The sequence below is a fragment of the Chrysoperla carnea genome, chromosome 2, assembly GCF_905475395.1.
Source record: "Chrysoperla carnea chromosome 2, inChrCarn1.1, whole genome shotgun sequence".
NCBI lineage: Eukaryota > Metazoa > Arthropoda > Insecta > Neuroptera > Chrysopidae > Chrysoperla > Chrysoperla carnea.
Genome location: NC_058338.1, coordinates 21,743,098 through 22,031,455, shown reverse-complemented (window position 1 = coordinate 22,031,455; position 288,358 = coordinate 21,743,098). Strand labels below are relative to the sequence as shown.

The 288,358-nt window shown below is 29.0% G+C and overlaps 8 protein-coding genes across 23 annotated transcripts; 2 read left to right on the top strand and 6 right to left on the bottom strand.

Moving 5' to 3' along the window:
• The first annotated feature begins 35,302 nt into the window (after nt 1–35,302).
• LOC123292543 (retinaldehyde-binding protein 1-like) lies at nt 35,303–39,017 on the top strand. The gene is made up of 5 exons (XM_044873257.1): nt 35,303–35,435; nt 36,610–36,712; nt 36,852–37,101; nt 37,792–38,005; nt 38,866–39,017. The coding sequence occupies exons 1-5, from the start codon at nt 35,303–35,305 to the stop codon at nt 39,015–39,017; spliced, it is 852 nt and encodes a 283-aa protein (XP_044729192.1).
• Nucleotides 39,018–45,216: 6,199 nt separating this feature from the next.
• LOC123292542 lies at nt 45,217–46,276 on the bottom strand. The gene is made up of 3 exons (XM_044873255.1): nt 46,192–46,276; nt 45,570–46,049; nt 45,217–45,446 (listed from the first exon to the last, which is right to left on the bottom strand). Exons 2-3 carry the CDS (start codon nt 46,039–46,041, stop codon nt 45,217–45,219), a joined length of 702 nt encoding a protein of 233 aa, XP_044729190.1. The 5' UTR covers nt 46,042–46,049; nt 46,192–46,276.
• A 62,940-nt stretch (nt 46,277–109,216) lies between these two features.
• LOC123293782 (neuroglobin-like) lies at nt 109,217–141,897 on the top strand. Its single transcript, XM_044874692.1, has 3 exons — nt 109,217–109,515; nt 137,803–138,034; nt 141,644–141,897. The coding sequence occupies exons 1-3, from the start codon at nt 109,322–109,324 to the stop codon at nt 141,818–141,820; spliced, it is 603 nt and encodes a 200-aa protein (XP_044730627.1). The 5' UTR covers nt 109,217–109,321; the 3' UTR covers nt 141,821–141,897.
• A 22,963-nt stretch (nt 141,898–164,860) lies between these two features.
• Nucleotides 164,861–193,751, bottom strand: LOC123293465 (serine protease inhibitor 42Dd-like). 14 transcript variants are annotated; one of them, XM_044874305.1, is made up of 6 exons: nt 193,654–193,751; nt 185,903–186,022; nt 184,626–185,411; nt 183,958–184,096; nt 166,755–166,886; nt 165,073–165,231 (listed from the first exon to the last, which is right to left on the bottom strand). In XM_044874305.1, the coding sequence occupies exons 2-5, from the start codon at nt 186,017–186,019 to the stop codon at nt 166,768–166,770; spliced, it is 1,161 nt and encodes a 386-aa protein (XP_044730240.1). In that variant the 5' UTR covers nt 186,020–186,022; nt 193,654–193,751; the 3' UTR covers nt 165,073–165,231; nt 166,755–166,767. The 14 variants fall into 14 exon arrangements, with proteins under 14 accessions (XP_044730226.1, XP_044730240.1, XP_044730227.1 ...); XM_044874300.1 differs by lacking the exons at nt 165,073–165,231; nt 166,755–166,886 and adding exons at nt 174,616–174,750; nt 179,971–180,139; XM_044874299.1 differs by lacking the exons at nt 165,073–165,231; nt 166,755–166,886 and adding exons at nt 177,927–178,041; nt 179,971–180,139.
• Nucleotides 193,752–199,270: 5,519 nt separating this feature from the next.
• LOC123292541 (O-acyltransferase like protein-like) lies at nt 199,271–206,209 on the bottom strand. The gene is made up of 13 exons (XM_044873254.1): nt 206,187–206,209; nt 205,133–205,365; nt 204,286–204,616; nt 204,153–204,226; nt 203,167–203,369; nt 202,948–203,111; nt 202,172–202,343; nt 201,554–201,753; nt 200,848–200,974; nt 200,566–200,755; nt 200,152–200,294; nt 199,744–199,849; nt 199,271–199,353 (listed from the first exon to the last, which is right to left on the bottom strand). Exons 1-13 carry the CDS (start codon nt 206,207–206,209, stop codon nt 199,271–199,273), a joined length of 2,049 nt encoding a protein of 682 aa, XP_044729189.1.
• Nucleotides 206,210–207,413: 1,204 nt separating this feature from the next.
• LOC123291971 (nose resistant to fluoxetine protein 6-like) lies at nt 207,414–220,062 on the bottom strand. Of its 2 annotated transcripts, none has more exons than XM_044872459.1 (10): nt 219,893–220,062; nt 219,668–219,831; nt 219,166–219,340; nt 218,124–218,326; nt 217,917–218,043; nt 217,643–217,832; nt 208,165–208,307; nt 207,965–208,070; nt 207,771–207,910; nt 207,414–207,680 (listed from the first exon to the last, which is right to left on the bottom strand). In XM_044872459.1, exons 1-9 carry the CDS (start codon nt 219,917–219,919, stop codon nt 207,813–207,815), a joined length of 1,233 nt encoding a protein of 410 aa, XP_044728394.1. In that variant the 5' UTR covers nt 219,920–220,062; the 3' UTR covers nt 207,414–207,680; nt 207,771–207,812. The 2 variants fall into 2 exon arrangements, with proteins under 2 accessions (XP_044728394.1, XP_044728392.1); XM_044872457.1 differs by having other exon boundaries at nt 207,414–207,641.
• A 1,082-nt stretch (nt 220,063–221,144) lies between these two features.
• Nucleotides 221,145–222,614, bottom strand: LOC123292540. Its single transcript, XM_044873253.1, has 3 exons — nt 222,584–222,614; nt 221,833–222,012; nt 221,145–221,476 (listed from the first exon to the last, which is right to left on the bottom strand). Exons 1-3 carry the CDS (start codon nt 222,612–222,614, stop codon nt 221,145–221,147), a joined length of 543 nt encoding a protein of 180 aa, XP_044729188.1.
• Nucleotides 222,615–226,109: 3,495 nt separating this feature from the next.
• Nucleotides 226,110–280,922, bottom strand: LOC123293790 (collagen alpha-2(IV) chain-like). Of its 2 annotated transcripts, XM_044874701.1 has the most exons (9): nt 280,709–280,922; nt 235,666–235,837; nt 234,986–235,308; nt 233,781–234,852; nt 230,462–232,525; nt 228,689–230,308; nt 228,059–228,229; nt 226,841–227,905; nt 226,110–226,770 (listed from the first exon to the last, which is right to left on the bottom strand). In XM_044874701.1, the coding sequence occupies exons 1-9, from the start codon at nt 280,733–280,735 to the stop codon at nt 226,142–226,144; spliced, it is 7,143 nt and encodes a 2,380-aa protein (XP_044730636.1). In that variant the 5' UTR covers nt 280,736–280,922; the 3' UTR covers nt 226,110–226,141. The 2 variants fall into 2 exon arrangements, with proteins under 2 accessions (XP_044730636.1, XP_044730634.1); XM_044874699.1 differs by having other exon boundaries at nt 226,841–230,248; nt 230,303–231,013; nt 231,068–232,525.
• Nucleotides 280,923–288,358: the final 7,436 nt, after the last annotated feature.

Here is a 288,358-nt window from a genome sequence, read left to right as displayed (position 1 = left end):
TTTGTTTGATTGTTATGCTTTCACGCCAAAACTAGCGAATGGTTTTTAATGAAACTGTACACCAATATAGCTCATACATCCTAATAAATTTAATCTGACATTTACTACTTTAAATTTTTACAGAAATCTTTAATTTTTAGCTCAAAATAATGTTCCCAGATGGAGCAGAATGATCATCATTTTGAGCCATAAATTGAAGATTTCTGTAAAACTTTAAAACAGTATATGTCAAACAATTCTTGGCCACCTTTTCTAATATACTCAATCAATTTTGACTATTTTACAATTAAAAAAAAAAAACTTTGCATATATTTTAGCTGCGTAAAACAATCCCTTCAAGTGTTATGGAAGGAGGATAAGTGACATCAAGAGAAGGTGGAGGCTATAAAGCGGTGGTTTTTACTTTTAAGCCTAGTGAAGCGGGCGGGTATCAAGCTAGTGCACTAAATACTTTTAACGTACTACCACCACGCAGGAAGGTACCGAAAGTCCTCAATAAATAAATTACAGAATGCTAATACTGAAGTTCTTTCATATTTAGAGCACCAATACAAGATGTTTTACACTCGAAAACTGTTTTTACCATTCTGACTTTATTTTGGTGAGAATTTTGTACCAAATATATAACAATTTTCCAAATAAAATGTGTACAGAACAATAGCTTCATTTATTGTTTACAAATGATCATAAATTAAAAAAATAAAGTAATTATGATGTAAATTTGTGTTTACCACAAACATTTTTCAGCAATTAAACATTAAATACACGTCATTTATATCTGTTAACACCAGATAAAATAAATTTAAAACATAATCCATTATGATGGTAATTGAAATTAAATTTATTTATGTATTAATGAATTTATAAATACAAAAATATCTACATAATAAATTAAATCATCAGGTAATTTTCACCTATTGTTTAATAGAGGCACATCTAGTCTATGTTGAGTCTACAAAATTCCCGAGTCATATGAATATGGCTTTTACTTGGTTGGGCTTATTTTTTTATGCCCTGCGTACCAAATTCTTTCTACTACGTTAGATGCAAGTGTAAAAGTCTAACACGATTTAATTCTACTGCTGAGTAAGGAAATTTAAAATTGAATATATAATAAGCTGTTCATATGAGAGCGATCCTTGTGGTCCACAAATTCAACTTCCCAGTCAATGAAAATAACAAACTTTCTCTAATATACAAAGACTTGATTTGATGAGAGGTGGGTTATCGTGCTTAGAAAGTGTTTTGAATGTTAGAGATGAAGAAACTGTCTTGAAAGTGGGCAACTTTTTGAAAGAAATACTGAACAACAGAGCAGCAAGATTAACGGGGAAAATAATTTATGATTAATAAAACGGGGAAAATAACTTGACACTCTTTCCCCAACGTTTCATTTCATTTAGTTTAATATAATTCCGAAATCCATTGTTTCGATATTTATAGTAGTATTTATTATTTAATTGTTTCAAGAATTTGAAGTTTTCTTTTTTGTGATGTAAATATACTTTTTCATTGTTTTATCAGAGCTTATGTACTTATGTATGGATTGATTAGCCCAATAGGGCATATCAAATAAATAAATAAATAAAAAAAATATACAAAAACACTGCAATATTAGTTATTGTATTGGAACAGAGATCTCTAGCTTATAGCTTACATATGCCCGTCACATAGCGAGTTATACATGCGCATTGCGTTTATGTAGTTATCAAGCTATTCGTGGTCTTAATACAATTCCCTGGCCATAAAACAAAAAGATATGTTTTCGACGTCACATTTGGGCTACGTTTTGTAAGTTTATATAAGTGGTTTTATGGCCTGTAAATAGTTCCCATTCGCAACAAATAGGTGATCGGACTTAATTTTTGTTATCACTTCAGATGAAGAATTTTCACTTCACGACTAGAAAAGTGAAGTTGGTTTTTAAAAATCTTTACTAGTATGCAAGATATGAACGTTTAAAATTCCTAATTAAACAAAGAGGAAGATACCCACTAGTGACGCCATACGTGGGGATCGTCATTGAGATAACAAATAAAACTTTGTTCTGCCAAAAAAAGATGGGCAACCTTTGAATGCAGTCTTTGATTGCTTATAATTTCTTCGCTTTTTATTCAATTTAAATTTCACTTTCAAATTTTGCATGGTATCAATTCTAGTGTTACTGGAATATAGAGCTTTAATGACAATCGATGTTGTTTAAAAACCAAAACACATTTTACGCGAGACAATTTTTCTCGTAAGCAAATGTTTTAAAACTTTCTAATTAGATTAAATATGAGCCTTTAAATTTTCCACTCTCAACGTATGTTAGTGCTTGCTCGAAAACAAAAAGAGGAACGAATTATTTATTAATTCATCATTGTTTTAATTTATAAAATAAACAAATACTATTAGTAAAAAATTTGCATATACATTATAGTTAATATGTATATCATTATTATTCACATAATATTCATATAATAATTATTAATTTTTATAATATGGATTTGAAAACAAAAAATACAGTTAATGCAAAACAATGTTTTTATATTATGCACAATAATTACATATAATATAACATTATAACAATAGGATACCACGATGTAGTGATGCATGTGGGATGCACCTATTATACAGGACCCGCTACTTAATGCCGGTTTTTTCACTAAAAACGGGCAGTTAAGTTTTTGTTGAAACAGAAAAAACAAAACTGAAACTAAAATTGTAATGGCCATTACATTGCCAGTTTTAGAAAACTTTTTAAAAAGTTGCAGTTTTGTTTTTTCGACACGAATGCCTGTCTTGTTTTTGTTTCTCTTTGTTTTAGTGGAAAACCGTCTTAAAATACCTTGTTTAAATTACACACTATGATAATTCCAAGATCACGATCGAATGTTTGGTGTGAAACTTTGAGTTGATTAGTTCATTTGTTGACTTTCTGATATGCCGCTGTTGGAATAGAAAGATATTGCGAAAGAGAACTAGAACAAGAGATAATATCTACTGTTTGGGGCTAGTTTAACCTTTTTTCATTTCACTTTTAATTAGTTTGTAAAAGTTTTGTCATTTATCGCTATGAAGTTGTATTTGATCAAAAGTCATGTTGCAGTTAAAAAAATAACATACATTTCGTGCACGTTAATTTTTTAAGAAACAACACTTTTCCATACGGAAAAATACAACCGTAGGATATTGTTAAAAACAGAGTGCCAGACAACTCAAAAACTGTAAAACAGACACGATATATAATAATATCGTTTAATTTATATTATAAGATTGCTTAATAAATCGAACACTATGATTCGTGGTACAGGAGCACAAAATAATGGAACTTTGCCGCCAGGCAAGCTTTCTCAAATCAATTTTTAGAGAACAGAGGAAGAAAAGGTTACCAATAACCTTAACTATGAAATAAGTTTTTTTAATGATTTCGAGAAGTACAAAATATCAATGAACTTAGCACAAAATTTATTAGAAAAAAGTTTATGAGTTTATGAAAAGTAGGAGTATGATAAGGAGTTTCTGAAAAGAGTAAATGGCAAAAAACCTTCAAAACTTACATAATCATTGATGCTTTAAATTTGTTTATGAAATTGAATAAGGTTTCGTCAAAGGGTATTTATTATAACAACACACATTTGAATCATTCACTGTAAAAATTATCTACATAATGCAAATATTCTCACAATATGCATTACAATTGTAAAAAATTATTAAAATATAACGTTAAATAAATATAAATAATTTTTCTTGGTAATTGATTATAAGCAATTCTAATGATGAAAAAAAATACCACATTTATTGTCAATTTCACGTAGCTTGGAAAACTTTTAGCTTAGCTTTATAGTTTTTGGTTAGTTTATAGCAAAGACAGTATCTGGAAGATTGATTGTTAATTCTCGTAAAATAAGCATTGAATGTTATTCAAAAAGTGATTTATCACTACCTAAAGAGAGATAAAAAATGAACCAGGACTGTTATAAAAACGGTTTAAATCACGCATGGTGCTGCCTAATTAACTTTAGCTTAATTCAAACCATTACTGAATTAAACTTAAACAAGATTTATGCACGCAATCAATGAAAGGTGTATTTTTAAATATGGTTTTATTTTTGTAGCTTTCGCTTGGTAACTAATTTTAAACAATATGTAAATAAAGTAAGTAAATTTTTTAATGATTGTATATGCATTAATGATATCGAGTTAAACATTTTAAATACGAATGTAAAATATTAAATATTATTTGAACAGCTTAATTATGTAATTTAAAGCAATAATTCAAAATAACAATTATTTTAATTTCAATTACAACTCAAATATTTCAATTTTAATTAAAATATTTCCAAAAATTTGTCCCAGGAAATGATACTCTCTAAGTATCCTTTTCATCTCATCCGATGTCCTCGACCACCACTTTGATAATGATTTAAGAAGGAGTGTTATAATTTTAAAGTGTTTATCTGTGGGTCTATGTGTTTTTCTCAGTGGCATCGTAGCCCCTAAGCGCTCGAACCGAAATTTCACTGGATATAATATTTATTGAAACATACTTTACTATAAGTATATTTATTATCTGAATAAAATCGGCATTTTTATTGTGCAATTAATGAATATGACATAAAGGTAACAGCTAAAAATAACAACAACAAAAGATAAAAAATACCGGAAAATATCTTTGATTGAAAATTTTTTGTGATTCTGGTGTTACGATTAGATATTCCAATGAGAGAGTACCCACACAGAGGATACTCAACAACATTATTTGTACTTATAATAAGTTGCATGTTACAAATAATTAATTATAACATTACAATTATTGTTATTTTAATTTGAATAAAAAAAGGGAAACAGGTTAAAAGTATCTCACGTAGAAAAAATATATATAATTTGTAAAAATTATTTAAAAAAATATGTTGTACCAATAATGCATTTATTTCTGTTATGTAAACAAAATATGTAAACGAATATTATGTAAATAATATTATTAAAATTAATTAAATTTAATAATTATTAATAAATAAATTGGTTGAAAATCATTGCGCTAACGGAATGTAGATTGTATGTAGATTATTGTAGTATAAGCCGTTATTTTTGTGTAAGCAATACATACGAAAGAATGTCTCGAACAAAAAACTTTGAATGCAATTTTTTCGAAAATGAACAATTTTTGTTTTCCATTGTCTCGTATCAAACTCGTAAACAAATGGATTTGACATCAATATGTTGTCAAAGTATTTCAGGTTTTGAGTAACTTTTCAATCTCATTGATAAAATAATATTTTGAATTAGAAATTGAGAAAACTTTATCGAAAATAAATGAAGGCATTTCTTTTTCACTACAGATGGAAAAAGACTTATGTTTCATAAAATTATAGTCGATTTCTGAGAATGGGACACACTTAGACCATAACATCCGTTATGGCTCCAAAAAAGAAAAGAGCTGGACCATTCTCTTTATTTCCTATGTCATTTGGATAGGAATGTTTTAGAGAAGTAAAAGTGTTTCAGCGTTAACCGAGTTAAAATTGAGGTTAAACTGAGTTACAATCTTCTCAAAATGAAGAGGTATTCACGGGTACTTAGTTTTTGTTAGGCTCTCATTTCTCTGGAACGTACTTACGGAGCTGAATCCAAATTACGTTCACAATGAAATTTATCGACAGCTCATTTAGAGAAAGCTAAATAAATCGAGTTTGTACACTTTGCCCCTTTTGACTATACATGCGAATAGTAATACTGTCGCATAGTAAATTTAAACACAATATGACTCAAACCTTTTTCAAATATCATCATGTTGAATTTACCAAAAAAGAGGAAGTGTATTATGAAGGCAACAGTTTCAATAATGATAAATTAATAACAATAAAAACTGGTTGACATTTTACAGGATGTAAAAAACAGATAAGGGTAGCTGTTATAATTATTAAACATACTACCATTCGTCAGGATACTTATTTATATTAAAAAAAAGTGATAAGTTCACTCGTTCACTTACTTTTTCACCAAATACGAACTGGCAAAAGGAAATTGAATAAAAGAAACTTATATATACATCTTATTTAATGTTTCCGTAAATTTTAATGCATAAATAAATGTTTATCAGCACACTATCTCAAAGGAATAGTTGATATTGAAATACATTCAAATATGTTTTTTCATATCTTTTAGAAAACAAGTGAAAACAAACAATTGACTGAGTAAATTGTGGAAATACCATGTAAAGACAGTGTTAATTACACTGTTACATTACACATATATACATGTCACACGTACATAACTGATATTCCCATATAATACATACTATACAATTGAAGCCTATTTTGCGCCCCACGGGTAAACAGATATGTTTTTATTTTTTTATAAGGAACATTTTTTACATTTAAACTCTTGTACTATCTCGGTTTACAAGATAAGTTCTACGGACCCAAGACCAAATTGGCCTATGTTGCTCATATACGAACTCGACCTCACTTTTACGTCCTAAGCACGCTATACAAATTTCAACTTGATATCTCTTTTCGTTTTTGAGTTATCGTGATGACAGACGAACTGGCAAATAGACAGACAACAGACACACGAAGAACCGGAAATGGACTAATTAGATGATTCAATGAACACCTATACCAAAATTTTGTTGGTAGCATCAATATTTTTGCGATAACAAACGTTACAAACTTGGGACGAAACTTAGTATACTTTGTTTTATATTAAATATATACATGGTATAAAAAACGAATAAGTAGCTCATAAATCACAAAAGATAAAAAAACTTATAAACAAATTTATCAAGTCTGAAAAGCTTACCACAATGCAAGTGGTCCAGATAGTAAGATGACCAAAGAATTTTATTCTTTTTTCTTAAAATAAAAAAAAAAAACTCTTTTTAGTTTTTGACATTTGATTAAGACAAAAATGTTAAATCGGACAGTTTTGATAATACCCCTGATATGTTCGTGATACTTTATTTAATTCATGTAATTAGTCGTTAATACATCTAAATGAAAGTGTCTTTTGAGATATTAATTGCACTCTTTAACGAAATTTCCAGAAATTGTTCCCTATAAGAAGATTTTTGTGTCTAATCTTATTGAGTCAACATGGGTAAAAAAGTTTCATTACGTGTCTCTAATCGACTCTTTCCAACTTTTCTCGGAAAAAGAAGATGAACTCTTGAATGGCCTTTGTCATGATTATTATCAATTTTTTATTACATTTATCTCTTTCCAGTGAACAAATACACGTCAAAATTCTTTTGAATTTAATGAAATGTGAACTTTTTGCGCTTTTAGTGTAATCTAAAGCACTATCTTAATGTTATCCGGATAAAAATGTCGAAACAAAATTTTCATTAGGATCACCTACAGGCCACAGGCCATTGTAAATTCTTAATAACCCTTAAAATTACTTATTAGAAAACATACTCACTTTTTTCGTAAAAAACTTTTCTCAACATACTATCTCTTACATAACATTCAAGAATAAAAATAAAATAGAAGCTTTATTATATTAAATTTCATTCTTTATAAAGTTTGCAAAGTTTACGCACGATTGGGACTTTATATAATATATAAGAAGCACAAAACTTATACGGTAAAGTAAGTACTTGTTTTCTATTCGGATAGAATTATCGAATATAACGACCACAGAGTGAAATATATGCAGTACACAAACTTTAATCCATATAATATTCGTTAAGATGTTATGAAACCATATCTTAAAAAGATCAAGTAAGTATATAAAAAAAAATTATGGAAAAAAAGGTATCTTTTCATTAGTCTGTGCTTATATAATAATAAGTTATGGAATATCATTACTACGTTATACTTTTTTTAAATCTTTTTTATGCCAACTATAGCCCCCCTTATTCAAATTGTTTCCAAGATTCATTCATATGAATTGTTTGACAAAGGAAACAGATATTTTTGGAATTATTCATGCGATATCAAGCTTAATTTTTTCCAACTTGCTACAGTTTATAATTAGATTCCAAAGACTTGTGATATTAGAAAGATCAGTCCAATAAGGAGCTTAATTGCCAAAGCGGGTACAAGGAACTAAATAGAACGAGAAAATATAAATTAAAATGTTCGAGTATTATTATTTACATGAAAATTTATCTTGAACTTTACATATACAAAAAGAAAATTTAGTTTAGATAACACAGCTTTAAATAATAATTTTCGCAATAATTTCGCGTACCTGCTAGTAAAATATTCTTTCTTCTAGCGTAATTAATCACTTTTCCTTCTTAACTTGCAATTTTATATTTTAAAATAGTTTCTTATAAAGTATTGATGAAAGTTTAATTAAAAATTTGAAAAAATCGCGCATAAACAACTTCCATAGATATATTATGCAGAAAGTTTAAACTAGAAACTAAATAGTTTTGGTGGAAGCGTTGATAAGTCTCAATTTTGTAACAAACAGGTATGTTTAAAATACTTATCCGCGCTCCCACCAAAAACAATATATAGATAACGACCATTTTGATCTCAAATAACGAAAACGATATTGGTCGATTTCTATAGGGACTAAAATTGATATCCATACTTTTGATGAATGATTAATTAGTTACGTATACAACTATAGAATACAGTAACATATAAAAATTGCAAAATAAATTTCAGCGAAGCTTTCAATTTAATACATAATAGTAGAATTATTTCTGTAAATATTTAATAATAAATGGTTTAATAATTATTTTTAACATAACAATAACAATAACTTCCCAAAACGTCAATATTTTTACTAATATACTTACAATAAACTTTATTTGATATCCATTTATGGAGGACTCAACCTGCAAAGTAGTTCACAACAATCACCCACAAAATTCACAATTAAAAGAAAAACAATACACTCACACCAAAACACTTTAAATTGTTGTTTGTTATTCGTTCGTAAACAGTTAAAACGATTAAAACTATTCCAAAATAAAATAACTACATATACACAAAAATCACAAAAATACTAAAAAACAAATATATATAAAAAAAAAAATAAAAATATTTGTATACACATGAAAATCAATAATTCAAATCACATATTAAATTGAACAATGTTCACATATCAATAAAACTCAAAACATTTTTGATCATAACTCACTTTACTCACATGTGTTGTGATATACATTTTAAAAGTATTGTAAGCAAATGAGTATATTAAGTGAGTAGTTTAAGACGAATAGTCAGGCACTGAATGTTAAAACTATACTACTTAAGTAGTATTGTAAACCATACATATTAGTTTACACATATAATATGATTGAGACTACACTATCACATAGTACAAGAGTCATTGACTTATTTTTTACATGAGTTGCGTCTTTTAAAAAATAAGTTTAGGAAAATAGAAAAGATTTCTACGACCAGAATAAAAAAAACAAGCCAGTAAACCATTGTGATATCTCTACTACAGTCCTCGTGGAGAGATTATCAGATCCAAGATATCAAGGTTTGTTTTTAGTATAACATTAACAGTTCCGAGTGAATTTTCAGAGTAAAACGTTCGACTTATTTGAAGGCGAACAATTATTTTAATATAGTTAGGAATAGCCATGGCAAAGATTAAAAACTATTGGTAACAGAACTTAATAATGTGGAAACCGAACTTTTTTAGTACAATTATTGAAATTTATAAGGCCCTTTTTTTGGTTTGCGGGTTAAAAAATAATCTTCAAAATCGGTTCAGTTTTCAGAAGGCTCTATGAAAAAAGGTAATTTAATGGATAATCTTCTTAGATATGCATGCGAGTCGTGGACTGTGACAAAAAGAACAGAAAAACTCCTGGAAGCAGTGGAGTTGTGGTTCTATTGACGAAGCGCGCGTATTTCGTGGAGAAAAGAAACTTAAATTCTGGGGGCTTATTATACGAGCTAGGAAGTTAGAATACAATTTACTAACTGGGAAAATTGCGGGATCAAATACAAGAGGAAGAACTCGAACCTCATGAATAACTACTTTAATGCATAATAACATGATATGGGTAGAATTTTCTGTCTTGCTAATGATCGTAATCAATGGAACTCTATGATTATTATCAAAGTTTTCACAAGGCAAATATGGTACCTGTTATTATTATTAAACACCCATTGATAGGAAAAGTGACATAAGCACGAACGGCGGGTAATTACATACTACTGAAGTTTTGGGGTTCGTATCATGTAATTATTTCAAAAAATGTTTTGATTGTCCTTATTTTTATTCCAAGACATTAATTTCAAGTTTTTTATACGAAAGATAGTTTATTTTTTTAAAATATCAATAGTAATTAACTTTCTTTTTATTTATAGGCAATTTAATTACAAATGTGATATGTAAATTACCTAATGAACAAAATTCAATCTTAACATTATTTCTCGTGTCTATTTTTTCCGAAGCGGTACATTTTGAGATCATGAGTCTATTTTTCGTCATTTGCCAGCTCGTTAAATTTGAAAATTAGAGGTAAATCATGGAATTTGATAAGGCCATAAGAAAGATATCTTGTACCCAGGAAAAAATTTGACTAGAGAAATAATGTATAAGATTGAGTAGATTCATTTTGAATCATGTAAGTTCACTACTTTACTTTCTTGAACCAACGATGAATATTTTTTATATGCTGAATTTTACAGAGTTGTTGTTCAGTACAAATATTCCGTCTTTAGCTCTTGTACTAAATAGCCAGTTCTAGTGAATGTGTTTGATATAATAAATGATTGTATAATGAATATGTTTAGTTTTGTTAGTCTAGCTAGGGTCTTCATGAGCACAACACACTTCAAGTTTAGTACTAAAATGTTAAACTTTAAATACCGCTTAGGTAACGTTTTATTATAATCAAATAATATCATATATTTTTGTACAGGATGTGTCATTCGTTAACGCCCATCCTGTATATTATATAGAAGAAGGTTGGGTAAAGTTGATGTAGGCCTGTATACTGATGTTTTAAGGGAACTCTTTTATTTGAGTCTAACACTGTGTTAGATGAGATATATAATCAATGCAATGAATACCTGATACAGTGTTCCTCTTTTGAGAAGTAACAGTGCAGTGGTAAAATGTCTTCTTCAAAAGTGCTGTTAAGGAGGTATGCTTGCCTTGCTACCTTGAAAGCTGGGATTTTTCATAGGCAGAGAGTAGTATTGGCATGTTGCAGGTATATAATACTTTCTCAAACGTACACAACTGCTTAAATGGTATTGTCTTTCTCCAAGAGGAACTTTTGTCGTGTCTGAATGGACATTAGCTTCGATTAAATGATGTTGATTTGGGATTCTGGAATCTTTATGTTAATAGTAACATAGCACCAATCTGGCTCTACTTTATTTGCATCAGACTATCGCAAATAACCCTTAATTGGGTTCGTCTACGTGCTTTTTGTACACACTGTTAGAAGTTTATGTACGCAATGTTGATGTCGATGGCTTCTTCATTAATATATTACGATCGTCATTATATTATAACAACTTGTATCTTATATATAACAGGATCGTCACTGTTCATATTTTATTTTATAGTAAATGGCACTTAATTTAACCACTAGCCGTTACCTAAAAGAAAATGAAATTTGATGGATGTACTAATGGATGGAAAATGATAAATAATATCGCATGTTGTTGATATTTGTATTAATCAATTAAATATTATTCTAAAATTTTGATAACATCGTAAGTTTGAATTTCATATTATTCCTCCAATAAAACTTAAAAATGATTGATTGTTTTATTGAAATTTATTAAAATGAAATTCACAAGTTGTATTAGATATTAGGCGATTTATGTATGTATCTCATTTTTTCGATTTTCTTGGAAAACAGTGACAAATTTTTCTATTCTTAAAGTAGGCATCGGTACTACAATTAAGGAAGTCAAGTTTGAAGACAAGCTAAAGTCGTTGTTTAGTTTCAATTTGGCAGCTTCAATTTTTGAGAAATCCTAAAATCACAATATTACTGACGGTAGTCACTTCCTAGACCTGCTTTTTTTAAATTATCCTGAAATAGTAACATTTGCATCATCAATCACTGGCTCAATTGGTTAGAAATTAACCAATTATGTACGCGATATACATAGAATAGAGGACTCGATTCTCTCTGTCACAACAAAAATTAATTTAAGTAACAGTTGTGATAGGCGGACGTAGTGCATGGCATATGCATGAAGGAGGTGTACCTCTCAAAATAATTGGAAAGCTGAAATTATCAGCGAAAAAAGTAGAAAGACACATATATGGTACCATGGTTTAAGTGTGTCCCTCGTGGGCTACCAAATCTAACCTAACGTTGGCATCCAGCAATAAGTCAACTAATAAAATCTTACGTAAGAATGGGCTTTAACTTCCCTCCCCCCACATAAGGATATGTATGGATATTTTAAACGCTTACGTAATTGATGAATGGCCCCTAATAAATGAAAATTTGAATAATATTTTGATGTGTTATGTTTCTAAATAAGCAGAATATTCCTGTAGAAATTAAGAGAAACAAGCCAAAATGTGATTTGAGAATGGTTTTAAAGTCAAAACGAAAGAATTTTTTTATAAATCGTTCATATTTTAAAATCCACACAATCCAGCCCACAAATATTCTCCAAATGAATCACAAATAAGTAAGTATTCTCAACCCAATCTTCTTCATAATAATTTTTATTGTTTCTTCTTTTTCTTTTTGTAGTAAAAAAGGACTAACGACTCCCTGACGATTGATGTTCATTTGTAGTTAATAAATGCTGTATGTTTGTTTGTAAGTCTCCATCATTATTAAATTAAAAAAAATATAAAAACAACCAACTTTAGCTTTCATAACATATAAGGAAGAATGGTATTTATTATTTTTTGGGGGTCTATTTATTAATGTTACTTTTTATAAAATTATTATATTGTTTTTTTTACTTTCTCAAATATTTATTTAGATACTTGAAATAAGATACGAGAGGAAGTATTTGATAATATATATTAAATATCATAAGGATGTTAAAAAAATATCTCTTTTCTGTTGAAAATATTTAAAATTTATTCAAAAGTTTGTCCATAGCATTTTATTATCATTTTCCCCTACTGTTTATTCAATTTAATATATGATAGAAAAACTTGAGCTTGGAAAATTTTTTTAAAGATTTTCATTTCTTTAAAACATATTCTGTTATTCCTAGAACTAATTACATAAAACGCAAAATATTCAAATAAATTTATCTTTGTCTTTCAAAAAGCAAGATAGATAATACATTTCAATTAATACAAGAAGTAAATAAGTGACTAAGTTCTGGAATTTTATTTAACAGAATGTATTACAGTAAATATAGCAGTTGTATAGTACCTGCAAATCGTTCGCATTTCTGAGAGTAACTCTCAATAGAAATTTTGCAAAATTTCTTCCTTTTCCTATAAAAAATTTGTATACGATGGTCAAAAATTCAATACTTGCAGCGACACAAGAATTGTAAAAATGAAAAGAAATTGATGGGATGATCCGTTATTATCACATTCGGACAAAAAAGTGAAATATTTCTACACCGTAAGAAAGTTTTTGCTATTCAAATTAAGATGAGCATTTCTGTGGGTTTCTTCTGTATTATGCATTTTGTTAAAATATATCCCCTTCAGAAGACGCAAAAAAAAAGCAAGTAGAAACAAGATCTTACAATGTCTTTAAACTTGAAAATTTATACGGATTTTTATATAACACAGTTAAAACGCGCCCCGATTAAACTATCCTTTAAGTAACTATGTAAAAACCGCAATGAAATCGGTTCATCCTTCTTGAAGTTGAATGAATTCATACCTCTCATGTTGTGGGAAGTTTTAAGACATTCCGTACACGATCTAGATCAGAGGTTCTCAAACTTATTTCGTCTTCACTTTTAGAATCAATTATCTTTCAGCGTCCCTAATATATAATTTTTATCCGATATTTTATGTTTTAATATGTGCAAATTAGTCTAACCACCCCACTGTAGACCTCTGACTACCATAAAGTGAACAATATCGCTCACTTTTAGAAACACTGATCTAGATAGATATATACATACCAAGATAAATGAATAAACTTTTTTAAATTCGATCTATAATTTTGATTATTGTTTGCCAGAAAGTTTTGTGTTCTTATACACAATTATTTATTAATTCCTATAATTTATAATGAATAACAACGGAACCGTTGAACCTGTTTTAAAAAGAATACAAAATATAATATTTAAAAAAAAAATCAAAACAAAAAACTCAAAAACAACGAATACACATAAAACACATACATGCTTATTATACAATATTAATAAAAATAAAAATGGGTGCTTTTTTTTAAAAATATTTTTTATAAAAGGGTTTTTAATTCATTTGATTATATACTTTAATTATTATTGTTTTTATTAAATGGCTATTGAAAGTTATGGATTAAGAGCCAGGCCAAACAAAATTAAAATCATTGAATTTACTAAAGCTCATAATTTGAGAATTGGTTATAGTAGTTGTATACACACACATACTGCGGTCAGTCAAGCGAACAATAGAACAGGGCTTACATGTATGCTGTCGAAACGGTTAAGTTTTACGTGATATTAAAATGAATTTTCAGCTTTAATAAATTCATTTAAATACGACGGAAATCATAAATGAATCTTATTTATTTATTGTTCACAAATAAGAGCTGACTGACCAGCCCTGTTCTAACGTTTAACTGACTGACTGTTATAACTGTTATCTATATGCAATATACCAAGCTGTATAACAATTTTCACCTTTAGTAAATTCATTTTAGTATCACGTTTAACTTAACCGTTTCGATAGCATATAACTGACCCCTGTTCTATAGTTTGCTTGACTGATCGCAGTATGTGTGTGTACACAACTATAACCAAACTTCAAAGGATCAGCTTTCGTAAATTCAACGAATTTGTTTTGGCCTGGCTCTTCCATTATTAATAATTAGATTATGCTTTTATTGTGAAATTAAGATTCAATTCACCAATTTATTTAAATATCTCCCCGGAAAATCATAGTAAGTAAATTATTGTAAATTTATAAATTGATATTGATCCAGTTTTCTTTACTTAAGTCTTCGATTTTGTAATCCAAACATTGGGAAGTGTTACACAAACTGTACCCTATTATTCTAGCATATTATTTATTTCACGATATATATAGAATGTTTGATGTGGACAAGAAATCAAGCAACTTTAGCCCAATAATGTAGGTAACAAAAACCTTCGTTTTCGAGGTACAGTAATTTTTTCTTGATTCAACGATCTCTATACTTAATTCAAGAAAAGTAAATTCAAGTAAAAGTATTTGAATGCTTTAAATTTTTGTTGAACCTAGAAAATATGATGAGAACATATTTTCTGGGGATTAGTTCTTTCATTTTAAAGCGTAAGCTGTCAAAAAAATCACATTAACTGTATGATCAAAGACTTTACTTTTCTTTTTTTTATGGAAGTACCTATGTCCACTACTCAGTAGAATTTAGATATGAAATAAGTATCAACATAAATATATAATAAATAAATTTGAAGTTTATGCCTGGTGAATTTAATCAAGGACGATAATCAACATAATTTTCGATGCATAACCATTTTTTACTGCCCGTTTTTTAATGAATAACGTGTAGTTACCTCTATATACAGATAAGTGTATATAGTAGGTTCTGTCGCTTTCATTCTTAGTCAAATCTTCTCAAAGAGTCGACCGTAGAGATCTCTCTCTCAGAAGACCGAATAGTACATATATTTTGGATTTAATCCATAAAATCTAAAAATTTGATTTTGATGTTTTTGAAATTCAATTAACATAAAACGATTAAAAATATCATCATACCAGCACATAATCATGTACATACTCATAACGATAGAGAAAAGTTTACAGGGGCGATGTACAATTGGGTAATTTTTGTATTACTTTGAATCTAAAATGTGTTTTTAGTACATTGAGTCCAATTTTTGTATTCTAAGGTATCTACTGTGTTTGTATAAGGTTTGTAGTAAAGACTACATTCAAATTATAGAACTACCTATACAAAATGTAGACAGTAAAATTCTAATCAGAAAATTCATTGAAAATGATTCGATCTACCTCCATTAAAATAATCCTTAATTAGTAATATTAACAAATACCAAGAATATACAAGCAGCTCAGGAAATGTTTGTCTTTCGAAATAACTATAGTGATGCATTTCGAAATAATTGAATTGAAACAAAATCGTTCAAAATCATCTGCAAAAAACTCGTAAGCAGCAGAACTTCATTACTAAAGCTATATTTCCGCCTCAATTAATATTTGTTACTGTTATACTTTTTATTGAAATGGGATTTTTATCTTTTGTCAAGAACATCGGAAAGGGAATGATAAGTTGATACTTCTAAACGCACATAAATGTTCAGAATCAATCGACGATACACTTTGGACTCTCCGGATACTCAGTTGTCATCCTGATTCACATTATTAAACGATAATAATGAACCCATCATCAACCCTGACAACAGTTCACAACAATTTTTAAGCGTTAAAAACTTGGGACTTAACTTAGTATACCTTAGTATATTACATATACATGGTATAAAAAGCTTGAACCACATATACCATTGGAAAAATAAAAGTAGTTTATAAATTTGAAAAACAAAAGTAGTTAATGAAGCCGGGACAATGTGAATACGTTTATTAAATTAAATAAAAGTTTTTTGTAGTCCGATAAACAATAATTAATTTTCACACATCAATGAGTGTGAATGAATTAACGAACAATTATTAAATCGTAATTGCATTTAAATTATCTTTCATTTATTTATTCATTTATGTACTCGTGAAATAATAATACCTACATTCAGCGACAAGTGCGTTAAATTGTCAAATGCATACGATGATGAGGTACAAGCGTAAACGAAGTCCGCGCATTTAATTTTTAATACGTGTTGGTTAGAGTTTAGTCATTTATCGTTATGATAAGTTGTATTCGACCAACAACCATTTGCAGTTATTAAATTTCACTATTCAAATGAGAAGAAAAAGACCGAGAAGTGTCGTGGGACACTCGGTAGAAACTACATTCCTTTTTACCTTGGCACATTATAAATGTAGCGCTTCTTTTTTATTTACAAGAAATTTTCGGAAGTCAAATAGTTACTTTTATAAAATGATTTCAGTATAAGTTTAAAAAAGACATACTTCTGATTTAGTAGTCAACCCAATATGTGAATACATTACGTCGCCCTATTAACTCAGTTAGTTAAGGCGTAACCAATTGCTTCCGCGGTATGCTTAGGGTAGCGGGTTCGATTATCGCCGTCGTAACAAAATTAATTTAATTAATAGTTGTGAAGGGCTGGTGTAGTGCATGATATTTGCATGAAGAAGGTGCACTGAGCCTCTGAAATTGAGGAGCTGATAAATGAAATTAGCCGCGGAAAGGTGGTAAAACACATATATGATATCACAATGGGCTCTATAGCCTAAATGTGTCCTTCTGACATCCAATATATCCTTACCTAACTTAACCTACTTTAAATTATTTCTCTTACTTCTGATAACTTTCACAGGGAGGTATTGTCTAACCTTGAAATAAAAGCTCTGAAATCGGACTTGGCTGATAGTTTTTACATACCTTACTATACCTCTAAATATACATTTGGGAATAAAAGTAGGTAATTTGTAAACAGCATAACATTAGTATACTAGCTAGATACATGATGATAGCTCTAGTTTTCGGTATGGCTATAATGTTAAATATAATAAATAGGCAGGTATAACATTCGTCCTATTATGAGTATTACAATTTTGTTTTAACCCTTTTAATTGGCCAAATACCGATTCAATAAGTTTCAATGAAAAATTTAACTATTGATGAGCAATTTTGTATTATAGGTATTTAATGTGTGCACAAAATAATACTCGTTTACAGAGTGTAACACAACACGCTGGCAGTTGTTAAATTGTTCATGACTATTGTTAATTAAATTAATATTATTGAATTTTTTCTCTGAACGGTTTTTTTTCAGGAAGGCCTATACCATTATTTTTGTAATTAAATTATATTTCTTCTGATACCGATTTCGATTGGTTAACAGATCGATGAAGATCTGTTCATACCATATGAACAGGTAAGTCTATATAGGTATAGTTACACGGATATGTTAATCAATCGAAATTGATATAATAAAAAAGATAATTTAATTACGAAAATAATGGTATAGGCTTGCCAGAAAGCACCCGATTATGAAAAAAATTGATTAAAAATAATTCCATGAAAACTTTTCGATATGGAAACTATGATAGGAGTGTTTAAAAATCAATAAAATTTCATTAAAAAAAACTATCTCATCTGGTTATCAGATGTGTGAAGATCGACCTTATACTATCTCTTAGATCAATGTATGTGTTTTAAGAAAAATTGAATTTACGTTTTACACCTAACGTAAATTATGTCAAAATTTAAAACACAGGTAGGTACGACAAGAATATTGTGTGTAAGTAAAAATGAGGTGAAAAGTTTTTAATTAAATAAACTTTTAACGTTTGTTTTTCCTTCTGTTTCAGGATAAATAAATAAACTTTAAATTGTTATCTCAGTGTGTTTATTTGGAAGTACACGTCAAATGTTCACAACCTATTGGTATTCAAGGGAATGTTTTTAAAGGATAAACATTTTTCACATATACCCACAATATTTTACGTATAATAACAGAAAATAATCCATAGGTGTAAGATCACATAAATAGGAGTATTTTTCCCTTTTTTAAAGCGTAGGTTTATTCACGGCGGGATAACAAAATATATTAAGACAATGTGTGTCGTGGTTGCGAGGCCTTTTCGCATCATGTACACTCGCGCTTTATTCGAGCCACAAACGGTGGCAAAGCCATTTTCTAAGACAAATGGCATACAATTAGCTTTCCTATAAACTCAACCAAAATTAACGATTAAGATAGAACGAGCGCCTAAGCAACTTTATATTATTAATTATTTCTAACGTATTTCCAACTTTGATGACGAATTTTTTTATAACTTTATGAATGAAGACGAAAAATAGGAATGAAACTTTTCGACATCTACCTTGGTTTTCGAAATATCGAAAGCTAAATAATTAAACAATTTTCGATATTTTGAAAACTACTCCAGGTATCGAAAAATTTTACTCTAACTTTTCATCTTGAATTGTGATATTGTCAAGTTATAACATCATTCATCATCAAAACTGAAAATATACTTGTTTTTAAATTTAATTACGCACTACCGTGCTCATACATCCTTAATTAGTCGGACAAACCACCCTCCCCTTCAAATTTTCAAAATTTATTTAGACTTAGCCCATCTTCATATAAGAATGAACCTAGCGCTTGTACATCCTTAAAATTATTTTTATTTTTTATTTCCTTTTAAAGTTTATTCCATCTAAAAAATGCGTTACATTAAATAATCCAGGTTGTCAAATGAAATAATCGTGTTTTTGAATAGATGAGTTCAAAAGTTTACAATTTGTTTTAATATAAACGATAACCACAACAAATTTTCCTTGTCATCTACTGATAAAATGAAAATTTTATCTCCTTCTCCACAATAGGTGGGTATCTACTATAAAATATATAACCATAAAATTATTCAACGCTCTGACGCTACTGGGTACAGTTTGATTAAAACTAATTTTATAAATAAAATAGAACACGTGTTAATATAATATTTTTTTAATATAAAGTAATAATAATAAAAAATTTGCTACGCAGAAGCTACGCAAGTTGAGGGAATTGTCTTTAACAAATTATACATTATTAATAAAAACATTCTGTCCTGTTAGACTTTTAATCTAATTCAGTATGTAAATATTTATTTTTAATCTTTTTTTTAAAACAAAGTTTTAAAAAGATATAACTCCTATTATAGTACAAGATCCGAATTAAGGTCGACCTTCATCCATCTGTTTACCGAATGAAAGTTATTTTTTATGAAATGTAAAATATTTACAAATTACCCTGTTGTGGGTTGCCCTAAAAAATATGGTCCAGACAACATTTAATAAAAATATCAAAACTTGGAAAGCTTGTAAACTTTATTTTTTGACTGATATTTTGTGGACAATCATATAGCACCGTATTTGCAATAAAATTATCTTTATTTATATATGTGAGGCAATGAATTAACAGATGAACGTAATTACTATTCACAACTTGTATAAATGCGAAAATAGTGAACGAAAAGAGGCAGACAGCATAGCTGCTGCATATTCTTTATGGCTTTTACTTTCGAGTAGATCAATATTCGTTGATATGTAAGTCAGTGAAAAATTTCAAAAAATTTTACTCTTGATATTTTCACTAAAAGTAGTCTTGACCATATTTTTCTAGGCAACCCATTGCAGGGATATTTGTTAACATTTTATATTTCATAAAAAATAACTTTCATTCGGTAAACAGATGGGTGAAGGTCGATCCTAATTGGGATCTTAGACTATTATGAATTATGGAATATATAAGTATTAAAATCTTATTTAACTCTTATGTTGAGAAAAAAATCAAATATATTAATTATTGGTCTCGTAATTTATAAATTGATCCAGTAAAAATATCTCAATCTCATTGGTTTCTGGAAAAAAGTAGAATAAAAATTAAAAAAATTTGAGTATTGAATCTTTTCTTGAAAGATTTGGCTTCGGTATCATTTCGGAGAGATTTTGTATAGTTTGCTATTGGCACAATTATCGCGTTCATGTGAATCTTCTTAATAAGTGAAGGTATGACTTAAGTTACTTGATAATCAACACATCCAGTTTTTGTTGAAACAATTTGATTTTTGGAAAAAGTTTTTTACTAGAGCTGATAGAATGAATTATAAACATGCTCAACATCACCAATTGAAGTTTCTACAAAACAACACAACTTTTGTTTTAAAATAAACCGCATGCTCTTCTAATTGCGCGTCAAATCTACCCAGTGCTCTTTTTAGAAGAGATAGTTTCAAATCCTAACTGATTTTACTTTAAATATGTATTAACGATGTTATTCCCGACACCTACTTAATAGAATCGAACTTTCGATGAAATTTTTACGAAATTGAATGATGGATACAAAGCAATTGCTACATTTTCTGGAAAAAAATTCTTAGAATCATGATTCTAATAAAAAATCATGTCGTTATTTAGAATTTTATATAGTTATTAAAATATCTTCAATATGGCAAAGAGTCTTTACGTAGATGTGATATTTGCTCACATTAAAGAATGTTTTTATTTAATAGAACATCATATTAATATAATGTCAGAATTTTTTTCAATATTATTCTTTGTTTAATTTTTTATGTTCTGTTGTGAAAAATATTTTATAAATGTTGTTTTTATACTGGATGAACCATTTTAAAAGACTCTATTTAATGTTCTGTTTAGACTCTATTTAGACGCTACAACGTCAATTTTTCTAAGACTTTTAAATAAAGTATATATAATGGAAAATAGCTCGTTTTGTGGATAACCAATCAAAAAATAATTTAAAGAAAAGTTGCAGTGTTTGATTTGGGGACATCATGTTCTGACATCTGATTGGGTCTAGTTCTCCGGGTCAGCTTTTGGAGGAAATGCGACCTAAAATAGGACATTATTGCATTTAATCGAAAGAAAACTGGCTAACTACGGAAAGATGCTTTCACCGAAAGTTGTCAATTGCAATAGAGGGCATTCGCCTATCTGTATGACTTTGGCCTACAATTATCAATAATATATTTCAAGTTGTATTTTCTCCGAAAGCTAACGTTTCTCGAAAAAATGTTTTAAGCAAAAATTGTTAGTTTTTTATGAGGATCAACATTATAATTTAAAGTGTTATTCTATCTCTTACCGTTCAGAATCAAAATTGGCTATTAAATCAACCTGAAGAACTAGGACCAGTCTGATGTCAAAACTTAATGACCCTCACCAATCTCTGCAACTTTTTTTGATTGGTTGGAACTTCAAAACCAGAGACACTCTGTAAAAGCGTTATTCATTTTTTTTTATAATAAATGGTTGTATTAATTCTTCGTAGAATAAAATTTTCTAACGCAATAAACTCGCTAACGAGTTTTTATATGTTGATTGTTTTGCAGAAAATGAACGACAATGAAATTTTTATATTGTTACCATTTAGAATTCTATGTTTAATCATAAAAATTTATCACTATGAGCTACGTGATTTTTAAAACATTAAAAAAATAATTATGTGGAATTTCCATATTCGCATCTACAACGTACAGAAATAAAATATCTTCTTCTCTTTTTCGCTTGATTAAAAAAATTACTTTATTACAATACTTATAGTTAGAGTAAGACTGTAATATACATCAGAATAGAGGAAAGTTTTTGGCCCAAAAAGTACAAATATCCGATGCATTTGACGACTGGTCGAATAGTTTTTGAGACACGAACTAAAATCGATCCAAATATTGAGATATCTCAGAAACTCTGCATCCAATCATTCAATTAACCTGATTTTTATACTTTTTGGATCAAAATTACCCAATGCATCGAGTTTCATCAAATTCCAAAACAAATTTTTTTTGCGTTTTCTCAATTTTTTCAAAGGGGTACCCCATGGTCGATCACCCATGGTTTATCCCCCATGGTCAATCACCTGTCCCACTTTTCTTTGTATCTTGTAAATATCCTTTAAAATTATCACATTGTATGGGAAGTCGATTTATTATACATGGAACATGCAACCCCGAAAAATACTCAATTTAAAATTTCTTTCATCTCTCAAATTCTTATTTTATCAGTAAACAAATAACAACTTGAGAATTTTATAAATTTCCAACGGAAATTAAAAACCATTTCGTCCTCTATAATTTTACTGTTTTAGCAGTATATTTATTCTTTTAAACATAGTTATTATTTAAACTGAAAAGTTCTTTAATTTTAAACAAAAGTTGCGCCTCATTAGAACGAAGAAGTTTTTATAAATTTGAAGAAAAAATCTTTGACTAATTCACTCTAATTCAAAATTTTATTAATTGACGTAGCACACGCAACACTGTTATTGCCGCGCTGTCCGCCCGTGCGTTGGCCGTGATTCAATGATAAGTCGTGTATTTTTTTTCTGTTTTCGTTTATAATACATGCAATTTCTTGGAATTTGTTTATTTGTGTCTGAGTTGTTGTTTGTTATACAGTAAATAATATTATTTTTCAAATAATATACCTATGTAAGCGCTCAATAATAAACCAATAATAATTTTCATAATATAATAAATGTATTCAAAATGAATGAAGAGTAAAGTGTAGTACCTCGGAATATTTTTACCTAGACTCATTCTTAGTTTCTTGAAAATATGTTGTGAAGCTGACGTGTTTTGTGTTTCAAATCACATTTTGCCTAAATTCCTCTTTATTGGTTGATATTTTGCGTTTCCATATTTCAAGTACTCATCATCACAATCTCGTCGTACCCCGTGATGATCTCATTGCAACGTCTGACACCAAATTAGCGATAGCTTCCGCGGTAGCTCTCTGTGCGTTACAGCACAACAAGCCACAATCGTAACTGAATTACACAAATAATCGAGATAATCTGGAACTGATATCCGCTTGTACTCGCATGGATGACTCGTGTTGCCTTTGACTCGAGTATAAATATGGCTTTTTTAGCAAAGCATGGCAGCAAGGACAAGCGAAACACCACAATCTTGTTCCTTACCCCACATTCGCGGGAATGCGAGGGAGACATAACGTAAAGTACTGAGAAGTTTCTGTAAGAAAAAACGCACCATCATTTACCCTAAATCAAGAGTATAGTGTACCAATGCTCAATAAATATAAGTTACGAGCTTAGTACAAATGAAACCATTTGAAGCTGTTACTAAACGCTGTTACTGGAGAGGATGTTATGAGAAATTTGTGAGCCTTCAAAAAAGTTCTTGTTTCAACAAAATTCAATGATGCTGTTCGTTAGAGGTACCACACTCTCCTTTAATTATTATCGTCTGCATAACAATTTGGATAATGTTTTGCAGGTGGTTATTTAATTAGATAATTTGTTAGAAAGAATTAGATTGTGATCTATTTGAGAAGAAATTATAACCCTATCGTCTACAATCTTTTACCAACATGTTAAACTTATATTTTGTGCATAGTACTCATTCAGAGATTGAATGGTGGTAAAATTAGACTTTTTAAATGATGATTTGGTTTTTATTCGCTAGTATCGTCTTATACACTTTATAACATGCAATGAATAATCTATTTTGTAAAAAAAGTCTAATATATAATTTAGAAACAGAAAGGAATATTCTATACCTACGTGAAATTGTCTTGCTAAAACAATAAAACAAAAGGTGACAATTTGAAGAAAAAAAAAATTTGTCTGCGTCGAAATTCGTCAAGAATTTCATCGCAGCATTTTGCATTTTTCCCAGCAATGTCACCCTACACCAAATAAAAGTTAGAAAACTAAATCCCGGCTACAAAAAAATTTCAAACTAGCAAAAACAGTAGAAATAATAGTTAGGAACAAGTGTTTACTGAAAATCGCAGAATTTTAAATTATTGCATTGTCATGATTTCCTTTTTGTACTTTTGCTAGAAAACTTAACAAAGAACCAGACATCCTCACAAACTTGCTTATTTATATACTTTATTTCTATCTAATTTCCATATTTTTTCGAGAACAAAGTATATATTTCATATTTACAAAGCTTTACAAAGACAGGAAGCAATAGAATAAAAATTCCCACATAAATATAATAAATTCATTATCCGAAACGCTATAATATGTAAATGAAAATATGTTCCAGAAAATTTCTCTTGATTTAATGAAAGCTTAACGAAATATGAGTTAAAATGATTATCGAAGATAACAGATTGAATAAAATGCAAATTTTTTACATGTAAATACCCTAGGGCGCACTATTAAAATATATAATACTAAAGTTCATACTTTTGGGATTTAACACTGTTCATAATCGAAATTATATAGTAGTGACGTCAAGTTTTATGATATAAAAAATTTTTTTATACTTGACCGATTTATTTTCTTTATTTATGCAAAATTTAATATATAGGATGCTTTTTTAAATCGACATGTGCTTGAAACTCTTCAAACGAAAAATGATAGTTTCAAAGGCATACATCTTTTACCGGCATCGAATTCGATCTAAGTATTCAGGTTCAATTTAAACCTCATTCTGATTCATATCATTAGACAGTAATTGATAGCAAAAATCTTGCTTTTGGGCTATCTCAAGAGTGGTCTTTACGATGTGTTGTTTGAGTGACTACGATAAATAGTTACTTGCACTAAAATTTTTACTTGTCAGAAATACTTCGAAAAAATGAACGCAAGATTTATAATTGTATTGATAGAAATTACTTTGATATATGTATAAAATTATAGAATATATAATAATAGATACTCAAGAAAGAGTGATAGGTTTCTTTGATTTATAAGCGAACAAGGAATAATGCTTAATTGAAGTTGTTAATTTAATTTAGTTAAATAATAAATCAATGAATTTTCGCTATAAGTATTTTTAATACATATATATCTTGTCGATGTTTAAAACATACGTATACAAATATCACAAATATTGATTATTTTTTTAATATTGCATGTTTTGTTGTTTGAAAAACGTAGAGACGCGAGTTAAAAACATTGCATATAAACATTTGTTTAAAAAAAATTGTTCACAAAGTGTTTCAGCTATAGGCCAGCGCATTGAGATACAGTTTTTTTTTTAGATCAGGCTGTGTGTGCTTACGCCAATGAGGGTCATTCGTTCCGTGAGAAGAAAATAATTTTTTGGTGTTTTTGGCGGTTTCTAATGTCAGTGTTCAATGTCACCATTATATAGAATAAGAAGACTTGTTAAAATTTAGCTTAACAAATTTTAACAAGTGTCCTTATTCTATGTTATACTCTGTAAAATGAAGTTTACATTAAAACTAGGCAATAACCAGTTTTTGTCGAATAATATAGGCTAAAAAATGTTTGTTTGTATAGAAGTATCAGTAATATCTGAATTGAACCAAAAAAGTATCAAGATCCTTCGAAAAAAAAACTTCCGATCTGAATCTCGTTTTCCGACTAGAACTGCAAACTTTTCGGTTTTACAGTTGTCTATACTTTCAATAAGTTTAGCTATGAATTTCCTTGTACCCTAGCATTGAATTTTAGATACTTATTTTACTTTAATTTATAGTACTGACACTCGCTGTAAAATTTATTGGACATAGTTACTTATCTTAGAAGCTTTTACATTATTAATATTGGTTTTTTTTTTCAATATTTTTTTAGTGATTTTAAACATGACTTGAATTTAATATTATACAACCTAGTCTACTATTTAAATTGGAGCTTTTATATTTAATCAGCTGAATATGTAGAAAGTCAGCGGGCGTCTAGATAAACAATATGTAATGAGCTATGTTTATCTTTGTCTAACATTTCCTATAAATATAATCGAAAATGTTTAAGAGAGAAAGTTTAGAGTGTTGCAGAGTTATAGTGATGGATTAAATAGAAATGTCTTAAATACTCCAGATTATTTTGAATGATTTGTTTCAAAATTTTCTAAAAACAAAAATATTTTGAAGTGTTCGAGAAACAGATTATATTGGACAATATAATGGGCAAAGCCACGCAGAGTAATTAAAAAAAGAAGATGACTAAAACAATAACCATTTGCACAAATTCTTCATAATTATGTTAACTATGTTTGTTTATTTATAAATAGGCAACTTGTATAGGGTATGTGTATCGTGAATGTATATGTTATATTGTACATACATTGAATACAGACCGATTCCCGACTCCAAGAACCTATAGGTGGTACTGTCTTGACGGTTGAAAAGGCTATAAACATCTATCTATTCTACAAGATATACTTATACAAACAACCTATTTTGTATAATTCACAACTTTCAAATTCAATTTCACTTGATCATTTTCACAAATGTTCTAAGGTAAAGGTCAGCATTCTAACGAAAAATAACATACCATTAAGTAAAAACTTTTCAAAATATGGTACATTAAAAAATAATAAAACAAATATAAGACGATTTGTTCCACCGTCATTTTCGTTAAAATATTAAGAGCTATTCATGCCACTGAGTTGGTTCACAATCTGTATACGAGCATTGTAACGCTACCTTTATCAATGCCTTTCATTTAAATTCCAAAACAAAACATTTACCCAAACTACTTTCCTTTATCGTGAATCAGAGACATTTCACTAAATTTTGTTTTTTTAAACCTTGCCTTACCTGCTATAAAATTTTGAAAACATGAACGATACCGTATATGTTGAAATGGATACGGTATAAGGTTTAAGACACTGCGAGGAAACATCTGAACAAACATATACATATTTTTACTGCAATTTTTTCTGTGTAGGATACTCTCCATTTGTCTTTACTATAGTCGAGTAAATATAACACGCAGTTCAAAACTTTGAAGCATATATATAAGAACATCCTTCGGTAACCTTTTAGCTCTTAAACCAAAATAAAACTATTTTTAGCATTCACTGTAATTCGTAACATCGTAATTTGTATAATTGTTAACATTCGATGCATAAAACCTTACTACATTTCATAATATTAAACAAAATGTAAGTTTTAATATAATAATTTGAATAATAATTAACGGAGCAATTCGTGTCAATATCTAGTTTCACTTATCTTTTCTGCATTACATATTAAATAAGTTCAAGGTTAGTTCACACGTCAGTATCATTTGTTCTACTTTAAGAAAATATACTTTACGAGTATTCAGTTTGTGTATAGAAAGTTGTGTTTATAGTCAAATTCGTGTAATAAAAAATAATGATTGTAACAATCCACAAAAGCTCCAAGTCTATAGAGATAGTGATCTCCGCGCAGATTCAATTCTCGATCGGTGTGTAATTCTTTCACTTCGCTTTTTTCATTTCTAAAAGTGTAACTTATTTAATAAGACTTTATTGTCAAATTAATGGTAAAATTGTTTCATGTAAAAATGTATATATTTATAGTAAGATCATACACTATAAGGAATTTATTTAGACGCAATATAAAGAGAAATGAAAATTGCAAGGAAATTATGACGGTTTAATGTTTCTCTCATAAATGTGCTTAAAACATATGAATATTTTTTATAGAATCTACGTTTACATTCATGCTAGCAGATAACAAAGGTAAAATATTTTTTCTTTGTGCTTTACTTCTTTTTTCTTCGCTGGAACAAAAAAATTTGATTAATTATAATTGATAATCCATTGCTTTAGTTAAGCATGTATTTAAAAGAATAAAAATATATCAATCACTGAAAAACTTTTAACTTTTTTTATTGAAACGCAGTCATATTTAAACATTAAAAAAAGAAAATAATTATTTTATCGTAATCAAACAACGTTTATAAAACTGAAAATATAATTCCTTATGAATTCTTTTTAATTCTAATCTGGTTTGGCAAAATTTTCACAAGTATTTAACAGTTTTTATGGAATATAACAGGCTTGGTCAAAAGCGGTTGGTTACTCTTATTACATTCATGCTAGCCAGTCGGTAAATGGTTATTGCATTTTTTTATCCATTCATCTCTTCAATTTGTTAAAGTGACAGTAGGACTAGAGACAAATTTTTGCTCTATTCAAATAAAAATTTTTAGGGCGTAGCGCTGCTTTGCTGGAGCCATCGGCAAGTCGTACCTGTTACCTATACCTGATTAGATTCCACATAGATATCAAAGTAAAAAATTATGTCTCTCTTTGCTGAAAATTCGAGGATCCTTATCGAAAAACTCCGTGAAAATGATGAAAGTGACTTTCCAGTCGACTATTTTACCCTCTTTGACTATCTTACCCTGCATATAGCACGTTTGAAAATAGAATATAGTCTGGATCAGAAATAATTTTATTTACAAAAGAAAAGAATTTGTGTTACGATACCTTTTAGCAGGAGGCTCTTCCGATTTTTTCGAAATAGACTCCTACTGCCTTTTTTTTGAATGTTTTTATTACTATAAGGAATAAAATACATACACGAAATCTTTATACCTACCTATCGAATATTTTTCTGGTTTAGGGTGGTAGCTCAATCTATTATTAATTACTAAATCTATGGTAGACTTATTATTAAGACTGAATAATAACAAACAAAATTTTTCATTATAAAGTTAATATAGTTGAACAATTTCTATAGATATTAATAAAATATAGTGAAAAATTGTTAATTAATGGTATGTAATCACGAAACACTAACACATATTTACATAATGTTAATAACTTTTCCGAATGTAATTCTGATATTTATATAGTGTTGTAAATTATTTATTACTGACATTCTTATATTTCACTTAATACACGATTTTGAAAATTATTTATGGCATACATATTTATAAATACCCAAAAAATAATTTTAAAACTACTTTCCTGTTAAAACCGATACCTAATGTAATACGGATACCCATCATTTGCACCGTAAAAAATTCTATCTACTGGGTACTTAGATACATGATAGCAAGTATGTATTTCCTTGATTCAAGCAGTCAGTACTTATTTTCTAAGTATTGAAAAAGAAATGAAATGTTTATTTGTTATAAACATCCTTTTACTTGAATTCAGTATTTTTTAATTGTAAGGGCTTGTCTTTCCGTAAAATGATGGGAAGGTTGAAGTATAGTCTTTAGATTACTGACTAAATATGGCTTTGTTATTTTTTTAAAGCGTTAGCGTTAATTTAAAAAAATTGATCCAATAAATAACAACAATAAATCAATCAATTTTTGTGTGTGCTTAGAAACTTATATCATACCATTAAAGTATTTCTATATTTACCAGGATTTTATGAGCCAGTGAATACGTTGATGGAATCATGCAAATATATCGGTTCAATATAATTATGCTTATCATCAGGGCCAGATTAAACAGTCGAGTAGCCCAGGGTCGAAAATCATAGGAGCCCCATGTAAGACCAGACTTTTTTTTATAAAAAGGAATTAAAAGCACTTTTATTTCAAATTATGTGGAATTATGTAATTATTTTGACTGATCTGATTTTTATAGTAAATTTTACTTTGAATTTATTATAAGCACCCTGAGCTACGTAGTTTTGGAGATCTACGATTCAAGATCGTATACTCGTTTATTCCATCAGCTATTTGGTGATTGATTTTTTTACATTTTTTTCACATTGTTTTTCATTTGAATGTTTAGGGCTCCCGGAGCAATCGGGGCCATTTCGTTAATTTGTTTATTTATCGAGGATAGACAATTTGTTATTTATTTTAAAAACTTTCTACTGTAGTGACATCAATTGTTGGGAGTGCCTATTATTGGAGCTCATATAGCTCATATGATAAAAACGGGTTACGCATCTAATGAATCTGATTTCAACAACAATCCATTGTACAATTCATAATGAATTAATAAGTAGGCGCTATCTTTTGCAGACAATATTGTCAGATTGATCTATCTTATCTCAACATATCAACCACCAGAGCCTGTAACTTCTTAATTCAAAACATGTAAGTTTTGCACTATGGTCCGCTTGTACATTTATTAGACTTTTTTTTGATAATTATACCCACTCAAATCCTTGCTTTAAATAATATGGTGTTATTTTAATAAACTTTTTTTAAAGGTGTGAATTTTATAGAATTTTATTTAATATTTTTTGTAAAATTATAATATAATATCCTTGTATCAAATAGTACCTACCTTCTTAATAAATAAATGTGTAGCTTGAATAAAAAAAGTTAAATTTTGTATAAAAAGACATTGTAATTCGTGGAGCAGATACGAGAACGAGATGTGTAAAATTTGACAAGTATTGTACGCATGGAGCATTTAATAATTGATATTAAATTTTTCAAGCACGCCTGTACTCTTCCGTCTTTTATCAATAAAATGGATGTAATAAAATTGTAAATTATTATTTATACACTTTCAGTTGTATGTATCTTTATTCCTATATAATCCAATCATATGTGTTTAAAAAGTATATGCAAAAAAAAAAATGTTGTTTTGGAATTTGATGAAACTTGGTGGATGGGGTAATTTTGATCCAAAAAGTATAACAATCAGGTTAATTTAATGATTGGATGTAGAGTTTTTGAGATATCGCAATATTTAGATCGATTTTAATCCGTATCTCAAAAACTATTCGACCAGTCGTCAAATGCACCAGATTTTTGTACTTTTTGGGTCAAAATTACCTTATATACTGAGTTTTATCCAAATTGGAGATATAAAATATTTCTCGATTTTTTGCAATTTTTTTAAGGGGTACCCCTTTGATAAAATCGAGAAAATCGGAAGAAAAATTTTTGTTTAGGAATTTGATGAAACTCGGTGGACAGGGTAATTTTGATCCAAAAAGTATAAAAATCAGTTTAATTTTATGATTGGATGCAGAGTTTCCGAGATATCGCAATATTTGGATCGATTTTAGTCCGTATCTCAAAAACAATTAGACCCGTCATCAAATGTACCCGATTTTTGTATTTTTTAGGTCAAAAATACCTTATATACTGAGTTTTATCCAAATTATAGGTACAAAAAATTTTTCGATTTTTTGAAATTTTTTTAAGAGGTACCCTTTGAAAAAATCGAGAAAAACAATTATTGTTAGTACATCTTGTACAACGGAGCAAACATTTTTTTCAATATTTTTTTTAATATAATCATTGTATTTTTGTCACCAGTAAATTGATAAATACCAACACTTTCAATAAACACATGACTTTTAATGCTTTCTCTTTTTATTCGATTTAAAAACATATTGTTTTTAAAAAAATAGACCACCAAATGCAACAACAAAACTTTTAATTAATCCACACATATGCTCTTAGGCAACAATGTAGAGTCCCTAAAAATTTATCTAGAGATGAATGTTTTTAAAGAAAAAAATTTGTGTCTGTTACAAAATAAAAAATATACATCAAAATAAGTTCACAAAAACCAAAATGCAATGTTTGTTATCTTTTTACGAACCTTTTTTTACAAAGAGCTAAGGTAAGTATACCTTTAAATAAATTTGCGAAATCTACTTTGAGAAATTGTCTACCATTCGCATCTAACCAATTTTACAAGCTCAGAGACAGTGAGTTGTAGACAAACAGTTTTCAATAGATTGCCTGTATACAGCAATGTGAAACATTATTACATATTATGGCAAAGGAAACTTTGATAGCGCTCATGCGATAAGCTTGATTTTTTTACAGATTTGTGTTCTATAAGGCGACCATCAATGAAATTTTCGCGATGAAACAGAGGAAGCACGGCAGAATACTGTGTAAAACGATAGCCCTAGACAGATAAACCCTTCGTTGGTCACATTGTTAGATTGTGACATACTTGAGGTCAGTAAAGTAAGCTAGTCGATATCAGAAAATGGGAAAGTCGCATATACCATAATTTCGTGATCAGACTTCAACTTCAATTTACTTATCTGGGACATATTTTTTGGCCCAATTTCTTTGCTTTCGAATACAAAAACATACATGCAGATGGTTAGATACAAATTTGAATAAATATGATGGCAAAAATATTTTTTCTGTTATCACGGAGATATTATCGATTGTACCTATAATACATTCTTCTATCTACATGCACTACAAATATGACACGTCGCGGTCGGTAATAATACACTAGAAGGTATCACATAGGTATATACTTTTCGAATATAGATGTGCCGGAAAGATAAAAGTGTTTTGTTTTGGAATGGTGTACATGACTATCTCAATAATACTAGATGAAAAATATTCGAAAATGTTTGTCTTTTTCAGATTCTATGGAAAATGTAGGACGTTTAAAGTTTCACCGATTTTGATTTTTTTTTTTTTTTTAGTTTGAAAGGTAATCTGATGGAGAGTGTTCTAATTAGCTATGTTTCAAGTGCGACTGTAAAAAAAAAAATGTGTGTGTGTTTTTTTTTTAAATTTTGAAAAATTCACTCGTAAAACAATGAGTACATGGGTTGCTAGTAGCAACGAGGTTGAAATAAGTATCTAATTCTCTAAGGAAGGGAGTCAACTCCCTCTCAGAAGAATTCGGCCAATTGAAAACTACGAGAGTAGATACAGCGAAATTCACAGAAAAAAAATGGAAAGCGAAGATACTATTCGTATGTTCTCTACATAGTAGAAAATTTCATCTGACTTTAATAGGCACAAGCTTAAAACTGAGATACTCTTTAATAATTTAGTAAAGTAGGGCAGTTGTCTGCGGTGGCTGTATTTATTTTTTTGAAAAGTGCAAATGTAGCCACCCCTGTTACAACTGTTATGTAATACGTATTTGATGAAATAACAAAATGAATATAATGATAATATTAAACAACATAACAATAGATGCGTTATAACAATAGCCGTCATAATATTAATAATATAATATAGAAGTATTTTCAACCCCACTGTATATGTTACCATAGGCGTCCTTAGGTTCAAATTATTAAGGGTTGCACCGGCAGTAGTAGTATTTTACTCCTTAGATAGATTTTCTCACGTCTGTGTGCCGAAAATGACCTTTCAGCTGTTGATGTAGTAATTGGCCAAAAAATGTAGTATACATGCAAAGGTTGTGCTTAAATCATATTTTAAAAATAGACCAGCATATTGGCAAAGTGACGGTTTTTCGATGGTATCTTGAGAGTTCCTAAAGTTATAAATTGCAAAGGCTCTTTATATTTTGTAACTATTTAATTTGTAGAAAGAACATGATTCCTTTGAATGTGTATGCTATTTGTTTTTGTGATGTTAAGATTTTTCCATTTGTTTATTACGTGTTTAAAGAAGCCCAGAATAATAAGGAAGTAAATAAAATTATCTTCATTTTTATTATGTTTTCAAATAATTGGCAAATTATTGGAGGCGGCACGTGTCCTCTCATGGCTCCCCGTAACGACGCCTATGTATGTCACGAATATTATGGTGGTATCAAACAAAGAAAAGAGATGCAGACAATAAAAATAGATAAACACCTTATATTATGTCCATTTTTATTCTTTTCATACTGAAAGTGTAATCAATAAAGTCAAATGTTTGTACCTCCATTAGCAAACAACCAAATGAACCAATATTGATCTGCTGATTGTTTTAAAATGGGCGAAGCTTGGAAACCAGGACTTATTCAATCATGAACGTTCATCGAATGATAACATCGTTCCTGGTTGGGTTTAAAATATTGGCCAAAACTTGAGTTTCATATACTGATATGAAATATGGGTATTCGGTATCCATTAAAGTTTAGCTACAAGAAAAAAGATAAAAAGAAAAATTATAATTTAAACTGCAGAGAGAATGGCATAGAAGTAGGGTCCTTAAGTTTGAACTGATTTCAGAAATACTAGACCTATGCTTGGACGAAGGACGCTAAATCCAAATCCTCATAGTTATAACCTTTTTAAAATTAAAATAATGCTATTTTAAATACCTAACCTTAATATTATTATATGTAGTTACTTGTTTCTGTTTTATTTAAAAAATCATTTACAATTTATTAATGAAATTTAAAAAAATTTAGTTTTTTAATGAAGTTAGCAACCTTGACGTATCTTTTGGAATATTTTTTAAAAACATTTCCTATAGTATTAAAATATTTATTTAAATAAATGTTATTATAAGTTGGTACTAGCAAATTTAAAAATAAAAATTGCAATTTAATGAATAGGAATTCATCGTGACTCTTTGTGTGGAAGGCTATCTGCGCATTTTACAAGATTTTGGGAATCACTGCTGGATATCACATGAAAATTTTCTTTCACCATATCACTCTTTAGTTCCTTGGAATATAATGTATTCAACGAGACAGACAGGAAAATTTTACTTACAGGAGGAAAAACCTCATGCAGCCAAGAAAATGATTGATTATATGATTATAACATGTATATGAAATATATACAAGGTATATAAGGTTTAGTCCCAAGTTTGTAACGCTTGAAAATATTGATGCTTCAAACAAAATTTGGTAGGTGTTCATTAAATCATATAATTAGTACGTTTTCGGTTGTTTGTCCGTCAACTTGTCGTTTGTCTGTCTGTCAACACGATAACTCAAAAAAGATATCAAGTTCAAATTATCAAGTTATAAAAATCAAAAAATCAAACGAACACATTTGTAAACACTCAGGCATTAATCTAAGTAGTGTTAGTAAATTATACCGGCTATGACGACCATAAGACGTAAAGATTAAAAATTTTAATTTTCGGACTTATTTGATACAATTACTTCCCTAAAATGTGAGAAATTTTATTTACAAAAAATACTTAAAAAATAATACAAGGTTGAATAAATTATTCAAATATAAACTGCATTAAAACACGATTCATAAATTTCATAGCATTACGAATTAATCATTTATCAAAACGAGTTACCTAACTGTAATAGTAAGATATATTTTGATAAAATATAAACAATAAACATGGATCAAGCACTACAATCAAATCGATTAAGTGTACTAAAATATTGCAATTTAAGTGAAAAAGATATTGAAAGTGATGTCGATATAGTTTTATCATCAGTTAAACAATTACCGCATTTTCCAAAATTCAAAGGTAAATAGATTCTTAAAGTGTTAGACTGGGTCATTTTTTTTATTCTGAAGAAGTTTATTTTTTTTTCTCATCTAAACTATAATCGTAGTGTTTTATCTTTTTTATTTATTATCTCCTGCCATTTAAGCGACTGTATTGGTTTTTTTTAAGATATCACTAGATTGACAAATCTTGTTTTCTAGAACATTTGATGTTCGAAATACATAAAAATGACGGCTATTCGTGACCATTACAGTGCTTTCTATTGTATCATTAAATCGCGAATAATATTAAAGTTTCAAGGTAATAATTTTAAAAGTCAAAGCGTTAACTGAAAGGAAATTTTCTGAAAAGATAAAATTCAACCAGCTTTTTGGGTGAAACAAGTTAATAAAGAAAATTAAAATTCTAAAAAATAATCAATATTAGAAAAAGTTAAAATATTAATCAATATTAGAAAGTTATTCCAATTTTCAATATGAGCGTAATTTTTGTTTCACCACGTAAAATAATTAGTAAAATATTTTGCGGTAATGAATGGTAGCTATAATACGGACTATTCTTAAAAACACCATGGTATTTGGGAAGTAATTGGGCCTTACTCTGTAACAAAAATCAGACCAAATAGAAGTAATTTTAAATGTAAAATACAAGAAGCGAATAACGTCATTTGGCACGTTTATTGTAGTTTTAAGGTTGATCGAATAGTACCTACACTGCGTTTTAAAATTAATTATAACAACTATGGCAGAACAATAACAACTGCAGAACAGTTTGCTACATTAACTTGACACCGACCCAAAAATAACAATAATGGTAACAACATTATTTTTTTAACCTTTTAACCTTCTCCTTTTTTGAAATCAGTTAAAAATCTGTAAAACTATTTTTTATTCAAAATATCGGAATTTATTTCGTGAATATCCATATTTCTATCATCTAGTTCCTTGAACATTGGAAACAATTCTCCACTTTTATTTTTATTTTGGAGATGAATAAGTTATAATGTTTTCTTCAGGAACGAATCCCATTAGTTATGTAGCGTTATTGTGAAATATCGATTCAAAGTTTCTATAGGTGTATATTATTTGAAACAAAAAAATTTATGTTTTTGTTTTTAGATGAAAAAGCGTTGAGAAAAAAAATTGAAGCCTATCTCGTTTTCAATAAATTTCATATTGAAAAAACTAAAAAGAAGTTGGATTTGTCTTATGCTTAATAAGAAAAAATATTTATCCTGAATTTTTTGATAATTGGGATCTGTGTAGTCCTGAATTTGTAAATACACTAGATGTTTGGTAATTATTTGTTTCATATAATTCTCTTTATTTATTTTCCCAATTTACTAGCGGAATATGAAGATCCTAAAAGAGAGCAATTTTAAAACAGTTTAATTTATATTAAAAATTAAAGAAATTTTTTAAATTATTGTTCTAGTCGAATTATACCACTTCCACGTCTCACAACAGAATTAGATCGCATCTCTGTGATAGAAGTAACAGATAAATTATCTGACATTTACGATCCAATTACACATGCAAAGATATGTCTAATGGGCTGGGAAACTCGATTTCAATACGATTATAATGTACGAGAGATTCTAGTAATTGATGCCTCAAAAGTTAATATGACTTTGATAAAAAAGTTAACACCATCTTTGATCAAAAAAGGCTTTGATGTTGGTATTGTAAGTATTTGTATAAATTCGCTCATTACTCGTAATATTCCTGAATATATTAAAAAAATTTCAGCTCGATATTTATTTTTGTTTTTGTGTTATCGTGCTTATGGACAGACGGGAAAACGGAAACGAACTAATTAGGTTATTTTTATTTTAAACTCAATATTCTCTAATATATACAGGTTATAAAAAAATACAAGTGAGAATAAGTCAATCGTTAAAAAACCCTGTATACACAGTCTTAAAGATTTTCCTAAATTTCATTTTCTCCTAAAATTTCGAAAATTTTGCTAGGATTTTTTTTTTCACACCTAATTTTTTCACACCGGAACTAAAAGATAAAGTAAAATAAGATAAAACACCTCTGTTTTTAACAGAGGTGTTTTTAACACAGTTATAATACTTCACGCTATTTCCTATATACCTCTGATCTTTATTATTAAGCTTAAATTGATTGCTTTTACGCCATTCGAGTCAATTTTTTTTCGTTTTTCCCTGGACTTCATTGTCAAAAATTACGATTTTGAGCAACAATTTTCATTGTTTTAATGTTTTTCGACTTTTTAAGGATAACGGTATGTAGAAAAAAAAAGTTATGAACGAAAAAAAATACAAGTTATGAACAAAAACAAAACAGAGAGTTGTATTTTTGATACTAAACAACTCCACAATATCCATAATAATTTTCTTTTACAGAAAGGTTATAGCCTTCGACTTGCTGGAGCACACGTTCTGTATCCACCAAGTGGTCTCTCCATTATATTAAGTATTGTAAAAGTTATAATGAAACCAAAATTATACGAACGAATTTATTTACATAACAATTTAGAATCGTTGCATAAAGTAGTTCCTAAAGAATTGTTACCAAAAAATTATGGTGGTGATTTCCCTGACAGCCAAACATTATCAGGTATGACAAAATTATATTTTTTTTGTATAAACTGTGATTTTACAATTTGGGCATGAAAGATGGGTTTTATTTGCTTTAAAAGTGTTCCAGGAGTCATACAGTTTTAATAAACTTTTACATATTACTTTATTGCCTTCGTATATACTTAGACAAAGTTTTAGCAGAATCGATTCACAGATGGAAATTTAGTGCGTGAAAAACAGTGAGACTTTCTGAAATTATGAAGAATTCTTAAGAATACAGCATGGATAAAAAAATCTAGCGAGGAATATTTCTCTTCAGTTCAAATTTTATATATATTTTATTGTTTCAAAACTAGTTGAAAAACTTAACAAGCATTTTTGTCATTGCCCAAGGGCGACGTTTTGTGTAAATCCAGCCCTGCCTGGAGCACTCTTGAAGGCAAAGTAATTATGCTTTAAAGTGTACGCCCGTGAATCGATATTAGCTGAGGCTTAGCATCGATTTCAAAGCGTGAATTCTCAAAAAGAAATTATTGATTGGAGTTGGTACTTTAAAATTATTTTTAATTTGTTTGTCAGTTCTATTTGCTATGATAGAAAAATGATAAACATAAGTAAAAAAAAATTGCTGATATGTTATTACGAAAACTTTTACACAGTCTCGTCTCGGCTTAGAGCTTTTATTCCTCTTATTAGTCCTTGAGAATCTTTTATTTGATACTTAACATATTTTATACTTAGTATTATCCAAAATGAAATGGGTCGCTGCGAGGAAACTTTCGAATCCATACATTGACTAGTACACATTAAAGACATACGAGCGCTGTTTAAAATCCAAACCATCTATTTGCAGAGAAAAATTAATGACATATTTTAAAATAATATGTTTTATTTTAGATCAATGGTATAATATACTGAGAAATAATCGTCTAAGTTTAATGGAAGAATCTCAAAGGCGTACTGATGAATCCAAGCGAAATGTTAAATTAAATGACGATGAATTTTTTGGACCGATGCATGGATCATTTAAAAAATTGGAATTTGACTGATATTTTTTTGTTACGTATTCCATTGCTAAGAGTTTCCTTAATAAATGTTTTGATAATTTTTTTTTTTTTTTTGTTATACTATTTACCTACTAAAGAGAAATTTTATCAAACTTTGGACATCAAATGAATATATAACTTATGATCAAATATTTCAAATCTTTTTTCCATCTAGTCCAAAATACACAGGTTCAATGCCGTTTTCTAATTAGTAGATTTCTTAACTAAGACCTTGAACTGATCAAACTCTGATACTTAAATTACTGTAATAAAAATTGCATTTACTGAGCTCAAAAAGATGAACACAGTACGTATTAGAGCTAAAATTGCCTAGAAAGGAAGTTGGAATGAAAATATGGAAAAGGAAGTTTTTATTGATACTATAGATCAATAGAATCGAATCGAATAATCGGATAATGTTATGATCGAATCGAAGATAAAATTCGTTGCCTCTAAACATGGGGTTTTAATTTTTATGTTATTAGTGAAACGTGAGAATTAATTGTGATGTGCAACATTTTAATAAACCATCGTGTTTTTCGAAGAAATATAATTAAACGCAATAAAGTTTTTTTATTTTCACTATACATACAAAACATTTTTGTTAGGAAATAACTAATTATTTTTCTCAATAACCTTTAATTAACTTTATGGATGGTCGTATAATAATTAAATTGTATACAAGGTGTATATAGCGTTTCAGGCCATGATCAACAATACCATTAACAAAACGGCTGGTTTTTACCGTTTTTGACCCGCTCAAAATCAGATCAACGCCCGCGCTACCATTTGTAGCTCTTATATTTACGAATTTGTAGCTCTTATATTTCCACATATTCTATTTGCAAATATGGTATCTCTATGACGTTTCATTTTCATTCACTCAAACAAAATATTGTTTATTCGATACAAAATATTTAATAAAACAGCCAACCCTCCGATGACCATTAATAAAAACTCTAAAACAATACACATAAAAAACAATAACATATATTTAATAAAAAGTAACAATGATTTATTAACCAACCCCAAAGGTAGCATATTTGGAAAAATACACACTGTATTCAAAAAACAAATAATTATCAATAAAAATAAAAGTGAAAAAAAAAAATATTTCAACAAAAAAATAATAATAGCATCAAAATTTTCAAATATACAACTTTATTGCTACAAACCACCTATACTTGGATTTTTGTTTGTACCTACATAGTGTAACGGTTGATTCATGTGGTGGGGTGCATTTTTCTAAAATAAACAAAAGTTAAAAATCAATGAAATTAAACGATTGACTGAGTAAATTGTTGAAATACCCAGTATAGATAATGATGAATATCAGTGCTTGTATTATTTTTAATAAATTTGAAGTTTAAATAAAACATTTACGGCGACGAGCGGACTCTTATGGAAGCTACCAACAAATTTTCAACTCTCTATTTTTTATAGCTTTGGCGAAAATGAACACCAAAATTGTGCTCTAATTTGTTCCTTCACTGTAAAACAATGATATCTACGAAAAAATGTTTCAAACAAAAGTTGTTTATTTTTTTATTTAAACTTTTGTTCTATAAAGAACATTTAAACTTTTGTTCTATCTGTTACGGTTTACAACATGGGTACTCATTTTGAGTACGCTGTAAAACTTCAAAGCCAAGGACAGTTTTGAAATTTATTTGCATTTCTCAAAGACATTCTTGCAATTCTAACACTTTATGAACTGCTTATAACATATACGTAAGATCCAGTGCCAAGAGTAAAATTAATATCAATAAACATATATATATACCTTGGTTCGTTCTCTAATTTCTCGACAGATTGATGTCTATGAATAAAAACAATGTTTAGTTACTAGCCACTCAATTTTAGAAATATTTTGTTCCTATTTAAAGGTAACCATGTTTATCTGGTTCCCAATGGATGCTGCTTCTCAGAGAAGAGGATGCTTGTAAGAGAAACTTTAACGTTTCAATCATATGATTGAATTTCTTAGAGCGAACTGTAAAGATTACACGTTGAAAAAGGCAATTTCAAGTAAAATAGAAGGGGGTGATTCTCGAAAAAAATTGACTATTTCAGAAATAACAGGGCTAGGTATTAATAGTGGCAATTTCAATTGAGATATTTAATAAAATTCTTCTATAGAATACATACATTTAAATTTTGATTTCTGGTATCTACACATTCCCCTATTATCAGGTTCTTGATTTTTGTCCTACACATAACGAAAATTTAAAACAAAATAAAAAAAAGTTAATGTCTGTGATTAATTAAATATTCCGTTTATGGCTTCATTTTACATTGTACGTATCATTTAGGTATTATATATGAAATAATAAATGAAGCTTATTATATTATTTAAAAAAATAAGAATTATTCTGAAATTAATTTTTTAGTACTTAAATTAATTAATTTATTTCCGTTTTAAATGTTATTTATACTGATTATTTAAACTATGTGACCAAAGAATAAGGTGACATTGTATTTATTTTGAAAATTCTTTATTAATTCTTCCAAATTAATTTTATCCCCTTCAAAGTAATCCCCTCCCGTTGCAATGCACTTATTCCAACGGATTTTCCAATCTTCGAAACACTGGTTATAGTCACTGTCCGAGATTGCCTTCAGTTCCGTCTTCACTGCGGCTTGAATCTCCTCTATCGTATCAAAACGGTGTCCCCAGAGCGATTTTTTGAGCTTGCTGAACAGCCAGAAGTCGCACGGCGCCAGATCAGGTGAATACGGGGATTGCGGAACGATGTGGGTTAAGTTTTTGACGAAATTATTACGAATTACGAGTCCAGTATGGGATGGTGCATTATCGTGGTGTAAAAACCATGAATTGTTTTTCCACAATTCCGGCCTTTTTAGGCGGATAGCGTTACGCAAATGACCAATAACATACAAATAATATTCCTTTTTGACTATTTGGCGGGGCGGAAGGAATTCATAATGCGCAACAAATGCGCGCAGTTTAAATTCAAATTTCACTTTAATTTTTTGTGACAGTATGTATGTATAGCTTTGTTTGTTAGATGACCATCTTATAAGTACTTATACACTTATACTTCATTTCAAAAAAAATCAAATCAGGCACTGTAAAACTAAATCAAATCAGGCACTGCACCCTATTGTCTTCTATCTCAGAGCTAGCGTGGCTCGTTTGGAATTTATTTTCCTTAACAACTGTATTGATTCCACTTAACGGAACTTTACTTCCCTAGGAAAAAATTATTTTAAAAACAAATATTTCTCTTAACATTTTGAAATTTACGATTTGATTTTCTGCACGAAGATTTAGCATCCGTTTATCAATAGAACATGTCACGAAAGAAGCACAATGCTTACATAATAAAATTAACTTTGATTTGTAGTTAAAAATGGATTGTTTGTAATTTGTTTTATAAAATTTTATATTTGTTTCAAAGATGAAAGGTATAACAGTATATGCAACTCTTATAACATTCGCGTATGATGAATTGCATATAAAATAAAAAGTACTAGATAGTTTTTTGTCTTCATTGAAATGTTAAGTGCAGTCAGTATAATATCGAAATCCTTAAAGCTGTGAAATGCATAACATTGTTGGTGTCAATGAGCTTACATTGTCATTGATAAACACATCAATACTAAATCGCTATGCTGCTTAATTATGCTTAAAATAAAAACTATTTTACCGATGATAATTCTTGTATGTAAGGCGTTCTCTTTGATAGTACACACAAACTTCAATTTTTCGAATATTTATTTGATATTGTTTTGACTAACTTATATAAACGGAAATGTTCTTTGTCAGAAAACTTGGAAGGTGTCAGGCAAGGGTCATACATGACTTACAAATTTGATTTGAAAACCACATGACTTTATATTTTGGACAATTATAAAGACTTTTTGACTTTTAAAACAAATTTTATCTTACCTAAAATAATATATATTTAGTGTATGTCTGTAATTAAGGCTTAAAATCGCGTTTTTTAAATGCGAGATAAAGTAAAGAATATCAAGAGTGCAAAAGTGTTTGGTACTATTCAAAATAAAACGCCATATAGTTTTCACAACAAATTTTTGACCAGAACCATAAAATAATCTTTATTTTCGTCAATAACGAATTTTCGACAAAAATTTGTACTTTATATTTTTTAAACGCTTATACATCGAAAACGGTGAGGCTAGATAAAAAATGTCAAGAATAAAAAATGCTGGTAATTGTTCCTAATTTAAAATACAATAGTAAAGTTCTTTAAATGTATAGTAAAGAAAATTAGGTAGTAGGGTACTTCTGTCCCATCCTATGGAGGAAAATCGAAAAAGCTCAAGTTCGTTTGTAAATAACTTTGTTGAGTTCCTACAATAAGGAAAACATTTTCCAGCGGCTCCTATTTAAAACTACTGACGAGTAGTCTATTCCTTGGTCAAATGCTTTATTTCCTACAGTTGCCCGAGAAAACGGTTTTGTATTTGTTATTTAAGGTTACAAAAATTCTATACTGAATTGCACTAATTCTTTCTGCTAAGGGTGAGGATATCCTCACTAGAGACTAGATCTAAATTCTAAAGCGACTCACTTTTCATCCAGAGGAATGAATATCCAAAAAATAAAAGTTTGTGTGGGCATCTGTACAAAGAGAACATATAATAATTTTCGTCGTTAAAAAAGTTGTTTTATTCTAAGCATAATTAAGTTCAATACCAAAAGCCGAGTATTACCGATCATGTCAACTTAACAGACAACTGAACATGAGTATAGCATGTACATTGCATACAAAAGTGGTTTTGTTTGAAACTTAAAAGGTTTGAAAAACTCTTTTACATATATGAAGGTTTCATTCACATTCATATCAACTGAGGATTGTTGTTATACTTGATACAACATTTCGGAAGGAAGTATATATTTTGATGATCGAGTTTGTTCATTCATAACTGCATATATTGAAGACGACATGTTATACACTAACACGTATCTGTTACATACTGAGAATGTAATAATTTATTTTGTTTGAAATATGTAATATCATCTGTATGTACCTATAACGGTTCAATATGGTTGGAACTATTTTAAGATATACCAGACGAGTACCTTATGATATTTCCCGTCGCAAATAAGTCAGGAATCGTTTCATTTTTCTCAAATGTTTGAGATTCATATCATCATTCCAAATGATAGAATTCAAATCATCATAACCTTTTTACTAGTGGAGTATTTAAACCAAATCTCCAGACAAAAATATAATGAAGGGATTTTTATGGCAAAAATTGATTCAAAAGTCTATTTAGATGCAAAAGTACCTTTTATTTGGCAATTTCAAATCCAATTATTTCATTTTCTACCTCAATTTTTTTAATTTTTTATTCATTTGAGCCACATTTTATCTTATCTTTGCTTGCTTTTGTTGCCACATAAGATGATTTTGGAATTAAAAATTACAAAGTTTTTCAGGAAAACTGCTTGCTCCTTTTTTTAACTTTTGTCTTAAGATAGCTTAATCTCTATCAATATCTTCGTTTTGAAAGCAAAGGCGCAAGTTCGTCCAAGATTTTTTCATAAACATATTAAAGAATATTTAAACTTTGATTTCTTAGAAAAAAAATTTTCCCCGGCAAAACCTGACTCGTAAACAAAAAGCTTTGAGTATAATAATAAATTTAAATTAACCTACCTTATTAAAAAATCGATTAGAAACAAAAGTTTAGCAACAGAGTAACAAACACACCCGCCATACAAACTGATGCACTTACTAACAAACTTTGGTACTTTATTTATTCCGCTCAAGGAATAGATTTTCAAAAATTGGATCTTAGTGCCTCTTTATTTTATGAAACACAAAATTTAGCCTATTATAGATAGGATGATTTAAAACATACAGTGCCAGATTTGGCTGACTAAACTAAATAAAAAGAAAATTTTGTTTTATACTTTTTGAATTTTATATTTTTAGGAGAACATGTGTTTCTTTAGCCATATATCCCAACAAGGATTATTGCACAAGAAAGGATTAACAAAGTGTGAAATACGATGAATTCATCTTAAGAATCTTAGACAGTTAAGTTCTCTGTTTTCAAAGAAAGTATTTATTATCAAAATATAACACAGAATTAATTAAAAGTAATAATTTTATAACATTTTTGGATGTCAAGTAAGGCTACAAAAAGAATTCTTGGATCCAAGTCAGTCCAAGTGAAGCATTGTTTTGAATGATTCCATTATGAATTAGCCAAGTTTAACGATAATGTTATTGTTACCATTGTTACATTCTTTCTCTACGTCATCTAAGCTGCCAAATATCGACATGTTTGAGTCAATAAAAACTTTATTTTTCTTAATTGTTTCACAAGGTAAATGCTTCAGATTTATTGCTGATAATTTTGTATTTGTTTTCAAAATATGATTAAGATCAATCTCTTCAATTGGATTATGTGATAATTCAATATATCGTAATTCTGTTAAATCGTCAAATAATTTTTTTGGTATAACTTTTAAATCATTTTCACTTAAATTAATAATTTCCAATTTTTTATTTGCTTTAAATGTTTTTGAGGATATTTTTGGAATTTCATTTTCACTTATATCTAAGAATTGTAAATTTGGAAAATCTTTTAACCAAATATTTGTTAACTCAGTATTTGTTGTTTTGTCCCATCGAACTTGATTGATTACAAGTGTTTTAACTTGTTCCAAATCACTGAATACACCATATTCGAATTGTTTTATAATAGATTTTTTAAATATGAATTTTTCTAAGTTCACTAACGGTTTAAATGCCCCTTGTTGGATATCTTGTATTCGTGCTGTGTCAAATATCAATTTCCTGACATTGTAAAAATCTTTGAAAGTCTCTTCAATTAACGTTAAGCCTTTGTCTTGTCCTTTGAAGACAATTTTTGTTATTGCCTTTCTAGTATCCGAATTTAAATTTGTATCACTGTCGATATTTAGACAAACGGCTGTTGGTCCTTCGATTGTACAATCTGATATTACAATTTGTATTATGACTGTACTAATGGCAATAATGAAGAATCTTTGACTGGAGTTCATTGTTGTATCTGAAAATATTGGATTTGTTGTAAATATTATAACAAATGTGTATAAAATTTAAATTTTGGGCGAGAATAAAAATGAGCAAAGGATTGCATAAATTAATAAAAACGCTAACATTAATAAATATTGATAGATATAAATGTTTACCTTAAATATACAAACAAGAAACGCAATTTTAATATTGATAACAATAATCGATCTAATGATGTATTGAAAATATTGAAAATGTTTGTACACAAGTCTAAGTGGAAAATTTGTGTGAATAGCTACCCAACCTCCATATCCAGGCTATGCAGGTATATGGTTATAAAGATTCCACGGCCGTTTTTATACCATGTATGTATGAAATATACATATAGTATATTAAATTTAGTCCCAGGTTTGTAACGCTTAAAAATATTGATGGTGCGAAAAAAATTTTGGTATAGGTGTTCATAAAATCACCTAATTAGTCCATTTTCGGTTATCTGTCTGTCCATCTGTGAACATGATAACTCAAAAAGGAAAAACGATATTAAGCTGAAATTTTTACAGCGCACTCAAGACGTAAGTGAGCAAGATAGGTCAATTGGGTATTGGGTCCGTAGGACCCATCTTGTAAACCGTTAGAGGTAGAACAAAAGTTTAAATTTAAAAAATGTTCCTCCCTAAAAAATAAATAACTTTTGTTGAAATATTTTTCTATAAACATTACTGTTTAGTCACGAGAGCACACATTAGATGCAAATTTTATAGTATGTATTAACATGGGATTATCAGTTATGTATGTGTGACATGTATAGGTATATGTGGTATTTCAACAATTAACTCAGTCAATCAATTTTCAATTTTAAATGCATTATGAATTTTCTTTTTTAGTAGGGATTTAAAATTTATTTAATGTGATGATAACCTTATTGAACCTTCAATATTACATTAATTAATAAATTTTTATAGTTTTAATATAATTATTGACTTTGAACAAATAAAACAACTACCAACCAAGATAATTAAAATATAATTATAGCTTATGTAGTTCAGTGTGGCCAGAGGTGCATCCCAAAATTTAATGAAAATTAAAGACCAAAATGTAATAATTAAAAAGGGGAAATATACAGAGTGATCCAAGTTGTAGCAGGACTATATCAAAGGATAGATAACGTTAAAATAATGACTATTTCTCAATATATTTTTAGCCAGAATTGTGTCTTTTCTTTTATTCAGAGGATTCAAAGGATTATCATTTTTACATGTTTTGACTTTGAAAGAACGTTTACAGAATCGTTTTTTTTTTTGCTATTCCATACTGGAACTTGTCCGGTATGTACTATATAATGTATAATTCTGAATTTTACACCATGCAAGTCCATTTTTTTCTGATAATATATAAGTTAGTTGTGTAACCACCAAGTTACAAATTTTAAAACTGTATTTTATACAAATTCATACATTCTTGAATATTGATTCTATATTTGTGATAAAATACTCAAAAAAGTCTATTGTGGTATAAAAATACTTCATACGGAATAACTATATATATACGGCTCTTTTTGTTCTTTTTATTACATTTTAGGACACTTGAGAAAGGTATTTTTGTTAAAAAAGATAGTGAAGATGTTAAAAGTAGGTAACATTAAGATACTAAATGTACCAATAAAAATTGTATTATGAAATTAAATTTATGGTTATTAATGTTTGTTTAATAACTTTTGCATATAAATTTAAACGTCAAAATCTATCGATTACCATTGATTTTTTTTAATGATTCACAATGACGTAAACTGGAAAGACAGTTTATCTATATTAAAGAGATTGGAAAAAATTACATCAAGTATGAGCCCGAGTCTCTTGTTCAGGCACTTGGCATGAATCCAAAAGATCCAGGTTCGACTTATGTGTGAATTTTTTCAATTTTCTTGAATTAAGATTCCCAAAACACCATCTATTGTAGTTTTGGTCAATACTCAGGCATCTGAACTAACTTTGAAAAATCTGGCCTCAAAAAGTTGTCTTTTGCCTCGAAAAAGTCTTTCGGTTTTAGAGTAGGCCATGGTCCAACTTTCGCTGCCGACCAATTTATCATTTCGCACTTAGAGCCGGAGATATGGGAAAGCAAAATGAAACAAAAATTCGGCCATTTGCAAAAAAAACTTACCAGGCCATTACACTTTACCTTCTTTGCATAATTTTTATTTTTTCGATTTATATTCTAAATATACCGCAGAATGGTAATATAGAATATAAATCGAAATCGTTATTGTCCAACTATTAGTTAAATGATATTACGTAATAGAAAATTATATTAAACATGCATTCATATGTACGAGAATGTCTTTTGTTTAGCAAAAAAAAAAAATCGTAAATAAGATAGACATAGAAAAATCAACGTAATGTCAAAGTAGTGTTTCCTTCGGTAAACGAAATATACCGTTAACAAACTATACTAGCGCACAGAAAAAAAAAGAAAAGATGTGGCCTCATAAAGCAAAACCAATACAATGTCAAGGCGTCATGGTTGAAAAACACGTTTAGAATGATAAATTTATAGAAAAATATCGACGACAGAGTGGTAACAATTCTCGAACTTAGTAATAATAACCGCCCAACCAGCAAACAAATCATAACGTGCGATCAGGAGCATAGTTCCAAAACTTATTGTCTTCTTTCAACTAGTCACAATTGAACATGCATTTCTAAAATTTTACATTTCTGAAATTTTTGAAGCATCATATCTCAAAAACTATTAGACATAAGGAACTGTGAGTCGCCTTCAATTGTTTCAAATTTATTATACTTTCAAAATGATAATAGCAACTAATGTCAAAAGCTCATTGATTTTGAATTGAACTCCAAAATTGAAAAAAGTCCGAAAATTTTACAGTTTTTCACGTATTACACAGGAAGCACAACTTTTTCTGCTTGCATAACGTGGTTTCACACTCCCCTAATGGTTGCAAATAACATAGTAAAAAAGTAGCTTTGCATCGCGCTTCGCGATTTTAATGTAGGTCTTGATTGGCGTACAAAAAATTTTCAGCGTCGTATTCCAAAAATATCAACTACAATATTTCGATTGAGTTATATATATATCAGACCATTTCACTCGGATCTGCTTTATATTTCAAAAATATAGGTTTTTTAAAATTTCAGTAGGTAGCATTTTAAGTTAATATGAAGTTCACAATCCTCTTAAAAGTGAGTCCATTTTATACATTTATTGCGTGTGTTATTTATAGAGCACTTAAGTTAATTTGGTTCTTTATATTTTTTTGAATTCCTGTAATCGACTCCTTATTTATGATCGTATTTTCTTTCTAAAACTTTTCGGTTAGGTCAAACAGGGTTTTTTTTAACCACACTAAATATATTGATAAATTTAACCAATATTAGAAATTGTTTGGCTTGTATTAGGCTTTTTATTTTATCTTTCGTGTATCATTTGATAAACAAGATAAAGAGAGATATCAGAACCGTATAAGAAAAACAATATATTTTAAAAATGTCAATAAATTGTGTAGTAAAATGTCTTATTATCCCTGTTAGAAACAAAAGAGGACTTGCTATACATGTATGTATTATATACCAACGCATTGCCCATTCGGTTCAAATTTTATTGCCTCCGTATTCGGTGATTGTAATCTTATTTAAACGTAGACAGCTTATTTTTTTTATAGATTGCCTTGTAAATTATTATGTCACGAGTGTCAAGCGAATAAAATACTGGCAAAAATTTTTCTTTTATATAAGCAAGAGAACGTTTTTAATAATATTTCAACACCATAAATTTCAAAATAATATTTTGAACTTGGAATTACTCGGATCTGCCTACCCCCAACAATTTTTTATTCACGAACATACTTACTTTGCCGATAACATTTTTGAATTCTAAATAATACAAGTAGAACTCAAACTACGATTATTACATTAAAATAAATAAAAATCAAACTTCGGCCGTGTTCTTGGAGATGAAAGACTAGATTTACAAATAAATGGTTCTTTATTGCGTTCTTGGTTCGAGTAGAAGTATTAATTTTAGCCGTTGTTAGCCACGAAAAAAATTATTTGGAACCATGTTTCTTATCGCACGTTATCGTTCTGATTTGCTTGCAGGGTAGGGAGATAAAACCAATGAAAGCGAAACAAATATAAAAAAAAAAAAATAAACACTATAAACTGATCATTTTTGCCTAGGTAACGAAGGAAACTAAAACTTTTTCAATCGACTCAGCTTGACATGAGAATATGCCATTTACTCACCATGACGATGAACCAAAACCAACATGCAGTATTTTTATTTATATAGTAGCGTTAAAAAATTTCTGCCTACCCTGTCTAAAAACTTTGTGAACGCCACTGACGCCCAAATTGCATTGACTCAGCTATTGATAATATTACTATACTCTCAATACAGTACACAGTATGATATTCACACCAATATTACTAGGGCGTTCACTCCGATACTGACATAATGATATCCCCAAAAAATTTCTTACCGTGTACATGGTCACATTTTAGTGTATGTTAAATTTAATAAACTATACTATAATGACATTTTTCATACAAAATTAATAATGATGAACGAGTTTTGTTTAAACCATGATGGTCAAACAGTTCTATTACAAATACTTAGTTACTGTAAACGTACGACCACTACATCTATTTATTCTCAGAACATAATATAATTTCCAAATTTAATTTATAAGTGTCGTCAAGTTCTTTAAACGACATGATATAAAAGTTTAGAGGTGTATGTGTTAAGTACTGTGACAGATATATTTCTATGTTACAATATATTTTCTAGAAGACTATTGTGTTTGTATACATACAAGACAAGAAAATCCCTATAGATAAAGTCACACACAAAGTTTCGACTTTGAATGATTACTTATCTCCAGTGTCCTTTATGTTGTGTGTAGCTTCGGGTTATGATGTTCAATAAAGAAAAATATAATCTGTCTACTAGATCAGTCAAGTTATTTAACATTCGATTTGATTATTGAAATAGAATTTAACAAAATATGTAGAATTCTTTCAGCATTTTTAACTGTAATAGATTTTCTTTATTCACACGTATAAAGGTTCGGAGGAAAATAGTCCAACAAATTTTATCCCATTTTCCTAACCAGGATCAGCAGAGATAATATTATCATAATTACTTGGAATATTATCTTGAAATATTAATTTTCATGTGGTTAGGGTACTCGTTCCCCTATAATGTCTGCAGGTGAAAACGCATCGACGGCAAAATATTTTCATAAAATTTCTATTTCCTAATCCCAAGAGTACCCAATGGTTTATATGTGCGTTTTTGTCAATCAGGCAAGAGTAATAGAAGTAATATTCCCTAGAATTTCAAATTTAATCCTTAAAATTTCCATTAATATCGTAATCCTTAACATACCCTAAAATATTTCAATATTATTTTAGATGACTTAACTCTTTTTAGTCTACAACCATAGATTTTCTTCTAAATAGTTTCTACACTTAAGAATTTTTTTTGTATTAACTTTAATTTCTTCGAATCGATTTTCATCCCACTTTCTAAATGTATGATTGCAATGTTTACTGATCCAAATCGACAATTATATAATATGTTGATATAAAGTTGCACAGGTAAATAAATGTGGATAAACATAAAGTATTTATTCGTAAATAAAGAATGAACGTACAAAGAAGAATTTACTGACTTACTTCTTCTTGAAGGACAATGAAGTGGAAATTTCCTTTTTTTATATAATATTTATATAGTGCTTAGAATTGATTCCCCTTTATTTCCAAGCTTACTTGTCGTCAATCAATGTTAAATATAATATACTTCTTTTCCTGATTTGATTTTACTTCCATTCTGCAAAGAATTCAGAAATTTTAATGACTATAAAAATAAAATACATATATTACATATTATATCTGATTACTCTTAATTTTGATCCTATAATATTAAAAAGTGAAGGAATTCAACTCAAAACTTTCCAAAATTGCAGAATTTTATTTCTCCGGGGGAATTTTTAATAGATAATTTTAGGGAGTTTGTAAATGTTTCGCAGCAATAAATATTTTGGTAGAGTTTCATAAGGTATAAGCCACTGTCCATTTTAAGCATACTAAATATAGGGAAAAATCGTTGATAGTGTCTGGGTCTTGGTTTTGCATTGGGAGACAGAACGTTGCTTTTTTTGTTTGTTCACCCCCTTGTTAATCTGGTCATGAATATTGTCACGTTGTTAAAACAAAATCTTAAACCAATAAAAAATTGATTTGTAAAATCAAAGTTTTTTGAAATTTGTAGTATGTAAGAATACTGAAATTTTATTATGTTGTGCTTCGTTTGATTCATTTCGCTGGTCAAAGACTAGATACAATCAATCAAGAAGTTTTGTATTTTAAATTATTGAAGTAGACTGATGTTTTTATCGTTTATTAAACATATAAAATACTCTTGATATGCATTAGTACACTCCTGTCGCAAAATTTAAAAGCAATCAATTATTCATATGATATTTTATCTTGTGAAAGGACTTACTTGGTTTTATTATTTTATTTTATAAGTTTATTCCATAAGACATGATATTTTAAATCAACGGAACAAAACTCATTTTGCATTGATAAATTGCACTAAAATACAGTAGAGATTTTTGTTTAAAATAGATAAATACGTAAGATTAGTAAGTGATTTACCCCAAAAAATATTATTTAAAAAAATAGAAAACTATTTACAGTATGTATTTTGCATTTAAAAAAACAAATTCAAATTTACTTCTAAAACAGTGAAGTGTATTGTATCATGGCGTCTTGAATGACATCATTACCTACTTGACATACAATCATTTTTGTATATGCAAGTTACAAGTATTTGCAAGTCTACATGTTTTTGTATTTGTAAGTATTCACAAGGCGTGACGTATTACCTTCAAAGTACATCTGATTGGTGTTTTCTGTCACGTGGCCGGATGTATAACTTCAAAGCATTTATTTTTTTTTAAAATAATAATAAGAAATTTCATACTGGACAAAAAATATTTTTTTTCAAAAAATTTTTGTGATCGGTAATTTTTAAATGTAGTGTGTAATTTTGAAGAAAAGCTTCAAGCTATTGATTTTACAGATTTTATATTTACGTAGGTACGTCTTAAAAAGTTTTAAGTACTTGTCGTGCATTGTGAGCAGTAATATGATTGAATTGAATGAATCGATTGTTTTTGTATGGTACTTAATAAAAATTGTTCATTTTAAATTTATATAAAGCAAACATGAATATATATTCGAACTTGCATGACCTTGTTGTAATTCAAATTGGTTTTTCACATTAAAATGTGATTTCACGAGTTTGAACGATGTATTCAGTTTTTATAAAAAAAAAAAAATTCGATTTTCATCAACTAAATTAATTTAAATAATGTTATAACAACTATATTATTTGTAGAATTCAGTTTTAATGAATTGATTCATACATCAGAGCTAAGATGAAAAATCAGTTTAGATATTGATTGTGGCCTTGGTCCCGTGCAACGTTGCCAACCTACGTTACCTACGATTTATATCGCTTACAAAGAAATAAAATAAAATTTAATCCGAATTTGTTTAATAACTCCAGTCCTCAGGTTCCGGGCAAGTGGACTGGCAGGTCCATTGTGTGAGTATCCCCTCCTAGAACACTTCTGATCAGTCACCGAAAACAACTCGTGCACTCCGTTACTCTATTAGCCTAAAATAATTCCATTTAACTAGTAGGTACTAGTTAAATGAAAAAAAATTCCATTCGCAGTTAATTTGATTTTCACATTTTTGCGAAATTTCATCATTGGAATAAAACCAATAGCTACAATTTCCATGTTGATGAAAAGCGACAGAAATATGATAGGAAAAATTATATCATGAGAAGAATTTACATATAAAGGAAAAAAATTAATTTAATAAAAACTTATGTGAATTGCATGGAATCGTAAATTTATCTAATTTAAAAAATTTAAAAAAAATAGATATATTCAGACGATTTTTATGTTTCATTTTCTATACATATTATTAGAAGCTTCTATAATATAAAAATGAATCACTGAATGTTTTGCTAAGCGTAAATCTCGAGTGAAGCTGAATCGATTTCGCTAATCCTTTTTTTATAATATTTCTTAAAGTACGAGGATGGTTCTTACGGAGAGAACAATTTTATAAATTGTTGCTTAATTGCTGCGAACTGCGATATTTGGAGAAAATTTCATCGAAATATTAAAAATACAAGATCGAGCTATTTTATTCTTTCGAATTATAATTGCAAAGCATAAAGCAGAAAAAGTCAACAAGTTGGCTTTTATTTCATTTAATTTATTTTACAGGTCTTTTTCATTTATTTTAGCGAAATTTCAACATTTTTGAATGCCTTTCACTTTTTAATTAAATTAATTTCATGATATAAATTCCAAAGGACAACCCTTTTTCGGTATCACAACGGACCCTATGGTCTAAGTGTGTCCCACCCCAGGACAGCCACTCTAACCTAACCTAACCTAACCTAACCATGATATATAGAAAAATACTAGTTGTATCCCCAGATCTTTTCCAGCATATACTGTGATTTTTCCAAATTATTTATTAAATGAAAGTTGTGAGTATACCTCAAAAGTATGGTCGGCTTTGACAACATTCTCATGGCAGTAACTTGGTTAGATAATTTCGTAATTGCTTTTCTTGACAATCAATAAAAATGCATCATCATAAAAAGCGTAACATAATATAATATCGTTGTAGTCTAGTTGAAAACTTGAATAGCGTGTAGATACCTAGTTCTACTGTAATCAAAGAGCTTGTATGTCTACAGTAGAAAACAAATGAATAAAATGAAAAGTCATTATAAAAACTGTATGCATTGTCAAATATCTCATTTAGTCGTGGAATTCATTTCATTTTAGTTGAAAATAGACAACAATGGATAAAACGATCAATTTGGGATTATAATCATATAATCGAAAATCCTTACTAATATTATAAATGCGAAAATAACTCTGTTTAGCTCTGTCTGTGTGTCTGTTACACAATCACGCCTAAACTATTGAATCGATTTAAATAAAATTTTGGTATAGAGATTGATCTTGAGAAAGGACATAGACTAAATGTGGAAAAAGGGCTGTAAAGCGTAGAAAGGGATGTGCTTCAAAAACTTAGAAAGAAAAATGAACAGTTAAATTTACTACACACACATATTCATTTAAAAATAAAATTTCATAAACTATTTTACTTATTTTTGTACGCACCAGATGGAAAAACCAAAAATTCTCTATTCACTCCGTGCGTTTCCATGGTAACGATACACTACTTTAATTATATAATTGTATGGATGCATATATAATTGTATGGATTGCATTTAAAACTTACATTTAAAATTTAATATTATTGTCTCACAATTTTAAATAAATAATTATGATAATTTACATTTGAAAAATAATATTTGTTCAATTTGATTTCTTATTTTCACAATTTTTAATGCATTAAGTTTAATTAATTAGTGTTTTTCAATAATTTTAATTTGACATTTCTATAACATTAACATGTAAAGAATTGCAAATTAGTCATAACAGCCCCCTTTAACTCCAAAATTTTTCACTGGAAGCGCTGGCATCGATTTTATTGTCCCTACCATGACTACGCACACAACGAATACCACAAACTACTTAAATAAATATAATATACAATCAAACACTTTTTTACTTTAAGTGGTATTTTAAAGCATCTAGTTTACCACAAAATTTGAAATTTAAATTGCATTTAATTTATGACCTAGTCCTCCTGATATCAAATTTGAACCAAGTAATAGTTGAAAAAGTAGACATACTCGTCTACCAAAAATCGTGATGAAAAACTTTATATTGTTGCTAAGTTAGGGCTCGAATATAGTTCTAGCTAGAATATTTAGAATAATATTATCTGCTCTATTAAATTTTATAGGTTTATGGTATGGCAAACAAAAAACCGTTTTTCTATACCTATTTATTGTCAATTTCTTTAACAATTCTCCAAAGTAGTTGATGTTTTTTCTTCTTTCTTGCTTTTTTTTTTTTTTTGCTTACATTAAAAACTGTTTACTTACAGATGATGTGTACCTTGGGACCGCTTACATAAACGTATTATGTATAAGAAAGTATTCTTAACAATAGATTTAGTATTCATTGGATCAATTCATGTACATATTTTTCCTTTTTATACGCAGTACAATTGATTTTATAATCGTATGTTTTTTTTTTTTTCAATTCATACGCCAGTCAAATTCTACATTAAAATCGTAAAACGCGGCGTAATACTCTTTTTTTGTATGCTATTTGGATATTGTGCTCAAAATTGCGGACTTTTTTCTGTTTTTAACTTGTTACGCAGGTAGCACAACTTTTTTTTCCTTGGAGAAGGTAGTTTTACATTCTTCTAAGGGATCCAAATCACATACCAAAACTCACTAGTTGAAGCTACCTTTAAACATCCATCTCTCTATCCATTATATTAAATGGACACCAATATTTTTGCACTAATTTGCCCCCACCCGAGATAACAATGATTACAAAAATTTTAAGTAACTTTTTTACATTTAAACTTTTTTTCTATTTCTAACGGTTTAACATAAGCAAAACCCAAAATTTTAACATTTCTGAAAACCATGTAAATTATGTTTTCCAAAATACAAAATTTTGAATTTTTTCAAAATCAACAAACAATTTTTCGATCAGTTTTAAGCAAAAAAGTACTCTTGTGATTTTTCCTCCAGAGGCTTAGTTTTCGAAATAAAATTCTTGAAAAATTAAAAATGCAATATTTGATTTTAAGAAAAGTGTGTTATTTTTTCAATCGCTGAGACAATTTGCTTAGCTAACGCACCTCCTGCTCAACGGAAAAAGTAGAAAACTATGAACAATTTTGTATTGTACAATAGTTGAAATCTATGTATTTTCAACTGTTAACAATTAAACAAAACACGTTAATTTCATAGTTTAATTTTCTTTGGTGGAAATTGATTCCAATGAGTAAAAATTGCAAATTTTGAGCAAGGATAAAGAATTTCTTTGAAGAGTGCCTTTATTTAGAAATACGAGGAGTTGAAATCTAAAAACCTTCCGTTCTATGCAATGCGAGTTGATGACAATCTTAATTTTACGTTTTTGATCTCTGTATTTCGTGGTTTTTGAACGATTTTACTTTTAAAGTTTTCTGCCAACTTATCATAATTAGTTATGCACGAAATCTCAAAAACAAAAAGGGAATATGAGAAATTATAAATTCTTTAAATTTAAAAATGAAAATAAAATAAGAGCAAAGTATATTCTACCAACAAAGATAGTTTCTTCTCTTCCGAATACCAAGGGAATCAACAGTATTAGTTGTACGGTTGTTATGTTTTTAACAACATGCACGGTACTTGTAAATTTCAAACGTTTTTCAACTTGCGTTTTTTTTTTCTGTCTGGTTTTCATAAGATATAAATTATTATTATCATTTCGTAGTGCTTATGATAATACAACTTTGTACAGGGGATTTAAAAATATAGAATACGATTTTAACTTCAACACAATTCGAAGATCTTAAATGTGGCCAATTCCTGGACCGCAAATAAAAACTCACTATTCGAATCGTGCATGAGTTTATATTCGATGCATATATAATTGTATGTATTGCATTTATGACTTACATTGAAAATTTAATATTATTGTCTCACAAATTTAAATAAAAAATAATGATAATTTACGTTTGAAAAATAATACTTGTGCAATTGAATTTCTTATTTTCACAATGTTTAATGTATTAAGTTTATTTAATTAGTGTTTTTCAATAAATTTATTTTGACATTTTCTATAACATTAACATGTAAAGCTGCAGCCTCCTTTATCGCTAAAATTTTTCACAGGAAGCGCTGACATCGATTTTATTGTTCCTACCATGACTACGCACACAACGAATAGAATTGAGAAGGTAATTTGACAATGTGGAATCACTATAATAGGTAAGGCGTGGGCCATAATAACCGACTCAAAGCATTTTAGGGAAACGGAAGTTGTTGCACAGTACAGTATAATTTTGCTACTTAGGAAATGAGCGCATTAGCTTTGTAAAAATAGAAATTGGAGTAAAATTTCTTTGAATGTTTCATAAGCATTCTGTATTTTTAAAATGTGCCACAACCACAACGATGGTTTAATTTGACAATTTATATTCAAGAAATCGAATAATTTACAAAAGCATTTCATACTGCGATGATCGCGTGATTTGATGTCATCTTATATAGAGTTTTGTATATTTTTATGCAAATGAATAAATTCGATTGGATTTACAGGGTATTTCAACAATTAACTCTGTCAGTTGTTTATTCTCACTTTTTTTCTAAAATGAAATTCTTTATAAAAATTAGTTAGTATCGACTTTAGCTTCATGGTATGAGCTTAATAAAATGATAAAGTATATGTATCTCACATAATAATACAACAATAAATTAATTGCATCACATAATTCTTAAATGAAGGTTTTAATTAAATACTAATTTTTAAGTTTTCCTTAGGGATTTGAAATAGTTTACTATAATGGTGAGGCTATTACATTTAATTGATACATATTTCCTAATTTTCTCCTTTATAAATATTGATATCTAAATGAAAGTTTCTTGAACAACAGTCATTAGCTCAACATTAATAAGGTAAAGGTCATTGCAGGAAGATAGAGGTCATTGTTCAGCTGCTCATGTGATTTGCTTCATTCAAATTACATTCTAATATATTATGAGCTCTGCTAAGCCAGCGACGTAAAGTATCAACAAAGTAGCATTATGTCATGCTAGCAACAAAAATAAATAATGAAATAATGAATGTTAAGGAAGCACATGTTAAAATACTCCAGTGAAAACGAAATCGGACGGATAGCGGCTAGCAAAATAATAATTAGAGTTGTTTTTTTATTAAATACTTTTCCACATCGTTTGTTTTTGTCTTTTGTGTGTTATTCATTTAATTAACTAGATAAATACATATTGATGATGTAATTTGAAATTAATTGTAAGTAAACAATAAAAATTCCTCCTAATAAAAATAAAAACATTTCACTTGTAGAAAATATAACCCTATAAAGTGAAAACTATTTAATGCAATCAATTTCTTTAATTTTAGGACGTTCGCTTTCTGGAATAGTTTTGTCACACACGAAAACTAATCCTAAAAAAACATTTTCTTATATGACACTAACAATGCGTTAAAAATTTATGCTTTTTTAAAAAATATTTCTTTACCAGGGCTTCTCACCGAGTCTGTACTTAAATTTAGACCAATTGAATGCAACTTTAAAATTACATCTTCGATGTCGCTGGATATATTTAAAAAATAGATAAAAATCAAAACTAAATTTTTCCGTAACGATTCAGGCGAATAAAGCAATTAAAAAAATCCGAAGTTTTACCATTTTTTCCTCGGGTAACTTGAAATCTTCTTATTAACAAATATCAGGAGTCGTTGATTTAGAAAATTTTATTACAAGCTATGTCTCACCATAAGTTCAAGTTCTTTGAATTTTCTTGGTATGTACGTGACTACTTTGCTATACTGCGAAATATAATTCATAATTATTTTGCTATCATCAATGGAAACATTTTTAGTGTTTGTATTTTGAAGACTTCTTAACAATAGTTTTATCTTAAAATTCAGAGAAAAAAGATAAAAATGAAAGATAAAATATGAGCTATATTTTTTTAAGAATCTTAACAGGATGTTTGAATTTTGTTGTTGAGTGGTTTTACTGAACAAAAAGTATACATTATCGATCCACTTATAAAAAGGTATTTCATTTCATTATTTCGTTATAAAATTTAATGCACATAATGTGTTCGTTAAGTACATAAATATTTACAGTATTCATGAATTACGTATACGTGGTCGAATATTTTTCAATTTTGTGTTGAACATTTTCCATTCCAAATGTATGATCAATATCAGCTTAAGATTTGATCCCACATTCTGTGAAACCACTAGATATCAACAATAACTCAGGGTTTATTTTGAACAAAGTATAAGTTTTTATACCATGTATATGAAATATATCACAGTATAGTAAGTTTAGTCCCAAGTTTGTTACGATAAAAAAAATTGATGCTATGAAAAACATTTTGGTATCGATGTTCATAAAATCACCTAATTAGTCCATTTCTTAACGAAAACCTGCCCCTGTCTGTCTTAACGAAAACTCAAAAACGAAAAGAGATATCAAGCCAAAAAATTTCATTTTGCTCTATCACATCCAAATTTTATCCAATTTTGATAAATCAAGTATGTAATTCTACTAAGTTTGGGTCATACTTTTCAAATTTGTGATCAAAATTAACCTAGCTGTAATAGATTTCAAGAATGTGGAGTCCTCGTCCCGGAATCAAGCACATTAGAGATAGCTAGCGAAGAATTGATATCACAGCTGAAAAGAATGGTCCAAAGTTAGTGGATTTCAAAAAAAATTTCATTAAGATCGGATCAAATTTGCCTGCTTTATCCAAAAAATTAAAATTTTCAACTTTATGACGTCATAAGAATCCAAAAAAGTTCATTTTGCTCGATCACATCTAAATTTTATCCAATTTTGATAAATCAAGTATGTAATTCGACTAAGTTTGGGTCATACTTTTCAAATTTGTGATCGAAATTAACCTAGCTGTAATAGATTTCAAGAATGTGGAGTCCTCCTCCCGGAATCAAGCACATTAGAGATAGATAGCGAATAATTGATATCACAGATGAAAAGAATGACCGAAAATTATTGGGTTTCAAAAAAAATTCCAATAAGATCGGATCAAATTTGCCTGTTTTATCAAAAGAATTAAAATTTTCAACTTGATGACGTCATCAGAATCCAAAAAATTTCATTTTGCTCTATCACATCCAAATTTTATCCAATTTTGATAAATCAAGTATGTAATTCTACTAAGTTTGGGTCAAACTTTTCAAATTTGTGATCAAAATTAACCTAGCTGTAATAGATTTCAATAATGTGGAGTCCTCGTCCCGGAATTAAACACATTTGAGATAGCTAGCGAAGAATTGACACCACAGCTGAAAAGAATGGTCAAAAGTTAGTTGGTTTCAAAAAAATTAAAATAAGATCGGATAAAATTTGCCTGTTTTATCCAAAAAATTAAAATTTTCAACTTTATGACGTCATCGGAATCCAAAAAATTTAATTTTGTTCTATCCCATTTAAATTTTATCCAATTTTGATAAATCAAGTATGTAATCCTACTAAATTTGGGTCATACTTTTCAAATTTGTGATCAAAATTAACCTAGCTGTAATAGATTTCAATAATGTGGAGTCCTCGTCCCGGAATTAAACACATTTGAGATAGCTAGCGAAGAATTGACACCACAGCTGAAAAGAATGGTCAAAAGTTAGTTGGTTTCAAAAAAATTAAAATAAGATCGGATAAAATTTGCCTGTTTTATCCAAAAAATTAAAATTTTCAACTTTATGACGTCATCGGAATCCAAAAAATTTAATTTTGTTCTATCCCATTTAAATTTTATCCAATTTTGCCTAGCGAAGAATTGACATCACAGCTGAAAAGAATGGTCCAAAGTTAGTGGGTTTCAAAACAAATTCCATTAAGACCGGATAAAATTTGCCTGTTTTATTCAAAAAATTAAAATTTTCAACTTTATGACGTCATCAGAATCCAAATTTTGATAAACCAAGTATGTAATCCTACCTACGTCTCTATTTCCTAAGCGCCGATGGGTGCTTAGTTACAAACATGGTGGCTATCATTAACAATGTTTGTTAGATTTGCTTCTAAAAGAATATATCAAGTTTCAATGATGCGACTCAGTTCAAAATACCCACCTTTCTTTATTACATTAAAGTTGCTAGCGTTTTCTAAAAATATAATACAATTTTTTGTATTTTTACAAGTTGCTAGTATTTTTACAAAATATTAATACGATAAAATAATTCGTATATAGCATCTAAACCTCGATATAACTTAAAGTATATTGTAATAATAATATTAAGTATATTGTAATAATAATATTCCAGAAATATTGTAGTGGAAAGTACAACAAAATGAAGTTATTTGCTGTGGTTTATAGCCCCCTAAGCATTTATTTTTCTCGGATACCATCTGTATAGTTTTGCTCGGGTATTTATTTATTCATTGCTGTTATTTAGTATTTTGTGGAAATACTACCAAGTACCATATACATTTACTAACCTATTTTCAGGAATTTATGTCATACCTACAGTAAAAATATTTCCAGCGGCATAGATTAGTTGATATCCGAAGTGTTTCTTAAAGGCCACAATTTTAGTACTGAATATGTTATTTTTTTATTATATAATATAGAAATTTGGTTGTTTGCGCGTCCATTCAAATTGAAAATATAATAATGCGAAAATTCTCAATGGTTTATTTACTCTTCTTGATTTTATTACCAAACGCCTTTCCAAAAATTTTAGAAATTATATTTTTATGCTTGAACTAAATACCCTGATGTTCAGTCTTCTAATCGCGATACCCTTCTGTAGTTTCTAAATTAAAGTTAGTACATGAATTATATTTTTTTTGTTAATTCTAAAAAGGAAAAAATGAAATTCGCGTGCTGTCTAGTTATTTAACTGCCTTCAAAAATCAGGTAGAAGGTACTTGATATGGAGTTGTCTCTCCATTTACATGTTAAGATTGTGCATTCCAAATTTCATAACCTTCGGATAAGCCCCAATGTACATGTAATAGGGAGACTGATTTATTATACCTTTTAAATATCAAATGTCATTGTTAAGAGTCTTTTTTCCATTCTTAGAATACATATATTAGAAAAACATGTACTTCTTTACGTAAGCAAAATTTTATAATTTATATTTCTGGAGCAATTCATGTGAACCGAACGCACGAATTACCGATAAAATGTATATAAGTCACTCTAAACTTTTTCTACTTTGATTTGTTATGAATTCGAAGATGGTGGATTTGTTGTAAAGAATAAGTGTTGTGTAATAATTATGTGAATATGTATAACACAAAATATGCATGCAGGAATTAGCTATATTCGTTCGTTCGCACTACATTTTTCTTGTATAAAACGTTAGTTTTAAGCACGTGGGGGAAAAAACATTGTAAATAGTGTCACAATTCATACATCATACAGGGTGCGCTTAAAAAGCTTATCTGTGCTTTATTGCATGAATAATATACCGCAACAAAATATTCAAATTTTTGTATATTTTATCAGTTTTTAGCACGGAAGTATACTCTTGTGATTTTTTTCTTTAGACGCTTAGTTTTCGAAATAGAAATTCTTTAAAAACTAAAAGGTAATGTTCAATTTTTTTTAAATGTGTTCTTTTTTCCATCTCTGAGAAAATTCGCTTAGTTAACGCAGCAAAATCATACAGTTATTAAACATAAAATTGAAAGGAAAAATGGGGCTCTATAATAATTATAACAATTTTCATAAAAACGCCGTGATACACGCTTTGTTGTCGGGACAAATGTTGAACTTTTTTTTTTTCAAATAGCCTTGATGTTCCGATTGACAAGAGAAAGTTTGTAATAATTTTGATTACCGGAAATGAACTTTAAATGCACTCTGTACACACAAGCATATTTTTTATGGTATGTGAATTTATGTACATAGTATAGTCACGTACGTTCATCATCTTTACAAAGTTGGCTGGTAATACGGATTTTTCTGTTGTTTATTTAGACAATATGTCTAGTTTTCATACCAAACCAACATAACCATTAAATATAACAAAATAATGTATATTTACTTTTCCAAGAAGCTAAAAATTTACAAGAATATATGATTTTTTAAACCTCTGAATAAACATTGTGTTTACTTTCTAATGATTTTCTACTCACCTCTTTATATGTTTAGGGACTGTTAAAATTAGCATAAACAAGTGAAAAAAAACAATTGACTGAATTAATTGTTGAAATACCATGTAAAGACAGAGTTATCAGTAAAGAAAGATAGCCAAATATACATACATATATACACACTTAACTGATATTCCCATATAATATAAACTATATAATTGCGATCTCACGGGTAAATAGTTTACAAAAAAAATGTTTCAAACAAAAGTTTATTTTTTTATAAGGAACATTTCTTATATTTAAACTTTTGTTCTATCTTTAAAGGTTTATAAAATCAGTCCTACGGACCCAAGACGCAATTGACCTTTGTTGTTCATTTACGAACTCGACCTCACTTTTTATGTCCTGAGCACGCTGTAAAAATTTTAACTTGATATCGTTTTTGAGTTATCGTGTCGACAGACAGACAGGCGGAGTCAATCGAAAACGGACTAATTAGGTGATACACCCATACCAAAATTTTGTCGGTAGCGTTAATATTTTAGCGTAGCGTTACAAACTTGAGACTAAAATTAGTATACCTTGCCTATTTCATATACGTTGTATAAAATAAATAGCTATATTTTTTTTCAGAAGAAACTTTCAAAAATGAATAGGTACATAGTTATAAGTTACTAAGACTGATAGTATTTGTATAGATTTTTGACATGGTTTGATGAATGACAACTTATAACTTCACCAGTCAATGATGATACCACCAGAAACAAATTTTATAAAAACTAGTCAGATCATCATTATTAAAAGGGATCGATCTCAAGTGTGTATTCATAAAAATTCATGCGTAATATTTACAGAGTGTATCACATAAGTGTGGTAAATTAAATACAATTACTTCCCGTTCACATATCATAGTAAATGAACGTATTCAACAACTATCCAAGATGTCAGGAATATCAAATACGCCTTTGGCCCTTACTTTGGGATCTTACTGGACAAGAGTTGCAGAAGACAGAACACAATGGAGACAGTTGGAGACGGGGTTTTCCTGATTTTCAGCAAAACGGTAAGTTTCATCATAAAACTAGCCGAGACAAAATTGTAGATCATATAATTTTATATAATAATGTCTCAATACTTTTTTTTTACAAAAGGACCACCGTTTCTGAGATATAACGATTCAAAAAGTTGGAATAGTTGTAATCGTTAAATATGTATAAGTTACATATACATCACTGAAGCTGTAATACAAGTAAAAATATTTTTCTCTCGGTCAGTGTGACTTACATATATGAAATTTTTACTAAAATATATCCGTTGGGTGCGTAGTCATGGTAGGGATAATCAAATCGACGCCAGCGCTTGTAGTGAATAATTTTGGCGTAAAGGTGGCTCCTATGATTAAAGTCTATTAGTTTTTCATCTGTGGAACTAAATAAAAGAGTTTTCACCTTGGAACATTTTGTAGGTATATATAATATATCATTTATAAAAAACACGAACTCTTTTTCAAGTTCGGTGAAAAATTATAATTCGTGTCAATATTTGGTTCAAACGATTCATCATTTTTTTTTTATAAACAAGTACATAGTAACAAATTTATACCATTATGTTTTTTTTTTACAAATTCCTGAATAATTTTGAAAATTTCGAAATTACGTGAATAGGGTATTCTAATATATTTGAAAAAGTACTTCAAAATGTTGATTTTGCTAATAAAAAGCCACCAAAAATTTATTTCGGAAAATACATACACTTTCTTGCTAAACTTAAATTAAATTTAAACCTTTTTTAAACTGTCAAAAACGCGGGCATCCAATTTGATGACGTAATATCGGTAGATATATTCATAGACATCTGATTAAAATAAATATAAATACTGATTATCTATGGATATATTATACCCAGCTGTCTACACTGAACTAACTGATGGTCTATGGCTCATACCGATATGACATCACAGCAGGGCTTGCCCGCGTTTCGTTTGAAAGGTAATTTAACGGATAGTGTTCCAAGCTATCAAGTGCGAGTTTATTGTATGTATCCGAAAAAAATTGGCAACGATCTTCCACATTATTTAGGAAAAAAAGTAATTTAATGGAGAGTGTTTTTTATATATTTCAAGTGCGAGTTTAGGGTTCCGTAACTGAAAAATTTGGCGGGCGTTTTTTTAAATTTTAAAAAATTTCACTTGTTTGTAATACAGTTGGAATTGTCAAACGAAGCGGGCGGATATCCGTTAGAATAGAATAAATTATAGCTGAATAATAATAATATAAATTTAACATCAACATAACATGAAGAACATCATCTTTAAAATAACTATTAAAACTATATATGTAAATAAAATATTGTTGTTGGTTTAGTACAATATATTGTGTTGTTATATGTTTAAGTAAAGGTATAACAACAATAGTGGATATGAAAGGATAAAATCTTATGAGAAGACAAATAAATTACAAAACATAATATATAAACCATATAGCTAGAGCAATATGTGTGCTAGATGTGAGCTATGAGCCGACAGTATTCAAGATTGTTTAGTCAGTAAATCTCGAAAATATACTTTCGTCTCAAGTCGAATATACATTTTTTGATATAAATTGGCAGTACATTATCGGTGTGGAATTGAAGTTGTTTAAGTGCGACCTCTGTAGTTCATACGACTAACTTCCCAGAGTGGAAAAAATATTAAAAAAAGGTCTTGTTAGCCTTCATAGATTATTCTTCGGACATGTACTGAAGCATATGCTGGAACTATCATTATCTCCATAGATAAAGAATGTGTTTTATCCACTTTTCAGATTCTGTTTATTCAGTTTTTTCCAGATTTTTTATTACCATTAAAAAACGGCTAAATTAAGTCTGCTGAAAACCCTTTCAATTCTTAAATACGCGATTACGCGTTGAATAAGCCCAGTCACGTGTTAATATCATAATTGATTCGTGAGGTAATCGAGGCGAAAGAATCTGAACGAACATACGAACGTACGTACACACACACACACACAGGCATCGCATTGAAAAGGTTTGATTCGGATATTGCGGACTTGAAGCCTTTCAGAATGGATTTAGACTAAGTGCAACTACATAATTCACAAAAAACAAGCCTTTTATCTAAAATTTCCCTGGCGCTCGTACATTCTTAAATAAACGAAGTGAGGATATTTTTATGAACGCGGTATACTGATCTATCAAATGGTGGTAAAACACGATATCGTAAAATAATGGGCCTCAGGCAAACGAGAAAGAACTCTACATATTTTCACTTTATACACTTTATGTAACTTTTCTTCTCAGTCAAAAATATGATTGGCAGAAATTGGCACTATTCTTCGGAATTACATTGAATTTATTATAATAGTCCTAAAAGTAAAATAGTAATAAAGTTGCTTTTGAAACTATTAAATATGATTATAATTAATATGTAACTCACAGGAAAGTATTAATTGTTAGAATTGTATTAAAAAAACTTGGTTATTATTGCGGTTTTTTCACCTATTTGTTTATGTGCTATAAAATTCAAACAGATATTTATATTAGTAGACAGTTTATAGATTGACGGATTCCTTTGCTAGCTAGATACATACACATATACATGTTTATTTTACAGACAAAATATTAGTATTATCAACAGAGGAAAACGTGGATTTATGAAAACTCAAATTATATGTATATGTCTAAACTCACTACAATGTAGGTCTATACGTCTATATAACCTACCTATCTATTTATGTTCCATTGCTATTGTTGTTGTTGTTGTTGATATTCTAACATTTTGTACTGACTGCGCACACTCCATTGTTACACATGGATATTTTCATTGGAAAATGTATTTCTATTAATCCATAGCACTCTATACTTCAACCATATAGATTGGTGAGGCAAGAATAAGAAATTAACCGGTAACTAATTATTATCTTATTGGAAATGCTAAGCTTTGAGGAATGTAGTTTTGGCCTGTCCAATTTTAGTATTACAATCCTTGCCTCAATCTTGTCTAGTGAACCAAGGTTTGGGTTTTCAGTTTTTATCCAAGCCTCGAGCAAACCTACTCTAGGTTTTCGTAGTAATTTCCCAACCTTGACCCAAGTCTAATAAACCAAGAATTATTTGGCCAATTTTCCCCAGGGAAAGAACAATAAATTCACTCTTGGTTTTCCATCTTTTTCAAAGTCTCGTTTCAATGATGAATTATCTATTGTCGGGTACTGTATTAGGAGAGAGACTGTAGTAGATACAACCATCGATTAACCATTAATTATCCAAGTAATTAATGATGTATGTATGCCCTACCATTGTAAACCGCAGACTAAAAAAAAGGTGTTAAAAAAAAGTTTGACCGCTATGTATGTGTGTCTGCGTATTTGTGTGTCTGTGACATCGAAGCGCCTAAACGGGTGAACCGATTTGAATTTTTGGTATCATTTGAAAGGTAATTTTACAGGAGTGTTCTTAGCTATGTTTCAAAATTAATTAAGTTTGGAAAAGATGAGACATATAATTTTAACATATAAGAAATTACTATGAAAATGAATGGTCAAATAAACCTGCCTTAACTCATTTCGAAAAGCGAAATGGTAAAATAATTAGGTAATTCAAAACAATAATTCAAAAGACCAAAGTCAACTCAAATATTTCAATTTTAATTAAAATATTTCCAAAAATTGGTCCCAAAAAATTATAGCTTTCTAAGTATCCTTTTCCTCTCATTTGATGTCCTTGACCATCACTTTGATATTGATTTAAGAAGGAGTGTTATAAGTATAAAGTGTTTATCTGTGCGTCTTTGTGTTTCTCAGTGGCAGTAGCCCCTAAACGGTCAAACTGATTTGGTTGAGAACATTTTATAGCTGAGTTTCCAAAATTCGATTTACAAGAATTAAATCGCATTTGTCGGAGGTTTTATAAATTTTGTAAATTTCGCTTGTTATACAACTCCCTGTATTTTTATGATACAAATTAATTTTGAAGAAATGATAAACATGATAAAAATAATTATCATACATGAAATTTTATTACTGGGTCTGGCATTGAAATTAATAATTTCCATAAAAAAAAATACAAATTGTGAAAGATAAAAAGTTCAGTGTACATAAATATTAACGATTGCAAAAACGAGTATAGAAATTACGTTATCATGAATGGCGGTAGGAAAATGTCATTAATGTTATACTCAACGAACGAATCATACCGAAATACAATATAACATACAATACACACATAAATATGTAGACATACAGAGACGAACATAGAAACGAACGCTTTAAAAACACGAATGTTAAAACACGAACATTATACCCGAACATAGAACGAAAATTTTCACCCGAATATAATACCCGAATACCAAACGAACGACTACAACACATCTCACATACAGAGAATAAGCCTGGGAAAAAAGGATTGGTTGGTTAGTTTTACCTGGATAGCGGGAAACACACGCTTTTATACATATATATACCATTAAAATATACCGTATGTATAGCGATAAAAAAAATATTTAAAATATTGTTGACGTAAACTATTGTACATTGTGTTTAGTGTAAATTATGACATCAAGTTTCTTAAGTTTGTTATTATTTTTTATCACTTCAGTTGGTATTTAATTTTATTGATTTGTGTAAAAATATTGAACTTCTGTTGTGGTTTATCTTTAAAAAAAAATTGTTTATGAAAAAAATTGTTGTGTTATGTGAATTATTTTTCGACTGGAATAAGTGAAGTTATTTTAAATATTTAAAAATTTGTGTGGTATGTAAAAATTTTTTTTCATGTTAAAATAAATAAATTAATTATAGACTATGATAAATTTATTATACACCAGTTAATGAGGATTAGGCAAAAACGTATTTTAGAGCAAAAATAGTCTCGCTGATCGAAAAACCTGATGTTTGTGACTTTCGGAAGCTTGTTCAAAGAAACAAAACTATTTTTGATGCATGAATCCAACTTAACAGTTTTCACCGATGCGATAGTATGCATTGAATGAAAGAGTTTTTCCTGATATCCTGCATTGTTTTGCTTAAGAGATGATCTACCTGCAAAGTATTTTCGAAATTTTTTCCCGTTTTAAGAAATGTACCCTAATTTAATTCCAAAAAAATTGTTCCTCTGACTATAACTCAACTTTACCATGCAAATTTTTGGGTTCTATTGGTTGAATTTGGATTAACATTGCCAGTATAAACCCAAAGTGAATGGAGTATAGTATCACAACGGTATTAATGACCACGCTATAATGTTTAATGTAAACCCAAGAAAGCCAACTGATTTTCGAAATATTTTGAAAAATAAATTTCAGCAGGAAGAGTAGTTGTATGATTTAAAATAGCCTGAATTTTGCTAACAAATTACTTAATTGCTTAATAATGATTACAATCTGGCACAAAACTTTCTTAAGATCGTACTCGAAAATGTTTTACGCTTCGATTGTTTTTATCTTAAGACTTAATTTTAGATATTTTTGTAGACATTTTGAAATGTTTGAAAAAACTTGTCTTTGAATTTTTCCTTCAAGAGTTTTCTACTTACGTCCTCTTTATATAAGTCCTAGAAAGCTGACAGAATGTTTAATTTAAGTAAATTTAGAGCAATGATATCTCGTTTATTAAAATTAATGGATAAAGTCTTGTATAAAACATTTTATTCAAAAAATTAACTAATCGCTTGAAGAATATCTGCTTTTTCTTTTGGTCAGGAGGTTGGCACTCTCTGAGTAGTCTGGAGACTTATGATTCCTTTAAGATGTACTCTCTACATAGTAAAGCTTGATTGTTCCCATGAAGCGACCTAAAACATATTATACAAAAAATTAACTAATCGCTTGAAGAGCATCTGCTTTTTCTTTTGATCAGAAGGTTGGCACCCTCTGAGTAGTCTGGAGACTTAAAATTCCTGGAAAGATGATCTCTATAGATATTGAAGCTTGATTGTTTCCACGAAACGACAAACTATCCTATTCATCAAATTATCCACTTCCTACGATGTTACCAAAAAATCTTTTGTAAAAAACACATTTTAATATCCTTTCAGAAATGCAAGCATATTTAGTACAGTAAGACTGTTGTCGGGAAGCCCAGAAAGCTTTCAATCAATGGTGACCAAAAAATATAATTTTTAATCAAAAAAAAACTAAAAACTTATCTATATGTCTGAATCCCAATTAGCTGGTGTAAATTATAGACTTGGAAGTTTTGAATCAAATATATTTTTTATTTATTTTGTTTATTCTCGATAAAAATAACAATTTTAAACTAAACAGCAGTTATGTTAAATTTTTGTTGTAAGAAAGAACTCTGTTTCAAATGTATACAATTTATTTAAATATTTTGACGTGCACAAAATTGGGAATGTAAACAATTTTAGACATATTCCGATTCTAATTTCGTTTGTATCATTTCAATTTATTTATTCAATTTTTTTGTAACACCTTTTTCTTGTTTCGTTTTCAAATTCTCGAAATTTTTGTTTAAAAAAAAAAAACTCATTTTAAAAAATAACATAGAATTGATTTATTTCTTTTTATATCGAGAACATTTACAACAACACTTACTTGTCGAATATAATATCGTCAAAAAGGGTTACTTTGCGTTAAATCATGCCTGGAACAAATAACTTTACCTACTTTGAATGAATATAAAGCGACCACAATCCTGAGTTACAGAAGTTAAATCTCCGAAAATTTTAGATTCATGGAAAAATACGAAAATAAATACATTATAATTTCCATGTTTGAAGGTTAGAAACATGTTTTTTGGTTTTAATGGTTAATTTTTTGGTCACAAAGTTAAACTAGGTACTTCTAAATACACGATTTTAAAGAAAAATTACTTTTTATTCATTTTTTAAAAGCTTGTGCCTTAATTTTAAGTATTTCTCAAATTATCTTTCATTATCAATTGTCAGATCTATTGACCTAAAAGTATCGAGCACCTAAATAACTTCTCTTTATGATGCTTCGGGGATACACAAAATGAACATATTTATTGAAAGTCAAGTCGAAAATTTCGTTATAGCTAGGTACCTAAAAGCAACTGCAAAATTCGAGTTGCATTACTAGATTTTATGATAGCCATAAATCCAAAATTTATAGCGGCTATGGCGTTCTACAGCTAATGGTTTTCGAGTTTTGCTATATGCATACAATACAAGAGTGTACTTTATGTACGTAACACTTTCACTACGCCAGTATAATCTTACAAAAAAACCTAAAATGGCAAAACGGGATATAAAGCTGCTTTTTTTGGTATATTATTTGGACCCCTAAGAGTTGTGTGAAACTACGTTTTGCAAGCAAAAAAAAAGATGCCTCGTCTACGGGATCCAAAAATACCAAAAATGCATGGACGTGCACAGCGAAAAATCTGATTTATAAAACATTTTATTTAAAGGATTACATAATATTTAACTTTTCAATTTTGTTATTAAAGTATAAAGATGTTATAAGCTATTTCTGTCGATTCAAGAATACTATTTAATTTTTCTATTTAGAAATGAACTTCATCTAAGAAAATTATAAGTTTTTCTATATTATTCTTGGAAAGTTCTACAAATATTTTTATAACTAGAGAATATTCTTCAACAGAGTTTTCTCATTTCAATTAAATTAGAGTTTATATTACTAATTGAAAAGTGTTTTGTATTCTGATACTTTTCTATTCAACATTTCTAATTCATTTCTAGATATGAAATACATATAATTTTACTATGGGTTTTTGTGTTAAGGTTAGGCTAGAGTTCGGCTTATTAAAACGCAGACCTTTCATTCGTAGAACCTATTGTTTGAAGAAACATATCGTCACCTATTGTTTGAAGAAACATATCCAGAAATATGATATAAAGGAAAGTAAAAATTGAGATGAAAATCATCAAAAATTTAACAATTTGAATCTAATTTCTGAATCTGATTATATTTCAACATACCAAGAGGCATTTATGTCAAGACATGCTGTTTGTTAATTAATATAGGCAATAATTGAATCTTAGTTTATGATTTAAATTTGATCAGACAATCGATAATCAGTGTAAAAAGACAGTTTTTGAAACGTTGAAGCAACAAAACCATAATAACCCTTCAATATACCTATAGTTGGAAAGATAGCCGTTGCAAAAATTTGATGTGAAAATTTTGTGATGCAGGAGCATCCCTTTTGAGATTGTTTAGTTTCTCAAGAGTGAAATTTTTACACTCCAAAAATAACAAAAACTTTGTTCAACACAAGAACTTTTAAGTCAGCTCCTCTAAAAAAGCTTGTTTCAGCCTTTTGTCACAAAAAATTGTGAGAAACCTTCATACTAATTTCTCCATGCTCTCAAGGTTTTAAAGTGGCTCTTTTGAAGCCTGCTGTATAATCAAAATGTATAAAGCCTTAAAAAGATATATTGATTACGATGGAAATACCATAATTTGTAGTAAAATCTGGGTTCTCATTTGCTTATGTTTGCAATTTTAAAGATCCGAGTACTTTTCGTTTGGGAATGAACACATAGCTTCTATACAAACCAATTACTTCAAGAAACTTTCCTTTGTTTCTTTTAGTGTGACGTTCGATTTCCTGTCTAGTTGAATTTTAAATAATTTGAGAATGCTGTTGAACAGGTTCAAATATCTGTTAATGACTTATGCGAATTAATTGGGATACATGTTTTTACAACTCAAACAAATAAATAATAAATATTGTGATCATGTTTTGCATATTAAACATCATTTACTTGTTTTAATCAGTTTCTTTAATTGTAGATTTTAATTATTATTATTATTATAAATAGTTATAATAATAATAAATAATAATTCCATAGAATATTTTGTTCATCGTTCTGACGTTTTCTGAATACTAATTAGGTGTAGAAATGCATGTTGTACCTTTGTAATACATCCTGGATCGACAGTCAGAAACTAAACATAAAATTTATTTACTAATAGTTAGTTGAAATGTTTCTGTTTTCATGTAAAATAGAAGTAAAAACTTTTAGTACAGACAGTAAAAACATTTGGTTTTGCTGCTGATTTATTGAACGTTAAGTTTTGTGTTTTAAATCACATTCCACCTAAATTACTGTATTTGGTGAGAGAAAATTTGAAAAAACGCTTCATCATATACCTTGAATCAAGAAAACGTCCTTTATTTATCAATTTATACAGGTACTGCATATTACAGTTATTTTTTCTTTATTGTAGGTCAGGTCTTTGAATTCATATTTCTCCTTTGATGCTAATGATAAATATCTAAGATCTCGAAGGATGTAAAACCAGGTACAATCCGATGAGGATGATACTAGGTCCGATAAATTAAGTGATTTGTAAATATAGTATTTTTTAAGATAGCTGTATAATTATATTCTCAAAAGTATGAATAGTATGTAGAATAATAAAATAAAGACTAGAAGGATAGTCTATTTTCATACATATAATTTAAACAATGGCTTTAAAACATGAACATGTGAATGGTGGTGATTCAAGGTACAACAGTTTCGCATTTTATTTTAAATAATAAAACAAAACAAATAAATCGAATACCTTTTAGAAATAAATAATACATAATTTGAATAAAATAAAAATGGGACGAATATAAAAAATATTATTTAACCACTAAAAAGGATAATATAATATTTAACTGAGAAATAGTTAATATTACAGTAAAAAATTTCCTTTTAAAAATGAGATAATAATTATTTATTTAACTGTATCAATTTATTTTTGGTGATACGAAATTTTGAAGTAACAATGCTTAGTAGTGACACATTTGGGTGCCGCATTCTTCCACCTATGCATCGGAGGAAAAATGAAAGTTATGTTTTCAGTTTTTTCAGGCTCTTCTTATACAATATTTTTCCACTTCCATGAATTCGATTAGTAGAACACTTTGAGCGTATTTTTAAAACGAAAAAAAATTGTCCAGTGTAGAAAATTGGGTTGTAATTTTCCTAACTTGCAACCTTTATGCGAACCGTTTTCTAATGTCTACTATTGAGTTCATACTGTAAGCATGCCATATACGAGAAAATTGTAAGTGATCTGAAACGATCTTTTTGATAAAAGGATCCTTAAAAATTTCACGACACTGTTTTAAAAAAGGTATTTATTGAAATACACAATATTCTTAGTATTTATTCAAAGTACCTGCCGTTTTAATAAATGTAGTATTCAGAGTACGACGTATCCATGTTTCCTTCGACTTGATAATTGTGGCTTCCAAGATACGATTTCTCTGCTCAATTTTTGTCTTCTGTGATCTTCTGAATCTTGAAACAAAACTTCCGTTTGCAGAATTAGCTTTATCAGATCAAAGGAGTTGTTCTATTCTTTGAATCGCAATTAATATTGTGTTCAATTATTTGTTTTCAGAACCCATAGTCTTGTATTAGGTGTTTTTATCTAATTTCTCTAATCTTTGAAAAGTAGTGGGGTTAAAATCAACACTTTTGAATCGCATTTCATATTGTGTTCAATTATTTGTTTTCAGAACCCAGCCTTGTATAAGGTGTTTTTATCTAATTTCTCTAAGAGAATTTTACTGCAGGTATAAATATGTACAATGGAAATTAATTCATAAGGGTTTTTCCAATAATGAAATGTAAACCGTCTACATGCTAAAATATTGTTATTGTAACTAGCAATGAAAACCTTGGAAATTTATACATTCTGGGCATGAATTCCACTTAATTTATTTTTACCATTGAGGGGAACTCGTATACAAACAAATCTGAATCACGAAATCTGTATCAAAAGAAAATGTTTTATATTAGTTAAAGAAAATACACGCTACCATTCCCGTTTTGGTAATAAACAAGCTGAGTTTTCCAAAGAAATACAGTTTAAGTTATGAATGGCATTTGTGTGAATTTCTTCTATAAGTGATTTTCTATACATTTTTAGGCATCAATATCTCAAAAACTATGATATATATATCGATAAAATTTTCTCTTAATGTTCATCTAATTTTCCCAAGTTCTAAGAGAATCCACCCTCAAAAGAAACGTAAGTCTCAAATATTTTCATACATTCATTTTTTTAGGAAGTCAAGTATCTATTTACACTTTTACAGACATCTTATGTGGACTATTTCTACCGATAAATATTTTCGACGTTTGACAACACGTGGGTCACGTCAGGTGTTTGTTTCAGTTATTATTTATAGAATATTTTTTTCATGATTTCTGAACGAAACTCCATTTCTATAATTAAATATTTGACACGAATTGAAGTATAAAAAGTCGGATGTCTATATTTCTTATACTTACATTTATGTTGTATTTACATAAACATTAAAAAGTAAACAAATACATTCGTAATTACTATTTATTTTACTTTAAATAAATTACTGATTATTTTGAAAGAAAATTACGATTGACATGAGAAAATTTTATTTGAAACATGTTTGTCAAAGAGGATGAAATTATTTTGAAAAAATACTCTCAAACAAACAGTTTGACATGAAGGTTTGTTTTGTGGAGGAAACTCATTAAAACTTATATAATTTAATGTTACTACTACTCTCTTTGAGATACAAAATCAAAGCAATATAAAATAATTATTTTTTATATGTTATACAAAATTTTGTTGATTAAAGAAAAAGTTTTGTTACGATAAATTTTTTGGGAAGAACAGTATAAATATCTACGAACAACATTCATATAAACTTATTAAAAAGATTCGGTACAATGAAGTTCGACAACCCTCAAATAACTCGAAATATATGAACAATAACAAATAAATATTTATCATACCTTAAAAAAAAAGTCAATGTAATAGACTCTTATCATATTAATATCAATCTAATTTTAAATATATTTAAGAAAATAACTGACAAATTCGAAGATGAAAATTATCGCCTGTCGATCGATAATTGAAAATAATTACGTTATCCATATAGGTAATATGGTTCTGACTGTCAGATTAATGCAGTGAGAAAGTGACATTATTTTGCAGCAAAAACAAAATGCTCAATAAGAAAAAACTGGTAGTTATTCCTGAATAAAGCTAAGAAAGTACCAAGTAGTATGACACAAAATCTTATCTGAACGATCTTTTCTGTTCCTACCAAACGATTGGTTGACGAAGACTGACTCGTTGGCTCGGAGTCAGTCATGCTTGAGTAAAACTTGTTTTAACGAAATTTTCGCTGACATTAAGCAACAACAAGTGTTTCGAAGACAAAGGCTGGATACTGTCTTGTTCTTTTCTTAGAAGTTCACAACTTAATCAAATTAATAAAACAAAGAAAGCAACTGACGTTATAGACGCGAAGATGGCGAAATAACTCACTGAAAATTAAATTCCAAGTGTTGAACCTCTTTGGTATATTAGAGTGGATACAAATGACTTGCATATCCCGAAAGAAAATAATTTAGGACTCGGAGTATTGTTGTAATTAAAAGCTGGTTGGGTTGAGCTAGTTTGTGAACTATAGAGGACTTGGTTAAGTTCTAAAGTTTTTAGCTCTAGGGTTGGGAAATGGGAAACTATTACAAAAATTCATTGTGGTTTATTTTTTCCGATCATTTTCTTCCTATGTGTTTTTTTTTTAATTCTCAAGTTCAGTTTTATTTGATAAAATTCTTAACATGTTTAGGGTTTTATCTCATTGCCGAAACTGTGAAGTTGTATACTTTATCAATTTAATTCAAGAACACTTCATAAAGTTGAATAACGCAACGGTACCCTTAAACAATTTTTATACATACATATGTTTAAAATTATAGTAAAAAATGCAAAAAAAAAAAATTATTTTTAGTTTTTTATTAAAAAAAAGTGATATGTGTAATTTTTCATCAATTTTTAACATGCAGATTACACATATTTTTTTACAAAATTTATGTTGTACAATGATAATATTTATTTTTAAATTTTTGTTTATTATTTTTAGTTTTTTTAAATAAACTATTATATAGTCGAGTAACGATAGTCAAATATGGAAAATGAAATTTCTCAGATGTTGACCAGGTTGGGATGATTTTATTTTCAAGTATACTCAATTGCACAAAAATAGCCAGATTATAGCCATTTTGAAGTTTAATCTCGACTTCTGAGTCATTTAGGGTCACAAATATATTTTTAAGTCGAAGGTTAAGGAATCCAGGCATACAACTTCTCAATTTTTGAATGTGAATTGTACTTAACAGTAAAATTTCATATTAGCGATATCGATAATGTAAAAAAATGCATTACTTATATCCAGTTTTGATTATTTAAGAGTTCATGGGGTCTTTCTTTCGCCAATAGTTTCGTGGGTTGAATAGAATAACAAACTTTTGTGAATTCATTTACAGTGTTTTTCATTTATATTATGAAACACGTAAATTATTGGTAAATTTATTTTAAAAAATACGATTTTAGTTGAAAAAATTGAAATTCCACAAATATTTAAAACATTTGACATAAATTCGTATAGGTATAATAGGTATAAAGTTTAAATATAAATTTAAATGACTAGGCTAGGCAAGTAGTTAAATTTCAAGCTATTTACCTAGCTGATTCGTTCTGACCGCTAGTTGAATGCTTGCTTAGTAAAAAGACTAGGGTGTTAATTGGACGACCAATTAAGATAATTAGCGACGATATACATATTAGAAGCTATGTTAAAAAAAATGGTAGTTAGTGTTTCCCTGGAACTATTTTTGATCTAAAAGCATATAATCTAAGTCCAATATATTAAATTTTGCCTGTTCAATGTTCAAAGAGACCCGAAATGGTAGTCATATGAGTGTGATATTCGTGTGAACAAGTAATCATTACACTTAATTTTGTTTCTCTTTGATTTTATGCGGGTGGATTTGACATTTTAAAGCTCAAATATAAGTCCTTTTTGTCATTAGCCAGCACGGCCAGTTTGAAAATGAGGGGTTAATCATGTGACAGAAAACAGGCCAGAGATAATAAATATATACAATAAAAAGTAAATCCAATCGAGACTATGATTATTTTTTCTTCACTAAAACACAAACATATTTATTCAGTGTTATTGAAACTACTAAATAAGTTACCGTACAAAATCCAATATGTATATTCTCATGAGACAATAAGAGAAAAAAACAAGTGTTATATACCTAATTTTAATACATATCGACAATATAGTTCGAAGGTATATCTCATAAATAAAAATATTTCCATTGAGATTATAAGTTATTATAAAGAAAATTTTTTTCTATCAATTCTTATTTATTTTTTGTTAACCCTTCTTTCAGAAATGATTTCATGCAGTTCTAGTTATATACTTATTTCTTATACATATTATTGTTAGAAGTATATTCAAGATTTTATACATTAATATCCCAAATAACGTTTTCTCAAGATGGTCCATAATAATTAGATGTTCACTTTACATCAGAAACTTCTGCTTGTTCGAAACTTTTGGTATGGTTAACTTAATAAATGTCTATTTTCTTTATTAACTGAGAGAAAAATTATTTTACGACATTTTGTCCATAAAGATTATCCAAATAAATTATTTCACCTATAATAAGTTACAATGCAGAGTTTCTGAGATTTCGCAATGTTCGGTTCGATTTTAGTCCGTATCTCAAAAACTATTCGACTAGTCGTCAAATTACCTTATATACTGAGTTTTACTGAAATTGGAGATAGTAAAATTTCACGATTTTTTGCAATTTTTTTAAGGGGTACCCTTTGATAAAATCGAGAAAATCGCAAAAAAAAATTTTGTTTATTAATTTGACGAAACTCGGTGGAAGGGGTAAATATGACCCAAAAAGTATAAAAATCGGGTTTATTTAATGATTGGATACAGAGTTTCAGAGATATCGCAATATTTGGATCGATTTTAGTCCGTAGCCCAAAAACTATTCGGCCAGTAATCAAATGCACCTGATTTTTGTAATTTTTGGGTCAAAATAAGCTTATATACTGAGTTTTATCAAAATTGGAGATAGCAAAAATTTCTCGATTTTTTGCAATTTTTTTAAGGGGTACCCCTTTGATGAAATCGAGAAAATCGCAAAAAAAAATTTTGTTTAGGAATTTGACGAAACTCGGTGGATGGGGTAAATATGACCCAAAAAGTATAAAAATCGGGTTAATTTAATGATTGGATGCAGAGTTTCTGAGATATCGCAATATTTGGATCGATTTTAGTCCGTAGCCCAAAAACTATTCGGCCAGTAATCAAATGCACCCGATTTTTGTATTTTTTGGGTCAAAATAAGCTTATATACTGAGTTTTATCAAAATTGGAGATAGCAAAAATTTCTCGATTTTTTGCAATTTTTTTAAGGGGTACGTACCCTTTGATGAAATCGAGAAAATCGCAAAAAAAATTTTGTTTTGGAATTTGACGAAAATCGGTGGATGGGGTAATTTGGATCCAAAAAGTATAAAAATCAGGGTAATTAAATGATTGGATCTGCAGAAATGATTAGACCTATATTGGGCAAAATTTCATTTTCAAAAAAGTTATAGTTCCCCACCAAAAAATTAAAAACCATAAAATTGTGAACACAAGGGTTGATAAGTGAGGGCTATAACTTGATAGTCTAAAGGAGAAATCCAGCAAAGATGGCGGATATCTGCTAGTATGGAATATAAATTCGTGGGCCAATAGTTATTACAAACTATTTCGTATCGTTCATTTATATTATAAAACATCGAGGGACTTTATTTAGCTATAATACTAAATGTAGATGTAAAACTTAAGTTAATTTTGGTATAATGTATACAAGACGAAGTTGAGTATACATTTAATATCAAGAATTTATGAAAGATATACGACTCCTATTCACTTGGGAAATATTCAAAACAGTATATGCCATATATAATAATGTCCTTCGATTTCTTATACAAGGTGTTCTGTAATTTACTGCAGAACTCTTAAATTCTAAAACAAGATTCCATGACGAAAGGAAAAGCTCTTCACAAAATTTCAATCTGAGGTCTAGTTTCCGAGATAATTAATCAAATCAATAAATAATATTATCTATTGACAGAGCACTTAGAAATAGAAGAATGCCTTTATCGTGACTGGGTAAGCTTTAATAACAACTTAAAGATATGAAATTAATAATTTAATAATTAAATGCAATGATAAAGACAACAACAAGTTGATTGTTGCATTTAATTATCAAACTATCTATCTCACTTTTAAATTTGTATTAAACCCCACTCAGTAACTATCCGTAGTAAGTAATAATAGACATTTGTTACTGGGTTCAGTTTAATAAAAATTTAAAAAATAGAGATTGTTAATATGATAATTAAATGAACGATAAAGATATCCTTCTACTTCTAAGTTGTCTCTCATTGGATAAATTTATTAATTCATTTGGTTAATTATCTCGGAAATTAGGCCTCAGATTGAAATTTGATAAATAAATTTTTCTCTCGTCTTTATAAGCTTATTTAAGCAATAAAGAGCTCTGCCGTCAATTATTGAACACCTTGTATATTTATATAGATATCATGATAAATTTCCCAATACTTAACATAGCCGCGTGTCTACTCAATTTACAGGATGTCAAGGAATAAGAAAACGTAAAAACGTGAGAAATATAAGGCAATTTCCCATAGTTAATTTCAATGGAGCAATTTATCATGCTAAAGATATATGCCACGCAATTATGTATCTAAATAATAAGAAGAAGCTATGTAAATAAATTCTAAAGTCATAACATAACCGCTCCAAATCCAAGTGTGTGTGATAGAATTATAATTTCTATAAATGCAATTATTATTTCTTTGCAATTCTTACTCTTTTTAAATCTTACAATCGGAGATTCATCGCTTCAAATTTCGCGTACCATTTCGGATTTGTACCGAAACTGTTAGATTTTCGACAAAATGTTTTGAATAAAAGATTTATTGTATTTTTATGATATATATTTTTGTCCCATAAAGATTTCCTCTCTCTCTCTCTGATTGTTTTCAATTATTGTTTCTCTCTGTTAGTAGAAATGATACATGTTTATTAAACATTCTGGTACACGTTGTAGAGTTGAATTATGCTAAGTGTATTAAATTTCGTAACATTAATTGAAAGTGGTTTTGCATTAAGAATTTCATGATGATTGATCGATTAGTTGTGATGTTTTCCAATTGTGTGTTAACTATTTTCTTGGAATATATCGAAACATTAAATGTAATTTGTTTTTTGAACTACATGAATAATCGTTTTATAATGGTGCTTTTATGAAAGAAAGGCTACGAAAAAGTAGAATGCAATGAACTGGATTATCGAATAAATTTTCGAAATAAATGTAGATCAAGTTTTTTCGCTGAAGGTACTTATTGAATGGATGTATGGTAACTATATATTTGTACTAAAATTAATTTTATTGCTTTGTTACTAAACAAATTGTGGACACTCTGTACTTTTGATTTAAAATTTTTTTCGTAAACCTTATAATAAAAAAGTTTTCTATATGAACCCATAACCTAATTAGACATACTGTACATTGTTATAATACTTAAGTTACAACGGCTTATTTTGAAACGTATATGAAACAACGTTTTAAGATCTATAATTCGCTTCTACATACATGTGCTCAGTAGCAAAAGTGACTGAAAAAAAGTTTATATAATTCTCTTTGGTAATGTATAAACATTAGTGGCATTTAAAAATAAATCATAATATAATGTTATAATCCATCTGTCGATCACATTTATAAAGGACCCCGCACATTTTATATTGGATTTGGCTTTTGGTTAGAATTTCTTGAAACTCTAAGACACAACATTGTTCGTTTCCTGTCAATTTGTAGTAGGCTGAGTTAAAAGTTCAGAAAGTTTACCCTGCATGATTGTGCAAAATTTCAAATCGATATTCCAATAAAAAATGAAAACATGAGTGTATCTTTATCATAAATGCGACACACGGTGTATATGATCTCTAAGCTGAAGTTATTAATGCAATTGTATGATGAAGTCTTTCAAAATCATTGTTATAAAATGGTACAACAGTAGCAAAGATTATTTAAAAAAAATTGAACAGTAGCAAAGAGTATTAAATAGAGTATTAATTTTAGTTTCAATTCATCAAATAAACACATTATATTGGTTTTGTTTAAGCATCAATTAGTCTGTACGTTTATCATCCCAAATAGTATAGTAATTGTACTAGACTTTAACTTTGTATGGTATTCAATTATCGTTTATAATAAACGAATAAAGGTTAAGTTGATAATAACATAGTGTATGTGCTTTATACAATAATATGTTGTTACATTAAAGGGCTGCGCTACCCTGACACTGAGTTTTTCGACAGAGCCATTAAATGTCAAAGTTTTAATGCATTATAGTTTTATGAACAAAAGTTTCTTGTTGAAAAGTGATTTTTTAAAAACAAATTTTATGCTGATAATGAATATTTTGCATTTTATTAAAATATTAAAATACCTTCATCATCACTTTGAAAAAATTAATTTCGAGAAGTACCTGAAGAAAAGATTAAATACACGTAATCTGCTTCGCTTACTTTAAATGAAAAAGGATTCGAAGGCAAATGAAAAATGAAGAGTTACCCTTAATAAAAAAGGGACCCAAAAAGTATTCTCACTTTCGAAAGCAGAAGATATGTTTAGAACTTCTGAATTACTTCTATAATTGTTAAATAAGTAAAAGATTATCACTAGCGCTAAAAAGAAATAAATTATTTCGAGATAATTTATTTACACACTGCCGTTGGTCCTGTGACACAAAGTGTGATTTGTTAAATGATTAATACATATTTGAAACTTAGTGAGTAGCTTCCTTCTGGCGAGTCTACCAAATTTCTCTTTGCAACTTTTTTCAAAAGTACTACGTTTTGAAATGAGCGGTACGAAACCCAAAATTCGCATTTGAAACAGCTGTGAACACTCTCGATTAAATTCCCTTTCAAAGAAAACCCAAAAAAGACAGACAGACAGACAAACACACATAGGGGTCATACTAATAACACCCCTTTTCTTAAACACCCCTTTTTTCGGGGGTTAAAAATTAATTGAAACGATTTTGATTGTTTCAAACTTGTTATTTTCTCTCAATATTTCTTGAAATAATTTCAACCATCCAACCCAGGGTTACTGTACCAGACTTTTTTTTTATAACGAAGCATATTTTATGTTGTTTAGTATAAATTTTTAATCTGAATCGATTAAATTTTCTATTTGAATTACAATAAAAAACGTAATGTAATAATATTTTTCTATAATAAAACATGCAATACAGCTGACCATCAAAATACTCCAAGCAAAATAGAATTTTAACAAGAAATCCGAATTTGGTAATGTTTTTTTATTAAAAAAAATGTACTTTTTAATGTACAGGAAGCACTCTCCACAAGCGGTTGAACCCCTCTCAAAATAGGAACAACATCCTCAAAATATTTTCAGCATCTAGTATGCACAGAAACATGTTAAAAGGATACGTTTATTTATTTTTATTCATTCCACATTTAGGGTGGGCAAATAAAATAATACGATTCTTATCGCAGCTCCATCTATGAAATAAGTTAAAACTCCCAAAAAATACCCTCGGTAGGCAGCTCAAAGAAAGCAGTTTCTTATCATTCAATGTCAATTAGTTTTCGTATTATGGGAAAAATAAAAAACGTATAATTTATAACAATCAAATTCTCTGCCACTGAAAATGGAAAACCTATCCCATGAATAAAAATTAACGGTCTTGGAAATGGAATCCACCATTTTCAGGAGGGTGCGGTTTTTTGTAAAAAAAAAAAAAAAACCTCTCAAAATAAACATTCATAACTCTAATTTGCTTGGAGTGATACGTTATACATCGTATAACAAAACCACTAACACGCAAGTTATTAATTTTATTTTGTAAATAACATACTATGAAATTGGTAATTCAATAAATAAACATGTTTATTTCAATATATGTACGATATATAACCATGTTATATAAATTAATTCATGTAAAAGTTACGAAATGAAAAATTTTGATACAATAATGTTTATTATCACCTCAGTTATTAAAATTAATGTTTCAACACGCCGCGCTGGTTATATCGATTAAAGGCACACCCACAGAGTGCCAACAGAGATGTTCACACCAACATCGGTAATTGAATCTCCAAAAATTTTTTTCTGAAAGAACTAGACTCATGTAGTACGCACAACTAGTTTCTAACTAGATGGTAGTATCTTCGGAGTATAATTATTATTTATACGAACTCATATATATATTCACTAATTAATAGCAAGTGAGTTCTTTTTACTGTCTTGGTTGGATGTTATTATTTTGAATAATAACAATTCATTTGTTGATGAAAGCAACGTACATATAAACGTACATAGATCTACTCAAATAAATTCATTGGAGATTTCTTGGCTGAGTTATGAATTCAGGCTTCAATACTTTGTTATTAATGACATAAAACTTTATTTACGTACTTGTATCACTAGCGTCTACATAGTGAACAATTTTTACGAATTTTTGGGAAAAGTCCATTAGTAAGACTGTTCAAGTCTAATTTCTTTTACTGATTAATGCAGTACAGCCTTTGAGAGTCAAACTCATTCAAAATCTTCGTTTATTCTTTATAGTGAAATCTGCTTGCACGAATGAATTTTTAAGATATAAAAAATCACATAACTGCCATTAATGTAATATGCGGCAGACATTATAATAAGGGAGTTCAAGGGGGTATTTGTGTAGTAACTAGAGCGCGTCAGATTAACATATGAGGGGTTTCTTGGATCTTCCTTAGTACCTCCTAAATATATTTGCCTTAACTATGGGGGGACGTGCGTAGGGCAGATGATCAGATTAGTAAAAAAAATGCGATAGGTGAATCAACACGTTAATTACTTGCTAAAAAATGTACATTTCAATCATCTGATGATTTAAGCGTGAAGCAAGGCAATGGGAGACTTGCAAAGTTGCGTCACCTATAGTTACTCGAACAAGATCAAAATTTTTTCAAAATATTGAAATTTACATTTTTAGCATGTATGTAATAAATCCACCATATATTAATCTGACGCGCTTAAGTTAATTCACCTCTCGTAATTTCTTTTTTACTAATCAGATCATCTGCCCTACGCACGTCTCCCCATATTTAGGGCTAATATTTGATGGAGGTGCTAAGGAAAGTCCAAAGAACCTATGAACATTTGACGCCCTCGAGCTACTACACAAATTAATATTTTTATCTATTTCCAAATTAATCCCAATTGTTTTTTTAATTAAAAAGATAACCAATAAAATTTAACGTTTACACAAAAAGTTACGAAAATTATAAAATGTTTGCTAGCTATAATGTAATTACGTTCCATTTCATCATATAGTGGTTGATATATTTATATTTGAAATTAAAATTTTCAATCAACAGTCAGTTTTTTTAAGCAATAAAAAACACAGTGTTTATATAGTTTTTTATGGAAACGTAGGAGTAAATACAAAAAAAAAAAAAGTAGAAAGAAAAAAAATATAAATCAAAATAGAAAAATGAAGGTTTTTTTTTTGCAATCAGTATTTCCCGTTACGCAAAATATATAAATTGTTTAGATAATAAAATATTAAAAATAATTACTTTCGAAAATAGTGACTAATTGCGTACGTCACATTATTGAGCGTTCAGCCATCGCGTTTGATGGTCTCTGGTTGTTGAATGATTGATTATTTTTTAACTTCGATTTGTTATAATTAAATGTCTTTTGTAATTTGATTCATAACTTTTAAAACAATATGTTTTCGGCTTTCAAGGTACAACCAGACACGAGTCGATCATCAAAGAACAATACAACTAATCATGGCAATTTTTCAAGCAAGAAAACAAAGAAGTAAACAGGTTAGACACGATTTGCAACATATTCAAAACGAATTGGTGTTTTGGGCTCAGACATAAGCAATTGATTTTTATGTGGGCTCACCAGTTGGTTTATCCGACACTGATCTTTTTTCCTTTTAAACCTCGAGAGGTGTAACGAATTCATGGAAAAAGAAGATAATCTAAAAACTTTTTCAAGTAAATAATCCATAATATTTTACGATTTTATCATTCAACTATTTATAAAACATTTCCAAATCTTTTTTCATATACGTATAGGCAGTTTTAAAATATTAGATGATCAAATTTGAATTAATTTTTTTTTTTGCAATACTGTAAATTAAATAGTTGGCAATAAATATATGTGTGCAAAATGTCTAATATTAGCTTGTATATGTTTTTTTATGGCTGAGATTTTAACGCAAGGTTGGGAGTACATTAGAACTGATAATTGCTGCATACAAGTTGGTGAAAATTCTCACTCAATTCTCGATATATCATTACATATCAACAAATTATGAGCTTTGCGAAGTCAATGAACTTTACTTTGACGTTAAGGCTGTGTCAGTCAAAATAGTGAGTTGGCTGTTGATACATAACCGATGACTTACGACAAGACATAAAAAGCACGACATTTGAAACTTATCCGTTGAATATTAAACAGGTGAAATTTACATAATTAAAAAAACCCCGCGAACACTGCCCATTAAATTACCTTTTTTGTTTCATTTCGAGCATTCTCCAAATTGAACCGATTTTGAGGATCATCGCCTGCTTTTTAGTTGTTGCGGGTATGTTGCCCTAAACTTGTACTCGAAACATAGCTACGAAAACTCCCCAATAAATTACCTTTAAAACAAAACCAAAAATTCAAAATCGCTTCATTTCTTTAGGCGCTACGATGCTACAGACAGACACGCACGCAGACACACACGTTTAGGCGTTAAAAAACGAAATTTCTGATGGAAAACATTGGTACAATATTACTGCGTAAAAACGATCACTTGAATCACCCATTATAGTTTACGGAAATGAATTCAAACAGTTTTATATATTAGCTATTGATAGCTATCGTTTGCTACATATACGCTAGTGGTGTAGGTTTTGTATGAATGAAAATATGTTCAAATAAACATATGTTAAAGTCTGTGAATGGTTACAGATATATACAGCTGTTCGAAACGTTTATTTAACGAAAAAGCGAACGGGAGATAAATATAAATCATTTGAAATGGTTGGTTTATATAATAAATTTTCTGTAAATCACCTTTAGTTATAATACATACCCAAATACTTATGTAAAAAGAAAGATCAAATAATCAATTGATTTTTATCACTACACACTATCTACAACTAAATAAATTTGGTATATCGATCTTCTAAAATGGATAAAAGGGTATCATCTCAATCATCCCTAAGGAACTATTGCCTCTTTATTATTAAGCTAGCAGACTTATTTCATATCTACATTCTTAATGTATATGCAGGACTGCTGCCTTAAAGTCGGCAAATTTGTTTAGTTTTTCTTTTACTAGTCATAGCGAATTCATTTCATGCCAAAATAAATTTCTTGGCAAAACATGTGTTTTTTTTAAATTTTTTAAATTTCAGTTGACTTTTCTATTTTACATTCGTTTTGAGAATTCTATACCAGATGGATAGCCAATGGAACTTTGCGTAACCAGCAATGTTCGTATAGATAGCCAATTTAAAGTTGCATATTTCTACGCACATGTAGTTGAAGGATTGATCCTTCTTACTAGGTGTACCGTTTTAGAAGTAAAAAATTTAATGAATCTAAGTCCAATAACTTCAATTCTTTGCTTCAACGGACGTGAATACCGAAGTTTGAGTTATAAAAACCCCCTATTTTATGCCAAAGAATATTATTTTGTCCTATTAAACAATGTCAAGATACCCAATATTACCAAAATAGTAACTCACGCTTGGAGTTTAAATAAAATAATTTCAAGATTTCAACTTTAGGATAAATTTCTACGCTCCCAAATAAAGCAACTGTGTTGTATCTGATAGAACGTTTACAATCTGTAGGATAAATTTCAGACAATCTGTAGGATAAATTTCTACAATTTCAAACGAGTCCAATGAAGAAAGATTACATGTTCATTGAGGGTATAAACTATTATAAAATCATCAGGGATTTAACAAATTTGGGTTTCTTGAATACATTTGTTTAAATAGTTTAAAATTAATTTGATATGTGAGATAAATTACAATTAATTCACATAATCAACATATATAAATGGTTATAGTTTCTATACAAAATTTCTATTATAAACTATCGTTTATATAACCTACGACTACGACTCCGACTATAAATATGTATTAGTTCAATTTTATGTAGTAAATTAGTAAAATCATGTTTTATTACAAAAGTTTTACAACATGAATAAATTGGGACATTTGTTAGGGGCAATTAATGATTGTTTTGTAAGTAAATAAAATAGATTTCATTCATTATATTATATTCGTATTATAGTTGTGTACAAACTCAGTACCTAACATATGGTCATTTGCAATCTTTTTTTAAACCCGTCAGCACTCGCGAGATTTGCTCACGTGTTCATAGCGTCTACATAGTGCTGACGTTTTTAAAAATAGTAACAATTATAGTGAAATAATCGAGGTTTTTCTTACTTATCAATTCGACTGTATTTTTTTATGTGTGTTTTTTTGATGATTCTTTATCTATTTGAAAGCTGATGCTTTCCGTGTGGCCCCTTTTCATTTTGGTCCAGTTCTGACAACGGCATCGACGAGAAAACTATAAAAGTCCTAAATTTGCATTAAGTATGCGCGACAAGAGGACGAATATAACTCAAAATAACGCCAACCGATTTCGATGATTCTTTTTTAGTGAAAAATTCGTTAGCGTACTTCAGATTCACTAAAAATCACAAAATAAAAAAATAAAAACAAAAAGAAATCCGACTTCAAAAGAAAAACTTTTCCAAAACAAATTAATATGCACTAAAAAGTAAAAAAATAACGATAATATAATGTAGTGAAAATTATTGTTATTTTTGGAGTCGGTGTTAAGGAAATGGTTAATTGTTTTGTGGCAATAAATATGTAATATATTTTCAGTTTTGCTTTTTAAAAACACCTTGTATACAGTAATCATATTATAGTATCTTACGCATCCTTATATGTATGTATTATACGCATAAATATAAATTATTATATACCATTAAAAAATCATAATTTATGTCCTTTACATTAAAAAAAATCGAAAAAAAGCAATATTGAGAATTGATATTATATAATGTACTATTCATTAGTATTATTCATTTATGTAAATATTTTAAATAAAATTGCTCATAAATGTATTATTGCTCATAATGAGGTACTTTAGAGTTATTTCAAATATAGTTTTAGTTCATTTTTACTATCATATCGTTGTTGACAACATATTGCGTAAATGTATACATTAGTAAAAATATTGTTTTTGATAAAATAAATCCAATATAAAAAATTGTTGCTATAAGTAGAAATAAAATTATTAATAAATATAAGAAGAAAATTGTTTCAAATGTAAAATAAAAATAATTATTTATAACAAATTAACAAGTGAATAAAGCGATCAATCGCTTCGATGATTTAATGGTAAGTTGATAGAATAATTGCTGCTTTAGATAGTTAAGTTATTACCAGCATGAAATCACTTATCGACAGATTTGGATTGTTTTTTCACATACTCAGAATAATGTTACCTGTGAGTTGCAGAATTTTTGGTTGCTTAAATCGCGAGATAATCATCTACAAAGTTCGCTATTTCAACAAATAAAGCACGTAAAACTCACTGTCTTCCCAGTTTTTTTTTATGATTATAAAATTGTATCTACAGAATTGAAAAAAGGTAGGAGAGTTGAAAGGGATGTTAAGGATGTTCTGACGTAAAAAATGGGGAACCTATTATTTCGTGTTTTAAACGATCAAAATTTTAAAAAAAGGTAATCCCTATTCTTGGTCTGTGTCTTTAGATTCTGTCCAAAAGTATGATTTACTGCAAATACCATGCTGGTAATATATCATAAGATCACATTTTATACTTTATATATTTAACTTATATACTTTTCATTTGTTTTCAAAGATGTTTGAACTTTCTTGAATGAAAATGTACAGAAATGTTCATATATTTCATAAATGATTGACTCCAACTTCGTTTAAAATTGAAGACAGATATGAACATCTTCTATTGAACTGTAATAAAACTGTCGCAATTCTTTTCTATTTATTTCCAATAGACTATTGGTTACATTGGCTAGTATTCTTTTCAAATGTACGATTCTTCAAAATGCCAACTATGTTATTTACAACACTGTAAGAAAATTTGTACGTTTTGTGTACGTACGATCGAAGACCATCTGTCCATTGAACTTTTTATATTTAAGGTTATTCGATAAATAAATAATAGTTAACGAGCTCTAACTTAATTTGAATTCGAAACTTCAACTGCATGCCTTATTCGACCCTTATTGTAGAGTAATTTTATTGGTAAATATTCAGAACACTCCTCGTAATTCCATCCAAAGTTTTTTTTTTTTTTTTTTTTTAATTAGTCTTTTACTCTTTTTTGGTTTAGGACCATGCTTTGTTATTAACTTCCCAGTTTAGGAAGCTAATATAATGGGTTCAACATATCTTTACGTTTCATGGTCAGAACAAGGCATTAACATCAATTTGGAGAAGAAAAATGTATATATATATATATATATATATATATATATATATATGTGTGTGTGTGTGTGTTCGTTTAGATGTCGATGGAAACGTATTAACGGCATTATGATCCGGAAAGAATTTCATAACATTCGGTCGAGTCGTTTCGAGGCGTTCGAGTTTTTTTTATAACTCTTTATTTTTCTGGGAAATTTTTCTTGAGGACCTCAAGGGTAGTATCGGACCCACCCGATGGCTTGTTTGTTTTGTTCTGTGACATTCAATTATACAAAGTTATATGTCAAAAATCCATTTTTATGATAATTTATGATTATAAAGTTTCCGAAAATCATCCGTTATTTTTCCTTTTCTTTTTCATTTATAGATTGTGCGGTTTAAACAGAAAAATGGAAATGTAGAATGTATATTAGAACTTCTTTCTTTCCCAAATAACAAACCACTTTAATTATTAAGTTTGTGGAAAAATGTTTCGGAAAAGTTCTTTTTTTATCAGATAGAATATCGTTCTAATACAAATTTTCCTCTATCTTTTGTCTTTCACAACCGCATAAAATTTCGTGCTCCGTATTGAGAACAACTGTCTTTATTGTCATAAAAATAGCAGACTGTATTCAATATTAATCAAAATGAAAATATTTTTAGAAAAATACCCAACATTTATTTAATTTAAATATTATTTAATTATTCTAGTACGATTAAAAATAAAATAAAACTATAAACGTTTTAAAACATAGGTATCGAATATTTGATACTCAATAGTTAGTTACTCAGATAAAATAAAAAATAAAATCGTTATTCACTGTCTAGTGACTGTTTGTATTTTTTATATTTTATTGAAAATAATAAATTCTTCAATTATCAAGAGCATTTATTATTTTCACAGTAATAAACTTTATTATTATTTATATGCTTCAAAAAGACAAATAATCCAAATAAAACATACAATACCATAATATAATATGACAAAACGATTGTTAAAAGTTAGAACAATTTTATATAAATAAAAATGACAAAAGTTTTTATATAAAATAATGATGACCATAATAACGGAAGTATTATTTTTGGATTTAGTAAATACAATAAAATTACTTACGGTTTTATTATCTTAGTAAACGAAAATAAAATTCAATATGGTGATTCTAAATTTTGCTAATAAATTTTAGGAAGTTTCCTACTATGGAAATATTTTTTCTTTACACTACCGGTGCCTGGATTCGAAACCACAACCTTCCCGCCAGTAGTCAAAGCATGTTAAGACGCCATAACAAGCTTGGCTATTAGCCGGTTTTGCTGGACGATTTTTGGCAGGGTAAAATCTTTAAATTCACGTCAGCAACTTCATCATCTTCTGCAACATTCTATGAATATGCCTACAGATATAACATCGTTATCTATTAAACTAAAACTTTTTTCAATCGAAAAAACGACATCTATGTAATAATTATTAAAGCTGTAAAATTAACTATTAAATAAATGAATCTGATCTTTGGTAACTTCTGATTACTGTTCATAGATGGTGATACTTGTGACCTGTTTACATTTTTATAATAACAATTATTATAATAATTTTTTATACACACGTTATAAAGTTGTAAATGTCCATTTCCGTCGACAGTCCCAATGACTGACTATCTTTTTTTTGGAGATCTTTACAATTCGTTCTTCTTAAAATCAAAACTGAGCTTACGAAATTTATCTCATTCAATATTCAAAGCTCTTCGCATCAATAATAAAAACATATAAATAAAATTGATGTACACATTAAATGAAATAATATATCATATCCTGTATCATATGAAGCTTTCAAAATTTATGGTTTATCATTATATTACACATACAAAATAGTAAAACTTCGCTAGACCCAATATTACTTAAAACAAGTGAAGAAATGAAATTTACATAATTTAAAAAACGCCCGGCAAACTTTCCGGGTACAGAATCTTAAATTCGCATTTTAATTATTATTATTAAATTGCCTTTCAAACGAAAAAAAAAACAAGTGAAAAGAAACAATTGACTGAGTTAATTGTTGAAATACCATGCATAGTCAGTGTTGATTTCTTTATCACATAACACATACAAAAATGTATAGACAGTGTTGATGCGCAATTGTTTGTTTTTTTGACGTCACGTAAATAACAAAAGATATTCACTTTTAAATAGGCAATACACAATTCCTATATTAATACATACTATAAAATTTGCACCTAATTAACGCTCTCGTGGGTAAACAGTAATGTTTGCAAAAAAATTTTTCAAACAAAAGTTTTTTATTTTTTTATAAGGAACATTTTTTACATTTAAACTTTTGATCTATCTCTAACGGTTTACAAGATGGGTCCTACGGACCCAAGACCGAATTGACCTATAATGCTCATTTACGAACTTGACCTCACTTTTTACGTCCTGAGTACGCTGTAAAAATTTCAGCTCGATATCTTTTTTCGTTTTTGAGTTATCGTGACCACAGACGGACGGACGGACAACCGGAAATGTACTAATTAGATGATTTTATGAACAGCTATGACAAAATTTTTTTCCTAGCATCATTATTTTTAAGCGTTACAAACTTGGGACTAAACTTAATATACTATGTATATTTCATATATGCATGTTATAATAAATAAAATCAGTTTATCCGTTTAGGCGCTACGATGCCTCAGGCAGACAGATAGACTGGCAGACAGGCAGACAAACAGATACACACGCATAGCAGTCAAACTTTTAACACCCCCTCTTTTTAGTTCGGGGATTAAAAATAGTTTGGCTCGACGAGAAGGATCCGGCAACTTAAAAAAAACAAAAAAAACAATTAGGCTTTAACTAAATTCTGTTCTTTGAGACACTGGAATGTATTTACTGTTGGGTATCGTACTCGAAGCATCTTCTACGCTGGTACGAAACTCTTCGAGTGCGAGTCTGACTCGCATTGACTGGTTTAATTTTACTTCATTGTATGAATATATGAGGAGTTTAACATTTATATTAAGAAAATTCGTTTAACTCTTAGCTTTTGTCAAAGATTAAACCGCATATGTCTTGATGACAAGAGAAGGATATACTTAAACAATAAAATGAGCCATATGTCAACAATTTTGAATTATGGTGTAGTGCAAAAATTCGTGCTTACAAAAACAACAATAATAATTTAAATACATAATGCTTTTGTTTGAGGGCGAATTTGAAATATTTTTGTTTGAGGGTGAATTTAGCTTTTAAAGCAGTTCTATCGTTCACTATTTTATTATAACTCATACATATCGTTCTGATGATATATTTGAAAATAAACAGTATTTTAAATGGAAAACGGATATTGAATCAGTGTGTACACATTGACAATATTAAATGTAACAATTTTTTTTATTTTTTTGCAACAAATCGAGAAACTCATTGAATATTTCATATAATTTGTTTCCTAGAATGATAGTTTCCTAGAATGATAATTTTTCCAGTTTTTATGATAAAAATTGTAATATTTTAAAAATATATTTACAAACTAGAGACTTTCAATAATATAAAAATATGTTTTGCCTTACATGTTTTGTGACAATCGTTTTATCGAAAGTATAAAAAAAAAAACAGCTTTCCAGGACTTCTGAATTATCAGCGCATCATTACAAAAATAATGATCAAATTTTCAAAACACAAATTATAAAATAAAAGTGGGAGAAAATTATTTTCAAATCACACAGGAGTAAACTAATTCAAATGACCCCTCAAAAATGCGACTAAATTAAATAAGTGAAGTAAATCAACTTCAAATTTTAAAATCAATCAATTTCAAATTTTAAATTTTTAAAAATAGCTTCTAAACTAATTACAAAGCTATTTCTTTACAAAACTATAATCTCTTAAAATTTTAGTTCGCCAATTTTTCACTCTCAAGCCTGACAATACCTTCTTCATTTTTGAATGAGCACCTTAAAATAGAACAAAGAAAACGGGCTTAAGCTGGATTTCAGCAATTCTGTTTGAATGTATGAATTAATTGTCTATAGTAAAAACCGTCTACTTTTTTAATGATATACCCATTCCATAAACCAATTTTTTGAAAATTGACGGCCATATTGACTGCTTGACGTCACTAGTGATTTTCCCCACACATGAATTCAAACGCTTGGTATACAATGCAATTGAAACGAGATAGATAAATAGATATTATCTATTGATATATCGATTATATGTATATGTCGCAGCCAACTACCTAATCAGCTGTTCAATTAACAACCTAGCCTTTTTACAAAGAGGTACCGCCGTTCAACAAGCGGCCTGAATGATATTCAGCCATAGGCCATTCTTACAATAGGACGGCCATTTGACAATAAAAAATGAAATATCTGGCAATAGAAATTGTTTATTTACGTAATTTAGCGATCGAATAGCGTAACACAATAACAAGATACACTTGAAGTAATTAAAATATTATTTGTTAACGCAAGTAAAACTGGCATGGTAAACGGATCCGTAGAGTCATGTTTTTTTTAAACAAGCATATTTATCTACATTTTGGGAATCTCCAGCCACTATAAAGTGACTTACTTGCCAATTCCTCTCTCAAAGAAATTGAACTTACTGAAATTTCGTCTCTATAGTTTGTATCTGTTTATCCGATTGTACTGTCTCTTGCAGTGAAAACCAGTTTTGATAGTACCATAATAGTACCATACTTAGGTCCAACTTTCATTATACTTTATTTTTTTCAACTCATTTAAGCGCCAACAACATTGTTCTTTGCCAACGTCATATTTACAGTGAGTGGTTTTCAGCGCCAAGTAGCAGAAAGTGAAGCTAACTTTCAATGACTTGGCTAGGCAAGTAGTTTAACGTTATTGATTCAAATCATTTGCCCACCTGTTTCACTGAATGACTGGATATCGTTCAGGCAAAGTTGAACGGCAAAGTTTAGTTTAAAGGCTAGGCTGTTAATGGAATGGCTAATTAAGCTAGTTGGCTGCGACATATACAAACATTTATTATATATATACTGCATATGCACAACTACTATATTGATATAATTGACTGAATTTCAATATGTCAGATAGACAGACATTCACTGTCGAACTGTCAATAAATTTATTTTCTATAACAAATATATAGACTAGAGTAGTATAGTAAGTACATGATGAAGATGGCCTAGAATTTAATAACAAACAAGATATGAGATTTATATATTGTTGAAATAAAATAAACGCTATTGATATTTGCACGCTCAGTTGTTATTTTTCTGCAAGATCATACGAGATGGGAAATATACCAAGGTTATTATTATTAAGACTCCTGGTACTATCAAGAATACTCAAAGTATTTGCATGTATTGATAAATGATTGCCAACACTGTTTCTTTTTTTCATGATTAGTAAGCTTTACTTAACATATTGCACTTTTTTATGGAAAAAAAATCACTACTTGGGCCAATCTCAAAGTGAAACTTCTATTTTTACCTGGCTTGAATGATTAGATAAGTTTGGTACTTAAATAAAATGCACAGAAAAAAACGATATCTTCACGCAAGAAAGAGTTTGTCACAAAAAATTTTTCCTTTTCCTTTTTTATTCTTAAGCTGAAAACAAATTTTTCTGTGCGCTTTAAACAGGAATGTCAAGTGGTACTGAAAATAAAACTTTCAGATTTTAAGACACACACATCAAGAAAAATGGTAGGAAAACACAATGTCCATTAACGCAACACACCACTAATATTTAAACTTCATTTATTTTTAATGGAGAAATTGCATGTTTTTTTATTTTTTCGAAAGATTTTTTAAATTGATTTTTTTGTTATTTTACAATTGAAAACGGTTTTTTTAAACTATAAATACAAACGCCAGTGACGACAACATACCGCTTTTATAACGCCATCACCCGGTAAAATGGTAATATTACATGAATAAAGATAAATGGTTTGTTTCTCAGCTGGTTTCCACTATATTAAAACGCAAATATCCATAGAAACCGATTGGCTCACAGTTAAAATTGGTTCAAACAATTTTTGTCTGCCAGTTTGCCTGAAATATTTTTCTATTTAGAAATATAAACTCACCATTACATAAAAAAATAATTTCCAATCTTAGCTTTGACTTTTACTTAATTTTCTCTCAATTATTCCATTATACAAATGATTATGCGGATGAATTCGACATAAACTAATCTGATTGAATATTTTTCCGTAATAATAAAGAATGACTGTAAACCAAATTTTCGCGTGTGGATACTTAAGTGTTATCGTGCAAACAAAAACTTTATTAACTAAAACGAATTCAATAATACTATACAATTTCCTCACTGCTCATCTTTGAATTTAAATTTTTATAATTATGCTCTATACTAGAAAAATGTGAATGATAAAAAGAAATTTATACTGACACAATGGAAAATATATCGAAAACTCCCATTGTACATATATATACTCTATTTCATTTAAAATGCATCAGTTAAAGCATTCTATGTGCTATTACCTACTATAACATTATATAATTTTGAACCGAATTGGTCACAGTGCCCGTCGGCAAAAATTTTACTGACTAATGCTCTTCCCAAACTTTGTATAGGGCTTTATTAGGTCTAGTCTGACACTTATTTCCTCTATGAATTTTTTTGATTTGATTTTGACTTTTCTTGAGGCGTTTTCCCTGTAAATTTTCCGAAACATGTCATGTAAAAAATTTCTGTTTGTTTTTTTAATTGGATAGTCATTTTAAATGTCTGACTCCTCGAATATGTCGAAAAAACGACTATAAAAAAATTTATCAATAACCAGCTAATTATATCAGTACCTTATTTTTGAACACTGCAAAATCAACTTTTCATATTGTCTTCAATAGAAACAATCTCCTTGAAGAAATGGCCTACATAAAAAAAAAAGCTTGATTGAGACAGGGCGAATGTTCAATACCGCATATAAAATAGCATTCTGGTCTAAGAAGGCAAAAAGAGCTAAGGCAATGGAAAGCATTTAAGATTTTGTCTACTCAAAGATACCAATGAAAGCGAATGCATAGAACCAGTTAGATTTGCCGTGATATGAATATAAAAAAAAGGAAGGATTAATATTGATGGCTTGAATAATATTTACGAACTGGATAATCTAAAACCAAAAGGGAGCTATATCAGCACGATATTGATTGAATATGGAAATTTACAGATTATTTTTAAATAAATGACACTCTCTAAATCCGATTCTGGGTTTGAACTTTATAAATACGTCAGCCATTTCTATAGTCTTTCACCGGCTTTAGATGCTTTATATTTTACAGAATACATAAATCATGTGAAGGTATTCACTGAAGCATGTTTTAGTATTATGGTACTTTGTATTTTTAACAGAATCCTTACTTACCTACAGTTTATAATATTTTCACTTCAAATTAAATATGAAATATTTCATTTTCTTTTTCATTTTCATTTTTGAGTTATTTTAATACTGGAAATAATTCAGAACATACTATATTTAAAAAATTCCAAATAAAATAAAAGCAAGTAACAAAATTATGTTTTTTTTTTTTTGAATATAGTATTTTTCTACATTCTCTAACACAAAAGACCATTTTTATAACATATAGGTATAGAAGTAAAATGCTCTACATATCTCTATCCACTGTTATATTGTTAAGATTTATATTAAAATCAGTATGTCACATAAAAAACGAAGTGTTATGTATAATACGTATGCCTTCGTAACCTGCTTTGAACACGTCTACAATACCTTCAAAGCTATGGACCAAATTGTAGCGAGACGCTTTTATATATTTATATATTTACATATTGTTTCACATAAAGTTTCCACCATATTAATAAAACTACCCCTCTAATAAAATATGGAAAACCTTATTTTTTTTTTTTAATTTTTAAAGGTCAAAATTAATTAAATTTTAAAGGAACAAAGTATGAAACTATTATGAGATTAATCGAGTTGATTTTGTAGGCACCTGCACTAAAAAGTAGAAAAAAAAGTTTAAAAAAACCAAAAAACCACGCTTCAGTACTAGCAGAACTAAAGAATATTTTTTAAAAGTTCTATAAGTACACTGATTATTTTTTCTTCGCAGAATTATTTCAGAAATGTCGCTAATGATGTAGTAAGTGCTTGTGTTTGTGCGAATAAACAAGGTTCAACTCAATGTTATAATAATGGAGTTTAACTTTCGTTTCTCGGACATGCCTTAACAGAGGCCACCCACATCATTATTTGTTAATCTATATTTATTTAACTACATTCGTATATATGCAATTACATTTATGATGTGGGTGAAATCGGTTACTTTGTTCTTAACCAAGCGACGACAATGTGATCAATTCTGCACCTCCATTAATTATAATTGTTCACACTGCCGCTGCCTGGACTCGAATCCGCAATCTCCCAGTCAGTAGCCAAACTAACGCCTCAGACCGCTCGAACACTGAGCCGGTTACTCAATGTAAAGATTGCAGCACTGGTAAGAATTTACGATGGCGCTTAATCCATGCGCTTCTCTTTTGTTTTTACCCTGGACAAGATAGTTGCCAAAGGGTAGACTCATCTTTGGGGCCAAAAGAATAAAGCACACTTCAGATGGATTACATATCGAATTAAGATACTTGCATCGAAACCAGAATCATCAAGAAGTATTTATGATATTTTCGTGGAACGATATCAACACGTTTATTCTTATTCTATACTGTATGTAAGAGGCTTCTAGTTTTATGATCCTAGTAGAGTATTTTTCATTTAATTCATGCAAAACAGTTACTATCCATAAATTTCCTGATCGCTTGATAAAAGTAAATGATATCCATAAAATATTCAAGAAATGGAACATTTTCAATACATTTATTTCATTTATATCAGTGTAGGTAGCTAGTAATGCCCTGTATGAAGAGAGACGTGTAGTATAATGTCCTAGTTCTCATTTTTTCATACAAAGGGTATGTATGTTTTATATATATACTACTATTACAATAAAGGTTTTTGATGAATTAGGTCAAGATGAGATGATTATACAATATATACGGGGTGTGATCTTATTTTTGAGTGATGGCCTCAAAACCATCTTATCGTACTTACCTTCCGTAGATGAGAAGGGGACTCATTAAACTGACCAGCAGTTTCCATTATATCCACTCAGCGACATTAAGGTTCAAGTTATTATTAAGAAAACATCAAAATTTCACTTCGCTAAAGAATCTATAATTTATTTATTTTTGAGGCATTCAAATTTACCCTACATAACTGTTGGAAATTATTATTTAACAATAAAAAAGAGGAAATTTTGTTCCCAAATAAGAAAAAACAAATGAGTGAATACTGATTCAATCCTGAGACCGGGTTGGTTTGAATTGTGCGAAATTTGCAAATCAATACGGATTCGATTTTGATTTAACTTCAAACGATAATATCGTATCAAATATGGCTGTCAGATTTTTCGTACTTCACCTAAACTAGGGCGCAATCAAAAAAATATATTGTGTTAGCCGCTGTCTGTTGTTTAATGGTATCATGTTTATTTCTTCCTGGATCGATTCGCTTCATAATCTGAAGATGGTATTATGTATTCTATGTGGAAATGAATTATGGATTATACTTGCATTAACCAATTATGATTTATAATCACTAGATAGTTAATGTAATTAAATAAATGGATTTGGTCCTGCTCGAATTTAGATCTTCCAGTCTAATGAAGTTTCTCGCTTGTTTCACGGCGTATATTCTTCTAGATTTTAGTAATCATGAACTGATGACTTAAAATCTAATTCTCAGTTACCCAACGCTGACCAACGATTTGTATGCCTAGCATCTACTAGGGAATATGATCAAAGTGATTAAGACTCCTTATCTCATGTAGGACAAGTATAAGATAAAAGTGGCTTAAATGAAAAATTTAGTAAACTATAAGTGCTGATTTTTCGACAATTAGTTAAAAAATACCTAAGCTGCAGCATTAACATGATTTGTTTTATGACTTCGATAAGCTCTGTAAATACTCGTTGAGTTTCCCGACAAACTCCGAAAAAAGTTTTCTATTTCAGTCAGTTTTTCTTGTAAAAAAATGCAAACTAGATGATCGGATGAATTCTTTTATACGGATGTTTTTAAAAAAGCCTTCCAGTTGGTTCCACAAGGATTAGTTAAACCTTTCACACGTTCCAGTTAGCCATCAACCGCAAATGGTCTTACAGTAAATGTATAAAATGTTTTTATATTCTATTTTGTGAATTTTTTTATGGTAAAAAGTTTTTTAGGTGTAAAAATACATAAACAATAGTCGACTTACTTATATATAGTGCCAGACTTACTGGCCACTTGTTTCGTGTAAGTGGAAACGTGTTAATACATACGTATTATGTAAGTTTATCATGATGAAATAATAATAAAATTCAACATCATAATTTCAGTTTATTTTTACCTTTATTTAAACTAGAAAATCGATGTTGAATTTTTCCAAAACTTGATTTCGAGATGTAGAGAAAAACAACAGCTAGAATATTTCAATGTTATATAAAAGCTTAGCTTATACTACTTCTACTGGAAGATCTATATTTTCGCCAAATTTTATTGTATTTAAATGATTTTTTTTGAAATCCACGAATTTTACGTCGTAATTTTTATTTGTCGTGGTAGTTATTCGTTTATATTAGCCTTTATACTAAATGTGAAAACCAAGTTATTGCATTTTCGAAATTTTGAAGACACGTTAAAGTTTATCAAATATTTAATAATATTGACACAAAATTAGTGGGATTGCATACAGTGGGTATTAGCCCTTATAGCAAATGTGGAAACCACGTTACTGATGTTTAAAATTTTTTGATGATAACAGTTAAATTTTACCAAATTTTTGAGCACAGTTTTAAAAGCTTTGCTATGCTTAATCCCGCCCGCTAAGTTCGCCTATACAACCCAACACCACGCCCCTCGCTTAGTCAGCCCACTTTACACAACTGTCACTCCTATTTCTTGAAACATAGGAAAAATTTAAATTTCACTTCATAAATGAATATTTACAGCATAGACCTCAACACTCAACAAATCACTTACGAAACTAACACCTATGAGAGGATTTTATTTAATTTCGGGCTGTTCTTTTAAGTTTTCCCTAACATTATGATTTCTAAACCTTCCAGGTATTATTGAACATATAAAAAAAAATTATTCGAATCGATTCGAATCGAATTATTCGAGCCTTTTTTGAGTTGATAATGATTTCTAAACCTTCCTGATATTATAGCGAACATTGAAAAAGAAGAATTATTCGAATCGCTCAAGCCGTTTTTGAGCCTTAACCAGAAAACAAACAGATTTATTATATATGTGTAGATTTCAAAATTGTCTTTTTTAATATTAATAATATTTTCAAAAAACAAAAATTAATTACTTATCAATCAACAAAATAATTTGTTTTTGAATTTTTCATTTAAAGTAAATTTTTTTTTACCGTCGAACTGAACTATTTACAAATACATTGAAAAAGTACAATGGAGCTGCAGTGTCGGCACTCTTTATATAGATAGAACATAAAGACTTCAAATGTTATTATTCGAATGAATTAAAACTATCGACATATTTTATAAAAGCCTACAACTATAATTCTATATATGAGAGATAAACTCGTATGTTAATTATTTAAACAAAAGGAAAATCAGTTAACTGAAAATTCTCTTTACCATAGAAAATTATTTTCTATGTATTTTATAATTAATGTTAATGGAAATGGTTATTAAAACGTCATTATTGGAAACTGACAGTATATTAAAAATGCATGTGCATTTATTGCATTTTGTCACTAGAAATCAGAAGTTGCCACTTATTGTGGTTAATAAAATTTGTTAAATGTAAGATTAAAAGCAATTCTCTCTGGACACTTTAATATATTTTTTTTTAATTCGATGATCTTCAAAATCGATTCATTTTTCAAAAGGCATGAGATGACATAAATAATTCCTATGGAAATGAATGGTCAAATAAACATGGCTCAATTAATTTCGAACAGTAAAATGGTAAAATAATTAGGTAATTGAAAACCATAATTCAAAAGAACAAAGTCAACTCAAATATTTCAATTTCAATAAAAATATTTCCAAAAATTTGTCCCAAAAAATGATAGCTCTTTAAGTATCCTTTTTATCTCATCTGATGTCCTTGACCATCACTTTAATACCTATCGATTTAAGAAGGAGTGGTTATAAGTTTAAAGTGTTTATCGGCGCGTCCGTATGTTTCTCAGTGACATCGTAGTCCTTAAACGGTCAAACCGACTTGATTGAGAATATTTTTTAGCTAAGTTTCCAAAAATCGTTTTTAAAAAAATAATTTTTTTAAATTCATTTGCTGTATAAATTAAATTATTATGATTCTCAAAAAAGGAGTTTGACTTGTGGAAATACAAAATGGCTTAAGACATTTATTATACATTCTGTGAATTTATTTTCATTAAACGATGTAAATGTGTTGTGAACTGACACCAAGGGCGATTAAAGTCTATGTGAAAAATATTTATTATCTTGTTTACAATATTATTGAAACAAAAGTACTCATTTCCATTCTAAAGCTACGAACGATTGACAAAATTTTTTCACAGATAGCATAATGAATTGAAGAGGAACTGGTTTATTGATCAATTTCATTACATTTTTTTCATTTTCAAATAAGACCTTTAATACAATATATTTGAATAAATATATCAAAAAAATTATTTAAAAAAAAAGGTCCATTATACATGAATTTTTTTTCTCACTAAATAAAGAGTATTCAATTCAGTTTACATTGACTATAATAGTTCCTATATTCATTCCTATGTGAAGTCGTCGCTGTTATTGATTTATATTTTAAAATAACTGGTGGCTTTAGCTGTAGAGCTTATCACTATACGAGTGCTGATGTTTTTGATGATATAGGAAAATTCTGTGTTTTATCTACTTCAATGTGAACGAAGCGAATAAATATCAAACATATTCCTCACATACATAATGAATAGTTTATTGAGCGACCGACTTATATTCAACTATTTTTGTTAACAGACGGTACTTGTTGTCCACTATTGTAATAATGATACAAACACCTAAAAATAATAGGTAAATATTTTCTATATATTTTCTATATATACGCATTTTCCGTCAAATTTAGTATTATTTAATTTACAACCGAACTATTCCATCATGGAATTATTTAGTTCTACTAGACCAGGTCATAAAGATAAGGAAAATAAATTTATATCGTCGGTTCTACGAGAAAAATTCGGGAAAAAAATTTTTGTTTTGGAATTTGATAAAACTCGGTGGATGAGGTGATTTTGATCCAAAAAGTATAAAAATCAGGTTAATTTAATGTTTGGATGGAGAGTTTCTGAGTTTTCGCAATATTTGGATCGATTTTAGTCCGTAACTCAAAAACTATTCGACCAGTCGTCAAATGCACCCGATTTTTGTACTTTTTGGGTCAAAATTACCTTATAAACTAAGTTTTATCGAAATTAGAGATACACAAAATTTTTCGATTTTTTGAAATTTTTTTAAGGGGTACCCCTTTAAAAAAATCGAGAAAATCGGGAAAAAAATTTTTGTTTTGGAATTTGATGAAACTCGGTGGATGGGGTAATTTTGATCCAAAAAATATAAAAATCAGGTTAATTTAATGTTTGGATGGAGAGTTTCTGAGTTTTCGCAATATTTGGATCGATTTTAGCCCGTATCTCAAAATCCATTCGACCAGTCAACAAATGCACACGATTTTTGTACTTTTTGGGTCAAAATTACCTTATATACTGAGTTTTATCGAAATTGGAGATACAAAAATTTTTTCGATTTTTTGCAATTTTTTTAAGGGGTACCCCTTTGTTAATATCGAGAAAATCGCAAAAAAAAATTTTGTTTTGTAATTTGATGAAACTCGGTGGATGGGGTAATTTTGATCCAAAAAGTATAAAAATCTGGTTAATTTAATGATTGGATGCATGGTTTCTGAAATATCGCAATATTTGGATCGATTTTAGTCTCTATTTCAAAAACTATTCGACCAGTCGTCAAATGCACCCGATTTTTGTACTTTTTGGGTCAAAATTACCTTATAAACTAAGTTTTATCGAAATTGGAGATTTCGATTGAATTTTTTTAAGGGGTACCCCTTTGAAAAAATCGAGAAAATCGAGAAAAAAAATTTTGTATCACATATTCACATTCGTCGCCCTATTTGCCACATTTGATTTCACGATGAGGTTCAGACAACCCAATATCGGTTGATATTTATAATTTTTTTTTCAGTGTGGTAATTAAACTAATACTCCTCAAGATATATTAATTTTTCGAAAAATTGTTACAGTAAGCCCCTCGTTCCTCGACCTAAAAGGCACATTTGGTTTTATCCGTTTTTAAAATAGCAATTTTTTAAAAAATTAGTACAAAATACTTTTAACTCAGCATACGGAAGAGCTGTTTTGATAATGCAAAATAGAGAATTTAATTTATAATATGGCCTGTTTTGTTACAATGCTCTATTATTTAAACACAAGCACAATAGACCACCATTATTGAACCCATTAAGCAAACTATGGTAGATAGAAACAGCTATTACTTATGTAGAAATGCATCCACACAAAACGTATTTTATTTATATAATTATTCGATATAATGTATGTTCTATTTTAATTATTCTGAGGTAACATTACCTTTTAATCAAACAAAATGCATTTTCAATGTTTGTTTATTTCATCTTTCGATAATACTAATTTTGTTGGTATACCATTTTAAAATAAATGTTTTTCTTTTAGGGTTTTAGTCACGTTCTTTTAATACCCTATGCATATATGAAATATATATCACATATATCAAATTTGTATCGCTTAGAAGTATTGATTATACGAACAAAACTTTGGTATGGGTGCTCATTAAATTAACGAACTAGGACCGGAATCATCCATTTCCGGTTAACAATCCTTCCGTCCGGTCGTGATCACAAATAATCAAAAAAGAAAAGCGATATGAAGCTAAAACTTTTAGAGTATGCTTTGGTCGTAAAATATGAGTTTGATTTCGTAGATGAGCAACATAGATCAATTAGATCTTGTATCCGCAGGGCCGATCTTGTAAACTATTGGAGATAGAACACAAGTTTAAATTTAAAAAAAGATCCCTTTAAAAGAATAAACATTTTTTCGTGAACATCAGTGTTCACCTGTGAAGATGCAAATTGAGACAAAACTTTGGTGTCCATTTTCACCAAAACTATAAAAGATACTGGGTGGATAATTCTCAGGTAGCTTCAACTAGTGGTCTAGAAAGTTTTTTATGTAACCCAGTCTAATAGCGTTATGCGGAATTCAAATTTTTCAAATAACATAAGTACTAGACAAAAACAAGTGAAAACAAACAATAGACTGAGTTAACTGTTGAAATATCATGTATACATGTCACACATATATAACTGATATTCCAATATAAAACATATAATACAATTTGCGAATAATTTGCGCTCTCACAGGTAAACAGGGATGTTTACGAAAAAATATTTCAAACAAAAGTTGTTTATTTTTGTATAAGGAACATTTTTTACATTTAAACTTTTGTTCTATCTCTAACGGCTTACACGATGGGCCCTACGGACCCAAGACAATTGACCTATGCTGCTCATTTACAAACTCGACTTAACTTTTTACGTCCTAAGTACGCTATAAAAATCAGCTTGATATCTCTTTTCGTTTTTGAATAATCATGATGACAGACGGACAGACAGACAGAACCGGAAGTGGACTAATTAGGTTATTTTATGAACACCTATACCAAAATTTTGTTCATAGTATCAATATTTTTCAGCGTTACAAACTTGGGACTAAATTTAGTATACCTTGGTATATTTCATATGTATGGTATAAAAAGATCAGAAAAATAAAAGATAAAAATCGTTTATTGTGTGTATCCGATGTATATTCTGTGTATCATGTGTATTTTGTTCACATCCTGAAAATTAAGTTATGAACTAAAAAATATACCCATGTAAAAAAATTTTTTTTATATTTTCCAATATTTTCATTTGCATACTTTAATTTTGTTTTGTGTTGTAAAACATACCCTCATATAATAATGTCTGTATTGATTTTAATACACATCAGAGACAAACGGATGCTTTAAATCAAACAAAAATCATAGAATAAATATTATTTTTAAATCACATCATAGAGGCAATTCTATCTATAACATAGAAGAAGAACATAGAACGAACGAATCAAGAGTAAAATAACACGACTAAATGTTGATTTTAACATAAACGAATTGATTAATGAAAAATAAACATGAAATTTTATATATAAAAATTCATAACAGAATAAATATATTGTAAGAGAAAAAATGTAATAGGATTCCTTTCGTACATTTTTTATTTGTAACTTCCCGGAGGAAGTTACTGTAATGGGACCGATTTTGTAAGTCTCAAGGTTTACATATTTTCGCGATTTCAAGGTCGCAATATTCGAATCAAACTTTTTCAATGGGATGCCTGTGTGTACACATGACTGGACTTATTCGTCTCGTAATCGCGTATGTAAGAACTGTTTTCAGCAGAATTATTTGAGCCATTTTTAATAGTAATAAAAAAACTTGAAAAAATTGAGTAAACAGAATCTGAAAAGAGGATAAAACACATCATTTATCTATGGAGATAATGATCGTTTCAGCATAAGCTGTAGTACATGCAGAAGAATAATCAAAAAGTATGGAAGTCATCTGTGTAAGTAAAAAGCAAATTATACTGGAAATGGAATATCACAAAAATTTAGTACAATTTTATCTTTTTTTTTTCAAGATTAAAAAAATTAGGAAACTTTTTTTTTGTCTTCGATTTGGATAAAAAATTTTTTTCTAGAGTAGTCTTGATTGAGAAAGACTTAAATCTCAAACCAGGCGTGATATTCTAGAACAGTTTATTTAGTTGATACCTCAAAAAGGCATTAGATTTATCATATTAATTTACTAAAAAAATGTAAAATTCAACTTATCGGCTCTATTCAAAATCGATTTCCAATAGAAGCTTTTCGTACAGGATTTGAGGCGAGATATCAAAAACTACTCACAACATTGCAAAAATAACAATTATTGATTGGTGGAAAAAGGGATGAAAATTTTATTTCACTTATATTTTTGATTTTCTAGAAAATTAGCGTACCATTTCAAAAAATTAAAACCCACAAAATTTTGAACAAAAGACAGGTATGATGTGATGGCAAATAAGTGAAGATTATAGCACAATGGTATTTAAAATTGAAAAAATTGAATCGAAACTTAATTTTTAGTATAAAATTTATCAAAGATAATAAATTAGGACTCTAGGATTTTTCGAAATAAATTTCGATTTGTGCCCCAATTTTCTAGATCAAGTTTTTTGTATCATATAAATACGTATTTCGACTACTAAGTAGTCATTATCAGTATGTTTTAACTAATCGTAACTACTCTTATTATGTATGTAACTCGTTGCTAATTTGGTGGCGGACAGCACTAAATTAGCAACGAGTAACAAACACAATAAGAGTAATTACGATTAGCTAATTCATGCTGATGATGACTACTTGGCAGTCGAAATACGTATTTTAATAATTAAAAAAAAAAAAAATTATCAATAATAGAAATTTATTAATTTCTCCTATCAAAGAAAATCATTTTTTTGTATATGATCAATTATACATTTATAATAAATTATATTTTATTTGTTTCAGATATCCCCCACAAGGAAAATGTCATCTTTACACTTCATCAAACAACACCAAAGTGTACATTTTCATCTTTAATTAATTATGCAAACACAAAATAAATTGTTTTTATAATATTGTAACACAAAAAAAAAAAAAAATTAATCGTACGAAAATGATCTTCCAAACGTTTGAAAAAACTTTATTTAAACATAAAATTATATTAAAATTATCAATTACATGTCTCTATTGTTGTTAATTACGATATCAAAGAAAATTTACTTTGTATTGTCATTAACGGTGTGTCACCCTCAATAAACATCAATAAATTGGCGTTTTATCTTTTTTATATAAAATTATTTTGTGAGAGCAATTTATTTATTAGTTAAATAAACACACATATAATACCGTACACACAAACAAAATGGGCTGTGAGTTGGGTAAATTAGCAATGATACAACGGGGTGGTAATTCAAGTAATAAAACGGAAGAGCCGCCACCACCGGCACCAACAGATCCCCGTTTACCGTTAACGGCAAAACAAAAATATAGTATGTTAGCATCATGGAAAGGTATCAGTCGTGCGATGGAACCAACAGGCGTTTATATGTTTATAAAGTAAGTTTATCCACTTTTAAGTTTTTATTTTGTATTAATTTTACATTCGTAAACTAATTTGATATTTTCTGTATTTATGACCCATCCTGTATAAAGTCTCCCTTAGCTGGATACGATAATGAAGCTTAATCTAAGCTTTACATAATATTTTCCATTATTTAAGGGTAGGATCTTCTTTTATGTACTTATTACCAATTTATTTTTTTCTATTCAATTAATGGATCAACAATTGGGAATCTTTGTTTGATTGGGTAGCTATTTTCTTAATGAACTTAGTCTAAAGGAAACATAAATCTTTTCTCAATGCTCTGAGTATGAAATTTTCTCAAATATCTACTCAAATGAGTATGAAATATGATTATTTTAATGTTTTAGACTCTCAGCACCTTTTCTATTAAAACGTTTATGTAAATAAATATAAAGGAATGGAAAATATGCGTATGAGGAAAACAAATGAAAACAAATAACAAAAAAAAATTCTTTTGATATATTTCTTAGAACAATTTATTTTAGGTTCTGCCATGTATTTTTATACATTAACTTGATCCGCCTTAGGCGGGGATAAATCTTAATATAAGACGCAGTAAATAATTCAAATATCGAGAATATTATATTATTAATATCAAAGTATTCATCAAAGTGGCGATTTTTGCCTATAGGTGCTAGATTAATTCGTGCTACTATATCTGTTGATTTCAACAGGGTAACCATTTGAATCAGCTATCGAAATTCTTTGATGATTTCTGACTCTTCTATGAACGAAGACGTATTTGTTTTGGTTTTCTCTTCAGTGTTACAATAGCTTCAATATTCAGTCGTTCAAACATCATCAAAAACCTTGATTTTATAAAATGAAAACAAAACGGATTTATGTTAAAGAATGTTTGTTCTATAAAAATGTTTAACAGTACTGTTGAATATTGATTTTTGATTTAGTTAATATCGAAATACTTTTGAGAATAATGCTGTATTGAAAAAGTGATACTGCCTCACTTTCAAAAATATAGTTATATAAACATATATTGTGACAAAGTGGCACAAAGAATCATGTTCATCGAATCATGGAAGATCATCTAACTTTAAATACGTATTAAGCTTAATAGCTTATATTATTTATCTGTAACTATGTACTTCATTTGATAACTGAAAAATTTCATTACAGTTTGGTAATTTACATTCATACAGATATGGTTTGTCGAGAGTGTCACTGTTGTGACGGCACATGTCCAAGAGAAACACATGATAATCAACCAAATGAAAAGCCACATTTGACATATAGACTTGTTTCTGTTTGAATATTTGATATCAATGAAAAACTCTTACGACACTGGTGGTTCTAGAGCAAAACGAAAAAACGGAATGAAATACGCGAATTTACCCGAATCTATGGTTGTTTTTTTAGAGGTTCACATATTTGAGTTGAACACACTCTCTTTTCTCATAACCGATTTGACAGCAGAAGGTTAAGATTAGTTTGCTTTACCATTTCATAATAATCACACACTCATTCCAGAGCAATGCCAGAATTTGCTGAAAAGTCTGGTTTAACTCCATTTGATTATTTTCGTTAGGGATATGTTAAGTCACTTTCCTACACCGATAGACCAGAGACGGTTGAATTCTTGGAATACAATATTATTGGCGAATTCCGACCGAAAATGCTGCGGAAATTTACATGACCGAAATCATATTCAAACATTAATGGCATAAAATTTTCTATCCAGATTCATTGATATTAAAAAAAATTGTGTTTAAGTTAGTTCTCTAAAAAAAAAAACTCAAGCTACAACAGTATAAACAATAGGCCTTTTCATCATGTCATAAGCGCAAGTGCAGCGTTTATTTTTTTCGTACTGACAGCAATAAGTAAGACTAAGATAGAAGATATTTGTTATTCATTTTATCACATTGGTTATAAATCATTTAGTACGAAACAAAAGTGAATCGGGATTTTAAAATGAAAAGCTCTATTGTAGGGCACTCAGTCCACGAGTATACACGAATGGTCACCAAAGTAAACGAGTGTGTGCGAACTAACACGACTGTACACGAATGTTTACAAATGTGCAGAGTTGTTGAATAATTTTTTGCACAATATGTTTGCCCTTAAAAATAAAACGATTTGGTGGCCACTTGGTATATTTGAAGTAGGTATATCCTGTTTACTTTGTGTGCGATAGTGAAGGTAAAATAGTATGTATCTACCTACCAATGTAATCCCTACCTCCAGCAAAACATATGTATCATAAAATGTTGTTTATATTACGTCGAAAATAAATTGAAGGTATATTCCGTATATCTATATTATTCAATGTATGTACTGTAATACTAGTTTATAAACTATAAACTAAAATTGAAATACAGAATTTTTTATTTTATTTTTTCTATATTTTCGTTTATATCAAATTTAAAACTATAAAATTTTAGTAGATCAACATTTTTTTGAACGCCTCACAATATTAACCAGACAGAACTCGCGTTATGAGCATTTTTGAACTTTTATTTTTCAAATAGTAAATGTGGTTCAAACTCTTTCTATCTTCATATGATTATATCTATTTTTGAATTGTAACTTTTTCAAATTTTTTCAACCTATCTACGGTTTTTAAATAAGCGGTTTTTTAAAATTGGAGTGAGTGAACGTCACATTCAAAGTCTCCGTGACCTAGATACATACCAAACTAATAAAAGCGTGTTAAAATTGACCTTCAATTTCCTAGCTTTCTATACTAAGACTTTCGATTACCCTGGTAACCACTCTCTGAATCCGTGCTTGCTTATTTATTAATGGTTTGAATAAAAAGGGACCCTATTACACTTTTGCTACGAATTTTTTTATATCGAAACAAATTATTTCAACCATCAAAATGTGACCATTATGAAAGCATAAAAACATTTTTAATGCTAAAAATTATCAAATTTTTTGTGAAACTGTTTTAAGTAATTAAATGGCATGTTTTTAAATAATTTTTTGTAAATAATTTTTAAAAGCTATGATTACACCCCATATTAAAAGCAAACAAAACATAGTTGAAAAATGTAATAAGTTAAAAATTTGTACATTAATTTTAGTAAAATTTGAAAATACAAAATGTATTTTACAAATAGACAAAGCTTAATATAGAAACAAGGGTACATCCATTTTTATCCCTTTTATTTAAAAAAAAAACAAACCGTCAGTCAGATGTGTGTGGTTTTATCATAAAGTTTTTGTTTTTACATTTATTTTAACTTCTTTTATGTCTGAATCATTTTTTATTCTAGTCTGGAATGTATATACAGTGAAAAATGATGAAATAAAAATAAAACTATTGTTTTTTTGTTTGCGGATGTGAAAGTCAGAAAAAGTAGTTAGATAATTAAACTCTGATGGATGAGTCTCTAAGGTTTAAATACAAACAAAATAACTTTTCATATACATTTTTTTCTAACTTTCGTTTTTATTAGGGTTTTTTTTTATGTTATAGCTCGTACCTACTGTATCTTTTTCTATATTTTTCGAACCAAAAGTCTAGAATTTTGACTGTAAATATTGTAAATGATCATGATGATGTATGTTTGGTAAAGAGTATGGACAAGAATTACGTATCATATATACTAGAAAAAAAATATCGTTTACTTTAGTATTCTTCACATAAGCTTTAATCCTCCATTTGACAGTAAAGCACTATGAGTTAACCCGAATTTTGTTACGAATGAGAGGTTGAAAAAGTATGTAATAAGAGTGTGTAAATATTAGGTCGTTTCAAAAGTTTTGTCCGTTTACTTGAATGTGTTTACTTTGAACCGAAATATCTCAATGAATACATATTCAATTTCCGAAATAAGCGCCATTTGAATCAGCACATTTTTGTTGATTATCCTTATTTTTATCGCAAAGCATTATAATTTTTTCTATCAATCAATGTTAATTAAATTTATTATTCTGTTAACGCTGTTTTTACTCACTTTTATAATTTTTTTTAGTGATTAGGTTTAATACTCAAATTCAAAAAAACAATTATTTGATAACTAGATTCGGTCTAGATATTATTATTAATGGTATTTTAATATGTATAAAACGAATCATATAAATTTCACTTTATTAAGGGCTTACGATCTCTATATCTTCTACGGTCTTTATTTATTACGAGAAGCCTATTTCAAATAAACAAGTTATTTCACACAAGTATATAAACCGATAAAAAATTTGTAAGTCTTCTCTATTCGTACTACATGAAATAATAATAAATAACTTTGAATACAAATGAGAAAAAATGAAAACCTTAAAAATGGAATGAAATTTTTTTATTTTTAAATTTTTCTTTACCCTTTTCAATAATTTTTTTTTTTTTTTCACTACAAAAAAAGAAAATAATAATAATTTTAATATATATTAAAATTTATTTGATTTTTTTTTTTCATTCTTATGATTATAACGATTATTTTATTCTATGAAAAGAAAATGAAAATTCGACAGTGAAATATATTAAGAATTCTATTTAAATTTACCGAACCAAGTAATTACTTTTTTTGATTTCAGTAAAAATAAAAATAAAATAAAAAGAATACACTTTTATCTTTTTTCAATTATACTTTTTTCTGTATTCTTAAGAAAAAATATTACATGAACACCTTCCAACCGCTATATACAAATTTGTATAGCCTTTCAGCTTGTCCATACATAACAAACAATTAAAATCTCGACAGTGATACGTGATTCCATTTACAGAAACATTTTTTTAGTAGCTGTTGAACTTCTGTTGTTTAGCTGTTGAAAAAAAATCTTTTAGTCTTAGGAAAACGCTAAACAGTACTAAGAAAACTCAAACGTAGAGGGCACAGCTCTTTAACTCTGCATAGAGGTAAAGATATCTGACAGAGATATATTAGGAAAATAAAATATAATGCTTTCTTTATGTATATAGTTGACTTTGACGCCTATAGCAGTTTATATAGATTTATTTTTTTTAATAATGCAAAAGTCATATGTGTGTGTGTATGTAAGCTTGAAACGTAAAATGTAGAACCGCAAATTATATTCTAGCTAGTTAAAATAGGATCTATATTTTCGTTTGTTCATTGAAATAATATATTGTTACTCATTACAAGTGAAATTTACAAAATTTAAAAAACCCCCGACAAATTTTTCGGCTATGGAACCCTAAACTCGCATTTGAAATATATCTAAGAACACTCTCCATTAAAATGCCTTTTTCCATAAAGCCTTTACCGAACTGAGATGATTTGGAAGATCTTCGCTAATTTATAGTTTTTTTGGGTGCGGAACCCTGAATACGTACTTAAAACATAGCTAAGAACACGCTCCATTAAATTACCTTTCAAACAAAACTATAACACACATAACGGACGTAATTTGCGGTGAATTGGCGGCTGAAAAACGACGGCCTCTGTAGTGGTTGTAATTTTGGCTTGTCTGCTTGTTAAGTTTTTTGAGCTACAGGGACAATTGGACGATAAAATTTGCATTCACTTTGAAAATTAAATTACTTTTCATAAAAAAGCAATAGAATAAGTAAACAAAAATTTTCGGAATTTATTACAAGCATTTAGATATTGATCGTTTCTCGTATAATGCAGTAAAATTTCCTATGTAGTGAAAATTTTTTTATAAAAAAAAAAAATAATATTTTATCATATAGTTATACGAGAATTTAGCCAAATATACTGTGTCTAGCGTACTAGACATAATATAAATAGTATGTCGCGACATAAAAAACTGATATACTGTATAGATAGTGCGGCTGTTATGGATAAATATAAGGGGGTAATTTTGCATTTTGTAATACATTTTTAGTGCGATGTAATCTTTATAGATTTCTTGTGCTGCATGCTCGATACGTGATAAATAAATAAAGTTGTACTTTATCAACTTTCCACGCACGTCACATTTTTAATATAAGAACATAAAGAATACAACTTTGTCACATGCGAAGAGATTTTTTTTCGAGTTCGGTTTCTGATTTCATTCAATTATTATACTCTGTATATATGTAATATATATCAAGGTATATTAAGTTTAGTCCCAAGTTTGTAACGCCTAGAAAAATGATGTCACCAAAAAATTTTTGGAATAGGTCTTCAAAAAATCTCCAAATTAGTCCATTTCCGGTTGTACATTCGTCTGCCCGTCTACCTCTGGACACGATTACTCAAAAACGAAATGAGAAATTTCAAGATGAAATTTATAGCGTGCTCAGGTCGTAAAAAGTGAATCTAGGTTCGTAAATGAGCAACATAAGTCTTGTAAACCGATAGATATATAACAAAAGTTTAGGTGTAAAAATGTCTGTTATAAAAAAATGAACAACTTTTATCTGAAACATTTTTTCGTAAACTTCACTGTTTATCCGTGAGGGCGCAAGTTAGGACAAAACTTTGGTGTCCATTTTGTCAATAACTATAAAAGATAGAGGGTTGAAAATTTGCAGGTAGCTTCAACCAGTGATCTTGTGAAACATTTTCGAAAAGCGAAAGGTTGCTATAATTGTGTAGATTTTTATAAATTCTTCTAATTTATACAAAAATAATGCAAGCACTGATATTCAACACTTTCTATGCAGGATATTCCAACAATTAACTCAGTCAATTGTTTGTTTTCACCATAGATATACTGTAATATTCTTTCCAATGTTTTAAGTAACCCTCTATCTTACTAGATTCGTTTCTATAAGTAAAAACTTGTTCATTTCTCATGTTTACTAATGGCAGTGTTAATTTTATTTACTTACTTTAAAATTTTATATGATTAAATATGTTTGTAAGTAATTCCTAGCAAAATAGTCAAATACTTAAGTGTGCAATTACTGTAATAATTAAAGACGTTAAACGGTCATAAAGTTGCAATTCTATGGAATAATATGACTTTTTATGGGACCCGGGTCAAAATATTCGTATGAGTGTGTAGAACTAAATCATGAATATTTCTACGAATACAATAGAAACATTAATATACTGAGTAATTTTTACTCACAGGAAGTATTGAAGAGATAAATTTAAAAAGAAACTAAGTTTAACTGTATTACTATTAGTACTTATCTGTAACAACCGCAGTATAATTTTACCATATTTGAATATATCATTTTCAAAAATAAATATTTCATGATTAGTTTCATTCATAAATATTTAAATATTATTAAAAAATTTATTTAAGTAAGCATCTACTGGATTAAATTTAAATAAAGCATTTACTGGATCAATACGGAAAAGTATTATTCTATTCGATTATCATTGATATTTTAATATGATGCATATAAAGTGTAAACTAAATTGACAAATATCTTGTCTAGTAATCTTGATTAAATCATCTAATAGTAATTTATAAGACGAATTAAGTCATCTTATGACCATTTCGGTCAGAATTTGTTACTTTATTGTATACTTGTTTTATTGCTAACTTGTATCGGTTAGAATAAATGTATTATACTCTATGGAGGATATGTTAAAATAATATATATCTCACATTTTATTTTCAAACAATGATTGCGAATAATATCGTTCAAATATCACATCGTTACGTTATAATAAATCGTTACGTTTTATTAAACAAAACAAAAGTAAAATACCTTCAGGATAACATCATAACTCGTAATAAAAGTTTTCAATTGATTGCCGTTTATTGTTCGTAAAAGTGAAATATTGTAAATTTTATTTAACTATTTGGTTTTTGTTGTGATTACACACAGTGAATTATTAAATTATTCAGATAAACGTTTGTAAAATTTAACAACTTTGTTTCTGTTATACCTAGATGTACGAACTAACCACTGAATGATTAAATATTTATTAAATTGTATATAGAATGTCTTGCCCAAAACTAAAAGGTTTAATAATAGTTTTCTCTCAACCAAACCTAATAAACCAACCATTCGATTGGAAATTTTTTCATTCCAACCTCACCGAATCCAACAAACCAAGTCGACAAAATAGCCGAGATAGTCAGCTATATTCTATATATTATTTCTTTAGCCTGGTTTTTCCTGTACACGCGACATATTCAAATATCTAGAAAATTCAAATATTGCATTGATCTTGGGATATTTCCATTTGTTTCTACCAAGTTTTGTAGAGAAAAGATGTTTGCAACATTCTAGGAATTAGTTTCTATTTTTAGATTGATCCCTATGTGTGTGTGTGTGTCTGATTTTTTTTTCTTTGAGGTAATTTAATGGATTGCATCTATGTTTCAAAAAAGTTGGTTCAGTTTAGATAGCCACAAGGAAAAACCGCATTTGTCGGGGTTTTGTTTAATTTCGTAATTTGTAATTTTCACTTGTGTCACACCAAATATCACGCCAATTTTCTTATTTTATATGAATTCTGGTAAACGAAACAAGTCGTAATAATTTCAATTACAGTTGTCATATATCATTACGTACTACTTCAAAAAAATCAATAAATTATTTAATTAATTTTCTTAGTTTTTCTTCATACTTAATTAAATATAATAATATATAAATAAATAATAATAATAATAACATAGCATGCCGTTAATAATCCAGAACGGTTTTTGGTTCATTGATTTCATCAATAAAATCATTAATTATATTATCAATCGTTCCACTCGTCGAATATAAAGAGGATGATTCAATAATACACTGACAATGTTCGACATAGTTTCCTTATATGAACAGAAACAAAAATATTCACGTGAGTGTTCAATTCCGAGATAGTATATTAGAATCCCAACTGATCGCTATTTCTTTTTTGACTATTCTATAAAAAATAATTTCTAAAAGCGTTTCCATAAATCCAACTGGCATTTTATGCCACAAGTTCGTGGTATGGTCGGTTCATACGCTTGGAATAACGCTGTAGAATAATAACAAATTTTTTAGTTTATTTTGAATATTTAATGCAAAACAAAAACACAGATAGAAAAAACATGTCTTAGGGCATTACATACAGTTGAATAAATAAATACGTAAACTACCCTCTTTAGTTTGAATATTATTACTACGGTAATAGCTTCTGTATACTAATTTGCATATTGTAATATTTATAAAATCGTTTTTCATAATTATTATATTACGATATCCTTCAAACTTCCATACCATATACAGGATGTTCTGTTTTTGATACCAGAAAATTATACCAGTAAACTAAGCTTTTGAAGACAAATGGAAAAACTCTTTAGCAAATTTCGATCTGAGGCCTGATTCGGGAGATGTAGCTATGGGAAAATAAAAAGATTTATTAAATTAATAGGTGTCACGTTAGAATATAGAGGGGACTATTATAAAACAATAATTGATTGTAAATTGATTTAGTTGGGTAGTGAATACTAAAAAAAACTATTTTGTTGTCTTTATTTATAACAACAGTTGTGTAATTTGGTAAAGAGCTTTTCCATTTGTCTTCATAAGCTTAATTTACTGGTATAATTTTCAGCTATCAATAACAGAACACCTTGTATGCATATATAAAACATAGTATATAATACCTTCTAATGACTTTCATAGTTTTGTTTTCTATTAGTAATTATTAAATAGCAGTGATTATAAATTATTTGCACAGCAACTATAATATTTATCAGTTTAAAAAGTTTTGTGTGACTTAAGTTGGAAAACCAGACTGCTAACTTACAAGTGAATATACTAATATTCTAGGATATGGCACGTAAAAGAATTCATGAACCCTAACTTTCTGCCGTCTGGTTAATCCTGAATCGATGTGTAGCATATTTTATCTCATAGAACATACATATGAGAGAGCGACCATTTTCAAGATAGAAGGGAAGGTGAAAATAAAATGAATAGAATTGAAAAAAAGTTTCTGCTTCTAACCAAGTTCCGTAACTAATATGAAGCAAACCATTTAAGTCTTTTTCGGGCGTTTGGAAGGAGGGAGAGGGGAAAATGTCTACCAGCAGAAGCAAAAAAAATATAATAAGAAAATCAAATAATTGGGTTTGAAGATGAATATGATGAAGACGTATATGAATAAAAATTATTTTTAATTTTTGAAAAATGAAAGGTAGTTTTGCATGTAAATAGTTTTTTGTGTATCAATTTTGCGCATAAAAATTATTTCATTATATTTTGTCCGGAAAGGTATAAATACTCCCCTGTGAGGCGGTCAGAATAAATGTACTTCTAATATTAATTTTATATTCTCGTATGGGAGTAAACAGTAACCATTTGGAACAATGATAAAACTGAAAATATTATAAAGAAAATATAATAAAATCAAATATTTAAATAAACCACTGTAGACATAATAGTGAGTCACTCACTCATACACTCACAAGCTCAAGCAATGACTATGTTATTGACTTAAAAGCCTTACTTAGTTTTTAATATGAAAAATGGCTAATGTTGGTATACTTGAAGAAAAACTATTTAAATATTTAAATAATGGATTTAATATTTAAATGAAAAAAGCTTTTTATTTCAACAAATTTTAAATATATGAAAAGAAGTATAACTGAATGCTGCCATATATCGTTATTCTAGCTATGAATGGTTGTTTTAAGTATTATAGGAAAAACACCTACTATTCGCACCGTGTGTGAGTTTTATTGGAGGCGTTTCCATGGTAACGATACACTACTTTAATTATAGAATTGTATGGATGCTTATATAATTGTATGGATTGCATTTATGACTTACATTGAAAGTACAATATTACTGTCTCACAAATTTAAATAAATAATCATGATAATTTAAATTTGAAAAATAATATTTGTGCAATTTGATTTCTTATTTTCACAATTTTTAATGCATTCAGTTTAATTAATTAGTGTTTTTCAATAATTTTGACATTTTCTATAACATTAACGTGTAAAGTATTGCAAATTAGTCATAACAGCCTCCTTTATCGCCAAAATTTTTCACTAGAAGAATTTCAACGAATAGTATAGTACATATAAGCGAGAGACAACAGAAAATGTCGAAAATTTTTCGTTTGAATTCTCTAGATAAAGAAAGTATTTATGTTTAGTATGCAAAAACCTATTTTTAAGTAATTCTAATACAAACTCTCGTCAATAACATTCTTGTAGTTTAATTAGAACAATGAGAATGAGAACGAAGATAATTTTTCACTCTCTTTAGACAGGAAAAACTCTGCTCACTGCTGCAATTGCTGACTACCGTCAATCCCACAGGAACCATACATTTTACTGGTATAAAAAGTAGCCTATGTACTATTCCAGACTATAATCTATCACTCTGCCAAATTTCATTCAGATCCGTTCAGTCGTTCTGGCGTGGAGTAACAAACATCCATCCATCCATCTAAACTGTCACGATTTTATGATATCAGATATAGAGGTAGAAATTGGTTAGAATAATTTAGACAATCCATTAAATTATGTATAAAGACAGATATGGCCAGTATATAATCGGGATTTTAAGGAAATAGTTCAAAATTTAAAGAAAAAAATAACCGAAAAATTGGAACTCTCAAATGTGACATGTTCCTATATGTTTAAAATATATACCTATGGGTAGGTAGTACATCCTCATAAAATTTCACATTTATAATATGATAGAGAGGGATAGGGTTAACCGTTGTAGGGATAGGGATGGCACAGGCTACTTGGTATAATACACAACAGTGAAGATCTATTCCTAGATGCCTATGCGATTCCCTTTCTTAATATGAACAATTTTTATTTGTTTCATTTTTTAATTTTCTTTTCTTATCTCAAAAGACCTCATTAAGGGATAACCGAGGACATAATGTATGTAAAAATTCCATAAAAGCAAAATGCATTATTATTTATTAATATTATCTGATATGAATTTAATTCGCAGGTATTATTCATTACACTAAAGCTTCAATTTATAATCTCAAAATAACAAAGTAAAAGTGAATACATAATGATCAGCAAGCTTAAGGTTTTAATACCTTAAAAACATTTTGTTTCATATTTTGAACACTTAAAATGGAATATACACCGACATTATACACCGTGCGTGTGCTTTTACTAATACAATGGTGAATGATATGATGATGTTCGTATAATAACACTTTATGTTAAACGATTACAACACGAAAATTTTAAGATCTATTGAGTTAATTAAGTCTATGTATTGAGTTAATTATTTATGGTAAAGAACGTATTCAACAAAGAGCTTGTTTTCTTTATTAGATAAGAAGGTTTTTAAACTTTACACGAAAATCAAATCGTATGTTAATTCGATACAAATATTAATTTAGGCTAAATAATTTACTTTTGCCTAATAACTAATGAGTCCTTTAAAATACAATACATACTTCCGATTGTCGTACGATGGAAAATATATAATATTAAATGAAAATTTTTCAAAAAAGTATAATTCACTTGCACAAAAAACCTTTTTTAATTCATTAGTTTTCGAAGAACTTATAAATAAAATCAACACTCTGTATCAAAATAGAAAAAGTTAGAAGAGAGTTGACGAATTCAAACAATTTTATACCATGTATATATGAAATATATACAAGGTATATTAAGTTTGGTACCAAGTTTGTAACGCTTGAAAATATTGATGCTATCAACAAAATTTATTTACAGGTGTCAATTTTTATGCAAATGACTTGAAACTTTTTCATTTTCATGATTTTTTAAAAGTGTAAGATTTACTTTTTTCAAAAAACGTCAAATTATTCTATTACTTGACGCTAAATATTCCGAATTTCAATCGCCAATAACTCGGAAAGTATTGACTTTTCGAAATATGTTTCAATGACACTTTTTGATTTTAATTCTATCTTATATCGACTTCCGTTGTCATTTTCAGCGTAAATTTGTCCACCCCCAAGAAGGAGTGGCTCCCACCCCTGGGCCAGATCGCTAAAATTTTTAAGTAAGCTTTAAACAATGCAGTTACGCAGTTTTTATAAAGATTCAGTGAAAACTTCATAGACTTCATTATATACTGAAAACATATGTCGTTTTTGTGTTACGATTATATTTTATTTTTACCATTATAACTACAATGTGACAACAATTTGTTTTTATTATATAAGTCAACATGATTATAGAAGAATTTATACATTTTTCACAATCGTAGTGTAGTCGTAACAATAATATTTTTATTATATCCAATCATCTAGATTTGCTCTACCAGACTGTAATAGTACCAGAACTGTATCAGAATTGAGGAAGAACAGTCATAATGAGTTTTTCCTGACAGACTTTAGATATACAGGGCTATCTTCAATAAGATATTACTACGTTAATGGGAAAAATTTTGTTCGTTATAATATTACTCACTTAAATGTGAGGAACATGTTGTGCAAAAAGGTATTCCCACATGAATAGGAGATACGTCTTTTTTAAGAATATGTAGCCCTATATTTATTCACTGTTTTTAATTAATCGATTTTATAGTTTGATTATATATACAATTTATTTCCAAATGTTATTATTTTTGTATCTTTTAAGAATATTAAAATAAAAGTTATTTACGATACTCGTGGGTTCGATTCCCGCCGTCACAACAAAAATTAATTTAATTAATATTTGTGATTGACTGGTGTAGTTCATGGTATATGCAAGAATGAGGTGCACCCAGCCTCTCGAAATGATTGAGGAGTTGATAAATGAAATTATCAGCGGAATAGATGGTATAACACATATATGGTATCATAATGGGCTCTTAGTGTGTCCTTCGTGGATAGCTAATAGAACCTTACCTAACCTAACCTACTAGTGGGATAACAGTATTATTATCGCACGCAGAAGTACGTAAATAATACGTTAACACACGTATAACGTACGAAATTTTATCAACGACTCTAAGATGTGAAAATAAACGATAATTATTATTTTAAATTTGTCATGAATTATTGAGAAAACTAAAACTAATAATTAAAAAAAGTTATTATAAACTATTTTTCCCACGCATATTGATTGAGAAAAGTACTTCTTATCTCACAGGCGTAGATAATTTAATATATCTAAAATATTGCAATAAACCATTTCGATGGTTATAAACATATTTTTTTCAAAATTTCTACTATTTACGTGGTAAAATCTTATGAACAACCATGTACACTAGTGGTACAAGAGATGGTCATGTTTTCGAAAATGTATTTTAAGATGGCTGAATGTTGACTATCCTTATTGAAATGAGGTACGGCTGAAATAGGTCTTGTACCTAAGAGCGGTTTCGTTACCAAACGAGGGAGTTAACGAACCAAACTTCTTTCTGACAAAGTTAAGCTAAAACTAAGATCATATTAAAATTGTGTATACACGTACCGAGAATCCTTATCTTACGCCTTTACTCCTAACACAGCTACGGTACTATAAATAAATTATAATACTTTTTATGACTTTTTTGTAGCAGCCATCTGTGTTATTTCTACAAAAATATACCCTGTAGGATACTGATGAAGATCAAACAAAGATGAAATGGAATTCTTATTTAAAAATTATATTTCGCATCTAAATGTTTCTATAATATTGTTATTATTTTCTGTGTAAATAATAACAATAACAATTTTTATTCGTTCTTTTTTTAAATGCTTCCAGCACATTTTTCAAGAAGAATATTTTAAAAAGTAACAGTTTTTTGCAAGTCTAGTTTTTATTAACACAATAGAAAAGGTAGAAAATAAATTTTTTTAAACTGAAATAAGGTACAAGAAACCAAATTGCGTTTGCCATTCTTTACTGTAATTAATATCAAATATTTACCTGCCAATAATATAAAATTTAAATATTGATCTAAATTTCAAATTATATAACATAAATATAATATAGCTAGAAATTTCTCTTATCGGGGAAATAGTAAATACAATTAATGCATATTATTTATTTAAATTTGTTTACTGAAGAATTTAAATAACTAATTCTTGTCTTGTCAATATTTTGAGATACCTTTGAATATCATAGAATATTTTATACACTGAATGCCAATTTATTCAAATTATTTAACATATTTAAAATATATATTTACAGTTAAGGGCGTAAATCGATGTAATATTTGGCAGAAAATGATCCTGCCAAGTCCTGAGCGCGATAATTTTCAAATGAAAACATGTTTTTCTGAATGGACTGAACTAAATACTTTGGAATAACTGTGTTTTTTTATAATTTTTAAATACATAATAACATGAATAATTAAAATTTAGTTTTTTAAACTTTAAATCGAACACTATCTCAACAGTAATCAGAAGTTACCAAAGATCAAGAGCACTTAGTTAGTAGTTAATTGTACAGCTTTAATTATTATTGCATAGGTATCCTGATTCAAAAATCTTTAATTTCCTAGGTTAAGGTGCTCTGTCTGTATACCCATATTCAAAGCATGTTGATGACGCGAAACCATAAGATTTTACTCTACCAAATATTATTTATTATACATACGTTACATTATGTCCATCGCGCTTTTAGTTTTTACTTCTATGAAAAAAAAAATAAGATCAAAGTTTCACCCTGTTGAAAGGCAAGGAATTAAAGTAAAACAAGCTATTAAATAGGTATTAAATTTGAAGATATTAGACTCAACAACTTGTTTGCAAATAAAATTCCGCATATTAAAAATTTACCCGGGAATGTTAAACCAAGTTCAAAGTTTTGAATTCAAATATTATAAAAGAAGTATACAAATTTAGCACGATGCCTCAAATACCGACTCTAAAATGTTTAAAAGCTGTGAGAAAACACAATTTTCAATTTGAAAAAAAATTCCATGGTGTGGCATAATGGTTACACCATGGTTACACCAATAATCCAAAATTTAATTAACAATTTTATAGTTAAATAGTCCTGAAAGAGTATTTTACCTAATTTATACAAATTGATAAATAGTGAAATAAAAATTTTCTTATAGTATCAGTAAGCCACAGAATTTAATTATTATTTAGGTTAGATTTTATTCTGTATGTGTAGTTAAAGTTTTTGTGATAAATTATATCAATTATATTTTATCTACACAAACCCACTTGTAATACGAAAATAGTAAAACTTTTTCATTGAGGGTGGTCATATAATATATCACTATTTTATTTTAATATAAATGCTTGGGACTAGAAATAATTAACTATTGATTTTTCATCAATTTTCATGTCAGTGATAAGAATTTTTGTATGATAAAACAATATATTTTTGTTTTATGAACTCAAGGCCATGAAAATAAACTGTATATTTTATAGTAACAGAGTCTCATGTATTTGCATTTTTGATTAATTTAGTTTTTTATTTCATTCTGTGCATTTATTTTATCGCATTCTTGCAAAGTCAAAAACAGTTTTGGGAAAAGTGTTAATAGGCACATATGTTCAAAAGTAGTGAGCAAACATAACTGATCCCATATACGATTTGCCTAAACTGATGATAAAATCGAGGAGGGACATACATTGATATGGCAAGCCATGTTACGACAATCCTCACCTGCTACTCCATTAAAGCTTCTGGACCAAGTTTATTTTTGAAGTATATTTATGTTTTATGCAGATATCCATTGTAGGAAGGAAGAATGGGCTTGTGAATGAATGTTCTTTACTAAAAACAAACACATACCTTCATATCTTAGAACATTGTAATACTAATACGGTAGTTACCTGATGTCGAATTTGCCATATTACGCATACAAATGTAAAAAACTAGACTTGATACCATGACAAAATTTGAAAGTGAAATTAAAATTAATTAAAAAATGAAGAAGCTATAATAAGCATTCAAAGATTGTTACCCATCTCCTTTTAGCACAACAAGTTTTATATGTATTTTATATGTATCTCTATGGTGATATCGGAAATGATGTCACTAAAATATATCTTCCTCTTTGTTTAATTAGAAATTTTACACGTCCATATTTTGCTTCTTCTGCCAACTTCACTTTTGTATCTCCTTAATGAGAATTTTTCACCTAAAGTAATAAAAAAAATTTAGTCAACATGCCTATTCAAATCATATCAAAGCTAACTTGAAATTAAATTTTTTTACTCGCAACAAGACTTGAGAGAGGACCGAAAACCAGGCTTGGCTCAATATCTAACACCCAAGGTTGAAGTAATGTTAGTTTTAATACAAAATTGACCAAGCCTTGGTTTATAAGCTTTGTCCAATGCTCAACAATCTCCATTTAACTTGAATCAACATTTTCCTAGTTGTTACTTCTAGTATAGAATAAACAATCAAGATGGGATGGAGCAAAAAAAGTAGGGATATATTTTGAAGTAAAATTTCCAAATCGTACAGATTGAATTGGTGGTAATAGAAAGTCACTTTATTGGAGGAATAATTACGGCGAAAGTTACTACGTTTAATATTAAACTGTTAGTTTTTCGTGTTTTTTCGATCCCATAGATTTTTTTTTTCTTTTCAAGAAAAATGAGTTTGTGAATGAATAGGTACTATCATAAATTAAATTATTTATATAAATTTTGTATTTTGAGTCAACATCGTTAATTTTACTTAATATGACAAACAGACGTTTTTCCCTCAAACACAGTCAACATTTTTTGAATATATATATTTATTTCTTGCAATTCTAACTGATATCTAGAAAGAAGAAAACGTAAAGAAAAATTGATAATAAAAAATAATGAAATGTATATCAAAAAATAAGTTATATGTTTGTTTCGTTTAATTTAATTTTTATATTTCATGTATTCCGCAAAAAACAATGACACAAATTAATACGAATATGATGTCGAATAAATTTAAATAAAACTAAATATGAGCTATATATCCAAATTAAAAATATAAATTGACTCTCTTCTCTCCTTTTCCTGGTTTAAATTTATTTAAACGAAAATTTTCTCTTTTAATTTTTATCGTCGACACGAGTCTGCAAAGCTTCAGCTCGATTAAATCACGTTAAAAGGGTTAAAAATCGATCCAAAGTTTTCGGGAAACAAGCAGACAAGTAATAACATTATGCATATATTTGAACTGATATGAACTAACTAATAAAATGAAAAACTATTATACAAATATAATACTAAAAAAGACACCTTGACTCCACAACAGCAAGACACTCAAAAGCTTATAATGCTGATTAATTATAATAATGCAGATTCATATACTTGAGTTGTTTTCCCGAGGGCAAATTTTTAACCACAAAGTGTGTTTTGAGTCTAATAGTACAATTTAATTGATTCGAATTCGTACTTTTGCTAAATTTAAGTTTATTTTGAATCCGAATTTAAAAAATCGAATCACTTAAATTAAACTGTGTGCTCTAAAAACATACTTTGTTTTTTTAAAATGTTGGCCTTGGTAAAATAACTCCAGTATTTATTTTATATCAAGTAGAAAAAACAGGAGCTTTTGTCAGTCCAGCGCCATCCTATACCTAGAATTTTCCAACACAATATATTGTATGTGTTTGTGGTTAGTTTTTAATGGAAAAGTAAATTTTACTCTAAACATATTTAAAATAATAATTTATTTACAAAACAAATTATTAACCTCAAAATTTACTACTATCGTTTGTAATTATTAATATGAGTGTAGTTTAGAGTTTTATTAATATTATTAATAAATATGTATTATATAATTATACACTACATATTTTTATTATTTGTTTCAAAATTATTAATTAAATGTGGTTTTGGATAATTAAAATTTACACAACACATTATTAATAAAGCAGCTAATAATCTAAATTAATTATTGGTTTATATGTCAAATATTCATTAGATTCGAGAGCTCCGGAGTTGAAATATCAAATGGATAATAGACTTTGAGTTAGTCTATATTACCTTTGCGGTTTTCTTTAAATTTTTTTTTGCGTTTTTCTCAAAATTTTTAAAGGGGTACCCCTTAAAAAAATTACAAAAAATCGAAAAAAAATTTGTATGTCCAATTTCAATAAAACTCAGTATGTAAGATAATTTTGACCCAAAAAGCACAAAAATCGGGTGCATTTATTGACTGGTATAATAGTTTTTGAGAAACGGACTTAAATCGATGCAAATATTGCGATATCGCAGAAACTCGGCATCCAATCATTAAATTAACCTGATTTTTATACTTTTTGGATCAAAATTACTCCATCCACCGAGTTTCATCAAATTCCAAAACGATTTTTTTTGCGTTTTTCTCGATTTTTTTAAAGTATTACCTACCAATTAAAGAGTTTGCAAAAAATCGAAAATTTTTATATCTCCAATTTCGATAAAACTCAATATATTAGGTAATTTTGATCGAAAAAGTACAAAAATCGGGTGCATTTGTTGTGCCTAAGCGAGAATCGAATCATATAAAATATGCAGGTGGTCAAACAACTCGGTAAATCATCGAAGTAAATAGGTCAGCTTATACGACACATGATACGGAAGTAATACATTTGCTTCATTATAATGTGACCGGTATCTATAGCAAATGTTGTACTTTACAAATCTGTTACAGTGACCAATATATTTTGTTTAGAATTTAGGATTTGATTGACGAGTTTATTGTTTATAAAACTTAATAAATAATTAAGCACGTAAATCAATATACGTAAAGTATATTTACGTGTACCTGTATTGATAAATTGAATAAATACATAATTTACCATACAGTTTCCTAGGAATCCGTTTCCTAATACTTTGCATCACTCAAGTAAGATACCAAAAAAAAAAAAAAAACATACAAACCAAATTTCCTCCATGAAGAATTGTTTACGAGCCTTTTTTGGCTATACAAATTCACTACTTACATTAAACCTTTAGTTTGAGGTGAGGGGGAAAGTTAGGGAAGGGGTAGGGAGTAGGGCTGAGGTCAAAGTTGTACTAAACTATTGATATTGATGTGCGACTTACATAATTAACATGGAAATGATGGTACATAATAGTTACATGTCCTTCATTTTTAGAGTACCCCCGAACAGCCTGTAAGAATTTCAATAACTTCGGAATGCTTTTCAGCTACTCTGCCCCCTATTTTCTATATATCTACTGGATTGTTGGGGCGATATCACAATACTTAGTAAATATCTCTATCTATCTATCTATGCTAACATAGATAGGTACTATAGTATCTCTCTCTATATCATACCAGCATTGTAATAAACGCCATACATTTTTTCCATCTATAAGTATAATTTTCTCATCTATAAGTCAAGGTGTCTCCGTTCTCAAAATTCATAGTCCGTCGAGCAATAATAAAGTCAGCAAAGAATGTTTGGATCTGGTTCCGATTCACAAGTCACATATTTGCATATTGAAAAATCTGTTCCTGAATGAAATATTGTGTAAATTAAAAAATTGTAATAAATGTATTACGTTCTTTTAAAAATTATCAAACTGAACCATTAAATCAACTCATGTATAAGCCTTACAAAAAAATTTTCTTCGTAGCATGTTAGATAAATATAAATCAGAAGCTTTATAATAGAGGGCCATACAAATAAAACACACCCTTTCTATATGGACGGAAATCTATTCTTATTGAGGTGTATATAAGCCGAATAATAATAATGATAATAATAATAGAGTCCTTGTAAAAGACGTTTAATGGAAAAACACTTTCAAATATTCAAGTATTATACATACACAGAATGGTTTAATAAAAATGTGACACCGTAAAATAAACGATATTTTATGAAATGGGGTTTAACCTCCGTTTATCTGGCATATACGCCTATAACAGAGGCCACCCACATCATTATTTGTTAATCTTTATTTATTAAACTTACATATATATTTACATACATATTTACAATTACCAAGACGACAATGTGATCAATTCTACCGCACCCATTAATTATAATTGTTCACACTGCTGCTGCCTGGATTCGAACCAGCGACCTCAGTCTAAGTTGACAAATGGTCAAAGACGCCTTTGACCGCTTGGCCATTTAGGATTCTTCAGAATCTAAATCGACCAATACGCTAGTGTCGGATATTATTTCTCTCAAATCTTCACTTCACTTAAGAATTTCCAGATTTAAAAAGCCTTATTATTTCCTCAATATTAAGTTAAAGAAATTAGGGAGATATTTCCCCGAAATTTTAAAACATTCTCGCTCTGTAGTGTTCTCAAGAGGGTTGATTCAGTAATCACGGCAAAAACCTTCACACTGTCTTTACCGCGTAGACAGACATTATAGCGGTCAAAAACAATTCATTGCCATCCTTAATTTTAAATCCCGTTGTAATAAAATAAAGCAAATTCAAACTTTTTTAACCTATCGTTTTGTTTATCTATCCCACCTAGATCCAATATCGGTACTGCAAATCAAATTTCATATCCATAAATACACCATACTATTTAATTTATACATTTTGCCATTTTATGTGTCTCTTTTGTGAACCACCTGGTACATACAACAAATAAGGTGTAAAAAGGAAAATTTATTTAATTTTCTCTTCCAAGAATTTTTGATATTTTATGTATAGAATGTTTCAAAATTAATGGGCTAAATTTCTACATTATTTTTGGGTGATATTTAAGCTAAACTTATTTAAATGTGAATTTCGAATATAATCTAAAAAGCTAACTTACAAAACTCAAACAGTTTATCCAAACAAATGAGTTAAGAATGTAAAATTATCCAAAAAGAAAATACTACTCCCAGCGTCTCTAAATTGTTTAATCAAGTCAATGATCACATTTCTATCAAACAAATCTAAAAATCATTTTGATTCTTAAACAAAAAATCCATTGAAATTATTCAATCACTTTGAAAGCCACGAGTATACCGACATAATCCTAAGCGATTTAATCTTATAAATCCTCTTTTTGTGGGGGATTAAATCAAAGATCAAAGACTATAGATATTATTTAAGAAAATCTAAACAGAATTAAATAAATTTTTCCCCGAATAAAGTGTATTACTATAAATTGAGACAAATAAGAAAAACATTAAATATTCACAACATGTCTTTCTTATATTACATAAATATTCTGTTCCTGAAACATATTACAGTTCCTCCTTCATATACTACATATGTAGACACATATTTCCCTTATACAAGACCTTGAATTAAGACAATCGACCCTTACATAGATATTCTGTTTATCGTAAATGAAATTATTTAAAATGAAATATATGGCATCTTTGGTATTCGCTTCTAGCATAAATTTATGGCAACTGAATTGTATATATAATGTATATGCTATGTAAATATATTATGTTTTTTGTTTTTTGTTTTATTTTTGATTCTGATATTTTATGCTAGCCTAACTCGCCTGCTTCGCTGGATGATCTAACGTATCCTTCCATACTCCCAACACTCGAAATATATGTTATAAATTGCAGCCTATGTGTTATTCTGATGGAGATAAGCTAAAAAGCTGTAAAATTCTGATACGTTTTTTGCTATTTTATAGTTAGCAAAAAGCACGATGTAAAGCTGCTTTTTGGTATGTTATTTGCATCCCTTAGGGGAGTGTAAAACTACGTTTTGCAAAATAAAATTGTAATAACTATGAAATCCGTGAATAATTTTAAAATTACCGGACTTTTTTCAATTTTTGAAGATCAGAAACTACGAAATTTTAACATCAGGTGCTACTATCAATATTAAATTTGAACAATTTGAGATGTAATGCTTGAAAATTTTACATGGTTTTCAGAAATGCTAAAATTTTGAGTTTTGCTTATGTTAAACCGTTAGAGATAGAGCAAAAGTTTAAATGTTAACGTTTCTAATTTTTTTTTTTGTCAAAAAAGAAACAAGTTTAAAACTATGACAAAAATGTTGTTTTTACCAAGGAAAACTAAACTGCATTCAAAACACTTTTCGTTTGGTTATACTATACCGTTTTATAAAATAACAGAATAATGATACACGAATAATAATAGCTTTGTAAATTTTAACAATTTTCACTTTACTTTCCACAATTTAGTTTTGACATTAACTTTTAACCATTTAATTTTAGTTTCAACTGCAACATTATCTTCTTTCTACCTAGACTAAATGCTACGTTGAAGTAATATTAAGTTATATGATAATGGATTGCTTAGTGAAAACATCAGGCATGGGCGAGTTATTTTTAGTCAAAGCCACCATTGTTATAACTTCATTGAGTACCATAAACTTTATTGTGTGTCTCTTTATGCAAGTCTCATAGAGGAGGAAGCGAGACGGGTATACGACTCTTCTACCTATCTCAGTTTCTCTAATAGTAATCTTACTCGTATTATGGTCGACACTGGTTAGGTTGTCGCTGTCTGTTGCTCGTTATTTAGTTACAGAAGTGTTAGGGATTTCTCTAAGTCACATTTGCTCATGCCTGGAATACATGAATACTGTTTAGATGTGGTTTTGTATATTTTATCTTGGTAGACACTCTGTGACAATAAAAATAGATAATGTTTATGTCAGAATAACTTTACAGAAAATGAAATTTTTATAATAGTCGTTTTCATATATTGTTCCTCCGTAATGACAATCTTCTTTCAATTTTGTTTTTCTTCAGAAAAATGTTGATCACACTCTTAACATCAATGCTCCACTACCGAAATGTTTTTAATGTTAGACGCTATCGGAAAAACATAAAACCAAAAGCCTCATAGGTGATTTAATCATTTTATTTTTTGGGCCTAAACCTGCAAACTACACTGAAATAAAAATTAAAATAATGACAACCTCATCCCGAAATTGGCTGTTTCATATTGAAATAAAGTAAAAATACAATATAAATAAATAAACAATTTCGTAACGCTTTGAACAAGTACAGCTTAATATTGGTATAAACAATAGAATGGGATTGAATTTAAAATATGAATTCATTGATACAAAATCACTGAAGTCAAATAAAGAAAATCATTATTTCTATGAAAGAGATTGATTTTTGTTTAAGTCATTCATTTTATTGATGGAAAATAAAATTGTACTTATATCGTGTTAATATATAATCGTGTAAATAAAGTGAATCGATGAATTAAAAGAAAATTTTTTTGCGTTTGCTTTAAATAGAGGATTTGGTTATTTTGATCGCATATCTATCATGACTAGTCCATATGTGATTGAGCCAACTACATAAAGATTGTTCAAGGTTTGAAATTTGTTAGATAGTATATTACTTTCATACAAGCAACTCATGTGTTTGTCTCAACTTCACCACTCAACCCCGTACGGTAGTTATATAAAATTTGTGGAAACATTCGCCATATTTAATTTCGCTATGAGGTTGAGACAACCTCATATCGGTTGGTATTAAGAATTGTTTTCGGTGTGCCATTTTCTTTATGATATAGGTTAGATTTATGATTTTTTTAAATCGCACTGACACAGTATGACATTTGTATCAGAAATGGGGAAGCATATAACTCATTGTGTTTCTATGTCACGAAGTGTATTTCGTACAATATTTTATCAACAACATAGATATAGAGAGAACTCTATAGGTACATATTGATCACGATTATATACCTTCATCGACACACAAAGCGTAGATAAATATACAATTTTCGAAGTGATATAGATTGAGTCGAACTCGAACAAACAAGTCAGTCATATACACACTTTGTGCTTGGTTAAACTAATGCTTAGTTAAGCATCGGATTATACTTGTGTTTGCATGGTAAGCGTTTTATATACATTAATATTCCCCTATGTTACGGTAGGTATATTATACACAGGCATGATATACAAAATATTTTTAATCTAAAATTTAATTGAATGTACTAAATGTTTAATCAGTGAAAATTTTCGATTTACTTTTATGTTCTATGTACGAAAATGTTCCTAATCTTATATATTACTAGCTTGATACCCGCCCACTTCACTGGTTTATAGCCTCCACCTCTTTTGATTTCATTTATCCCCCTTCCATATCACTTGAAGGGATTGTTTTACACAGCTAAAATATATGCAGTTTTCAATTTTTTAAAGTGTAAAATCAGTTATAATTCACTGAGTATATCAGAAAAGATGCCCATGAATTGTTTGACATTTATTATTTTAAATTTTTACAGAAATAATGAATTTATGATTCATGATGATGACCATAGATGGATAATTTTTTTTAAATATATCTTTATAAATTATAGCTCATGTGTTATTCTGATGCATGAGCTACATTATTGTTCAGTTTCATTCAAATTCATTCATTAATTTTTGCGTGAAAGCGTAACAAACAAACAAACAAACATCATTACTTTCACATTTATAATATATAAGGAGGGGTAGGGAAAAGATATAGGATAGATTCGGATTGGATATAATGATTTAAATAACCCGTTAAATTATGTATAGAGGCAAGCATAACCAGTATATAATCGGGATTTTAATAAAATAGTTCAGACTTTAAAGAAAAAAATAGCCAAATTATTGTAACTCTCAAATGTGACATGTCCTGTATATTAAAATATATACCTATGGGCTAGCAGTTATTTTTAGCTTGAAAGCTATGTCAGGATTTTTGTAGTTGAAACGTATTCCAAATCGTATGGTTTTACGGAATTTGGTTTAAAAGAACTATCTTCCATACCGTTACGAGAAGTTGAAAGAGGGACTATGCGTAGTTCTTGATAAAACCTTATTCAAGTAAAAATACTTCTTGAAGACTAACTCAACTTATATTCAAATTTTCAACTCTACCTCAATTTATAGGGATGCAGGGATACGCAAAGACTTAAAACTGCTAAAATCTAGAAAGGGGGCACTTTCTCTCCCAATGTGCACCCCCAAAATGCACTTGATACTAATTCAGCTTTCATACATATATACCTTTATAGAAAATTATTCCAAACATCTTGTCACTCATTCAATAATTAACAATATCTTATATTAAACACAACTTTATTTCACCAAATTTTCAAAGGTTTTGTTTTTGGGCTAACCGCTGTAAAAATGATGCCTTTGTAATATAAATGGAAATTAGTTGTTTGCAATAATAATAATTTAAAAATTGTTTTATATTAAAAAAGTTGTGGAAAATAATGTTTACTGATAAAACCACTAAAGTTGTTGTTGACTTTTATTCATAATTATTAAGGTATATTCTCTCCTGTCTTCTCTCCACAAAGCTTATATATTTGCATAATAATAAATTGCTTTGATAGGTTAATTGAAAAGTTGTTTTATAAATATTTAAATAGAAAGTTTTGCGACTTTCTTAGTTTATCTTAACTACATTATGTTTTTTACGATGTAATCAAAATTTATCCAACATTTATATTGTGATGCTGTTGAATTGTTGTATCCTAAATGGTTGTCCGCATAATTTTTTATCACAATAAAAAAAAAAAATTCCTGTTTTATGGCATTCTACATATAACTGATATATATACCCATATAATACATACTTTACAATTTGCACATAATTTGCGCTCTCTCACGGGTAAACAGTGATGTTTACGAAAAAATATTTCAAACAAAAGTTGTTTATTTTTTTATAAGGAACATTTTTATATTTGACCTTTTGTTCTATCTTTTTACAAGATGGTTTACAAGATGGGTCCTACGGATCCAAGACCCAACAGACCTACGTTGCTCATTTACGAACTTGACCTAACTTTTTACGTCCTCAGCACGCTATAAAAATTTCAGCTTGATATCTCTTTTCGTTTGAGCAATAACGTGTCGCGATGACAGACGGGCAGACAGACAGACAGACAATCGGAAATGGACTGTTGAAATCAAAAAGAGGAAAATCACCACTCCTCTTTCATTGCCAAAAAATATAATTACTAAAATGTTTCTCAAAGCAGTTATAGAAAAACTTTTTCCCTTTCAGTTAATTCGCACCTAACGTCTTTCAACTTCTAGCTCAACAGTAAAATTAGAGACAGAATCTAATGAACATATAAAAACAATTCTTACTTGACATTGTGCTATGGAAAAAAACTACTTTCCGTTAATAATAAAATATAATATTTCATTAAAGACACTAAACTTGTGACGTAAATTATACTCAAATTATACTCAAATTCCAAACCCTTATTTCATTATATTTTGATGTAGGTATCGTAACCCTTTATTAAGAATGTCTTTTTAACTAAATAACATTATTTGCTTGGGTTACTATTTATGTCGCCTTCATTTATCAGGTGTTTCAAAACTATTGCATTAGATGGATAAGGCGATATGGAGAAAGATTAAAATATTCCAAGGGCAAACTACCTTTGCGTTTTTTGTATCCGCTTCTGTATTAGACTACACTTTTAGAGAAAATGTTTATAAAGAGAATGTTAAGTGAATAAATTGTTGTAGTTTTTATTTTCACACCTTTTTTTTACAAAAATTCGAATTTTACAAACATTAATCGAGATACAAGTATTCTCAAAATTATAAACGATAACATTAACAAAGCCTTAATTCGTAAATAGAACTTCGAATTTACTTCGAACTGTGATGACTCTTTCCCATTAGAATTTCATCCGATATTGGGATAATCACCAATGACTTTAAGTAATCAATATCGCAGTCATAAGCAGCCAAAAAAAACTCCAGCTGTCTGTGAAATGATGAGAAAATTAAAAAGGATTTTTAAATAGTATTTTGCAAATGACTATTTTTTTTAATATACCTCTATGTATTTCAACGCCTGCGGCGGTAGTTTTGAGATACTCTGTATATATTAAGGTATAAAAATTTAATAGTACATTCATTGATTTGATTATTCATTCATAGTTTTCCAATAAATAAATAAAAGCTATATTTTGTGCCTATGTTTGTTTTATACAACTTTTATTGTTTTTGACATTTTGACATGAATTATAATAGGTATTCTTTTAGTGTATGGTCATATTTCTGCTTCATCATTTCTATGTTTTTTATGCGAACGCGTTTTTTATTTGCTTTGTTGAATAGGCAAAAGCTGCAGAGCGCATTATTTGTTTTTTTATTATCTAGTTTAACGACCACTTGCAAAACATTTACCATCAAACCTAGATACTAGGATTGCAAGGCGCTGTCAATTAAGATTCCATCCACAAATTCTCAAACTTCTCTAAGCTGAATGAAATCACTAAGTGCTTCATCTAGAACCAGTACAATTTTCTAGGACGAATAAGTTGATAAAAAAAAAGTTATTTAGTAGGGAACATGATAAATTTTCAATTATAAGGCTAGGTTTTAGACATTTAAGATACTGGCTTGGACTGAGAAAAGATACAAGATGTGAGATTATCGAGCAATTGAAGCATCAGAAAAACTGGTCACTTTCATATGGTGAATAGTTCAGATACCTAAAAATGTTGTCTCAAAAGTCACACATGGTCACGTAAGACCTTTGACCTTGAATATGTGACTTTTGATACAACATTTGTACAAAATAATGGTTTGTACAAAAAATCAACTTACTCCATTAGATTCCGGATTGAAACCCTAAGATGATTGGAGTATATGCCTTCTTTTAGACCTAATTATGCCATTCAACATTTTTATATTATACAGCATTATATACCGTTATTATTCATTAGCTTTAATAGTTTACGCTAATACGCCATTCTGTTGTTACAGATTATTCGAAGAACATAGTGATTTATTAAATATGTTTGATAAATTCAGAGAATTGCGTACTAGAGAAGAGCAAGCAAATAGTATGGAATTAGCTGAACATGCGAATACAGTAATGACGACATTAGATGAAGGTATTAAAGGTTTGGATAATTTGGATGCATTTTTTGAATTTTTACATCAGGTTGGAGCATCACATCGGAGGATACCTGGGTTTAAAGTTGAATACTTTTGGGTAAGTAATTAAATGTAGGAATATAGTTATTTCGCTTAAATCATAATTATATACATAAAAATATTTAACTTTATTAATAAAATATGCCTTTTATCCAAAATTGTCCTGGCGGTTGTAGACCCTTATTATTGTAATAAAAGTCACAATTTTTCAGATTATTAGATAAAAACAGAACATAAAACAGACTTCAAATTGTAAGACAATGCATCAAAAATTGTTTTAGAAGGTTATCCGTACTTCTTTTTCTCTTCTAAAAACATTAATTTTAGTTTTTAAGCTCTTTCCAAATTAAGAACCTCCCTAATATTATTAAGTGCTTTTAATGACAGATAATCATTGTGATTCTAAGAAAATAATAATCAAAACAACACTCATGATATTATACTTTGATTACTTCGAACATAAACACGATAATCGTACACAACAATAAATTTAATAACTCATAACAATAGTATTTTATTTTTTATGTTCGATAAAAGTGTTAGAGAGAAACTTTCTATTAAATCGTCCATTAAAAATTTTTTTTATTTTGCTTATATATTAAAGTACTTACTACTAAATATAATAACTATGGCAGGAATAAAGTGTCGCGATAGGGTCGAAGGATTGTGCGACAAACTTATGTGAATACGATTGTAATCATGAAAAGCAGAGCATGTTCGTGTTCGAGTTATTATAGTGTACATTCGCTGTCACAAAGACATTATTTACTTCTATATACGATTCAATTTGAATTAAATATATAATCATTGACACGAGAGACGCAGTGACAGTACCTAAGTTTGAAGTTTAACTTATTTGAAACGCGAGTTCAGAAGCTTCTATGATACGTTATGGTCAGAACTATACAGACATACAATGAATTCCACGTCTAAGGAAGGATTTCTTTCTTAATTTTCATTTACGTGTCCACCGTCTCTCTCGCTACCAATTTCACATTCCGAGCCAACTTTATATTTCCTTTGCTCTAGTATTCCACAATTTTTAGCCAAAATATTTTGCAATCATAGTTAGTTAGGTAAAAATATTTTTGTTTAATGGTTTAGATTTAAACTTCGACATAATTACATAGGTAACGTCGAGTATGATGTAATAATTATAGAATAAACAATATACAGACGTCGACTGAAAGTTAACGGTCAAATTCTTTTGACGTCACCGATATAATTATTTATATTCTTAAGTCAGTTTAAAACTAAGCAACTGAGAGCGAGCTCTTAATACGAAACTTATATTTTGAGTCATGTAAGAATGCCAAAAATTATGTTTTCCAGAGTAACGTTTTAACAACATAAACGAAAATAGTGAAGGTGAAGCAATACTTCGTTTTACGTATATGGACTACTATCTTCGTTTTACCCGAAATTTATTCACGATATTATTCAAATATAAGAATGAGTAAATTTAAACAAAAATGGTATCATTTAATTTCAACCCCGTTTAACATGAGTTTAAACAGCAAAATTGTAATGTGATACAACAGTAGTCATTTGATGTAATAAAAGGAAATTGTGTTGTTTCATTTTCATAGCAATTGAACTATTTACTACTTTAATATTAGTATTATTATCCAGTTACGGTATAAGGATTATGTAACATCTATAAAACTTATAATACTTTATTTAATTTGATTTGTTGAAAAGGCTTATATAACAACAGGTATTAGTTATTACATTTTTATATTTCACTCCATATAAGCAAGTGAACTTCTACCACGTATACTGGATTTCGGGACATTTTTTAGTTTTTCCCATAGCCATATCTCGAAAATTAGGCCTCATAATTTGATAAAGAGCATTTTCGTTGTATTTATAATCTTATTTTTGAAGTCCCGAGTTCTGCAGTCAATTTTAGAACACTCTGTATTTAGGTATGCCAATTTATTATTGTAAATAAATTAAAAATATCATTCGTTTTACAATCCAATAAAGAATAAAAACAAATGGCTATTAAATAATTAAGCAGTTGCATGAGTTAAGTATAAAAGGTATTCAAAGCATTTAATTTCATTAGATATTACAAACAATTAAATCGTACCTACTTTATTACACGTACAGTGGTGCTGCTTTAACTTGAGCCTATACAATTTTTTTATTAAATTATATAATACAGAGGTTTAGTCCACACGTTCCAAACTTCGAAATTGGCTTCATTTTGATGAGTTTACCATACATTACCATTGTGACTATTCTCAGAAAATCTGCGTTTTAGAGCTTGACATCAATTTAGATTATATCCTTTATCAATAATATTTCTGGCTTTAAAATATGAGATTGTAAATTATTTCTTTTCTTGAAAGCTTTAGGAACATCATCACTTCATGTGATGGAGACGTATTCTCTAGATTTTTTGAAGGAACTATAACTGATGTTTGAGTATGATTTGCTCATGCAATTGAATGTTCAATATCTATAGAGCTTTCAGATATTGTCGGATACTAATTTAATAAGGCGATATAATTTGTTTCGTTCATGTAGTTCCTTAGTGTGATGTTTACAAAGACAAAAGAATTGTCTTATAATTGAAATTAAAATAAACCTGAACTATCTGGAAAAACTATGAATTTTAACTACAGATTTTTAATTAAAAATAAATAGACTTATAGTTTACTCATGCCGCCTTCATTACTCATTTCTTTCTTTGACGCAACGTATTATTACATAAATTCATGTACTTTATATTTGTCGCACATATAATAATACCGACACACAAAATCAATATTCAATTATCTTCTTTTTCAAATATTACATGATGCAAAAACAATTTTAAAAGATAATTGAATAATAATTTGAGAAATGAAAAATTGAAAAAGAATAAAATATTCTAGGAGAAATTGTAGTACCTAGAATTTACGTTTTTCTATTTTTTTAAAGCCTTGCATAAAAAAATATCAATAGTTTAGAAACAAAATAGTTTCTGTTAATAGCACTGTTACTCCCCAACGCGTATTTTTTTTACAAGTTCCTTTTACAAGCATTAAGAAGCTTTTACAAGCTCTTTTCTCAGCACCTAGTAATAGCTTCAACTAGTATTTTTATTTATTCGGGGTGAGGGAGACATCTTTTTTCTCACTTCTACTAAGCTAAACTACTCACAGCAATCTATTTCAAAGGAGAAAATAATTGTAAAATTAAGTGCGTATATATTATCATGTATTAGTGGTATAACATGTTGCTTGATTAGAGGTACATCACGATACATTTTATATTTAAAAGCGAAATACTCATATCATACCTATTGTAAGCTATCTCGTTAGCCATATAAAATATATGAAGCCAAAAGAGTTTTTTTTTTTGACCTTGTTATGCAGGGTCCTACCTATAAAACAAAGACTGTACTGTATGTTATGGTTTGTTATGGTTATGTGTTACTGTGTGTGATTGGTATTGTATGTGTACAACTTCAAGCGATAAAGTCTGGCCGGCTGGGTTCATGCATACACACATACAATCCTTCTTTGTTTTACGCACAATAATTTTTATTTCATATAATAACGAATATAAATCAACTCCGAACTATGACGAACAGTAAATGTTTCTTTCTTCCATTCAAAAATTTCATTCTGAAAAATAAATAGAATATTAATTTCTATGTTAATATTTGTTGCAGAGAATTGAAAAACCATTTTTGGAAGCTGTTTCAACAACATTGGGTGACCGCTACACAGAAAATGTGGAAAGTATATACAAAGTTACAATAAAATTTATAATTGAAACATTAATTAAAGGATTTGATAATGCCAATACACCGGCGATAGAACAACAAAATACAAGTGGGACATCTTGAATGAAATAAAACGCAACCACAGCGAAATGGTGTATAAACAAAGAAATTCCAAAAAAATATTTTATGTACCTACGAGATAAATGGAAAATTATAAAATATTTTTATCTTCAAAGGAAAGAATCAATGTTTGTTTGTGAAAAAGTCAATATTAATTAATCTCTTCAAACAAGAATTATTAATTTGTGATTGTTAAAATGTAAGTGAAACCATGGAATTGAAAATAAATTATTGTCAATTTGTTAAAATTTTGCATAATGTGTTGTGTAAAATTGTTTAAAAAAATAATAACAAAAATTAAAAACGGACCTAAAATTTTTTTGTGTTTTTTATAAAATAAAAAAGGTTAAACATAAATTTATGTGATTGAAAAGCTAATAAAAACTTTATAAACCAAAACTCTAAAAAACAAACTATGAAAATAATGGTATGAGCCTAGTATATGTTGTTGTGCATCAAATGTTATTGTTAATTACTGCAATTATTTTTATGCTTGTAAGATTTGCGCCATATTTAAAAAAAATAGTGATTATTAAATTAAAATGTGGAAAAGTTGTTGTAAACAGTAGGAATTCGAAGCACAGACTTTCGATTGAAGTTTTAACCGATACTTATTTATAAATGTTAGTGATGTATTCGTTTTCACATATCGATTTGGTTGTAAAGGGAAGTTCTGATACAAATAGAGTGGTTTAGTGATTATAAATCGCATTGAACGAATTAAAAAAAAAATGTATTTCTTAATTTCGATCAAATATTATATTTTATGCTTATCAAAAAGGTGTTGAACGACAAATCATGATTTCAAACTTAATTATAATCATAATCGCAATACGTATGGTGTAGTTAAAGAGCGATTTTGAAAAGTATAAAAAAATCCCATCAATTTTTCCAAATTTTGTGCCACATTAAATTACACAAAGAAAGCAATCAAGAAAACTATATAATCTTTTTAAAGTTTTAAAAGTAAATCCATAAGAATGACGAGCGTTCAAACGTAGACATTCTTCCAGGCAAGCTCGCTACAATAAAGCTTAATTAATTAGACTACAATTTAAATAATTTTATTGATTGTTTATTTAAGATGGTTAAATTCAGTTGGAAAAAATTATTCAAGTTTTGTATTATTTTCAAAATCGGTGTTTAATCAACCCTATCCTAGCACACGGAAAAATAATGTTTTAAATAAAAATTTCTCTTGTGAACTTTTTGGGTCAATAAGCATCGTTCAATGTGTTTATAAATCATAAATACAATAAATTCTTTTTTAGATTCACATCAAAATTTAATTTAATATAATTTTTTTTTTTTAATATAACCATTTTGAAATATTTTTGATTGGCTTATGATTGTTGCTTTTAAATAATTTATTTTAATGAAAATAAATTTAATAAACGAAAATGAAAAATAAAATAAAAATAATAATCTGCTTACGTATATGATAAATGAAAATAGGAATAAATTAGGTCACAGGGTTGTCAGATGTAGTTCACGAAAAAGAGATAAAAAAAAGAATTTATAGATTTGAAAAATTTTTGTCCCACGACTTTTCACGATAGTGATCGATATTTTAACGTCTTATATGTAAACGCTTCAATTTTTGTAGGCTGAAACGGAAAACTGTTCCTCGTGGAAAGTATGGTTTAGAGTATCCCGTGCTAATACTCAAAAAATACTATGTTGCATGTTTTGATCCGGAAATATAGAATAAATTTGTTGTAACTAATCATCTAGTAGGCTCAGATTCGATTCTAGATATCAGAGTCAAATGTTGCGAAATTTGTAAATATCTGATATAGCAATCACTATTAATAGGCTTTTGTCCACTAAGAATAAATCGGTTGGATAAAAGTTTCTAGTGATTAATCAGGAAATGTAGATAACAAAACACAAACTTATTTTTTAAAAAGTTTAAAGATTAAGCAAACATCAATCAGAAGCACTTTGCAAGCATTACGTCACACCATAAGAAACACTATGTAAACTTACATATACAAAAATATGTAAACTTGCATATAATTGTTACTTGCGTATACAAAAATGATTGTATGTCAATGTTTGATGTCATTCAAGACGCCATGACACTCTACACTGTTTTAGAAGTAAATTTGAATTAGGTTTTTTAAATGCAAAATAGTTTAAATAGTTGTTTATTTTCAATAATACTTTCCTCTGTGTAAATCGGATACTAATGAAGACAAAAGCCTATTAGATAATTAAAAGGGAACTTATTGCCGTGTCCGTTACAAACTCTCTTGCGTTTATTATTATTTATTTGTGTGAATACCAGTCAACTGACAACCCTAGTATTAATGAGATGGAGATTTATGGATATAGTAAAAACCATACACTTTTGAAGTGGAAATGTTCAATTTACTTGATGAAAAACGAACGAACCAGAGAGATGACACTCTTATTTTGTTGTTAATGAAATTTATATAATAATTACTAAACAAAAGCTTAGCATTGTGTTATTAAGGTTTAATAAAACAATTCCAACAGCTCTAGCTATAGGAAGTAACTATTCAGCTCGTGATGAGAGAAGGTTTTATAACACGTTTATGAAAGCATAATAAATTTCTTCTTATTTTAGGATTAATTTACAAATTCAATAAAAACACCATTATACAGACTGACGCAGAGAAGTGTGCGATTTAAAAAAATTATATAACTTGGATTTTCAAGATAATTATTAATTGTATTTTTTACAAAATTAGGTACATTGCATTAGCTAATTCCATAATAATTCCAGAGAAATGACGTCCATTCACGGGTTCACATTTTTCTAGGCAATTTATTCATCACATTCCGCAGGATTGAACCATCTATTATCAGTTCCGTTCTTTCAATACTTCGACTATTGGTGGGTTATTCTGGTAAAATTTCTTTCTCTCTTGATACCCTTCTTTTTAGGTACCCTTCTTTTTTTAACTCGCAATAAAAAGTCGTAAGTTGTGAAACTCGACTAATGAACTTTATTTACTTAAAAATACAATTTATAATAAACTTAAATTTTAATGTTAATAATTTTTTTAGTTTTTGCTTTTTTATGTATTTGAAAAGATAAAAAAATAATTTCAAAAACTGATGGGTTTTGTTTTACAATAGTTTTTGTTCTCAAAGATGGACACTAAACTCACCCACCCTGTCTAAATTTTATTTGGTTATATGTTAATATTTTTTAAATGAAAAATTCAAATACTGAAAAGTAAATTTTGTAGGGCTAAGGAAAATATTTTGTAATTAGTTGGAACAAGTAAAAAAAAAATTGTGTAATCATACTAAAAATTCGACAACACTAAGCATGGAAGATTTAATAGCGGGCTAAGCTTTCTAATTGATGAATATCTGCTTTCACGCTGTTCTTAAAATTACTATAAACCAAAAACAAATACAAAAATTATTTTGCCCGACACTGGACTAAAGGCTATGTCCGATGTCCACAACTCTAAAAATTATAATTTGGGGGTGTCAGGCTATGGTCATGTCTGCCTGTAAAGTTTCGGCCACAATTTTTGTATTTAATTTTTATTTATGATAACACTTTCAGACTTAATATGCAATTCGAAGTTTTTGGAATTCAGTACTTCGAAAAACACGCTGTTCACAACAGCGCTTAATGTTGTTGGACTACCTCATGCCGGGCTATCTTTATAATATTTTAAATTATTGTAAAAAATAAAGCGAGGTTCATATTAATCAACAGCCAAGTACAATATAAATACCACAACTCTCTCGACTCTAAAATGAGGCTGTAAATTGGACGATTCATGATTATTCAGAAATAATTTACATTTTTTCAAAATGGAAAAAAAAAATTAAAGCTCATTAATCTAAGAATCAATAGACTGACTAACATTATTTGCAACAACGCTGTCAACTAAAGTGAAATATCAAACGTTTTTTAAACTTTAAAATAGTTATAAATATTAAATCAATTTTCGCAAATAAAATTTCTCGTCAATTTAAATTGTAAAACAAGAACAAAGATTGCGAAATAAACATGTAATTCAACACGAGAAAGACGGACAGTGTAAACAGAAAGAAAAGCGTTGTGTATTAAAAAAAAAATCAAAAATGACGAATGTTATTCCACATTATATTAAAAACCAGATAGAAAAATTTCAAAAAATATACGCTTGTTTAAAAAACAAATTAATTGGTAGTCCCTATATTAATTATAAAATAATATTATAGATTATATAAATTATACTTATACATATAACTTCATTGTGCCTAATTAAGACCTAAAAACCTAATAACATAAAAAAGAAGTGCAGATCAAAAAAATATAATTTTTAATTATCCCAAAAGAAATTAAAAAATCTTCTTTTATGAGAAAGTGGCGCTACAATGTGTGCTACCCACAAATATAAAACCAACTTTTAAAAAAATCATTAGCTCACTTTCAACAAGTGCACTTGTGACTTTTGGCATTATGGAAACGAACATTTTTGAAGATATCACTCGATGATGACTATCCTATAATTAAACACTACCGAAAGTGTCGGGAATTATTAATAGTTATATGTCCGGATTTAATAATAATATGATAATGTTTGTCTTATGTAGTTAGTACAAAATTTTCTTCAGTATTATTTATAAAATATAATGCTTTAATTGTTAATGTTTTTCTTTGGCATCTGCACATTTCTAATTTCTAAACTTTAAAAGTATTATTAAGTGTTTATTATGACGTTATAATTAGAAATCTGCACATAACAAAATACCGACATCTTCAAAAGGGTTCGTTTCCATAATACCACAAGTCAAAAGTACACTTGTTGAAAGTTAACTAATGACTTTTTATAAGTTGGTTTTATAATTGTGGGTAGTACACATTTAAAAAATAAGCTAGTGTAGCGCCACTTTCTTATAAATTGACAGTGAGCTATTCAAGCTTCCTTCCGTACCTTAAACCTTGGGTTATCATAATTTCTACAATAAACATTACATCTGTTTAATGAGTATTCATACGCAAAAAGTAACTTGAGTTCGTTCTATCAGAGCCATATCCCTCTTTTCGCCGGTAACGAGTATATTAGGAGTTAGTTTTCAAAAGATTGATTGTTATTTTTTTATGAAAAAAATCTCAAGTCATTTGCATACAAATTGACGGAGTTATAATGAAAACAAAGTTTCTCGTACCTTTCTTTTTATTTTTTATTCAGTACAAAAACTGATGAATATTTACTGATGAACGTTTTGGATATATCGGAAAATTTCATTAACAATAAGAATACGTTCATATAAAGCTGGAAATTTGCTTATCAAATATAAGCAAATTTCAGACCTTGTCATAACTTTGCAAAAGAGCATTTCATTTTCTATTTAATGTATAGTTAGATCTAATTAAATATTTTTATATACATAAAAATTCAAATAATTTTAGTATACTCTACCACATGTAAAAATTAATATAAGAATTGAGTTGCTTGCAATTTTATACCAAGAAAAGGTACTAGGATTGTAGGATTGAAATTCTGATAACAAAACTGAAGAGCTTTCAAAGATATTGACAAGCGACGAAAATAAAATTTAGCTTTCCTATTTTTCAAGGTACAATAATCTCTAAATAATTAACAAATGTTAAGTATCAATTAAAACAAATCTATTGGATTTTCGTTATATTTTTATCTAATTTAAAATCAATTAGAGGCTATTAAAATTGATTGGTCACATTACCATATGTTTAATATTTTAAAGAAAAATTGACGAAGAGTGTATAAAGGCTAAGCCGCACAATGTAAAACTTCGAAGTTATTTTACGGGAACAAATTGTTTGATTCCGATCAATAAAAATTTTAGTTGATTTAAATGTGTGATAACAAAGTTAGGGAAAGTTTAGGTATCGCCCATTTTTAAAAGATGTGTTTAAAAATTCCGAATGAATATCAGGAATCTCACTAACATACTATTTAGGTATATGTTCAAACTATTTATTGGCACAGACATCCATCTTCTACTGGCCCTTGATGAGTGAAAACACAAAGACATGTTTTTTATGGTGCCCTGTATCTTGTATGGTGTGATAATCATATGTCCTAATTATTAACCTGGGCCGAGGCTTGATCAAGGTCTGGAAAACCAAAGGTAGATGAGTTTATTAACTTCTCTCGTTTTATAAAACTTAAATTACACTTTGTTCGAATATCTACACAATATTTATCTGGATTAAACTTTTCAAATTTTTAATTTAAGCTATTTTTATTCGCTAGAATGAATTTTTTTTGAGTATCTATAGACCTTTTAAGTACCTAAACATGTATGGAAATGAGAACTTAAAACTGTGAATTGCAAGTAAAATTAATGACTTGTATTTTTCTCTAATATTGGTAGGTATACTTCCAGAGTTAGTGTGGCATCTTTTTGTAGGTTTTAGTATTGAATTGAAGCAGTGATCAAAGACTGTAGAACAGGCATGGGTAAACGGGACTTACAGAAGTTCCCCGGGAAACTGTGGTAGGTAGAATAGTCGTATACCTGTCTCGCTTCGTCCTCTATGAGCAATGCGGCCTTGGATAAAGAGACACACAATAAAGTTAAAACAATTGTGACTTCGACTTAAAATAACTTGCCCATGCCTACTATAATAGTGTACAGAACCATAAAAAAATATAATTATAAACCAATAATCACAATGTGTTCGTATAATTTACATAAAAATAAAAAATATTAAAAAATCATTAGTATCATCTACCACAACCTATAAACATGAAGGATAAAAATCATATTTGAAAGTTTATGTATATAAAAAAAAATTTATATTTTTTAATTAGCTCGATAAATGTTTATTACAAATTAAAAAAAAAAAAATTAGTATAGGACTCTTTAGTGTTGAACTGAGGAATCTGATTCAAGTTTTGTTTAATTAACAAAAAAGTTGATCACAATGTGACATCCTTTCGTGCAACGTTCGGTTCGTTCGTACCCGCTCGTTCGTGTCACAAAATCGCACAGATTTACATAGAGTATATAAACTAAAACGTGCGTTTTTTGTGACACAGAGAATACAATACAAACTCTACTGTTAAAAACTTTCATGTGACACGATTTAATAATTGCAAGTCATTGAATCAAACAAATTTTACGACATCATCATACACTACTCATGTTTGCTTTATGTGTTTCGAGCTACGTTTAAAAACCATTAACTTTCTGAATAGATGCAACTACCTTTGCTAAACATCTTCTATCTCTTCTACTTTCTGTTGGTTCTTTGGTTCTGTTTGGTTCTTGAGTTCTTGGTGCAAAAAGATATCTCATTAAAATAGTATTTTTGTTTTCCAACGCTTAGCAATAAAAGACACTGCGATAATGTCTTACCCCTGATAATGTCTTAATTTAGCAAAGTTTAGATGTATTACCAGTTTTCAACATGTTTATTCTACATCCCTACATTGCTGATAGACCATCCATCATGGCATCGATTCTGAACACAAAAATTGGGGTACATTCAAAAAGATAAGATACAGTTTGTAAGTTGACATCGTTATATGTTTACGGATATATAACTAAGCAATATTGCAAGAACATTCCGTGGAAGTGGCTCGTTCAACATACAAACTAAGTATGATAACTGAGAATTGTAACTCGCCAACTAGCGATAATAATTCGTACTAATTAAAATTAGAAAAGGGTCCGAATTCAGTAGTTACAATTTCGACTACCAGATGATAATACTTGTACTTACCATTTTTTAAGGCCAATAAAAATATTCAAACTCAAATCAGAAAAATCCTGCCAAGTGGCAATAAAAATTTGTACTATTATTCAGGGAGTGGACCGCTTTTACAATAGTTCCGATTTAGACCACCTGATTACTTTCCATTTATCAATACCACCCACAGTTGATTTACATATTTTGCTTTCCGTGGATTATGCGATCGTACATATTTGAATGATTCAATAGTTATAATTTTATTAAAATGTGAAATCTCACTCATTTTGAACACTTGGAAAGCTTGAATAAGAATTACTCAGCGTAATCGCAACAGTACAATTGAAATTAATAAAAACAAAGATGCATTATAGTGATATATAGAGATTAAAAATAGAAACTCATTTACTTATTTATTTTAAAAATTATTATTTGAGATTTACAAAGTTCTATTATTGAATTATATTTTATAACAAATAAATATATATAAATTAAAAATGCGAATCTATAATCAGATTAATTAGATGAATATCATTGATTAAACAAATTTTAGTGTTAATTTTATTTATTTTTTCATTTGACAGAATACCAGTAATGAATTTCAATTAACGTTTTTGTCAATTAAATATAATTTTTATACCCAGTGTTATAAATTGATCAAGCGTGAGTGTATTTGAATATTCAATTAATACGCTCGGATTCACATACACAGTTTTATTATTGGTGAACGTAAAATTTTTCGAAATAGTTGTTTAATACTAGTTACCAAACAAATGGATACTGAGTCCATATATAGATCTGGATTCATACTGCCCCTGCTTAAGTCATGCTCACAAGTCATGAAAATGACAGGATTTCAAGTTATCGCTAAATTAAAGTTGGAAAATGTACTCATTATAAAAAAATTATTGTAATTTCATTGTCAATAATCATGTACGTATATATGTAGCTGAAAATATTGATCTTAACACTTTATATTATTGATCCACTGAACATTTAACACTGCTTCTTCTTTTTTTAATTTCGTAACATATTCTTCAAAAATACGATTAAAAAACAACACCCTTACATTAAAAAACACACATAGTTATACATATCTGTATATATATTTGCCTATACACACATGGGCATATATTATACAAATAACTACATTTTCCAACTTTAATTTAGCTATAACATGAAATCCTGTCATTTTCATGACTTGTGACCATGGAAACTTTTCTTTAAAATGACTTAAGCTATCATTTGTCAAAATTTGTAAAAGTTTGACCGAAATGCAGAATACATCTAATTTGTGCGAGTGGAATTCTTACCATACCCAATTGTAAACCAGATAACTTCTATCCGTATTCCTATATTGGCGTATTTATAATGTTGTATTTCTCAAGACTGTATGTCGAAAACAATGCATTTCCCAACTGATAACCCACTGGTGAAAATTATAAATTTTTTTTTACTCTGCTGGTATTGATTTTTCCTGAAAACTTCAAATTGAAAATACAAATACTCTAAATACCTGGGTATACAAATATTAAACAAACTAAATATTTTAATTTATCAGGGAAACGTAATTTTTCCCAAATTTAAAATAACAATACTGGTTTATTTTAAAGCCTACAAATTATTGATGTTATTACATATGATTTTTTGTTTTGGAAAATATTTCGTATTATTAATTTTTCCATTATAAACAAGCGTGGAAATATTCTAACAAAACTTTTCAAAACGTATAAAATAAAATAAAAATGTTTATAAATAAATAAAAAAATAAATAAAAACCAAAATAATTTTTAAAACTTTTATGTGTGATTAAACTAAAACAAACAAGCAAAAATATACCCTTCTTCGATCTGTTTTTTTTTTTTTTAAGATAGTAAATAAACACAACAGTTTTTTGGCAGAGTTGACTATGCGTCAGTTGTGAATTTGAAACCTATACAGCGAAACTTTTATTATATTTACCAGTTATATGATAATACATTTTATTCGAATCGAAGGTTCGAACTTATTAAAATTGATAAATAAAGGTTAAGATCAGTAAAATAATTTGTTTTCGATAACATCATCTAAATTGTAACATATGCGCTTTTCAAATTTCTCAACGCCTGCCAATTAGCGTCTGTACAGTGTATTTCCAATTTCTTTGTTACTGTAGGTAAGTATTTTTCAATAATAAAATTCGACAATTTCAATACTTAGCCATTGATTTATAGTCTATTCATCTTAGGGATTTCACCTCGGAATCTATCGATATAAGCTGAATATTTGTTCAAATCATTATTTTGATAGTACAAATGTTGTCTCAAAAGTTACATATGTTCACGTGTGAGAATCCTTAGACTTTTTTTGGGAGAATATAACGTTTTCTTTTCTTAGAAGAATATCGTATTTTCATTTATTATTACAGTTAGAGATGAAACTTTTTTGTACGTTGAACCGTTGTTGAAATACAAGGCACAGAAGATGAAGGGCTTAGCTATGCGTACTTTAGTGCAAGATCAATATTTATAAATATAAGGTATTAAATAATTATTTAAATAGTATTTAATGAATAATTAAGTTAAAAAAAAAAAGTGTAATAGACTGGGTCAGTTTTGAATCATATCTACAAAATTTGTAGAAAATTTTATCCTCTACAAATTTTATAATGAAAAAAAGGAAACGAAATCTTCTCAAAAAACTAATTTTTGTGACCTTTTGTATTGAATATCTAAGGACGGGCACACATTTGTACAATCAAAATAAAGGTTTGTACAAATATTCAGGTTATTCCGATAGATTCTGAGGTTGGCCTCTTTTCTTGACCAAGATGATCGGGTTATTATAAAAAAACCATTCTTACTTTTCTATATACTTTTACTTTTTGTAACCTTACTTTTCTACATACTGTGATACAAAGTAAAAAAAAAACTTCTTTCACAGAATTATTTTCATAATTAAATATTGATTAAAACAAAATGAAATACAATTTAATTTGAAAAATTTTTTTTAATTAAGTTTCTTAATATAATATAATCACACTTACTATTTAAAAAAATATGGGCAAATTTTACAAAAGTTTGTTACCATAGTTAAATCCCGTAGTAAATTATGAAAAAATAATGAATTTATAGATAAATTCAACTCCTAATATACTTTTATAGAATGCAATTTTTTACTTCTTGTAGATTTTTCCTCAAACATTGAAAATTGGCAAACGCTATAACACATTTTTTTTAAAAATCGATATCATCATTAGAATTTAGCAGCTACCCTAGTATGATTATTTTTTTTATATTGAAAATTCCTCAATGGTGATGCTTTAATAAAAGCCATGTTACGCCTTCTTCTTAACAATATTCTAAACAATATAAAATACCTAGGCAACCTTATAGAATATAAAGAAAAAAAACACAAAACCATACATTCAAGAGTGAAAATTTTTTGCTTAAAATAAGAAACTTCTGTCAATTGTATAAAAAGAAAATAATATAAAAATTATTAACTATACATACTAAACCAAAAAAACAAACGCTACACTGAACTTATTAGATTAATATTCTCATAAATGAAAGCCCAACCAAAAAATTTATTTTTAATTTACATTTAAAATAAATAAGAATATTTAAACCAAAAAAAATTAACTAGTTTTTCACTATAATTCAAAAATGCAACAAATTGTCAATTTTTACTCTGATTCCACGCACATTAATTATAAACTTATAAACAATAATATATTTACAAGTTGACCAGTTTTTTAACGCTTCATCCCCTATTTTAAAAATTTCTGGTCCATCATCTTAAAATGGACTATGATGATACAGCATCCAACTTTTGATTTCCAGGTGGACCACGAAGTTTTTGTTCAAGTCAATTTTAAATGTGAAAAAAAATATTAAAACTAATTCAAATGTCAAAATTACTATATTTTTTAATAAAGCTATTCAAACGGAATTTCATCCACACTTAGGCAAGCTTAACCGTCAAAATACGGACTTCGTAGCTTAATTTGTAGTATGCAAGAAATTTTTGCGAGAGGTGATTAGAACCACACAGGGTCCAATCCAATAGATACCTCGGTATCCAGTTTAAAAACTTATTTTCACATTTTTAACTATCGAAAAACGTAAAGGAATTTTGAAAACACTTTTGTGATCCATTTGAAAATCAAATTTTGTATCTTCTTAGATGCTGGACCAAATAAATTAGTACGTATAATTTATTTTTTCGAAATTAAACTCAGAAATAAAAGGCGGTGGAGTGTTAAAAACAATCATTCTGTTGATATACTGAATAAGTTAAAATAAAACATACAAAATGCTGCATTTTATCGTTTTAATACCCTTATTTATCGTATTTGTAAGAAAAAATAATGGACCTGAACCTATTAATAATAGTATTAATTAATTTATTAATTTAATAATTAACCTGTGTATATAATAAATTAAACTTTATTATAATGGCATATTAATTAATTAAGATTAATAAAAATTCAAAGTATATCATAATGATAAAATATCTATTAATAATTTTTTTTAATTTTATTCATGGAATACCACAGTTTTTAATGATTTTTTTGTGGATTTTTATATAGTCCTGAAAAAATAGTGAAGTGATTAACAAAATTTTCCAAAGAAATCAATAAGAATTAATATATTTATTATTAAGAATTAATTTCATATTAAATGATCTAGAAATATTTATGTAATATACAAATATTAAAAATGGGGAAATATTTATTAAATGTAAACTATAAAATTAAAAATTAAAAAATTAAAAAAAAAAATGAAATAAAATATATTGTACGTGTTAGATGTGCGACTTATTAATTAAATAAACATTATTAATTATTATGTACTGTTATTTATTATCGGAAATTTGTTATTTAATAAAAAATAATAATATTATTATTATTATTGCAATATTAAGTTGTTTTTTATAGAATTTTGAAAATTATAGATATATGTGCAATATCAATTTCGTATAAATTTGTAAAATTTTTGTTTATATTTAATGAAGGAAATTTAGAAAAAAAGAAAGTTTTGAAGATAAATATTGGAAAATATATGCCCTAACTATGTTTTGTTTAACATATTTTTGTAAAGGAGGCATTTCGGGTGAGAATAAAGTTGCTGCATGTGATGCCATAACACTTTTTGTAAATGTCACAGCGTGATAAATAAGAACTTTCTCTACACGAGAAAGCAAATCAAAACGTATACGAAATTTGCCATAGATTACCGCCATATTGCACAAATTTTTGATTAATAATTATTGTATGTTTACTTAGTTTTACGGTGAAAATGAAATAACATTAAAGTATAAAGGTGTGTATAAACTACAGCCAGACTTAGTCGATCTAGATTCAATGGCTATGTTGCACTCTATCTCTTAAGCCTGAGTCTTTAGGCGGGTAAATGAACCAGACTTAAGAAATATCCCTTAAATATGGCCTTTGAACCACGCTAGAGAAGCACTAGATATTGTGTATGATATGTACCTTGACAGCAAGGCTTTAAAATATAACCTACAGATTTTCTCATCATGAAAAAGTAAAATGACGAAGAAGTTATGACTTTAAAGCTTAATATATCAATCAATTTTGTAAATATTCAGAATAAAATTTTTTTTTCTAAAATCGTTTATGTTATCAGAATTATTGTTTTGTAGAATTGAAATATGTAGATTTATAAATAGAAAAAGCTAGAAATATTAATAATTATCCAAGTCTTGCAAAGAAATTATGACGCTCGATTTACACGTATGTCAATTAACAACTAGGTAATGGTAGTACTTTGATCTAATTATTTTAAAATCTTAATTCCCAAAAATGTACGAGATTGTCTTTAAATGCTTCCAGGAAAGACTATGGCGGTTCATTTTCATAATGTTTTAAACATAGAAATGTAAAATTTTTACAACAACGATGGCAAAGAAAAATTTTCCAATTCTTATTCAAATTCAATTCTTAAATTAAATTGGTTTTATGAAATAGATATTGTAACTAAATATTTTATATTTTTAAGTAAAATAAAATAACTGAAAATATCCTTAAACAAATAATATTGTTCATTAAATTGTCTTCCTTTTTAACTAAATTAATTTTTCTTTACTTCAATCCATATTATGAGCCTCTTGCACTTGTCATCCGTCAAATTAGTTATGTGATTATAATTTACAATAAACTTTCTATAACTTTTTATAATAAAACCATCAAAAAGCAATTATTTACCTTCAAAAAAATGATCAACCATATTCAGTTATCGTATGAAAAAACTGTTCTGCGTCCGCTAGCCACTGGTACAACTCTTCTGCTACTATTTTAATAGTTTAGTCGTTATAGAGTTAGTCAGACTCGACGAGTAGGTTTACTAGAGAGAATTTAGTAGAAGATAAATCAATCAAAGATCAGAGAAATTAAGACAAACAAAAATTATCAACAGGTATTATACCTTATTAAAATTCATCGTAGTAAATTATTATAAATTACAATCTCATCCCTCTGGATATAAAAGTGCATATCATTTGTATTAAATCACTTCACATATAAAATTTATTAAAAAAAAAAGGTTATTTTTTATATTTTAACATTAAAAACAATTACTCAACTTGATAATTTGTTTTTAATGAGAATTTTCAGTTATTTTATATTTCAATTAAAAAAAAAGGAAAATCATTGTATGATATATTATTATAAATATTGTAATACAAAAAACATATACCATACATATTTACATACATACATACACATGAGTGCTTCATTTTCATTTCTCCAGGCTAAAAATTGGAATTGGGAAAATTATGGACAATTTTCTAAGCATGCATTCATTCCAAAAAAAATTCGTTGAATTTACTAAAGCTGAAAATTTGAGGATTGGTTATAGTCGTTGTTGTGTACACATACATACTGCGGTCAGTCAAACGAACGATAGAACAGGGGTCAGGTATATGTTATCGAAACGGTGCAGTTTTACATAGTCCTAAAATTAATTTACTAAAGCTGAAAATTGTTATACAGATCGTTAATTACCTATAAATAACAGTTATGATTGTCAGTCAGTTCAAAGTTAGAACAGAGCTGGGCAGTCAGCTGTTATCTATTTATTGTTCATAAAAAAGGGCTGACTGACCAGCCCTATTCTAACGTTGAACTGACTGACAGTCATAACTATTATATATAGCATATATCTGACCCCTGTTCTATCTACACAACGACTATAACCAATCTTCAAAAAATCAGCTTTAGTAAATTCAACGAAAGTTTTTTGGCCTGGCTCTTCCATTAATATATTTCAAGATTCAAAACGATGGCAATTGTAATGACTTCCTAGATTTGTTTCTATAAGTTAAACAACGTTATTCATCTCTATTTAGTTCCAGAAATACACCGAAGGAGAATTATCTTTTCCTCCTACACAATTCAAGTCCAGAAAAATGTAAATAAAGCATATGACACCTACATACATACACGAAAACCACATTCATTAAGTCATTAGCTAAGAAATCAATAAGGGAAAACCATTTTCATATGTGTAAATTATATTGAATAAATGTATAAATAAAATTGCGAGCATGTTTTGTTATTTATTTCATTATTATAATTTTATTTTATTTCTGGCAGCCTTGGTGAAATAGTAGGATAAAAAGTTTCAATAAATAAAATTCATGCATCGTATTAGACGAGAAACGTACAGGTAGGTATAATATTTTGGACTTAATAGCGATTCAAAATGTAAGTATAAAGAAAACAATGTAAGTCAATGCTATTTTTGCTTTTCTAATAATAGTTCTTCGCTTCATGCAGAAGAGAGCCATCGCATGCTTTTACTTTTGGTCCACTCAATATTCAAAGGTGAAAAATTCCAGGTCACCAAGTCCCCCTCCATCCAACACTGTTTATTAAAAATTACACTGTTTATTATATTTCTCATTATTGAACATTTAAATTAAAATTTTGTACTTCCCATTCCGAATGACTGGCTGCTGATAATTCAAACGATGTTTTAGTTCATCGCTCACATGGTTTGGAGCGAGGATAGACGCAAATGTCAGTTCCATGGCAAATTCTTGGATATACAAGCGGCGCGATGTTGTTGTCGTTAGCCGCTATTAGCGACTGCCCTGATCGTTTTCCGAATGTTGTCCGAATGTTGACCGTTATATACCACGTTTTTTCCAAATAAGTCCAGCCGATTGGTTGATGTGCTGGTCGTTGTAGACATTTATCGTCGTGTCGTTATTCGTTATATTCGTTAAATACCTGTAGTTAGTCGTCGTTTATCATTGTTTCAAATTTTTCGATGTTTAACTGCGTTCTTTAACAGGGTCGCCAATTATGTAGTGGGCTTAACGTAATCAAATTTGTGTAATGAAAAAATGAACTGTCTATACTGAAATACTTCTCCATTTCCATTTCCTTCGGAAATTCGCTAATATCTGAATGATTGATTGAATGATTTATTTGCCTGGGGTACGTTGTTGGCTAACTTCTAGCTAACAACATATGTTTGTGACAAAATAATTACATAACAACATATTACAATTACCATGACAATTAATAATAATAATAATAATAATATTGAATTAATTTGAGTTAATTAATTCATATATTGTATTACATTATTAGAAGTAATAATCTAGAATTTAGATTGAAACAATGAATTTATAGAGGAGAAGATGAAGTACCTATATTCCAAACTTACAATTATGTTTTCTAAAGCCATGCTAATAATGAAAATAGAATAGAAATATTTCCCCTTTGTTTTTGTCATAATAGTTAGTCCAAAAAATGTTATCTAAGCTATCGAAACCATTTCTTAATCGTTCATTTAATTAAAAATGTTAAAGTTCAAATTTTTGCAAGGTAATATAAACATCTTTTATGAATTGTTTTGTGAATCCAAATAGTTTATATCCATAGAGAACGCGAAGGATCTGCAAGCCGTAAGTGGATGGTATATGATGAACGAGAGAGAAGACTATCAGTGAGTTCCCCTGTCCCTGTCATAGTCATATGTTATAATCATATGATGCATAGAGATTTTATGCCTGCTATTATATTTGTTTTGCGCAAATAGGATATTTTTGAAATCAAAATCACATTTATAGTCCCCAGCCTACCTGCATTCTGATAAAATACTCTCATTTTAATAAAAATTATGTCTAATAAAAAGCAATAAATGCTGAGACTTCTGCATGATTCAAATTATATTGTATTCAAGGTAATACAGCTTACCTTTTATATGTAAATTTCATTCAAAACGCTTCAGATATTCAATGGAAATGGGGATGTTATTATTTACAAACAAATATTTTACATATATACACTACAGTATAACAGTCTAGCGACCTTCAAACTCATTCCCATCAACTCTTACATGTATCCCTAAAAGCTAGAAATATTTTACAAAATTTTTTCCAAGTTTTCGCAACTTAACCTCGTAAAATAAATATTTTGGAAATTCCTCAACAGTAGTAAAATGTCAAAGTTAATCTTCAACTCACACACTTCATTAGTATGTGTTCCTGATTTCAAAGAATTATGGACTTGATTATCTAACATGGCAAAAGTTTGCGTTTTAGAAGTATTCTACCAATCGAACGTGGATACTGCGATACCGCATAAAAATAATGGTACTAGACCTGCGATTGACCAAGTATAAGCAAGGTCCCGAAAACTGGATAACTAAAATTTCGATGTGTAATCAATATCAATACAGTTACACTCGCAAATTTACCATTTTATTCACAATTGAAATAGTTTTTATTCCGTATCTTGGCAATCTCTAACAAAACCGATTAAAATTGGATTATTATATATTTCTAATTCCTCAAAAAATTATCTCTCTTAGGTCTAACCTAGCCTTATTATAAAAATTTTATCGTATATTAATAGAATGAATTTAATTAGTTTTAAAAATATTGACTTTCTAATCGATTGTCTAGAAATGTTTCATGGTGTAATTTAATATTTTGTATACCAATTAGTTTAAGTGTTCATTTAATATTTAATATTTTTGCAACGCAGTATGAAACTTAACAAACATTCAATTAATTATATTGAAATTCTTCTCACTCTCAATATATAACCCGTCGAATGTTAGGAAAAATCATGCTAGGGTTGATTCGACCCCCCTAAACATATCTAGATATGTCTCTGGTTCCTTAGCTCCCTCAGGGGGCGAGAAAGGCAGATATTTGCATTGTGCTCCTGACGACAAAAAAAAATTAGTTAGTAGAGCCCCTCAAACATTAGAGAGCTCAGGAATCTGAAAATCAGGATATGCTTAGAAGGGTCAAATCTATCCTACCATATAGTTTTAAAAAATTCGAAGGATCTATGAAACCATTTGTAGATGTGTGCGTCCCAGGCGAGATGGTCCCACAAGAATTTTTAGTGGGGATAAAGTGCTAAGTACGCTGGTGCGTTACAACATTATTAATTTGTAGTAGCGTTAGTAGTATAATATGAAATACGAAATTATTTAATTAAAAACTTGAGTTTCTCCAGAAACGGTGTCTTTGTCACCTAATATCCGCATAAGTGTCTATTTATATTTGTATAGGTATTCATAAATAATCTCATATTTAATTAATTTTTTACAATTCATTCGTATTGATTTTTCATACCTGTACAGGATAATTTCTACCAATATATGAGCTTTGTATTTATACCAATATATGAGCTTTGATAATTTATACCAATATATGAGCTTTGTTAGAAAAAATTGGATTAAATTAGAATGCATACATAAGAAATAAAATGGTCATCCAGAAAGAATGTCTCAGACATTCCTGTAGTGTGTATACTATTTTTCTCCCCGACAGAGGCGAGAAGCGGCAACTTCGTTTTGCAAAGATGAGAAAATATATTTTTTTTAATTTGTTTGTGGAATAAATGCAATAAACAAATTTCATGTCTATACAATTTACTTATTATTTTGTTGTTTTATAAATAGATATTAATTATCTTATTACATAAAATAATCTCCTACCAAATCAAAAAATTTGTTTTAAATGGATCCAATTAGAATATTATTTCAGCTACTTTGGATATTTTAAAGGTAAATGTGGCTAATCCTTTTAAAAACGCCCCATGAGCGTGCTTTGCTGAAAAACCCTGTAAAAATGATGTTGGGTCACCATTGACCATTAGATTCTATTAGCCATAGCTTTAGTGTCATCAAAGTGAAATTTTCCAGTGGTTTTGCATCGTGAACCATATATGATATTTATACTGTACCTACCATCCGTGATAATAGAATTTTCTTTCAATCAACAAAATGAAATATCACTGTACAGAAATGTCATTTAGATCACTGTACAGAAATGTCATTGTATAGTAGTTCGTTGAAGTCTTGTTTGAAAAACGGTATAATTTAAATTGACAACGGTTTTTTACCCCCATAAACATAATACAATATAATATGACAAATACAGGATGATCCAAGTTATAACAGCCAGACTTCACACCCTGCCAAGTGTTCTTCCCAGGGTGTAAAAATTTTAAAAGAAAAAGGATATTTTTGTGAATATTGTCAAAACGCTTGCTTAGAAAAATATGAATTTAACAGCAACAGAAAAGGATTCTTCATGATTTAAAACTACTTATACTGGTCTATTATACGAAAAAAAGATTCACAGATATGGATGTCTCATCCCACCGTTTCGAGGAAAAAAACCTCTAGCGTCACCGACTTTATTGCAAATACAATAACGTTATGCAATACACTATACTTGCAGCCAAGATTTTTACCTAAACTATAGAATTGCAATACAACATAAATTTACCTACTCGACGATATAATATTTTCATTATTTTACTCTCCGAACAGTTGATAAACCATATACCAGTATTTGATAATACATGTACCTGTAATATAATATGTAAAGTCACTGGCAATAAAAATGTCATAGCAATGTTGGAAACGCAAAATAATGCTTAGAAGATAATCTGAAAATCTGAAAAAATTAAGGAGAAAAATGCATAAATGAAATAAAAATCAGGTAATGGAATCAATGATGACCTGGTTCTTAAGATAACACACATTTTAAAAAAAAGGTAACTATTCAATGACTAATTTATTTCTTATTTAGTGGTTGTGCGTAAAAACAATCACAGATAAAAGGGCAACCTAACCTATACACAAATACGAAGCCATTTTAACGATAGGTTTTAGATTTCAGTGACATAGCAAAGTGAATGTATATTTTATAACTTGTGAATATGAAATAATAAAAGAAAAATAGCTAAAATAGTAAAAAATTATTTTATTATATAGGCAGCACATTTTCATACCAAAACGTTTGGTATTTGAATGAAAAGAAAGTTTCTGTTTTTTATTAGATAATTACATTTTTACCAGGAATTTATTAAAATTTTAGTTAGATTTCGTATGATGATCCGATAAGTTTCAAATGGGATATTTTAGCAAAATTGATAGGTGTAAAGAGTTGATAAATTATCGGTGTAGGTACGTTTTTTTTTTTGCTGATGAGTGTATTCTAACATACATTCATTACCTTATACTTCTTATACTTTATAGTTGTATTGAATTTTATTAAATTATTTTATCCACTTCTACAATAATTAGTTCATTTAAAATTCATTACATTGTACAATTTTCTTTTGCAAGCCAATATAAATTCACAACAGCGTTCTTTGATAATTTTCATTTAATAAGAAACTCATTTTCTTGTATCTTTGGTTTTTTTTTTGGGTGAATGCAAAATAGATATTAACTATATGTTTTTTTTATCCTGTGTATAACGGATAGACCCGGTGAATCCGATTGAGCATGACTAATTTTCGCATGGAAAATTTATGCAGGATCCCGTTTAAAAAACGCTCAGTAGGATATTGATTAAACTATTCCGATTTTCCGGGTGGATGCGTTGTGGAAAATGAAATTTTTCAAATTTTTCTGTTAATTTGACTTTATTTCGAGTCGATTGGTGAAAATCCCATCTTCTAGCATGTATAGAACAGAAAATATTAATAATTATAATATTAATAATTATAATAATTTTAAACACTTCTCTAATTCTCTAAAATGTAATGCGCAAATATAATATTTTTTTATTTTGGTCTTATTTAAAAATTATTAAAATTTTCGAATAAAAATCAATCGAAAAGATTCGAACCGCTTTTCCTAAGGCCACATTTGCTTAAATTACACAGGGTATTTCTATAATTAATTAAAGTTAACTGGTACCTTCAACTTTCAGGATATTTTAATTAAAAAGAGGTATATTCTTAGCTTATAAATATTTTTACATTTAAATTTCTTTATATATTTTCACATTCTAATTGAACACATAAATAACTAAGGGAATAACATTTAATTAAAACTTGTCCGAAAAACTAAATTTTGCAATAAAATTAACAGTTTGTTTTCTGTGTTATATAAAAGAATGCAAACGGTATAAGAAAAAAGTTTGTTTCAAGACGGCCGGATTTTGAAAATTGAATTCTTATACAATTTAGGAAATTCATCTGGGATCGTTATAAGATGAACTTTTCATGACTTTGCCAGCTCATACATTTATATCTACTTTCATTTGCATTAAAAGTTATTATTATATAATAATCAATAAATTTTAAGAATTTCTCAACACATGACAATTTATTCTTGAGATTCTTACGTACTCATATTCATATCTCATTAATATATACAAATTAATTTTTGAACTGGTCCAGGAAAACGTTGAACTCGTCCAAGAAATAGAATTTCAAATTTGCTCTTCAGTAAAAACAAAAATGGTTTTTTTACTTCCACTGTGACCTTATGTATTATTTTCTTGCTTTTTTTCCTAGCACGTACTGGAAGATATATTACATAGAATCGTTAATTGTTTCGGTGGAATCGTCAGTTTCAATAAAAAAGTCACTTACAAATGGACATTGATTTTAGCATGCAACAATGAAAAAGCTAACTCGCTTACGCTTCTGTTTTCAAAATTGGGTGTTCTGCCACTAAATCTTATATGTTTATATACGAACAATACAATTACTTTATATTATGCAGACAAATACTAGACATACGTAAAAAAAAAAGCTACTTACCACTTGGTCGACCAATGCAAACTCGTTCTTATTGATATGATATTGGTAGGTATTTATAATTTAAAGTAAGATAGACAAACTGTGATGCACATTGCAATCTGTATTTTGGGATACTTACAAATAGCGTTTGGACACTTATGATCTCGAATAAGAACCGATATAGCCGATTGAAAAATACTAAAAGTACTTTTTTATTTAAAACTAGCAGATATTTCTACTTTAGACTATCACGTTATAGCCCTCACTTTTCCACTATTTTGTTCACAATTTTATGGATTTTAATTTTTTGGTGGGGAACTTTTTTAAAAATGGAGTTTTGCCCATGATACTCGCTGACATTGAAACTTTCTATAGGTACAATCATTAAATTAACCTGATTTTTATACTTTTTGGATCAAAATTACCTCATCCACTGAATTTCATCAAATTCCAAAACAAAAATTTTTTTGTGATTTTCTCGATTTTATCAAAGGGGCACCCCTTAAAAAAATTGCAAAAAATCGAGAATTTTTTTGTATCTCCAATTTCGATAAAACTTAGTATATTAGGTAATTTTGATCCAAAATGTACAAAAATCGGGTGCATTTGACGACTGGTCGAATAGTTTTTGAGTTACGGACTAAAATCGATCCAAATATTGCGATATTTCAGAAACTATGCATCCAATCATTAAATTAACCAGATTTTTATACTTTTTGGATCAAAATTACGCTATCCTCCGGGTTTCATCAAATTCCAAAACAAATTTTTTTTTACCGATTTTCTCGATTTTTTCAAAGGGGTACCCCTTAAAAAAATTGCAAAAAATCGAGAATTTTTTTGTATCTCCAATTTCGATAAAACTTAGTATATTAGGTAATTTTGATCCAAAATGTACAAAAATCGGGTGCATTTGACGACTGGTCGAATAGTTTTTGAGATACGGACTAAAATCGATCCAAATATTGCGATATTTCAGAAACTATGCATCCAATCATTAAACTAACCAGATTTTTATACTTTTTGGATCAAAATTACTCTATCCACCGAGTTTCATCAAATTCCTAAACCAAAATTTTTTTGCGTTTTTCTCGATTTTTTCAAAGGGGTACCCCTTAAAAAAATTGCAAAAAATCGAGAAATTTTTTGTATTTCCAATTTCGATAAAACTCAGTATATAAGGAAGGTTTCCCAAACATACCACTTGTGAGAAGATAGCAGAATAATTATAATTCTCTGTAAATATTATAAACCACATAAAGATAACAAAACCTTGGTAACTTTTGATTTCGATTTCCGGGTTAAAAGCAATAACTTCTGGGCAATAAGGGCAATATTTTTTGAAAAACACAGGCAATAATTTGGTAGGCTAAAAATTAGATATTTCTTTAATAATATCGCAAAGTATAAAAGAAACTATTATTAACAATAATAATAATGATAATTTACATCTAGAGCCATCTTCAAGAGTTTAAGGAAATTATTGTTAAAATAATAAAAAAACATTGTTCATGTAACAGACTTCTGAAAATATTCGACAAGCATGTTTCAATAAAATGAATGTAGATGGCCTAGAAATAAATATTTCTTATTTTCTCCATTTTCTGGGATTCTTAACATGCCCCAAAAATAAGATACTATTTTCTTTTATTAACAAAAATGTAAATGGTTTATTCATGTTTACGTATTTTTGACGTCGAAGATAACCTGCAGACAACGGAATTCCAACGCCTGAAAACGTAATAGAAACATTAATTAAAGCATAAAATTATTTTAAATAATTTATGGACATAATTTTCACGGCTTTCCACTGATTTACACTTCTTTTTTTGTGATGTTGTCTCAAGTCAAGGCAGCGAAAGAGATGGTCAGATCAAAGAAGGTTAAAGAGGAAATTGTATTTGACTTAGAATGTATTTTAATGATCTGTGTAGAGCATCTTTGTTTAAAGTATAAATGGGAACATCTCTTTGCACAAATTTGTGCTTTTCAGCACAACTACACCAAAACCCCCAACCCACCCGAGGAAAAAGAGAAAAATAGACTTTTTCTCTTATCTTTATGTGTCAAATTGAAATTTTTAATTTTTAATGATAAAACAACAGATTTATCTTTTAGGGTTACACCGGCTAAGCTTATTTCGTATTATTTGATATTACCAAAGAAAAATACTCTGCCAATTAACTACGCTTTTCTTCTACAGCAGTTTTTTTTCCAAATTTGACACCAAACTAATTATTTATATGTAAGCATTTTCAATAAGCTTTACATAAAAATAAAACGGTTATATTCCTTTGCCAAAAATCTTTTTTGAAGTATTAAACTTGCCCATGTATTTTCAATTTGACTGTTTGCGGCGTTGAAATAAAGGCTGAAGAGTTATTAGGCTGTATAGCAGAGGCAGATAAACAATCAGATACATAAGATTTCTAATATTCCACGATTTCTCATAATAACTTGCACTCCCTCGACTTTTGTAAAACCAATCACATATACCACCTTGCTTATTTGATATTATTAAGGATTAACATTGTTATTTAATATTTAGTTAATAATAGCACTTAAAATTAAACCTTCCACCGACGTGCAAAGTTTATCATATAAGTTTCAGTGATTTTTGTCGTAAAATTTGTCCTCACTGAAAAATTTGAAGGCATGCACTTAATCAAAAATAAATAATAAAAACAAATTTTAAAGCAACAAAATCGCTTTTGAAAACTTTTATTTAAATTCAATTATTTCATAATGTATAGTTTATGTTTAAAAACTAACATAGATAAAAAAAAACGGACAGCAGGTCCGTTTTAAGCTCAATTTGCTGTAATCTGACAACAAAAAAAGGATTATTTATTCTAAAAACGTCGAAATTCTTTAGCTGTTATCACGTGTTTGAAAATGATCAACTAATCTCAAAAGGTATTCAGAAACCACTCAAATAGCCTTTTTTAACCACCTAACACTTTCTACATGTATTGGATTTCTCAAATTTATTAATAAAATATAATCCACTCATCTTAGTCAAGAAAAGAGGTCCTAGAAACGGAATTTTTTCTGAAAATCAATGGAAAAATTAATTTCTGTTATAAGAAAGAAAAGCACTCCAAACTTGTATTTCTTCTACCTTTTTATCAATATATTAAGAGTAGAAATTAAAACCTTAATAGTTTTCATTGAATATCGACCATAACCACAGTTATTCGAAACTGTGTGAAAAAAAAACAATTCAATAAATGTGTTTATGTGATTTAACTTACTTCAAACGCTAGTTTATAGTTCTTTGACACATCCGATGAATATTAAGTTCTGAATTGATTTCTGGTACATCAATATTAAGAAAGGCCCATCAACCACTACTGAAAATGTTCCTTTCTTCTTATGTATTTTAGCTACGGAAAAAAATTTCGAAACAATGAACAATTGCCAAATTTCCATTAAGAAAACTGTACAAAATTTTTAACTTTAAACACGTTAATAAAAGATATTATCATGCAAATTTTTTTTACAGGTCCATCCCCAAAATTCCCAACCAAAAAAAAAAGACTATATACTATATAGTTACACTAGTAAAATTATTAACCATATCGTTCACCGTATTCTCGTGATTTAATCACTTTATTAAAGGAAAACTAAAAGATACCGTAAGATACAATTCATACCTGAGCTTTTACTACATAAAATATTACCTTTCCAGAGAAAATTACAGTAGTTTTAAGAACTTAAAATCAATCCTAACTGAATTTTTTAACAAATAATTATTTTAATTTAAAGTTTTGGTCCAGGAAGGGTGGGAAACTTTAAAACAGAAAATTTGGTCTTGAGGGAAAATCAGAAATATTGGTCTAACAATTTTATAAATTCAACGGTGTTAAGTCATACTTAGCAAAAACCAATGGTTAATTCACGTCTAGAATGTAGCTGTACTGACTTACCCCTCCTCCTTTCGGTACGCTAATATCGGAAACCCTCAAAATTAAAAACTTACTGATATAATATGATATGAATTTATTATAATTAATTGCTCTAAAGCCTTATTCACATTGGTACTTCCGATACTTTTCTCTTTATACTCAAAGAACTTTGTATAGTGAAAAAGACATTCACCACTTTTATCAAACTCGAACTCAATTATCAATTAATATTGATTTTTGTATTATATTTCTCCTTCCTACCGTCAAACAATATGAATTTTAAAGTGAGAAACAAAACAAGCAAACGAAACAAATCTCGTGTTTTGACGAATTTGATAGTCTTATTTAATCCATTCACGGCATGTATACAACTAATACAGATCTGTAGATGTAACTACTACACTGGACCGATAAAACTGGGGTAAGTTTGCTGTTAGAATCAACTCTTAAGATAAAGATAAAATATTAACCGAAGAAATAAAAACCAATTCAAATTTTTCCCGAATAAGTCAATTGTGGTAAAATATACAATATATTAACGATTACACCGAAATATTCTCGGCATTAAGTATTTACAATTTATTCAATAATTTATATATATACAAAAAATAAATAGCATACTTACCTTACGTTAAAAGTGAATAATATTTAAGCTCTATAAATTTTTTCCTTTGCGCAATCTTCAATTGCTGAATTCTCAAGTTTTTTTTTTCAGTTAAACGACTTCAGTGTCACAAAAGACCATGGTACAATGGAACCGTAAACCTTCTACTTTATTTTCTGGGGCGAAGAGACACCCTTGGATGCCTATTGTAGGGACGGACAGGGATATGTAATTTTGAACTGGCTCCCAGTGCTCAGTTAGTCTTAGATTTACATACATCATTTATCGATGCGAACCTTATTTTGGCTTTCCCGATCTTGGCTAGCATAATTTGTACTAAACATGTATTCGTGAGCAGAAGCTGCCTTTGTTGTTTGCTGTAAAAGCTTTTCACACTCAAAAGGAAGTAAATTAATCAAAAAATTTATTTATAATTTTAAAAACATTTTTATTAAAATTTAAAAAAAATAAAATTATTTAAAACAAAACTTTCCTATTTTGATGGTGATGCGTGATTTACAGATTTAAAAACTTTGTAAACGACCAATGAAAATATTCGTATTAGATGATTTTTTATATAAGAAATACATAAACGGTCTATCAACTAAAATTTCACGTGGGGGTGGATAATAGCTGACCGCACTTAAATAAACCCATTGTACTAGAAAATAAAATTTACATAACAAAATTGTTACTTGGACTATTACATGTTTTAGGATTTATAGATGTTATACTACTTATCAACATGCGTCCTGACTATAATGTAAAAATAAATATCCAAAGCCGCTAATTTCTCAGTTATTTTGGGATGGAACAGTTTTTATTACGGTTATTGTAGTATAAAAATAATCATCATAAGAGAAATGGTAAACGCAATCATTTAAATTTCTCACTGCGGTCAATAACCCACTTGTTGCGTTTCCTATGTCTAAACAACTCTATAGTATTATCTCTATATCGTTTAATCATTAAATTTTCAATCCCAAAATTTAGAAAATCATTAATAAAAATAACCATCATGCAAAAAATAAATTTTTATCGATTCATATGAGCTAAGGAATATTTTAGACAATAAAATATAACTCTAAAATCGCAAATAAAAATATACTGAAACAACTCCTCTACATAGGAGTACTGAAACAACTCCTCTATAAAATTTCCTTACAGAATACTTTTGTCCACATAAAAAAATTAAGAAATCATGCACCTTACTAAATTTCTAACCTATTTCGAAAACTAAAAAGAAATCCTGTTAATAAATTTATAAAAATCTCAATGCGTCAATATTTCAAAACGAAAACATCTCAAGTTTATTTAAACCTTGTTCACTGACAGATTTCTTTATTTCTACCAAATATAAAAAATTAAAAACAAATAATGGATTTGTATTGGGATAAAAGTGAATACCTAGGTCCAATCAATCAAATCAAAATATTAAAATTGTTCTGCAGATATAAGCTTAAAGATCATATTTAGAAACGGTAGCCACCTACGCGTATAACCTTGTAGGAATATTACTACCAATGGATGGATAGATAGACGTCCGTTTACAAAATTAAAAAATAAAGTTGTAAACAATTCCCGTAAATTGAAAACAAGTAAGTATACATATGTCATAAAAAAAGTCAAGTGTAAATGGTCAGAAGAGATGACTCAGCAAGCAACAGGTTATGGGCTCGATCCCCATTTGAGTAAAATAAAAAAGGCCACTAATACCTAGGGCAGATGATATATTTTTTATATGCGACTGAAGGACAGTAGCAAGCAAGAACCAATGCATGGAGAAAATTTTGGGCTTTAAAACTTATTTTAAACACTAACAAAGTACTCAACATTCGAGAGGGAACAAGGTTTATATAAGCTTGATTTAAGTGTTCCAAATAACAAAATTTCCACTTGGCATCAACTAAATTTATTTATTTTCTTCTAATACAACTAAACAATTTTGATTGACTAAACAACAATTTTCTACGTATTTCAAGAAAAATAAAACTATAAATTTTCAACACGTCCTAAGAATAAAACACTATTTGTTGTTTGTTTTACTAGTAAATATTGAAATGGTCTGTTTACAACCATACGTACGTTATATGAACGTCGGAGCATTCTTAAATCAGTTTCCACTGGAAAATTTAAATTACGAATATAAAAATATATATTACATTTCACCATCACCAATAATTCTACTTTCATATACTATTACTATTAATCCAAAAACCCACAACCCAAAAAACTTACTAATAACATCATCGTTAAGACTTTGTATCTGCGTTCTAGGCGATCAACATCTTATATAAAAGAATTCTCGCAGTGCGTTCTTTTTAAACAAGCTTAGAAATTGACGGCAGTTCCTAGCTTCAAATTGAATGATATCCTTTTTCCTGTTATTCTTTTTTCTGTTATATGAAAAATCATTTTAGTTTGTTATCCGATACTGACGAATTTTCAAAAAAAAAAAGATCATTCAATTTGAAGGTAAGGGTGCAATAGAAAATTAACTGAGCCTCATGAAAAAAAATCCTCGTGACCGAGAATTTTAGAAATAAATCGCTGACCGCCCGGACAATAAGAACAACACGTATACAAAGTCTCATGGTGATATAATCAGTAAGTTGTTTGCGCGTGGATCTACGAAATGTGTACGGTGGATTTTTTTTATCTACTCTTTGGTTAATTTTAATAACTAATATTCTTAAATTAACTTTCACGTCTTTAATGAACTCCAATTGTAATGTAATCTAAATGTTTTTCTTGAATACCTAACTACAAAGATGAATCAATTTTTTTTCTACAATGAAAATGATTTAATAATGGAAAATTTAATTTTAAAATCCAAGAATTTGGATACAATATACATCAAATTTTTATGCCAATGTGGAAATGAATCCAAAAACTATTCATATGATAGTTAATGAGATAAAAATGTATGTTTTACTATAAATATCAGGGAAGCGACGATCGATCATTTATGAAATTTCGTAATGAATATACTCTCGTAATTAAAAAGAGAAAGCGCAAGGGTTGGTTTCAGGCAAAATCTTAGTACTCCTAAAGTTTTAAATAAAATTTGGATAAGATTGTAAACAAATATATACTTATAATCTAATACAAAATAAAAGTTTTAAATAAAATATAATTCCTTTTGTAAGTCAAATGTCACAGTTTCATCATTTGTGGTTAAAATTTCACCGATACAATTTGAAACCACATATTTTGATGGAGTAGTTGGAGTATTTAATCGACCAATATGTATAATAAACGATTTTTTAAGTAAAAAAAATATGAATGGCCTATTTACTCGAACTGATTTTGATTTTCTCATAATTCGATCTACAGATAACACTGAAACAATATTATAAGCATTTTGAAAAACATTGCAGTGTATAAATAAATTTTTGAAAAACGAAGCTCTAGTTTCAATTTGCAAGCAATTAATTTGCAAAGCCAAAATTTCAGCCTACACAACTAGTCGAGTGTCTAATTTCACTCTGCTCTGTTGAAACATATTCGTGTGAACTTCGAGTGATTTTGCAAATTAAATTGTCATATACGGCAGATTATAATCACAAAAAAAGCCATTTATGTGCAAATACTTGAATCCAAGCTCTATTGAGAAAATTGGGAATAAGATGATTTTTTGAAGACATTGATTAAAACTTTCATGCCTAGGTATTTTTTAATTCAATTCCGAAATAATGTTTCCATTACCTCCATTATCACTTTCAGATTTCAAAGTTTGCTAAGTCTCTGTTTATAGCCCTGAATAATTTAAATGATTTTATTCACAACTTTGGAGTTCATCTAATTTTTAACATTTTCTAGCGATTATTTTTAGTTACAATTTTTATATCTAATATTTCTTATTTCGAAATAAATTTTTATCAATTTATAGAAAAGAATAAAAATATATTTATGCTATGGTCGACACTCGTCCTAGAAAAATGCAATTCGAAATCGATTTTTTGATAATATGAAATAAAAATGGTCTATCGATTACAGTATAGTAGATTAAAGATTTTGGTATAAATATTCGATTTTCAATTTCAACTGTAACAAAGAAATATAATTTTGAAATAATACATGTTTTAAGTGTAAAATGTCTTAATTAATATATATTTTAAGCGTAATGGGAATGGGCACTTTAAAAACCATCTGTAGTTTTGCCAAAAAAATCTATTCGTTGGGTGCTTTTTAGTTTTTAGATAATAATGTTATTTATTTAAAAATATAGGCAATAGTATTTTATAAATAAAGAATTAAAGCATTATGTGAAAACACATATTAATGATATTACGAAAAGATATTCGGTTTTGCAAGCAACGAATAAATTAAATACATTTAAAATAAAAGGAAAGGAAGTTCTGGGAAAGTTCACTGACAATAATTAATTTAAAAATCTTCAATTGTTTATGCAAAAAATTTTATGTTGTTTAAGGGTAAAATTTTTAAGCGCCAGAATCTTTATTTTCTTATAAATTTAAGTTAAACAAGTGGAGTAGCTTATAAGTTTAATCCTCAGAGTAACGATAAGACAACAAATTTTAAATAAAAAATATGGTCCCAGTGTGGATCATCGAATAGGGTTTGCAGGACGATTAAAAATACTTGTTTCAGACGATATTTAACTGTTAAACTAATCATTTCCGAACAGTATTTCACGAAAATCAAACATGCCATACTTTTCCAACAATTCTAAATATCGTAATGCGTCGAAAAGATATCGCAGTACTATTTGGAGTGAACGAAAAAGAATGGCAGTATCATTTTTCGCGCGACTGTTCGAAAACGATTACTTTACCATAAAAATTAATCTGTGAGATATAAAATAAAGCCACTAAAAAATTTTTATAATCGTCCGGAAATTACTCCTTGTCAATCACCTGCAACCGTCAATTTCTTTTCAATTTGTCTACTAATGATTGCCATCCTTGTAACAAATGGCATAAAATTTTTTTGGCATCATCTACCAATAAAAATAGTTATTTTTATTTCAGATAATGAAATAGGATTTGATTAGTAATTTAAAAAAATTTATAATTCGAATAACTAAACAGAGGTGGTTAAACCGAATTTTGCGACCACTTATTTTTTTGTAACAAAATTTATTTTTGATCCTATATTATAAAACTAAAAGGTCGTAAATTTTCCGCCAACTGTTTTATGTTTCTCAAGTGCCCACCTTCATTTTTCATGAAAATATAATATAAAGTAGCGGATTTACTCGTATTTGAAAAACGTTTGAAAATTTTAAAATTTTTTATTCTTGGGAAAACAAGATTAAAGATTTGTTACTATGCGACAATATCGGGGATTTTGAACAAAATTTTAACAAGACATTCTAGTGCAAGGGCAAATAAATTTATCGCAAATTCTCATTTGTTTTGTATCCATATATCATTTATATCTTGACCTGAGAATTAGACTTTCAATTGAGCATTCTGGATATATTAGTAAATCCGCCACTGAATAATGAGTTTAATTTAGCTTATGTTTATTAATTAAATTAATAAAATTATTAAATTTTAATTCATGCTAAAATGTGAAATTCGAGCATTCAGCAAGCACTGTTTAGTTTTCATATCGAATAAATTAACATTCCATACAAAACTAGCTATTACAAATCGATAACATAACAAGCGAGAAAAGTAATAAATACCTAAAAAATTATATCATGTTATCTATCGAATAAAAATAGCAAGTTTCTAAGGAATATTTGAATAATCTCGCTAAAAACCAGACATGACGACTATAAATAATGTCAGCATTTGGGTCGAGGGATTGTTATCATTTTTGACCTATTCTAGGATGCCCATTTAAGATAATTTTTGCGTTATTTCAACAATCGTAAAAACAAATCGGCTAAAAACTTAATTATATCAAAATCTGATGTGCAACAAGTTTTATAAAATCGAAAAAATATTCAAAAATATCATTTTGAGTAGATTTAATCGATAAAATCCATGCAAATTTGGGGCATTTTATTGAAAATATTGTAAACGAAATAAAAATTAATGTTATTGTTATTTCCAATTTATTATTATTTCCGCAAAATACGAATTACATAACTATAATTATGTATATTACAATTTACAGAGACATCAAATAGAATTATTATGCAATAGTGTGTCATGAGTGTTGATGCTATCAAATTGTAGAAATTCGTCCAAGAAACGCAACTGAATTCGATGGTTTATTATATAAATAAAATACAAAAGGTTTATCAGCAATAACTGTAACATCAACGGGAGGAATATATGGCGCCGATGCCGCCACAAAAAAACCTAGAAAAAATGTTTACATTTAAATTATTTCCGATCGTTCTGACAGAATTGTTCTCAGCACTCAGCTTGTACTGTAATATAAAGCCCACGTAAGAAAGCGATCGTAGAAATCTATCTCCAAGCAAAAAATAGCACGAAAATTGCATCCATCCAATTTTAGAGCATATTATTGTAAATTTTGTAAACGAAATAAAAAATTAATGTTATTGTTGTTTCCAATTTATTATTATTTGCCCAAAATACGAATTATATAATTATTAAAATTTACAGAGATATCAAATAGAATTATTGTGCTATATAGTAAGCGATGAGTGTTGATGTTATTAAATTGTTGAAATTCGTCCAATAAACACAGCTGCATTTGATGGTTTGTTATACAAATAAAATACAAAAGGTTTATCAGCAATAACTGTGACATCATCAGGAGGAATGAATAACGATTCTACCACAATAAGACCTAGAAAAAACGTTTAGATTAAAATTATTTCGGATCGTTCGGAAATGTTTTCAGCTTGAACTGCAATATAAATCATACAAGAAAATTTATATGAAGTCAACCTTGACGCAAAAACTGGTAGCACGAAAATTGTACAAGCCATGTAGGCTTTGACCAATATAAATGTGACTTTTGCAAAATGAAAGGCACTCTTGTACGTACGGCGCACTCTTACAAACTTGATTGCGCATTCTTTTCTTCGCTGAATGTGGAAACTGATATTTTGGAATAACTTCTATACGTGTGTCACTGAAATGCTTCTAAACGGCGGGACTGATTTTGATTAAATTTTACATGTGTTTGAATGGATTCCTTGGATGATTTAGATTCACATGATGATGATAACGTAGCATTAAAGACGCGAACCCATAAGATTTAACCGTACCAAAAATCATAGAAGAAATTCAGCATTTAGTAGAAATCACTTATGAAGAAATAGAAAAGAATCACTCAAGCAATAGTTACATAATCAATCAAGAAATACAGATTTGCTCAAAATGGTTATATCACTTATATTTGTTTTTAGTATCCTTTTTAACAGACTGATGTCAAACTGTTAAACAAAGTTCGTGGTAACATCTTATTGAAAAATCCTGTACACTAATCAGTGAAGAAATACAGCATTTAGAAGAAATTTCTTAAAAATTATTCTATTAGTCACTCAAACAATAAATATTAGTCACTCAAACCATAAAAACAGCCCCATCGAGAATCAAAACAATATTTGGTTAATATTGATAATTGGTAAATAACCTGGTAGTCTAAATTGAAACTACTGTAAACGGGTCCACTTCTTGTTTTAACTATTGTACATCGAATTATTATCGCCAATTACCATTCCCAGTTATCTGACTTGAATTTAAATATATTTTTATTGGCCTTTACAAAACATTCACACTTATCCAAGAGTTTTTGTAAACGTTTTAGGTCGATTTCACCAAAAATATAATTATCTCATAGATTTGTGCTCCCGTCTCTAAATCTAATAATGCTCACCGTCGATGAATCACCTCTTGGGCCCCGCATCACAGTCGCGTTTCGAAGAGGAGAAAAGTGTATCAAATCGCGTTATAAACAGCACGCTGAGCAGTTGGGAATATTCAAGGCTTAACACATCATCTCTGCCCAGCTTTGACTGTTAATGCCTTGTCCTAACCAACGTAAACATATTTTGAAAATTTCAATTTCTAAAATCGGACCTATTACAATAACTTCCTATACTGGGAAGTTAATTACAATGATGATATAAATCAGATTTAATATTTATTTACGAATAATCATGAAGGACCATGCAAAAGAAATAAAAATGAATGACTTTGTTATTTGTAATTTATTACCCCAAAATACTAGTTCTTACTTATTACATAGTATGTACTCAAATTATCAAAATTTTGAAATTCGTCCAATAAAAGAAGCCAAATTTAATTGTTTGTTATATAAATAAAATATAAAAGGTTTATCAGCATTAACTTCGGCGTCAGGACGAACAAGCGATATAAACACGGTGTGAACTGAAAAAAATGGTAATTTAAAATTAGGTGTAACGTAAAACAGAAGAATTTTTATCTAATCACATAAATAATTTCAGAAAGTGAAGAAAAAAATAATAAAAAATACAAAATCTGGCCCAAGTTGTTTAAAGTTAATAATTTTTCCCGATTAGTCGATCGACTAAATGTTTCTTTTTTACATAAAAAGCTCAGCCATCCATCAACCATTAGGGTAGGCCACTTTTCTACCCTAATTTTCACAAACGCCATAACATCAAAGCACTTCTGAAAGATGCCCAACCCCAATCATCGCAGGCCAAAAAATAACATACACACCCCACAACGAGATCCAAAACTTCATCAACACAATTGTTCCTACTCCTGACGGGAAGAACAAGCACAAAAGTTATTTTTAGTCGAATTTCTTTTTCGTTCATTAAGTACTCATTATTACATTTATTTATTTCTTAATTAAATTATTCGAATAATTTTTTTAAAGATCTTTAAAAAAATTGTTTATAATTATATTTCATCTAAAAATAAATAGGGAGACGCCTAAATAATGCCTCATCAAAACTATAAATATGTATCTAAAACTATAAATCTATATAAATCGGAATTTCGGATTCAAAATAACTCCCCCAAGACGAAATCCTGGATCCACCACTGGTAAGGATCATAACTATCGGGTAAAATCGGGTTATCTCGTTTGCGGGAACGAATAATTCGTAGTCCATGCATTGGCAGCACTGTTATGAATAATCATTTGAATAAAACTATAAAGATTCAATTGTTGCATTAGTTTATTAAGCTTTCAAAGATTAAACAATATGGGTACATTAATATTTGTTAATAATTAAATTTCCGCTAAACGTCCAATAAATGCAACGGTATTTGCTGCTTTGTTAAAAATGTAAAAAATGAATGGCTTATCGGCAGTCACATGGTTTACTTTCTCAATATGAAGGCTATACGAAACAAGTAATTCTGAAAATACAATTATAATTTCGTCAACATAATATCAACAAATATATTCAAAGACTTTTCATTTGAGAAAAATTATTCAAAACGATGTAAAAATAAAAAAATAAAAACATTGTTAAACCAATTAAGCAAACAATAAAGTACAAAAAAATAGATAAACATTATTTACAAAATTGTAGACCATACCAAGCATCCACTGACATAAAAAATATGATTTCGAAATATAAGCCAATTGTAAAATCTAAAACCTTTTTTCGACCAGACGCAACGATTAGGATCTCGTAAATGATCATTTTTAATTCCAATAATTTGTCAATAATATTAGGATTATAATTATAAGCTCAAATTTTTTTTAAAAACAAAATTTTTATTTAGGGAATAGCTTCATTTTGTTTCAATAAATTAAATACTTACAAAAAAATTACGTTCGTTAAAATTAAGATTTTTTTAATTTCAGCAACTGAAACTGTCGTTTCATTTTTTGTGTATTTGTTATCCCAACATTTAAACAATTTTACTTTGAATTTTTATAATTTGAAAACTATTTTCAAATTGTAAAATTGTTAAAAATATAAACAAAAACAACTTTTAACTTTTATATTATAAAAAAAAGATTACAAAATATATCAAAATTGTATCAAAATATTTTATGACAAATTAGTAGTACGTCCTAAAAATGACACTGTATTTGTAGATTGTTGGTAAATATAAAATATAAACGGGTGATCAATTATCACTGGAACTTGTCGTGAGCCCCCTATTATTCTGTTAACCGTAACTGTAAAAGAAATCAAAAGAAAATTTCTAATTCGAATAGCCAATCAATTTTTGGAGTACATCCCATCCAATTCTTCCCTCTTCCACCAAGAACGTATATTACATAAAGCATACTACGATTTTTTCAAGCGACATGCTTTTAGTTAATTTTTTTTCCTCAGAAATTTTGCGGCCACCTCTTGGTCCATTAAATTCAGCGTAGTAAACAATTATTATGCTGTATGCAAACACAGACAGATATTATTAAATACAACCAATATTAGTCAGCTCCGACAAATCTCGGTTTGTCATACAATAGCGGACAAATAAAAATAGCGTAATTGTCCGCCAATTTGTGGAAACCTTTAACTTTTCTTGATAAATAAACCCTAATTAATATTAGTTTAGATTGCGATAATATTGTAATTTCATTCACAGGTTAATGGTATTCTGTCTGAATTTAGTCCATACGCCACCCGCTTATCGAAAATTCTAAACCTACATGGGTAGGAAGAAGTCCAATAATCACCAATAGTTCATAATAATGTATGACAAGCAAGGGTAAATGATTTACCTGACACACTTCCCCAACCCCCGTTCACATTTATTTGATTGTACTAATGCAGTTAATAATCAAGAATATGAAGAAGAAACTTGACCTTACATTTTTTTTAATATACAGGATGCTTTTATAAGTTAACATATGTTTGAAGCTCGATAAATAAATTTAATCGAGGATTACCAGTAATAGAGTTAGCTTTTCATTGAACCTAGGTCAAGTTTAATGTCTCCGTAAAATGTGCGCTTACACACTCAACATTTTTCGCTTGAAGCATTTTTATGGATAAAATTTATTTTTCAAGTTTCAAGCATATGCCAACTTAAAAAAGACACCCTGTATAGGTAAAAAATTGATTGAATTTTTTAACGGATTTTCTTCGAAGCTACTGGTGCTTTGCTCTGTATATTAAGTGTGTTATTAGTACGGGGGAGAGTATATGATCTTCACCTATCTGATAATCAGATGGGACTAATTTTTTATGAAATTTTATTGATTGATAAACACGTTTACAGCTTGTCTATCTAAATTTGTTCATGACTATTTTTAATTAAATTTCAGTTCAGTTCAGTCATCAGTTTTTTTTCAAAACGACTTTTTATGATACCATTAGTTATTAGATCGGTAAAGACCTGTTCTTGCAGGCTTCTAAAAAAGCTTGCAAAAAATCTTGCCTGCAATCAATAAAATTTCATAAAAAATATGTCCCATCTGGTTAGCAGGTATGTGAAGGTGAGGGAAGGATACATTTAGACACACAGCCAAAATTCAAGAGCGTTTTTCGATATTCAAAACAGAACTTTTGTCTTCTTGAATACGTTCTACACTCTATAGTCTCTGTATAAAATAAAATTTAGTGTTTTAACTAACAAAATATTTATTGTAAAACTATAAAAATTCAACAGAATAAGACATATGAAAAAGCAAGGAAAAAAATAATGGCATAAAACTATTCAAATTGTGAAATACGACCAATAAATCGGAGTAAAATTTGCTGATTTTTTAATTAACAAAAACAAAAATGATCTGTCTGCTGTAAAATCTATTCGATTAACAAAACGGCCAATTCTAAGTTCAATTTCCTCTGCAAAAAAAGAAATATTAAAATTTCAAACTATGAAGACCAACAAAATGATTACCAGATCACCATTATTCATGCAAAACGAATTATTATCAAAATGAATGTCCCATAAATCCAGTACATAAAAATGAAGAAGATTTTTTCGAACCTATAAAACAACCACTAAAGCTACGATGAGAAGAATACATCGAAAAGTGGTGGCGTGTTTAACATAAACAAAAAGCCATACAAAAAAATTAATGAAAATGATTTTTTTTGGCGATGGTATGAAATATTTCATGAAAATTCACCAGAGCATTGAGAAAACTTACGTAATATATTGTGTCTAGAGCATAAGAATTTGGTCAATTCAAAATACAGAAACTCGCCCCATAAAGAAAACTATATTTGTTGATTTCTGGTATAAACAATAGACAAACGGGTGGTCTGCAATAATTTTCTGTACATAATCAAAACGAGCTGTTCTGAGAAAACTTATTACTGCAAAAAAATTATCAAAATTAATATAAATTTCAAGGATTGTAAATTTTTAATGAAGACATTTACTTGAATCCCAATGAATCATGGACAAAAAAAATCCAAAGAAAGTTATCTAAACGTCACCAAAATTAAATCTACGTTAATTAACATTCAACACACTATAAATATTAGCAAACAAAAGGTTATACACCTCACACGAATTAAATTTTCATGTTACCAAACTGCGGTCTGAATACTTATAACACTTAGAATTCGACTGTCGTAAGACCTGAATTAAGTTCCTTTGAGCTGAGTGGTTTTGTTATAAAGTACAATAATTCAACAAAAACAACAAACAACTAGTCAACAAAACTGATCCCATTATTAAGATTATTTCATAGCTTGTAGAGTTAACTTATCCATCTACGACGTACCCATGGAATTATTCTCTGCTGGTTTTTCCACAGCTTTATCTGAACTTCTTTATGGATTTGTATCCTTACAATCCTCTAAGTTATCTTTCAGACCGAATTTTATCCAAGAACTAGTCAGTCACGACTTTCTTTTTCTCTTCTTTAAATCTCCCGGAAAATATTTAATATCCAAACCAGTGATTTTCAACCATTGTGTCCCCAAATTTTAGAAATTTAAGTATATTGTCAAAATTATAAAATCGTTTAAATGATTTGCTTGAACATTGGATAGCTGAGCGAGTTAAAGCATGAGTACCTATGTAATTTGATATTTTAGTGATTACTTAGTTCGAATGCAGCAGCAGTCACATTTTTTTTTTTTTTTTTTTAAATTTATTATCTTATTTAAATCTATTTTTGTTATCATGAACGTTTCTTATTTTATTTTTTGATAACTCTGTTTTGTTTTAATTACGAGTTGGTTATGTTGAGTTTGTTGACTATATAGAGCAGTTGGTTGGGTTCTGTTTTTAGCCCTTGCGTTCAAAAATGGGAGACTATTTGTTGTTATTGGGAGACTAAAAATGAGAGACTAGCTGTGGATGCGCTCGCATCCACAGCTCTTTCTGTATTTCCTCGTCTAATGATAGAGAACTCTTGGACATATAATTTCTATATGAATTCCAGTCCAAGATTTCAGAAATAAATACTTCAGCATTTTTGTAGCATTTATACAGTTTCTGATAACAATACAACTTAACAAAATTTAAGAAATTAAACCGTTAAAAAATTTTAAAATATATATTTCACAAAACTTTATAAATTTAGTCAATATTTGTAACTCGACCCAAAAATAAAATTTGATTTGTTGGGCTATGAAATAAGTAATACATAAATGCATGATCTATACGAAATTGTTCAGGAATCGGAAACACTCGGCTCCGTTTTAATACCATAACTGAAATTAAAAAAATTTCATACAAAATATTTGATACCAAAAATATATTAGAAGTAATTTTTTAAACAATACCGAAATTGTTAACACGAACAAAATATGTAAGCGAACACAATAAAAAATTGCATGTCACACGTACAGAACTCGGTACTACTATCAATATTTCATATTTCGACGTAAGAAAAACTTATGAGAAATAATCCTCACGATTCTTGTTACTCAATTCTCTCGAAAATTTCCAACTTCGAACTCAACTATCATTTCTATTTACTCCGGTAAAAGAAATTCATGAGCTTGAATCGAAATCTAATTTTTCGATTAATTTAATTTATTTGAATTCATTATTTAGAAATCTATTAAAGGGATGTAATTATTATGTAACCGATTTTAAATTTCACTTACCTCTTACAGGTTTCAAACACAATAAGAATTTTACACAAAAACTAATTATTATTAGTCAAGATGCCATTATACACAAGTAAAGCAAAACGTCACATTTAACAGTAATTATATAGTATAGTGTTTCCCGGTTACATAGCCAAACTGAAAATATTTATGTAAAACCTCAGCACAAACAACTATTTCCTTTGAAAGTTTGCTCGTTCAAGAGGTATTGATTCTTTCAAGAAGATATTGATAATTTATAAATCATAGGTATGAATTATACCGAAATAATCAAGGTTTATCTTTTTATTGATTCAATGTAGCCAAAATTTAAAAATTGTTGTTTCGTTTGTTTTGAAGTTCTAAATATGTATGTTCAATTTGGCTACTTAATTCGAAAACATCCTGTATAAGAAAAACACTCTACTTAAACGTTGTTAAATAAAACTTGTTTCGTTTTAGTCGTCAATAAAAACAACATTATTTATAAACACAGTTTAAAAAAAATTAGTTTTAAGTTTATAAACTTTCCACGCTATTTCCTCTCTTATGCTTCAAAAACTAAAAACAATATCCTACAATTAATTAAACCAAAAATAAAAGAACAATATCCTACATATTGTACAATTTTCGTCAATCAGCTTGAAAATTATTTGATATTTACAAAGACAGCTATTATTTTGTAATCTAAGCGACTTTATCCGAGCTCGATATCATTTCGGCCCGTTTTGAATTAAAATCCTCTTCGTCGCATACAATATGATATCTATTAAGCCTTCACAAGTTTGCATAGGCTTAAGGATATTGATTACCGTTTTACGGTAGAAGCCATTAGTTTAAAACAGTAAATCACATAGCTCTTCACAAGAACAATTAATCACCTTTCCATAAAAATATATCGTGAACATACATATAAAAGTGCCCCACATTAGTATATTAAAGGTTTGTAATTTATACATATAAAAATTTCCGAAAAAGTCCGAAAAAAAAATACTCCACTCTAATTACACCAAAATAAGATATACCAAAAAAAGAAACAAAATCCAAAATTAATAATAAAAGTACGAAAATTTAAGTGTTCATTTTTACATCGGTTCTACTTCTTGATGTCAAGAAGACGGTGTCACGAGTAATTTAGAACCCTACAGCAAATATGAGTCCCAGATTTAATAGAACAGAAACTAGGTGAAAGAAAAGAAGGTATTGGCCAAATTAAATTTTAGAACGCAAATATCACCTAATTATTTAAAAATAAATTCGGGTGGCTTGTTTCAAAGTGTTGACCTTACATTAGTAATATCCCATAACTGGGATTTTTTTTCCTAAAATTTGTTGTGCTACGTATTGTCTACATATATAGGTGTAGAAAACTCTCAGAGAGCCGATCTTTGGACTAACACCTCTGTAAGGTGTTAATAGATAGCCAAGAAGTTCACATTGATATTGTGACGGCGTTGAAAGATATTCAAGTCAAAGTTCACGAAAAACTGCCTCCTCAATTAGTTATATTGTCTAATCCGAAGGTTAATGAGCGCATTATAAAAATTTTAGAACTTAAAATAATCTACGAAATTTTTTTCCGTAAGAATATGCGACATGTTTGCACAACAACGGAAATTTGTTCGCAGTTGAAATTTAATATGATATAAGAATGAAAATATTCAAAAATTCAAAAGGCAAAACCGAATCAACATTGATCGCCAAATGAAATGAATATTAATGGACTTGTATAGCATTGAAATTTTTAATTACATTATATACATTTAGAAAATAAAGAATAAATTAATTACTACCCCATTCTACAAAATGCATTATTTAGTACGTTTATAGCGAAGCAAGCAATATTTCATACTTATTTATTGCAAAGCTTAACAATCAATATAATATTTAGTAAGTATCTTTAAAAATTATTTCAAATTTGTAAATACAATGTGATATCTAGTTACAAATTATCGCGTAAAATTCGGCATAATTTCGATTTTAGAAATAAATGCAAATCAAATTAATTTTTTTAAACATACTTACATTTTTAATGATCATGCAAATTCGTGCAAGTATTTAATATTAACAACAATAAAATAACTTACCGGCGGTTGCAGCTGCAGCTTCTGTTCCTTTTTCATTAACTTCGATAAATGCTTTTTGTATAACTTCGCTTATTTGTAAAGGTTCATCACTAAGACCAGATAATTCAGCTCCAGGACCAAAAGCTGCTTTCATTCCAAGCTGTAATAAAACAAGTATAATTTATAGATAGTTTTTGTGCATGTATTTAGTGTATTAAATTTCGAATTTTCCCTAATTTCCTAAATCTATTTTGTTTTATATAAATCACATATTTCGACTACCACGTAGTCATCATCAGTATTAATTACCTAATCTCAATTACTATTATAAATAATATATATTACTCGTTGCGAATTTGGTGACGGTCTGCACATCTGCGTTTTGGTGTGTTCAAACCAAATTAGCAACGAGTAACATACACTATTTATAAGAGTAATTAAGATTAGCTAATAAATACTGATGATGACTACATGGTAGCCGAAATACGAATTTATTTCGTTACACTTTGTTGTCTCGATTAACTGTTACTTTTACTATTTTACGTTTTCATCATGTATCTACGAGATTAATAACTAAAATGCAAAAGTTGTAGGGCACGCACGGTTTTTCCGAAGCTCCTGTGCGAAAACTTTATATTTTTTTGCAAACACAAAAATAACATGCATAAAAACTATGAATAAAAACTTACAGCTTTTAAATGATCAACCAATTGAATCGTTGTTTCAATTTTAAATTTGGGCATTTTAAGATTGACATTTAGATCGTGTAATTTTTTTGTTTGTGCTTCAAGGTCTAATGGTAATTGACTTTCAATTTTGGATAATCCGTCAACTTGACGTGGTAAAATAATTCGTAAAGAATAATCAGTATCATTATATGGAATATCAATAATTTGAGCATCCAAATCTTCGTCTTCAGCATATCCCATGTGTTTTTCCACAAACATGAATTCAGTGTCAACAGATTCAGTTGGACTAGTATGGAATTTAAGCTTTTCTGGTATTAAGGTAAAATTATGTTGCCATACACCCAAAAAGTATACAGCGTTTACTAAAACCATACGTGTATCACTGGTTAACGAATCTGGTTTGATTAAGTCTTTAATCTTATTATTTGTTTTTGATTCGACCCATTTATTAATAGTATTTGCAGATTCTTGTCCCTTGCTAAAATCTAAATTTTCTACATCGGAACTAAATGATTCTTGTGCCACCTTTAAAAAGGCTGGATGTACTTTAATATCATTTGCCGGATAGATTTTATTTGCCGAAGTATATGTAACTCCATTTTCTGATTTCTCCAATCTTTGTGTCAATGCTTTATAACCAGCTGCTGTTGAAACAGGATCCGGTAAGTTTAATGTTGATTTCATTTCTTCTGCTGTTTTGCCTTTAGCACCGGTATAAGTTAATGCTAGAATTGTTTCAGCAGATGCTGGGGAGAACAAGATATTTCCAGGTTTTTTCGCTAATTCCTAACAACAACAAAAAAAATGAATTAACAAAATAAATAATAATACAATAATACTATAGCTTAATTATATTAAGACGAAAAATTATGCCCCGAGAACAATCCCATGGTCGTAAACATGACTGTTACAACAAACTTTCCGTAAAATCGATAGACCAAATTGATAAAATTTATTTCCAGTATGGAAAAATGTATTTATTTAACACGCATTACCTTTTTTGGAAGCTTAATGAAAAGAGTACCTCTTTTTAAAAGTTAAATACTATCACTTTTCTATAAGTGAGCTTCCAAAAAAGGTAAACTTCGTTTTTCCGTTCTGAAAGAAATTTCCATCATTATTTTTTTCGAAATTTAACAATACTACGCCATAAAAAATTGTAATAGAATTATGGGGAGGTGGCATTCCGGAATATGTCAATAATTGGAGCATCTAGACATGTTCCTCCGTGTTTCATAAAACCAACGGCTGCAATGCATTTTCTTTCGTTTACTTACTTTGTAAATGTTGAATCCTAGTAGATTATTGCCAGTTGATACATCTTTTTCTTCTTTGGTTAACTCAGCTTGGCACACGCCTGCCACGATACCAATAAAAACTAACAATTTAAACATTGCCTGCAACAAAGATAAAATATTTAAATTTTTCCCCTTATTTTTCTTTATTTCTCAATTAGAATTTGTTGTATTTTTTTTTTACAAAAAGAAAAGTGTTATAAGTTTGGCTGCTGTGTGTGTGTTTTTCTGTCTGTTGCATCGTAGCTCCTAAACGAATGAACCGGTTTTGATTTTTTTGTTTTGTTTGGAAGGTAATTTAATGGAGAGTGTTCTTAGCTATGTTTCAATAAAATCGGTTCAGTTGGGAGAAAGCTACAAGGAAATAATCGCATTTGTCGGGGATTTTTTAAATTTTGTAAATATTTTTTATTGGATTATCGTCTTATTTGAACACCGTTGATGAATATTCATCAATTTAAGGATAAAAATTCCCTGGCTATGAAAATGTCCGTAGAGAAAGAAGCTGTTTGTAAATGACCTTGAAAACCACCTTTCTAAGTTTCAGTTGCTCTGAAATTACTGTCAAATACTATACCCAGCCCAAAACCTCAAATGGCTATTAATATATAATTCAATTTATTAAAATAGTGTGTATATTAAAGTATTTATTTCACAATAAAAAAACATATTTATAATACAAACAGGAAAATTAATTTTTATTTCACGGGAAAAACCATAACTTACTAATGTAGAGATTGAGAAAATAATTATACCTCTACAAAAATTCAGACTAAAACTTAGTCAAGAAGCTCGGTTTTCTTATTCGTTATTCGCGAAACAGAGCTGGTGCCAAATGAAGAAAATTTAGGAATTACCAAGTTCAGTGGGAATATTTATAACTTCTGTTGTTTCATTATATTATTAATTTGAGTTTTTAAATAATGTTTGTATCATTAATGTAATATTATTATTGCCTGTGTTTTTAAATAATGATACTTATTTATAGATATAGGCAATATCAAAACATAGATGAATGATTCATTGCATGAAAGACTATGAAATACTATAGTTTTATGTGCATAAATTTGCTAGATCAGGTTTGTTTTGCTCCCAACGCATTCATTTACGAAAATGTTCCAACAATATAATTTATAAATTTTTAGTAGATACGCCCCATACAAAACCGTATATCAGAATACAATCGCATATTTTATTGACTAAATCAATCTTTAAACTATTCTTTTACCATTCTTTCCTATCAGGAATTTATTGTATTCATCTTAAATACCAAAACACTTAAGGCATATTTGAATTTGGAGGTTGAAAAGATCAGAGTTTGGAGAAAGAGGAACAGAGATAGCACTTTTAACTGCTATAGCTTAGTTTTACTGAAATGTAAATATTTATCATAAGCCAAGTTGTAGAACATAAATTCTATTAAAGTTGATCATCCGTAAATTTTTTTAAGTTTCATATTTACAAAGATATTGATTTAAAAGTTGTACAAAATGAACATTCCTTTAATTTATCAAAACAATAAGTTATCAATTTTTAAAATTTCCATGAAAAGTGACACTTTCTGAAAACTATGAATCTGTCCTCTAAAGGTCATTTCTATAACGGCTTGTTTTTTTTATAAATATTTGATGAGAAAAAAAACGTGTAATATATTTTTAAATCAAAAAATATTCTTTGCCCTTTAAGATAACCTTATTTACAATCAAATTAAAACAAATCTACTTTCAACCTAAAAAAATATTCTTTCAATTATTATTTACTAAAATCGACTTAACACCACATCCTTGTAAAAATGTATTTTCGCACTAGTTCAAGAGTTTTTAAGAGCAAAGCATCATGGATACGTTAGACTGACCAAAAAAGCTCAAAATGTAACTTTAAACTTATTTAATTGTTTATTTCGATTAATACAAAAATTGTTCCATAGAGCGACTAAGCGATATTTTTTGGAAAAATCTGATTGAGGCACAAGATAATTTCCCCGTACAAATATCGCCACGTACAAGGAAGTGTAAAAAGGATTGGAAGCAAGTTTAGAAACAAACCATTTATCATTTTGCATGTTATTTTATCATTTATCCGTGCGGTGGCGTTGCTAAAAACGATGTGTTGACGTCACTGGCGTTTGAATTTATAGCTTAGAAAAACCATTTTAAATTGTAAAATTACATGAAAAAATAATTTAAACAAAATTTTTTTTTTAATTTTTCTTAGCAATTTTTAGTAAACATAATTCTGAATGAAGAAGACACATTGAATAAGTGCTAATTATAAACGAATACCCATGTGATTTCAATGTTATCAGCTCTCATTGTATAATCAATATTTCTTAAAATATTGGCTAATGAATAATTTAACAATAATAGGTAGGTAGCCACAATTCTTAATAGTTGAATAATTAGCTACCAATCATATAGAAGTATGGTGTTATATTTAAAAGAATAAAAGTTAATTATGTTTAATTATTAAAATATTAAAAACTTATTTCAAAGTTTAAAATTGACCTTAAGTATTATGAAAGACATTGAGTTTTTAATTAATAAATTTGAATGAGAGATCAAAATTTAAACAAGTAAAAAATTAGTTCATGAGAGTAAAACAATTAAAAAATTCTTATTTTGAGGTAATTGTACTTTTCTATTTATTTATTTATTCTATTTTATGTTTTTGTAAGGAAGTTTCCACAAATATGTTTTATTTAAGTGAAAGACCTAAATAAATGCTAGTAAATGTGGTTTATTGCATTCGGCGTGAAATTCCTTAAAAATGGTAAAAATGGGAAAACTAAAAAAATTTCAATTTATTTCCACCTAACACCCCACCCCAGTCCCGGAAAAAGCACCTCTAAAAAAAGTTAAAACAGCACTAAGTTGGCGACACTGAGCCTATTTTCCTTTTCGATAAAGACGAACCGCGATAGATAGACCATTTGTGTGCTAAGCTACATCTTACAATATTAAAAATTATCCGAGAAAAAAAATGTCGAGTGTATTAAAAAAAATTAGGCAAATAGTACGTTGAAAAAACCACACACTTGTTATCTGTTTCCGTATGACATCATAAAATCAAGTAAACATACTGAACTAATTGCTTAATAAATATTTTAAAAGATGCTTGATAAAACGAATTAAAAAAATCGAGAAAATTGTTTCGAAAAACTACGAAAAAGCGGCCGAATTTCTTTTTCACTTGTTATTATTGGGAACATTACTGACGCCGTCAAGTAGTCAATGTGGTAGTCACTTGGGTGCATCAAATAATCAAAATAATAATTGTTAACATATAATTGTGTTTTAACGAAAAACAATTGAGTTTTGTCCGTCCAATTTTTGGTCAATCTAATCTTATAGTTTTAGCCTTTAAAATCGTAAAATCAGTTACCGAAAATTACGGTCTAGGAAAAAAACAAAACAAAATATTTGCTTCTATACAGAAAAGAACAAGAAACGGTTCAAAAAATTTTTCCGTCCACCTGCAAAATGAGCCAATATGTTTTCGGAATATAAGGGTGGAATCCCCGAGAGAGATCAATACCTACGTACCCTATGCTAGATTCTACTTCATATATTCTTTGCAAATATAGCAATTATTTCAAAAAGAAATTATTTTTGTTTTTTTTTTTTATTGTTTTCATATCTGAACTAAAACCACAGTGGTAATTTTTACCATAAAATATCTTCAAGGTCTTCATTTTCAGTCAAAACAAAACATAATGGCGTCGATTTTATATTACAGTAAACTATTTAATTTAATTTAATGCCAATATTAAATCCATTAGTGCAATCAAGAGACTTCTATTTGAGTGTAGAGTGATGTATTCATTAGCGAATAGCCTTGAGGAACCCTAGTGTTGTATACGTAACTCAAATATCCTGTCAGATCTATATTTATATAATATAATACGTTCTCCGACCGCTGACCCGGTTTTCGTGGCCGATGGAGTTCCACGAAAACGACCTATGGTTTTTGGCGTATTTTATCTGCTGTTTAAAACAATAATAATCTTATAAAATTGGATTTAAGACTTGCTTTAACCCCCTCTCCCCCAAAGATATGGGCATGTAGAGATTCTACCGAAAGATCATATCTGCCGAAAAAATCAAATTAGAGATGTCTAGTAAAGTGAAAACCGGTGTTACTTTCATTTAAATTATATGTGGGTATTGCTAAATATTTGTATTAAATATTAAGACCTTTTGGTTGAAAAACAGACGCCGTAGAGTTTAGTAACAAGACTAGGCTGTTAATTAAACGCCTAATTAAAGTAGTTGGCTGCGACATACACATCATTCAAGACACGTATATGTACATTTTTTTTTTTAAAAGTGTAGCTTAAAATAAGGAAGAATGATAGTTGGGTTTTTTTTATTTTATTTATTTATTTATTTAAAAATTGACTTTAGCAATTGCTGTACGGCCATTAACAAAAATAGTTGGGTTTTACCAATAGCAATAACAATTGTTATTGTTATTGGTACTCAACTACTTATGTATAGCAAATGACTTCGATCGATAGCGTTTAATAATATTCGCGTAAGTTTAATAGTTAGCCCTATTCTTAGTATGTTCAATAATTCGTTAAATAATGTCGAAAAGTGGGTTTTACAATAATCTTAACACAGGAACTGCAAAAATACCATGCTGGTAACACCTTAAAGCACTAATAGCTATGAGTATGCATAGAATATACAATAAATTGTATAATTCCCTAAAAATATAAACTCTTCTACTGTCCCTGTCGACATACTGTCATTCACACCGAAGGTCACCGTGGAGAGGTGGCGAGGCATTGTTGTTGTTACTTTAGTGATGTAGGTCTGTTGCGCAAGTTTTTTTTAATATCTAATATTAATAAAGCCGGATGCATAGTCGAATACTTATAGATAGTCAAATCAAATTTGAACTCAAGTTCATGAACAACAAAAATAACAAATTACTATTATTTGAGAAATAGACCAAGAGATTTTAACAGAAATTTTGGAATGGCAGAATACAGTTTATCCTTTACACTCCTAATAAAGATACTTCTTAATGTGGAATGCGAGTTGTTTTTTTATGCTACCGTGGAACAAATTTACTACCGGGCTAGTTTTTAGCCCCTTGCGTTATGTGTTCGTATTCCGAATTAAAAACAGTCTCTTGTTTTGATTATTGTGAAGAGACAAATTGTATTCGGCTATTCCAATATTTCTATTAAAATGCCTTGGTCTATAATAACAACATATATTTTAGTTTTGTTCAAATAAATGTTAAAATCAACATTCAGATATTTAGATAGCACCTCGTCATCAATAAAACATGTTCTAAAGATGTACAAAAAAAAAAAAAACTAAAAATATAGTAAATAGCTTACTTCATATTATCATCTCTAGGATACAAAATAAGAAAAAAGTTTAAAAATAAATATTAGATATTAATTAAACAAGACAGGAGGGACTTCATTTTTATAAGCCAGACCAATAACTTTCCGATAAATATAAATATTAATGTTTCATTCCAAAAAGAGTCAAATTTCAAAAAAAAAGTTGCAGAGTTGCAAGTGGGGTCATCATGTTCTGACATCAGTTTGGACCTAGTTCTTCGGGTTTCTTTAATAGCCAATGTAGATTCTAAATGGCAAGTGATAGAAAAACATTTTAAATTAGAAAGCTGGTTCTCACAAAACTAACAATTTTTGCTTAAAACATTAGCTTTCGGAGGAATTGTGACTTACCAATTAAACAAATTAGTAAATGCGCTTAAAGTTTATCAATAATTGTAGGTCAAAGTCTTGGACACAGGCGAATGTCCTATATTGTCCTTGACAACTTTTGGCTAAAGCATTTTCCGTAGCTAGCTTGTTTTCTTTCGATTAAATGCAATAATGACATATTTTTAAGTCGTATTTCCTCCGAAAGCTAACGTATTTCGAAAAAAAGTTTTAAATCAAAATTGTTAGTTTTCTTTTATGAGGATGAACATTCTAATTTAAAAAGTTTTTTATTTTATATCGTAGATTTTAAATTGGCTTAAAAGCAACCAGAAGAACTAGGTTCAACCTGATGTCAGAACATGATAGAATAACTTATTTTCAATCGCTTTGCTTATAAAAAATATTTGTGCTACTGAAGCTAACAGGTAAATTAAAAAATTTGTTCTCATAGAACTCCCTTCAAAATTCTCCTTATCTACGCTCCGGCTTGATTGCGTCAGTTCAAATTTCTGATTGATCGGACTATGTTTTCGGGATTTATCGCGCGACAAAAATTTGGCAACACACGCGTACTACATATATTTATTTCTTTTTAAATGTTATTTCAGCATTGTAGAACAGAAAATGTTGGTAAATGCAGTATGAACTTAATATCTTACTTCAGGATGAATACAATAATTATCTATCAGAAATTTAAAAAAAACTTACCACTTATAAATTATTGAAAAAATTAAAATTTTTTATTTTAAAAGATTATATGACCTTCTAATCAAAAATCTTCATGAATGAAAATTTTTCAAAATCTAACCAAAACGAAGGAAAACTAGTCTATCAAAAACTTGCCCGTATTCAAAAACTTGCATAAGTGAAAGTAGTATTATTTCAACATAAATGCACTTTACAATTCTTTATTGAGCAAAGCTGGCGCCAAAAGTATCAAATTTAGCAACTGAATACCACTGGCGGTAAAAAGTATAAAATAATAAATGGTTAGCTATTAAAATACTTGTAAGATGGGAAACGGAAAACATAGGGTGCATGGAGCAGAGACACTACACTCTTTATAGTTATGTATTCCATGCATGCGCCCCATGTTTTTCGTTTCCAATCTTGAAAGAATATGAATAGATATTTAATATTTTATACTTTTTTGTCCTGCTTTTTAGGGGTTTTTCTGGTTGTTAGGGTTATGTGAATGTATTGTCCTTAACTTCTGAGCAATGGTCTAAATTTCAAGTCTCTAGCTCATCAGGAAGTTAGTTCAAAATCAATAACAAAATTCCATCCGAAATCTAAAAAGCGGTTTCTTTATCTTTCTCCGCTCCTTTTCGCTTTTCTTTAGCCATTCGCTTCTGAGCTATGTTTCAAATTTAAAATCTCTAGCTCATCGGGAAGTTAGTTAAAAATAAATTACAAATTCTACCCGAACATAGAAAAGCGAGTTAATAATCACCAAAGAAATCGAATAAATTGAAAACGATTACAAATTAATAAAAAAAAAACCGTTGCAAATACCTATCTAAAAACTGTTATAAAGCCGGTTCTTCTTTAATTTTTTTATCCAATCATATAGACAAAAAAATGTATAAAAACTATGGAAATTTCCTAACCAAATGTCTTGCAATATTATTTTAAAATATTAAAACATTAGAAATTGATAATAAATTTAAAAAAAAAAAAACATAAGTATTTATTTTTTCACCTACAAATGCCGTAATTGATTGATTATCAAAATGATATTTTTTGCAAATCAATATTTTAGATATAATACAGACAGAAATAAATAAAATTTGCCAAGGTTTTAATAGAAAAACATGTTTTTTCCTAATGCAATGTTTATTTTAATAAATTTACGCTTGGTGGTAATTAGACATAGTTATATTCATATATTGTTGATAAACAAAAATACTATTTTTAAGGTATTCATTTCAAGTACACAATTTATTATTATAATTTAGTCATAAAATATTCACTAACAGATAAAATATTGAATTTATAGTCAAAATTTTTATTAAAACTATAATAATTTGAAATTACTTACGTGTATGTTTTGATTTGTCCTTCGAAACTATACACAAGAAGTCTAACAGTCAACTGATTGTTTTAATGGGAAATACCAGTATTTAAATATATAAAATTGAACACAGTAGTGGACTAAGGTTATTTTTATCATTAATTTTATTAAAAATAACTAGTATAATACTGGCACAATATTCGCTTCCTATTGGCAAACAAAATTTTGAACGGATCCAGCGAAGTTCTTCAAAAATTCTTATTCCTATCACTGTGATTCTTTCACCCCACTCTTTATTTTCGAGATAAATAAGTTTGTGAGTTGTACAAATATTAATTATTTGGAAAAATTGTTTGCAGTGCAGCAATTATTTTCTCTATAAAATGTACTTTAAGTTTAAAAATCATAAAAATTCACCAGATTCAATTTCTATTAATTGTTATTTCAAGACTCAAGAAGAAAAAAATTCATTTAATTAATGTGAAAAGTTACATTAATTAATACGAGAAGTTACGAAACAATGTGGGAGGGTCAATCTTTGTGCTATTAACTTGGACGAGCAAGAGTAGAAAAAATTTATATGGAAGATTTATCTATTCGAAAATTATCTTCAATAATTAAAATGACCCAAGACATTTTTTTGATTATTTTTTTAAATTTTGTTGAGACTCCGCAAAATTATCTCTCTGCTGTGTTGTATATTAATTCAATATAAACGTATCCAAAATTTTTCGTTCTGATGAGTCACTATCTAATCGTAAATGATAAGATTAAATTAAAAAATCAATACTTTGAGACCAATAAAACGAAATTGATGGAATTAACACACAAACTGAAAGCATTTGCCTATTTTTCAAATTAGTTTTCATCCATTTCAATATCCATAAAAGTCACAGAGTCAGAGTACATTTAGGCATCTCATGTTATTATGGCCTGAATGGTAATATTTGAAAGCGGTACTCGAACTCCTGAGAGGCTGACTTCATATATTACCATTGCGTATATACAAGCTTTTTTCGCTACATTTGACTAAAATCATAAGAAATGTTTGGAAGGAAGACATATGTAGAAGTAGAGCTTAGACCGTAAGAAACTAGCACTCAATTTCAAATTTAAAAATAGCCTTACTAAAGCTTTATGAACACATACAAATATTACAATTAACAAAAAAGTGCGAAATGGATAATTATTTTTTCGCTATTCGACTATTTTAACTATTTTTTATTATAAATTCATTTATATTTTAATGCGGTACTGAAAAATCATTGTAAGAGAATAACAAATAGCAAAAATGGGATTTTCATACTACATCAAATTTTAAGAATGGATAACATTAAATTGTAAATCATTGGAAAATAAAAATTTATTACAAATTTGTTATTTGTTTTTGAAAATATTTATGCGGGCATAAATAATTTTGCCCCTGGATGAAAACAATTAATTTGTTAAAAAATTTCTAAAAATTCTTTCTTGGAATAAAAAACAGAATTTATTCTGATGGAATATTATTATTTTTATCTCGAAAATTAAAATAAGTTGTCTTATTGAAGTGTCTACAAGGCCATGCAATAGAAAATTAAACAAGTGAAATTTATAAAATTTAAAAACCTCCGAACCTTTCCACAGATTCAGCTTTTGTTGAAACATAGCTAAGAACACTATCGGTCAAATTATTTTAGTAACGATGCCATAGAATTGAGTAAAACAAAAAGTAGAGAATCATGTAAAAGGCGCTCATTAATTTACATAAAGTCATAAAGTTAAAAAATTCGATATTTTGATAATACAGGCAAATTTGATCCGATCTTATCGGAATTTTTTTTGAAAACCTACTAACTTTGGGTCATTCTTTTCAGCTGTGTTATCAGTTTTTCGCTAGGTATCATAAATGTGCTTAATTCCGGGATCAAGACTCCACATTCTTGAAACCTATTAGAGCTAGGTTAATTTTGATCACAAATTTGAAAAATATGACCCAAATTTAGTAGGATTACATACTTGGTTTAACAAAATTGGATGAAATTCGGATGTGATAGAGCAAAATTAAATTTTTTGGATTTTGATGACGCCATAAAGTTAAAAAATTTGATTTTTTTGATAACACAGGCAAATTTGATCCGATCTTTTTGGAATTTTTTTTGAAATCCACTAATTTTGGGTCATTCTTTTCAGCTGTGTTATCAGTTTTTCGCTAGGTATCATAAATGTGCTTAATTCCGGGATCAAGACTCCACATTCTTGAAACCTATTAGAGCTAGGTTAATTTTGATCACAAATTTGAAAAATATGACCCAAATTTAGTAGGATTTCATACTTGGTTTAACAAAATTGGATGAAATTCGGATGTGATAAAGCAAAATTAAATTTTTTGGATTTTGATGACGCCATAAAGTTAAAAAATTTGATTTTTTTGATAAGACAGGCAAATTTGATCCGATCTTTTTGGAATTTTTTTTGAAATCCACTAATTTTGGGTCATTCTTTTCAGCTGTGTTATCAGTTTTTCGCTAGGTATCATAAATGTGCTTAATTCCGGGATCAAGACTCCACATTCTTGAAACCTATAAGAGCTAGGTTAATTTTGATCACAAATTTGAAAAATATGACCCAAATTTAGTAGGATTACATACTTGGTTTAACAAAATTGGATGAAATTCGGATGTGATAGAGCAAAATAAAATTTTTTGGATTTTGATGACGTCATAAAGTTAAAAAATTCGATTTTTTGATAATAGAGGCAAATTTGATCCGATCTTATTAGAATTTTTTTTGAAACCCACTAATTATGGGTCATTCTTTATGATGTTAATTTTCTGCTAGCTATCACTTATATGCTTAATACCTTAATACCCTATAATCAAGGTAGAGCAAGATCATCTTTCGGTTCCTTTTGAAGTACAAATTTTTCAAAAATTGGCTTGTTTTTCAATAATCAACACTTAAAATACGAATTTTTTTTTCGAATTTGGCATTTTGGCGTCTGTCGCTGCTGATCTGACCTTTTCAAATTATTAAAAAAAATAAATTCGCAGCTGGCCCTGAATAATTATACTTTAAACAGTAGGTATAGTTATATTCAAGGGCACGATCTATGAGAATCATAAGGGAAATTTTCTGAGACTATGATTGAGATTAAATGTGAGTCAGTTTTAGTAGCAGCTGGGTAAATTATGATTAATGAATTTTCTTATCTTCAAGTGTCGAATTGATTTTTTTTTCTACAGGGCATCTACTCAAGTTGGCTAAATGCGGTCTGGTAGGACTGCTATAGTTTGAGCTGGTTACCGATGAATCAAGTAACTTTGCATTCCGCTCCTGGACCGTAACGCACCGTGGTAAAAGAATATTTTTCATTTTCTTGTCATCAGGCTTAAATAAGTGTATACGTGCTAAAACTATTGGAAATCAATTTTGCCACACAATCTTAACATAAAGTTTGAATTTTTACACAGATATTAAATGAAAGAAACAGATTTTTTAAATTGAATTCATTGTATTTTCTCTGGTCAATTAGTTTTTATTTATTTTATGAATGATTCATTAGCGATGAAGAGCAGATTATTTTCTTAGATTCATTCATTGTATTTTCTATGGTCAATTTATTTTTATTTATTTTATGATTGATTCATTTTCCTGCAAATATTGCCCGTTCCCGGATTACCAAAGTTTCCACCTCTAGTTGCGAAAATTGCCACCCTCCTCCGAAATATTTTTTTAAATCTAAAATAGGTAGTGGAAAATGCGACAAAATGCTTTTTGCGGTTTAGAAAATGGCCGAAGTCAAACATTGTTTACTCATAGTAATCTCACTTTTTTTACTATTTTTTTTCGCCATTTTTATGTCATTACCTTATTTTTTAAGAGATAAACAATAAATTGTTCACAGTGCGCTTTTTTTCAAAGCTTCCGTAAAAAACCACCTTTAAGTTCTTGCCATCCTGAGTACGGGTCTACTCTGCTTGCATGTTAAATCCAGGCCTGTTATTGCCATAATATATGCAATTGAAGTAAAATGCGGGTAAACAAAAATTCCAATCAATTTTTCTATTGTATATTAGCAGGTTGGGCTAGAGTCAAATATAGTCAAATATACTTTTGGGACATTGGGACATATACGTCCCAATGGCAATGCTTGACAAGTTCCCTATATGCAAACGCTCACTGTTGCCACCGATAAGCGTCTGACAAACAACCGAACGGGATATTAATTTACGATTTGAATCTTGCTTTGAAAATGCATCGCATAATTATTTACAAACTGATTTATGAAACTGATAACGTTTTAATTGTTTAAATTTTAATGATTATAAAAAACGTACCAATAAACTTAATTAGGAACTTTACACCTTTATATGAAACTGAAAAAGTTATAAACATTAAAATTTAAATGATTAAATTATGAAATAAACATCTTGATATCAAACTAATAAAGTTCTAATCGTTCAATTTTAATGATTATGAAAAAAAGTATAAAATTAATTATGAAATTTACATCTTGATTGATTCGTTGCATGCAGAAATTAATTTAGAGCCACATACGGAAATATCTAAGTACTTACTATAACTTTTATACTATTTTTTTATTATACTATTAAATAATTGTCACTCGATGATTCATTCCATCAATTAAGTAAGATTATTGCCTATATTTATTAATAAATAATATTATTACTTAAAAATATATGCATTCTAAATCTATATGAGCGAAAAACCACTGTATTAGTTTTAACTACTTTTAGAGTTGAACGAAAATTTTGAAATTTTAAAATTCTAATAGGCAGAAAATGTTGAGGGAAAACCAATTGGAAACAGAAACTTTCAAAATTTTTTTACAGATTTCAAATAGCTGAATGAATATTTGATATAGAAATACTAAACTAATACTAAAGGAGGACAGTCCCTTTTTTCGGTCTCTTTTTTAGCGGTCAATAATTGACTTATTACGTTTTGCTTTTAAGCCTCTATGTTATATATAACCTCTTTGGAAGTTTCTAAATTGGCTTCCTATGGTGTTGTCTCTGTTCTGCAGCTGTTCTCAGTTCTGTGTTTTGTAACTTCTGGATTTATTTTCTAAACTCATCAAAACGTTCAACAAGAAAAAAACTCCATTTTGTAAAAATTTAAAGACCAAATATTCCTGCTTGTGTATATAGTTACAGAAGTCGCTCATGACCATGCAGTTTATGCGACTAATAAAAAAAAATATTACTCTGTAAATTAAATTGTTAATTTGAAATTTATACTATATTGAATAACAAATATGTAATACAAGTTGCATAAAACTGATTAAATATGATCTAAAAATATTGTAATAAAAAATAACTTCTATTCCGGCCGCTAAAAGCGATAAAAAGTAAGTTATTGTAATTGAGCCGAGGAAAAAAACAATGACTCTTCCTCCAGTGTTTCAGAGTACATAGATAACGAAAACTGAACCTGGATATGGGTATATTTTATATTCCTCACAATTTTTACCTGCTCTGCCTTATCCCTTGTTGTTATAATTAATCGATAAATAATTTGTTTACAGAAAAATGTTTTTTTATAATTTTCTTTTTATTAAAATATTAAAAAAATTTGTTTACATAATATTTAATACATTAAAATTAATTAAATTAATTACTAATTAATAAATATTTAAACATTACGCAGTAAGAGCTTGAGTAGATGATGTAAGTCCAGCATTAATTGTTCCTTGAGATTGTTCTCGGTTTGATGAGGATGCTCCTAATTTAAATTATATTTAATTAACAACATGTTCTTGAATTGATTTTATTTCTTAAAAATTGATCATACAGTAAGTACACACACAGAGAGGAAATCAGTTCACTGAGGAAGAATCAGACGAACGTCCTCACAGAGTTCTTTGGTTTTCTACTCAGTTGAATTTTAAAAAAACTTATCTGTTTTAGACTTCATGTAACAATTTCTTTAGAAATGGAAAACTTTTTTCTACTCCTTTGTCCGGTTAAGCTTGGTTATATAGGAGAGATATTTAATTTTAAAAGGTTCGTTGAATTTGTTACAAAAGGTAGACTGGTTTCTTTGGAGAAAGTTATATAGTATTTGAATTATTTTTCTCTCTTTGAGTGTATTAAATGCATGATTGCGTCTTACGTTTTAGTAACCAAGTTTCCAAATTAAAAATCGGACTCTCAAAACAGAGGTACATGCATGTCGCTAAGGAACAAGTTAACACCACGTCGCCAAAAGTTTCAAAAAACTAAAAATTAAAAATAATATTAAATTGTGTGTTTAAGTATGTAAATTTTCAGAAGACTGGAAATACTAAGATTGATCAACTTCAAATTTTGTATACAAGTTGTTTCAGAATCAGTAATGGTAGGTACACGCAATATTGTAATATTAAGAAAACATTGAAACATTTAAAAACAAAATAAAGCTTTTAAAAAGTTGGAAGATTGGCAGTGATATATGAGCCAATAACAATTTACACAAAATTTGAAATTGATTTATCTAAAGAAGTTTTCGAATCGGCATCAGTACATCCTTTCGATTACTTACTGTCTCAAAAGGTGAAAAATATTTTATCGTGTGCGTACTGGCTTCTTTCATTAATTGCTGAATCAAATGAATTAAGTATACACTGTAAGATATTCGACATAATGGAGTCCACATATTCAGTGATAAAAACCAATTTATTGGACCTAAAAAATTAGTTTAATTAATAGCTATAGATACTTTAAGACACTTAAATTTCAACAATTTAATGTGGACAGAATTATGCGAAAGACACATAGCAAACCTATGGACAGTCATTCAAACCTATGGACAATCATTCTCTATACTAATCCAAACCTACGGAAAAGAGGCAAGAATTGTCCGCATAGTCACTTTCTCTCTTTCTAGGGTATGCTCGATTTCATGAAGGTAATACTGAATCCATTATCTATATGTATGGTTTAATCAAATGCTTACCTCCATATCCGGTATAACATGCAAATATTATCCAACAGATTCCTATTGACCAGAAAGTTCTAGAAAATACAATATAAATTGGTTCCCATCCGCTATCTGGATCAGAGTCATCTTGTACAAATGGATACACAGTCATTACAACGGCAACTAGCAATACTAAGGAAACAATCCACATAAGAAAAACAAATATCTAAAATTAAATAAAGAATTAAGATTAACAAGTCAAAAAACAATTGATTGAGTTAGTTGTTGAAAAACCATGAAAATTTGTGCAATACATACCTTATTTAACCTTTTTGGAACTTGTAAATGGTAAATATAATACCCTAACAGTACACCCATTAACCATGGTATTGCTCTAGTATGTGATGGTTGGTAATAATATTTATTATAATCTGCTATATCTTGCCTATAAATAGAAATAGCATATTTAAAAAAAACTATACACCTTTTGATTCGTCATTATTGAAAAATCGAAACTTCTAATGGGTTTTTGAGTATATTCAATGTCAGTAACAAAAATCGTCAATCTATTCGTAAAAACAAGTGAAAACAAACAGCTGACTGAGTTAATTGTTGAAATACCATGTAAAGACAGTGTTGTTTACTCTGTCACATTACACATACATACATGTCACACAAATATAATTGATATACCCATATAATACATACTATACAATTTGCGCATAATTTTCGCTCTCACGGGTAAACAGTGATGTTTACGAAAAAATGTTTCACAACAAAAGTTGTTTATTTTTTGATAAGGAATATTTTTTACATTTAAACTTTTGTTCTATCTCTAACGGTTGACGAGATGGGTCCTACGAACCCAAGACCCAATTGACCTATGTTGCTCATTTACGAACTCGAAATAAGAAGTTGCTGCTGATGCTTCTTTTTAAGATTTAAGTTTGCTATTGACTGTTATATTGACAGCTTGGCGTTATTAATTAATGATTTTCTCAATAGTTATAAATAAATTACTTACTGATCTGCATCTGTTGTCATATATTTCACTTTTAATTCCAAAAGAAACACAATCAAGTATGTTGAAATGTGTAGAATTACTAACAGTATTGGAATAACTATGTAAGTAAACTTTTTCCAGCGCCACATGGGGTACAAAATTAATGGTGATAACACATATAATTGCATATCTACGGCTAAATACCATGTGTGGCCTAAACACTGCAATATTTAAAAAATTAAATTAATTATATCTGCAAGATTATTTCACAGAAAGGGTCTAAAAACAAAAATGTTTGTGGTAATAAAATCAGGTAATAATTTATCACCAATTCCTTGTTAAAAGAATTGAAAAGGGTGAAATAGTAAATCAAAATAATGTTTCCATAAATAGGTCCGAAAAATGTTAATAGTAATAAGTCTCGTCTTATCTTCCAATAATAGATATCGAATAGAAGCTTAAGATAATAAATTTTACCTAAAAGATCTAATAGACCAACCGACTTGGCGAAAGCGTAATAAAACTTCTATAAGTATATAATATCTACATTTGTCTGTTTGGAATAAGTAGTATTACAAGCTCGAATTTCAAGTCCAACCCTGTGTAGAACCTTTTATTTTCATTTCCAAAAATACTTACAACACTGTCTGAATTCGCGTAGTTTTGTACATAAAGTAATGCTGACCACCATTTTTTTTCACAAAGCTCTACCAGACCATTTTGTACAAGGACATTCCAGAATGGTCCACGACCTATTTTTATAGCTATAGTAAGCGTAAATATTAAAACTACAAGTAATCCAACGGTTAATCTAAAAATAACAGAAAAATATCTTATTCAAAAATCTTGATTGTTTAAATTATATCGAAACTTAATATGCCAAGCAGTAATGGGTAATTTTGATATAAAAAGTATAAAAATCAGGTTAATTTAATGATTGGATGCAGAGTTTCTGAGATATAGCAATATTTGGATCTATTTTAGTCCGTATCTCAAAAACTATTCGACCAGTCGTCAAATGCATCGGATTTTTGTACTTTTGGGTCAAAATTACCTTATATACTGAGTTTTATCGAAATTGGAGGTAAACAAATTTCTCGATTTTTTTGCATTTTTGTAAGGGGTACCCCTTTGATAAAATCGGGAAAATCGCAAAAAAAATTTTGTTTTGGAATTTGATGAAACTTTGTGGATGGGGTAATTTTGATCCAAAAAGTATAAAAATCAGGTTAATTTAATGATTGGATACAGAGTTTCTGAGTTTCAAATACACACGATTTTTGTACTTTTTGGGTCAAAATTACCTTATATACTGAGTTTTATCGAAATTGAAGTCTTCCATAAATTTTCATAAAGTTTTTCAGGTTTGTATACTTTTGAGCTTTATGGAGTATAATTATTAATAAAAATTATACCTTATATAACGATGAACATAAAACATAATCCAAGGAAATTTGCCCTTTAAACGATCAATTTGCTTCAAAAATGTAAGAGTCAATAGAAATCCACTCATTATGAAAAATGTATCCACGGAGACTGTACCACCAGTAACGTATGTAGATTGTAAACTTGTTAAGTACTAGAAAATCATTTATTTATTTATTTTTGAAAATCACTGAATTTTTGAATCTTACCTTTTTTGTCTCCATATTATTAATATTAAATGGAAACATAAATGTTAAAACATATCTATGATCTAAGATAATCCATAATATACTTATCACACGCATTCCATTTAAGCAGGTTATAGTTTTGGAATTAGCGGTTGATGTACTAATTTTAAATAATTTTGATCCATTGTAGTACAATGAAAATGCTCGAAATATGTAACAGTTAGCTGTAATTAAATAAATGTTTTTCAGTATAAGTAATCAATATTTGAGGTCTCGCTTTAAGTTTATTATTTGGGGAGTGCTGGACAAATATTCGTTAAAAACTACAAATTTGTGAAGAATCTTCTTAAATTACCAAAATACGAAGAGCTTCTTTCTGATATTTATTAAAATCGAACGAGACTTCATAAAGCAATATCTTAAAATACTATCGTTCTTAGAAAACTAACAACTGACATTGCTGTAAAATTGTTATTGAATAGATTGGTAGTATATAATCGGAGTGGTACTGAAGCCGTGTGAGTGCGACCCCTGTAGTCAACACAACTAACTTCCCAGAGGGTGAAAAAACATTTAAAAAAAGTCTTGTTAGCCTTCATAGATTATTAATCGAACATGTACTGCAGCTTATGCTGGAACATCATCATTATCTCCATAGATAAATGATGTGTTTTGTCCACTTTTCAGATTCTGTTTATTCAGTTTTTTTATTACCATTAAAAAACGGCTGAACTAATTCTGCTTAAATCTTTCAATTCTTAAATACACGATTACGCGTCGAAAAAGACCAGTCACGTGTTAATGTATTCTGGTTCGCGAGATAATCGAGGCGAAAGAATTGTAAGTAAAACTGGAGATTTTCAAAATCGGCTCCATTAGATTAACTTCCACAGGGAAGTTAAAAATAAACTGTTCGTCCCACCGCCATCCTTAAAATAATGTTCCATATGGAATTCTGAGTTTATATAGAGAAATAGAGAGGGATATAAATATACCAAACTACTTACTTGTAAGATGTGGCATCCAAACATCCAAAATCGTACATATAAATATCCACAAAATTATTACAGATGTAATTGAACTGAAAAATAAACTCATGTAAAAATTGAAGTTCTGTAAGTATTGTGTATAACTTCTTACATCGTTATCCAATCACTTTTACGAAAGTTGTACATTTCATTGGTTGAACATAACATAACATTGGTTGATGTCGGTAAAACACTCTTCTTTAATATAAAATCGATAATTTTACTAATATCTTTGGCTGAACATCTATGTGGAACACAAATACCATTAAAAATTGGTAATTTGTTGTTAGCTGTGAATATTATGGACGTTTGGGCAATGCAATATTGGCCTACAATAGTTTCAACTGTATTTTCAATACTCAAACATTCTTCATAATTTCCCAAATTAAACACACTTCCTTCAAGTATGCTGGGTGGCAATCCTTTGGCAGAAGCATCAATCACTGAAAAAATGAATAAATTAATGATCTTGCATCAGTGCTCGTACAAAAGTTTTTGAAAAAGTAGTTTTCAGCAAAGGGACTCATTTCTATTTGCGTAATGACGGTTGGATAGCGTTCTGAATAAATAGGAGAAGTTTAGGGAGAGAAAAAACCTAAATTTACTCGATAGCTATGAATAAACTGTGACTTAAAATAAGCAAGGTTGTAGAAAATAAATATAGGAATCATAATTCTCGTCATCAACTGCGCAGCTTGTTGGAAAAAGTGTACTAAGTAAATTTTTGGACAGCAAATCAAAATTGACCGGTATTTACGACAAATCTTCTCATAAACTGACTACTGATGATAGCGTAGCGATGTTTAACTACGGGATTCTTGCCTGTATAGGAATTTGTAATTCACAACTTCATTTGCTATAGGATTAACAGTTCTTTGTCATTAGTCTACTTTTGGGATAGGTTTGCGATATGTACAGGCAGAGAGCGTTTTAGGTATTTCATTAAAATTTTAACTTACTTTGCAATGCCCATTGTTGATCTAATGATTGAATAACATTCAAATAATCCATCATACAATCCGTAGAAATATTGATGGATTTAATATTATCTTGAACATCCCAAGAATATAAATTAAATTCTTGTAAACTCTTATAAATATCCTTAATCGATTTTCCATTTTTTAGCACGGTTCTACTTGAATTTTGTATTATTTCATAAGCATTATTATCAGATTGATTTTCAATAATTTCACTATTATTAATTCTTATAAAAATTATTAAAATTAAAACTAAAATAGTAAAATACAAGTTTAATTAGTATTCCGTGAAAATTAATTTATAAGTTATTGAATTATTATATTTACAAAATAAATATTTCATTATTATTTCAGGTACAACCTAATTAATCACTACACAATAATTAAATGATTATTGTTATTAATTTTGATAACTAATGTTATAATCTCAACAAACATTGATAAAATATATTCCTTTTTATATTAAAATTATTCAAGCATATCCAAGTATCCATCACACGATAGAAGATAAAATTATTTTTTATCCGAATTTTCGTTGCATCATTATTGATAAACGATAAAGTGATAATGCTGTAAAAATAACACACTTCATTTTTCCAAAAAATTTTCATCGAAAAAAAAACAAAACGACTGATTAGTACAGAGATATAAAAGATTATTGAACTTTGAAATAAAATCAGGATACTTGAAATTAATCTATACAAAATTATTTTATGATTTAAAAAAGCATCAAAATGCCAACCATTTGAAAATTAAATGTGTATTTTGATTTTGTTTATTAATAAAATTTTTCATATTTAAAAAATGAAAACGAATGTGAACAATGGGATTTATCATTTTAGAGAAATTATCGAATGAGGTTTTTATAACTAAAAAAGTATTTGTTTAGAAAAGAAAAGTAAAAATGAATTATATTTATAAAATTAAATTAAATGCGCAGTCAAAAATTTTAGATAAATGTCTATGTTAAACAACCTTCATGGTGTACTGTTAGAAATTTGTTTTGGTTTTCTTTGCGGTGTACCTACCATTTTACCTAGAAATACGTAATACATACATAATAGTACAGTTAAAGATGTTACAAAATAAAGGAAAATGAACGAAACCACTGGCATTTTGCTAAAATCTCATGGAATGCGTTTCTTAGTGGTGCTAGTTAATAAACAAGCGGAGTTTGTTAATAAACAAGAAATTGTTAATTCAATGGAACGGCTACTGTTAAAGTTGGCTAACAAAATTAATAAATAGGCAACTTGAATTACGTATACGTTATGCATGTATGATAATACTTTTGATGAATATATTAGAACATTAAAAATATTAGTGATTCAGTTTTTTTATTGGTGAGTATTCTTTTAAGATAAAATAAAACATATCTTTCATAAAATTATCATAATTAAATTTACGGTGATTTATCAAATTTAAAAAAAATGTTATTATGATTAATAAAATATGTAAATAAGTTTAAACATTTGGTTACATTGCATATATAACACATGTTATATTGCAGTGGTCATTGCCCCGAAGAAAATTGATATCATCTTTATCCTAGTTGATAAAACTATGATTGGACATTATTTCGAGAGGAATTTTTATTAAAAATTAAAAAAACATTTATAGCGTACCAAGATAATTTTCATTTGCATTACTTTTGAGATATTATAGCAATTTTGCAAATGTTTTTTTTTTTTTTTTAATACAAAACTGAATGAAAACTAATAAATCAGAATCCGATTTTTTGTTATATTTTTGGGTGTGATGGACTATTTGAAAATAAGCTATGTACTTATATCAATTCTCGGCCCTGTTTCAAATCCGTTTTAAGTTTTAGATAAAATAACTAATCCATACACTATTTATCAAGCACTTTCTTTTTTATTTTGGCATAAAAGAGATACAAACGGGAACAGACTTAGGCAAAAAATTAAAATCGATCTAATTCGAAGTAAACACGAATGAAAATTATCGGAGACAAGTAAAATTTACAAAATTTAAAAAAACCCCGAGAAAATTTTTAGGTACCAGAAACATTAAAAGTGGCGTTTGGATCAGATTTAGTCTCTACTCAATTTTTGGAAAAAAAGCAAAGTCATATTTCCTGGAATTTGACTTTAAGGAAATAACTGAAAATAATTGAAAAATTTTTCAAAGGAAATAATAAGGAGGAAATTGCATTTCTACATAAAAGAAAACAAATTTATTTTTTTGGAAAAAAACAATTTTTTTATATTCGTTCAAAAAAAATAGTCGTGTACATAAAAGAATTGAGTTGTTGAATAAAAATTTTTTTTGACAAAAGTCGAAAAATTGAATATAAGTTTTACAACCCAACTTAGCAGAATTTTTGGTGTTTCGTAGCCCAATTAGAGCTGCCTGATTAAATAAAACTTTTTTTGTTAATAATAATCCTGTAAACTATGTAAGCTTCATTTTGAGTTTTCCTTATGGTTTTCGGATTTTACACCATAAAATGTATATGAAGACATGTTCCCTAAAAATTATCCATGAAATTTTTATATGCAACAACGATCTTAAATAAATAGTAATATATTATTAGAAAAAAAAACTAAATTAGTTTTTAAAATTGAAACAAAATTTCTTATATTTCAAGCATACGTACACAATATGGTAGCTGTCCCAATTCCAAAGTGGTAGTTCAAAATTATTTAATTTGTCGAATAGACAACGGTAATACATTTTCTACAATACAATTTCTATTTTTATCTGCATTTTCCTTTTTTTGAGATTTTTTCCCTACAACTTTTTTTGTTTATTAAAATACATAAGAAAAATTTTTTCAACAAATAATCTTACATTTATAATACCATACTTCTAAGTTGAAAATTGGACATTCAAAAAGTAAATATAGACATGTAGCGAAAAATATGGTTAAAACTGTATCAGCAAATATTTCATTAAACTAAAATCAGTAACAAATGTATATTAGTCGTTCGAATAAAAAAAGGGAATATTTTCATAGTAATAAATTAAATTAATTGATCATAAATTCATACCGTATCAAAAGGTGAAAAGTATTTTGTTGTGCGTGATCTTCCAAGCTTGAATACTTGAACAAAAAGATGTGTTAAATACATACTATACGATATTCGGCTTAAAGGAATCCATGCATTTAAAGATAGAAACCAATTAACTGGACCTAAAAAAATTATAAAACATTCATCAAATCGTCAACTCAATATGAGTTTGGTTTTTTAAGTCTATTTAACTAAAATATTCAGCTTTCATAACATCTAAGAAAATTTTTTTGAACTTGAAACCTTTGCTTCTTTTAACCTACCTCCATTGCCGGTGTAACAAGCAAATATTACCCAACATATACTAGCACTCCATAATGGTCTGGAAAATGTTATATACAAAGGGTCCCATGGAATTTCTTTGGAATAGTCATCCACAGTTAAAGGATGAACCACCAGTACCATACTTAACATTGAAATTAAGGATACCATCCACATAAATATAACAAATTTCTGTAAATATCCAAACGAATCATTGAAAAAAGTATATATTTTAAATCGAATAATATAATTTTTTTTTCATATGCAATTACGTACCCTTTTTAACTTTTTAGGTGTTTTTAAATTATAAATAAAATGTCCTAAAAGAACACCCATTAACCATGTTATAGCTCGTGTATGAGTAGGACTATAATAATATGTAATTCACTTGTGAACGTCCTCACTAAAATTCAAAAATATTAATTCCACCTGGATTCTCCGTCCATTAATGTATTTTAACAATGATTCAAAAGTATAACTTACAGTTTAGATTCTAACGGACTCAGATATTTTAATTTCAAATTTTTCGAATATACAATTAAAAATGTTGAAATATGTAATACTAGCAAAAGTATCGGAATGACTGTGTGTGCAAACTTTTTCCAGCGCCACATTGGATACAAAATTAAAGGGGATAACACATACAACTGCATATCAACTGACAAATACCATGTGTGGCTCATACACTGTAGAAATAATCAAATATTTATTTAATACTGAATAGACGTGGGACACCACGGGTGAGTGGCTTCCTATTGACGAGTCTACCAAACTTTTCTCTACGATTTTTTCCCGAAATTGATGCGCTTTAAAATGAACATGATGACATCATATTCGAGTTATCGTTCTGAAAAAACGCAGCAGGGAATTTGTCGGACACTATGACCAATTGGTAACATTAGTAATTATTAAACTATGACATATTTTGTCCGACTTAAACGAATAAGCCGTACTTAAATTTTTTTTTAATACTTATATGGTTCACTTTTGCTGAATTGTTTGATAATTATTTATGTTATCGAGTGGTCATATGATGTCGTCATGCTCATTTAAAAACGTAGCCTTTTCGTCAAAAGAAAGCCACTCACCAAGTTACGGGTAAAAAGTGTTAAAACCAAAGACTAAGTAAGACTAAGTAGTAACATTTTCATGCATAATCAATTTTTGTTTAATGTATTTCATCTGCGGAACAATATTTCGAACAAAAGATGATTTTTTTTGTTGTTTTTGTGTAAAGAAGAAATTTTTATTTTAGAGTATTCTACTAACGAGCTCGAGTTTACTTCTAGATGACTCTGAGCGCCAAGATTAAATAAATATGCCTTTGATTACAATTTCTTTGAAAAATTAATATCCTATTTTAGCTATCCTGACCGAAATGTTTGGTATGACAAATGCCCTCCTTCGCTAAAATAAAATACATAAAAAAATAATTTCCTACTGCTCGAAGCTTTAATTCAACTGCTGAATATTGTAATAAACAATCTGCTAAAGCATTTGTTGGGCCAAATGCGATTACATACACGACAGTAGTTACCAGACATTTCTATTTGCGTAGTTTAAAAACAAAACTGTGAAACTTACTGATTCATTTGGATTAACATAATTTTGTATATATAGTAATTGTGACCACCAATAACTTTTACAATATCCCAAAAATCCAAACTTGTCCAACACGAAATGCCACAATGGTCCACTTCCTAATTTATAAAAAATGGTGAGTGCTAATAATAGAACGACGAACAATCCAACTGTTAATCTGAAATGTTACAAATTTTATTTTCGAACATTATTTTATTATCTTTATTATTTAAAAAAAGCATGACTTAGAAATCATTCTCATAAAAGTAAAGAAGATATAAATCATTCTATCTGAAAGTTTAGATTTCTCTGAATACATTGCATCTCAAGGGCGAAAATTTTACATATCACAGGCAGATTTTCACTTTCAACCTCGCTCTCCCCGTATTAGGGGTGGAATCCGCCATTACCGAAAAGGTTCCCCACGCACCCCCTTTACATAATGACAAGCAAAACTCGGCTCTATCTCTTAGACCAAGAGATCTCGAAAATTATTTATACATACCTTATATAACGATGTAGATAAAATATTCCCCAAGGTATTTTACCTTTAACCTTTTCAATGTGTTTTAAAAACGTATATGTTAACAAACAGCCACTTATTGTTAAAAATGTATCCACGCATAATGTGCCACCAGTGATATACGTAGCCAATAATGAATTAATATACTAAAAAATATAAACTTTAACTACCTTTATTGAAAATAATTTTTTATTTTCAAATCCTTACGTGTTTTTCTGCTTGATTATTCATCATTAAAACTGACAGAACATGATTTAAAAAGAATCGATGGTCTACGATAATCCAAAAAATGCTTAACACACGCAATCCGTTCAAACAAGAGATTGTATTTGGTGTATTTTCATTTGGTGGATATATTTTGAACAGCTTTTCTCCGTTGTAGTACAAAGAAAATGCACGAAAAATGAAATATTTACCTTTAATAAAAAGATTAAATTAAAAATTGAGAAACTCAAACCTGCAAAATTTTGATTTTTGACAATGAAATTGATTTTATTGTCAAATAAAAGAACTCTGATATTAGTAAATTTAAATTAATTGTAAGTAATTTTTATATGTAACATTTTTTCTGAAAATTCATTCATTCAAATATGTTAAAACTGGAAAATCCAAAAACCTCAACTTCAAGGATTAGTACCTCGAAAAAAGACCACTTGATCTTTGGCTCTTTATCCGGTCAAATTAAATACATAAATACGAGTAAGGGTACAAAAATTTGCACCCTGCAGAAATTTGGTAGGATAAGAGATTAAGGAAAATAATCATGTTCATACATCTCCATTCACCAAACAAACTATAGTTTTCTATGTCAAAGGATTTGTTTAATGATTTTATAGATGAAAGAAAGAGTAGATTATGAGTTATTTTTTTCACTCCTTTACGAATGTTATTCAAATTAATGGTTCGTGTACAAAAAGCTTTGTTTGCACTGATAGATTACCTGGAAAGTAGAAAAATTTTCTTTTTATGAAATTCACTTACCTGTAAATTTCATATTAGAACAATCCAAAACGGTACAGAACAATATCCACAAAAAGAATATTAAAACAATTGCTCTGAAATTTTTTTACAGTATTATTTTAAATAATAATATTTATAATGATTAATTAATAATATTTTGGTAGTAGGGTTTGGTTTAACATCCTTGGGAGAAAAAATAAATTGAATTTATTAATTAATAAGCGAATTATTGGATAGATATAAATTGCCTAAGCAGTTCGAATAATTTTAGAGCTGGTATTGTTAGTCAAAACAAGTGAAATTTACTAAATTTATAAAAATCCCCGATAAATTTTTCGAGCACGGAACCCTAAACTCGCACTTGAAACAAAAAAACCCCAATCGGTTCATCCATTTGGGCTCTACGATGCCACAGGCAGACAGACACACATAGCGGTCAAACTTAAAACACCCCTTTTTGGTTCGGGGGTTTTACACATAGCGATCAAACTTATAACACCCCATTTTTTTGATTCGTATAAATATTTATGTTTTGCCCTCTTGATAACTTAATCAAATGCATATTTGATTAATCCATTACAAATAAGCATCTAAGAATAAACTTACATAGTTAAGTGATCACTTTCACTAAAATTAAATGTATCAGCCGTTGAACATGTGTCATCAGACATTTCGATAATCCATAAATTACTAATATTGACCATATTAAATAGATTATCCAATATAGTGATTAAATCTTCAGTTGAACATTTATGCGGAATACAAATACCCTTTGCAAAACTTAAATTCATTGGTTTTATTGTAATTTTATATAAACAATATTTGCCTTTAATATTTTTATGTTGAATACTTAAACATTCATCATAGTCTCCTAGTTCAAGGCCATTGCCTTCAAGTAATCCAGCTGGTATACTTTTAGCAGAGGAATCGATTACTAAAAGAATTAATTTTAATATATTTGCATAAGGATATTAAATGAACCAAAAGTTTCATAGCCTATTTAGGCAAATTAAGCCTGGAATTCATGTTTCAAATGAAAAAGAATTTCACATTCAACTTAGTTGATTTTAGGGTTCGTGGTTAAATTTTATCATAGCATTTAACTGATCGATAATATTCATGAAAAGCATATATTTGATTACAATGATAAGAACTACAACGCATCCAAAAATTAATTTCAAAAAGTATTTATGCCACTCCTAAAAAACCATTGAATTATAATGAAAAAACTTTTTCATTTGATTTGGGCTTCGAAAAATAACTGTTGAATATATACTTACATTTTAATACCCAATAATGTTTTAATGATGTACTAATTGTGTAAAGGTCTGATAGGCACCCCATAGAAATATTAAATTGTAAAATGTTAAAAAATTGATTAGCTATAGGCATATCCACATTTAAGTCAGCTTTTAGAGATTTCGAATTCGTATTTTGTAGCGATATTATGAAAATTATAACTAAAATAACAATATAAATCAGTATATCAGTAATTGACCTAGAGTTTTCTTAGAAAGCGATGATGTCGTATTAGTCGAGCCAATAATTTCACATTGGGGAAATACATTTAGAGTCGTCAAAATACGTGTGATAGCTCCTTGGACTTGGATTGTCTAGAAAGACTTGTCGGAAGCATTTTTTTGTTCATAAAAATTTAACGGCCAATTTGACCACTTGATTAAACAATATAACCTTGTCTACCACCTCGAACCTGCCCTACTTATCTATTTTTGTCTTTCAATATCTACATACGTAGTTCACCTTTGCTGAATTGTTAAATAATTCCCTGTTGCGTATTTTTGACCGAAATTTGGTAGACTCGCCACTCACAAAATTTGAATTATGTATTTACCATTTTACAAAGCACCATTTCTGTCCCAAGGTCTATAAAGTTTTTTTTTCAAAATAAAAATACATACCCAGGATTTGCTGCACTTTAAGGGTAGACATTTTAAAATTAAACTAAAAAATTTTTTTCTTTGCAGGATAGATTTTTTTGTATTATATTTTTGTTGATATTGCAACTGTTACCAGCAGGTATACTGGAAATATTTGAAAAATTACCGTCATTGATGATAATATTTTAACACGCTATAATTAAGTTTTTAAAAAATTTTTCGAATGTATTTATGTCAAGAAAAGTATTATTATTTTGATACCATGTATATATAAAATATATACAGGTATACCAAGTTTAGTTCTAAGTTTGTAACGCTTAAAAATATTTATGCTACGAATAAAATTTTAGTATATTTGCTCATAAATTCACCTTATTAGTTAACTTCCGGTTGTAACATAATAACATAATAACATTCAAATAATCCATCATACAATCCGTCGAAATATTGATGGATTTAATATTATCTTGAACATCCCAAGTTACAAATAAAGGAAAATGAACGAAACCACTGGCATTTTGCTAAAATCTCATGGAATGTGTTTCTCAGGTGTCAAATATCATTAGTAACGCATGAGCTAGTGGCGCTTGTTAATAAACAAGAGGAGTTTGTTAATAAACAAGAAATTGTTAATTCAATGGAACGGCTAATGTTAAAGTTGGCTAACAAAATTAATAAACAGGCAACTTGAATTACGTATACGTTATGCATGTATGATAATACTTTTGATGAACATGTTAGAACATTAAAAATATTAGTGATTCAGTTTTTTTATTGGTGAGTATTCTTTTAAGATAAAATATAACATATCTTTCATAAAATTATCATAATTAAATTTACGGTGATTTATCAAATTTAAAAAAAATGTTATTATGATTAATAAAATATGTAAATAAGTTTAAACATTTGGTTACATTGCATATATAACACATGTTATATTGCAGTGGTCATTGCCCCGAAGAAAATTGATATCATCTTTATCAAAATTACCAATCACTGTACATAGTTGTTAAAACTATGATTGGACATTATTTCGAGAGCTTTTTTTTATTCAGAAAACATCTATAGCGTACCAAGATAATTTTCATTCGCATTACTTTCGAGATATTATAGCAATTTTGCAAATGGTTTTTTTTTAAATACAAAACTGAATGAAAACTAATAAATCAGAATCCGATTTTTTTTCATATTGTTGGGTGTGATGGACTATTTGAAAAGAAGCTATGTACTTATATCAGCCATGTATTCTCGGCCCTGTTTCAAATCCGTTTTAAGTTTTAGGTAAAATAACTAATCCATACACTATTTATCAAGCACTTACTGTTTTATTTTGACATAAAAGGGATACAAATGGGAACAGACTTAGGCAAAAAATTAAAATCGATCTTATTCGAAGTAAACCGGAATGAAAATTATCGGGGACAAATAAAATTTACAAAATTTAAAAAACCTCGAGAAATTTTTTAGGTACGGAACCCAAAACTCGCACTTGAAACATAGCTAAACACCTTTTTTGGTTCGGGAGTTAAAAACTAGAAATGTTCTTTTAGAAACATTAAAAGTGGCGTTTGGATCAGATTTTGTTCCTACTCAATTTTTGGGGAAAAAGCAAAGTCATATTTCCTGGAATTTTACTTTAAGGAAATAACTGAAAATAATTGAAAAAAAAAATTGTTTCAAAGGAAATATTAAAGAGGAAATTACATTTCTACATAAAAGAAAACAAATTAATTTTTGGAAAAAAACAATTTTTTTATATTTGTTCAAAAAAATAGTCGTGTACATAAAAAAATTGAGTTGTTGAACAAAAATTTTTTTTGACAAAAGTCGAAAAATTGCATATAAGTTTTACAACCCAACTTAGCAGAACTTTTGGTGTTTCGTAGCCCAATTAGAGCTGCCTGATTAAATAAAACTTTTTTTGTTAATAATAATCCTGTAAACTATGTAAGCTTCATTTTGAGTTTTCCTTATGGTTTTCGGATTTTACACCATAAAATGTATATGTAGACATGTTCTCTAAAAATTATCCATGAAATTTTTATTGGCAACAACGATCTTAAATAAATAGTAATATATTATTAGAAAATAAAACTAAAATTAGTATTTACAAGTGAAAACAAACAATTGACTGAGTTAATTGTTGAAATACCATGCATAGTCAGTGTTGATTTCTTTATCACATAACACATACAAACATGTGACACATGCATAACTGATAATCAAGTATAGTACATATTATAAAATTTCCGCCTAATTGGCGCCCTCACGGGTAAAAGGGTAAACAGTGATGTTTACGAAAAAATGTTTCAAACAAAAGTTGTTTAACTTTTATATAAGGATAAGGAACATTTTTTACATTTAAACTTTTGTTCTATCTCTAACGGTTTACAAGATGGGTCCTACGGACCCAAGACCCAATTGACCTATGATGCTCATTTACGAACTTGACCTCACTGTTTACGTTCTGAGTACGTTGTAAAAATTTCAGCCCGGTATCTTTTTTCGTTTTTGAGTTATCGTGTCCACAAACGGACGGACGGACAACCGGAAATGGACTAATTAGGTGATTTTATGAACACCTATGACAAAATTTTTTTCCTAGCATCATTATTTTTAAGCGTTACAAACTTGGGACTAAAAATTGAAACAAAATTTCTTATAAATCAAGCATACGTACACAATATGGTAGCTGTCCCAATTCCAAAGTGGTAGTTCAAAATTATTTAATTTGTCGAATAGACAACGGTAATACATTTTCTACAATACAATTTCTATTTTTATCTGCATTTTCCTTTTTTTGAGATTTTTTCCCTACAACTTTTTTTGTTTATTAAAATACATAAGAAAAATTTTTTCAACAAATAATCTTACATTTATAATACCATACTTCTAAGTTGAAAATTGGACATTCGAAAAGTAAATATAGACATGTAGCGAAAAATATGGTTAAAACTGTATCAGCAAATATTTCATTGAACTAAAATCAGTAACAAATGTATATTAGTCGTTCGAATAAAAAAAGGGAATATTTTCATAGGAATAAATTCCTCGATATATTATAAACTTTTGAATATCTATAGAGATTATTTTGCTTTAGCGAATTTTCTCTTCGAAAAAGTTACTTATATGCAAGCCCGATCGAAATAAGTAATCCACTAACCCTGTCGTCTGAGAGTACGGATTAGTTTGCAGCAAATCCGGTAGTTCTGATTTTTTGCAAACTTGTTTATGACGTTGAACTAATGAATAATCCAAGTTTAAGACCTCGAGCGCCGGACGTAACTTTGTCAAAAATCTCAAAACCGTGCAAATATCGGCTTTTTAAAGATGTTTTTAACGTAATATAGTCTTCGAGATAAAGACTTTCAAACCAATTACGGGGGATTACGAATAATTAGGGTCAAAATTCAATCAGAACGACAGAATATTGCAAAAATTTGCAAATTTCGAGAAAATGATTAATTTTGAAAAGGTTGATCATGGAAACTATTGTATCTACAGAGATATTTCTAGTTTCTAGTTACTTTTTAAAATTTCTTAAAAAAGGTTTTATCAAAAACTAAGAAGACAATTAAAGATAGTTCGAGTCTCAGTAAAAAACAGTTCGAGTCTCATATTTTTGTAAATTTAGGCTACTTTAAAACATCCTGAAAAGGTAGTATCTAAAACTAGTCCTTAGGGTTATAATCGCCAAAATGTGGAAAAAGGCAAAATTTTCACAAAGTTGCGTTTAGCGTTCAAGGTCACAAACTTGGATTAATCATTGGCCAACAGCATAAAGTCTGTGAAAAATCTAAAAGTTACTATTGGCACCTAAACTGCTTTTTATATAAGAAAAACAAAAGACATTTGCGAGCAAAATCGACAAGTAAGCAAAATTATAATTTTAAAATAAACAACCTATTTCTACCTATTACAAAAAATTTTTAATTGATCATAAATTCATACCGTATCAAAAGGTGAAAAGTATTTTGTTGTGCGTGATCTTCCAAGCTTGAATACTTGAACGAAAAGATGTGTTAAATACATACTATACGATATTCGACATAAAGGAATCCATACATTTAAAGATAGAAACCAATTAATTGGACCTAAAAAAATTATAAAACATTCATCAAATCGTCAACTCAATATGAGTTTGGTTTTTTAAGTCTATTTAACTAAAATATTCAGCTTTCATAACATCTGAGAAAACATTTTGAACTTGAAATCTTTGCTTCTTTTAACCTACCTCCATGGCCGGTGTAACAAGCAAATATTACCCAACATAAACCAGCACTCCATAATGGTCTGGAAAATGTTATATACAAAGGATCCCATGGAATTTCTTTGGAATAGTCATCCACAGTTAAAGGATGAACCACCAGTACCATACTTAACATTAAAATTAAGGATCCTATCCACATAAATATCACAAATTTCTGTAAATAACAAAACGAATAATTGAAAAAATTATATTTTTTAAATAGAATAATATAATTTTTTTTTCATATGCAATTACGTACCCTTTTTAACTTTTTAGGTGTTTTTAAATTATAAATAAAATGTCCTAAAAGAACACCCATTAACCATGTTATAGCTCGTGTATGAGTAGGACTATAATAATATGTATTCCAATTGTGAACGTCCTCACTAAAATTCAAAAATATTATTTCCACCTGGATTCTCCGTCCATTAATGTATTTAAACTATGATTCAAAAGTATAACTTACAGTGTAGATTCTATCGGACTCAGATATTTTAATTTCAAATTTTTCGAATATACAATTAAAAATGTTGAAATATGTAATACTAGCAAAAGTATCGGAATGACTGTGTGTGCAAACTTTTTCCAGCGCCACATTGGATACAAAATTAAAGGGGATAACACATATAATTGCATATCAACTGACAAATACCATGTGTGGATCATACACTGTAGAAATAATCAAATATTAATTTAATACTGAATAGACGTGGGACACCACGGGTGAGTGGCTTCCTATTGACGAATCTACCAAACTTTTCTCTACGATTTTTTTCCGAAATTGATGCGCTTTAAAATGAGCATGATGACATCATATTCGAATTATCGTTCTGAAAAAACGCAGCAGGGAATTCTTCGGACACTATGACGATATTAAATACTTATATGGTTCACTTTTGCTGAATTGTTTGATAAATCTTAGTGTTATCGAGTGGTCATATGATGTCGTCATGCTCATTTAAAAACGTAGCCTTTTCGTCAAAAGAAAGCCACTCACGAAGTTACGGGTATGTATTCATTTTAAAAAGAAAACTGTGGTCTAGAATAAATTTATTCAAAAAAAGTGTTAAAACCAAAGACCATGAGAAAAACCATGTTTAAAGTATTTCATCTGCGGAAAAATATTTCGAACAGAAGATGATTTTTTTTGTTGTTGTAAAGAAGAAATTTTTAATTTAGAATATTCTACTAACGAGCTCGAGTTTACTTTAAATGACTCTGAAAGCCAAGATTAAATAAATATGCCTTTGATTACAATTTCTTTGAAAAATTAATATCCTATTTTAGCTATCCTGACCGAAATGTATGGTATGACAAATGCCCTCCTTCGCTAAAGAAAAATTATATAAAAAAATAATTTCCTACTGCTCGAAGCTTTAATTCAACTGCTGAATATTGTAATAAACAATCTGCTAAAGCATTTGTTGGGCCAAATGCGATTACATACACGACAGTAGTTACCAGGCATTTCTATCTGCGTAGTTTAAAAACAAAACTGTGAAACTTACTGATTCATTTGGATTAACATAATTTTGTATATATAGTAATTGTGACCACCAATAATTTTTACAATATCCCAAAAATCCAAACTTGTCCAACACGAAATGCCACAATGGTCCACTTCCTAATTTATAAAAAATGGTGAGTGCTAATAATAGAACGACGAACAATCCAACTGTTAATCTGAAATGTTACAAATTTTATTTTCGAACATTATTTTATTATCTTTATTATTTAAAAAAAGCATGACTTAGAAATCATTCTCATAAAAGTAAAGAAGATATAAATCATTCTATCTGAAAGTTTAGATTTCTCTGAATACATTGCATCTCAAGGGCGAAAATTTTACATATCACAGGCAGATTTTCACTTTCAACCTCGCTCTCCCCGTATTAGGGGTGGAATCCGCCATTACCGAAAAGGTTCCCCACGCACCCCCTTTACATAATGACAAGCAAAACTCGGCTCTATCTCTTAGACCAAGAGATCTCGAAAATTATTTATACATACCTTATATAACGATGTAGATAAAATATTCCCCAAGGTATTTTACCTTTAACCTTTTCAATGTGTTTTAAAAACGTATATGTTAACAAACAGCCACTTATTGTTAAAAATGTATCCACGCATAATGTGCCACCAGTGATATACGTAGCCAATAATGAATTAATATACTAAAAAATATAAACTTTAACTACCTTTATTGAAAATAATTTTTTATTTTCAAATCCTTACGTGTTTTTCTGCTTGATTATTCATCATTAAAACTGACAGAACATGATTTAAAAAGAATCGATGGTCTACGATAATCCAAAAAATGCTTAACACACGCAATCCGTTCAAACAAGAGATTGTATTTGGTGTATTTTCATTTGGTGGATATATTTTGAACAGTTTTTCTCCGTTGTAATACAAAGAAAATGCTCGAAAAATGAAATATTTACCTTTAATAAAAAGATTAAATTAAAAATTGAGAAACTTAAACCTGCAAAATCTTGATTTTTGACAATGAAATTGATTTCATTGTCAAATAAAAGAACTCTGGTATTAGTACATTTAAATTAATTGTAAGTAATTTTTATATGTAACATTTTTTCTGAAAAGTCATTCATTCAAATATGTTAAAACTGGCAAATCCAAAAACCTCAACTTCTAAGATTAGTACCTCCAAAAAAGACCACTTGATCTTTGGCTCTTTATCCGGTCAAATTTAATACAAAAATACGAGTAAGGGTACAAAAATTTTCACCATCTCCATTCACCAAACAAACTATAGTTTTCTATGTGAAAGGATTTTTTTAATGATTTTAAAGATGAAAGAAATAGTAGATTATGAGTTATTTTTTACACTCCTTTACGAATGGTATTCAAATTAATGGTTCGTGTACTAAAAGCTTTGTTTGCACTGATAGATTAACTGGAAAGTAGAAAAATTTTCTTTTTATGAAATTCACTTACCTCTAAATTTCGGATTAGAACAATCCAAAACGGTACAGAACAATATCCACAGAAAGAATATTAAAACAATTGATCTGAAATTTTTTACAGTATTATTTTAAATAATAATATTTATAATGATAATTAATAATCCTTTGGTAGTAGGGTTTGGTTTAACATCGTTGGGAGAAAAAATAAATTGAAGCGAATTATTGGATAGATATAAATTGCCTAAGCAATTCGAATAATTTTAGAGCTGGTATTGTTAGTCAAAACAAGTGAAATTTACTAAATTTATAAAAATCCCCGATAAATTTTTCGAGCACGGAACCCTAAACTCGCACTTGAAACAAAAAACCCCAATCAGTTCATTCATTTGGGCGCTACGATGCCACAGACAGACAGACACACATAGCGGTCAAACTTAAAGTACCCCTTTTTGGTTCGGGGGTTTTACACATAGCGGTCAAACATATAACACCCTATTTTTTTGGTTCGTAAAAATATTTATGTTTAGCCCTCTTGATAACTTAAGAATCTAATAATAAACTTACATAGTTAAGTGATCAATTTCACTAAAATTAAATGTATCAGCCGTTGAACATGTGTCATGAGACATTTCGATGGTCCATAAATTACTAATATTGACCATAATAAATAGATTATCCAATATAGTGATTAGATCTTCAGTTGAACATTTATGCGGAATACAAATACCTTTTGCAAAACTTAAATTCATTGGCTTTATTGTGATTTTATATAAACAATATTTGCCTTTAATATTTTTATGTTGAATACTTAAACATTCATCATAGTCTCCTAGTTCAAGACCATTGCCTTCAAGTAATCCAGCTGGTATACTTTTAGCAGAGGAATCGATTACTAAAAGAATTAATTTTAATATATTTGAATAAGGATATTAAATGAACCAAAAGTTTCATAGCCTATTTAGGCAAATTAAGCCTGGAATTCATGTTTCAAATGAAAAAGAATTTCACATTCAACTTAGTTGATTTTAAGGTTCGCGGTTAAATTTTTAAATTTTATCACAGCATTTAAACTGACCGATAATGTTCATGAAAAGCATATAGTTGATTACAATGATAAGAACTACAACGCATCCAAAAATCAATTTCAAAAAGTATTTATGCCACTCCTAAAAAACCATTGAATTATAATGAAAAAGCTTTGTCATTTGATTTGTGCTTTCGAAAAATAACTATTGAATATATACTTACGTTTTAATACCCAATAATGTTTTAAAGATGTACTAATTGTGTAAAGGTCTGTTAGGCACCCCATAGAAATATTAAATTGTAAAATGTTAAAAAATTGATCAGCTATAGCCATATCCACATTTAAGTCAGGTTTTGGAGATTGCGAATTCGTAATTTGTAACGATATTACGAAAATTATAACTAAAATATAAATTTTTTTAGTAAATCAGTAATTGACGTTGATTTTTCTTAGAAAGTGGTGATGTCATATTAGTCAACAAGTTCAAATTGGGGAAATATACTTAAAGATAAGAGTCGTCAAAATACGTGTGATAGCTCGTTTTGCTTAGAATGATGTCTAGAAAGACGTGTCGGAAGCATTTTTTAGTTCATAAAAATTTGTCGGCCACTGTGGCCATTTGATAATTATTAAACAATATAAGCTTGTCTACGACCTCGAACCTGCCCTACTTAAGTATTTTTGTCTTTCAATATCTACATACGCAGTTCATTTTTGCTGAATTGTTTAACAATGATTAATGTTATCAAGTGGTCATGGTGTCCGAAAAATTCTCTGTTGCGTTTTTTTGACCGATAAATTAAACGTGATGTCATCGGGCTCATTTGAGACACGGAGCGCTTTTGAAAAAAGTAATAGAGAGAAGTTTGGTAGACTCGCCACTCACAAAAATTGATTTATGCATTTATCATTTTACAAAGCACCATTTTTGTCCCACGGTCTATAAAATTTTTTCAAAATAAAAATACATACCAAGGATTTGTTGCACTTTAAGGGTAGACATTTTTAAATTGAACTAAAATATTTTGTTCTTTACAAGATATTTTTTTTTGTATTATATTTTTGATATTGCAACTGTTACCAGTAGGTAGGTATACTGGAAATATTTGAAGAATTAACGTCATTGATGATAATATTTTAACATGCTATAATTAAGTTTTTAAAAAATTTTTCGAATGTATTTATGTCAAGAAAAGTATTATTATTTTGATACCATGTATATACAAAATATATCAAGGTATACCAAGTTTAGTTCTATGTTTGTAACGCTTAAAAATATTTATGCTACGAATAAAATTTTAGTACTTCCGGTTGTCCGTCTGCCCGTCTGTCAACACGGACATAACTCAAAAACGAAAAATATCTGAAATTTTTTAAAGCGTGCTAAGGACGTTAAAATTGAAGTCGAGTTCGTAAATGCTCAACATATGTCGATTTCGTCTTGTTAGAACAAAAGATTAAATGTCAAAAATTTCCTTATAAAAAAATTAAACAACTTTTGCTTAAAACATCACTATTTACCCGCGAGGGCGCGAATAAAGTTAGAAACCAGCATATACTTTATCTACTGAGGAAGTGAGAAGAAACATACTCTTATTACTGTGTGTGTAAGAGTGGCTATATTTCTTTACTTACACGACGAAAAAAACAAACGATTATGCAGTCTACACTGCCTGTACATGGTTTTTCAACAATTAACTCAGTCAATTGTTTGTTTTCACTTATTTATGCTCTAATAGATTTACGTAGTTCACTTTTGCTGAATTGTTTTATAATTATATATATTCATATTGTCCGACATATACCCTACTGCGTTTTTAGGATCGATAGATTATAAATGACGTGTTAATTTGAAACCACAACACTTTCGAACAAAGTTATCTTTAAAAACTTTGAAATTGTATTTTTTAATATACATAGTACTTTTTCTTGAGTAATAAATAAACAATAGAACAGTTAAAAACGTGTGCAAGGCTCCATTTGTACCTTATGATATTATTAAAGTAGCTAAAGACTTAAAGAGGCATTGACATGTATTCAGCACAAAGTTATCGCGTGGTCGTTGGGTTTCGTTATCCTGAAAGAAAAGTGTTGAATATTCAACGGGTGATTATTTTATATACAAATTATAATGTAACATAAATTTCTATGATTATTTAATTGGTATCGTATTTAGAGATAACGATACTATTTAACACAATTATAAAAAAAAATTCAATTCCAAGGTTATTTGAATTAATATTATATGCGTAGATATATACCGGATGGCCTAAATAACTGCAGTGGAGGTGCACAGTTGGCCACATTTTTGAACCATATTTCTCCTGGTGCGACAACAAATATTTTTCAGTTATACATGTAAAGTTATACATCATAATCCAATGACATTCTATATTTTCAACTAATATATTATGTGTAACTCATATGCGGTATAATCATTTGTAGATAAAAACTACTCGAACACACAAAAAATAAAACGCCTAGTCATGATTTACATAAAAAGATCTTTGTATTTTTCGGTTATTTACAAAATCATATTTGTTGATTCATTTTCTAATTGATTGTTTTTTTATAGTATTAATTTAAAATTTATCAAAACTTTGGTAATTTTGACATTTCCCTTCAAATATTTAGTATTTATTGAACCCAATAAAAAAAGCTGCTAAATTTATGGTTGAAAATATTTTTACCTTATTTTCAACTTTGATGATGAATTTTGTTATAACTTCATAAATGTAGACGAAAAATAATTTTTTTTTTAATTTTCAGAATTGATTTAGACTTTGTCCAACTTCATAAAAAAAATCAAGCTGTATTTTTTAAAACTGTATGATGCTCGTATGTAGATCCTTAAACCTTATTAAGTTCTGACAACTTTCTGGGTTGTTGAATTATTTTTTGTAAAGTTTGATGAAACAGAAGTTTAAAATGACTGTAGTATAAAATCAAATCTATAAATCTTATTGACGTAACTTTTTATTTAAATAATAATAGTATTCGGGTACTTAAGATTGTTTTGGCGATAATTAGAGGTTCGTTAAACTTTTAAGTAGATTATTTTGCATTTAAAACTTAGGTATTTTTAATTAAATGCATTGTTCTATAGACCTATATTCAAAAAAATAATTAATTTTTCCTGTTATCATTTTGTCAAATTGATCAAGTTTTTTGTCAATTATTTTTTTAAATTGTATTTTAGAATATTTACATGTTATCTAATCTCTTTAGTGTCTTTAAAATCTAACGAATGTTAGATTTAATTTAGACAATTCTTTTTACACAGTGCTTGTGATTAAAAATTTACTTACCGTATCTTAAATTTTGTTCTAACGTAGTTATGTATTAAAACCACTTTTGAAAGATGTAGCATGAAAACCGAACGATAATTTTGAATTTAAACTCTATTCTATGATTCAAAAGATAGTGTCGTCTGATTTCATCTTGTTAAAAGATCAAACAAACATAAGTAGCGCAACGCCTTAACTAAATTAATTTCATAGCTGTCTTTGATGTTTTATGGCATTGCAAGTTAAAAAGTTTGATATTGGATGGATATCTTTTAAGAAACGTGACGCTAACAAAACCTTGGCCCTTGTCGTTGTTAATAAACTGATATTAAAGTTACAAACTGGTACAATACCTACAATATCTGGTGATGCTGCAACATTGAATTTGAAAATTGTCAGGTTTTAATGGTGATTCTGCGGCTGCCAAGCGTTTGGAAATTGAAATAATAAATTCATTTAATATTAGCGTATTCGGTTTTTACCTGGTGCTTGACTGTGAATTTTAACTGTCAAAACATGTTCGGAATAATAGTATTTTGAAACAACTGATGTTGCAATCTGCAAGCATCTGGCACACATCGAATATAAACTATACAAGAAATCTTTTAAAGAGGTTAAAGGAAAGCTGTTGAAAGATACAGAAAATTTGATTTTTATTTACATACATTTTATTAGAAAAAGCAATTAAATATTTTGAATATATATAGGTATAATACAAATACTTTTTTTTTTTAAATTACTCAGTAAAAAAATTTATAATACAAAAAATTAATTAATATAAAATTATTTATTTTTATTTTTTAATTGATTCGTGTTTGATGTTTTACATTAAAACTTTTACGAATTCTTTCTAGAAACATTCACACATACAGTCTTTACATAATTATTTCTTAAAATTATTATGTAATTTATTCCTTATCTGTATATAAACGATCTAGAAAACAGTATTTTTATCATTTTCAAATTTAAGTTAGGACTAAGACATTTTCTCAACAAAACACAGATAAGGATATTTATATAAATAGAAATTGCCTATTAATTATGTCGTAATTGCACATTTTTCTATGAAATAAATAATAAGATATTAAAAAGGGCAGTGTGAAATAAACATTTATGAAAAATGGCAAGAAGACTTTTAAAAATAACAATTTTATTTTATATTTTTATTTTGTTTCTTTTTAAGCATAAAATAAAATTATTATTCTTGTTAAAATCTATTTTCTACAAAATATAAAATAGTTAATTAATCGCTTTTCTTCTTAACTTTGCGTATTCGCTTACGACTTGGAGATCGTATAACTGATTCTTGTGGTAAATTACTTTGTAATAATACCTGCTGGAAGGAGTTCGATGCAAACGGACTATAATTATTATTATTATTCACATTTCGATAGTTATTTAAATCATTTTGATTGCATTGTGAACAAGGGTATGGGACAGGGTACGCACTGGGGAATATTGGTGATATCATATTTGGGTTGGTATGGTTACCTGGGCAATAGGGGAAAAATACTACGGGAATAAAACCAATAAAACCGTAAGGAGGTACGTAATTCGGTGGATATTGTTGTAAATTATTTGTGTAATTATTTGACCCTTGATAATTGTTGTTGTTATCTAAAGTGTTCGTTGGCGGTGCTGATGGTGATGAGGATTCGGTTTTATTTGATCCTGGTTCAACTAAATAGCATGGGCATGTACTTGGCACGGATTGAAATTGTATTGGATATGGTATAATAAATATTGGCGGTTGTTGTGGACCACCAGGAACAAGATCTGATGGTGGGTTGTTATTTGGCGGTTGAACTCCAATTGCATTATTTCCCGGATTATTTTGACAATTTTGATTGTTGCACACTTGCCCGGGATAACCTAAAATAAGGATAATATTATTTAACAAATGACGGAAATTCAGAAATTAATCTAAAGCAAAATAAAATACCTGGATAAGCAGGATAAACTGGGTATCCTGGATAATATGGTGGATAACCGTTTAATCCAGGTTGATCGGGGCCAGAAGGTCGACTTGGTACTCCACTTTGTGCTGGAATACTGGGGATAATTGGCTGTCCTGGTTGACTTGGTGAGCCTGGTTGTCCTGATGTGCCAGGCGAGCCTGGTGATCCAGGAGTTCCTGGTTGAGCCGGTGTACTAGGATACCCTCCTTGTGATGGTTGGTTTGGATATCCAGATTGATCTGGTCGTTGCGGATATTCATTTTGACCTGGAAGGCCTGGTCTACCTGGCTGTCTTTGCGTGCCAGGGGAACCAGGAACTCCTGGAGAGCCTGGTTGTCCAGATGTACTTGGGTATCCTCCTTGTGATGGTGTATTTGGATATCCGGATTGATCTGGCCGTTGTGGATATCCACTTTGCCCTGGTTGTCCTTGCGTGCCAGGGGCACCAGGAGCTCCTGAAGAGCCAGGTTGTCCAGGTGTAGCTGGGTATCCTCCTTGCGATGGTTGGTTTGGATATCCAGATTGATCTGGTCGTTGTGGATATCCACTTTGTCCTGGTTGGCCTGGTCTTCCAGGCAGTCCTGGTGCGCCAGGAGTTCCTGGAGTGCCTGGTTGTCCAGGTGTACTTGGGAATCCTCCTTGCGATGGTTTATTTGGATATCCGGATTGATCTGGTCTTTGTGGATATCCACTTTGTCCAGGTTGGCCGGGTCTGCCTGGCAGTCCTGGTGTGCCCGGGGAACCAGGAGTTCCTGGAGAGCCTGGTTGTCCGGGTGTACTTGGGAATCCTCCTTGCGATGGTTTATTTGGATATCCTGATTGATCTGGTTGTTGTGGATATCCAGTTTGTCCTGGTTGGCCTGGTTTTCCAGGCAGTCCTGGTGCGCCAGGAGTACCAGGAGTTCCTAGAGAGCCTGGTTGTCCAGGTGTACTTGGAAATCCTCCTTGGGATGGTTCGTTTGGATATCCAGATTGATCTGGTCGTTGTGGATATCCACTTTGTCCTGGTTGGCCTGGTCTTCCAGGCAGTCCTGGTGCGCCAGGAGTACCAGGAGTTCCTGGAGTGCCTGGTTGTCCAGATGTACTTGGAGATCCTCCTTGCGATGGTTGATTTGGATATCCTGATTGATCTGGTCGTTGTGGATATCCACTTTGGTCTGGTTGGTCGGGTCTGTTTGGCTGTCCTTGCGAGCCAGGTGAACCAGGAGTTCCTGGAGTGCCTGGTTGTCCAGGTGTACTTGGGAATCCTCCTTGCGATGGCTTATTTGGATATCCGGATTGATCTGGTCTTTGTGGATATCCACTTTGTCCAGGTTGGCCGGGTCTGCCTGGCAGTCCTGGTGTGCCCGGGGAACCAGGAGTTCCTGGAGAGCCTGGTTGTCCGGGTGTACTTGGGAATCCTCCTTGCGATGGTTTATTTGGATATCCTGATTGATCTGGTTGTTGTGGATATCCAGTTTGTCCTGGTTGGCCTGGTTTTCCAGGCAGTCCTGGTGCGCCAGGAGTACCAGGAGTTCCTAGAGAGCCTGGTTGTCCAGGTGTACTTGGAAATCCTCCTTGGGATGGTTCGTTTGGATATCCAGATTGATCTGGTCGTTGTGGATATCCACTTTGTCCTGGTTGGCCTGGTCTTCCAGGCAGTCCTGGTGCGCCAGGAGTACCAGGAGTTCCTGGAGTGCCTGGTTGTCCAGATGTACTTGGAGATCCTCCTTGCGATGGTTGATTTGGATATCCTGATTGATCTGGTCGTTGTGGATATCCACTTTGGTCTGGTTGGTCGGGTCTGTTTGGCTGTCCTTGCGAGCCAGGTGAACCAGGAGTTCCTGGAGTGCCTGGTTGTCCAGGTGTACTTGGGTATCCTCCTTGCGATGGTTTATTTGGATATCCGGATTGATCTGGTCTTTGTGGATATCCACTTTGTCCAGGTTGGCCGGGTCTGCCTGGCAGTCCTGGTGTGCCCGGGGAACCAGGAGTTCCTGGAGAGCCTGGTTGTCCGGGTGTACTTGGGAATCCTCCTTGCGATGGTTTATTTGGATATCCTGATTGATCTGGCCGTTGTGGATATCCAGTTTGTCCTGGTTGGCCGGGCCTTCCTGGCAGTCCTTGTGCACCAGGGGTACCAGGAGTTCCTGGAGTGCCTGGTTGTCCAGGTGTACTTGGGTATCCTCCTTGCGTCGGTTTATTCGGATATCCGGATTGATCTGGTCTTTGTGGATATCCACTTTGTCCTGGTTGGCCGGGTATACCTGGCTGTCCTTGAGTGCCGGGGGAACCAGGAGTTCCTGGAGAGCCTGGTTGGCCATCTGTACTTGGGAATCCTCCTTGCGATGGTTTATTTGGATATCCTGATTGATCTGGTCGTTGTGGATATCCACTTTGTCCTGTTTGGCCTGGTCTTCCAGGCAGTCCTGGTGCGCCAGGGGTACCAGGAGTTCCTGGAGTGCCTGGTTGTCCAGGTGTTATTGGGTATCCTCCTTGCGATGGTTTATTTGGATATCCTGATTGATCTGGTTGTTGTGGATATTGACTTTGTCCTGGTTGGCCGTTACTGCCTGGCAGTCCTGGTGCACCAGGGGTACCAGGAGTTCCTGGAGAGCCTGGTTGGCCAGGTGTACTTGGGAATCCTCCTTGCGATGGTTTATTTGGATATCCTGATTGATCTGGTCGTTGTGGATATCCACTTTGGTCTGGTTGGTCGGGTCTATTTGGCTGTCCTTGCGAGCCAGGTGAACCAGGTGTTACCGGAGAGCTTGGTTGTCCAGGTGTACTTGGGAATCCTCCTTGCGATGGTTTATTTGGATATCCGGTTTGATCTGGTCTTTGTGGATATCCACTTTGTCCAGGTTGGCCGGGTCTGCCTGGCAGTCCTGGTGTGCCCGGAGAACCAGGAGTTCCTGGAGAGCCTGGTTGGCCATCTGTACTTGGGAATCCTCCTTGCGATGGTTTATTTGGATATCCTGATTGATCTGGTCGTTGTGGATATCCACTTTGTCCTGTTTGGCCTGGTCTTCCAGGCAGTCCTGGTGCGCCAGGGGTACCAGGAGTTCCTGGAGTGCCTGGTTGTCCAGGTGTTATTGGGTATCCTCCTTGCGATGGTTTATTTGGATATCCTGATTGATCTGGTTGTTGTGGATATTGACTTTGTCCTGGTTGGCCGTTACTGCCTGGCAGTCCTGGTGCACCAGGGGTACCAGGAGTTCCTGGAGAGCCTGGTTGGCCAGGTGTACTTGGGAATCCTCCTTGCGATGGTTTATTTGGATATCCTGATTGATCTGGTCGTTGTGGATATCCACTTTGTCCTGGTTGGCCGGGTCTGCCTGGCAGTCCTGTTGTTCCTGGGGAACCAGGAGTTCCTGGAGAGCCTGGTTGGCCAGGTGTACTTGGGAACCCTCCTTGCGATGGTTTATTTGGATATACTGATTGATCTGGTCGTTGAGGATATCCACTTTGTCCTGGTTGGCCGTTACTGCCAGGCAGTCCTGGTGCACCCGGGGTACCAGGAGTTCCTGGAGAGCCGGGTTGGCCAGGTGGGCTTGGGAATCCCCCTTGCGATGGTTTATTTGGATATCCTGATTGATCTGGTCGTTGTGGATATCCACTTTGTCCTGGTTGGCCTGGTCTTCCTGGCAGTCCTGGTGCGCCAGGGGTACCAGGAGTTCCTGAAGTGCCTGGTTGTCCAGGTGTACTTGGGTATCCTCCTTGCGGTGGTCTATTCGGATATCCTGATTGATCTGGTCGTTGTGGATATCCACTTTGTCCTGGTTGGCCGTTACTGCCTGGCAGTCCTGGTGCACCAGGGGTACCAGGAGTTCCTGGAGAGCCTGGTTGGCCAGGTGTACTTGGGAATCCTCCTTGCGATGGTTTATTTGGATATCCTGATTGATCTGGTCGTTGAGGATATCCACTTTGGCCTGGTTGGCCTGGTCTTCCTGGCAGTCCTGGTGCGCCAGGGGTACCAGGAGTTCCTGAAGTGCCTGGTTGTCCAGGGGTACTTGGGTATCCTCCTTGCGGTGGTTTATTCGGATATCCTGATTGATCTGGTCGTTGTGGATATCCACTTTGTCCTGGTTGGCCGTTACTGCCTGGCAGTCCTGGTGCACCAGGGGTACCAGGAGTTCCTGGAGAGCCTGGTTGGCCAGGTGTACTTGGGAATCCTCCTTGCGATGGTTCATTTGGATATCCTGATTGATCTGGTCGTTGAGGATATCCACTTTGTCCTGGTTGGCCTGGTCTTCCTGGCAGTCCTGGTGCGCCAGGGGTACCAGGAGTTCCTGAAGTGCCTGGTTGTCCAGGTGTACTTGGGTATCCTCCTTGCGGTGGTTTATTCGGATATCCTGATTGATCTGGTCGTTGTGGATATCCACTTTGTCCTGGTTGGCCGTTACTGCCTGGCAGTCCTGTTGCACCAGGGGTACCAGGAGTTCCTGGAGTGCCTGGTTGTCCAGGTGTACTTGGGAATCCTCCTTGCGATGGTTTATTTGGATATCCCGATTGATCTGGTCGTTGTGGATATCCACTTTGTCCTGGTTGGCCGTTACTGCCTGGCAGTCCTGGTGCACCAGGGGTACCAGGAGTTCCTGGAGAGCCTGGTTTGTCTGGTGTACTTGGGTATGCTCCTTGCGTTGGTTGGTTTGGATATCCGGATTGATCTGGTCGTTGTGGATATTCACCTTGACCTGGAACTCCGGGACTACCTGGTAGGCCTGGGATGCCAGGTGAACCAGGAGCTCCTGAAGAGCCTGGTTGCCCAGGTATACTTGGATATCCTCCTTGAGATGGCTGATTTGATCCTGTAGTACCTGATTGTACAGGTGTACTTGGGAATCCTCCTTGCGATGGTTTATTTGGATATCCGGGTTGATTTGGTTGTTGTGGATATCCTGGTTCGCCGGGTGTGCCTGGCAGTCCTGGTGCGCCAGGGGTTCCTGGAGTTCCTGAAGAGCCTGGTTGTCCAGGTATACTTGGGAATCCTCCTTGCGATGGTTTATTTGGATATCCTGATTGATCTGGTATTTGTGGATATCCACTTTGTCCTGGTTGGCCGGGTCGTCCAGGTAGTCCTGGTGTGCCAGGGATACCAGGAGTTCCTGGAGAGCCTGGTTGTCCAGGTGTACTTGGATATCCTCCTAGCGATGGCTGATTTGATCCTGCAGTACCTGATTGTCCAGGTGTACTTGGGAATCCTCCTTGCGGTGGTTTATTTGGATATCCGGATTGATTTGGCCGTTGTGGATATCCACTTTGTCCTGGTTGACCGGGTATACCTGGCTGTCCTTGCGAGCCAGTGGAACCAGGAATTCCTGGAGAGCCTGGTTGTTCGGGTGTACTTGGGTATCCTCCTTGCGTTGGTTGATTTGGATATCCAGATTGATCTGGTCGTTGAGGATATCCACTTTGTCCTGGTTGACCGGGCAGTCCTGGTGCGCCAGGGGTACCAGGAGTTCCTGGAGAGCCTGGTCTTCCTGGTTTACTTGGGTATCCTCCTTGCGATGGTTGATTTGGATACCCGGATTGATTTGGTCGTTGTGGATACCCACTTTGCCCTATTTGGCTGGGACTACCCGACTGTCCTGGTGTGCCAATTGAATCAGGAGTTCCTGGAGTACTAGGATATACCCCTTGCGATGGTTGATTTGGTGTACCTGATGACAATCCCGGCTGTGGCCGACCTAAAAAATAAAATATTCTGTAATTAGTTTATTATTGTTTTAGTTTTGTTATTAGTATACTAATGCGAAATTATTATTGTTATAATTAAGTCGTCATCTTTAACTTTTCTGGGGATTATTTCGAATAAACTGTTTAATGGTAACCAATTTCTATATTTCAAGTCTAGCAATAACTTTTCTATACTTAATCTAACTATTATATTGGCTACATTCTATTGATAAGTTTTTTTTACATAATAAAACATTATAATATATTAATGATATATTATAATTTTGTATTATTGTTTAGAGGGTGGAATAATTGATTATAGTTTAAATATGTGCGTAACGAACACGCTAATATAGAATATTTTGAATTATAATATAATCCAAATGCAGAAAGTACATAAAATATTATATATACTTCATGATACTGAAGAAAAAAATTCTTAGTTGATTCATACTTAACAATTGTAGATATTGTATTTTTTGAGGCTTTATAGATCTTGTTTTATCAGATAAAATGATTTTTCATTTCTTGTTCAATTAATTTTCTTCTTACTTAGTTATCACGTGAAAGTAATGATAGATGTTTTGGTCCGCTCAAAATAATGTTTCGGCGTGGACTTATTCAAAGACAAATAAAAGATAAAACAGAAGGTTTCGGCATCTAATTTCAGAGCCTACTAACTCACAGTCTTAGAAGTGCTGGGTTTGCGATAATAAACGCTATATATACATCGAAAAACGATTTTGGGCTAGTATCTCAGAAACCATAAACTTTTTGCAAAAAAGTTTCAAACAGAAAATGTCGGGAATTTTTGTTTTCCTAAAAAAATGTTCGATTAAAAGTTACTGTAAAAATTAGCCGTTTGTACTGTAAAAATTGCGTACCCTTGTTTTGGCTGTAACGCCAAACGGCCAAATATTTTTGTAGTCCACTATTATCCTCTCTAATTTTATTCAATTATCTTGCATTCAAGAAAAAAGCAAATGGTTGTACATATTTTTTCAATAGGTCGTTTTATTGACATGTTTTCCGTTTTCCACATTGAGAACGCCCCAATTTTCGTATATGAAAACGTTGTAGGTACACACGCCCCTGTGTATTGTAGGCTAATACTTCTTGATACGAACATTATTCAAATTAACAATATCATTTTCCTACTGATTTCGGATGTTGTGAAACGTTGATTTCATAGGTATCCTAAACAACACGCATCCTCGAAATTTGAAAGTTGGTTAATATTCGCTACTATTAAAAATTTTTGTTTACCTGGATAGTTCTGAGTCGGAGATCCAATTGGCCCGTTGGAGCCTACAGTGCCTTGTCCATCAATGATTCCACCATTTGGTCCACTAGGTCCATTTGGTCCAGTAGGCCCAGCTGGTCCAAATGGCCCACTACTAGTGGGTCCTGTTGGTCCAGGTGGACCTGGAGGTCCAAAGGGTCCTAAACTGCTCGGACCATTTGGTCCAAAAGGCCCTGGTGGTCCATTTGGTCCTAGTGGTCCATTTGGTCCTGGTGGTCCATTTGGTCCTGATGGACCATTAGGTCCTGATGGACCATTTGGTCCTAATGGACCATTTGGTCCTGATGGACCATTTGGTCCTTGTGGTCCAGGAGGTCCATCTGGTCCAAAAGGCCCACTACCTGTTGGTCCTGTTGGTCCAGGTGGACCAGGAGGTCCAAATGGGCCTGAACTGCTAGGTCCACTTGGTCCAAGAGGCCCTGGTGGTCCATTTGGTCCTGGTGGTCCATTTGGCCCTGGTGGTCCATTTGGTCCTGATGGGCCATTTGGTCCTAATGGACCATTTGGTCCTGATGGACCATTTGGTCCTGATGGACCATTTGGTCCTTGTGATCCACCTTGTCCAAGAGGTCCATCTGGTCCAAAAGGCCCACTACCTGTGGGTCCTGTTGGTCCAGGTGGACCCGAAGGTCCAAATGGACCTAAACTGCTAGGGCCACTTGGTCCTAGAGGTCCTGGTGGTCCATTTGGTCCTGGTGGTCCATTTGGTCCTGGAGGTCCATTAGGTCCTGATGGACCATTTGGCCCAGATGGGCCATTTGGTCCTGATGGTCCATTTGGCCCAGATGGACCATTTGGTCCTGATGGTCCATTTGGTCCCGATGGACCATTAGATCCTGATGGACCATTTGGTCCTGATGCTCCATTTGGCCCTGTTATTACTGGCCCAGGTGTCCCTGGTACAAGTACCCCTGGAGGTTGTGCAGTAGCTTGGCCATCGGGCTTTGATGGTGAAGGCCTACTAGTTATTGGTTTTTTAGTTGGTCGTTGTACAGGTGCTGTAGTTGGTCGTTGCACGGGTGGACTTGGTGTTACCTGTTGAACGAAATTAAACTTAATGCTTCTGTTTTTGTTTTGTGATTTTATTACGTTAGAATCATAAAATTTTTATTTCTAAAACCTCTTTAGAGAAATCCATTATAAATTTATCTCGTAGTTTTGTACTCACAGGTTTGCCAGGCAGAACACCACCTGGATACATTCCACAACCTTCTGGGAAGTACAGCTCTTTCCATGGAGTTATATGTCCATGATGATGTTTGTGTTCCTCGGGGGTTTGTTGAGTTTCATCATGTGGTTCCGTAAAAATTTCAACATCACTGTTCGGTTTTACAGTTCGATAGCCCCAACCATCAGCAACGTAATGAGTTGCTTGCAATTCACCATTTGGATCAATATATCCATAACATCCATACGTTACCCCATCTGGACCACGATTTTCATGATGAAATTGTCCATTTGGGCCGACTTCATAGCCAAATTCATAAGCACCTGAGAATAATTCAAGTTTTTAATTATTATTTAATTAATTTTTAATTATAGATTATAGGATTATTGCTAAAAGATTGGACAAATACTATCAGTATCTGTTCTAATATTTAAACGAAATTCGTAGCGCAGGAGTTGCGTCAGCTAAGCAAATTCCTTCAAAGATAAGAAAGTGGATAAATGTATACGTGAAAAGACACTAATTTTTTCACTAAAAGCTGGTACAACATTTGCCATTATTAGTATTTTAATGGTATTAGAAGAAGTATTCTAAGCAATGTTTGTCCTTAAGCTTATATTGACAAGCCTCTAGTTAGAATCTAACATTTATCAATACGTGACGATGAACAAATTACTTACTTGATTCAAAATTTTGCTCTAAATATTGTGTCTTATCTTGATCTTGAATTGCAACCACAACTTCTTTATCATTATCATCAATTCGATTTGTATATGGGGCTTGTTTTTTGTCTCGCTTTAGCGTATCACTTGTCGTTGCACTGCATTCCGACAGCATTAACACTGCCAGAATCTGAAACATAAATCATAAAACGAATTTTAATTTACATAAAAGAAATATCTTGCTTTAAGAATTGGATAGCATGGTTTATTTTTAACACAGAAAAAAAATCGTTGAAACAGTCTCTTTTTTAGTATCGAAATTCCTTTTTCATATTACTATTTTGTACTCGATAATATCTATACTAACACATAAATTTCGTATAATCTACAATTAACCACTAACGTGCGCAAGGTTTCAGACAGCAGTTTTTAGTTTAGCAGTACATTTTTTTTTTATTCGATACACAATTTTCTTGTAATTTGTAAAAATCTGACAGGTTAAGGTCGATTGGTACGAAGTTATTACAACCTAATAAACAACTGTGGATTTCAAAGATGCATCAATTTTTCCCTTTTAGATATTTAGTTTAATTGTACTATAATTAAAGTAACCCAGAGCCAATAATAGCTATTAGTACATAATTTATAAACTAAACTACACAAAACAAATTCCAAAGAGTGTCATCACACTACAAAACTGCTCCCAATTTATAAAAACATCCTTAAAACAAACAAGTCACGATTATTGTAAATAAATTATAAAGCTTGTGATATTTTGTTAATAAACAATAATATATCTAATACCTATTATTTTATGATTTTGTAAAATGAAAAAACAAGACATCCCTCCTACATAGGATTGTATAGGTATTGATTAAATACCTTACTTTTTAAAAACTATGGAAAGACAATCTTGATCTAATAATATAAATGCAATAAATATTATAATTACACGCAATGTAATTTATTTTAAAAGAATCTTTATTATTAATATTAATATTTATTATCTATAAAATAGTTCAATCCTACATACATACATTTTAATGATTAAGTTTATTCGATTCGTAAATTAAAGTTAAAAAATTAAGTAAATAATACAGGCCAGCATTAAAAAAAGGCTGTGGGAGGTTGAATATAATAGTTAATAACCAAGGTTTAATAAAATAATTAAAAATATTAAGAAAAAAAATACAAGATACCAAGATATGGGAGAAAAGTACCCAACATTGTCAAAATTGTTTATATTTATTTTGATATTTTACATAAAATATTTGATATCAAACTTTACCATGAATTTTCATTGGCGAAGGTGGTCTATAATGATCCATTTATGAAAAAATGTAATTTATACCCAAACTATTCGACCTACGTATAACGTCGAAATATTTTTGGTTTCTTTATTCGAGTGTTACAATATAGGTATGTCAATTTCTTTTGATCTGTTTAACTGCTTAGAACGGTTCAATATTTCTCCAAAGATATCGTTTTCACCAACCTTGTAATCGTGGGTAAAACATTTCATAGCATTTTTTACCAAACAGTTTACATAAAATATTTACTGTTCGTAACTACTATCTTTAACAAGTATAGCCTATGGGTTATTCTGATGTATGAGCTATATTATTGTAAAGTTTTACTACAATCCATTCAGTAGCTTTTGCAATCGTCCAACGATGCGGGCCAGTAAGTGCCAGTGCGTGGTGTTATATAACCAGTAGTTTCCCTCGATAATTGAGCTATCCAATACTAAAAGAATTATTCAAATAGAACCAGTACCAAATAAATTTTTCAGCTTTATATATTAGTAAGGATATGGATTAGCTTTTTATTTTTACGCTTGTGATTGAATAACCTTTAACAATAAATATTTGTTTTAATTATTTCAAGAAGAGACAACATTCACTTCACATGCCTATTCGTCACAAAAATTTATTTAATTTATTTATTTTTATTTATGATGTAATCTTCATCATACATATATAGGAAAAAAATGAAATAAATAATGAAATGCTATAAATATAAATTTTAAGCTATCAAAAAGCTTAGTAAGTAATGAAATTATTGCTTATTTTTCTCAAGAAAATTTTTCATTCATCCTACATCAAAATACATAAAACTATAAGATATTTTAAATAGGATTAATTTTTCTGCAAATTGAAAATATTATAAAATAATTTTTGTCAATAATGATTTCATGAAATGTTTCAAAATTATCTACTTAAATATTTCACCGTTTATATTCCCTAAGCTATTATTTTTCATCTAGCAGAATATAATTATATTATATTAATTTGTGAATGAAGTTAAAAGATATGATTTTTAATATAAAACGTTTATGTATTATATGTTAAGTTATGCTATACAAGTTGCCTCTCTTAAAAAATTAATAATGAAAAACTAAAATACAAATATGGAACTATGATATACAATTTAATATAACCAAGTGAAAAGAAACAAAAAAAAAATTTTTTTATAGGCTATTATATTTAAATTAGCAATGTAGTGTACTAATTACCTTTGTTAAAGTCAAATAGGTAATCTACTAATTCTCCAAACCACTAAACTCGTGTTTTGTTTAATATTATTTTATTTTGAATAGGTGTATTATTAAAATAAGAATCAAAAAAAATTTTGTTGTTTCAAAAGTTATTTATCTTCTTGTACTTTTTATTATTATTATCATTTAATTGTATTAATAAATAATAAGATGGAGATTCTTAATTATATGGTAGTTTGATTTAAGTTACTTTATTATATATGATTAAAAGATTAATTCATTTTTACAATAGTATGGTCAAAGTATTACAAAATTATCCAATATAATTAATATATGAATATTGAATTTTAATCCCATGTCATTATTGCCGGGTGCCTAATACCCGAGGATTTTAAAACCCTAATAACTTTAAAACAATAAAAAATTTACTATAAATATTGCTTTACAATCTGTCTGTCTATAATTCCTTGATATGCCACTCTGAATATTTCTCGACCATATAAGGAAGAAGTAATATCTTCGTTGGCAGATTCATCTGCTGTGATATTTCTCTTTCATATCCTTTTTGTACCCATTTTCATATTCTGTGACTGTTAAGAGTTCCGACGCTTGCTGTTAATTTTTATTAAAATTTTGCCTTTCTGCAGAAATTAAATGAATTAGGCTGTCATTTAAATAACCGTACAAATGTCAATTAATTTCATACTTGTTTAAAAACTTCGTCGCGCGCACTCCTTTGCAATCTCTCGTCTGTGATAATCAATTCATGTTTTTTTCTTAAAACATGTACCTACCTATTACATATTTTATTGTAAACTTAATTTAAAATTGAAAAGATTTACATGTTTGCAGCCATTTAAAACAGTGGGAAGTGAGTGCTTATAATAAATTATCTGATTTTGACATAATAATAATAATTATATTCGTTACAATATTAATACTTAATTTGTAAATAATTTGCATTTTACTGTAATTAATTGTTGTCATATGTACTCTATGTATCCCAGCTAGATAAAATATAATAGATTTCAAAATATTCGGTGTTTTTTTTTTGGAATACATTAAATAGATTTTGTGTATTATTTAATAAATCAAATTAAGTAGGTAATGTAGGCATCTACATACGTCAAATCAAAACGCTTTATGAACGCTTTTGTAAAATTATATCATTAAGTTTTGTACATTCTCAAAAAAATTTGCATATTCATAATCTTTAGGATTTTTAGTACCCATTTTTTAATTAGAAACTTCTGTTGTCCGAACTGAAAATTTTCTTTGATTGTTTGCTTCCATTTGACAACACGGAGAGGTATAGAATAGATATAATCTCTAAAAAAAATCCTATGACAGCCGTTTTCTTCCTTATAAACGTTTATTTAGAAAAATAACGCATAGAAACCCGGATAACAAAATGTTGTTCATCTTCGGAAATTCATCAAATTCAAAGATTTCAACACTTCTTCAACCAATATTTCGCTTTGTTTAAACTAATTGGGTATTGTCATTGAAAAAATTATACATTAACAAAATTTTCTATAAAAAGGCGCATGTAATTTTATGTGAGACTAGTAGTTTCCGAAAAAACGATATATAAAGTTTAAAGCTCTCCAAGTAGGTTTCGTATCCTCCAATGAGAGTAAGCAAAAGAGGTATATTCTGAGGTGAGACTCACTCAGTGTAAATACAGAGTATCCTACCAAATATTATTTTTAGAATTAAATTCTTTTCATAGACTGAAAAGCAATGGTCTTTTCCCTCATTAAAATCCCTTAAAAAAAAAATTACTTTTTACTTTTTCAATTCAAAGTTACTTTCGAAGAAAATCAGAGATGAATGAATAACCAAACAAAATTATCCCGACTCCCAAATCTTATCATTGGCATGTGTATAGTACATTAAAATTTCTCTAAAAATCCTTTTAACAACAGTGAACTATTTTCTGTTTAGATTCTAAACAAATAGATACTCTGTATTTAAACTATTTTTATGTCCAGCTATGGTCTAAAACACCCGATATAACATTATAACTTGTGTTTCTATAATGGTATAATTTTCCGAATATTTATAAAAATATTTTGAAATAAATGTTAAATTTTAAAGCTAATATATTAAAACAATATCTAGTGTAAGTATATTATAATTTAATAAATATTATATTATTAAACTATGTATATAAACAATAGACACATTTTATAATGTCATATTTTATGGCACGCTTTTTGATTGTGTTAACAATTTCATAGTCTAGAATACAATTAATAATAATAATATTTATAAAAAAAAAAAAAGATATTAAATATCTACAATATTAAATAATAGATAATTATTATCTGTGTTAATCTGTAATCGGTACGTGAACAACAATTTCATGTAACAAAATCGTAACAGTGATGTTTAGATTTCAAGGTATTATGCCATAATATAATTTACTTTCCAATTTTAATATTTTTCGTTAATGGTTAAGAGCTATCATTTTAGTTCACTACATTTTATTTAAAAAATAACAAATACTATTTTATAAAAATTAATACCAATACTTTAAATATTAGAATAACAAAATAATTTTAATTGAATTCAAAAGAAAATGAAAGCAATCTTTATATTTTAACTACAAATGTTTTTGAGCGTTCCGCACCAAAAAAATTAAATTTCTTTAAATGGTGGGAGCGCATATAAATCATATATTTCATTTTTATTACAACTTACTATGTACTATGTATTTTTAATAGTATTGAGATATTATTAATTATAATTCAGGTGTTGTGAATAGGTATTTATTAGAGCGCCATATATACGAGCGCAACGAGCCCCTCTGCCGAAGACTCCAGCCAGACAGAAGACCAGGCCAATGGCTGAAGGTCAGGTCGTGGGCTGTGAAATGAATAGGAGTAAATTTTGGGGTTACCGGCATGGCATGGGGTTTAGCGAGCAGGCTAAGCATAGTATAGGTATTAATGAATTGGAGCTACGTTTTCACAGGAGATAAGATTCTATGAGTTTGAATATATGAGTTTGTGCAATTTCACTATTTTAAAACAACATTATAAAATATACACAATTTAAAACACGAAAATAAGTGATAGTAATAAATAGTTGATGATTGAACATATAATCGTAAGCCGCGCGATTGAGTGAGTGAGTGAATTCATTCAAACGACCTTCACATATAAAAACAACAACATCTTCTTATAAATTATGATGAGTTTTATATGTACGGATTTCTTGTAAAGGTATTAATAGATTATGTATACAATTTATTTATATATTTAAGTTTTTTTGCAAATTAATGAGTTTATCATGAACTATAAATGTCAATTAACTAGTTCAGACATCTACAGTGCTACAATTAATATATGATATATTTTACATATAATTGAGTCGTAAGAAAATTATTCAACTTATCGTAATTTTTTTTTAGTAAATAAAAATTATTTTTAAAAGACACGTTTCATTTTCTTTAAACCGTTATTAATAGGCCTTTGTCGATTTCAATGCATCTTTCGTTTATAATTGTACATTTAAATCCTTCATATTTTCGTAGTTATGGATGTTATCGAAAAATTAATTTCACACGATGTTTTGGCTTAATAATGAACCTTTTTTGACCCAATAAAAACTTTTGGACAAAGGCCCATGATATGGAAAAAATTGCATATCCTTCAAGAACTTTTTAATTTTGCTAAGATCCATTTCGATTAAAAATCTTTTGTATGTTACATAAGGATATCATAAGAGTCGTTCAACATTTATAACGGTTAGATCGTATTTTCAGCGTAATACCAAAGAGGATAGGGTAGAAGCGAAGTAGAAGTATAATTTTAAGTGCCATCTGGAGTCTGTACCAATCAACTATTAAGTTTGAAAGCCCTACTTTAATTCCATTGAATTGCCATGCTGTAACCGGCATATACAAATTTAACGAATATAATAAAAAATATATGTATTTCGATTAATGATATAATCAGGATATATTGAAAATTAATAGTTCAATATAATTTAATTAGTTTAAAAGTTGAAGGTACTACGATTATGATTAAAAAACTTATTGCTCATGAAATAATGAGTAAAAAATTTATCAAAATCGTGAGAAATTGTTTTATTGGTAATGAAAATTATGGTGTTTTAATTACTGCAATTACTGTTAGATATGATGACAAAAAAGTGGTGATTTCAATATCCTGAGATAATAGATAATTAGTACCTACTTTAAAATCGTGATTTTAGAAAATGACCTTAAGGAATACTTTCAAAGACCAGGTAAAATGTGTTGTTTATTTCAATTAGATAAAATAGAGTTAAAAATTGCACGTTTCGTACCAAATATAGTAGTTTGGTGAAAATTTAATGTTTGGGGGTATATCTATTCATCCCTTCTCCTTATTGAGGCTGCGAGATTGAATCTTGGTGCAAAACGGCTGGTAGGATATAGATGTATATATATATAAAATGCTTTGCCCTTGAAATGATTGACTCATTGAGTTGACGGATCAACTCATAGAATAAATCGATGATCGTGGAAACCAGAAATTGGAAAACAGATTTTTCTCGTACATTTCTCGAACCATTTGTAAATTCATGTAATTACGGAAATCCATAATTAACGAATGTCTTGAGAACATTAATATGAAATTAATAGTGTTTTATTCGTCAATAATATTTACAGTTATAAAATTGTCTGAATCATAAAATCGCTTAATACTATTAAATATTACGGGTGATATTTTATAATATTTTGCAATCATCACTTTTATATAATAAAATGTTTTAAAGGAGTGTTTGCAAAAAAAAAAAAAAAAAAGAAGTCACATAATTTCTTTTTCAAAATAATTTGTATTACTTTATTTTATGTTATTATAATTAAATTTTTATATCAAGGATTAAAACTGAATGTGTTTTGGTTTTTTACAGCATGTTACAGATGTTACACGGTGGGCCACACAACACATCCAACTTTAACTTCTTAAAAGTAATTTTTTAACATGTTTTATGAACAACTATCAGAAAACTGTGTGACAGTCATTGCTGCAACCAGCCCGCAGGCTAAACGTTTTCATATTTAGAGATACCGGGAAAAAATTTGTTTTATTGGATCTCTCCTTTCAAATTATGATGTGTTATTTTTTCCCTCCACGAAGTCAACATACATAATATAAGGTATTTTTGACAGAAAAAATCCATAAACGGGGTTTATTTAATTATTGGATGCGTGGATTTTGAGATATAATCCAAATTTGACACAAAGATCGATTTTCTCAGAAACTAGGCATCCAATCAAGACATAAACCCGATTTTTGTATTTTTTGGGTCAAAATTACATATAATTCAGAGGTTTATCGAAATCGGAAACCAAAATATTTTCCCGATTTTTTCTGAGGGGTACCCCTTAAGAAAATTGCAAAAAATCGAAAAATTTTTGTTGCCTTCGATCTCGATAAAATTCATAATATAAGGTAATTTTGACCCAAAAAATTCAAAAATCGGGTTTATTTAATGATTGGATGCGTGGATTTTGAGATATTATCCAAAATAGTACACAAAGAGCGATTTTCTCAGAAACTATGCATCCAATCAATACGTAAACCCGATTTTTGTATTTTTTGGGTCAAAATTACCTTATATACAGAGTTTTATCGAAATCGGAAACAAAAATATTTTCCCGATTTTTTTGATTTTTTCTAAGGGGTACCCCTTAAGAAAATCGTAAAAAATCGAAAAATTTTTGTTGCCTTTGATCTCGATAAAATTCACAATATAAGGTAATTTTGACCCAAAAAATCCAAAAATCGGGTTTATTTAATGATTGGATGCGTGGATTTTGAGATATTATCCAAAATAGTACACAAAGAGCGATTTTCTCAGAAACTATGCATCCAATCAATACGTAAACCCGATTTTTGTATTTTTTGGGTCAAAATTACCTTATATACAGAGTTTTATCGAAATCGGAAACAAAAATATTTTCCCGATTTTTTTGATTTTTTCTAAGGGGTACCCCTTAAGAAAATCGTAAAAAATCGAAAAATTTTTGTTGCCTTTGATCTCGATAAAATTCATAATATATGGTAATTTTGACCCAAAAAATCCAAAAATCGGGTTTATTTAATGATAGGATGCGTGGATTTTGAGATATTATCCAAAATAGTACACAAACAGCGATTTTCTCAGAAACTATGCATCCAATCAATACGTAAACCCGATTTTTGTATTTTTTGGGTCAAAATTACCTTATATACAGAGTTTTATCGAAATCGGAAACAAAAATATTTTCCCGATTTTTTTGATTTTTTCTAAGGGGTACCCCTTAAGAAAATCGTAAAAAATCGAAAAATTTTTGTTGCCTTTGATCTCGATAAAATTCATAATATATGGTAATTTTGACCCAAAAAATCCAAAAATCGGGTTTATTTAATGATAGGATGCGTGGATTTTGAGATATTATCCAAAATTGGATTAATTGAGACTATCAAATTATCCATCCCTATATTAATTGTATTGTATAAAACAATTTAATTTTGATTAAAAATGTGAATAAATTGTTATTGTTACATAACAATTAATTTGGAATTCAAAAAAATAATTTAAATAATTCTTAAATGAATACTAAATAATAGCCAATTTAAAAAAAAAATCAAGTTAATAAATAAAAAACAAATCAATTGATTTTTTCACACGTAAAAAATTAGAATTTGAAATTATGATGTCCATGATTAAATGTAGATGTAGATAACCCATTGGCAAGGATATATCCATAATTTAAATTATTTAATTGGTTCGCTCGTAATTTATGCGTTAAATTGAATTTGTTGTTCTACGATTATTTTTTTACAATAGAATATATTGTTGGGGGATAAAAAATTAAGGTTCCGTAGAAAAATTTGAGCTAAGACACCATTATTCGTGAAACTACCAATTTTTTATAATAACTCATTTATTGTGGTTCACTATGGAGACAAATGTCATCTTAATTTAAAATTTAGGGCCACTTCTTGAACACAGAGATTGTGTTCCTTACCTCTACATTCCATACACTTATTTTTGAATTCCGTAAAAATCATAAAAATCCTAAAACACAAACGAGGTTACCTATACCCAAAATTTTGTTAGTAGCTGCCCGACTATTTACATCCATCTGTAATTCTGTTTACACATTAAACTTTGTTAGTTCACTTTATTGTATTGTGACTTTCTCTTATATAGCGGCGGCAGATGATACCTGCTAATATGCCGTAAGGTAGTCGAGTTTGCCGCATTGGTTACTATATTTGAATGTTTGTACGTCCATCACAAGGTCATACTCTTGTTATTAAAGTTTGTTTTTTTTAATCGGCAATATATCACTTAACACAATGTGCTTAAAAATTATGAGTCACATGTGAATATTATTTTAATGGAAATGATTCATTCTTGATTTATTTTGGGTTATTAACATACAATTATTGTAAAAATTTATCTTTTCGCCTCTTCATATATCAATAGATCCCAAATATTCATGTTACAAACAAATTTTGGCTAAGGTGTTTATAAAAACAATCATTTAATTGGTCCATTTCCATTTGTTCGTCCGTTAACTCTGTATCTAAAATACGAAAGAAGTTATCGAGCTAAAATTATAGCGTACTCAAGGTGTAAAAAGTGAGCTCGAGTTCGAAAACGAGAATAATAGGTCAATTGCATCATTGGTCATTGGACCAATTTTGTAAATCGCAAGAAATAGAAATAGAGTCTTAAAGTAATAGTTAAAAAGTTTAAGTTCCTTATAAAAAAAAATGAACAACAGTTGATGAACATTCTCATCAACTTTTGTTTTTGCGTAATTTGCCCTAATCACTATTTTTTGATAATTATGATAATGGTGTAATTATTTTTGAACGCATGGTAATGTGTCTTTTATATCTTTACATTGAGTATATAATTTATTTATTAATATTTTTTATTAAATAATAATAATTTGCTGTCGCGAACCATTGCCTTAAACCATCTTGGCTTGATCTTCGTCATACAGAATAACGAATAAAAATAAATATTATATAATGAAATTGTATTTATTTGTAAATATACAAAGTGAAATAAAACGAAATACGTTGTGTAATATCATTGAGCAATTGAACAAGCTAATTTTCAATTCGAAGGCGTTGCCTCTCATATAAAGAAAGCCTACTTGTTTATGTGTACAATGTTTAATTTTAAATTTTAAGAAATCCCCAACATAAATTAGTTCTGTTTGATTTGTTTGTAGCATCCTGGCTCCTAAACGGATGAACCGATTTTAAATTTTTGTTTGCTTGCGAAAGGTAGTTTGATCGAGATTATTCGTAGTTATGTTTCAAGAAAATCTATTCAGCCGATTGAAGATCATCCCCTCTTTTCTAGTTGTCGGGCTAGGAACCCTGAAATTACACTTCAAACATAACTATTTAATAACCTTTCAAACAAAAAAGAAAACAAATTCTGTTCGTCGATTTAGGAGCTACAATGCTACAGACACACAAACATGCTAAACTTATAAGACCCCTCTTTTTAGCCGAGAGTTAATAAAACGATCAACAAAAATTAAATAGACAACATTGACAAAAAATCTATATGATTTTTAACACGCTCATTTATAAAGGCTGTTCTGTATTCATGAATTCAAAATTCAATGAAAATTTTTAAATTAAGTTTTCTAACGAAATAAATTTGATTGGTGAATGTGCAGGGAAGACATATATTTAAATAACGGCAGCGGTGGATTAAAACAAGTTATATGATTACATAACAATTGATTAGAATGTTACACTTTGTACACATTTTTTTTTAAGCAAAACTTAATTTAAGAGGATTATATGAAAACTATATACTTATTGTAAGTAAATACCGTTCATGCTGATCATTTTTAAACGCATTATTATTATTTATTACTCATAAATTACAATTAATTCGTTTAATTAATGTAACACAAAATAAAATCTGTACCCGGATTTAAATCTTTTACATTTCTGTAAAATATATATAGATAGATTGATCATTATCTCATGGATATTTCGCAACCCCCTGTTTTATACAAAGCAAAATTAATAAAAGTTATAATTTTAAATCTAAAAATCAATTAAATTTTTGCAAAATGATTCAGCATATAATTGTTCGAATAGCTAAAAACCTTTCCGTTTTATTTAAAAATTTTTACTAATTTCAATCAGATATCAATTTCATAAATTTTAACTGACCAAAAAATATAAAAATCCTATAATAGCTAAACTCTTTTACATAATTTATAACGTGAACACGTATAAAAAACGAAATGATTGCGTAAGTTGTATATAAAACAAAAAGATATGCCTACATATATCAAAAATGAATATAGTATAATCTATAATATAAAAATAATTTCATATTTTTAAGTTCAACTCATAAATTATTTTTGATTTTTGTTCAAAAGTAGATTAACAAGTTGATGTAACATTTTTAAAGAAAAATCTTATTTGTGAACTTCATGCTACCTCTATGTACAGATAAAATGAGAGAAAATAAACACTACTTTTTATTTTTTTATTTTATCTACTAAAATAAGCTTTCACAACACTTGATATCCTCCTATATAATACCTATTTACTTTAATACTTTTCAAACCCAAAATACTTCCAATTTCAAGGATATATGGTTATAATTTTGCTTCCAAAGAACACTTCCCTTCTTAAATCCAATTCTTCTTATAATATCTCCTCTTAATATAATATGTCACCAAACATAACTTTTCTGGTAATTTATATTAATATTCGTTTCTGCTTGGATTATTTTAACACCGTCGAATTTATTGAGCAGAATAGTGCTCCTTGAAAAGAGTAATTCGTAAAGGGAAAGTAAAGCTTATTTATTTAAAAAATCAGTGATTAGTATAAGTCAAAATTAAACTAATTATTTCTGCAGTCGTCAAGGCATTAATTAAATCTAAAAGCACACTCGTTTTTTTTTTTTTTTTGTAAAATCGATCCAGGTTATCGAAAATATTACAGTTAACCTTTTTACTCGAATTGAGTCTGCATACAGAAGTGAAGAGTACGTCCATTATTCATTTTAATGTTATTTGAACAAACTTTTAATTAAAATAAAATCAACTGCATCAACTGATTCTGTATGCAGTTTTATTCGACATAATTAATTTTATTTATTTCAAAATAATACGTACGACGTGGGTACTGTTATTTTAAAAATGATTATTATTTGTTTGTTTTCAAGATACATGAGATGTTCTAATAAATCATGCATGAACAAACAATTAATATCTTTTTATAGAAAGCATATTCGATTCTTATCTTATTGCCTTTGGCTAAGGGAATTCATTTTTTATGTATATCAAGGTATACTAAGTTTAGTTCCAAGTTTGTAACGCTTAAAAATATTGATGCTAAGAACAAAATTTTGGTATAGGTGTTCATAAAATCACCTAGCGTCCATTTTCGGATGTTTTTTCGGATGTTTCTATCACGTCCATTTTATGGGAGATTTAGATCTCGCACAAATTAGATGTGATTTGCATTTCGGTCAAACTTTTTCAAATTTTGGCAAATGATAGTTTAAGTCATTTTAAAGAATAGTTCTCATGGTCACAAGTCATGAAAAGGACAGGACTTCATGTTATAGCTAAATTAAAGTTGGAAAATGTACTTATTTGTACAATATATTTCTATATGTGTATAGGCAAATACATATGCAGATATGTATTACCTCATGCATATGTGTGTTTTTTAATGTAAGGGTTTTTTAATTCTTGTTTTTTTGAAGAATATGTTACAAAATTCAAGGAAGAAGCAGTGTTAAATGTTCTGTGGATCAATAATATGAAGTGTTAAGATCAATATTTTCAGCTACATATGTACGTATATGATTTTTAACAATTAAATCACAATAAATTTTTTGTACATTTTTCAACTTTAATTTAGCGATAACTTGAAATCCTGTCATTTTCATGACTTGTGACCAAGAGAACTTTTATTGAGAATGACTTAAACTATCATTCCCCAAAATTTGAAAAAGTTTGACCGAAATGCAGATTACATAATCATTTGTGCGAGGTCTTTTGACAATCATTTACCAATGCCAATAAATGTATTGCGGTATAACTTTGTTCCAAATGAAAATTAACTTATTACAATTGTGAATCGTGCTTGAGTTATAATAATGACAATTAAATCTAGATAGAAACTGTAATTACAAAAAAAAAACCTTGAATTTACAGAAGATATAAACTTGAACTGAGAAGGAAATAAATATAGTTTTTTATGAATTGAATAACTATTATTGATATTTTTAATAAAAATTTTACATTAAGTATTATAATATATTCACATAATGCCGATGTACGTTTTATTATTACACGGCATGACACCAACCATCAAAATGACCTTCAGAAAACTTTTTGACAAGATACAGTTAATCAAATCAACTATTTAAAAAATATTTACTTTTTTTGCTTTTAGCTTCAAGACTTTTAAAGAATTTTAAAAATAAAAGTTATTTGTGATATAACAGATATTTTTAATTGTGAATCTTGAAATATTTGGGATGGGCAAGTATGAATGTTGTCGCATCGCATAACGCTTGTCATCACGAAGATATTTTAGTCTTAAATATCAACTTTTACTGTTATTTAAAATTTTCCTCAAATATTGTTTCAATGTCAAGGTCAATACATTTCTCGGGAAGGTAGCAAGATTTAAAGTCTCTGGTTTATTAGTATCTTCATAACGCACCAGGTATTGTATGAATACTCTACACGCTTGAAAGTTTTGAAGGAAAAGAGCTTAAGACTTTCTTACTTAATAAAGACAAAAATTTCATAAAGAAGGATTTTTCGATTTTTTTTTATTTGACGAAGGCACATTTGATTAACCGACTAAAAACAGATCTACTATAAGCGGCCATTCGTGAATTGTTTTTGGGCATACTTGGCCACTATAACTATGACGAAATCTATAAATTGAGTGTAAAATCAATTATTGAAATCAAAAATGGTAATTTTGTTTTAATTCAGAAAACCTTGTTAAATAAAGAAGATTTTAAAAAATAAATTTTTTACTTTCGTTTTCATATATTGATTGCAATTTTAAAATATTGCTACAATGCTTAAAAAAAACCTTTTAGCAGGTACATAATTATTGATACTTACAGCTAATCGTTTAATTAAATTTAAGTAAATAGAGTTTTACTAAACAAGGTATTCATATTTATTTGCTTATTTTAAAATTTAAAAAAATATAAAAAAACTTTCTATAAATACAAATTTCTTTATAAATACCTACCAATTTTTTGACTTTTTTCAATTCCACATGATTCCGATTTATTTATCAGAAATTAAAAAAATTAAAAAATTGGAAAATATATTGAAGTCAATGCCCAAAATAATTAATCTATAAATTATCCAGAATCAGGATGTGTATAATTTAAATTGGTTGCTTCACGTGGGAAAATGATTCATCAAATTCAAATTATCTTTTTTTACAATTCTTAAAAGATGATTCATCCATTTTAGTACTTTTTCACAGTGATAAAATATAATAGATATTAAATAGAAAATAGATTCAACCAAATAGGAAATTAATAAAAAAAACTAATCTTTAGAATATTAATGAGCTGAAATGTGGTCTAACTAAATTATTATAATACTTAAGTAACCACAAACATTTTTTTATGACTGAACTAAGGACGTACTAGAACTTGACTTTTATACTTTTTTTGTTTGAAAATTTACGTAAATGTGCAATTGTAACACAGAACTGCCGTGCGTTCTTAAATGGGCTGGTAGAACTAATCAATGTAAACCTGATACCGGGATACCGGGACACAGAGAAATTCCCCGAAATTTTGAAGACGACGAGCTTGCTAGAAATCGCACAATGCTGTCGGACTCAAGCATCAATAAATATCTGGGAGTTCCATTTGCAAACTGCAAATTGCTCCTCGAAGAGGATATCTTAAAAAAGGCCAATCTTAGATGGAGGAAGGAACGTACTTGTGGTATTACAAGACAAATATGGTCTGAGTACTATCGTAGGAGTTCCGAAGATCTTATATCACTCTATTAGCAAAATTGTTGCGACTTTTACAGGACACTGGTTGGGCGGCAGGCATGCTGAACGCCTGGGCCTGGCAGTGTATCACGACTACTGCAAGAGCTGTAATAGTGGTGAGGAGGAGGAGACAATGTCTCATCTTCTCTGTCACTGCCCAGCTCTTGCCATGAGAAGATGGACTTACTTGAGCCAGCCTCTCTTTGACGACCTCTCCGACCTAAGGTCCGTTGACGTCAAAGCACTTCTGCTTTTCTTAAACAGCTCCAAATAGTTCATGGAGTACTGACTTTTTATAAAAAAATTGTATGATTTAACACATTATTTTATGATAATTATTAACACTGTAGTTAATATTTCGACATAATTATTGAGGGGGTGTCTTTAATTATTCCACACTATAAAAAATATTTCAAAACATGTCTCATATTACAATTTTGTAGGTACAACTGTTCAGTTACTTAATCACACTTGTACAATAATAATGTTCATAATTTTATTACAATGGTAAATATTAATTGACAATTTTGACAAATAGAATTGATGATGATTAAATAAAATAAATAGTTAATTAATGTAATAAAATCATAAGTATTTCTTTGTATTTAGTAGTTTTTTATATGTTTTTGTTATTTCATAAATAGGAATGGAATGTAATAAATCCAAGCTCTCTCAGCGATAACAAATACTGCTAGACAACTAATTTAGAAAATATTTGTCGACAAACTTTAAAAAAGTAGATTCTAAAAATTGTATCAATAAAAAGAATTTTAGTTTCTCAGAAATAATTGGAATCAGAAAATCTTGAAATGAAATATCACCGTACGTATGATACATGGCTCTAATAGAATTGAAAATATTATGGGGTAAATTTTTCAAGAGTTATTTTAAATCTTATTTTAAAGGGTAATAGAAAGTTGAAAATTTGTTTTCGGCTAGATTCATAAAATATTTTGCTTGTGGTACTACTATTTTCACTTTTTATTTTCAGGTGATTTATGACGAATTTATTACTGCTAATGGAGCTTGGAGTATAATAATAATTATTAAATTGTTATTTATAAATAAATAACAAATAAATCTGTTCTAATGAGGTAAGAAAATTATAGGATGTAACCGGACTTAATTAACACTTAAGTTTTTATTTTATTTTTTGCTTTTTAGTTATCGTTTGATGTTTTACGTATTTATATTTTCTACAGGGTGTACAAAAATAAAAACTCTTAAGTAACATAACTAAAATTGAGATTTAAAAAAATTATTAGTTTTACTTTTACAATACCAAATGAAGTCTCTCAGGTGGCGGAATCTCATATGTTTCATTTTTTTACTGTTACTTATCGCGAACTTTTTGCTTTCATAAAGCTCCTATTCAGTTTAAGCCAAGTCCTGATTTAGAAAATTTTTTAAGGAAACATATATCATATGTTTTTGAGCTATATAGATATAGCTCCCGTTTATATGAACTTTTCGTAATGTTGGTGATTTCAAAATTTATGCATGTCCAGCATAAAACAAATAACAATTTTTAATCACCGTTGCAAGAAACTACTATTTTTTTTATATTTTAAAGTTTTCAATTGTAAGGAAGTAAACTGTTGGCCTCCTTTTTTAGAGCTCCTATAAGCATAGACCCGAAAACGGCTTTCTTCTGAGCTATTGTCGTTATCAATTTTGCTATTTTGCTATTTTCTATCGAATCGGTTGGATTTTTGAAAAAATGTTTTGTGTAATTATTTTTAATATAGTCCGGACTATTTGTCTGCTCGTTAAGATGAAAGCAAAATTTCAGAGGACTGAAATATATCTCATATAAGTACCAACATCTTTTACCCGAAACATTTTTTCAAAGACGCATTCTCTGAAGTGAATTTTTTGGGCTCATGATTTTATGAACTTTTTAAATTGTTTGTGTCAAGAATAAGCCCCTATAATGATGAACTTAATATAAATCATTCTATATTACGCAATACTTTTCTATACAATACACTTTATAGTATTATAAAATATATTTCTACCTACAATACAAAGGTATGTCTCTTAAATAATAGACATTAAAATAATTTAAATATATCTCTCCTCTAACTCCTAATATTAAATTATTGACAATATTAGCATATCATTGTGATTTATTGCATCTAAATATAATTATAATAAATAATTTACAACATTTATTGTCAATCAAAAATTAATTCTTCTCCTCGTAACTTTCTTTTATTGGAACTTTTCTTTTGTAAAGTAAGAAAACACAAGAAGCTGTATATTGTTACATTAGTTCCTTATTTATGCTGTCAATAAAACATTTTACATAATAAGGTGTTACTAAAGGTTAATCAAAAAGGCCAAGGAATTTTAAATAAGAATTCGTTTATAACTTTATACTTAAGTTGTATATGGTATGATATTTAAAATTATATGAAAAACAGTAATGCCGCTGAGCAGCATTTTCCAATACATTATAATAATAATTTTCTTATTAATGAAAAGTTTTAATACTTGCTTTGCTTTTGTCAAGGCCGCATGAACCTATGTAGGTAACTAATTCAAATGCTCAGGGTATGTAGTAATTACGAAAGATATCAAAAAGATTTCGATGTCACAAGTGTGAAAGTTTTTGTTGTCCTATCTAGGCAGGTTACTCCGCCAGACTAAAGCGACTCTGAAAACTCTTTTTTACTGTAATTTTTTAAATTGTATATCAGCCTTTTCTAGAATAACTGTTACCGTAAACAAAATATAAAGCCAAAGTCGAAATATTCACAAAATAGGATTCATCGTTTAAAACTGAGAAAGCAGAACTTTTTTCGTCGGTCTATATATTCAAATCTTATAATGCGGCCAAATAAATTGGAGCTGTATCCAAAATTTAAGCACTTTTAAGTTTATATTTGCCAAATTCTTCTTGACGCAGATAAGAAGTAGCTTAATACTTATGCTTGTTAACTGGAGCTGCATTTTGTTAACCGAAGGTTGTAAGTTTTGTTTTGCCAGATATTTGCAGAATTTTGCATAACCTAAATGTCTTCTTGGACTTCCTGCGCCTGTTTATATCTTAATTCTTAAAAATTTGGCGGTATTTATGCTATCAAAACTATGGGCAATCCTAGTTTTTGTCGCAAGTGTATTCGTGCATTGCTTGAATAATCGTTTCAACAAATATAGTTAATACAATCAATAATAATCTGTCATCGGCATGTCAAATTTAAAACCATCTCAAAACGCATAGTCAAAAATATCATCAATTTTCAAGTAATTACGTAAATGTTTATCAACAAATATACTGAATGCATCCGTGTTGTCTAATTGTAAAACTATATTCAAATTGTAAAACTATCAAGGTCATCTTTATACATTTGACATTCCATTTTTATGGAATTGATATGTAAGTATATGTATATTCAGTTTTTATCGAAATTTTTTTGTGTTTGTATAAATTTTTGTTTATTTATTAAATTAGGAGTGGTTTATCAAAAAAGAATCAATATGACAACTTGCTTTTGCTTATGAAATCTTTTTATAAATAGGTAATTCAAATAATAAAAATACAGAGTGTCATTTAATAATGGAATCTTCTGTCGACGACTGTGGTGGCCAATCCCACTAAGAGACAACAAAACTGGTAGAGGAGGCGTGAAGACTTCCTCTTTAATTTTCTAACCCGCATTTGCAATTTTTGGAATAATATTTGGATGATAATAAGCCGATAAAAGTCCCAACGATTTGATTTTTAAAACTTATGAAAGGAAGTAGGATTATTCTATACATGTGCATTGATCTGAAGTGCGGAGTGCTTGCAATTCATTATAGGCGTTATGATGATTTCTGCCAAGGCTTTTTTACAATAAAGCGGTAAACTTCTAGTTTCAGATTGGCACATATCTGAAATTATCCCAATATTCGAAAGCATCTAAATTTTCGTTGGTAATTAAGGCGTATAGCTTTTACTGTATAGACGTCTATTTGTAGAGAATAGACGAAGAAGTTTCATGGGGAATAGAACAGGAACATGGGGAACAGTATAATTAGAACTTGTAAAAAAAAATTATTTTGATCTTTTAATCCTCAAATTTAAAAGATGCTTTTGAAAAGTATAGCTGACTCAAATCATTCTCCATAGCACCACATTTTAAATTTTATTATGTGGACAGAAAATAAAAAATGTACGCAAATGTTCCGATTTTAAAATCAAATTTAGCGTTTGTTGGTTGTAAGACATTCTTTATTAGATAGCTACCTCTCCGTTGTTTAACTGTAGATGAAGAATAAATAAATTTTTAAAATTTTATATTAAAATTTGGCAGCAAAAACATTAACAGAGGCGTTTTAATTTTATTTAATTTTAAAAAATTGTTATACGAATTTTAGAAAAATGTAAATTACGCTCCCACGTATGTTATTACGTCTGCGAGGTTTGTGACCTTTTTGTCTGGTCTGAAATTGACTGTATAATATTAGTAGATTATGAATCTTCTTCTAACAAGTTACTTCTTTGTTACCTAATCATTTATAAATTACTGATTTCGGAATTTAAAAACCTTATTGCCTACCGTCTCGCAGTCAAAAATCTTTTATACTACACTTTTTGATACACAATTTTGATGGGGTTGTTTGGAGATCTTAAATGTGATTTTTGGCCCAAAATTGCGTTATTTGATGATTTTGATGTCGTTATACTTGCCTTCGTTTTATCTCCAAACCCATTTATGTCAAAGTACACGCTACGATTGATTGAAAAAAAGTTACTTGTGTTCAAATCTATAACTACGTCTGTACCTGTTACATAAAATATGCATAAATTGTGGAATTATGATCATTTTGCATAAAATGTGGAAGCAATTATGAATAGTTATTACTATTACTCACACATAAAATAAATTAATTTACCCTGAAGGAAATAAATACTATGTCATCTTTTTGTATTTGCTAAAAATATCACTTGTAATGTGAATTATTAATATATTAAGTAACATTTAAATAAAAATATTCAAAATGCAGGAAAAGAGCCTTCACTTTTTTTTTTTTTGTTCTGTTAATTGCATTACAAATTTTCCCGTTATTAAAAAGACATATTTCTTAGCTGTATGAGATTATACAAATTCGTTGAATGTAAATAACTTTTACTTTTATTAGTGAATAATACACTCCTTTAAACAGTTAAAAAGTCAAAGCTTTATTTTCAAATCTTCAACTTTTTTTTTGTTCGCCTAACACTTTACCAAATATACAAAGTACTTTTAAGTCGCATTTCCTCTGAAAGCTGATGATTTTCGAAAAAAGTGTTTAAATGAAAAATGTTAGTTTTTATCTTTTGCAACTTATCCAATAAAATCAAGCCGAAGGTAATTTGATAAATGTAATGTGGCATTAATTTAAAACAAACCGTAGGTGAGTCTGGTGCAACGCTTGCGATCCACACGTTTAACTTCGTTGTACAATAAAAAGTTATGAGAAAAAAAATTGATACGTTTAAAACAAAGATAAAATTTCGATTTCGAAAATCGGACCCATTCCAATAACTTCTTCTACCTAGAAGTTTATTATTTAGTTTAAAACATAAATGAACAGATTATAGAAAATAAATTTACATCTTGTAGTGTAGATACATTTAAATATGTGTAATTAAGACAATAAAAAACCTGTTTAAAATTAATAAAATGTAATTTAAAAGAGTTTTTCATTAATAGTTTTCTTTAATTAATGTTATTTTCCACATTTATTATGAAAATGAAATAAATTTTAATGAATTCCATAAAGATTTTTTACAGTTATTTCGATTCTTTTTAAAGTATTTAAGTGTATTATTCAACCTTCCCATATGCTCATATTCCCATATGCTTATCGAAAAGAACAAACAAAATAATGTATTATGCTCTATCGTTTAGGGACTTACTATTCGACATTAGCTTTTTTTGCATCTTTTGTTATTTTTCAAGTTGAATAGAGAACAATGGGAAATTAGTGAATGAATAGAGAACAATGGCCGCTTGGAAAATTTGTATCTTTTTTCCTTCTATTTATACACATTTTTGTTTTTTAGTCATCGGAAATCTACCGCGAACCCCCACCAGTAAAACCCTTGATACATGACTAATCTCCCACTGTCTTCCACACGTTATCAAGGTCAACAATGGTTAACAAGACCCTAAATAAAATTGAAGATCAAGCAAATTTAAAGACTGGCATAAAAGAAAATACCAAAACAACTATAATTCATTACCATTAGCTTTGTTTTTCATTTATTAGAGATGTACTTTTATTTATAAAATTTTTTAAATTAAATTTATTAACATTTGAAATTTGATAACATTGCTTGAAGGTCCAGGTGTAGTGGTCCCATTTTATTTCTGATATGACAGATTCTACAAGTCTGGTTACATCTATTAAATTTATGAACCATAAAATCGCTTTTCATTTATTTTTGGGTAGGTGAAAAACCTATTACAACAGTTTTAAATACCAAGAGAAAGTATATTCATTTAAAGTAATAAAATATTAACAAAAATTCATTTTTTGCACATAAAATTGCCAATAAAATTAAATGAATACAAGTGTTAAAAATTAATCAAATTCTGGTTTTTAAATAAAATGATTTAAAAAAAATGTAATTTCATACTGTTTTTTACCCGAATAAAAGTAGGAGATTCTCAAGTAAACTTTTTCAGCTCACAACTTTTTAGAGAATGCTGACGGTTCATCCACTGAATTTCAATCTGTGAACCGATTCTTATGTATGTTCAGCGATTTCGTTGTAAGCTGTTGTTCCTTGCAGCTTACAGTGCTTACAGTAATGTATTTTAATTTTGCTGTTGTAAACAAACATTGGACATACATACCGGCATAAAAGATGGCACACCCTTTTATATTAATGTTAATAAAAAAATAACATGATATGATTAATAATAAAAATCATTTTTGGCATCATTCCACAAATGTACGAATAAAATTCACGTAAAGAGAGAAATATAAATTTAATTTTTATTGGTCAATTGTCTCAAATAGGACCGCAATATAAATTTAAAATATTAAAATTGATCACAAGGTATGTAAAAAAGCCAACACCCACTATTTTATATTGAAAACAATGGTAGCACATAAAATTTATTATGGTAGCACAAGTAATTTATTTAAAATTTGAAAAGATTTCATATAATAAAAGAACGGATTTATAATTGGCATATAAATATTTGCAAATAATTTATCAGCCATTTATAAACAATTTTTAAATGTTTCATAAAATTTTTGTAAAAAACATGCCTTGTTTGTTTTATATCCAATGCAGAACAATTTATTATAGTAAATTAAGCCAATTTTTTAGTTTTTTTCAGGTACGGCACCCTAAAATCGCTCTTGACCAAAAAAATTAAAATCGGTTCATCCGTTTAGGCACTGAGATGCCACAGACAGACACACACACATAGCGGTCAAATTTATAACACCCCCTTTTTTTTAGTTCGGGGGTTAAAAAAAATGCGAAAAATGTCTAAAAACGCTTTTTTTCAATTGACTTTATTTATTTACAAACTAGCTGTGAACTACCCGCTTTGCTGGGCAACATCCCCACTTTGCACCCCTCCCTCCACATTTCCTTGTGTGGGATAACAGTTTTGTAATGTACACGTCATGCTCTTTTATTTGATACCCCACTTAGGTATATTTGTAAATATTCAATAATTCCTTCCCACTTTCTCGCTACACCTTTCTACCCTCCGAAGGTTAAAAGTAGATAAAAACAAAAGATATTTGAAGCTGGTTGTATATCGTGTCAATATTTTAGCTTAGGCGATGCACAACTTTTTTAGTTTTTGAAGCATATCCCTTTCAACCTCTTACTCTACTATAATATGGATGTATTATACATAAAAACCTTCCTCTTGAATCACTCTATCTATTAAAAAAAACCGCACCAAAATCCGTTGCGTAGTTTCAAAGATTTAAGCATACAAAGGATATCCCTTTCAACCCCTATTTCAACCCCTTACTCTACTATAATATGGATGTATTATACATAAAAACCTTCCTCTTGAATCACTCTATCTATTTAAAAAAACCGCATCAAAATCCGTTGCGTAGTTTCAAAGATTTAAGCGTACAAAGGGACATAGGAACATAGGGACAGAAAAAGCGACTTTGTTTTATAATATGTAGTGATAATTGTTTGTAATAAAATTATTATCTCCAACTTCTAGCTGAAACCACAAGGAAAAAAATTATCGTTGGAACATTTCATTCTGATTAATAGTTTTTAAATCCAATCAAATATTTCTTCATTAAAAGTATTACTCTATAGATATTAAAATTATTAAAAATATGTGACCTGAAATTTGATATGTGCATGTGTTTGGTACACTTATGCATGTATGTTTGTATGTATGTATTGTATTGTGTTTGATGGTGACAATGGGTGAGGCGCTTATAGCTACAATACATCACACAAACAAAAAATTCAACTACACATTCTTATATTCATAAATCAATTTTACAAAATGTTTCAGGTGTAAAATTAATTATTCCCGTCTAATAAAAACAAGAGGTGGAAGGTTAACGAATGATTCTTAGTCAAAGACTTTTTGTTTTAAGTTATTTTCTTTGTATAAAAAATGAATAAATTGCATGAAATAAGATCATCGATCTGTGAAAAGTGAAATGTATGATTGATTGATACTTTTCAAATGTATTTTAAAAGGACCAATATATGTTAAAAGTACCAAACTTCAAAGGACTGATCATTTTGTAAATCTATCGACATCATACATTAGCTGATCTGTTTTATCTCTTCGTTCCAGTGACAGATAGACACTTCAAACACTGTGTTGAATTAACCACTAGGCGGATGAGGCAACTGTCTAAGGGTCCCCGGAGAAAGATCAAAAGAGAAAAAGCCAAATTTTTACGAGAAAGGCGCTACGAGGGCGCCTGGAGAAAGAAAAATTTTGTGTGAAAAGGGCCCCACACAGGAGGGCTCCAAGGTGATTTACGAAGACTAAAAAACGAAACTGTTTGATTTTCACGATACTTTTCGGAGGGTCCGGCAGTTGGGAATCGAATTAGGGGCTCTGCCATCTCTGGGATTGGTTAATCTGGCATTGTTCAAACTTATTGGGCTTTTTAATTGAGATTTCAGCACCATAATGTCACAAATATATAATAGGCTAAAGAAAGCGTAGTATATTTTTGGGTTTTATATAATATCTAGGGTTGGTGAAGACTTAATACGGGCTTGAAATGAATGATGGAATAATTGAAATATCTATTGGAATTACCTACCTAAAATAATAAATTCTGATGAAGACTAATAAATCACCCAATATCATGTCAACTAAATATATCTAATACTTACATACAATACAAGATATGTTATTAAATTAATATAGACAATAAATAATATATTAATAACATTGTTGTCCTTAACCCAACTATAATGTTTTTGTTTTTTTATTCTTAGCTCACTTAAATACAATATTTAAGATGAATCCGGCACTAAAACGAGTTGCCATTATTATATTTATCGAAGAAAAATCTAGTTGAAAAAAAAAGAGTGTGTGTACTTATGTACACGCGTTAGAAGTTATACTTCTTTCATTCAAAATTAATTATTCATATGAATACTATATTTCACAACCATCGACTTGAACTGGCTCAGGGATATAAGTACTATGTAGTGTATAGTATGAACACTCAGTACTGTAACTATATTCAGTGTTGAAAATATATTTTTTTATTATTTCAATTCTGTGGCTAACTTCATCATGTCGTTCGTGCGCGCGCAGCTCACAAATTCACTCTCATCCAAACGCGCCAAAAGAAGTATAACTTCAAAAATAATTTTATATAATTTATTTAATATTCAAAGTTTTTGAAAATAATTTAGTAAGTTAGTATTTTTTTTTTTGGGTACCAAATTTAAAAAGTATCTCAATCATTAAAGCTATGAGTAACTTCTATTTTTTATCCCCGAAACGACCAAAACAAGAAAAAATAGTTTAAAAAGCATTATTTGAGTTTATTTGATGCGACGATGGTTTCACAATTCGGTCCACTAAAAAATATTTTTGAGGATTAAAACAAGTGAGAACAAACAATTGCCTGAGTTAATTGTTGAAATACCATGCATAGTCAGTGTTGATTTCTTGATCACATTACACATACAAGCATGTGACACATACATAACTGATAATCAAGTATAGTACATATTATAAAATTTCCGCCTAATTGCTCCCTCACGGGTAAACAGTGATGTTTACGAAAAAATGTTGCAAACAAAAGTTGTTCAATTTTTGATAAGGAACATTTTTTACATTTAAACTTTTGTTCTATCTCTAACGGTTTACAAGATGGGTCCTACGGACCCAAGATCCAATTGACCTATGATGCTCATTTACGAACTTGACCTCACTTTTTACGTCCTGAGTACGCTGTAAAATCGGTATCTTTTTTCGTTTTTGAGTTATCGTGTCCACAGACGGACGGACGGACGGACGGACAACCGGAAATGGATTAATTAGGTGATTTTATGAACACCTATGACAAAATTTTTTTCCTAGCATCATTATTTTTAAGCGTTACAAACTTGGGACTAAACTTAATATACTATGATATATTTCATATATGCATAGTATAAAAATTAAAACCCATGAAATAAATGGTGGAAACGCATATAAATTATATATTATATTACATCTTACTATCCAAATATATTTAATTTGCGCTTCCACCATATTTATCTAGAATTTTGAATAAGTATTTGAGTAGTATTGAGGTAAAGGCCAATTATTCCAAAGTTTTTAGTTTTTACTTCCATCGGCATTGAATTTTGGATATACAAGACAATAATACAGATCATGTATAATAATTTTTATAAACAAAATATAGAGTAAAAAATTTCATCTAAATCCTTTACAATAATCAAATTGTCAAATTACATTTTTATTTCGCATAAAATGTCAGTAGGTCTAAAAATATGTCGAATTTATATGCTTATTGTATAAACAATCTTATCTGAAGGTTGTATATATTTTTTTAAATGTTTCAATTACCTTCTAGCTATATTTAACAAATTAGCTAGATTTATTTGAATGGCTATGAGCTAAATTTTTAATTGATCTAAAAAATATAAGCTTATCATAATTTTGATTCGTTAGTGTCGATTTTAATAATAATCGATTATCAATATTTCAATATTGATTTAATTAAATATAAAAATTAAAATAATCTGTTATAAATGCCAAACCGCACATTTTTTCGAATGAATGAAGGATATGATTTTATTTAACCTAAAAAACAGATCCGATTGGGGTTTTTTTAAATTTTGAAAATAAATATTGTATTACTGGCATTTACTAACAGACAATCTAGCATATATTCATATTCAGAGCTAATTAATACAAAATTTAATTTAATTTAATACTTTTACATTGATTACGTCACCTTTAAAATTTTAAGAGAAAAATATTGTAAAAGAATATTTCGAATGTAATATATTTTTCTGATTATATTCTGCTCAACTATGAACACTGCTCGAATTCCTAAAGTAGAGCTCAAAACCAGATACGTAGCTGAAAGTAGGGGATACCCCTTAAAAAAGAAATCTTTCTTCAAATTTGTGTGGTCATTTCTTAGGATTGTACATACGTAGTTTTGCTTTTCCTTAAAATTATTCTCTTCCTGAAATTAAAGCTTCGTTTCATATTTCTATAAATTAATAAGCCCACCAAAATAGTAATCACTTTTATACAGAACTTAATGTTCTTTAATTTCTTTATTGCCGAGTGCGTCATAGACCTCATAATTTTCAAGATATTTGTTAGAATTTTAGAAATTTAAAATGTTAGAAAAGACGCTTTTTTGTGTGTTTTATAGATAACATACAACTTTGATATAACAATAAGATAATATATTGAAGCCATTTCTATCTTGAGTAGAAATACGGTACAATAATTGAAATATTGTGATTATAATGTATAGTTCAGTACCCTGCGTGTGTTACAGGTCTAATAAATCACACTGTATTACACAAGCGCATAAATTGGCACAAACTAAAAATTTTTTAATAATGATATGCATTTCAAAATGTTGACAAATATGAAAATCATAAATTGAATATGCATTTTTATTTTGCAAATATTTTAACAAAAAAATGCAAATTAAATTTTGTAATAATGACCCATTAAGTTGATTTCAGAATCAACAACGTACGAAAATAAAGTTGTTCACAGAAAAAAATTATAAACCGGAATTTTTTACCATTTAAATAACAAATTTTAAACGGTAATTGATTTTTGTTATTTTTTGTATTGGAAAAATATTTGATAAATTTTTTGTAATCCTATAACTTGAGCAAAAAATGTAGCGTCAAATCATTTATTAAAAAAAACATTATTAATAATATTTATATAATTAATATATAACTTTTATATTGATGAGATCACGATAAAATTATTTAAGTATTTAGGAAAAATACATTTGACCTTTTGAAATTATAATTAGTTGACATGAGTGCTGGTTTCAAAAGTCTACCAAACAATTCCTTTTCTATCTATTTAGAATTTCAAAATTTGATGTATGAATAGTTTTAAAGGAATTGGACATACGATATCAGTGACTTTCTCAACGAATGCCTCGGAATTTGTCGATTCCTCGAAAAAAAGGTGACTTCATAACACATTTATATTTACCAGCTATCGGAATTTATAATTATTGGGGCGTTTATAATTTCTTCGTGAAATAAAGACAAGAACAACATGCTTTAATTAGTCTCCAAGTACATAAATATCGCCTTCAAGTTACACAACATCTTTGAGTTTTTGACAAAGATAAGAGGTAGAATAAACTTAAACTTAGTAATGTAAAAAAAGTTTAAAAAAAAACAAGATAATAACGTATGTAGAATTTCAGCCTATTCTGATTCCGAAGAAGCATTTTGGAAAAAGTTTATTTTTTATAAGGTAGAACTTACTAATAATTAAGGTTAATCAATTTTTTGAACCTTAGTCAAGTTTTCAAAAAAGTAGTCATTGAAACCAAAGAATTCTGTGTAAACAGAGCTTTGAATGTTTAAATTTATAAAATTCAACTTTTTGTTAGCGGTGATAAATCTGTACAGCACTTTTGAAACTCTTTGTATTTGAAATACTAATAGTTGAAAACCAGTATGCTGTAAGAATCCTACTAAAGTAAGTAAGAATACAAAACAAGTAAGAAGAAAATTGATAGAGAATTTAACACTTAGATACTGTAAAATTATTATTATTTATGAAGGTCGTTTATTTCACATATTGTATGAAAACTAAATAAAAATAAGAATACTTAGACATTCATAATAAACTTGACTAGCCAGCCAATATTTTGATTGCATCTGGTAGACCGTAAGTCCATAATAAAGATTAATGATTCGAAGTTTCCAGGATTTTTTTTGCCTACCATTTTGAGGATTGGTAAAGGATAATTAAGAAAATCGTCAAAGTAAAGTATTAAAGGGTTTTAAAATTGGTTCGACTATCGCCGGAAAATTGTTTGTGTTCGACTATCCGGAAATTTATTTATAGCCAAAATTAGCCTTTCTCTAGACACAGGGTGCTGATTTTCAATATAAGCTAAAGATCTTTCAAGATTAAGACTTATGGTAATAAATTATGAAAACCAGAAGTAAAGATATTTGTGTGGCATCACTCCTCAATAATGTTATGCAGTTTTTTTACGCCTTCGATAGTCGCAAACTTCTTCCCTTATTTTCATTCGCATTCTGTCGTCAGTATAATATTTTTTTCGACTTCCTTTTAAGATATACAGTAAAAAACCAAATTTCCAGATTTTTTTTTTATGAATGAACTTTGTCAATCCTCAAAATGAGAGACAAAAGTAATTATGAAAATTTCTCTTCATTATGAGCTCACGGTCTATCTTATTTATACCCATAAATTAACGAAATAACATATTTTTTATATATATTAAATATATAAATTGAATATTTTTTCAATCAGATAATAATGTCTTATTAATCAGTTATATTGGTTTTATTGGTTTCTTGTATTGTTATAAATTGTTGTAGTGTAAAAGTGTTTTATGAATCATGAACTTAAATTTATCAGATTATTATTTATTTAATATAAACTGACCTTAAAAGTGTTACACCTAATCATATATTTGAATTGAACTATATTTTAAAATTCTTAGCATATGTAAATTGACGTGAGCCGGCAAAATTTCTGTGATTTATCTTTAAAATTTCTATTTTTATCGTTTCGTTTTTTGTGCTTCGGGGAGTTTTTTGCCTTGTCTGTTTAAAGAAAGTCATTGACAATAAAATATTTAAAAACAAATTGCAAGAAGTATTTAATTGAACTATAGCTGGCGGAAGAGTTAGCGAAAACAGTTTTGTTAAAGATATAAGAAATAAGAAAATGGAAACATGAAATCTCAAAAATCCATTTCCATAAATTTGACACTCGAACCAATTCTGCAAACGGGACAAATTGAAGAGGCGCAAAGAAATAATATAACTTATTAAGGATATTATAATACAATTGCCATAAATTTTTTCCTTAAATTCGATTAAGGAATGCGCTCTTAAAATTTGTATTTCGAATCAAATCATATTACCTATATATAAAAGTAAAATATTTGTTTAGTTCAGCCAAATAAAAATATGAAATCATTCAAATAATATGAAACGGACTATAATATTATAAATAACAGATTAAGTATTTAATTAGACTAATAATTTCATAATAAATGACTTATTTATGACATATATAAGTTTATTGAAATATAATTTTATTACCGATTTAACTTAACCTTTAGTTTAAATAGTTCGGTAATTTGGATGTCAAGGTAGAACGTTAAATGTCAATTTCTTTAATAAACGATTTTTTTTATTGTATTAACCCTCTTTTTTACAGACATAATTGTCTCCTTGTACTTTTTCCCCAATTATTTATGTCCGATTTTATTTATTAATAAATTGAAACCTTCATATATTGGTTTTTTTTACAATTTTAAAACCTTCATATCGTTACTTCGAAAAACAATAAAATTTTATTAAGCATAGCCTACCCATCTGAAATTCATCAAAATCCTATACTCACTGTATTTTTTGTACATAATTTAGGTTAGGTTAGGTTATATTAGCTGTCCATGAAGGACACACTTAGGCTATAGAGCCCATTGTGATACCATATATGTGTTTTACCACCTTTCCACTGATAATTTCATTTATCAGCTCCTTAATTTCAGAGGTCGAGTGCACCTCCTTCATGCATTTACCATGCACTACACCAGCCCATCACAACTATTAACTAATATCGAATCGAGCTAATAGCATTTGCTTTTCCAATAATAATTGGTTATATTGTAGGACCTTCATTTAATACATAGCACGTATATTTTTTTGTGGTTTCAATATTTTAACCTTTCGTTGGCCTTCAGCCAAAATTGAACAATAAAATAAAGTTATATAACTGGATTTATTATAACAAAATATTGCATTTTTATAATTCAATTTTTATGAATCATTGTATAAATAAATATAGGTCACATATATTTCTTCATATGATTTTATTGGCGACCATTACCATAGATTATAATATACTAAACTTCAGTGACTGTATATGGAATAAAACACTTCATTTATCCATGGTTATATTTTCCTTCTCATGAAATTTTTTAAAATAAAAACTGCCCGTAGGTCTTCTTTAATTTTATATCATTTTGATATCATGTCTATGCTACTCAAAATTCGTAACAGAAGAGCTGCGTTATTTATAAAACTAAGCGTTTAGAGCAAAAATCACACGAGTACTGTTTTCATTAACCCCCCCCTCTAATCCCTTGTTTATCTGTCGATTTTTCTCATTAATGATCTTGACCTTTCAAATACCGAAACCATTCTGGATACCAAATTTTCATTACATTTCATTACTTGGCTGAAATTTACTTTGATTATGTTAATACAAAATAACTATATTTTACAATAATTTATCATATTATATAATGTACAATGGTGGATCGCCCCATTCACCTCAATCACCTACTGAGTTGCCTCCAGTGTATATTTTATCTTTAAAAGTATCTTACCCTTCTTTATATATTTTCCTAGTGTTACGTATTCGTGACTTATGAAATAGATAATAATGTCCGTGTTTAAAATGTACAAGGATAGGTATATAATAATTTTTAACACGTGAAAATTTAATTTATATAATTTTCACGATGCTACTAATTCCAGTTTTTCTTTGTATTAACATATCTTCTAACCGTACGTAATTTCATAATTATTGAGAATTAAATGTTTTATATGTAAGTTTGAAAAAAGAAGTGAAAGAAACCGCTTTGTAAATATTGCCAATGAAATTTTATATATAAATATATACCGTATGTTCACTGTGTTCAATATATACGAACGAAGTTATTCAAATCAAAGAAATTTGAATTTTATTAGAATCTAGGTGTTTTGAAACATTTTTCAAGACTAATTTTTGGTTTGGTTAGACTCGGTTAGGTTATATTGGCTGTCTACAAGAGACACATTTAGGCTATAGAGTTCATTGTGATACCTGATATGTATATATGTTTTACCAACTTTTCTGCTGATAATTTAATTTATCAACTTCTCAATTATTTTAGGAGGCTGAGTGCACCTCTTTCATGCATATACCGAGCATGCAATCACAAAAAAAAATTTTGTGTTGGGATTTGATGAAACTCAGTGGATGGGGTAATTTGATCCAAAAAATATAAAAATTGGGTTAATTTAATGATTGGATGCAGAGTTTCTGAGATATCGCAATATTTGTATCGATTTTAGTCTGTATCTCATAAACTATTCGACCAGTCAACAAATGCACCCGATTTTTGTACTTTTTGGGTCAAAATTACCTTATATACCGAGTTTTATCGAAATTGGCGATCGAAAATCGAAAGAAACGCAAACAAAAATTGCAAAACTTCATTTTAAAAAAAAGTTCCCCACCGAAAAATTAACATCCATAAAATTGTGAACAAAAGGGAGGGCTATAACGTGATAGTCTTTGCTTTAAAAAAGAGAAATTGCCCAGCAAAGCGGGCGGTTATCTGCTAGTTTAGTATAAATGTGAATTATTCAACATGTATATCGTTACTGTATATTAAATACTGTATGTATACATTGAAAGATCACTTATACAACATTAAATCATCAACATAATTAAAATACTATGATATTAACTTTAAATATATACAAATAAAAAAAATTGAATACCATAAGTAAGATTAAAGTCTTCATTTTTTATTTTAATCGAAGAATCAACAAAAATGTGGTTATTATTTGTGAGTACAAGATGTACCAAACAAAATGTAAACATGAATTATTTTTGTCTTATTTTCTAAACGAGTTGTTGATGTTTCTATAAAAAGCAAATATTTCTTGAATCAACGATCTCTAGAAAATAAGTATTAGAGTCTAGTAAGTATTAGAATATTTATTTACCACCATATTTTTTTGCAAGTAGTACTTTTTTTACAGTATAGTCAATTGCAAGAAATCCAATTCATATGACGTTTGGAGGAACAATTTCAAAGATAAGACATTTTCGCTTATTTGATATCAACTTAAATATAAGAGCTCATAAGTCTAAAATTAATTCGGACCATTTTAGATCTTGACTTTAGAACTTCTTGTATATCGATGAAAATATGTAAAATTAAATCAATAAACAAATGAATTGGTGTGTCAAGTCTTGTATTATTATTTAATGCACTCAGTATACAAATAGTATATACAATGTCATTATTATTTTCTAAACACTTCATCAATAAATTTATCATTTATAATAAATTATTATTGATTTTTGTCAATTTTTTTTTTATAAATAATAAAATATCATGTCTGAAGAAAAACCATTCTAAACAAGAATCGATACCTATCTTTCTTCAATATCAGTTTATCTTTAATTTCAGAGAGACGTTTAGACTACACAGACTAATTTTTTAGCCCTGGAAAATATCTTATTTCATTGGAAAATTTTGTGTTAATCAGATATTTTCAAAAAAGTTAAAAAAAAAACCCTATTATTATAACCCTAACTATTGACCGTTTCGATATTGAGATATAATAACGCAAAGTTAATCAATTTTATTATTGATATTGGTATTGAAAAGTTAAAACATCCTATTAAATTTCTCTGCAATTATTTTGTTAGCGAGGTTTTAAGAAAATACACTCATTACCCTTCTTTACACCACTAGTGTCCTTTTCTTCACTCTCTAAACAGTCTAAACTTTGGTAATTATAAAATAATTTTTTGTATTGTATATATACTTTGAATTATTATTTTTAAAAGGATCTTAAATTTTACCTACATAGCCCCTTTTAGGTGACTTTAATTTATTGTTGTAGGTACCTTGGATATTCATTGATTTAAACCTATATAATGGTTTTCAATTATTTTATTGATGATTTAATTAATAAAAATATTGCAAAATAAAATATTATAGGCAGTTTCTTTATAAGGCCAAGTTTATTACTTATTATTTAAAGATATAAACTCTAATTACTGAAATTATTTATTTATGTGTATATAGGTACGCGATTTTTATTTATAGGTACGTTATGCGCACGAGGTTAAAGGGCATTTTTGTAAAATTATAGAGACATCTATTACTCAGAATTGCAGTATTAATAACTTCTAAAAAATTAAATTTTTTGTTAGCTGTATGGGCTTTTTTTGGAAAATTATATTTTTTCTAGGATGCTGAGAATAAAAAAAATATTCATTTCCTTTTATCACAACAGATTTACTTGAAGAATCGATAATGCGTTAATTGAGGGGTAGTAGGCATGATATTCTGGCTCAAAAGAAGGGGTAGTAAGGCAATAAAAGAGAAAAGGAGTAAGGATGATAAAAACCGCGATGATAATGACTCGAGATCTGTCAAATTGTCATTTTACCTTTTTTTCCTTTCAAACAAGTTTATCTTTAATGTCTTTGAAATATTTTCTTCTTCTTCTTGATGCTCCTCCGAAAACGTTTTCGTTTTTCATTCACTCGTAAAATCACCTCCCCTTACTACCGTTCTGATTCCTCGAATTGTTGATTTGTCAAGTGAATTTTGCAATAAAACCTGACGTGACAAAAGTTATATTGTGCATAATATACTTCTAGTATTCTAATTCTATTCTAAGTTTTGAAAAGTTACAAACTTCTTGAAAAAGATTACATTATAGAATTACCAACGTAATTCGTTAGTCAAATGTGCATTAAAAGATAATGGATACACTATAACCATAACACTATATATAATTTCAATAGTTAAAGTGGAGACTGCAATGCGTACATAAGCACTAAACCCACACCAGTAAAGTAATGGTATATCAAAGCCTTTTTAGCATTTGGTATATCAAAGCATTTTTAACGGAACACGGATCTAAAAAATATTCAAGAACATGGTTTATTGTACGTTCAATGCTCTGTTTTAAAATATTATCCTAAATTAACCGAAATTCTCTTTTAAATAAAATTAAAGCACAGATAAAGATCTATAAATATTTTTTATAAATATATAAATTTTTTAAATTTTTGTAGAAAATAAGTCTAAAACCGGTATTAGTTTAAAAACTCATTTTGTCAATAGCTAAAATTTGAAATTTGAGTTTTCAAGGTTTCATTCTCAACTTGACGGTTATATGCAGATATAAACTCGTGGAACTAATCCCTGTGAACTTTCCAAGACCAAAAATTCCACTTGTACAGATGCTAAAAAGATAAGGTTTTTTTTAGGTAAGGTTAGTTAGCTTCCATATCACAGGAAAAATCATAAACTTTTTTTAATACCCGTTCTCAAAAGACAATTTTTTTATAATTGAAGAACACTTTTTAGAGCAATAATAGAAAGTTGATCAGCTCTATGTTTTAGTGATTGGATATCGGATCGCTACGGTGTACACTAATGGCAGTGCGTAAAATTTCGACAAAAACAGTACCGGTGACGGTTATAAGTTTTTCTAACAAATTACCCATTATTTGGAAATTTGATATAGCAGCACATTATTTATAGTCATAACAAACAATTTTTTAGAAAAAAATACAATTTTTTGTTTGTTTGAATAATTTTCAAATCCTCAAAAATAAATGATGCATAGCTAAATATCTATAAATAAAATATTAATTTTTCATATTAATGTAAGAATTTAATACAATAATATTTTATTCTCATGTGCGTCATTTCAAGTTTGTCCAATGACATTTAATTTATTTTGTAACTGGTTTTTATATATTATTCATTAAATATCTAGAAATCTATGGCTAAAAAATTTGATGATTGTGGATACTACATGACTTCCTTGTACGATTATCAAATAGTCAAAAATTGTTTCAGCGAAAATCAAAATGCATACCTGAATTGAAATCTGAAAAATCGAAAATTTTCAATGTTGCTACTTATAAGGAAAATAATAATTAAAGGAAAAATTTACAACTAGGCGCAGTAATAATCCTTCATTTATATATAATTAAGTACATGTAATATACATATATGTAAATAATTACACATATGTACGGAAAAGAGGCTCAGAGGTGTTCGTGTGATCTAAATCGACTTTAGAACGTTTGGCTTCTGACTAGTAGGTTTCGGGTTCGAATCCAGACAGCGGAAGTGTCTGAGCAATTATAATTAATAGGACGGTAAAATTGATCACACTGCTGTCGCTTGGATAAGATCGATGTAACCGACTTCACCCACATCATAAAAATTTATTGTGTATTGGATGTAGTTAAAATAAAATAAAATTAATAAAGATTAAAAGAATAAAGATGTTGGTGGCCTCTGTTATAGATAGATATCTGAACGCCAACGCTAGTCAAAATGAATTAAGACATGTTCAAAATAAATATTTTATAGAACCATGTCCCGTTACTGTAGTTCGGCATTTTTAGAAACCATACAAGGCTTTGGATACTAATATCATTGATTTAATGGTGTGGGTTTACTTCTTATGTATGTATCGCAGTCTCTCTAGTAAAACTATTTAAATTATATGGTGTTATGGAAATAGTCAGTATATCCGATATTCGAGTTGATTAATACCTTCAATTTTGTGTAATATTTATTGCACTTTTAACTAACATTGATGTTGCTCTTGTATTGAACTAAATACCGAATGTTTTATTAAAAAATCTCCTTTACTTTATGATACATGGGAGTTAAAAATGTATAGATATAAATTTGTTAAAATTTTTGTTACAAGAAAAATACTCTTTAAATCTGTAGTTTATTGGTTTCAGACGTATTATTGACATAAAATTATTCCTAATTATCTGATACAACACGACATTGAAAATTATTATATTTGAAAATTTGTAATCATGTTTATATAATCATGATTTTAATCATATTTTGTTTATATAAAAATACCTATCTATAATTTTCTAAATATTAGGTAGATTAGATCGAAAACATTGAAAATGGCAATTATTATTATTGGTGTAATAAATTAAAAAATAAATAATTAGAAAAAATCAAAAACCCCACTTTTTTATTTATTTTGTATTTAACATAAAATTTAATATATTTTTGTTTTTTTGTAATCCCCTTTTATTTTCCTTTTCTGTGATACCCTACTCGATCGGTTCGGTTAATTTTTAATTAACGTATTAATATTTCGGGCGTAAAATTAGCCCTTTTTTAGGATCTTTTGGGTTTTTAAGACGAATATAATAATACTATAACTGTTGTAATCCATCGAGCCTTAAGACATAAGGAGTAATTTACAAATAAATATACATGTATATAAGATACGCTCGATAAACATAACCACTCCTTGACAGTTGGGTAAAAATATAGAATTTTTTAAAAATTTAGGAATTTGTATTGATCATTGTAAAATTTATTATTTCCCACTGCTTTTATCATTAAAATAAAAAACCTGTTTATTATTTACACTCGACTAAATGATTCTGTTCTCGTTCTCGATTCTGTTGGAACAAAACAATTTTTTTTCAATTTTTATTCAGCCATATTAAAACGTGTTTATTATATGGTGTATTAGACAAGTTAGTTCATCATATAACATACTAAATATATTAGTTTGCTGGTAATTCAAGTTGACTACAATTTTATAACAACATTAGTCATATATTTCTGACACACAGACAAAAAAGTCATAAAAAGTCAAATAATGCTTAATTAATACGGAAATTAATACCGGAGTCTTATAAAAACATCTTATATAATTATTTACAACATTCATACTTATATGTTTTCTAATCAATGTTTAATTTCCAAACTTAACAAGACCCAAGATACACTGTGGAGTAAAATAATCGTGTCATCTCAAAGTTTTTGAGATAATTGCTATGCAGATGTTTTTACAACAAAAATAAATGCAATTAAAAACAACAAAATTAGGCAATGGTGATTGAAAAAAATAATTTATCAAAACTAAAAATTAACTATGGAAAATATAAAGGAATTATTAAAAAAATGAATACGAGAAAAACAATTCAAAATGAAAGCCCCCACTTGAAAAATTATATATCATTTTCTTAATTTCTAAACAATATTAAAGCATATTTAAAGAACAGAAATTTATTCAAGCTCATTTTTTACAAATATGTCAAAAATTGGTGTAGGCGTAGTGGTCAGTGGTGTGGGCGTGGTGTAGTAGTAGTTAAGTGGTTGTAGATGAAAATTTAGTACCTAATTAGTTAATCTATGTAAGGCTATCGCTATCGCTATTGATAAAGGCGTGCCTTTTATGTGTGGAGTCTGGGAAATTTTTTAATTCGCTACCAGCCAAACGGTGATGAATATTATTATTTTTCTACCAAGAAGAAGAATTGAAAACAAATGATTGGATAAAAAACTTGATTTTTTTATATGCAGTTTAAATTTGTTTAAATGAATTCTGAAAATTTGAAGGATTTTGACCGATTACTTAATATGAAAGCATATTTTGATAATTTCTCTCTGATTTGACACCAGCAAAAAAATATCTAATTTAGCGACTTAATTAAAGATTAACGATAAAATAATTTAAGAAATACCTAAACACTTTTTATACCTCACAAATGAAATATATCAGAGTAAATTAAGTTTAGTCTCATATTTTTAACGCTTAGAAATGTTGCTGCAACAAACAAAATTTTGGTATAGGTGTTCATAAAATCACCTTATATTAATAAGGTGATTTTCGTTTGTCTGTACGCTGCTCTGTTGAAATTTTTATAGCGTGTTCAGGAAGTTAATTTAAAAAAAATTGATAATCGGAGTTAAAAATTTTATGAATAACCCTGCTTAAATAATTTAATCTACTCTGCTCGTACTTTTAAAAATATATATTTTTACAATTTGTCTATAGGTGTAACATCTTAAAAACAGTTTCACATTGCATAACAAAAACAAACTATTAAATTATAAAACTTTGAACAATAGTTTTATTTTATTTTTTTAAATTTAGACAAGAGTACTCCATTATTATATTATCTGCATATTTATTTATTTATTTAAAAATAGTATAAAATTAAATAAAATATAAACGCAAATAAATATTAAATTGAATGATGCGTTAAATATAAACAAAAATTACTTGAATATAATAGCATTAATATTATTTATTTTACAAAATATACTATTCAGTAATGTGTTACGTATCGAATTAGTGTTTTGGAATCGAATTTTTTCAAGTTGTATTAATAAAGGGAAGAGGTTTGTTAAAAGAATAGTGCAAATTAATTATAAAATCATGAGATTCGATTAAAATTAAAATTGAAACAAGCAATGAAGAGGGCTTTGTCTCGTTAAATCACACTGTTTATCGACCGTAGGCGGAATGGATTCCAACCGTTACAACAAATATTTGTTAAGATATTCCCATAGTCCATTTCAGTGCGATAAGCACTGAATATCTCTCATCCGGATAATCACAATAACGTTAATTAGAGAGATTCATTATGTATATTAACTAATAAGTCTATATCTGAGTATATTTTTACAAATCATATCATTTTATAGGGCAGAAATTTGAGTGGTGTTTGAAATATGTTACAATGAAAATTACGCTGCAATGTTTAAAATTGATGAAAATCACTTGATCATGATATCTTAATTTCTATACGTTGACAGTTGCAATGCCTTTGAAACTAACTTTTTTCGTTTGAAGAATTTTACTCGATTAAACTTATTTTCCGAGTTTCACGTACATGGCAAGTTATACAAAAACATCCGCTATATATATTTGTGTTTTCTTAATTTTGAATATGCCTATTATGCTCATATTATGCTGAAATTATATTACATAACATATTTTTGTGTTTGTACACCCGATAAATTAACATCTTAACCATATAATTAAAACATCACATTCGTTCGGATATTGTGATATGGTGCTGTGATTGCGTGACATGTGCTCTTTTACCCGGAAATAAATAAATAACAAAACGTTTATTATATTGTTATTTTAGATGTTGTTGTTGTTGTTATTTTATTTATTGTTGTAAAGCTTGAATTAGTTAATATTTAACATTGCAATAAATAAATAAACTTTATATTGAATTATAAATCTAAATAGTAGACGTGAACGCCAGACATCTTCTATAGGCGATTCAATTGAAAGAAAAACAGAACAAACATTATTAATAAAATAAAGTTCAAAAACTAAAATCTCGACGACAACAAAATCACTGTCTAAAAAGTATGAATCTAAAAAATATTATCATCTGAAATAGTTATTATTAGTAATCTCGTCATTACAGAAGGATGAGCGTGATTTTGTCGTTGTTGGGGTTTTAGTTTTTGAATTTTATTTGATATAAATTACTTTGGGAATATAATTTAATGTGACGTTACAAAGCCTATATACAGTGAACGATCAGGTTGATTCGAACGCCATTGCTTAGTAATAAACGGCAATTTTATGCTGGTTTCCTCAATCAAAAAATTCTCATAAACGAGAACAACGTGGTTTTTTGACGAAAAATTTCAGAAAAAATAAATTTACCATGCTGAGCCTAATTAAGCCACTTTATAAAGTTGCCAATCGCAACTATTACTGACGACCACGGGCGGTATATGCTTAATGATTTTATTACTACTTATATTGTCATACAATTTTACGACTGAAATATTACTAATTGGCTGTTGAAATTTTATGAAATGGTGGTATTATTTATATATTTAATGGGTTGTTTCATTTTCTTGACATCTTCAAGGAATTTCTGAATTGTGATTACGTAATTTTCTTAAATGTATTGACGAACGTAAATTAAAACGTTTATGGTGTAATTAGAATTAACTATCAAAAAGTTCAAAAAATTACAACCGATATTCAACGAAGTTCATTTAGACTTTTAGTCTAACAATTCCATACTTTTTTAATCATTATTTTTGCTATTCTTTACTTTTGGAATGTACTATCAAAAATTTAAAAGCAATGACCAAGTTTTCAAGCCCGTAAACCTGAATCTGTATCCTTGAATCATCTCGAAGTTATGATTTGGGTATTTTTAATTTTATGAAGAAAACTGTATCAAGGTGTCCATCTTACGCCTCTTCATGAACTCGCTGTTTATAAATAAAAGAAACCAGCGACATACAGCAACAGCTTAAAGATATGTAATAAAAAAAGTTGCAAAAAACAATAATTACAATCTTTGAATGTAGTGTACAACTTTTTTTAGATATTATAGTAATTATCTGTTTCAAACTAGGTACAATTAAATGTTTAGCGGTTCCATTAGTATGAATTTAATTCTTAAATAACAGTGATTATTAAATCATATTTTGATTATCATATTCCGTGTTTATTTATGAAAATTAATAGCCGTTAGATTTGTGTAGGCGTCTAGATTTAATTTTTTTAAGTTTGAAATAAATACTTACAATAAATTTTTATTTTAGAAGATGACTTATATGTGTTTTAGGGAAATGTCAAGGTTAATTTTTATAGATGATTTTTTCTGGTGAAATAGAATATAGAAGATATTTCCATAACTACCGCATTCGGACCATACTGTGCAAATTCTTAGAAGTTTTTCGACCAGAACCAGCATTAATATAAGATATATCTTCGTAAATTATCGTTGTTACTTGAGAATTTCTAATTTAAAATTAGGAAAATCTCGTTTTGCAAGTTTAATGTTCAAAAAGATGCAATAAAGAGATAAATTTTAGTTTTTGGACTTTTTTTAATTGATTAAAAAGGTAACATTTTTTGCCCGAATCATTTTCCCGATTCGAAAACTATATATTCTGTCTAAACTATTCGGCTTACAAAACAATGTTTCAAACAAAAAAAGGTTGTGAAAAAAAACCTAATTAGAGTCTTCGTCTAATGTGTGCCAATTATATGAAAATAGAGTGAATTTTTAATTGAACCTGTAAACTTTGTCGAATTCAATACCCGTATAAAATTGTGTGCCTTTGAAAGAAACTTTTTTCGTTTGAAACTTGAGCGTTTTTTCATCATACTATGTGTTACATCAATTGCTTTCAATTTATTAACACTCTGAAAATTTTAATTATAATGAGTTAAATTAAATAATTGCATTTATTAAAATGTAAGTTTATTTGAAAAGTAAGTGTACTATTAATAGGTGATTAAGTAATTGAGATAATTGTTTTTTAATAGCAATTGTAAACAAAATATTAAATGCATTGTAATTTGAATGACTGATAGATTTTAACATTTATGCATATCTGTTTGATTTATTGCTATTTTTATTTAATTGTCTTCAATAAAATTTGAATTATTTTACAATTTGCATTCAAAATGGCAAAAAGAGCTATAATATTTGGACAAGCCGTCCCCGACCTATAATGTTAGACAAAATAATTTATCAGTTTCTTGTTAAAATAACTAATAGTGGTTCCCTTAAATATTGCAAATATCGCAAGAAAATTGAAGAATATTTTCGTGCCATATACGACTAGATCGTACCACAAACGACATATTAAATTATTAATTTTAGTAAATTGTTGTATTAAAATAAATTTGAGCAATTTGGGATCTAAAAGATTTAAAAGTATTGATAAATTTGAGTATGTTTCTCCTTATATAATCTATCTAATAAAATTTTAAAAATTCCATTAATTAAATTATCATTCTTTTAATTAGCTTCTTAAATATAAGTAGGAAATTGCATTAATTCTCATTTAAATAAAAATGCATGTGTATTAAGTATTTGTTTAAACAATTAGTAATTACAAAGTTATTTCACATTAAGTTTATTAGATACTGTGTATAAGTATATACTTCACACGTATATCATAACTCATTTTAAATAATATTGAATAACAAAAAATTTTTTACAAAAATAATAATAATATAAACAATTGTACGCATTAAATAATAATTAAATAATATATATATACAATTCAATTAATTTAATTAAAATAATAACTACATGTAAAAACTTGTGAATTCATCAATTAAAATCTTTATTTTAAATTTTGTTCCAAAAAAATTTTGATTGTTTCATAATAATCCGAAAACTATCTACATAATAACCATTATTTAATTAACAATTTTTGAGTTATTATTAACATAAAACTTTGCGACCTCATTATGGGTTATTGGTTTTCACTCCAAAAATCAAATTAATAAATTAATTTACCAATTTAAAGAGTCAACAGAGCTTGATCATTAAAGTGTAATTTATTCAATGCAATCCTTCTTACTTATTTACTGAAAATATGATCAGTGGGTACTCAACACATTTTATGAGCGCTCATTGATTGACTATTTCGCAGAACGTAGCTAAAGACAGCCAAGCAACCTTCGTATTTTTTGTATGGGTCGGATTTAGGTAAAAATACTTTCGAAAATTCCAAATTGTTTATGCAGATATTAAAGTTATTAAACGGCTTTTTGATAATTTATAAAAAATTTAGTGTTAGTTCAAGCACAGATGTAAGTTCTCGGCGTTCATCACAGAGTTGAGTCCTCGTAAACTTTATTCTGTGCAGGCTATATACTATATTAGAAAGAGACTTGAACGTGAGTTTACTTAGGAGTCACTAATAATACAATTAAAGCCTGAAGAAAGAATTATATCGCATCTACAGAGGTCACTATTACCGATTTACCAAATTTTCGATTAGCTTAGAATATTAATCGAAAGAATTTTGGCCTATATTCAGAAAAAGCAATATCATACATTCAAAGATGACATTCATTTTTATTGAGCTTGTCCATTTTTAGTGGCAGTGCTCAAAATTTAAAAACAATTTATTCAATTATGTGGATTGATATCAAATACATCCGTTAATCTTTGTAATAAAAGTTTATGAAACATCCTATCGGAAATGAAGAGGTCTTTTAAGAACTATTATTGGTTGATTACTCATTGTCATAAGCAAAACTACCTAAATAATAGTAAAAAGTGATTCTAAATGATTGAATGGTAAAACCATAGATAAATTCATTCTGTATGTAAACAAAATAGATTTCAATTGACTGATTATTACATCAATTTTTTCTAATCTCTCTGTACTGTAAACAACAATAATACTATTAACACTTAAGTTGAATAATTAATGTGTACTTATCTGATTAACGCTCTTAGGTTTCAAGGACGCAATTTTTCTTGCATATTATTAAAATTTAACCCTATAATTCATTCTAATTATTTCCTGCAGGTGGTAAATATAACAAATTTTGAGGTCAAACACTTAGGTAAAATTCGTAATATGAATTAGAGAATAATTCCATTTCAACTCAATTCTGGAATGTATTCTCAGAAAAGTAATTTTTTGTACATTACAACTGAGATTAAATTATAAGTACTGTTTAACGCTCACATCAATCTGTCTCCTCATGTTGAAACGAATAGCTAGATATTACAGCAATTTGCTAGAGACTATCTGAGCTTCATGAGCTTTCATGGACTTTAACTTACAAACGAACTTTTAAGATTATTTTCAAAAAATTTCAAGGACTTATTTATCCAAAAGATCATTAATTAAAACATTCAATAATTTTAACATGGGAAAATTTATTTGAATTAGTTAATCAATAAAAAAAAATTTCAATATGAAGGCATTAAAAAAATTTATCAAATCAAGAAAAAATTTTTATTTACTAAGCTTAAACTTTACCCAACAATACTGGTTTCAGTTTACATCATAAAATCAGAAAAAACAAGATTTTTTTCCTATATCAATTTATCATGCGCATCCAAATTATGAAACGAAATTTTTTTTTGTAGAATTTGCAAACATAAAAAAAAGAATTTTTTCTACAAATTCCTTACTTGAACTGTAAAAAGAAATAAGTTACAACAGCACTAAAGGCGTGATAAATGTTATCGTCAAATAAATAATTATCACATGAAACTGAAACTGAAAAACTAAGCTCATATTTTTTTATGAATTTATAGGCAAAAATGAGAAACGGATCTTCCATTAGTCCAGGTCGAAACTGTATAATTTTAGATAGTAGGATAGCGAATTATTCGACTTCATTTTAGTCAAGTAGTAACTACTATCGCAGTTTTCGTTAAAATTTGTATGCTGCAAATTTTCACTTAAAACAAAAAATGCGGTAAATTCAACTTACCGTACTCCAACCGATTATCAAGTTCATTTTGATGGAAAAAATCACACTCTTAAATCACTGCATACAAAATAAAAAAATCACAACATGATTCACAGGAAAAAAACAAGGATACACTGTTCAAAAAAATGTTCAAAAAAAAATGGCACTATATATTTCCAATAATGGATATTTTTTGATCGGCTAAATATATATGATATAGTGCTCTCTTAATAAATATGTAAGCGGAGACTTACTGAAGTTAGATCACATATGACAATTCGTTTTTATAAGCAATTACATTTTGAAAAAAACATTTTTTTATTTTTTGTATGCCTATATGTATGTAATAAATAAAGATAGATATACTAATTTACATGCTAAAATTTTAATATGAACAGAAAGAGAAAGTGATTAAATCATAGGTATATACAAAACACGTTAAGAAGATATTATTAAACAATATGTGAATCTTCCAATTTCAAGATCCATTCATGTATATGAAGGTGGGGGAGATTATAGTGCAAGCGGTGATTTTACCTAAAGCTGTGAGATATATCATTCTTCTTTTTCGCCATCTCGTTTAAAGAACTTTAATTTTTACCCGACTGTCAAAGAGTCTTTATTTTTATCGGTTGTACCTTGTTTCATGAATGTATGTTTGCTTAAAAATTTCATTATTGCTCCATATATTTCAAACGGCTCGATGGATTTCGACAGCATTGGTATTGTTATATTCGGCTTAGAAACCCAAAAATTAACCAAACTTATCAAATAGGGTATTAAAATAAAGAAAGGCATTAAAAAGGGGTTACAAAAATATATAATTATGTTACATGATTATTAATAATAAATTGGTTTAAAAGTTTTAATATGATATAACAAGTCCAGTAGTTAACTATCGACTTTAACAGTCGGGGTCCATTAAAATCTAGACCAAAATCTAATAGACTAAAATCAAATTTTCTAAAAAGGGCCCCGATTGTTAAAGTCACTATATAAACTACTGAACTTGTTTCTTTCTTTTCAGATCTTATTTAACGCAGCAGATTTTTGATTTTTTAATTTGTGTTTTTATTATATTTTAGTGGCCCGGCTCAAAAAAGACCTTATTGTACTATACTATCTATACATTTTCACACTTCGCTGTGAAACATTGCGGTTGCATGGAAATAGATGAGAAATTTGTAAATTTTATAAAATATGATTTGATTTGACTCCCGATAAATGAGTTCACATTATTTAAACGTCTGAACTGATTGTCTGTTTAACAGTTTTGTACTGTGCACGATATGCTCCTTCATTTGACTCCCCACTTGGGTATATTTGAAAATATTCGATTGTTCATCCCCACTTCCACCCCTACTCTTCCGCCCTTGGGGATTAAAATTTAGATAAAAACCATCCTCGAAGCAGGTTGTCTATCGTGAAAAATTTGAGCTCAATCGATGCAGAACTTTTTGAGTTCTTGAACCATTCACAAACGAACATAATATAGTCTATATAATATATAGACTCAGCAAATCTATGAATCCATGAATCCATACTAAGAAATTTGAAACCATTTTTAAACAATACAGAAAAAATAATCTGAAAAATTTTAAATTCTTGAGCAATATTTTGCTAAGATTTTTTTTTTTTTGGCTTTATAGAACATAGTCCGAATAAATTTCACTCAAAAGGTATTGCAGAGGGGCTAGGACAAATCAATGAATAGAAGGTAATACATTTGAAGCTAGAGTTTTTCTTTTGGACGAGATGAATCCTAGAAAGGTAGGTACTGCAGAAGTGTTACGATGATGGTATTTTTTAATTGCAAAGCGTTTTCGAAACAAATGTTTAATTTGTGTTTTAAAACCTCTAATTTGAAGATTATGCTTAACAAATACGTTTCTTTCATTTTTCCTAATTCAGCATACACCAGCGCCTGGGCTACACACTAAGCATAAGATATTGGATAAATCGTTGATATTGATAATCAATTATAAAAACATTTATAGTTAAACAATCAAAGCATATTATTGCTCTAAAGCACATGTTTTTTAATTGTTGTAAGCGATGATCGTGTTATGTGTACAACTTAATAATAACAATGTAATCACTTTAAAATCTTTAATTGCAGAAATAAATCATTGTTTAAATGTATATATAATATTTATTGTAATTGTAGTCAAGATTCTTATCATTTGACATGTAATTGGCAACAGATTTTGCGCATTTTTTTTTTCTAATTTTATATTGTTCAATTTTTTTTTTATTAATGGGTCCTAGTTTTTTGTCGGTTAAATGAGGTTAAACAACTTTTGTGGTTGAAAAAGGTTATTTCAAAACGATAACTTTGATAGAATAAAAAATAAAAATTTTGACAAGTGATATTTTGCACAAGTTGTAAGACTTGCGAATTTGTTTAATAATACTTTCAATGCATTGGCATCTACAACAATTCTTCACTTTATGATGACTACTTGGTAGTCGAAGTACGTATTTATAAAATACAAAAAACTGATCTAGGAAATTGGAGCAAAAATCGAAATTTATTTCGAATTATCCTAGAGTTCTCATTTATTCTCTTTGATAATATTTATATCTTAACCTTAAGGTTTTAATAAAGTATATCATGTATTTTGTCCTTGTAGTTCTGTCGGTAGAATTTAAGAAGAATACGTTTTTATATTTTTAAATAATTGAAATATGTTATAATACTTTGAGATAAAAGGTCATTTCTACAAAGTGAAAGTCACGTCCAAAACGCACTTATATAAATTCTGATCGAAATACAAACATCATAAAATAAAGCGATTAATACAGGGTGTAAAAGTCATTGTAGAAGTTTAATTATGTATGTCTTTTGATTTTGAACTTCTGAACTTTTCATGCTAATCTCGGTAGTAGAGTATATTAGAGTTTAAGTACATGACTACGAAAATGGCTTTCTGTGAAACTTTTTCCAACTTCCCCCAAAAGGTTCTTCTGATCGTTTTGATCAAAAAACTCTCACGACCACAAAACTTTTGAACTGGTAGTTTTCGAGCTACGGGAGATCGAAGCACATACATTATAGTTATACTGCCCGTATCTCGAAAATTACCCGTTAAAAAATTTGGTATCCATAAGAGCTTTTGATCAGAACGAACTGAAGAAGTTTCAGAGAAAGCCATTATCCTAGTCATATACGTAGCTCGAAAACTATTTAAAAATTAAGTAAAAAAATTTGGTGGCTATGAGAGCTTTTGAAGTTCTCTTTTTTTTCCACTTTTACTGAAATAGTAAATAAAGCCGAACCATTTTGATTTAACCACAATTTTAAGGTTGGTCAATTCGATTACGTATTTAAAAATAAATTAAATTATAAAAATGATAACAAAAACATTGAAAAACATTAAAAAACTTTTTAGTGACTTGTTATTCAAAAAATAAATTAACGCCTTTATTTTTTAAATCAAATAGTAATAAAAATAACAATATCTTAAATTTTATTCAAGTCAGTCACACTGTTTATAAACCTCTATATGCACTGTGATATACAGTGATTGGAAAAAAATGGGCCACCTTCAAATTACTTCCAAACGGTTCAAGATAAAAGGATGAATTTTATGAAAACTCCTTTAGTGTCCTACTACTATAACTGACTACTTATAAATCATTATAAGTTCACGAAAGTTTGACTAGTTTTTTAAAATCAATTTTTGGAATTATTTTAATTGAAATTGAAATATTTGAGTTGACTTTGTTTTTTTGAATTATTGTTTTAAATTACCTAATTATTTTACCATTTCACTTTTTGAAATGAATTGAACCAGGTTTATTTGACCATTCATTTCCCTAGTAGTTATTTATATGTCATGCCTTCTCCAAACTGAATCAATTTTGAAGATCATCGCCAATTTTTTAGTTTTTTTCGGGTACGGTAACCTAAGCTCGCACATAACTAAGAACACTCTCCGTTAAATTACCTTTCAAATGAAACCAAAAAAATTAAAATCGGTTGATCCGTTCAGGCGCTACGATGCCACAGACACAGACACACATAGTTTGGGGGTTAATAACAGCGTGAAAATTGTTAATATTTTTAGAAAAATCTAACCTCCACTGACCAGTCGTTGTATAGAGGTCGCATGGCGTTCATATCAGATTTTTGGTAATAAATTATACAACATAAATAAAATGTTACTAATCCGTAAAAATTTAGATAAATATATTTTGACATATTACATTATTCATTGTAAGTATATTATATGGAACTTGCAAAAAATTTATTTTGCCTAAGTATAATTTACAAATACAACATTCAACCATCTGAACACACCATAAAAAGTATATAACATGGTGACCCATCCATCCACCTACAAAATTAATCCATCAAATATTACAATATTTTGAAACAAATATCGTGTATCAATGCTTTAGTTCGTTGAACTATTTAATGGGCAATTCCCTTTTGATAATACATCAAGATTACATTTGAGTTGATATATGTAATTCAAATACTTTATACAAACTTACCTATTGAGGTTTTGTTTTAAATTTTAAAATGTTACCTTTTTCAATTAAAGGCCAGTTGGTTTTTTCCTCCAACATGAAACACAAGTAAATCTATCATGTAGTTTGTAATCAAAATTTTAAATTTATGGAAATCGCTATTTTCAATCTTCGTTTTTTTACAATTTTCCTTTGTCACGTATGTTAAATGAGTTACTAACACCAGTTACTGCACTGAGGGTAGCTCGTGGGTACCTTGCTTAATTATTCTTTGAGTTGGGAGCCTCTTGTTCTTCTTGGTTACCATTACTTTCCAACAGAAAATATCTAAAAAGCATTATCATTTTTAACCGACTTCAAAAAAAAAATGAGGAGGTTATCAATTCGACTGTTTTTTTAAATGTGTGTTTCCTCAGAACTTTCGATTGGGTGAATCGATTTAGATTATTCTTTATCTATTTGAAAGCTGGTGCGTCCCGTGTGGTCCCATTTCATTTTTTTGGTCCAGTTCTAACAACGGTATCCACGAGAAAACCATAACAACCAGCAAACAAATCATAACGTGCGATAAGGAACATAGTTCTAATTCGTTGTGTGCGTAGTCATGGTAGGGACAATAAAATCGATGCCAGCGCTTTAAGTGAAAAATTTTGGAGTTAAAGGGGGCTGTTATGACTAATTTGCAGTCCTTTACATGTTAATGTTATAGAGAATGTCAAATTAAAATTATTGAAAAAGGCTAGTTAATTAAACTTAATGCATTAAAAATTGTGAAAATAAGAAATCAAATTGAAAAAATATTATTTTTCAAAAGTAAATTATCATAATTATTTATTTAAATTTGTGATACAAGAATATTAAATTTTAAATGTAAGTCTTAAATGCAATCCATACAATTATATATGCATCCATACAATTCTATAATTAAAGTAGTGTATCGTTACCATGGAACCGAAACTCACGCACGGAGCGAATAAAAAGTATGTATATAAACATATTGATAATTTTCCAACTTCACCTGGTTATGAAGTAAAGCATAACATATTCTATTATTAAAATTTGAACTTCTAATAATTACTAATTTATACTGGAATATAATGTCTAATATTAATATGCGCATATGCAATTTGAATCGTATATCTTTTGTAAAGAAATTTGTCAAGATTAACCACTTAACAATCTTTTATCATCTAAAGAGCATGTAATTTTTGTAATAAAAAATGTAAATTGAAATTATATTTACAATTTAAAACATGTTAATAAATATTTTTAATATAAATATTAACGCAATATAATGTAAAATACTCAAATGACTTTCATAGGAAACATAATTTGATTGTTTATATTCTTGTAAGAGCTTTAACGGTCGTAAACTTTTTTTCTATCTCTAACAACGGCTTACAAGATGGGGCCTAATGACCCAAGACCTTGACATTAGAAGAGCAAACTAATGAACAACCAGAAATGGATTTTATGAACACCTATATCAAAATTTTGTTCGTAGCATCAATATTTTTAAGCGTTACAAACTTGTGACTAACCTTAGTATACCTTGATAAATTTCATATACCTATACAAAAGTGTAATAAGAATGTACTTCCCTAATTTGTAAAGGTAAATTTTTTGAAAAATATTTTTGAATCAAGAATTAATATAAAAATTTGTAAATTTCAATACATTGAATAATTTATCGATTATATTAAAATTTATATAAAAATTTGTTAAAAATGAATATTTTGTTAATTTATGAAACCTGCACCATCATAAACAATGGTTGCATTGTGCGGGTGTAGAAGTCTATTAGTAAATGAGTTCTCAAGTCAATGACGTTGACGCTGGTCGATGTTGGGTATGTATATTGTTGAGTGGCTATAAAGATCGCTTTTAGAAATAATGTAATAGTACAAATAAGATGCATCTTCATCCATCTGATAATCTAATATTTTTTATAAAATTTTATTGATTTTTAAACACTATCATAGTTTTTCTATCGAAAAGTGTTCATGGCTATTTTTAATTAAATTAATTTTAATCAATTTTTCCACGTACCGTTTTTTGCAGACAAGCATATATACTATTATTTTTTATCTTTCTTCTGATACCAATTCGATTAGTTAACGGATAGGTGTAGTTACCTATATTGATTGATTTGTTCATAAGGTATGGACAGACTTAAACCGATCTATTAACCAATCGAAATTGGCATCAGAAGCGAGATAATTTAATTACGAAAACTTCGATAGAAAAACTGTGCTAGGAGTGTTTAAAAATCAATAAAATTTCATAAAACATATGTCTCAAGTGAATCTGATTATCAGATGGATTACGATCGACCTTTAAGGACCCATAAGGTATAAGACCATAATATAATCTGACTTCTAATGTAGTAAGAAAGTCTTTGTACTTTTTGTACATTTTGGGTCAAAATTACGAGTTTTATCGAAATTGGAGATAAAAAATTTCTCCATATTTTGCAATTTTTTCAAAGAGTACCCATTTGAAAAAATCGAGAAAAACCCAAAAAAAAATTTATTTTGGAATTTGATGGAACTCGGTGGATGGGGTAATTTTGATCCAAAAAGTATAAAAATCGAGTTAATTTAATGATTTGATGCACAGTTTCTGAGATATCGCAATATTTGGATCGATTTTAGTCTGTATCTCAAAAACTATTCGACCAGTCGTCAAATGCACCCGATATTTGTACTTTTTGGGTCCAAATTACCTTATATACTGAGTTTTATCGAAATTGGAGATAAATAAAATTTCTCGATTTTTTGCAATTTTTTTAAGGGGTACCCCTTTGATAAAATCGAGAAAATCGGAAAAAAATTTTTGTTTTGGATTTTGATGAAACTCGGTGGATGGGGTAACTTTGGTCCAAAAAGTATAAAAATCAGGTTAATTTAATGATTGGATGCCGAGTTTCTGAGATATCGCAATATTTGGATCGATTTTAGTCTGTATCTCAAAAACTATTCGACCAGTCGTCAAATGCAGCTGATTTTTGTACTTTTTGGGTCAAAAGTACCCTATATACTGATTTTTATCGAAATTGGAGATTAAAAAAATTTTTCGATTTTTTGCAATTTTTTAAGGGGTAACCTTTGACCCAAAAAGTATAAAAATCATGTTAATTTAATGATTGGACCTATAGAAAGTTCCCCACCAAAAAATAAAATCCATAAAATTGTG

Excerpts from the sequence above, each read along its gene's own strand:
- LOC123293782 (XM_044874692.1), top strand. The coding sequence starts at position 109,322 with ATGGGCTGTGAGTTGGGTAAATTAGCAATGATACAACGGGGTGGTAAT. Across the intron at positions 109,516-137,802 it reads GGCGTTTATATGTTTATAAA|ATTATTCGAAGAACATAGTG; the intron begins GTAAGTTTATCC and ends CTGTTGTTACAG. Across the intron at positions 138,035-141,643 it reads TTAAAGTTGAATACTTTTGG|AGAATTGAAAAACCATTTTT; the intron begins GTAAGTAATTAA and ends TATTTGTTGCAG.
- LOC123292542 (XM_044873255.1), bottom strand. The coding sequence starts at position 46,041 with ATGAACTCCAGTCAAAGATTCTTCATTATTGCCATTAGTACAGTCATA. Across the intron at positions 45,447-45,569 it reads TTTACAATTCTTAGATATAA|AATTACGATATATTGAATTA; the intron begins GTGAAAATGAAA and ends ACGATTTAACAG.
- LOC123291971 (XM_044872459.1), bottom strand. The coding sequence starts at position 219,919 with ATGATGAATAATCAAGCAGAAAAACAC. Across the intron at positions 219,832-219,892 it reads ATAATCAAGCAGAAAAACAC|TATATTAATTCATTATTGGC; the intron begins GTAAGGATTTGA and ends TATATTTTTTAG. Across the intron at positions 208,308-217,642 it reads TTGTTACACCGGCCATGGAG|GTCCAGTTAATTGGTTTCTA; the intron begins GTAGGTTAAAAG and ends TAATTTTTTTAG.
- LOC123292540 (XM_044873253.1), bottom strand. The coding sequence starts at position 222,614 with ATGTCTACCCTTAAAGTGCAACAAATCCTTG. Across the intron at positions 222,013-222,583 it reads TAAAGTGCAACAAATCCTTG|TTATAATTTTCGTAATATCG; the intron begins GTATGTATTTTT and ends TTTATATTTTAG. Across the intron at positions 221,477-221,832 it reads ACATTATTGGGTATTAAAAC|TAATCGATTCCTCTGCTAAA; the intron begins GTAAGTATATAT and ends TAATTCTTTTAG.
- LOC123293790 (XM_044874699.1), bottom strand. The coding sequence starts at position 280,735 with ATGAACTTGATAATCGGTTGGAGTACG. Across the intron at positions 232,526-233,780 it reads TCCGACTCAGAACTATCCAG|GTCGGCCACAGCCGGGATTG; the intron begins GTAAACAAAAAT and ends TTTATTTTTTAG. Across the intron at positions 231,014-231,067 it reads ACCAGGCCAACCAGGACAAA|GAGGATTCCCAAGTACACCT; the intron begins GTGGATATCCTC and ends AACCATCGCAAG.
- LOC123292541 (XM_044873254.1), bottom strand. The coding sequence starts at position 206,209 with ATGTATGTATTACGTATTTCTAG. Across the intron at positions 200,756-200,847 it reads TTCCAAAAAGGTTAAATAAG|ATATTTGTTTTTCTTATGTG; the intron begins GTATGTATTGCA and ends ATTTAATTTTAG. Across the intron at positions 200,295-200,565 it reads ATGTTATACCGGATATGGAG|GTCCAATAAATTGGTTTTTA; the intron begins GTAAGCATTTGA and ends CTAATTTTTTAG.
- LOC123293465 (XM_044874291.1), bottom strand. The coding sequence starts at position 186,019 with ATGTTTAAATTGTTAGTTTTTATTGGTATCGTGGCAGGCGTGTGCCAA. Across the intron at positions 185,412-185,902 it reads TAGGATTCAACATTTACAAA|GAATTAGCGAAAAAACCTGG; the intron begins GTAAGTAAACGA and ends TGTTGTTGTTAG. Across the intron at positions 184,097-184,625 it reads TGGTTGATCATTTAAAAGCT|CTTGGAATGAAAGCAGCTTT; the intron begins GTAAGTTTTTAT and ends GTTTTATTACAG.
- LOC123292543 (XM_044873257.1), top strand. The coding sequence starts at position 35,303 with ATGGATCAAGCACTACAATCAAATCGATTAAGTGTACTAAAATATTGC. Across the intron at positions 37,102-37,791 it reads AAGGCTTTGATGTTGGTATT|AAAGGTTATAGCCTTCGACT; the intron begins GTAAGTATTTGT and ends TTTCTTTTACAG. Across the intron at positions 38,006-38,865 it reads TGACAGCCAAACATTATCAG|ATCAATGGTATAATATACTG; the intron begins GTATGACAAAAT and ends GTTTTATTTTAG.